At 40.0% G+C, this 288,358-nt stretch overlaps 1 protein-coding gene across 4 annotated transcripts; it reads left to right on the top strand.

Moving 5' to 3' along the window:
* Positions 1 to 53,775: 53,775 nt before the first annotated feature.
* Positions 53,776 to 284,601, top strand: Arhgap32 (Rho GTPase activating protein 32). 4 transcript variants are annotated; one of them, XM_075966423.1, is made up of 23 exons: positions 53,776 to 53,931; positions 141,869 to 141,977; positions 161,068 to 161,159; positions 161,642 to 161,683; positions 162,017 to 162,101; positions 184,127 to 184,213; positions 200,193 to 200,330; positions 204,546 to 204,638; positions 205,880 to 206,002; positions 210,043 to 210,120; positions 225,311 to 225,392; positions 259,506 to 259,655; positions 268,662 to 268,764; positions 269,390 to 269,534; positions 269,951 to 270,033; positions 270,788 to 270,895; positions 271,172 to 271,317; positions 272,210 to 272,405; positions 274,119 to 274,264; positions 276,366 to 276,437; positions 277,538 to 278,416; positions 279,072 to 280,054; positions 281,345 to 284,601. In XM_075966423.1, the coding sequence occupies exons 2-23, from the start codon at positions 141,873 to 141,875 to the stop codon at positions 283,592 to 283,594; spliced, it is 6,186 nt and encodes a 2,061-aa protein (XP_075822538.1). In that variant the 5' UTR covers positions 53,776 to 53,931; positions 141,869 to 141,872; the 3' UTR covers positions 283,595 to 284,601. The 4 variants fall into 4 exon arrangements, with proteins under 4 accessions (XP_075822538.1, XP_075822541.1, XP_075822539.1 ...); XM_075966424.1 differs by lacking the exon at positions 53,776 to 53,931 and adding an exon at positions 54,291 to 54,309; XM_075966426.1 differs by lacking the exon at positions 161,642 to 161,683.
* Positions 284,602 to 288,358: the final 3,757 nt, after the last annotated feature.

The following is a 288,358-nucleotide window of genomic DNA, read 5'->3' as shown; positions in this document are numbered from 1 at the left end:
TGTGCACCAAGCTAGTATTAGACCATATTCAAAGCAAGTAGGGTCACTTTTCTCTGTGTATGACTCCCAAGCTCCTCTCCTTTCTGAACACTAATGACCCCACTCTGCCAAGGCAGGCATGAACAGGTCATGTTTGAAGGTCCAGGACTAAGAAGGGCAGAGCTTTTACTGTAACCAAGCCCTGACATGTTGCTGGTATGTGCTCAGTCACTTGGGGTTTCTCAGCAACGAGAGGTAAGAGAACTGGGGTTTCAGAGGGCCCCTTAGTGATTTTGCTTATACAGCAAAGTGTCTTGATAAGACTCAAAAGAACCGGGACAGCTTGTGCTGTGCAGTCTAGGTTCATGTCACTCAATGGTTAACACTGGTTCCTTGCTGCTGGCTCTGTGTGTGCTGCTCTTATTGGTATTTACTCACAGTGACAACTCAAACACGAGCCTAGAAGGTCAACATTGCTCCTGCTTCCCTTCTCATCCCAGCCCTGTCTCTCGGGGCCAGGATGCTGAGCCAGTACAGATGGGATTCCTTTGGCAGAAGTGACCCCGAGGCTCTGAGAGTGTCCTAAGGGGGAAATTTCATTTTGCTGTTTGCAGCGCAAACAGGATGCCACATCCTTCAAGCACAAGAGAATAATGAACCTCCCGGAAATGCCAAGAAGTCCTTGAGGAGCTGAAACAGCCTTGATTCCGGAGAAGGGGAAAAACTATAATAATGATATTATCCCAAAGAAACTACTTAGAGGACTCAGTTGATTTTTTTTTTAACCTGAAAGTAAAGCTCTGCGAGGGAGACACGATACAAAGGAGGTCCCTTGAAGGAGTGGATGTTGCAATACTGTATTTAGATGGCTCTTTGTAGCATATGCTAACCTGCTAGGGAAGGAAATGGGTAGGAGGTAGCCTTCACACCAGGCAAGCAAAGGGAAATGTGCATTTAATTTTAAACAAGAGTTCTTGGACTCCCGACCACAGACAACAGAGGAGAGGAAAATATCAATATTGTTTGGTGTGTGCTATCTTGAGAGAATTCGTTCTCTCGGCAGTCACCGCAGACAGTTCCCATGTGTTTACCTGAGGGCAGTGGATTCCAAAGGAAGTCCAAGCCAGCACGGATTCTCAGAGGAGCCATCTGTATTACAGATGCGGGGCAGAGATGTCATTTGATCAAACTATTACAGAAATACCTGGTTTATCAGAATTTTCAATGCTGCTATACTGCAGGACATCTAGGTACATTGTAACATTCCAAAAAGGGGGCAGTATGTGGTAGCTTCCAAATTTAGATGAAAAGGTATTTTTCATAGAATGCTTCCCGGACCCAGCATTCTAGCAATGCTGTCTGGGAGCTTTCTTTTAACCCTATGTCTGATTATCGTCTCATCTGTCAATCTTACTTGAGCCGGTATTTCCTCACTCGGCTGACCTCTTACACTAGTCTTAAGCCCCAAACACCTCAACCATATTCCTTATACTACTCAGTTACCTTTACCAAGTTTATCTCTTCTGCTGACTCTGAGATACCACAACATCTGGGTCAGTATACCTCTGCTTTTCCTTGGAATAAAGACAAATTGTTGAGTGCCAGCCAAAGACAGGAACTGTCCTAAACACTTTCTCAGGAGTCCCTCGGCCTCCATGGGGAATTGGTTCCAGAGCCCGGGGCACCAAAATTTTAAGTCTTATATGTAAGTTACCTTAGCATTTGTATATAACCCAACTGTACAGCTTAAATATTCTCTAGATGAAATATGAGGATACCATAAATCGAGTTGTTTTATGGTATTATTTAGCAAATAGTGTCAGGGAAAACATACTCAGTACAGATGCAATGCTTTAGTTACTTATTTAATTATTCGTTCATTTATTTAAGATAGAGTATATAACCCAGGATAACTTTGAACTCTCCATGTAGCCAAGGATGATATTGAACGTCAGATCTACCTGCCTCCACCTGTCAAATGCTAAGATCGTAGTCACGTTTTACCACACTGCTTGATATAACACTGGGAGTTAAATTAAGGGCCTCACGCATGTTAAGCAAGCGTTCCTCCAACTCAGCTCCATACAGGCTGGCCTCCATCTGTAGTAGAGCTGGGATGGCCTTGAACTCCTGATCCTTCTGTTTCCTCTCCCCGAGTTCTGGGACAAGAAGAGTGTGTTACTAGACACCAAAAACATCAATAAAAAATATATTTTAACTACAGTTGCTTGAATCTACGACTGTGGAAGCTGTGGCTACGAAGGATCAGCTGTGTTTATTTGTTCATTCAACTTTCTCCGAAACCTCCTCACCTTTGAATGTTTTAAATGTATGTGGCTACTTTGCCCACACGCATGTGTGTGCACCACTTGTGTACCTGCTGCCCACGAGGTCTAAAAGGGTGTGTGTAGCTCACTAGAACTGGAGCTACAGACTTTTGTGAGCCATCGTGTGAGTTCTGAGAATCAAACCTGTGTCCTCTGAAAGAGCAGCCGCTGCACTTAACCACTGAGCCATCACTCCAGCCTCTCTCTGAAATGTTTATAAGTAGAAAAGCAGACAGGGTTTGGTGTCTTGTCCAAGGACCAGTGGCTTATTAGCAGCATCATCACAGAAGGAGCACAGACCTTGAGTGACAGAACTGGAACCCACTCCAGATTGGCCCCCGGGTTCCCTGTTTTCTGTTCCACTTCCCAGGCCTTGCTCATGGTATATCTGCAATCTGCACTCTCTTCTCACACATCTCATTCTTCTGAAAATGAGCCTTGACCCAAGGAGAACCTCAGGGAGTCCAGACGGAGAGTTTGGTCCTGATGCCAATAGGGGCCATTAGGCATCAGGAAGCAGTGGGGCGGGAGTGAGTTGTGCGATTGAAATCTCTCACCTAGAAAAAAAAATACAGAACAGGTTGGTTAAATTCTGACAGTAGAGAGCATGGAATAGTTATGAAGCCTAACTTATGAATTGATTTAATTCTTACAAAAGACTAAAAGGTTGGGGTACTGGTCTCCCCACTCCCATACTACCAATGGAAAAACTAAGTATCTGACCCAAAGTTACCCAGCTAGAAAGTAGGTCAGGCCAGGTTTTGAGTTGAAATTTGTTTATTGTTGAAATGAAGCCACACATATTTCCAAAGTTCTCCCAAGTGTTTTTATTCTATGTGTAAACTTCCTTGAGAAGCAGTCCCTAACTGTTTGTAAATTCACAGAAAGGGGACAGACTGGATGTTGTGAACCAGTGAAAAGGGCAATGTCCTTCTTGCATGCCTTTGAGCCGAGCTGTTCTGGTGAGTGCGGCTCTGGGCAGAAGTAAAGAGATGCTGGGGACAAGTCACCTTGAGAAGGACCCAGAAGGAGACTCTGCAGGATGGTGATGGGGGAGATGTGAAAGGCAAGGGTGAAAGCAGAGCCAGAGAAACTCCTAGGGGTCAGTCTGGAAACCGGGGTATCTCCCCCAGCTTCCATTGCCTCCTCTGACCTCTCGCCTGGGCTGCTGGTTCCCAGTTTCCGCAGCTGAATTTCTACCCTGCTCCTTGTTTTCTACTTTATCTTTGCCAAAGATCCAAAAACTGGTAGGGGGACAAGTTAAGGAAAAATGACTGGTATAAGGTAAACAAAAACTCAAGCAGGAACAGCAACAGAGCACCCCATTGTTACCTAACAGAAATCTAAATCCCAGAGAGGTACCTGTCATGTGCCTGGCACACACAGCTAAGCACTGGACATGTCGATGGAGGCACAGATTAAGGTATATCAAAACACACCTTGAAAAAGTCCTACTGCACTGAAGTCCTGGAAGAGGAGGGATGGAGCACACTTGCCTCAACTCCAGCACTTGAAATTCTATGAACTCTCCAAATAGGAAAGCTTGGAGCCCATTGTATGCAAAAACAGGATCCAAAGGGTTTGAATAACTGTTCCAATACTAGCTTGTCACTGGCCACAAATTCAGAATCCTGAATTCTCCATCTCTAGACGCTTCTCTGCTAGTGGAAATACGGAGGCAAAGAAGCACAAGGAGCTGGCATTCTTAGGATCTCAGTCAGATTCTCCCTTCCTTCTCCAGAGGAAGGGCTACACAGGAAGTTGTCTCAGAGTTTGCTAACAGTTACTGTAGGGTTCCTTTCTTCAGAGCAGGCAGCTGGGGAGATGGTCCCAGGCAACGTGACACTGTCCTCAGAGACACCATCCCTTGGGCTGGTAATCTACTTAGGAAAAGAGTCTTTAGGCCTCTTTTAACCCGTCGTCTCCCCAGCCCTGCTGGGCATGGAACCCAGGGCTTCCAGCACGCTAGGCAAGCTCTCCACACTGAACAATATCCCCAGCACTATTAAAAAAACAAAACAAAAAAATTTAAAGGTATTATTCACACACAAAGGGCTCTGCAGCACCTTTGACAACAGATGGGTCCCTAGTCGCTATATCAAACATCTTTAGTCATATCAAGTCGAATTTATATCCCTAACCCCATAGAGAAGGGCCCGACTCTCAGAGCAAATGACCATCCTGCCCAAGGTCATAGAGAAAATAATTAGAGCAGTCACTCAGGGTTACTACTTAGTGGGATCCTGGTGGTGTGGAGTGCCGGTGCGGAAAGCAATCATAAATACAGTGACATTTCAGAATCCAAAACTAGGACATTAGTCTGACAACCCCTGGTGCATTCCCAGAGGCAGAGAGGGGTGACCGGAACTGGCATTGCCCCAGATAAAAGGGATTAGTGGTCCCGACTGCAAGAAATCACCCAGTCCAATCTGCTCATTCACAGTTGAGGCCCCTGAAGCCAGGAGACACTCAGTGACTTGACAGAGGAGGAGGAGGTGGTGGGCAGAAATGTTTTCTGTTTTCTCAAGTCTCAAGGTTGAGTCAACAGGCGTGGGTGGGCAGAGGACAAAAAGGAACCATTGTTCCAGGCGCGCTCCCTCAGATGGACTGGACTGACCCACAGTCCTTGCTGTAATACAGAATAGGTGTGGCTCTCCCCTATACACCAGAGACCACACTGGAAGCCAGCTGAAGCTGAGGGGCTCAAGTTCTTGCAGACCAAGGCAGAAGGCCTTTGGACAATTACACAGAGAGGTTTTTTTTTTTAATTGTTTTTGTTTTTTGTTTTTCAGAGCATATCATTCCATGCAAAGTAGCTGATATTTCCTAAAATTTTCTATTTTTTTCTTCCAGAAACAGAATATTAAACTGACAAGGAGCAAAGCTAATGACCTCTCTGGCAAACCACATCCTGGTCTAAGTCGGGGCAAGCAGTCAAACTGACAGGAGTTTAACAAAGATCTACACAAGCCCCGTGATGAGCTAGGCAGCATAAATATTTATTAGTGGATCCTCAATTTGCTTCTAACCCCTACTGCATGTGCCATTTGACCTCATTTTATATTTAGTAAGAGAAGACACCAGGAAGAGTCAGCTCAAGGGCTCCGGGTGGGTGGTGCCCACTTTCAGCTAGCTGCCTTTGCCTGGAGACTATTAATCTCTAAATCAACACACTTCCACATTAAAAAATTACATCTCATAGCGTCCTTTTTAAACAGGATTTCTATCTAAATTAGGACTCTGGGTAGCAGATGGAATCCTTCCAGTGGTCAGCCTAACCTCTTCTCTTGCAAGTGCACAACCTCGATGCTGATAGAGAAATTGCTTCCTGGGAAACCAATTTCCTCCCTATTGTCCTATGTGCTGCTAGGCGACACCGCAGTGTAGGGTGGGCTCCTGGCCTGCTTACCCCTCTGTGGGGCCCACAAAGCACAGGCAGTGTGGCTGAGCCCGAGGTTTGGAAGATATGTGTGAATGGAAGTTGTGTTCCACTTCCACGGTTTAGACATTTTTTCCCCTGCTGCTTATTTTCCATTTGTGGAGCCGCTGTGCAGCCTGCAAGGGCCTGGAGCTAGTGTTCTCAAAGCCCTGCGCTGCCCACATTACACCCACTATTACCAGGGCTAAACAATTAGTTCATTCATTACTTCGTTCATTCATTTCCTTTACGTTTGTTTCCAAAGCAGCGTAACACGTCAGTCAAGCTCATTCTTTATTCCACTGGTGAAGAGTCTGGGCAGAAGGTGAATGCCCGGCTGCAATGCGCTCCCAACACACTGTTCAAGCGAGGGCTCTTTTCTCTCTTCACTGTCTGCCTCAACCTTCAATCCAGCCTTGAATGAGCGGGAGTGACAGTGAACTTGAGAAGAGCTAATAAAAACCTGATCTCCCCGATAGTATCTTCTTTAATTATTTAGAGAGAGGGACAGGCTGTTTAAAAACACTTCCTGTTCTAGTTCTTGGGTTGAAACTCTCAGAGTTGGTGACAGGTCGTAGAGCGGGGAACAGCAAGGGGTTGTCACTGTGGAGAAGGTGCAACAGAAAAGATGTTTGGGAGCCCTGGTTCTCAACCTTCCTCATGCTGCGACCCTTTAATACAGTTCCTCGTGTTGTGGTGACCCCAACCACAAAATTATTTTTGTTGCTACTTCATAACTGTAATTTTGCTACTGTTATGAATAGTAACATAAATATCTGTGTTTTCCGATTGGTCTTAGGCGACCCCCGTGAAAGGGTCATTCAACTCCAAAGGGGTCGTGACTGAGAGGCTGAGAGCCGCTGCTTTAGATGCAAAGAGGAAGGTGGGGCTGAAGACCTGTCATTTAGAGAAATGCTATACTTAAATTCCTTTGGCCACCAAAATTATCAGCAAATATTCTACATGCTAGAGAGAAGACAGGAGAAGGCTGGAGAGCAGGCAAGTCTGACTCGTGTGGGAATGTGGGAGAGCCTGGGAATACAGAGGGAGGGTGAGAGGGTCAGGTCAAAGGTCACTAGTTGTATAAAATAGGACAGGCCTTAAATTTATCTAATCCTGGGCATCCTCATCTACAAGACATAACACCAGCTGTCTGAGAGAGGGGGTTTGAAGATGAAGTGGGGGAACACAGGGAAATCTAAAAGAACTTGCCAAGGACTTAATACATGGTGAAAAGTACCAAGCAAGAACAAGACCACTGCCGTAATTTTGAACTAAATCTGAAGCAAGCTCTAATTAAATACTGGGCAGGATGATGTACTCTGACCAGGTCCGTTTCTGGGTTGCCAGAAAATGGTCCCAAGTCACATTTTGCAAAGGCTCAAAAAGGCAAACCCACAAGGCCATCATATCAGGGGCAAACATAAACCCTGACAAATTTCTTGTCTATGTGCCTCCCACCTACATGTGATCAAGCTCACCCAGTACAGATGGGTCAAACAAATTTATTTAGGGGAGTAAAAACATAACAATAGCCTCCAGCATTTCAGGAAATATCTGTCCTTGGGTGAGGGGCTTAGAGGTTAGAGGCATTTTTGTTCGTGGATATCTTAGACACAATAATTAAAACTTAAAACAAATTTTGGTATAGCTGGGTTTTTTGTTTTGTTTTTTGTTTGTTCGTTTGTTTACTCTTTGGGGACCTGCTGCCACCCAGATCCCAAATAAATACACGAAGGCATAGTCTTACAAATGTCAGGCCTTATCTTGGCTTGTATCTAGCCAGCTTCTCTTAAACTAACAAGTTTCTCTTCTACATTTTGTCTCTGGGCTTTTCCCTTTCTCTATTCTATTTACTGTTCTTTCCTTCTTTCTCCTTGGCTGGTTGTGTGGCTGGGTGGCTGGCCCCTGGTAGCCTCCTCTCCTTCTCCTTTGCTCCCTCCTCTTTTCTCTTCTCTTATTTCTTCTCTCTGCCTGACAGCTCCTCCTATTTCTCTCTCCTGCCTAGCTATTGGCCAATCAGCTCATAATTAGACCAATCAGGTATTTTAGATGGGCAAAGTAACACAGCTTCACAGAGTTAAACAAATGCAACACAAAAGAATACAAGACATTGCTGCATCATTAAGCAACTATTCCACAGCATAAATGGATGTAACACATCTGCAACTAATATTCCACAACACTTTGACTCTCACAATCTATGTGTGTGCGTGTGTGTGTGTGTGTGTGTGTGTGTGTGTGTGTGTGTGTGTAAACTTACAAGTGAATAGAGCAATCAATTAACAGAAGAAAGGGAACCAAACAAGTGACTGCCTGAATACCTGACAGTGTTTCTGGTAGATTTCTTTCTTTCTTAGGCTTTATACCTCAGAACATGCTCTTGAATCCCTCACACAAATTTAATAACCATGCACTTAATTAGGATTAGACACAATATCCAGGGAATTTCTGGGTATTTTAATGAAAAAAAATCACAAAAGGAAATCCTGGAAGCAGGGCAGTAGGTAGGAGACATGGAAGGTGCAAGCTGCACTATGGTGTCTGCTCACAGACTTACCTGGTCCATGTGGGACTGGCCAATCAACTCCTTTCCTGGAAGAGAAAAAAACACTGAGCAGAGAGAAAAGAAGAGAGGGCTGATGGAGATGAGCCTGCCTCCGTTTGTCAATGATGCTAATAAACTATCAACAGTTAGGTAGTTTATAGACAGCAGAACTCCATTTTCACATGTGGAAGCTGGGAACTCCAAGACCAATGAGCCAGCAGTGTCAAGTGTTTGGTTAAGAGCAGTGTCTGGTTTTAAGATGGAGCCTTGTTTCTTACCCTCCAGAGGGGATAAAAGCCATCTTCATAGGACAAGAGGAACAGAAGGACACAAGGAGCTTGAGCCAGTTCCCTCTAGCCCTTTCCTTACATATTAATCCTGTCTATAAGGTCACAGCGTTTGCAATCTAATTACCTCAAAGAGGCCCCACCTCTTAGTACTGTTGCATTGGGGAACAAGTTTCAACAAGGATTTGGGAAGGGACACAGGCATTGAAACTCTAGCAAGGTACAGCTTGCAACATTAGCAGGGGAGGGAAACAATTGAAACAATAGCCATCTTAGGAGAAGCCAGAATCAACTCTTTCACAGACCTGGTGAATGCATTAAAACTAATTTCAACAACTGAACAAAAAAAGAAAGAAAGAAAAAGGAAAGGAAAGGTCATGACTGCCTCAGTAAGTGGGGGAGAAGGTTTATTACAGATAAAAGGAGAGCAGAGGCAGGGACATCTAGGAGAGTCCAGAGTGGACATGACCAGACTGAGCCCGGCCATGTAGGGACAGGGTTAGGGGAAGAAAGAGAGGGGAACCAGGTGCAACAGCCAAAACGACAAAGGTACAAAAAGGACACAGGTAACCAAAATGTCTGGATTCCCTATATATAGGGAAGAACTGAGGGAAGGGCAGTGCAGTCCCTGGATCACAGAGTTCAGGGTAGAGGGCAGGGTATGCCAATCATACTGTGTAATAGGTAGGGACTGAGGGATGCTGGGAGAACCTGGAGGCTAGATCTGTTCTGATGTTAAATAGGCACCTCAGCTGTTTGTCCTAGGTTTGAAACTTAACAGCAATAATTATGAAGAATCTGTCTGGGCAAAGCACTGAAAAATAGTGGAATGAATAATTTTATTTAATATTCACATGGAGTTTGCTGTGTTCTAGGCACATTCCTAAGGCTCTTATAAATATTAAGTTGGTTAGAATTCAAAACAACTCAGGGTGATGGATATTTTATTAGCCCCGTTTTTTTTTTCTTTTAAACCACAACGAAACTGAGGCATGATGGTAAGACTCTTTATGAAGAGTCTGTGGGCAGGGTTCTGGTAGTGCTTAAATGTAGTCCTTAGAACACTGTAAAACTGAATAAGCATGGGATGAAACCAGACTTTTTGAACGTGGGGGACAATGAAGGCTGATGAGAAGCCAAGGACAATGGCACTAAGTTTCGATCCTAATACATAAACTGGCTTTGTGGGAGCCTAGCCTGTTTGGATGCTCACCTTCCTGGTCCTGGATAGAAGTGGGAGGACCTTGGACTTCCTGCAGGGCAGGGAATCTGGACTGTTCTTCATTCTCTAGAGGGAGGGAGAATGGGATGGGGGGAGGGGGAGAGGGGGAGGGAAGTGGGGGTGGGGGAGATGTGTGCGAGGAGGGGAAGGGAAATGGGAAATTTTTTTTTTGCAACAACTAAAAAAAGTAAAATAAACCAAAAAAATCTGATTCTTGTGATTTTTATTTGTGGTTTATAGAGGAAGACGCTCAGACCAAAGAACTCATATAGCCTAATTACAGTTACATGGCTACGTGGCTGAATTCCACTACACCAAACCATCTCCAGGGTTTCCAGGGTTCTCCCTCAGGGAGCTTTGATGACACATGATAATGTAACTGGTCCATCAGGAATACATACATTCTAAAGAGAGAGTCAGGGTGCCCCTCTTGTGCTATCAGACCATTGAATTATAATTTTGCCAGTAATCTGACCTGGAACATGAAGACATGGAACTTATCTCAGGGAAAAAGTTTATAATTTTCTAGAAGACCTTGCAGGACAGACCTATAGCTGAGACAATGGTGGGCAGGGGACCACACCGTGCCCCACTCTTTAGTTTTGCCTGCCCCTTGTTTTCTAGATAAATACTACGTGGACCCTTGAAGCCAGACTTGTAGGAGCTGCTGGGTCTCTTTGTCCCTCTTCTTCGAATGGCCATAGCGAATAAGTCTCTTTCTTTCTGCCTTTCGCTATTAGTTTGACTCCTTTGGTTGGCTTATTGAGGAGGAGTGGGTCCTGGCTTGTTGGCCGTATGGGCCGTAACCCAGAAGTGCAAGAATTTTCTCCGTCCTGTTCCTCTCCTTTCTCTACTCCGACACTTTCTAAAAGAGTAGTCTTTCTGGCCTGGTTGGAGACGCAGCATTCAATCTGGGCTAGTTCAGTCACTTTGGCTAAGATATTATTACCCCTAGGAAGGTGGGCTCACTTTAAAGCATGCTAAAGAGACAGGCAGAATAGTTATTTCAAAACAAAACAAAACAAAAAGCACATTTTGTTTATTGGATTTTGCATTTTACTTTTTGTATGAGTGTTTTGCCTGCATGTTTGTGCATGAAATGCACGTTTGTGTGTGTATCATGTGTGTACTTGGTACTCACAGAGGTCAGAAGAGGACATTGGATCTCTTGGAACTGAGGTTATAGATGGTTATGAACCATCACGTGGATAGAGAGAACTGAGCCCAGGTCCTCTTGAGAAGCAAGAAGTGCTCTGAACCTTTAAGCCATCTCTCCAGTCTCAGAACAATTAGTTCTTTAGTGAGATGGCATGCTTTCCCTTCCCAGAATCCCTACTCCTAATGCAGTGGCTTATGAGCAGCAGTCATGTAAGGGTCGTAAGCTTTCTGCATGCACTTTCCTTTCCTTCTCTCTCTTTTCTAAGCATGCTTTCCTTGACACATTCTGGGCTGCTGGGCTGCCATGTGTCTGACCTCCATGCTTACTTCAATGGTGTGACTTTTCCTTCTCTCCTCCTCCAGGAAGTGATGACTTTTACACTTTACCTGCCTTGGTTTTTGTTTGCTTGTTTTTTTTTTTATTGTTTTTTTTTGTTTTTTTGAGACAGGGCTTCTCTGTACAGCTCTGGCTGTCCTGGAATTCACTCTGTAGACAGGCTGGCCTTGAACTCATAGAGGTCTGTCTGCTGCCAAGTGCTGTCACCATGCCTGACTAAAATTATTTTATGTTTAATTATGTGTCTGTGTGTTGATCTGTGCATGTGAATGCAGGAATCTGGAGAATAGTGGTGTCAGACCCTCTGGAGCTGGAGTCTCACATGGTTGTGAGAGCCCCATCATGGGTGCTGGGGGGAACCGAACTCGGGTCCTCTGAGAGAACAGTATATGTTCTTAACCGCTGAGTCATCTCTTCAGTTCTTTCTTTTAAACTCTTAATAAAATTGTCCTTGAAATAAATAAACAAACAAACAAATTGTCCTTGAACTTTTATTTGAGTATATTTTTAAGTCATTTTATTTTAAGTCATTTTAAGAACCCCAAAGGGGACTCAATTTCCCCTGTATCAGTAAAGGTGGCACAAAAGAACCAGATTTCTAGGGGAACTGCAGCCACTCACTCCCTGCCTCAGCATTGCTCTGGGGCCCAGAGATTTCAGGGTAGCGATTTCATTCCATTGTTCTGAACTCCGCTCCCATCCTTACTCCCTACCGCACTCCCCACCACTTGTAGTCTGCCCCACAACTGTACATCTTCCCAGCCTCTGAAAAAGAGAGGCAAGAAGGAAGTGACCTACAGAGCGCAGAGTCAGAGAACCGCAAGCAGAAGCCCAGACATTATTCCCTGAGAAGCCTTACCAAGGCTTGGTACAATAGGGTGGCTATCAGCAGGGGTTTTAGAGTTAGGGTCAGGGAGATCCTCAGAGTCCCTGAGACTGAAGAAATGGACTCAGGGATCACCTTTTGTGGCTACTTCCGCCTCCTCCCTGCCCCTCTGTGCAGTTACCAGAAGTGCTGAGTTTGGGGCTTCCGAATCTTTCAAGTCCTCTTGCTCTTTGCCCTCTAGTTCCTTAGTGGATCAGCCTTCCTAGGGCAGGACCTGCATTCCTCACACCACCCTCTCAAAAGGGACCTGATAAACCTGGTCTAGCCAGTTGGTGCTGGGGAAGAACCCTGAAGCCAGCGGCTGCTACTGTGTAGTTAGTTAGCTGTAGAGGTTAGCGGGGAAAGCCAGGAGTCAATGGCTATATGTCACGCCATACCTCCTGTTTGCACTCTCTGCCCCACCCCAGGGGCTGAGTTAGCCCAGACCCTTGGGTTGTTCTGGACAGAGCCAGGAGCACCACTCTCGGCCAGTGTTTGGTAAGGATGACCTCAGATACTGGGAGAACAGATTGCGTGGAGAGGCAGGTGCATAGGAAGCAGGGAGTAACCAGTCTGGGACAATTGCCTGGAATAAATACAATTGTCTGTCACAGGCTTTTCTGTGCCAGCCAAGCCTGCTGAGCCGGCCAAGTTTAAAGGGACAATTGTGGATTTAGAGGCCAGCTGATATCATTACTGCAGTAACTGATTTCAGGAAGGAACCTAAGGTTCATCATAGAGGCAGAAGGCCGGAGGGGGTGGGACAAGAAAGACCCAGGCTGAGGACTGGACCAACGCTGGGTGATGGTTTGTACCGGTGAGTGACTACCTGCCTAACTACCAGTGTTGCCTCCAGTGGATCAGTTTAAAAGCAAACGAAAATGACGAGAGACCTTACAGTGTCTTTCCAGATATCAGGGGCCAAACAATGGTCAACAAATCACACACCTGCTGCTTCCTTCACTCATCTATGGTTGCGTGACCTGACGAGAGAAGACACCGCCACCTAGCTTGTCTCTCTGACCCCACCAAGGCTCACCATCTCTCAAAGGCTGGCTTTCTGTGTGGTAGGAAACTCACATCCACCTATTATTGCCTTCAGGGCTCTGAAGTCCAAACTGTGAAGACAGAAAGATTTAGCTGTATCAGCTGTCTCGGTACCCTCGTTTCACCTAGTGATGTCATCCTCCTCCTACTTCTTGGGGGAAGATTTGCCATCTTGTTCTCTCCGCTTCTTCTAGACACTGTTAAGAAACTCTCACTGAGCCTCTCTCAGAGGTTAAGAGCATTGCCTGCTCTTCCAAAGGTCCTGAGTTCAATTCCCAGTAACCACATGGTGGCTCACAACCATCTGTCTGGCTTTCAGGCATACATGCAGACGGAATATTGTATACATAATAAATAAATAGTAAAAAAAAAAAAGAAACTCTCACTGAATTTGAGCCCCATGAAAGAGGGCACTAACATGTTGCCCCAGAGAGAGCCCATCCAGAGTACAACAGGACAAACAGATAAGTATTTTAGGAAACCGCCCCTACCTTATTCCCTCCTCTGGACTTCAATGAGACATCCTTGAACTTTTTGTCTCCACGTAGCCAAAGGTGACTTCAAACCTCTGGCCCTCCAGCTTCAACTTTACAACCGCAGTGACTGCAAGAGTACACACAGTTACAACAGTGCTGGAGGCCGAACCCATGTCCCCTGCATATTAGGTGTATACCTTACCTACTGTTCTATATCCAAAGCTCCCTCTCTAATAATTGCTCAGGGTCAATCAAGGTGATCGTCCCCCATACCTGGGGGTCACACCCAGGAAACTTGGTAGGTAAGAGTTCTATCAGGTGATCTGGGTCCCAGCATAAGCATCTGTTTTTAGTTCTCACTAACAAGAAGGGAAGTGTTAGATCTGAAGTGATGTAGGCCATTTGAAAATAAAAAGAAAGCAGACAGACATCCCCAGAAACAGAAAGGCTGCAATCTCTCCAAGGAGGTGAGACTGTGTGCACATGATTTGGGGGGGCGGGTCTTTGAGTTTTAGAGAAGGGAAAGGGGGAAACCTTGGGGATGAAAGAGTCCATTTGCTGGCCAGTTGTCCTGCAGTCTCCACATGGTAGGTACCAGAACATTTGATGTGTGGATCTGTTAACAAGAAGCCTCTATGGGAGTCACCAGTCAAGTTAACTTCCTTGTGCGGAGCTTCTCAGTCCACCTTCTGAAGGGTGGGAGGGCAGAAAGGGAGGCAGAAATGGAAGGAGAAGTGGAAATAAAGAGGCCTGGCTAGGCATCGGTTGTGCTTCCTCACCACCGTGTGAACAGAAAAACACAAACAAGAGAAAGAAAGAAAAAGGAAAGAGAAGGGCATGACTACCTCGGTAGGTGGAGGAGAAAGTTTATTACAGATAAAAGGGAGAGCAGAGCTAGAGACACGGACATCTGGGAGAGTCCAGAGAGGACATGACCAGACTGAGCTGGGCCATGTGGGAAGTGGGGAGGGGAAGGGAGAGAGGAGAGAGAGGAACCAGGGCATCAGGGAAGAGACTGAAATACAAATGGTGAGGTAACCAAAATGTCTGTATTCTATAGGGAAAAGCCTCTGGGGGAGGACAGCTCAACCCCTCGACTGGAGAGTTCAGGGTAGAGGGTGGGGTATGCCAGCCTTACCCTGTAACTGGGAAGGACTGAGGGATGCTGGGAGAACCTGGAGGCCAGGTCCACTTTGATATGTTAAATGGGCTTCTCCACTGTTCTGGATTTCAAAGTTAATACCTTGTTATCTTAGCCTTTCTGCCCTTTGTTTTTCTGGGTTTTGTTGGTCTGTTTGTTTTTGTTTTGGCTTTTTTTTGTCTGCTCATTTGTTTTGGTTTTGGTTGGTTTTGGTTTTTGAGACAAGGTTTCTCTGTAGAACAGAGTTGCCCAGGCTGGTTGCAGGAAACTGAACTCAGGTCCTCTGGAAGAGCAGCCGGCCTTCTCAGCTGCTGAGCCATCTCTCCAGGCCCTGCCTTTTCTTTTTTAAACTGAGAACTGAACTTAGGCGGGCTAGTGCTACGTCTCTGATTCTGGTTCTATCTCTCATCTAAACCTAGCTGCATATTAGCCAGAAACTGTCATCCAGTAAGCCAGAGAATAGGAGGGGAAGGAATCCTGCCTCCTGCCTCACGGGAGTCAGTGTGCTTGTCCTGACTTCCCAGGGAAAACAGGCTCCTTTTGCTTGTGTATCCCTGGGATACACAAGTGTAGAACTGGTAGTGTTCCTTGTATGTAGCACACAGTCAAGGCAGCCTGATGTGTTTGTGTTTTCTTTGTGCACAGGGTCCACCTGCCCAGCTTAACACATTGCACACAAGAAATTAATAAGCATCTCAAACTTGAAGGCTTCCTGCTGCTCTCTGGGCTCCTTTAATCTGGTTTTCCCATCCTCTGTTGTGACATTTCTTGGCTGAGCTTCAAAATCTCCACTGCTCTGTCTAATCTGAAAGCCCACGGCAGAAAGAGGAAGTAAGCATCTTCATTTTCTGCTTGCCCCACTTACCAAGTCAGAGACTGCCAGACCAAGAGGTATGTACGCGCTGAGATGCTCCAGAAAAGTGGACTCTGACCTTCTGCAGAAACAGCCTCCGGGGGAAGAAAGTATATGCTAGTTATTATGATGATGAACGTGTTGGAAGAAAAGCCAAAACCGAATACCTTGTCTGCTACCTAAAAAGGTTCTTGGAAAAATTTTGGCTGCCAGCACAACACTCAGCCAATCAGAGTTTTTCTGATGGCACCATCCTCCATGAACGAGTTTTATTGGTAGGAAAGCCCTTAGGTATTGTGAGAGCATGGAGTTTCCACTGTAGCACAAGGGAAATTGTCTGTGGCTTCGTTTAAGGTTCTACTGAATTCCACCGTGCCAGTATTTCCAACCAAGCTGAGCCTGTTTGGGGCACTTGTTAAAAAGAGAAGAATTAAGAAACTTGGTTTTCTTCAGTTTTCCAAAGCAGCTGATTCCAACCAAGTCTTCTAGTTTTGTTGTCTCGTTCGTGGCTGAGCATTTCTTGCCCAGAGGCCTTAGGACCCTTGCATCAGTTCACCACAGAGGTAGGAAGCGAGGCCACTGCGGGTCAGGCAGTAGAAAGGATTCTTTGGGGGGGAAAAGGAAGTAAAGCAGGCTACACGCCTGCATTTCCATCCGATGAATTCCCTTTGCAAGCACGTCCTAAGTCCTCTATGCCCTGAGATGCTGTGCTAAAAATAGCTCCAAGATTACCTCCCTGCTTTGCTGCCTGTAGTCCCCCAGACAGAGGCCCCGCTGTCGGCCAGTCTGTGCTGGAATTAGCACACAGTGTCAGCACTAGGTTGCATCCCGTGTCCTTTGGTTACCTGTGTCCAGGAGGCCAGCCACACCCATCCTTAACCACTGATGTAAAGGATGTCACGGGCTGACTCACTCTCTCTGTGTTATTTCAGACAGCAGGCTGTTCCTGCCCCCAGCACCTTTCCACACAGCAGCTTTTCCTTCTCTGTAACCGGCCCCACCCTCCAGCACATCCAGGAAACCTGAGCTCCCAGCTCTGGACTCCCAAGCTGTGTTAATGATTCTTGGACAGGCTTACGTATTCTTGAGTTTCTGGGTACCATCTGTATGTGTTCTCCTCATCCTCACGCAGGCACACTAGAACATTCAGGTTCATTGAACCTGAAGTCAACCAGTCTAGAAATCAAAGTAGGTTGATATATTTATGGTGTAGAGATTTTGTAAGATTAATGGCCCAAAGGAATTTGAGAAAGATTGGTTAAACCGAAATCCTAGAATGTAAATGTTTAAATGTCTTATATATACATACATAAGTATATATAATCTCCTGCCCCCATTTTTCTCAGTACCTAATTCCTGGGGAGATGGGAACATACCTGGTTTTGTGTTCAGAAATCTTAGCAAATAAGTGAGTTAGGTGTATTTGTTTTTAAGACAAGTTTTTATGGCGTTGCCCAGGTTGGTCCTAACTCCCAGGCTCAGGTAATACTCCTAGTTTATTCCCCAGAGTAGCCGAGGCTACAGTCACTCACTACCAAATGTAGCAAATAGGCAATTTGGGCATGAATTGCAGTCTGTCTCAGTAATGCTATGGTGGACTACTGTGACCGAAGCAACTGGGGAAGGAATGGGTTTATTTGGTTTACACTTCCTTTTATCACTGTCCACCATCAAAGGAAATCAGGACAAGAATTCCAATGGGGCAGGGACCTGGAGGCAGGAGCTGATGCCAAGGGCTAATGGAGCGGCTGTGTTGTTTACCAGCTTGTTCACGGCTTCTACAGCCTGCTTTCTTTGAGAATCCAGGCCCTCCCCCCAAAGGGGCACCACCCACAAGGGGCTGGGCCCTCCCCCATCAATCACTAATGCCCTATAGCAGGATTCTATGGAGGCATTTTTCTCAATTGAGGTTCCCTCCTTTCAGATAACTCTAGCTTGTGTCAAGCTGACATAAAACTAACCAAGACCCAGTGCAATAAGATAAACCATTTACCAATCCATCACCGGCTTCCTAAGGGCAGGAAGCGAGTTGGAGGACCAAGTGTGAATGACTTTTAATGGCATACTCAGGTTCAAGGCACAAGAATTTTCAAGGGACATATTGAGATGCTCTCATTTGCCATGACAAAGGGCCATCCTTCGCCTACTTCAGGGCATGTTCTTACTTTCAGGTGACATTCCATCACTGAGTTCTTGTAGCGGTGTTAATAATTAAGGCACCTATAAGGCTGGAACTGATAAGAACTCAAGGGCCCGAGCAACTTGTTTTACTGAAAACAGCCTCCCAAAGATGGAAATGTCTCTGTAGGTTCCAAGAAACTTCAGATGGAGAAACAGAGAGGAGAGGGAGGACTGTGGTGTAAATTCAGTGGTAAAACATGTGCTTAGTCTACATAAGACCCAAAATTAAGATTAGTGAAAGAAGAAAAAGAGCAGAGGGAAGGGGAAGAGAGGGGGGTAGGGAGGGAGGGAGGGAGGGAGGAAGAAAGGAAGGAAGAAAGGAAGAAGGAGAAGAAGAGAGCAAACTGTTTGCCCTGAAGCTCAAACACAGAATGAGAGAGTTCTTCAGTAGAGGTGATAGGCAAGACCTGCCTCTTAGCCCCCTCCCTTTGGGCCCTTGCTAGCACTATCTCTTAATCCACCGCCAGAGGCTAAGACACTGAAGGACTCAGGTTGTTAAAGTATGCCTTGTATTCACAGTGCTTTTACTACATACGTATGGTTTTCAGCTCTTACGGTAATGTCATTCCGTCTCCTGGCTAGCCTTTGTCATGTCTCAGTCTTCAGACTATGGTATCTTGTGCAGACAGGTATCTCCACTTAAAGAATGGTATGCGACAATGGGGAACTGTCTTCAAGAATAATTTCTACGGCTTGTTGAGAAAATAAACAGGATATCTTTTCAAGCAGCTTTCAAAACAATGTGTAAATATGAATGTATTTGTATGTGGATTTATTGTTTAAACTACTTTCCTGGGGGAGAGGTAAGCAACATCGCCCCTTTGTGTTATAGCCCTGGCTGTCCTAGAACTCACTATGTAGACTAGACTGGCTTCGAACTCAAAAGAGATTTGCCTTCCTCTACTTCCTGATTGCCGGGATTAAAGGTGTGCACCATGTCACTGGGCTGGTAGTCTTGGCAACTCGTAAGATGGCATCATGAGCTGTTATATGAAAGGACACCCTGGCTTCTTAGTGGCATGTTGATAGGACAGCTGGAGTTAAGGTATCCCCTTTATGTGAATAAGAAAACGCCTTTCATATATGTCTAAGTTAGGGTTTCTGTTGCTGTGATAAAACAGCATGACCAAAAGCAACTTAGGGAGGAAACGGTTTATTTTAGCTTAGACTTCCACATCACAGACCATCCCTGATGGAAGACATGGCAGTTCTTCAAACAGGACAGGAACCTGGAGGTAAGAGCTGATGTGGAAGCCGCAGAGGACTGCAATCTACTTGCTTGCTCCCCCTGGCTTGCTCAGCTTGCTTTCTTACAGCGCTTAGGACTCCACAGTCTCAGTGGCGGCACCATTCACAGTGAACTGGGTCCTCCCACATAATCATCAGCCAAGAAAATACACCACAGGACAATCTGGTGGGGGTATTTCCTCAATGGAGGCTCTCTCTTCCAAAATTACTCTAGCTTGTGTCAAGCTGTCATAATTTAGACAGCACAATGTTTTTCTTTGTGGTATTAAGGCTTGCTATATATGCTTAATTTGACATTGCTCTCTCTGATCAATACTACGTAGAAACATTAATCAAGTATGGTATTTGTTCCTATTTCTACCACTGCCTAAAAATTGTTTTCTAAAAACCACAAACTTGGGCTACGGCAATAACTCAGTTCATAAAGAGTGCACTGTGCAAGCATGGAGACTTGAGTTCAGTCTCCCAGAACCCACATGAAAAAGCAATACATGGCATCATGAATTTGCATACCCAGTGTTGCTTAGTAGAGACAGATGGTTAGCCTTCTTGGTTAGTTCCAGGCCACTTAGAGACTTTGTCTCAAAAATCAAGGTAGAAGTTGGGTCGTGGAGGCACCTCCCTGATCTCTGTGAGTTCAAGAGCCGCCTGGTTTATGGAGCGGGTTCCAGGACAACCAGGACTACACAGAGAAACCTTGTCTTGAAAAATAACAAGAACAACAAACCAACAAAAAAATCAAGGTGGATGGCCCTGGGGAAAAAATACCCGAGGTTGTTCTTTGGACTCTGCACACGCAAGCACTTGCGTACACACATGTATACATACACATTCTTGAACACACACACTCCTCAAAATTTATACAAAGCATATAAATTTGCTATAGAAAATCATGAATACCTGTTGCATGCAACTCTGCCTTATTTGCATGTGAACTCAGGGAGGGCCTAGAGTCTATAGTGGGTGGGGATGGCTAGGGGAAGAAACCTGTATCAGTGGTTACAGGAAATGCCTCATCCCTTCTCGGTATGACCTTTAAGAGGGGGATAGGAGCACCAATGCCCCTGCAAAGAACCCCTCTTCTATGCTCTGCGAGGAAGCTCAACAATGTCATTGGTTCCCCAGGGTACACTTGGGCAGTATTGTGCCTTAGTTTGCCTTTGGGACCTTAGGAGAAAGGGGTGATGTTGCTTACCACTCCCCCAGGAAAGTAATTTTAACAATACATCCACATACAAATACATTCATATTTACACATTGTTTTGAAAGCCGCTTGAAAAGATATCCTGTTTATTTTCTCAACAAGCCGTAGAAATTATTCTTGAACACAGTTCCCCATCGTCACATACCATTGCTTTGTAGTTGTCCCTGCTTATCTGCTGGGCAATCTCCAGTCTCCTTCTACCCAAATTCCTCCCATAGCATTTTGGCTCCTTTTGTACACATTTCATCACTTCCTCTCCCACTCATAGGATGACTCTTAACCATGCACATTCACAGAATTCAAATGAGACAGTCCAAAAATAATAGAAGCAGCCATGAAATTCACAATGTGTGATATTTTGGGGTGAGGAAGGAAGAGGCGAAGTGTATGCCACGCAGCCACTGTTGTAATTATTACTGCCATCATTACCCTTATTTGCTGCTACATTTTAGTTTTTATTCTCAGAGTTGTGGACCTGATGAGAGGGAAAAAATGAGATGGCCGGATGGAGAACCTAAAAGCAATTCTAGTTAGGGTAGGTGCATTGCCAAGAAGCAAAGCGACACCGAGCTCAAAGGAACAATGGTTTACGTAAGAAAGAAAATTATTCTACTTTTGCATAAAAGAAGTCTGATGTAGGCCTCTATTCCATCCATGACGTTATAGTTTGAACTCAAAATGTCCCCCCCACAGCCTTGTGTTTTGAATACTTGCTCCCCACCTGGGATCTAGCTGCTGGAAGTAGGTCACTAGGGGGTGGGCCTTTGAGGGATAGGGCCTGACCCATAGTCTAGCCTTGTCTTCCTCTTGGCCTGCCATGGTGTAAGGAGCTTCCATGAGCTCCACCATAATGGTCTGAATCCTCTAGAACTCTGGGACCTTACATTGTCTCTCCTGGTGCAATGACACAGAGTAACTAAGATGTATCAGAGATCCATTCTTTTACTTAACTCCCTGAGACATTTTCCACTTGGGGTCACCTTGCAAGATCTGAAAGGTGACTTCAATATCAACATCCCACCAAGAGGAGAGGCTGTAAATAACAATGTCACCCCTTTTCAATTCATTTTGGGGGTGAGTTGAACACCCCATGTCTACTTATCACCTGACCTTGTATTGAAGCAAGAGAGAAAAATGTCTATTCTGAGTGTCCCTGTGCCCAGACAACAACCTAGGATGCAGTCGCCACAGAAGAAATCAAGGATGCATGTTGATGGGCACCAGATATCTGCCACAAGAACCATCAGGGCTTTTAACTTTTAAAAAAATGTTTTACAATTTTGAGAAGTAAACGCTCCAGTCGTGTTCCTGATGGAAGGAACTCACAGTGAAGATGCCAGTGGTGAGGTATAATTAAACTCTGGCAATGAATAGATGGGCTAAGTAAATATGTGTTCATTGTCAATTCCTGTTGGGTTTCTGAAATCAGCCAACTCCTATGGAATGGACATGTGCTAGAGGAGAGAAGAACTGATAACTCCCAGAGCATCTAAATGAGCACCTGGCTTCCTCAGATGGCTGCTACCTGATACATGGGTAGCTGAGCTTGGCAGACTCCCAGTGTAGCTGGGTACAATTCGTAAGTGGGAAGAGTGGCTGTGTGTAGAGAAGGAGCCAATCTCCTCCATGCTCCTGAGGCTTTGCTCTGGTTGCTCCACCCATCTAGAATCCATGGTCCCTGCTCTTTGGGAAGAAATGCTGCTTCTCTCTCATCCCTTAAGGCGCCATTTAAATCTTTCCTTCTCAGGATGTCCGTTTCTGCTCCTTTAGTTCCACGATCCATTTGTTTACTCATCAAATACTGGTACAGTCGACCGTGTTGCAGACACCGTATGAGACACCGATGCTCGCCATAATGAGCGTTGCAGAGGAAGACATGAGCTAGATAAGGATAAAGCAGACGTGTCTGTGCACTTAAATAGAACTGGTTAGATTGGTTGGCGGAGTGTTCTCTAGTGTGCCGGCTGTCTGACTAAACAAAGGACCGAGAGCGTCCAGAGGGCAAATGGCTGATGTTTCAACTAGCAAGCGTGTATAGAGTTCATACTGTGTGCCAGGCACTGTTCCGTTCCGAATAGATTAGTCTGCTGACTCTTCTAAGTTTTGTGACAATCCTTTGAACACATACTTACCATCGCCCTATGTTACAGAAGATGAGACTGGAGCAGTAAGAAGTCACTTGACCAAGGTCACACAGCTCGTAAGTAGTGATGATAAAGCGGAATCCAGGAAGACTGGCTCTTACTAGTGTGCACATTGCATGACTCTCTAGGCCACTATGTACTCCCAGTATTTAATAGGATTCCCGGAATGTAGTTGGTATTCTATAGGTGCATGTTCAGAGGCAGTGAGCGAGCTGCTATTCAGGGTCAGTTCTTCTCTCTACAAAGATGAAAACAAGTTGGCCTGACAGGTTTCTAAAAGTCTTTACAACTCTGAACTATAGAATCTAAACTTTCCACCTATTCATATAGTGATATCCTCTAAGTCTGGGGGAGATCTTAAAGGACCATCAGGCAGGACCTTAGACTTCAGGCAGACTATCTGCAGTGGATGGATGAGGATTGCTTTGGTTTATCAAGTCCTCAGTGCTGCCTCACCTCTGTGAAGCTGAGAGTAGCTGAGCCAGAGACTGCAAATCATACCCTGTAGCAGGATGGAGAAGCTATCAGAAGGTTGTTCAGGAAAGGACTTTCTTATGGGTTTAAAATGGTTTTGTAGCAAAGAATATTTAGATCGCTCTTCCCTTTCATTTTAAGAGGCCTCAGATCATTGTCTTAACTGTTCCTGCCCTTACAATAGAAAGACCGTATGATATCTTCCAGACCTCCATTCTTTACAAATTTGGCTGCAAACAATACCCCACTCCTGATAGCTTATTCTAAATTACTCCTTCAGATTATACTATGACAGAACATTGTTGCCCAAGACCTGACAGTACAAAGCACCAGACCTTTGATCGGAGGCCAGCACAGTCCCCATGATCTGACTGAATGCCAGCTCAGGTCATTATACTTTGGCTGTTCTTCCCTTCCCTACCACGTAGATTGGTTCTCCTGGCGTTCTTCCCCAGCGCATGCTGCCTGGTAATCCGTGAATTGGCAGGACCGGTTTCTCTGGCAAGTGATGGTCAGAAAAAGGCATGCATTGAGTTTGGCTAGCGCTGACCACAGGGGTAATAAGCTTCCTAAACTGTAATCAGTACATGGATTATTTTCGGTGCAGAGCTGAAGTCAACAGGAAAGTACTATGTACCCCTGCATTTGAGGATTAAATGTACCGTGGAAATTTTTAACTGTTTTTTTTTAACTCTGAAGTCCATGATGGAATAATTTTGATTTTTTTCTTTCATTTTGCCATGACAGCAACTGAACACAAAGATTATGAGAAAATGAACTTTGTGTATATGTGACGGGAAGGTGGGGGGGGGCACTGTACTAGCTACAGAGTCTTGTTAAGCATCCAACACTTGAGTGTATGCTAGTTGGATATTTAGTATGTTATCTATAATGATTTGAATGAGAACTGCTCCCCAGAGACACAGGCATTTGAACACCCAGTCTCCAGTTGGTGGCACTGTATGGTAGGCTTACGAGGCACAGTCTTACTGGAGGAAGTATATTAATGGGGACAGGATTTGAGAGCTTAAAGCCTCCCTCCCTTCCAGTTCACTTTCTCTTTATCATGTTTGTGGTACAGGATGTGAGCTTTCAGTATCCTCCAGCAACCTTGCTGCCGTGCCTCCAGCATGATAGATTCTTCCTCCTCTCTGGAACCAAAAGCCAAGATGAATTCTTCTATAAGTTACCTTGGCCAGTATTTTATTACTGCATCTGAAGAGCACTCCAAATCATGTTAAACTTTCTTGGAATCCCAGTGAGATTTTTATTATGGTAACTGTAGTTGTGTGTTCTCGTTGGGACTGCCATCCCGCAAATAATGTCACGAAGACTTATTAATCATAAAAATAAAGTTCATCCTTAGCTTAGGCTTGTGCTCAACTAGCTCTAATAAATTATGCCATTTACATTAATGTTCTGCCATGTGGCATTACTACTTCATCTCCATACTGCCTATTCTGCTTCCTCTGTGTGTGGCTGGCAAATCCCTGTGTGCCTAGATTCTTTCTCCTCTACCTTCCTCTCCCCGAAAATCCTGCCTGTCACCTCCTGGCTAGCTCCTGGCCATTCAGCTTTTTATTACACCAATCACACCAACACATCTTCACATAGTGTACAAATATTCCATATTTCCTCCTTTTGTCTAAGTAAAAAGGGAAGGTTTTAGCTCAACACAGTAAAACTATACACAACAAAAACAATTAATGGGTAATATCTACATTTCCAATTTGTTTTTGGCAAATACAAATTTGCATTTGGCAAATAAAGAGGAAATACTCCATTATCTATCCTATCTTGGTGAGTTGAAAGTTTTGTATCTATTTCACTTTCTGTCCTAACTAAAGAAAACTGTAGCTATAACTATCTAGTCTTCAACCTCATCTGATCACCAGATGCTGAGGATATAATATTACCCAAGTAAACAGAAAGTGTAGAGCAAGAAACTTCCAAAACTATAGAAATGACAGAAACAGCTGGCTGCCTGGACAGTCACCCAAGGTTCCTCTGCAATGTTGGAGCATCCATTTTTAGCCTATGTATCTATAGGCTGCATACATAGCCTAGATTATCCGAAAGACTTTTCTGTAAAGCAGGAATTTTGAAAAACTCTCCTATCTCACCTTGGAAAAGTTTGGCAGTCACCTTGCTTTGTGTACTGCTTGTCCAATTTGGACAGTATACTGTCAGCAGTCAAGACAAGGGCAGTTTCTTACCCAAATTGCTAGCTTTTCCACATTGAAATCAAACTCCAAAGTTTGATGCCTGTCATTACTTTTTGAAGTAAATTAGCACTGCTAGGGGCAGATGTGTCAACATCTTAAATACCATATTTGTAGGTCTCTGAAGTGTTTGAAGACCATCTGACTATCTAAAATATCTCTCTCTCTCTCTCTCTCTCTCTCTCTCTCTCTCTCTCTCTCTCTCTGACCTTGAAAGCATACCTACATGATTACAAATTTGATTGTTAATAGATGACTACTAACCATTTCTTAATTATCCTAAACAGTTTGTAATAATAGCCTTTAGGAACCAGAATTTTACATTACATTTTAAAATGAGCTGCATAGGTGCAATACCCTAAACAAAAGTACAAACATATAAGCAGTATGTTAAAACAAAAATAACCTAAAATTTATATCAATATACAAAATATAAAACATTTGAGATTAGTAGCTATTTTTAGTTTAAAAATGGATTAAATAATCTCCCCTTTTATCCTATCATTTATATATTCTCCTCTTTCTTTCCAGAAAGAAATCCTTGAATCAAACCTCCTTTGTTTAGTTTTTCTTTTTTTTTTCGACCATGACCAATAACAACTTGCAACGAACCCCCCTCTAAACAATGACAGACATCCATAACCCACCAAATGACCAGAACCACCTACCCTATGTCTTGAGAATGTGGACATTATGTTCTCTAGACTGTTTATTGTTGTGTGGGGCAACAGCACTTATGGAGACCAAGAGAAAATTGGGATAATGGTCAAGTCCTGGGATAACTAGCAATATTTTTTTTTGTTTAGTCTCTGTGCAGGGCTTATCTGAAGTCCTGGCTGGAATAGTCTGAGAGGATGGACCATCTCAGGCAGCAGTTTTGAAGGATGTAGAATTTTGAGGAAACTGCAACAGAGGCATTCTGATAGACTGGATTACCTGGTCTACTTGTCTTCATTGGTGTTTGGTCCTTTTTTTTCTTTCTGAAAACACACAAACTTTTAAAGGTAACATATCTGCATTAACATTAGTATTGAATGTGTGGTGTGCACAAGTCAGCTAAAGAAGAATTTCTGTTCTATGTTTGAGCAGGTAAAAGTCGTCTGTCAACTTTATAATTCTGTTTGGACTGCATAACCAAATTGTATTATTAATATGTATTAATCCATATGGAAGGATGCTATGGAATAGTAAGTCATGAAGACTTTGTATCCAATAAGATTTATCATGTCTCATCCAGTCTCAGAGCTGTTCCTATGTTGAGGGATCAGCATACATGTCACCTGTCTTGTAGGTTTTCCTTGATTTCTTTCCATGTTTGTAGCCAAGATTTTCAGGAGAGCTCCCCTAATCAAAGGCATAACCTCTCGCCAATGCAACATATTTTCTGACTTCCATTTTAAAGTTAAGATACCCTTAAAATATATAGGATGGTTTAATTCAATAGTTCCCCCCACAGCCCTATATCTCTCTGCTGCTGCCAGCTTTTGTTCATTAGCATTTTAAAGAGTCAAAGTTAACAAAGCACCATCTAGGATCCAGACACCCTGTGTATTTTCCATCTTTATATGGTCTATTCTTTTTACATTACTCTATTTTTTCTTTAAAGACATTATTATTTTTAAACTATTTTTCCTATGACTGTCTATGCTTATTTTCTTTTCTTTAGCACCTAAGCATATACAGACTTATTATATCTGTTTAGAGGTTTCTTGGTCTGGACCTGACTTTTTGCATGTCTACAACCTTCTCTGTCTATGTGAACCAAACCATAAATGGCCAGGCTACTGCTGAGTGGCTCTGGCAACTGTATCTTTTTGCTCCTTGGTTCCCTGGGAGCCTAGCCTCATGCCAGTGGTACCGATGGGAACCACATTATCCCAAACCTCTGGAAGTTACTGACTCTGAGATGCACAGACCAGGCTTTTTTTTTTCCTTGCACACTGGCTGCTAGAGTGCTCTGCTATACAACAGGGCCTTTTAAAGGACCTTGTGTCTCTGTATGCCATGAGCAGTAATCCTACCCAATAACCGTGGTTGCCCGAAAGCCAGGTCTTACTCCATGCTTGGACCTTTTTTAATTTTTTTTCTCTTTCAGGCTTTATGTGAATTTATATGCCAGATGTTGAGAGCCAAATGTAGCAGTACATTTTCATGGAGTCAACCAGCCCTCAAATATTGACATAAAGATTTATTATTAATTATAAAAGCTTGATCTTAGCTTAGGCATAGTTGGACTTTCTTTTCTGCCTCCAGTCCCAGATCATAACATGGAAACTTCTTATTCATTATGAAGGCTCAGCCTTAGCTTAGGTTTGTTCCACTAGCTCTTAAAACTTAAATTATGCTGGGCGGTGGTGGCGCACGCCTTTAATCCCAGCACTCGGGAGGTAGAGGCAGGTGGATCTCTGTGAGTTCGAGGCCAGCCTGGTCTACAAGAGCTAGTTCCAGGACAGGAACCAAAAGCTACGGAGAAACCCTGTCTTGAAAATCCGCCCCCCAAAACAACAACAACAAAAAAAACCCTTAATTTATCCCATTGTTTATTTATTTATTTATTGATTGATTATGTATACAATATTCTGTCTACATGTATGCCTGAAAGGCAGAAGAGGGCACCAGACCTCATTACAGATGGTTGTGAGCCACCATGTGGTTGCTGGGAATTGAACTCAGGACCTTTGGAAGAGCAGGCAATGCTCTTAACTGCTGAGCCATCTCTCCAGCCCTTACCCCAATTTTTTTTTATTAATTTATGTTCTACCACATGGATTTTACCTCTCTCCCATTTTGTGTGTCTGACTTATTCTGCATCTCAATGGCATCTTCTCCTTTCCTCGAGTATCTCCTCCTCCTCTCTCTGCCTAGAAGTCCCACTATCTCTCCTGCCTAGCTATTGGCCATTCATCTTTTTCTTACACCAATCACAGCAACCACATCTTCACCCAGTGTACAAATATTCCTCTATATAATAACATGTTCCAGTGCTAGTCATACACTCACAGATATAAGAGAACTAAGGGTGCATCTTTTCCCAGTGACTCTTTTTGGGGGGAGAGGGGAGTAAGGCTAGGGGCAATCTAGGCCCAAAGAATGAATTCATAGTACATTAATCTTTAGATTAGGAAGACTTCACTCATGCCTGATGGGTCAGTTTCTTTCTTTATCAAAAGCCCCACGTCATTCATTTCTTCACAGAATTATTATTACTATTATTATTTTGGTTTTTTGGAACGGGGTTTCTATGTATAACAGCTATGGCTGTCCTAGTTTGAGTCAGGTTGGACTCAAACTCACAAAGATCTGCCTGCCTCTGCCTCTAGAGTGCTGTTTGTTTGTTTTTTTTGAAGCATAGCTTTATGTATTCCAGGTTGGCTCAAACTAAAATGTAGCTGAGGATGAGCTTGAACTTCTGATCCTTTGTTTGTACTGCAGCTGTGCACAATTATGCCTGGCTATACTGTGCTGAGAAGGGCTTCATCCAGGCTATACTGTGCTGAGAAGGGCTTCATCCAGGCTATACTGTGCTGAGAAGGGCTTCATCCAGGCTATACTGTGCTGAGAAGGGCTTCATCCTGGCTATACTGTGCTGAGAAGGGCTTCATCCTGGCTATACTGTGCTGAGAAGGGCTTCATCCAGGCTGGGCTCTACCCACTAAGCTACAGTCTTAGCCCTCTTCACTGAAATCTTATAAATTTATTTTGTGTCTATGTGTTCTTAATTTACATAAATTGTTCCCTATTTCTGTCTGTCTGTCTCTCTCTCTCTTGCTCTTTTTGTTTGTTTGTTTTGTTTTGTTTTTCAAGACAGGGTTTCTCCGTAGCTTTGGAGCCTGTTTTAGAACTAGCTCTTATAGATCTGGCTGACTTCAGACTTGCAGAGATCCACCTGTCTCTCCTCCCGAGTGCTGGGATTAAAGGCCTGTGCCACCACTGCCGGCCTTCTCTGTATGCCTGTCCTTCTCTCTCTCTCTGGACTTAATCTAAGGCCTTATGAATGCCAGACAAAGAAAGCACTTTGCCATTGAGCAATCTATCCTCCTTTCTCTCTCTTTTTTTCTCTCCTACTCTGCTTTTTTGGAGATAGGGTCTTGGCACCACACCTGGCTCTTTTCATATGAAGCTAAAAACTGTGCTTTAATATCATTCAGGTTATCAAATATATCTTAATACTTGAGATATCAGCATATTATTTCATGGCATACTATTTTAACATATTGTTTGTCCATTTCTCTTGTTATGGACAGTAGGGTAGTTCTCTATATATGTATGTGTGTCTGTGAATATATAGACATCTGTGTGTGTGTTATTATTGTATGTATAAATGCCTTCAAAATGCCCTATTTATATATATCTGACTGATGAGTCTGAGTGCACGCTAGGTTCTGACAGACAGCTTGCCAAGTAGTTGTCCTTATTTACATTGTACCAGCAATATACTTCATATTCCATATATTATTTATCTAAGTCATAGTTGATTCTATTTACTGACCTTAAAATGTATTTGTATAGTTGGACAATCAATTAACTTACAAAGCAAAAGGCAGGGAGGAGTTAGATGAGCAGTCCTCTCCAGAGTCACTGTTCCATTTCCCTGACCCGTGTGCCTTGGTCCCTTCAGATTATCCCACACTCCGCTGGAGAAAAGCTTTATCTGCTCCCTGAACTACTTCCTTCCTCCAACTCTCTTTTATGTGTCGTGCTTTTCTAGAAAGAGAGATCAGGCAAATAATGGAAGGTGTGAGGAGGGTCAGCCTCATACTTCCAGGATGTCAGTACATTGTGTTCAGGTGGAGGCTCCACCCAAGCCCCTCTCTTGGAGCTGCCTCAGTCCAGACTCTGATCCCTGAGAAAGCAGGTCAAACAATGACCCCTCCCCAGAGATGCTCAAGACCACTCCCATAGGGTATTTAAACCCTCCCCCAGAGAACAAACGTGGCTTTCTGGTCTTCCTTTCCCATCTTCTCTCTGGGAAGCTGGAAAGCTATCTGGGAGCGTTTGTATCCATTAAACCTGGGCTGTTTCTAATTCGGTCTGATTTGGTCTGATTTGGATTATTGCGTCGGTGGAGAGGCTTATAGGGATGCAGAAACCTTTCACTTTGGATCACAGCCTTATCTGACTCATGGTCTCTCAGCTTCTGGAGGGGAATTAAATCCGTGGACTAGGCAGGCTCACTTATTAGCTCAATGAAGTATTCCACAGGGTTACAGAAGATGTCTCTAGAAGAAATGCATGCTTCTATGTAGAATATTGCAATTGCAAAGTATCTCTCAATCGTGCACATTCCCTCTCTCACTAATTTGTGTGACTTTGTTGACCCAGAGTTTGAGGAGCTAGCCAGTAGGAACCAGATCCCAGGAGGACCTTTGGAGCTCTCTGCTGAGCTTTGCCTGTAGGGGTTGTCATTATTAATCTTTCAGCAACCACCTGATCAGTTGCTGAACAACAGAGAACCCAGTGTACCTCCCTCCATCTCTTTCCCATCTACTAAAATTAATTCAGAGAAATAGCCATTCCCACCGGAAAAGTTTAAATCCCCCAGAAGAAATGCTGCTGCCAATGTAACAAGTTAGATCAGGTCAAATTAGTAAATCCAGGTTTAATCTGAGCATAGGAAAGCAACTCCTGGGGACCCTTGGGAAGGCAGGGGAAATGGCACATGGCACACATGGCAAATATGACTAGCAGGTCTTATATAGCCTGCTGGTGTGGTCATGACCAGCTTCAAAAAGGGCCTGACTTTTGGCAGACTTTCTCAGGGATGGGGTTTGGGATGGCAGAAGTGAGATCAGAGCGTGGGATGGGGCCCCTAGCTGGAGATCCCCAACACCACCCCTGTTACACATAAAATTGAATTTTCACATAAAAATCTTATGTTGTATCAGAAATCAATTTTTTTCTGTGGTTTTTATTGAGATAGGGTTTCTCTGTGTAACAGCTTCGGTTGTCTTGGAGCTTACAAAGATCTGCCTGCCTTTGCCTCCCGAGTGCTGGGGTTAAAGGTGCTTGCCACCGTGTCTGACCTCAAAATTCATTTTTCAAATATTAGCTTATTTTCTGTGAAAGGATGTTCTGCTTGGAGGACTGTCTGTGCCTCATGCTTGCCTGGTGCCTCTGGAGGCCAGAAGAAAGCATTGGATTCCTTGGACCTAGAGTCACAGATGGTTGTGAGCCTTCATGTGGGTGCTGGGAACTGAATTCAGGTCCTCTGGAAAAGCAGCCAGTTTTTAATTGCTCAACCATCTCCCTAGCCCTAAAGTTAAAATTTTAAAGTTAAATCTCATGTAGCCCATGCCAGCCTTAAACTTGCTCTATGGCCAAGGATGACTTTGAATTCCTGAGTTTCTTTCCTCCATTCCCCCCAAAGTGCTGGGATTAAGGTGTGTGCACCACACCGGATCACCTCTTGGTTATAATCGGAACATTGACATACTTTAGGGGGGCAGAGTCAAGCTACAAAACTGCATTTCCCGGTATGTCTGGTTGTTGGCGATTGATAAGAGAGTTATTGCCATTAAAGTGAAAGACAGCGGCTTCTGTGCAAGACTTTTGAGAATGTTCTTTAAGGACAGATAAATAATGCTTTTGTCCTCTATGCTTCTTCCTTCCTAGAATGTGAGCACGATATCCAAGAGTGGAGGTGAAACGGATACTATTTTAGTATCATGAAGATGTAGAGACGGCTTACTCTATGGATGACTGAACAGAAACATAAAACAGAATCTAGTGTGCACATGGAATGACCTTTGCTATTTTGGACTGACTTCTTCTAGAAGCTTTGTAATGCGTGGGTGGGGCTATAAATTAGTTCAAGCACTCTTTCTTTCTTTCTTTCTTTCTTTCTTTCTTTCTTTCTTTCTTTCTTTCTTTCTTTCTTTCTTTCTTTCTTCTGTGTAGTCCTGGCTCTGACAGAACTCAACCTATTGACCAGCCTGGCCTCAAACTCAGAGATCTGCCCTCCTCCGTCTCTGGAACGCCGGGATTAAAGGCCATCATCATCTGGCAGTTCAAGCACTCATTTTGCATGTTGTCTATTGCCCATATGCAAACTTACATTTTGCGTGGAGATTGCTTTACTGCACTTCTTTAGCAATATTGCCTGGTTCAGAAGCAACCTAATGGAAAAAATCAGTTGACTCTACTTTGTGAGAGCCAAACAGTTTCCAAGATCAGAGCTTCCAGGTGGACCTCGGAGCCTTGCCTCAGGCCCCTGGCTGTCCTCCACCTGGTGAATTTAGTTGCTGTAAACAGCCCTTCCCTTGTCTCTTTAGATGATCTTTCACGATAAAGCCGGAAGGTGCCACACACTTTTCTGGTCTCCTGTGCAGCAAAGGATTGAATGGCTGAATCTGAACAGCAATAGAAAGGAGGAAAAATCAAGTGCTGAGTCATCTTTGGTCTGGGAGGCAGAAGATGACGGCAGAACTGAGCCGGGCAGTTCCTAGCCTTGGCATACTTCTGAGTCACATCACCAGTCTGGATTCTAGTAGCCTTTGAACATGTAGTAATGTTTATGACACGTCTTTTAAAGTTAAATAATTTCTAAATATTTACATTTTTTACATGAAGACGTTAGAAAAAAAATCCTTTCTTCTGTGTTTATGAAATTCTGTTACTGGCACACGGGTGTCAGAAGAAGGCTGGTATCCCACTTCAGCATTCCTAAGTCTCTCTCTCTCTCTCTCTCTCTCTCTCTCTCTCTCTCTCTCTCTCTCTCCCTCCCTCCCTCCCTCCCTCTCACTCCTTCCTTCTCCCTCTCTCTCTCCCCTCCCTCCCTCTCACTCCTTCCTTCTCCCTCTCTCTCCCCTCCTTCCCTCCCTCCCTCTCTCTCTCTCTCCTTCCCTCCCTCCCTCCCTCCCTCCCTCCCTCCCTCCCTCCCTCCCTCTTCCCCCCCCCCCCCCTCTCTCCTCTCTCTCTCCCCCTCTTCCAAACTCTTAGTTCCTTACCCAAGGAGAACTCTGGGCAGCCTGCTTGGCCAGTCATTCATCCAAACATGCTCAGACGGGTTGGGTCGGAGGCTGTGAGCAGGAAAGCTCAGACTTTGTACTGAGCTGTCTGTTCTACCTGCCTCCGGCCATCCTCCTTTAGTGTTTCGAATGTCAATACAATATCCAAGTGTGGTGTGCTGCCATTTTTAATATGTGAAATAGTTTTACGATCAGTGAGGAGCCCTAGTGAGAAGAAAATTTGTTTGAAAAAGAAAATTTACATTGGGCTGGGAGTACACCTCGTGGGAGAATACTTGCTTAATATGCGCAAACCTCTAGAATTAAGCCTCAGAAAAAAATGGAGTGAGGGATTAGTTCTATGTTTTAAAAAATCCACAAATTTGACTTAAAATACATAAAGTAAAACATGGATCTAAACTTTCATGGGCCATTAAAGTACTTGACAATAGTTTAGGAGTTTATTTTGAAACATTTAAAGAGAAATCAAAGGAGATATTGACTTGCCGTAAATAAGCATTCTATTTAAATTTATACCCTAGTGTATTCCAGGTGAGATACAGTCAGATCTTTGGCAGGACTTGCATCCACATTCAGCCAACTGCAGGCTGAAAACACTTGGAAAGAAAGAAATTATACTAAATTCCTATAAGCTGTTTTCCTTAAGCAGAACAGAATAACAATTTTTGCATAGCACTGATCTTGTACTAGGTATTATAAGTAATCTAGAAATGACTTAGCACACTTAGGGGGAGGTGTTCAGGTTATATGAACTTGAATGTCCATGGACTAGGGGATGAGCATGTCTAAAGTCAATCTCCAACACCCTCTGAAAGATGACTGTATTTGTTTCTAGTTAATTTTATATTCGTTTGTATGGTAGATCAAGAGGGGACTGCAGGACAAATAAGACTAAATACTGAAGAATATTACAACTCCAACCTTCCAGGTGCGTGCATGTTTTGATTATTTTCTGACCTCATTCTCTCCATTGCAGATAAACTGGTCAATCCAAAGTAGCTTAAGGTCTCTCTGGCTTGCGCAAAACCTTCGCAGGAAGAGGGAAATTTTTCAGTCCTGTTCTGCTGGTCTCAGACTCCAAGGTAAAGCCTAAGACGGACTCAGTATTTTCTCTCTCGCAGACAGTTCGGTAAGATAAAGACACATGATTGGGGTTTGTTTTTGTTGTTGTGTCCTGAAAAAGTTACAAAATGCCCCAGAGGAAATCTCTGTCTTGTTCTGATTAAGAAAAATAAACCTACACATTGGAGTGTTGCAACCACACCTTGTTACCAAGGATGTTAAACTTCCCTAATGAAGTGGCATTCCAAGGGAAAAGACAACTAAAACAGATTATTTTCTTATTTTTATTTTTAAAGCAGAATTTAGCTACTCTAGTAAGGAAATTTAGTTAGGCTATAATTCGTGGTCAGTCAGAAACAAGCCCCACTCTTAATAAGAACTCTTCGTACAACTATTGTTAGAGACCTTTGACCCTGTTTGGACCTTGCTTTGTCTTTTGTCTTTGCGGCTCTAGACTGAACCCAAGGCACCTTGCCTGCTAGATGAGGGCTCCATCCCTAAGCTGCATTCTCAGCCTATCTTTTGATTTTATACTGTTAGCAAGAACTCTAGAGGTAGGATGGAGAAGGTACTGCTAATCCCATCGGTCGAGAATTAAACTACTACCTGATTTTAAAGCCAAATTTGAAGCAAGCATTAATTAAATACTGGCCAGGTGGATGGGCTCTGGCCAGGTCCATTCGGATTTTTAGAAAATGGCTCCGAGTCATGGTTTGCAGAGGCTTAAAAAGGCAAAATCCACAATCCATCACATGTCCCATCAGGTCCAGTCTGTCTCCCTGCCTGCAATTTGTGGATCAGATGTGAGGTGTCGGCTGTTGTTCCAACACCAAGCCTGCCTGTCTGCCTTGTACTCACCATAATGGTTGTGGACGCACACCTTGGAACTGTAAGCAAGCCTCCAGCTAAATGCTTTCTTCTTTGCAGCCGGAGAGCTAGACCGGGCCTGACAGAAGCTTTTGAAACCTCAAAGCCCACCCCCAGTGACACAACCTCCTCCAACAAGGCCACGCCCCCTGATCCTTTAAAAAAAAGTTTTACAGACTACAGACCAAGCACTCAAACATGTAAGCTTATGGGGGCCATTCTCATTCAAACCATCAATCACACTTACCCAAACAGGTTATATATTTCCCAAAATAAAAGTGTCACTTAAGTGAAGCAAAGCCATTAGTAACACCTTGGTGATGGTAAGCAATGTCCTCTTGCTACTGCCTGCTTAGGGTTTAGACCAGTAGTGCAGGGTGACAAAGGACTGGGCTAAGAGGCTAAGCTTGCTAGGTTTTTGTGATGATTAGATTAGAAATATTAGAAATGGTGGGACTGAGAGCAGGGGAAGGGAAAGGTAGAGGAGAGAGAGAGAGGGGGGGGGAGAGAGAGAGAGAGAGAGAGAGAGAGAGGAGAGGGAGAGATTTCTTGGGCAAGCACACACTGCCCAAGTTTAAACAAGGACAGCCTGTAAGAATCTCTGTTCTGAAGTCACGGAGCTCCTAGGGAGGCAAGGCATGCCTCCTCTTGCTGGTTTATAGGCCTTGTTTAGATAGGTAAGGCAAATTGCCTTTTCTCTGTTTCTGTCTTATTTCATTTTGTGTTATCAAAAACCATTTAGCTACCATCAAGTTTTTTTTTCCTAATGAACTTTAGAATTTTTGGGAAGATTATTTAAATCCTAGAAATAACACAAAAGTGGCTAATACTTCTTCTTCATGTCATATGGGAACAAAGGCTGTCTTAGGACGGTGGGGACATATGTTGCTGATTCCTGTTGGATAAGAATGCAGATGCTGTCATTACTTGCTCTATTGGCTACTTTTCCTGTTGCTATGAGAAAATAACTGACAAACACTAACCTAAAGAAGGATCGGTTTCTTTTAGGCCACAGTTGGAGAGCACATTTTGTCTTGGCTGGGAAGGTGTGGCAGTTAAGAGCAGCTGTGGTCGTGGAAGAATGAGGCAACAGGTCACATTGTGTCCGTAGTCAGGGACACCGAGGGGACGCTGGTGCTCAGCCAGCCTTTTCTTCTTCATCTATCTGCAACGCAGCAGCCGCCCTGGATAGTTTGGCCCACATTCCAGGTGGCTCTTCGCACTCAATTAAACACCTCTGGAAAAACCCTCATCGACTGTGGCTGGAATGTGGAATGTCATCGTCCCCTCCTCCCCACAAGGCTCATATCTCTGAACCCTTGGCCATCAACGGGTGGTACTGTTTCCAAAGGTTGTGGACCTTTTAGGAGGTGGAGCCTCAATAAAGGAAGTGGGCCATTGGGGGCGGGCCTTGAGACCTTAACAGCTTGGTCCCACTTCCTGTTCATGCTCTGCTTCCTGAGTGTGGATACAATCTGACCAGCCAACAACCTGCTCCTCCCACCCACCGTCCCTTCCCTGCCCGCTGCCATATTGACTTTGCTGTGGACGCTAGCCCTCCAGAACTCTAAGCCAAAATAAACACTTTCTCCTTTAAGCTGCTTTTGTCAGACTATTTCGTCAAGGCAGTGAGAAATCAGACTTAGTAACCTCAACGTTTCTTTGTATGAGATAGTTTGTAGCAATGATTTCTTTCAAATCTTCTCCACCTCTGTCATGCTGTCACACTGATTTCCTCATTAGTTAATGACAGAAATATTTGACATGAGCTTATTCAGTATCTGCCGGATATATGCTACCATATCACTGAAAATTACCCTTTTAAACACCATTTTCATCACCACCCAAAAATATTAGTGGAATTTTTTTAGAAATTTGTGATATTTATATAGTTGTTCAGAGAATTCTTGTGGAATTACTCGCTAGATTTAGATTCTGTGTTTTTTTTTTCCTCAGAGGTTTAGGATTCCCTTCATCAAAATGCCATACATCTTCTGCCCATCATACTTTGGTAGTTTGTGTTTTAGCTATTGATAGTGGGAAATGTTTTAATTTTTATTTTCCAGATGTTTATTTTTTAGAATATGAGAAAGATTGATATGTATTGATTCTCTTCTTATGTGCATGAGTGTTTTCCCTGTATGTATGTCAGTACGTCACATGTGCCTGAAGAGATAAGAAAAGGGGTTGGACTGGCATACATCGTTAGTCCTAGCACCTGGGCAATAGAGGCAGGCAGATCTCTGAGCAGAGAGCAGCCTGCTCTACAGAGAGAGTTCCAGGACAGCCAAGGCTACACAAAGAGACCCTGTCTTGAAAAACAAAAGCAAAACAAACATGAAAACAAAAATGAAGAGGCGGCTGAAGTTGTGGATGGTTGTGAGACATCATGTGGGTGCTGGGAACTGAGCCCAGGTCCCCTGCAAGAGCAACAAGTGCTTCTAACCACTGAGCCATCTCTCCAGCTCTGATATTTTTGCTTTTTATTTTGTGTTTCTCTTGTAACTGATCAAATTAGTGAATTCTCATACCATTTTTAAATTTTTATTTAATGTGTACGGAAGTTTTTCCGTGCAGGAATATGCATGCTTGTTGGATCCCCTAGAAATGCAGTTACTGATGGTTGTGAGCCACTGTGTGGAGATGGGACTTGAAGCAAAGACCTCAGCAAGAGTGACAAGTGCTCTTAACTGCTGAGCCCTCGTACTTTTAATTTTCCCCTCAGATATATAATGCTATTATAATGAGGTGAATAATAATCTTGCTGCCAATTTGCCAAAATGAATATAATTCTCATCCTCATAAAGCCCTCTCAGAATACCATTGAATGCTAGAGCAAGCACCTTTGCTTTGCATAATATCACCACAGTTAATGCGAAACGAGAGCTGGGAGTGTGCACCTCAAGGGAAGAGCCTTGGCCAGCCTAACACTTTCCAAAGGGGGCCCAGGAAAGCGTATTTTAATAAATTAGATACATAGGAAAAATATCCTTGGACAGCTCAGCCTTCATTTCCACCTGACACCCCGCTCCTGTTGGTCTGTCTGAGGCCTATGTTCATTCTCTTGCCTCTTGCGTTGAAGACAGGAAGTGTACTCCATTTGCTTCTAATGCTCCATTCAGGTACCATTATGCTGATGGTGTCTATATATAGTGACTGTAATGTTCTTTTGAATTTACCCAGCATTGCAAAATAAAAATAAAAACAAAAGTTGCTGTTTGGATAGCTAAAGGACGTTTTTAAAGCTGGAGGCAATCTTGGGAAAAGTGCTTGGAACCGGTTGCCCAATTCCTGCCCTATGGACCGTGCTGCCCTGTCCAGGTGACAGGAGGGGCCAGACTAGTAGCATTCCTGTTTCTGCCAAAATGGCCCTGGTCACTGTGCTGGCTTTGCCAAGGGCAAGCTCCACGATAGGCCCTGTGGACTGAACGCTGAATACAGAATGCTTCTCTGTGCTTCTCGCCTGTGTGGCAGGCTTGTCTGCCCCAGATCACACTTGAATAGATGAAAAGAATCCGGTTTCTTCCCCCTTGCCTTGGCCTGAGGCCTGCAGTGCAGGCCACAAAGGCGCTTACAGACAAACTTAAGTGGAAAGGCAGCAAAGAAAGCAGAGGGAAGACCCAGGAAACTGGAAGAGAACACAGACGCGGACGTTTCCAGCCGACGGAGATTATCGGTTGCGCCGTGACCGGCTCATTCACTTTGGGAGAAACGATCATTGCAAAGCAACTTGGTCCAGCGTCCCGTGATTTCTCTGAAGAAACATCTCACAATCTCTTTCCGGAAATCTGTCATCTCTGAGGGGGCGGGGCACCTTTGGAGAGGAAAAGTCCTCGTAAGCAAGATGGATTTCTCCTCTGAAGCTGGAGTCATGAATTCAAGAGCTTATCAAAAGTAAGAGAAATATGTATTGTGGATGACAGTGTTATTGGGGACGTAGTTGTGGTTTCTATCATTGGACTTTGGTGAGTAATTGTGAGAACTGGCCCTGCTATTTGAAAGCTGTCTTTGGGAATATCGGGAAGGCAAGTTCTTACTGTAGTCTTGCTCAGGCGACAGTCAGTAAGATGGGAATCTCTTGTCTGAGCACTGACTACTTCCGTGGCAGGTTACTTCAGTCTTGGCAACAATGAGGAAGGCTCTGTATGTAACCCTGAGTTGGGGCTGAGCAGCGAGTGGGATCTGTGAGGTTCATGTTGCTGAGGAAGCTTGATTCTGCTAGGCACTGGATGTGTTAATTTTGGCTGTTTCTGAATGACAGGAAACATATGTTTGGGGAGGAAAATAAGTAGACAGACAACCATGATCATCAAAAGCTATCAAGTCTATGAATTTGATGGTGAATCCTCTTCCACATATGGCTTACGTCTAGGCTTCTTAACTATCTGCTTGTTGCCAATCTTTGCTGGTGAGTAGAGTAATATTTCGAAGTGCCTGACTTGGGTACCTGAGCAACTATGTCGATACTAGCGGTGATGGATGTTAACAAGCCGAGTCCTGGTCACCCCAGAATGACTAAATCAAAAGATCAGGAGGAAGGAAGAATGTGCATATCTAATTCTGCCAAATTTAAGAAGGTCTGGCCTCTGAAGGCTTAGAGGCCTGGAGTGCTGAGGGCTGTGTGTGACTCTAGAGAAGTCATCCAATCTTTGCCTCATGTCTCTAGGCTACAAAGCAGATATAATTGTACTTAATTGAATCTATTGTTGAAGATGCTAAGTGACATACTTATAATTAATGTGAATAGCTTAGCATGGAGCAAAGTAAGTGTCTCACAGATGTGAGTGCTTATCTGATCAAATACGTAAAACATTTCTTATGCCCCATGCCTACATGTTCACATTAATACTATGCTGTGTTATGTGTTTATCTCTGTACTTAGGACTCCAGGGTGATTGCATATCAAGCTGGTTTGCGTTTTACCAATCTGTCCTTCTTTAGCCCTTCAGTGGCCAGCCCTCCCCCACACCCTGCCATACAAGCAAGAAGCTAAGTGCCTTGAGTCCTTATCCCAAGTATTAGTCCGGGACGACTCTTCCTGTGGATCTTGTCCCTGCTGCTCCTTGCCTTGTTCTTCTTGTCACTCTGCCTGCTGGCTCTGTTTTCTGGCTTCCATTTCTGCTGCCTAGCTCAATGCAGTGGCTTCCAGACTCCCTGTGCTGGTTCATGGTCCCAGCCTCTCTTTGAACGGCATGTTATCTTTATTTTGGCTTTATTTACCACATTTTGTAAAATACTGCCCTTCTTCCTCCCTTTTCCTGTGGACCTCCCAGGGGTGCAATGAGGTCCTCCATCCTTTGTCAGGAAGAGGTTCCAAATTCCCTGTGAACAGACCCAGATGGAATAATGGAAAACAATTGAATATTTGTTCAAAATCACTCTCCTCTGGGTCCATATTCACTTTATAAACATCTTTATGTTTGCTTTTAAAATCATTTTCACTCATTAGCCTTTGAAGATTGGAAAGTAAGTTTCTGTGACTTTTATTTTATTTTTTTAAAGAAGGCATGCTCAGTAAGGTATGCAAGAGCAATTAAAGTAGTATGATGGGCATGCATGTGGTACAGAGTCACACATGCAGGCAAAACATCCATGCACATTAAAAAAATAAACAAATAAACATCAAACAAACAAATAAATAAAGTAGCATGATAGACATGACAGCTTCCAACTCAAGGAGCTGGCTATTAATTGCTAAGCTTGGAATTCCAACTATGTGTGAGTGGGTAGAGCCTCCGCCTTCTCATGCTTGCTTACTTTGAAAAATTGAGTCCTCTTCCCAAGAGAGCAGTACAGAAAAGAAGCATCCTTGGCACAGTTGCTTCTCCTTAAGGGTTGAGTGAACATATAGGCTATATAAAAGATAGCCTGAAGTAATCATGTAAACGAGCTCATTCTTATGTCTCTGCAATGAAAGGAGTCAGAATATATTATCATCCTTGGTTTGAGATATGCAGTGGGAGGAATGGAAGCAGTCTGTCATTTTCACAAAGCAGCTACCTGGATCTCTGGTGGAAACCAAACCAGCACTTGTTACATGTCTGGTAGCCCTCAGCATTGAAGATCCCTTTCCTGGAGATAGAAAAAACTCATTCATATTCTCTCTCTCTCTCTCTCTCTCTCTCTCTCTCTCCCTTCTTCTTCCCCTCCTTTGTTCTATTCTCTCTCTCTCAGTTACATTGAAACAGAAACTTCACACATCCTGGACTCAGCTTTTCAAAGGTAGCTAGTACACTGTGATAAGACAGCTCAGAGACACATTTGCTTGGGCTGAAGAAGGTTCTGGATTGATAACTTAGAAGAACGGTTGTCTCTTTGTAGGTTACAATGCACCAGCTCTGAATTCTAGGATCCTTTCTTACAATCATATTGCTTAGAAGCTATAAAAAAATGGCATGCATACAAATATATGGTGGGGTTTATGCATATGAATACAGGTGCCCTTGTGGACCAAAAGACCCCCCAGAGCTGGAATTCTGAGCCACCTGATGTGGGTGCTGAGAACCAAACCCAGGTCCTATGGAAGTACAGTTAATGCTCTCAACCATTGAGCAATCTCTCCAACCCAGAGCATTTTTTAAAATTGATGTCTCCATAAGGATAATTCAATGACCCTGCAGTAAATAACAATGAACTAACTAGATTTATGTTTTAGAAATCCAAACAAAAACATGAACAAAATATATGAAACTCAAGAATAAAATTAATGACTATGTGGACCAGGTTGAGAGAATATGCTAAGAACTGAGTCTGTTTCCTACAATAAAGTAGATCTAGGGAGTAATTAGCGTCAGACAGAATTAACTATGTTCCAAGCTGCTTGAAGATTTTATTCAGTTACAAAGCCATAACATTTCTACTGGAGCATGCATGAAATTCAGGGCTTCTTTTACAGGATCAGGCATAGCATCCGTCTTAAAACTCATCCCAGGACTTCTCATGTGCAAGTGGGAAGTATCAAAGAGGCAGAGAGAGGCAAAGAAACAGGCCTTCTAGCTCAGGTATAATGATATTTGCAATCTCAGCACTCAACAGGCTGAAGGGGAGGAGCTTGGGGACAGCCTGGGCTACACACTGAGACTATATCAAAAGAAAAGAAAAGAAAAAACCAGTTTCTTCTAAAGCTGTTTTACCTTTTTTTGGGGGGAGGGGGACTTGGACTGGGTTCTAAGACAAAGTTTCTCTATATAACGGTCCTGGCTGTCCTGGAACTTGCTCTGTAGACCAGACTGGCCTGGAATTCAGAGAGATCTGCCTGCCTCTGCCTCCCAAGTGCTGGAATTAAAGGTGTGCTCCACCACTGCCCGGCACTGTTTCACTTTTTAAACTAAACACTGATCTCTGATCTCTGAGTTCTTGGTATCAGTTGGGGCGAGGGAAGGCTTTTTGTTTGTTTGGCTTGGTGTGTGTGTGTGTGTGTGTGTGTGTGTGTGTGTGTGTGTTGCTGGGGATTGAACTCAGGACCTATGCTAGGCAGGTACTCTACCTCTAAGCTACATCCCTAGTAGGAGAGAAGACATCTAATTCTCAGGAGTCTACAATGTGCACACACTTTCAGCTGCAAAGATGATCCACCAGCCGGGCGGTGGTGGTGCCTGCCTTTAATCCCAGCACTCGGGAGGCAGAGACAGGCTGATCTCTGTGAGTTCAAGGCCAGCCTGGGCTACAGAGCGTATTCCAGGACAGGCACCAAAGCTACACAGAGAAACCCTGTCCCAGAAAAACAAAAAACAAAAACCAAACAAACAAAAAAGATGATCCACCAGTCATTGCCGTGGAGGGCTATGAAAGAGACTATGGTATGGATATATGATTACATAAAAATAATGTAAGCATTTATTGGCATGAAAAAGCTAAATGATACTATGAAGGAAAAAAGATTATATACAATAGTTCCAGTATGGTCTTCTTGATATAATTTTTAAAAATTCATCATATTTCACTGATATTTTACTTACTGATTTGTGTTTACACACATACATGTCATGATATGCATGCAGAGGACAGTTCTACTGTGTCCATTCTTCCTCTATCACGTGGGGGAGGCTATCTGTCTTGAAGGCAACTCCTCTAAGCTACTGTATATTATTGGCTCTTGTAAAGATTTTAATATATCTCTATATACCAAGTTGTATACTAAAATATTAACAGTGATTAATGTCTAAATTGTGGTTCTGGTTTTTTTTCCATGACTTTTCCACTATCATTTCTAATTTTATACCAATAAGATTACATTGTTTTGTGTCTTTTAAAATCTTTACTGTCTTTTCAAATATAGACTACTAGATATAATGTCTCTGGACAAACATTTATTTCCACTTAAACACAACAAATCTTCGTCTTTTTCGGCATCTAAAGTAAGATTCAGGAGCATCGTAGTAAGTCCTCAATCATTCATGTGTCCAGTGCACCAGGTGTTGACCCCAGGCGTCTGGGCTGATTAAAGTTGTGTCTCTTCATTAGGAAGGCCGGGGACATTTCCACGATGCCAGGCTAGCAGGCAGGGTCTCCCATGGCAGTGGGCTACTGCAGTTCACTTGATGGCCCTGAATGCAGGTAGGAAATCCAGCTGTCCTTTGAGGAAGGGCAGTTCTGGCGGCAGCTCTCAGGCCTCTTCACTGGGCTCCTGCTGTTGCTGGCCGCTGGGGCCATCTCTAGCACTTTAAAATTAGTTACTGACACAGATTCTCAAAAGCATGGCCTTACATAGGAGAGCAACTTCTGAGAAACCAACTCAGTGCATTCCGAAGACCAAGGTTTAGAGGTTATGCACCCGCGGATGAGGGTTTATGTAATAGTTTGTCTTTGTTCTCTGAGCCACATGTGACCTTTCTGCTCCTTCCTGCCGACATCATCACCAACAAAAAAAAACAAAAAACAAAAATAACAACAACAAAAAAACAAGCTTTTTGCCTCCTGTCCCTCTTCTTCTGAGCCCTAGTCGAGAAGAACGGCAGCTGTGCGACTTTTACATAACGTAAACACTTTATTTACTTTCGTGGTTAATTTCTGCCTCTGCCCAATGTTTGCACAGCTGTTTGCTGTCTGTAGGCCCATAGATTAGCCCTTGTTGTTTTCATCTCTCTTAAAGTCCAAGCGTTGCCAATCAGAGGCACTCCCTGTTTGCCTTTCTCTGCCCACCCTTTAGCATGGTCCCTACTGTACAGGTGAGAACTTAATTGGGAAAGTTGCGGTTCAGTGGGGTTTCCCGGTCTCCCTGAAGCCAGCTTTCTTCCTTGGTAAAAAGAAAAGACAAAATCCCTGACCTGCCCTGGAAAACAGGGTAGTCATTTCTCTGTTAAAGGACACTATTGAAGTATCACAGTGATACCTAGGAAGCTTCTGACTGGTCTAAGAAACCACGAGGGGGGTGGGGAGGGGTGGGGTGGGCAGAGAGGGATTGGGGTTAGTTTGGAGGCTATTGATTATGGAATGGGTTAACTGGAAAAACTACTCTCTTACTCTGGCTTACTTGCCCATCAAAAGACAGAAAGGAGTGCTGGGCATGGTGACACATGCCTGGAATCCCAGCACTTTGAAAGCTGAGGCAGGAGAATCATGAATTCCAATCTATCCTGAGCTGCGTAATGACATTGTGTTTCCAAAACCCAAACCAAACAAACCAATGAGCAACCTTTCCCTCGCTCCCTCCCCCACCAAGAAAAATCTCAGTGAAGACTAAATGCTTGAAATGACTGTTAGTTGTAATGCTTAATCTCTGTAGGTGAGCCTAGTTTGAATCACTGTACCTGGGTGTGGAAGTATTGTCTTTGATATCTTCAGTGGACTTGGGAAGGGACACGGCCAATTAACGTGAAGCAGTGATGGGAACGGAAGTGCAAGGACCCTTGTTTTCTTACCCTTTGTGGTGGCTGTGAGGAAACAGGGTGAAAGTGGGTGTTCTCGTGGGGGAGGGGAGCCTGGTCTGTTGAGCAGCTTTCTGTTACAATACTTGAGAAAGTTAGTTTATGTAGAGGAAAGGTCTATTTTGGCTTATCGTCTGGGAGGTTCTAGTCCCTCATCAATTGATCCTATTAATTAGGACCTGAGTTGGCACAGGACCACTTTTAATGCCTGGTGGAGTAAACTCATGGCCAAGAAGAAAAGAAAGGGATTGAGCTCTTACTGTCACAGGGCTCCCCTTCAGTGACCTAACGGCCTCTCACTGGGTGCCACCTCTTTTTTTTATTAACATATATTCATTGTATACAACGATGGGTTTCATCAAGACAATTATTACTCAAGTTTATTATGTAACTTTGTTCCTATTCATGTCCCATTTCCCTCCTCTATCCCCTCTCCCACCGACTGGTCTTTCTTTCTCAAATAGCCCCCCTTCAATTTTTATGTTACACCCCATACACCCCTCTCCTACATTCTGTATGTGACAGAAACGTGGTACTTGTCTTTTCTGATTCTGGTGTAATTTCCTTAAAATGAACTTTAGCTCAATCCATTTTTCCGCAAATGAGATAGTTTCATGCTTCTGTATGAATGAATAATGGCTCCATTGGATACATGGATTACATTCTCTTTCCAGAACATTTTTATTATTTATTTATTTATTTATTTATTAGTGTGTGTGTGTGTGTGTGTGTGTGTGTGTGTGTGTATGCTTGCGCATGCCAGAGAGTCATGTGAAGCTCAGAGGACAACTTTTCGGAACATTTTCCTTCTGCTGCTGTGAGTTCTAGGGGCTGAACCCAGGTCATCAGACTTGCCGACAAGTGTCTTTACCTGCTGAAGCATTTTCCCAGCCTTACATGCTCACTATGCAATCATTTGTAGGCTGTTTGTATGCCTGCCCATTGTGAATACTGTGCAGTAAAGATGAACAGTATACATCCAGGTATCTCAGTAGCATGCTGGACTAAACTTACTAGGGTGCATTCCCAGTGTTCCTAGGGGTGGGATAGCTGGATCACTTGGTAGTTCTAGTTTTAGTCTTTTGTTCTTTCATTTTAAGATAGGGTATTATTATGTATTCAAGGATATCCTGGAACATGCTGCATAGCCCAGACTTGCCTCAAACTCGTGATCCTCCTGTCTCTACCTCCCAAGCATAGGGACTATTAATTAGTTCTTTGAGGAACCTCCATGCTGCTTTCACTGTGGCTGGCCTCATTTATTTCCACACCAAAAGGATGTAAACCCTTCCCTCCCAACTCCCAGCAATGGTTGTTTGTTTTCTTGATGATTGCCATTCTGACCGGTGTAAGACCAAATCTCAGTGTAGTTTTGATTGCATTTCCCTGACGGCTAAAAAATTGCTTTCATGTATGTATCGACCATTTGCACTTCATTATTTAATATATTTTGGGGGGATTGTAATTACACCCTCCCTTTTCCTCTTTCCAGTCCCTCCCATTCACTCCCTTCCCCTTGCTTTCTTTCAAATTCATGGCCTCTTTTTGTTTAATAGTTGTTACATATATAGGTGTCTAAGCACATGCGTGTATGTATGTGTATGTAAGTATATTCCTAAGTATATAAATGCAACATTTTTAGTCCATATAATGTTACTTGTATGTATGTTTTTAGGGGTGACCGTTTGGTACTGGATAAGCAATTGGTGTGCTCTTCCCTGGGGAAGACTATTTCTCCTGCTCTCAACATTCCTTAGTTGCCTATAGTTCTTTGTCTGGGTTGAGACCTAGTGAGCTTTTCTCCGTCCACTTCAACTTGTCTATTGGTATTGTATTATTTACATGATCTTTTGAGGACATTGACTGACTGTGCTACCTCCTCAGCCCCAAAGGCACTCTTTATTATCATATAGACTTTATGAATCTCTCTTTGCTTAAACTTCTTTCAAAGTCAACACTGTCTCATACTTGCGTAAACACTCGGTCTTCTACTGAACACCCCAGAGAAGCATTCCAAAGCAACTAAATTACCATTTTCTCACCTGCTCAACACTATCCGTTTGTTGTACTACTTTACAAACTATCCCATTGCCCTAAGCAACAGGGCCATTGCTTTTTATTTTTTTAAATCCATCAAAGACTACAGAGAAATGGTTTTGAAATTAGAGTGTGACCCAAGGAAGGAGTGAGCTGGTGAGTTAGTGTGTTTTCAGCTCTGCTGGAGACTGGCCTTTTATATCACTCAGAGGAGTAATGCTGTTTGTTTTCAGCATGAAATTCATAGAGGAAAAATTGAGTGGGGAACAGGGGACTAATATTTTGATAGGATAGTTTTATTGTTTTGTTTGATATATTATGACCCCTAGCCTCCAGAACATCCAGGGATCATCTGTATTTAAAGTTAAACACAAAACAACTTCCTAAGCCAAGGACAAGTGATTAAAAAATGCCATATAGGATTATCTCAAGCTGTTGGGAAACCTCCTATTTTCTGCATTCAGTTTCAGAAGCCTAGGTGAACCTCTCAGCCAACATGTATTTTGAAAGTGTCAGGAAAACCCAGATGCTTTAAGACTGTCTGAAATGAATTCAGTACTGAAACTGGAAGTCATAAAAGACAAGATTGTGGGAGGGGAATTGCTGGGAGCACCCTGGGAAAGCAGCAGCCTGAGGTTGAGTGACCTCTCTTTGATCTTTCGCTTTCCCAAGTCACTTTCCCATGCATTCCCTCCACACTGGCTACAGTTCTTTAGATCTAATAAAAGGCTTTGGGGTTGGAAGCATCACCACGTGTCTGAGTGGAGTGCTGATTCAGGCGAGCTGAGCTTGGAGGGAGGAGTGGAGCATTCGGTGCATATACAGGAAAAGGGTGTGTGTGTGTGCACATAAGTGTGCATGTGTGTGCTTTCTCATAGTGTCATCTCACCGCTCTTACAACCACCAAAAGGATTTGTAGATTCCCCCGAGTCACCTCAGGTAAGCACGCCCTCTAAAGCAGCAGGCTTGCTGGGGTACACAGCTTCAAAATTGCTCTGTGCCACACTCCCCTCCAAGATATTCTGCTGCCTCTCAAGGATCTCGTACCCAAAAATGTGATAGTTTCCTCTTTGTCCACTAAACTTTGCACAAAGCTCCACTTGATTGTGCTTGCTAAGAAACAGAACCAATCGTTTCTATAGGAATGTCTACATCTCAGTGTCATTGCTTTGATTTCCTGGGCCGCCTCAACATCTAACTACACAATTAATTATGTGTTGTCTTTCTGATTCCCCAGAGTACGGGATCTGACTAGGTGGTATCCTCGTGTACAGGTTGCTTCGGCCTGTCTTTTAAGCTGGTTTTCATTGCTCTAAGGGAATATTTAATACTGGGTAATTTGTAAAGAAAACAGGCTTATATAGCTCATAATTTGGGGCGTTTGAAATCCCGAGCAGTGTGTGTTAGCTTTGGCATGCCCCTGCCCACCCACCATGGCGTTGCATCGTGACAGATGGCACTATGGCTGGAATATATGTGACAGGAAGAGACCACATGGTTAGATAGGATACCAGAGACAAAAGAAGAATCAAGTTTACTCTTTTATAATAACTTGATCTTGAGAGAGCAGGGTCCTAGAAAAATGACCATAATCCCTTCCAAAGGGCAGGGCCTCCAGTGGCCTAACCAACTTCTACTGGCTCTCACCATTTAATTGTTCTAACAGCCAGGCATGGTGGTACATGGCTGTAATCCAAGGCCTGAGGCAAGAGGATGACCTAAGCCCACAAGTTTGAAACAAGTCAGGACATTACAGAAAATGTCTCAACATTGCCACACGGAGAGTAAGGGGTGGAAGATAGAGAGGGGATAAACTTTTAATATATGGACCACATTGCTATTTCTGAAAACTTTTTTTCTGATACTTTATAAAGGCTCAGGGACTTAATGCTGATTTTAAAAAGTGTTTGAAATTAGCCATTCCTATATACACACACACACACCTTTGCTAACTCTTCATATTTTCTTAGACTTTCAGAATGCTTTGCCTTGATTTGCCAATTATTGAATTTTGTAATTTGAAGCTGTCCCCATTTGTACATAGTAACAAGTAACAATAGATAAGTGAGTTATTTTTTCCTGTGTTGCCTGTTAGTGCCATTTATCCATATGGACACAATGGTGCATAAAGAAAGTTGTTACCCTTACAGTCCTTACATTTCAGTGAAAGAGACAAATACTAAGTATCAGTCTCCCACAAAACCAACACAGGGGTAAGCGCTTGGTGAAAAGAAAAAAAGGAGAAGCCAGAGTAAACAGACTCTTTGAGATGGAAGTTCAGGAGGTTAATTTAAAAGCCAGGGAAATGAAGCTGCCCTTGAAGGTCTGAGGAGTAGTGGGATGAGTTTGCATCTGAGTTACACAGAGAGGATCTGTCTTAAGAATTTTTTTGTTTCGGATACATCAAGGTTGAAATATCCAAGCATAGATGTCTGGGATGTATAAGTCTGGAGCTTTGGGAGAGGTCAGAGTCAGGTAGTTGGTGAAGAGTGAAAAAGTACCGACTGGATAGACAGGCAGGGCTTAGGGACTGGAAAGGCTGAAGGAAGAGGATCAGATTTCACCAGTAGTGTGGTTAGAAGCAGGGAGTCCTGGAAGGCTTCAAGCAAGAATGGTGTCCTCTTAGCTATTTGGAAGGCATTCTCATGGGACTGAACCGAGAATAGACCATGGGGAAGAAAGAATGGAAGCTCACTAGGAGAGCGGTCATGAGGGTCTGTCTAGATGGGAGTAGCTAAGAGGGAAGGAATTGGGTTTAGTTTGGAGGGTGGAACAGGAAGAATTTGCTGACAAAACCCATGTGCTGCTTCATAGAAAGAGGTGCTTGGGCAATGGGATGGGAAGGCCTTGGAGAAAGCAACTTTGGGTTTTGTTTTGAATATAAATAATTGTTCTCTTTTAGGACTGGGAATGTAGCTTGGTAATAGTGAATGCTTGTCAAGTAGCATGTGTAAGATGTGTAAGATTGTGGGTTTGATCCTTACCCTACACACACACACACACACACACACACACACACACACACACACACAGAGAGAGAGAGAGAGAGAGAGAGAGAGAGAAAGAGAGAGAGAGAGAGAGAGAGAGAGAGAGAGAGAGAGAGAGAGAGAGAGAATATGAGCTGAGCGTGGTGGTGCATACCTGTAAAGCCAGAACTCAAGAAGTAAAAGGAAGTGAAAGGATTATGCATTCCAGGTTAGCCTGAGCTACATGATGATTTTGCATCTGAGTTACACAGAGAGACTCTGTCTTAAGAACTTTTCTGTTTCAGATACATCAAGGTTGAAATATCCAAGCATAGATGTCTGGGAGTCAGCTGGATGTATAAGTCTGGAGCCCTGGGAGAGGTCAGAGTCAATGCATGGAGTTCTATTTAAAGCCTGAAGCTGGAGATTGCCCAGGATGGGAGTGCGGAAAGAGAATAGGAAGAGCCCAAGGTCAGAGCTCTGAAGTCAACGTTTAGAATACTAGAGGACATCAGAGATGACAAAGGACTTGAATGATTCAAAAGCAAACATGCAGACAGGTGCAGCTGGTGTCAAGGTTTAGAAAAGAAAGAAAGAAAAGCCCTTTGTGGGAGAATAAGCAAAATCTCTACATTGCTGAGTAAGTAAAAATTATAAATTATTGTGGCAGAGGGTAATAAACTAAAAGTGATAGGGCAAGAAGATAAGTTTATCATTTCAAATATACCAAGATTTGTCAAGCCCCAATGAAGAGGACTCCACATGTTCCTTAAAATGTTGCCGAACAGCTAGGAGAATTATTACATTAAAGAGCAAATATTGTTTGTTTTTCCAAGACAGGGGTTCTCAAGACAAAGTAATCTTGGCTGTCCTGGAACTCGGTCTGTAGAAGAGACTGGCTTTGAACTCAGAGATCTGCTTGCCTCTATCTCCTGAATCTGAGATTAAAGGCATGAGCTACCACTGCCAAGCTGATAGCAAATCTTTTTTAAAAAGTTCCTTTGTTGCTATCCCCATTTTTAGAATGGGGATGTAATATGGAGCTGGTCTCCTGGCCAGAAAAATAAATAAGCCAGGCAATGTCAATTGTCAGCTGGGGAAAATTCTCTATTAAACTCGGCCCACTCTTAGCAACTTGCTTGTCTCAAGTTAGCTGTTGAGCATTCGGTTTCGGGATTCACACAAGTTCCTTTCTCTCCCTTGCTCAATTCCCAGGCTCGTTTCTAAAACTCAAGGTTAGGTAAGTGTTGCAGTCACCTGTGAGGCTGCTCTTTTGGCTGGCTCTACTCCTCTGCACTGTGACTCGGCTTCACAGCCTAGAGGGGACTGCAATGCAACAGATCTGAGATGCGGGGAGTGAGCCCAGATGCCACCTCCTGGAAGATGACAGTGCCAAGGCTGAGAAAGGAGGCCAGCCTGACGCATCCAACAGTTCCAGAGAGGGGGAGCATGCATTCCTTTTTCTTCCCCTCACCTTGTAAATACTGAAGCAAGTCACAAACAGATAACAAATCTTATCATTTAGCTCCATTTTTATAGTTGGATGGATTTTTTCTTTTTTTTTTAATTTTTAGGGAATGTTGCAATTTTTGTGATTTATATATTGAGTCACTGAGCGTGTTATGAAGACAGAGGTAATTGATTATAAACATCTAAAACACCAAGGTCAGATGGCTACAGAACTGCCCAGTGATCAAAGCCTCAGGCTTGTATGCAGGTTTAGCAATGATAAGCACTGTCAGGAGGACTTTTGGGTGATTCTATCCAGAGGGAGGGAGTGTGGCTCACAAAAGATAAAGGAGGATCAGAATTCTTGAACTTGCCTATTCAGCGCTGGTGTTTGGAAAACACCTGGCATTGATTCTTTCTCTGAACTAGATAAAACACAAAGAAAGTCATAGTTACCAAAACATTTAAGAGAATTTAAAACAAAATGAATTTTGTATCATCGAACGTATATGTAAACCCTAACTCCTTTATATATCGCCCAATCCCAACACTGGATCACAAACCATCCAACATTCAGTATTTAAGGGTTTTATGTAAAACTTTAGCAAGCAGAGGTTTTCTGAATAAACTGGAGACTCTGGGGGATCTCAGCTGAGAGTAGTCAAGATGCCATGGCCTTTGTGGTGACCGAGTTCTTCCACTCTGATGTCCTTGGGTTTTCCAGCGTATTTGTATATCATGCTCACCAAATCCCCAGACCAACGTAAGTTACCAGATTCATGCTTGTGCCTCTCTCTGGCAGACATTGCTCTCTGTGACCAAAAGGGGCAGTTGTGATTTGGTAAAAGATAGAATTTACAATTATAGAATGTTTCCAGAGTTCCTCATTTACCTTAGGACCGAGGTGCTTGTGCTTCTTCCAGTAGGTGGCTGAGATAACACTTACCAAACATGGCTTCTTGATGTTTCCCACCCCAGTTCGTGCCTCTAAAATTCTCATTCCATTGCTTTCCTGAGTCTATGCTAGAAAACATGTAGGATCTTTATCCTAAAGAAATGTTGTTGATTTTACTGACACTTCCAGGAAAATGGAATTACTGTTCGCATTCACTCTCTAATCTCTCTCCAGGATGTGGTGAAATCCTGGTTCGTGTGTGCCCTTGAATTTCAGCTAATTGCGGTCAAGGCCATGTTTTACATTCAATGACTCCCACTAAAATGACTGAACGCTGAGTGGACCCAATCACTGCAGTGACATTAGACGATGCAGTATTTGGCATTAATAGGCTTGAACGTAAAAGCAAGTTACGTAGGTTAACTGCTCCCTTTGCCCTCAACATTAAGACATGGAAGGAGTCAGAAGGACTAGAGGGTATATAAAAAAAAAGCGGGGGAGGATGGCGGTGGAGGAAAATCAGTAGACTATCCTGCTATCTTCCCGGCATTCTGTCATACTGATGGTTGTTGCAGGTGGAAGCTCTGCACAGTCTTTGGAGGCGGAACAAAAGAACGGGGGTGGGGGGTGGGGTGGGTGGCGGGGGGGGGGGGGGAATCAAGGGCAATGGCATCCAGTCAGAGGGTTCCTAGGGAGTCCCTCTATTGCCTCCAGATCTGCCGTCTTACCAGGCGTCTTCAAGTTCCCTACTCTTTCACCCTTTCTTGTCCTTCCTCTCACCACTTTCAATTTGCTGGTCCAGAACTCTGGATGAAGGAGCCAACTGAGGGAACTTTTAAGCACCCTACACAGCCCAATTCCAAAATATAAGAGAAGCGAGTTCAGTCTAGCCCCAAATCAGCCAGAGAGCAAGGGTCGAGATCTCCCGATTGGCTGCAACGACCCCTCCCGTCCCGGGTGCACTGACAAGATTCTGGGGTCAGCAAGGGGAGGAGAGAAGCCTCTGCCGTGGTCTCTTTTCCTGCCGAGGCTCTGGAATCTTAGCACCCTCGCAGGACGCAGGGACCGTGCGGACAGCCGAAGTGCAAGGTCCAGGGGAGCAACTCGGCTCCCCGCTCCCACCCCGCTGCAGCCCCCAGCCGCGCCCCCCGCAGTGCACACGCTCGCCGGGACAACAGCAGGCGCGGCCTCGGCGGCCGTGCGCGCGCTCCTTGCGCCCTCCTCGCGCGCGCGTGCTCGCGCCCGCGGCGGCGCGCCTCTTCTCCCGCTGCGCGCGTCGCGGGTGCAGAGGAGGCGGAGCGCTGGAGGCGGAGGCCGAGCGGGCGCGGACCAGCGGGGCGGGGGCGGCCCGAGGCGTGCGGGCGAGGGGCTCTGCAGCGCGCCGCGGCGGCCCTGTGATCGAGGCGGCCTCGGGAGGGGAGCGCGCCGCGCGCCTGAGGTGCCGACCCGAGGCCGCGGCCCGCAGCCGGCGCCCCCGCGCCTGACGGGGCGGCGTGGCGGGATGAGGCGCTGGCGCGGGGGGCGCCCGGCCGAGCCCCCGCGGCGGCCCTGGGCGGCCCGGCGCTAAGCGCGGCGGCGGCGGCAGAGGCGGCGGCGGACGAAGACGGCGGGCCCAGCCCGCGGAGGGCAGACACGGAGCGGAGAGCGGCGCGCAGCGACGCCGCGGCGGCGCGGCGGGGCCGCGGGGTTCGGTAAGGCGCGGGCGGGCAGGCGGGCGGGCGGGCTGGCCGGGGGCGCCGCTGACGTGGGCCGCGCGGCCGGCAGGGCTGCGGGGCCTCCCAGCTTGGCCGGCACCGGTGCTTCTGGACGTGCACGTTGCGATCCGATGCCCTTGGGGGCATCTTGGGTCTCTCCCGCCCCCCAGGGCGACTAAACAGCGTGCCCGCCACCTCCCGTTCTCATCCCTCGGCAAACCGGGCATTCCGACGGCCTCCGGGCCTGCTGTGGCGCTTCCCGCCCGAGGCCGAGGCCGACGACCGCGCACCTCCCCGGGGACCCGGCTGCTGCCAGAGGAGCCCCGGCGCGCGTGGGGACCGCGGAGTCAGCGGTCTTGGCTCCCTGAGACTCCGGTAGAGTTTCCCTTCTCATCCTAATTGGTTGAAGTTGCTGCTACAGTTGGACAGTAGTGGTGACTTAGTGCCTCCCTTTTTCCCTTGACTTCTCCCCCCCCGCCGCCACCCCCGCCACCTCCGTGAACTGCCTTTCCCATTTTGTTGACTAGAGTAAATATTTATGTTAAAGGTTTCGTGCACAGCACACAGGACACTGTAGGGAGAAAGCCACCCTGTTTCTTACCTTTAGTCTGGGACCATTTAGAATCTCACCTGCGGCCGAGACTTAGAGAAGGTGGCTGGGAGGAGGAGGCCATCTAAGGATGCTTGGGATGGTCTCACAGTTATCCTTTAGGAAATAGAATTCGGATAATTATAATCTTGATCTTATGTAGAATTACAGTGAAGCTGTAAACTGCTCGAGGCATTGCATGATGCTACATGGATAGCTGGGCCGTGTTTCATTGTTGTAAAGCATCCCTTTTTATTTTCCATTCTTTCAGAGTTTTATTTGCACAGATTGAGACCTTTTAAGTGAATCTGAATGGGCAGAACTTTTCTGATACATTGGTTGCTTTTGTAAACATTGCCTTTATTTGTGTGCTTTTATTGGAAGAAGAAAAGGCAAATGGTGCCTGTAGTAACTGGCTCTTCGAGTCCGCAAACAGCTAGTTTGATTCAGTGACTGGATTTGTTGGGATATTTTTGAGTAACGATGTTTGTGGTTCATGAATGCATTGTTTTCATTATTGAGTGAATTGAAGTCAGAATCCACATTTGTTCCTTGGCCTTGCGTGGGAAAGCAATAGGCGCAGCAATTGCCACAGCACATCCTCAGAGTTTTTCAAGAGTTCTACTGTGTATTCTTTTTCAGGGGGTTGTTTGTGAAGATGAGGTATGATGACGGTGTGATTTCCATTTGCAGGAATGTCTGGAGTCTGATTCCTCCTAGAGTTGGACATGGCGGTGATGCTTTTCAGAATAAGTAATCTGTAACGGTGTGAGGTTGGAACTGTACTTAAGCAGTTAATCTCTTCTTACCGAGGTCTGTGGAGCAGTCCCTGGAATAAAGCAGCACTTTGGACAGAGGCTTGTCCAGCTGTAGCTGTGGTGGCTGCCCAGATTGCTTATGATCCTGCCTGTGGAGATGGGGGCAGGGCGACACAGTGGGGGACAAAAGATGGATGTGGGACAGAGAGGAAGTGTTAGTTGAAGAACCTTGGTCAGTTATATAACAGTTTTGTTTCCGAGGGAGAGGCTGAGAACCAGCAAGGCAGGCTCAGCTGTCATTAGAGCCTTTGATGTTGGTTTGAATTCCAGTAGTAGTTATGGTTCTTTTATTTCCTTTTCCCAACCCCACATTATTTTTCAATCACCAGAAGCTTAGCCAAGTCGGACCGAGACTTTAATGACAATCCATTTATTTCTGCTTCTTTCTTTTCATTGTCTCTTTCGATGTTATACCGGAGATGTTTTTACTGTTGCTTTTTCCTCTCTGGATGACTTTTTTCTTCATTTCTTAAGACAAGGTCTCAGGGATGCGAGGTTGTTCTCAAACTTGATATGTAGCTGTGGAAGAGACATATCACTAGATCCCATTTATATGGTGTTTCATGACTGCTAGGCCAGCTCTGTGCCAACGTAGCTGCATCTCCAACCCCCATTGGATGTTTTTTTCCATCAAAATATCCTCTTTCCAAACTGACTGGGCATATTATGTGCGTAGTATATATAGACTCACTGTTGCCTATAGATGAATTTAATAAATGTCAGGAACTAGCAGATGTTTTCTTCATTAAGACTGTAGCAAAAGGAAGATGAGACGAACTAAACATAGTATCTTTAAAGGCTAAGACTAGCATCTTTGGGAATTTTAAGGGTTTAACCAGTGAACATGTAATCTGATATCCATGCAAGTGGACTTGAAGATAGGCCATGGCTGTTCTGCTACTCAGTAACTATTCTAGTTACTTTTCTGTTGCTGTGATGAAACACTGGTCATCAAGAGAGGAAAAGGTTAGCCTAGCTTACACTTTACAGTCCATAGCTGAGGGATGCCAGGGCAGGAACATGGAAGGAGGGACTAAAGCAGAGATTGTGGGAGAATGCTGCTTAATGCCACTTACTGGCTTGTTTGCTATGGCTTATTCATCTTCTGTTTTCCGTTTTCTTTTTTCCCCACATCTTCTTTCTCTACAACCCAGAACTACATGTCCTGTGGTGGCACTGCTTGTAGTGAGAGATACCCTCTCTCATCAGTCATTAATTAGAAAAATGGCTCCACAGACATGCCTACAGGCAGGCACTTTGATGGAGGCAGTTCTTCAATTGAAGTTCGCTCTTCTAGATAGTTGATTCTAGATAGTGCCTAGTTGACAAAATAAAACTGACCAGCACAGTAGCTTAGTTGCATTATACTCTCTTTGGGCTCAACTGGCATTTCAGAACCTGTTTTTATTTATTTATGAAATAGGTGTGGGAAAGCTTGTGTTATCCACTTTTTATAGTTGTGAAGGGTTGGGTGGTAGAAAGCATGTGGAAATGCTTTGTAAAACCTGCTGTGAGTGAGGCAGCGCTGTGATTACACACGAACGGTGTTAAATACAGTCCTGTCTCACCTGGCAAATTGGCTTGGCAAACTGTTTCATTAATTTGATATTTTCTTGTGGTGCTAGGGGTTGATCCCAGGGACCCATGCATACTAGGCAAATAAATGTTCTGTCTTTGAGTTCGATCCCCAGCCCTTAGTAAATATTTTAAAAGTGATTTACAGCGTGTAGATAACGAACAAGGACGTTTTAGATTTCTTCCAGTTCTAAGCTTTTGTGGTACTTATTTCTGAGGCGATTCCTATGCAATAACTATAGTTTTGGATTTTTTGAGAATTTTTAGTTATTCTGAGAAAGGTTAAGTTTATTGAGACTCTGGGCTTCTTTAGGGTATTCAGAATACTAAGAATTTAATAAGTAAGCATTTGTAAGTTATAAAATTATTATATAGGGCTAGATATGTAATGGTGGAGTGCTTGCTTGGTACGGTGAAGGCCCAGGCTTTGATCTGTAGCACTCTAAGAAACAAATTTTGTTTGTCTGTATTTATGTGTGTGTGCACGCTCACGTGGGTGTCCATGTGTGTATGGCGGGCAGAGGTCAGCCTCAGGTATCATTCCACAAGGAGTCATCCATCTTGTTTCTTGAGACAGGATCTCTAATTGTCCTGGAGCTAGTCTAGACTAGACTGACACGTCAGTTCCAGGGACCTTCCCAGCACCGAGATTGCACATGCAGGCCATCATGCTAACCTTTTTCTTTCTTTTCTTCAAATGTATGTTCTGGGGATCTGCACTTAGGTCCTCATGCTTGCATAGTTGGTACTTTATTGATTGAGCCATTCCTCCAGCCTCTTTGCACTATTTAGGTTGGGATTGGCCCAATGCAGACTACAAGCCTAAATGACTCATGAGCTAAGAGCAATTTTAAAGTTTTTAAAAGGTTGAAAAATTAAAAAACAATACCAGGAGCTGGGGCTATCACTCAGTGGTTTAATTATAGAGCCCTGCTTTAGCTTGTGGAAGACCCTGGGATTGATCCTTGGTGCCACAAGAAAAGTTTTATTAGATATGGTCACATTCATTTGTTTTACGTGCTACTGATGGCCAGCCTGACATTGAATAGCAGAGCTGAGCATTTCTGGAGGCAGTGCATCCAGCAAACCCTGAAATCTTTAACACTGAGTCCTTTGCAGAAAAAGGACTTGACATTTTTTTTTTGCTGTAATTAGCACAGGTGTTGTTTCCTGCCACAACCTCCTGAAGTTGAAGTTCCGACTTCTGGATAACCACTAAATTTTAGTTTGGAGCCAGATAGACTTGTATCTAAATTGATATTAAAAACCTTTGGTCTTGCATAAGCCTGTATCTTGGTGATATGGGTGTCTCTATTATAACTAGGAAATTGCATAGTTACTGTCTACCTTAGGAAGCTGTCATGGAGATTAAATGAATGGTGCTTGTCACATCGACACAACATTGAGTAAACAGTAAGCACTAACTAAGTGAACACGATGGCTGTAAATTCTAGTCTAAAATACTGTAATAATTTTGAGCTCAGATTATAGTTTTTTTCTCCTTGAGTGTTAGGCTACTTGGAATTTTATGGTGTTTTCTCTTTTACTGAAACTATTAGTTTAGTTAACAACTAACAATAAGTAATTTGAACTATGTCTTATGTATTGTAATATGTATTTATTAAATATATATACTAGATAATTAAGAGAAAGGGGAAGATGCATCTGTTTTTTCAAGGTCCTGCTTCTTGATAATTTCCTAGCAATACCCTCAGGTGAATTTAAATACCACTTCTATTTTGGTATTGGCTTTTTTTTCTTTTAGAAAGATGTGTGAGAAAGACCTGTTTTAATTAGGCCAGGGAAGATAACTGTCCCTGTGTGTATGCTGTACTCCAATTCTTAGGATTTGCAGCAACATCTTTGTAACATTCTCTTTGGAATTAAAATAATAAAAATTAATTTTTTATGCTGTTTAGAGACCTTGATATTAAACTCTTTCTCAAGTATTTGGCTTAAATATTTTACAGTTCAGAAATAGAAGTTACATCTCAAATGCTGTTTTGTTTAGTGTTAATCCCAATGGAAGAGTGAGCAAGCAGAAAAAGGCCTTTGTTCTGACAGTTAAACAAAATAGAATTGGGGTCACTGTGGTTCTTGCAGTCCTGAAAATTGGGTGGTTTCCTGGCCTTGTATGATCCTTAAATGGAGTGATATGAACCAGGGGAGGTAGAGGAGGTGATTAAGTTCCCACACTGCTCTTGGTAGAACAGTGGTTTACAGGTGGAGGGGGTCTTCCATAGTGGGTCAGCACTGTGCACCTGCAAAACTAATGGGGAACAATTGTAGCACTTGAAAAATTGAGAAGTCTAAGGTAAAATGACATTCTCTCTACAGATAAAAACCCAATAAAACCAGAGATTTCTTAATCTGGCAGATGAAGGTTGAGCAGAAATATCCCCTGAGGTACTAAAGAGTGGGATCTGATAAAGTAATTACAGTTTAACAGTATACCTGGACAAGGACTCTTCCTTGATAGTTAAAGGAATCCTCTGTGGGATAGAGAAAATTAAGTGAGGAATAGGGTATCTGGTTTACTGTCTCACGTGAAAGACATGAACTAGGATATTCAAAGTGAATGTAATATTGTATTTTCAGAAATTACTCAATGATTTGGCTCATGGCCATCCTCTAACTAGTTTTTCTCCTTTCTTAAAGATTTATTTTTTATTTTTATTTATTTGTATGTGTATACCACATTTGTGGGTGCCAAAGAGGTCAGAAGAGGGAATTTTATCCCCTGTAGCTGAAGATAGAGGAGGTTATGACCCACCTGATGAGGGTGCTGGGATCTGTTTATGGGTTTTCTGGAAGAGCAGTGTGAACTCTTAACGGCTAGGGCATCTCTCCAGCCTGCTAGCTTTGCTTAAATGCTGTATCCCATTAATCTTGGCTCTTGTAGAGATGGTATACTTTGAAAACAAAGGTGTATTGCCACCATCAGAACATGGTAAACTAGATTCAGGTTGTCTGTAAGCATCTGCTGGGTGATAACTGCAGTAGATATGCCCTTCAATTGTCTGAAGCAGTAGGATCTTTATTTTTTGTAGCCCAGCCTTTATCCTGGGTAGGTCACCTGACTGTGCTCCTGTTTCTCTTTTCATTGCAAAAGTAGATGGTCAAAGGATTCTGCCAATAAACATTTTCAGTGCTTTAAATAATATGTCATTTAAGCTCAGTAATTACCCAGAGTATTAAATACTGACTGCCCCTCCTAATGAAGCAACTTTTACAGGTTCAAAGGAGTTTTGAATCCAAAGCTGGAGAACCGAGGCATTTATTTTGACCCTGTTGTGAGCAGCTTGTGACCTTAGTATATGGTTTGTCTCTCAGATTCATTTTCTTCAGATTCAAATTGAGAGGTCAGATTGGAGGTTGCTGAGGTCCTTTTTTTGATCCCAAATTCTTCACCCCCCCCCCTTGTAGGGGATGCTGAGGATTGGTCTATGCTCCCAGTTCCTGTGTGTCAACAGTTTTTGATTCTGTGATTTTATTTTTTAATTAAGTGAGGACCTTTATTTTATCTTGCACTTTGCCCATTTTCTGTTGACCGTTCCAAGGAGAACCTGACAGGTTATATCTTGCTGTCCCTGTAGTCTTTCACATTCAGTAGTTGTCTTCACCCCAGAATGAGGGAAACCAACTCTCGCTTATCAGTAGCTATCAAATATACCTACAGATTTTGTATGATGCTTCTACAGTGGAAAGCAGAGAAGGAAGAAGGTGTCTTGGTCTCTGCTCTAGGAAGCTTTGTTAGGAGAAGCATTCAAAAACACAAGGAAGAAGACAATGGAATGAGGCTGTTTTGTGGCCTGCCTTCTTGAACATGTGCATGATGAACTGTATTGACACCCTCCAATTCTGAAATTTGGTCACATTCTTCTTGGCCTAGAAATAACAGCTCTGAATGAATCTATTAATATCTAAATGAGAATTACTTAGTCCAGGCCATATTAGATGGAAGTTGCTTTTTTAAGTTTTTTTTTTTAATTGATTTAGTTAATTGTCTTCAAGTTTCTATTACTGTGAAGAGACACATGAGCGTGGTAACTTTTATAAAGGAAAGGATTTAATTGGGGCTGGCTTACAGTTCAGAGTTTAGTCCATTATTTAGTCATGTTGGGAAGCATGGTGGCATGCAGGCCAACATGGTGCTAGATAAGGAGCTGAGATCCACATGTGACAGGGAGAGAATGAAACACACTAGGCCTGGCTTGAGCTCAAAGCCTACCCAAAGTGACACACGTCCTCCAACAAGGACACACTTCCTAATAGTGCTAGTCCCTCTGAGTGTATGGGGACATTTTCATTCAAACTACCACATTTATTTACTCTTGTGTGGCATTTGTGACCACCTGTGTGCATCCAGGGCCTAGAGGAGGACTTTGGGTATTTACCTCTGTTGTTCTCTGCCTTATTCCTTGTGATAGGGTCTCTCACTATCCTTGAAACTTGTCATTTTGGCTCATCTTTCTAACCAGCAAACTTGAAGAATCTGTCTCTCTTTGTTAAAGGTGGGGTTTCAGGCACCTGTACATGGATGGGTGCTAGGCATTTGAACTCAGGTCCTTATCCTTACACCATAAGTATTCTTACCTAAGGAGTTTTCTTCCCAGCCCTAGAAATTACCTATTTTACATATTTTAATTTACTAGAAGTACATGGAAGGGGCAGCCTTCCTTCTGAAAAGGCAGCCTTGTGAGAAATGACAGAGCAAAAGGATTCTGTTCCTGACACAGTTTAAACTACAGATTTTACCTTCTTGGCTTTCATTTGCTCTTCTTTCTTTCCTGGCCTATCTCTTTTAGGCACGCATGAGTGTGTTACTGGCAAGTTTGGTAACTAATTGTTTTCTAGATGCCATTCCTATAGCTTCCCTTAGGTTTTATCTTGACACGTATCTGTCCAGCTAGTAACTACATTTTCTAGCCTCTTTTTGACCGCTAGGCATGGATATGTGTCTTAGTTCTGGCTAAATGGATGTGAACAGAAGTGGTATGTGTGATATCTAGGTCATAGCCTTAACAGAGGAAGCTAATTGTCTTCCACTTCCTCCTATTCCTTTTTGTGGATGAGAATGTAGCATGTTAACACAGAGCTGTTAGTATGGACATACTATTCAGCCTTGTAGCCAAGAGCTTTGCCTTTGAGGGTAGTGGATAGATACTATAGGTCCCTGATAATTTTTGCAATAGAGCCATGGCTTAGCTTGGGACTGCTTGTTTTTCTTAGGTGGATAGTTTGAGAGGAATAATATTTTTCCTTCCAGTCATTGTTATGTTAATTGAATAAGTCACTTGCTTTAAACCACCTTTGCTTTTACCTTAGCCTTTCTTCTGCTGCCCAATTGCTTTGTTCTTTTTGAAGCAGAAATTTTGAAGAGTTGTTTACATTTGTTGTTTCTCCTTTCTTCCTGGATTTTCTTTAGCTTGATTTATTCATACTCTTGTCCCACGATTCCACTGATATTGTGCTTTTTTTTAAAAAATACATTTTAATCTGGCTGTGTAGATCAGTTGGTAGAGTGCTTGCCCAGTATACATAAAGCCCTGGGTTAGATCCCCAGTGTCAAACAACCTGTACATAAGTGGCACATACCTCTGATTCCAGCGTTCAGAAGGGGTAGGAAGGAGGATCTGGAGTTGAGAGTTCATCCTTGGCTTCATAGCTAGTTTGAAGACAGGCTGGTACATAAGAGATTTTGAATCTCTTTCTCTCTCTGCTTACCTACCTACCTATATCTACCTGTACACACAAAGACACACAAAGACACACACACATGCACACACGTGCACACATACACACACGAAGGCATGGCAGGTTTGGTAGCACACATCTACAAATCTAGCAGTTGGCAAGCAGAGGCAGGAGGATCAGAAGTTCAAAGTTAGCCTCAGCTACATAGTCTGCTCATAGCTAGCCCAGATTACATAAGAACATATTCTCCCCCCCCCCCCTTTTTGCCAGATACTGTGTCACACATCTATAGTCATAACATCCAGAAGACAGAAAAATGATTGTCACAAGTTTGAGCCCTGCTTGGTCTAATGATTTCCAGGACAACCAGAGCTACAAAAGGAGATTTTATTTCAACAAAATATTAAAAAAGGATTTTTAATCAGTCATTTGTTTTTCAGTCCTGGGAATGAAAGCCAGACCACATACATAAAAGGCAAGAACTCTTACCACAATGCTACATCTCCAGGCCTTGAAATCGGTATTTTGCAATCAGGTGTACCTTACCTGCATCTTATTGATATTTCACTCTGGCTACTGCGCAACAGCCACATTTTGTTTCTTCTGTGTCCTTTTCTGTCATCTTATTCCAGCTTGAAAATTTGAAATGCCTCTGGTTCTCAGGTGACTCACCCATTTTCATGGTTTAGAGGTCACTTGAGTTACATTTCTGGTCTCTTCCCCCTTAGGGTTTCTATGGTTTTGAAGAAACACCTTAACTATGCAACTCTTATAAAGGAAAACATTCAACTGGGTCTGGTTTATAGGTTCAGAGGTTTAGTCCATTATTGTCATGGGAGCACAAGCAGACCTTGTACCAAAGAAGTAGCTGAGAGTTCTATATCTGAATCCACAGGCAGCTGGAAGAGAGAATGATACTGGGCCTGGCTTGAGCATTTGAAACCTCAAAGCTTGCCACTAGTGACACATTTCCTCTAACAACGCCACACCTCCTATTAATGCCACTCCCTATGAGCTTATGTGGACCATTTTCATTCAAACCACCATACCACTTGAGTTCATGTCTCTTTCTCAATTTCTGATGGATGCCTCTGAGGACAGCATGGACAAAACAAGACTGTAAGTTCCTTTGCTTTATTTCTCCCTTCATGTCTTCCCTGTCTCAGTAGGTTGCACCATCATCCATGCACTGTGAAGACCAAAACTCCTGGAGTCACCTTTGACCTTTTCTCTTTATCTCACATAAAGACTTACCAAGCTCAGCCGTCACAGTATAGTCTGGTCCTGACTCCATCTTGATTTTCTTTCACTGTTTACAATGTAGGTCAAACTACTTTCTCTCCTGGAAACCTGCCAACAGTTTCTCTGCTTCTGCTCTGGACTCTGTCCTCCTTACATTCCTCATCACAGGGGCCAGAGTAATGGTAAATGTTAGTCAGATCTTAACACTCTGGCTTTGAATGGTTCCAGTACACTGAGTACGGAAGGCAAACCCTTACATTTTAACATAGAAGCAAAACCTTTAGCTTGATCTGTGTCAGTGGTTATATACCCAGGAAGGTTTTGCCCATAGGGAACATTATTTAGTGTTTAGGGACAGATTGGGAATTGCCACTGGCACCTAGCAAAATTGAGGTCTGAATCTGCTAAGCATCCTCCAGTATACAGAATAGTTTCAATAATAACATACTCTGGTCCAGCATTTTTATGCACATCCTCTGATCCCCAGCTTCTTCTTCGATTTTCTCCTGGTCATGATGCTGAATTCACAATGATTTTCCTCCTTTAAAAAAAAACTTTATTATAGTTTGTCAATCTGTCAATAAGTCCACTTAATGAAGCTGGGGATAGACTCTAAGTATTATACTTGCTAGGCAAACACTCTACCACTGAGCCATGTAGACAGATTTTTGGGTTCTTAGCAAATCTGAGTAAGTGATAAAAATGTCCCATACAAATTTCCCGACTCCCCTGTCTCCCAGCTCCACTTTTAGCAGCTCTGGTGTGGTTGCATTTATTAAACTCATACCAACACATCATCCAAAAGTCCAGGGTTTATTGGTACACAAATGGTAATGAATGATGTATTCACCATTTTACCATACAGAATAGTACCATTGCTGTAAAAGTCCTCTTATGTCTGCATGCTCAACTGCATATTTATCTCTCCCTAATAGCTGCATGTCTTTTTTACTGTTTTCACAGTTTTGACTTTTCCAAAATGTTTTATAGTTAGAATCATGTACTGTGTAGCCTCACCATCCTTTCTTTCATCAGGAGAGTATTTGTGTGTATGCTCACATCGTGTATGTGTTGTATGCGCATGTGTATGTGCATGGGTTGTTGTTTTATTCTCCACCTTATTCCTTTGAGACAGGGTCTCACTGAATCTGGAACTAAGCTGGCAGCTAAGAAACTTCAAGAATACTCCTGTCTGTGCCTCCCACAGCACTGAGGTTATAGGCCTATGTGTGGCCATGCCAAATTTTATTTTCTTTTTTTATTTATTAATTTATTAATTATTTATTAAAGATTTCTGCCTCCTCCCCGCCACCGCCTCCCATTTCCCTCCCCCTCCCCTGGTCAAGTCCCCCTCCCTCGTCAGCCCAAAGAGCAATCAGGGTTCATGCCCAACATTTACTTATTTATTGAAAAATGTGGGTCCTGACATACAAACTCAGATCCTTACACTTGTGTAGTAAATACTCTTCACTATTACATCATCTTTCCAGCTCTAACGTAGCCTTTTTTAAAATTTTTTAATTTATTTTATGTGCAGTGATTGGTGTTTTGCCTGCATGTTAAGTCTGTGTGAAGGTGTTGGATCCTGGGAATCACAGGAAGTTGTGAGTTGCCATGTGGGTGCTGGGAATTGAACTGTGGTCCTCTGAAAGAACAGCCAGTGCTCTTAACCACAGAGCCATCTCTCCAGCCTAATGTAGCCTTTTCATACTGGCTTCTTTTATTTAGTAATGTATTTAAGATTCTTACATGTATTTTTGTGGCTTGATAGTTCATTTCTTTTTAGCAATGAATAATACTCCATTGTTTGCATGTTACACAATTCATTTATGCATTCCTTTGCTAAAGGATAATTCGGTTGCTTCCAAGATTTGTGATTTTGAATAAAGCTGCTATAAACACCCATGTGCAGGTTTTATGTAGATCTATTTTCAGCTCTGTTTTGAGCAGTGCCAAAGAGCATAGTTGATAGGATCATCTGGTACGAGTATCTTTAGTCCTGCAAAACCTCCCTTCATAAGTGGCCATACTATCTTACATTTCCTCCAGCAGTGAATGGGGATCCCTATTGTATATTTGTGTCAGCATTTGGTGGTGTTACCATGATTTATTTTTGCTATTACAATACATGGATGATACTCATTTTTCCTACCCCAGGAAACACATATACTTTCTTAGGTATGTTTGCTTGCTATTCTCTTTGATTAAAATGTGCTGTTTTCAAGAGCTAGGATCATGGGGCCCTAGGTTCAATCCTTAGGACAAAAAAAAAAAGCCACCCCACCCATATTAGTTAATGTCTGCTTTCTTCTCCACCAGAGAGGCCATTGTAGTTACCTGTCTATAGCAACCACCTCTATCTTGTGTCTTTTTTTTTTATCTCATCTCATTTTATTTTTATTTGATTATAGATTTAGTTTGTAATCATGTTCTTCATAACCTCAAAGAACGAGGGTTTGTTTTCTGATGAGAGAGGGTAGAATTTAAAACAGGTCTTCACTTTGTAGTTCAGGCCAGCCTGAATTTCCTTACGTAGCCCAGGCTAATTTTGTGATCCTCTAGTGTCCTCTAAAGTGCAGGGAGATTATAGGTTTGAACTGTCATGCCTGGTTTACGGCTTCCTCAGATCAATTTGTGTGTGTGTGTGTGTGTGTGTGTGTGTGTGTGTGTGTGTGTGTGTGTGAAAGAGAGAGAGAGAGAGAGAGAGAGAGAGAGAGAGAGAGAGAGAGAGAGAGAATATGTGCAAATTGAAGGCAGAGGTCTATGATTGGTGTCTTTTCTGCCATTCTCTACCATATTTTTTGAGACAGGGTTTCTCAGTGAACTTGGAACTTAAATAGGCACACACTGTCATTTTTTTTAAGTGTGTGTTAAGGTTCTGAACTTAGGTCCTTAAGTCTACATATCAGATACTTTATATCCACCGAGCAATTTTTCCAGCCTACCAGATCAGATTTATTTTTATTTACAAAAAAGAATTTATTTTTACTTAAGTGTGTGTTTTGTCAGCATGCATATATATGCACCAATTGCATGCCTGGTGCACACAGAGGTCAGAAGAGGGTAGGAGATCCCCTGGAACTGTAGTTAAGAATGCTTGTGAGCCATCATACAGAAGCTGGGAATTGAATCTGGGTTCTCTGCAAGAGCAAAAAGTGGGTGAACCCTCTCCCCAGTTTCATCTCACCCAATCTTTTAAGAAAGTTAAAAACATTTTTGGAAAAAAAAAACCCAACCAAGCAAACCTTCTTTCTCTTATGTTAGAACACAGCTCCCTGCATTTCCACTATTACAGGTCTGTTTAGTTTTCATGGGCTAGCTCTTTAGCTGATGGAAGATGGCTCTTCTGTCTTCTTAGTAGCCTTTTTCCTTTCCAGGCTAAGTGTATATTTTTCTTCAGTTATTCCTCATGTAACAGTGTTTTTAGATCTGCTTCTAGGTCTATACCTAACATTTTGGGGGAAGTCATCTTGCTAAATGATTAAAATCTGAAGTTATAAATCAAACCAACAGAGAAAGGAGTCCCATTGTCTGCCTTACAGTGATTTGGATCAGTCTTAGAGATTAAGATTGCGAAGTTCTGCTTGAGAACATGGTGAAGTACAGAAACTAGTCTCTTCCCTGACACCTCCTCTCCACTAGCCTCCTGTGCCAGTTATATGTACGCTGTGTGAGCACTACAGCCCGAACTCACGCAGCAGCACTTTATCAGCCCTTGGTCTAGGGCTGTATATAATGGTGCCCTTGAGAGAATTAGCTCAAGGAAGAGGCCTGGGCACACACTGGCATCAGGAGTGGCGTTCTGGGGTCTTAGTTAAGGAGAAGGCATATAGGTTGCTTACGAACACATTCTGTAGGTCCTAAGAACTTCGGGCCCCATGGGAGTGTAGCCAGAGGAAGGGCTGGTACATTTTTGTTGTTTTTTTCAGACAGGGTTTCCCTTGGTAGCCCTGGGTCTCCTGGAACTCCCTTTGTAGACCCCTGGCCTTGAACTTAGATCTGTCTGCATCATCTGGCTCCTGAGTGCTGGGATTAAAGGCACGTGCCATCACTCACAGCTTGGTATAAGGCTTTTTAAAGCCTGAGGCCCAGGACAGTAGTCCCAGTTGATTAGGTTCAAGGTGGTGTCGATCTGTCCTAGTTAGACTGTGGACTTTATCTTGTTTGCTGAAGTCATTTACTAGGGAGTGCCCCCAGTTGGACTTGGTGCTTTACTGAAAGTGTTGTAACTGGTGGGCCAAGTCTTGTACTGAGTGTGCACAGACGGGTCAGAAATAATGATTCCCTGGTCTTCAGAGAGGACTGGCAGGACAGATGAGCAGGAACTAGGTTGATCATATTTGGGCTCCAGTGGCATGACCCATTTACCCCAGGGTTCTTGCACCAGTACTGTCATTTCTGTTATGTACTGTAGGATGTAAAAGGCTGGGAAACCTCTCTTGCCTTCAGGCTGATATGTGACCGTACAAGTCTCATAATACCAGGGATTTTATGTACAGCCTTAAAAGCATTCTAAAGGAATCTTTTTTGTGTGTGTGACACTTGACAGTGTTAGCGCTGTCAAAGTGTTTTTTTTTTCTTCTTCTCCTTTTTAATGAGGAAATAAATCAGGTTAAGTGACTTGTCTAGCAACACATTCTCACTCAAGTAGGCCAGCTGAAACTAGAACTCGATTCCTTCCACTCTTTTTTTGGTATATTCTCTCTACTAACCCAAATCGTGTTCCTTACATCCCCCCATCACCTTCAGATTTAGGGCATTCTGCCAGTTCTTTTCCTCCTGCTTCTCTTCCTCTCTTTTTCTCTTTTTTAGAACATTGCTATCCTAATTTTCATTATATAGTCACTTTGTTTTTTGGCCCGAATATAAAGTTTATTTAATATATAATAAATGATATTTTATGAAATTTGACAGTTAATGTAACATCTTGAATCTTGACACTATATTAATTGTTCTCTTTCTTAGGTTGGTTTTGTATTTGGTTATTATAGTAATATTTGCCTGAAATGGTCATTTTTGAAAACTTTATTAATTCTTTGTGGATTTAATATTATACATCCTAATCCCATACATCTCCCAGTCCCTTTGTATCTGCCCTCTGCCCTTGCAGCTTCTGCCACAAAATACAATAATAGAAAATTTAAAAGAAAAGAAAAAAAATATTGTCATGGAAGCTGTAGTGTGACACAGTGAGTCACACAGGATACTCTTTAGTCCATAAATTTTTACTTGAAAGTGTTCGTTGCAATAAGTCATTGGTCTGGTTCTAGGTCTTTGACTCTCGCTATACTATTGATACTGGGTCCTCGCTGGGAGTCCTTTTGGATATTCCGTTGTTATCCTATGTCATGGAGATTCTGCAGCTTTGGATCTGCAGGACTGGATTCTTCCTATGTCATGGAGATTCTGAAGCTTTGGATCTGCAGGACTGGATTCTTTACATGGTCCACCAGATCATAGATGGGGTAGATGTTGGTGTGGGCCAACTCATAGCCCTGGCTCTGGGTCTGGGTGGTAGCTGGGTTGGTCAGCCTGCCCGCTGTCCTGCATTCTCAATGCCAGAATGAGCTCTCCAGCAGTGCCCTGGCGAGTTGACCCTGTGCAGTAGGCAAGAAGGGGCATGGCTAGTTTGCCTGCTCTCACATCGTCATGGGCAGCTCACCCACAACTCATGCTGCTAGGACCAGCTCTACTATGCTGTTCAGGTGAGGTGCAGGGCCCACTCCAGAGTGCTGCAGCTGATGCGGGGGGGGGGGGGGGGGCAGGGCCGGCTTTTCTGCTTTCATGCCCCTGCCTCCAGGGCAGCTCTCTCCCCTGCTATAGGTGGTGATGGGGGGCATCCTTTCTTTGCCCATGCCACCACATGGCAGTCAAAGGGGTCAGGACCAGATCTCCTACTCTCATGCTCTCAGGGTTGGCTCACCCACATGCCCTGTCAACAGGGTCAGCTCTATTATGCTGCCCAGGTGAAGTTCAGGGCCTGCTTTCTCAAGTGTTGCAGCTGGTGAGGGACAGGGCTAGCTTTCCCACTCTTATGGCCCCAGGGCCAGCTGGCCTGCTGCAGGTGGAGAGGGGCAAAGAGGGGGGGCACATGTCTCCATGAAATGGTCATTCTAAAGTATTTATAAAAGATTAAAATACATTAAGGTAAAAACATGCAATATATTTTCAAAAAACTAGTTTTAAAGTGCTAACCCCAAAATATAAATTTATTTTTCCTTTTCACTCAGTGCATACTTTTATTGATCCTTACTGATGTCCTTTTATTCAAACTTTACAACAGTCTTGGTGGTGGTGTCATTCAAAGAAACATGGTTAACTAATTTTGGCATGCTCTGCTAGGGAGAGAGTAGATTCAGAACATAGGGCTGGGGTCAGCTAACTTGAAGTGTGGGTTTTTCTCAGCACTACTTTGCAAACCATGTGATTTTATAAATACTGAATTTGGCTTGGGAAAGGAATGTCTTCCAGATTTGTTTTTACATTTGGAGAAATTAATTCTCTAGCATACTCAACAAGCAGAGAAACCTCCCCTGCTTACCTGTCAAAGAACTATCTGGAATGAAATGTCAGTTGTGCCAAGGTTCAGAAACTGCTGAGAATTTTGAGTAGTCAGCACATCTCTGCCCACCTTCCTTTTCATGGTTTGGACAGGGTGATAGGCAGTAGAATGTTAGCTTCAGCTTTGTGGGGTAAAACCAAGAGTCTTTCATGTGTGTTAGGCAAGTTCTCTGCCAGTGAACTATATCTTTGGCAAAAAATCGGAGACAATATTAAAGGTTTTATGCTTATAAAAGCAGTGAATGCTAGGCCTTTTATGTTTTAATGCTTACTTTTTTATAATTTTAATAGGAAAAGTTGACTTGAAGCGTGTATCTGAACTGGTTTTTGTAGATTGCCTTGGTAATCTTCTATGAGAAAGGATTTACCTGGATCATAGGCAATTTAGCAGAGGCTACACCACTCACCCACCCCCTCCAGTTAGGGATGGAGCCCATGAACCCCTCCCTCACCCATGTTAGAATGTAGATTGGCTAGGTCTTATGTCTTGTGACTGCAAAGTACCCACAGTGGATTCCTGAGTACAGTAGCTGTGTGTGTGCACAGGACATTTCATACCACTCCTTCCCATCCTTTGCCCTCTTCAGCAGTATTCCCAGAGCCTTGTAGAGCAGGGGAGAGGATGGGGATCTAGATGGGTTTAGGAACTGAGCACTCAGTTGTTTCTTAGCACTTTGACTAGTTAAGAGTCTCTGCAGTAGCTGCTGCCTATGAGAAGAGAGGCTTCTCCGACTGAGATTGAGAACAGCACTGATGTGTGGTATGAAACTAAATATTCAGAAGACAGTTGACAACATGTCAACAGTAGTAGGTTCCCTTTAGGTCTTACATCCTACCCAGCTTTTGACCAGATTTGCAGTAACAGATTTCCCTCTTATGGAGCCAGCCTCAGATCCAATTAGAAATTGATTGGCTATCCCTATAACAACCATGCCATTACTTTACTAGTGGGTATATCATGCCTGTTAGATTGGTGTTGTGACACACAGGGTCCACAGCTGGGTACACCCATTGATGATTTCCCCCTCCTCTGGAGTCTTGCATAACAGCTTCTAGCACATGAGAGCTAGCTAGCAAGAATCGTACAGATCATTTCCAGCTGGATTTCTCTGTATCCTGGAACTCGAGCGTGTAGTGACTTCACAATAGGTCTTTACCATCTGGTTTAGTAAATAACCCAGAGCAGAGGCAACAGCCTATGTTATTTTTAGGTTTCTAGGAGCTTCCCTGATCAACAGCTCATAAAGAGATACCTTGTAGCTGGAAGTGGTTCAACATTGATTTTTTAAAAAAATATTTTATATGTATGAGTGTTTTGCCTGTATATTTGTCTGTATATCTCGAGCATGCCTGGTCCCTGCAGAGACTAGGTGAGGGCATTAGATCCCTTGGACTTGGAGTTACAGTTGAGTGCTGCTGTGGGTGCTGGGAAGGTAATCCAGGTCCTCGGAAGAGCAGCTGTTGAGCCATCTCCACAGCCCCCTAGGTCAGTTTTTTTTTTTTTTTTGAGTAGGGTTTCTGTACATAATCCTGACTGTCCTGCTGTACTGGAACTCACTCTGTAGACAAGGCTGTTCTCAGACTCAGAGATGTGCCTGCTTATGTCTCCTGAGTGCCAGGTTAAAGGCGTGGGCCACCACTGCCTAGCAATATATTTAATAGGAGTTTGCTGTTTTCGACTGTTTCTGAGTTGAAGGCATGGCCAGAGCTTCCTATTTATTTTCAGTGCTTTCTCCAGGCTTGATATTATGTCTCCTTGATCTGGATAACCACATCTACCTCCATAAATTTCAGTTTCATTATGTCGGTCTAAGTAGTCAAGAGTCCCTGAATTATCCAGGTGTGTACGCCCCTTAGTAAGCTCTAGTTTCCAAGAGAATTTTTTAAAAGATATCCACCATGATTCAAGACTCCGTTTTATTGAATGAGAAGTTAATAGCTGCTTTAGTCGACCAGTAGTTCTTATTATTGGTGATTTAATTATTATTGAGAGACTAGGAACCCTTCCTTGCCCCTCTTAGAAGTTACTTGGTTTATTCCTCACAAGTACCCTGTGGAGTAGTCCCCTGCTGTGTGTTTTGTGTAAGATGTACACAGTATAGAATTTCCTATCCAGTATGTTGAGGTGCACTGTGTGGTAGTGTTAAGTGTCTTCACAGTATAGCACAACTGAGCTCTGGGGGTGGGGGTTCTTCTTATTTTCCTTAAGTTTTCTTACAACACAAGAGTGTCTCTTGACTGTCAGAAAGACTTCCATACAGCAGACATAATAATTGCCTGCTAAATAATTTTGAATATTTAAGATTTTTTTATTAATATTCTGGAAGTCATTTAGTGAGACATTTAAATTGAAAATTGCCTTGATTAAGAAGACCAGTTTACTTCAGCTGTTTGCTCTGAGTAGGAAGCAATTTTCCATTTATTTATTTGCTCAACAGTATTTCCTGAAAACTGATAAGTTTTTCCTACTTGTTGAGCCTGGGAGAGTTGGAGGTGAAAGAAAACTCTTTTTTATTGGCTTTATTCTTTTAGTGTTTCTGTGTAAACAAGTGAGGAGCAGGCTTCTGTGGAGAAGCCATCTCTTGTAACTGGAGCTTAGCTTTTGTAGGACAGCCTCTTCAGAAACAGGAAGGGAAGTCTGAACTGGAGCAGAATTTCAGAAAATCCTTCACTCTACTTTTAACTACTTCAGTGACACAAAAATATTTGGCTATTCCTACTGCTTTGGGACTGTGGACTATAGGAGAAGCAGAAAACACCCTCTTCAGTGACTTTATAAAAGTGACATGGTTTGTAGATTCTCTTTGGTCACCGACAGTCCTGCTTCCCCTCTCAGGGTTTCTCTGTAGTCTTGGAAGTCTCTCCGTAGACCAGGCTGACCTTAACCTTAGATACCTGCCTCCCTCTGTCTCCCAAGTGTTGGGATTAAAGGAGTGTGCCAACATGCCTGGTTCTTCGTTACTGAATTTTATGCCATAAAATCTTGGATAACTTTCCTGTTTTACTTTAGTTTTTAAAAAAATTCCTAAAAGTTTTTTAAGCATAATTCAGTTTCAGCAATGTTTCTGTGACCTTTGCTGTTGTGATCTTTGTGTCCCTCTTTCGGAGCTTTCAACTGTTTCTTCACTTTATGCTCATTAAGATAAAAAAATATAAACGACTGGGCTCATTTTCTCAGTGGACTGCAGTGTTTCCCACATTGCTGGTGTCTTAGTAAGTTTTGGATAGTATTTTCATCCTTGTAGAGTGTTTGCCTTGGTTAGGTAGGAGGTGTGGAAAGGTTTCTGTGGCCGAGTGGTCCTAAGTTTGTGCTTGCAAAGCTTTTTCTTCCTTCAATGCCATGGTTCAGTTCTTTGGTGTTTCTTCAGAAGTTTGCAGGGTGGCTGTACAAAAACAAAAATGCTTCAAAGATGCTCAGGTAACCTTTGCATTATCACTGCCTAATTTTTGGAAGTAATTTTTAGATAATTATCCAGCTATAATAAAGTAGATTTTGGAGCTCCTAGTAGCATGTTAAAGTAATAATAATTTACTTAAAAATATGCAGTTTAGTCATTTTAAGCAGTTCTTATTAAAGTATATAAAGAAAGCCAACATTACTTTTATGTTTAAAATTTTTTTTAAATATATCTATTTATTAAGTATACAATATTCTGTCTGTGTGTATGCCTGAAGGCCAGAAGAGGGCACCAGACCTCATTACAGATGGTTGTGAGCCACCATGTGGTTGCTGGGAATTGAACTCAGGACCTTTGAAAGAGCAGGTAATGCTCTTAACTGCTGAGCCATCTCTCCAGCCCCCTACTTTTATGTTTTAAGTATATTATTCTAAATAGTGTACATATTGGTTATAAAGGCTGATTGTTTTAGACTTTTATTTGTTGCAAATAAAGTTAATAACTTTAAGATTTATTCTTTCATCTATCCGTTTTTCCTTTCTTCCTTTCTTCCTCTCTTCCTTTTTTTTTGAATTTTTTTTTTTTTGAGTTAGAGTCTCACTATGTAGCCCTGACTATCCTAGAACTAACTCACTCTGCATACCAGGTTGGCTTTGAACTCAGAGATCCACCTGCTTTTGCCTCTGCCTCACCAGTGCTGGGATTAAAGCAATGGCCTACTTTAATTTTAAGATTTAAACTTTAAATGTAACAAAAGATTTATATGTCATAGTATAAAGGTCCATAATACATTTCTATATTTTATGTGTAATTGAATAAAGTAACACGGATAAGAAAAACCTCAGAGAAATGAAGCTAACAAAGATCTCAAAAACAGTGCTATATGAAGTATGATAATTATCAGAAGAAATCATAAAGCCATTTGGGCCAATGATTGTGTTTGACTGGAATTATTATTACTTTATACCCAGGTAAATAAATGACTTCCTTTCACAAAAGAGGCTTGATAACTCAGAGTTGAAGTAGCCTGACTTACGCAGGTTTCAGATGTAACTCAGGCTGCAGTTGCTATAGCCCATTTCACTGAAGGAATGAGGACAACAGTTTGTTTGTAACAACCATGGAACTGAGTACAAAGAAGCCAGTGACCTCTGGACTTCTGTGGCTGTGCATATGAAGGAGGAATTGTTTGAAGATGAGAAAAGCTGCCAGTAGACTTGGGATATTCTTTCTCCTTGTTTTCTGCAGAATTGTTTAGTGGTCCTACTCCAGAAAAACAAAACATCAAGAAAGTCTCATTGGAAGAAATTACTACTGTTCTCAGAAGAATCTTGGGTCTGAAAAGCAAAATATAATTAGATATTCCTATCCCAAAGTGGTAGTTATTAAAAACATTGCTTCTCCCTGTAAAATGGCAGCATTAATTGTTGCTGTTTCATATACTAAGAAGGATGGTGCATGCCTGTGGCTTTTTCCTCAGCAGTTCTTGTTATGCCCCTGCTTACAGCTGTCTTCCAGCTCCAGTGGTTGAGAAGTCCTGAATCTGGGTCACGCTAATTCCTTGGCTTGCTTTTTATATCGTTTAGACGTTGGGCATTATTCTGGGAGTAAAACCTACGAATGTTTCAGATGAGTGAGCTGGTTACAGCAGTTGCATACTTACTTTGTTCTCCCGTTTTTCTTCCAAGGTGGTTAACAAAAATCTGGCAGATGTCTTTAGCAGATACTATATCAAATATGTCTGCAAGTAACGGAGCAGGTCAGCCTTGGGTACACTGCTCTTGGTTATATACTAGTATATACTATATATACTAATGATCAAGTTTGAGCCTTTATTTAAAATCTGTTGTCCTTGGAAACAATTTACAGAAGATTTTGGATAACACCTTGTTTTGACTCATGCCGTCTTGTAGATGTCTTTTAGTAAACAGAGATGTTTGTATTTGAAATTAATACCCTGATTAATCATTAGACACTACATGTTCTTTGATATGGTTCCTCTCCCATTAATGATGCATCTGTGTCTGTGTTTTTTTTAATATATACTTTTAGGTAGTTTTCTTCCCTTTTTTTCAAAGATTTATTTATCTATTTTATGTATGAGTGCTCTATCTGCATGTATGTCTTTATGCCAAAAGAGAGCATGAGATCCCACTAGAGATGGTTGTGAGCCACTATGTGGTTGCTGGGAATTGAACTCAGGACTGCTGGAAGAGCAGCCAGTGCTCTTAACCTCGGGGCCATCTCTCCAATCTCTAAGTAGATTTCTTTTTTGTTGTTATTGTTGTTGCAGTGTGAATATATATATATATATATATATATATATATATATATATATATATATACACATTGGGTTATGGAAGGGAAGGGGAGAAGGGGGAAGAGGAGAGAGAAAGAGAGAAAGAGAGAGAAACAGAGGGGGAAGGGGAGAAGTGGGGAAAAGGGAGAGACAGAAGTTGCTTTGAGAGAGAGAGAGAGAGAGAGAGAGAGAGAGAGAGAGAGAGAGAGAGAGAGAAGCCATAGTTTTCTTTATAACCAGTTGTGAGTACCAGACCTTAATGATCTGGTTAGGATATGGTTCAGAAATCTGGAGTCATATTGCATAACTGGAATCATCATTAGCTGCTTTGCCTTAGGTAAGGAATGATAAGATGCAAGGTGGGAAAAATTAGTGGGCTAGTTATGGTAAGAGAATGATTAATGTTTCAGTAATATCTACCAATCAAAAGCTTAACATAAAATTTAAACTAGTTGATGGAGAATTTTATTCACTGCATTTATGAAAAATCATTTGGCGGTTTAACCTCAAGTATTGATTTATTAGCTATTCTTTTATTTTTTTAGCTATTCTTATGTGATAAAACAATTTATTATTAAAAATATAAAAACTCTATGCCTGTTTTAAAGACCCAAGATAAGACGATTTTCAGGAGTCATTTATCTGAGACCCCTTCCTTTAGGAGTCAGAGATGTGAGTGACGGGAACTGTGAAGGAAAGAGTGGGGATGAGGAGACTAATGGGGATAAACAAGTGTGTAAGGTACATACTGCTGCAGACAGCAGCTGTTCACACTCGGCCTAAAGGTGATGGATGAGAGACTGGACTTAGGCTAGGATCTTCGAACATCATGTGCGCGTGTGTGTGTTTGTTTTATTTTTTAAAAGATTTATTTATTTACTTATTATACAGTATCTGCCTGCATGTACATCTGCATGTCAGAAGAGGGCACTATATCTCATCATAGATAGTTATGAGCTACCATGTGGTTGCTGGGAATTGAACTCAGGACCTCTGGAAGAGCAGTCAGTGCTCTTAACCTCTGAGCCATCTCTCCAGCCCTGTTTGTTTGTTTTATTAGGTGAAAGGTACCATACTTAAATGGCTATAGATTAAGAAAACAAAATAAAACAAAAACTAAACTCAAAAGATTTGGGTTAATTTGTATATCTTTACCTTAGTATTATGTTTGGTTTCTTTAAATTAAAATTAGTCCCATGATATTCATAGGTCTGGGTTTTAATGTGATAGCTGTTTAAAAAACAAGTAAACTACAGTACAGAATAGAGGATACATTTGAGAGAATGCCATAAAATAGCCAAATAATATTGTATGAGTTGAATATCCTGTTCTCTCCTACCAGGAGCTGGGGATGAATCTGTGGCTTGGCAAATTCTGTACCACTGAGCTACATCCCAGCTTTTGAATTCTCCCTGGACCTGAATGTGATTCAGTGGTTGAAGGATTGCCCAGCATGTGCAAAACCCTGGATTTGAAAGAAAAATGAACATGAAGTATGTTCAGTTACAATTGTATGCAAAAATACTGATTTTGAGTTGTCCATTTAATTAAAATGGATGGATTATGTAAGAGGAAGCTAAAGAAGAGTACCGAAAAGTGTGGGAAATACTGATTGTAGTAATTTGTATATGTTATGCTTGAAGGAAAGGTCTGTGTTCTGATATCTACATATCCACAAACAGTGCCACATCATAGGAGGTCCTCTGAACTGCAGTTGAGCATCCATTGATTCAATTAACTGTCAGTATCAGCTCTTTGAAAGAAAAGCATTGCATCTGTGCTGAACAAGTATGAACTTTTTCTTGTCAGTATTCCCTAAACAATACATTTTAACAGCTATTCACGTAGTTTATTTTATTTTATTTATTTGTTTTTTTTTGAGACACGGTCTCTTTATGTAGCCCAGGCTGTCTTGAAACTCACTCTGTAGATTAGGCTAGCCTTGAACTCACAGAGATCCACTTGCCTCTGCTTCTCGAGTGCTGGGATTGAAAGTATGTGCTTAACAGCGAATTGTATATTATTATTTATGTTGTTTTGGGACATCTACAATAGAAGGTTTAAGTTTATAGAGTTGAGCAAAATACTAACCATTTTACATAAGGATTTGTGCATACATATATTTTAGAATTCATGGGAGTCAAATCAATCCCTTGTGTATATTGAGGGACAGCTATATTTACTTCTGTAAAATGGACAATGGTAAATTAATGTGAGTAACCTAAATCTTGGGTCAGAAAAGCTCAGACTGAAAACTTGGTGTTTATTTCGAAATATATTGTTACAAATTAACATTCTCTTTGATACTTCTGTTTTTTTTTTCTTTTTAGATTTATTTTATTTGTATGAATGTTTTGCCTGTATCTATGGTTGTGCATGACTGGTGCCTGAAGACATCAGAAGAGGCTATCAGGTCTTTTAGACTTGGAATTATAGATGGTTGTGAGCTACCATGTAGGTGGTGGAGCCAAACTTGGCTCCTCTGCAAGAGGAACAAGTGCTCTTAATTGCTGAACCATCTCTTCAGGTTCCCTCATCTTTCAAAATGATTTATTTTGTGTGACTGTTTTGCCTGAATGTATGTCTCTGTACCATGTATGCCTGATGCCCTTGTAGGTCAGAAGAGAGCATTGGAATTCCTGGAACTGGAGTTATAGATGACCATGAAACACCATGTGGGCTCTGGGAATTGCACCCAGGTCCTCTAGAAGAGCAGCCAATGTTCTTAACTGCTGAGTCATTTCTCCAACCCTTAGTTACATTGTTTTTGATCCGCCATTGTCTTACAGCATGAAGAAATACTGTAGAAAACATATTCAACTCTTTGGTAAATATTTGGTTAAAAGGCCTGAAATCTGACACTCTGGACACTGGTCCCTCTGCCTAGCCCTTTAGTTATAGGGCTGGTGGTGCTGTTACAGTTTCCTCTTTTTGGAAGTAGTACAAAAAAGAAAAAAAAGCCTTGGGAAAAAAAAAGTTGCCAGAATTATACCACAGAAAACTTGTAAGGGTGTGAGTCAGGACTTGTCAGTTGTTAAAGAAATATGCTCAGTTGGCAAACACATTAGGCACACATCGCTGCAGTGGCAGTCATTTCTATGTGCCTTTCTTACCCCACACCTCCTCGCTTTGTCGCTCTATGTATTTGTTAGCTTTTTTTCCCCAGATGGAGTAGCCATGTGACAATCCTTGGTCAGTGAGATGGAGGTGGAAATTGTGAATGAAGTCATAAAGTCACAGTTTTTTTTTTTCCTGGCAAAAGCCTACCCCTCCCTGCTTTTTTCTTTTGGAGACAGGGTTTCCATTTAGTCCAAGCTGGCCTGTAAAACTTACAGTCATCTTGCTTCTGCCTCCCCTACATACTGGGATTACAGATATGTAGTGCCACACTTGATGGGAATGATACCCCCCAAGCCCATTTCTTGTTCCTTCTGCTTAGATATACACATGATGACAAACTATAGCAATATTTTGGAAACATCTGGAAAAGGCCAAGCAATTTAGCCTTTATATAGGCTAAAAATGAATGTGTGTGTATGGTTATGTTTTTCATGTTGAAGGAGCTGAACTTGGGGTTGAATGTATGTACATATGACAGCTCTATGCCATTGAGGCCCATCCCTTTCTTGTATAGTATTTGTGAACTGCAAGGCCAAGTGTCAACAAGTGCCTCCCTCCAAACTTGCGTTTCATGGGAAGAATAAACCTTTAAAATTATAAAAATAGTTTTTTAAATTAGTGTGTGGTTGTGGGTATGGTACATTTATGCACATGCGCACACATATAGCTGCATGTGTACACTCGAGGCATGCGCTTGTGTAGAAGTCAGAGGACAGTTTGGTGGCATCAGTTCTCATTTTACCTCACGTGGATTCAGGAGGTAAAAACTCGCCAGGCTTGGGAGGTAAGCTCCTTTATATTCCTTAAGAAATACATTGTTCTGATCCATTCTCAGTCTGATGTATGCTTAGAGTTCATCAAAGTTAAAGGTAAGTAGGAGGCTCTAGGGTGTTCTCTCTCCTAGCTGTTTGTCTCAAAACTCTGAAAGTTGGAAAGTTACAGGCAGCCTGCTATGTGACTGAGCCTACCATCAGAAAAAGGGGCAGTGTCAAGTCCCATATTACTCATTGGATAGGGTTTATGTTCTAGACCAATAAAACAACAAACTTAAGAAGGGGGTCTATGTAGCCAGACGGTGGTGGCGCATGCCTTTAATCCCAGCACTTAGGAGGCAGAGGCAGGCAGATCTCTGTGAATTTGAGGCCGGCCTGGTCTACAAGAGCTAGTTCCAGGACAGCTAGGACTAGGACTATAACACAGAGAAACCTTGTCCCGAAAAACCAAACCAACCAACCAACCAACCAACCAACCAACCAAACAAACAAACAAACAAACAAAGAAGGGGTCTATGTTAGATTGTGAATCCCTACTGGCCCATGGAAAAAAGAGAGCAGGAATTTCTTGTGGTCAGGGACTTAAAACCACTGTCTTGTACGAATCAGCACGTCCACCATTTTTGCCTTTTCTCTATCCTAGTGTCCATTTATGCAGAATGGTGTATTAAAAGTGTTCCATTTTCATTAGTGTTGAACTGATTATTACAGAGAAAGGATCAATCTTATTTCCCACACCTCTGAGCCATCTTGCCTGTCTGGCCCAGGGGAAGAGTACCCTTTACCTTGTTGTAGCCATTGTAATTTGGACTTCCTCTAACATGTGTCTACCTTTGTCTCTAACAGATGAATTAGTTTCTGTGCCCTGGTGACGGTATGTCAGGAAATTTGGAGACTTCTGATTTTAATTTGCAAGGGTTTTTATTTTGAAATTTTTGGAATTGCTTCTTTTAGACTTGATTGACTAAGCTGGATATCCAGCCAGATGGATGCTGGCTACTTGCTGGAGAGTTGAGAAATGCAAGGGACATTCAAAAATAGTCTGTGGTATTTTCCACTATCATTTCATCTTTAAGTCTTCTGGCTTTATCTACTTATATAACCTATAGAAACTATAGCACTCTCTTTAACTGGAGAGGATTTCGGTAACTATAGCATAATTAGGATCAGTCTGGGCTGGTCCAAGATAGGAGCTTATAGTCTAGATCCTCCTGTATGCCCATGTTCACTGTTCATTTTCCTATGTGGTAATAGATTCTAAGTCTACCCATATGCGTAGCTCCATGACTGCCACCTGAGCATGTATGTGCAGTTAGCTTCTGATGAGGATCACAACAAAGACCCCTGTTGCTTGGTGAATTTCAGGTTTGAACTTTAAACATTGGGGATTAGTTCTTGCCTGTGTCAGAATTGTAGACTGGAGTTGGACAGAACATACTTATTTTGTGTGTGTGTCTGGTTCCTTTTGTTCAGCATCCATATTATTATGTATAATTATACACTATCCTCAGTGCTGTATAGCATTCCATTATGTAAATATACCCTAACTGTTGGTAGGCATTTTGGTTGTTTCCTGCTTTAATTATTGTGAATAGTGTTGTTAAGAATGTTCTAGTACATGTGTTTTGGTAATCGTATGGTTGGTTAATATGTGTAAGCATTGTCTTGTGTATGTACTTGAGAAAAGAATAGCAAGATGAGAGGGTATCAGCAACACACAGGGTTCTTGACTCTTGTTCTCACTGGCACTTGTTTTTAACCTAGTCATTCTGGTTTTTGAAGTACCTGTTCACATTTTTTTTTTTTTTTACTTACCCTTCTGTTGGGTTGTCTTTTCTAATTTTTGTTTTTTTTAAATATAGCAGGTTATAATTCTTGTCAGATATTTATATTATGAATTATCTTTTCTTACTCTTCGGGTTACTCTTTCACTATTTTAGATGCTTTTCAGTTATCATTTTTGATCAGATAAGGTTTGATTTCAGTCTGATTTCATTTATTTCAGGCTGGCCTTGAATTTGCTGTGTAACACAGGATGACCTTGAACTGATTTCCGGCCTCCACTTCCCCAGTGCTGGAATTACAGGCAATACATTACCACACCCAGTTTATGTAGCACCAGAGCTAGAACACAGAACTTCTTGCATAGGAGACAACCTCTCAACTAACTGAGCTACACCCTCAGCCTATGTTAAGAATCCTTTGAAGAGTAGGTCCAATGTATGTGTAGTTTGGATGGCCATGTTTTCCTTCCTGGTTAATGCTTCTTTGCATTCCACCTGCATCCTTCTGTACTTGCTTTTACTGTAGGATGTGAAATGCCTAGCCTTCCCCAAATGGATGTTTAGTTGAGTCTTCATCATTTATTAGAAAGATGATATTTTTTGTTGTAAATCAGGTAACCACTTATATAGGGGATACTTGTCAACTCTGTTTTAGTGTGTTCCATTGGCCAGATTTTTTCCATTTGAAAAAAACCACACTGTTCCAGTTATTATAGCTTTATGACAGGTTTCCTAACTTGTTTTTTCGATTGTTTTTATTGAGCTATATATTTTTCTCCACTCCCCTCCCTCCTCTGGGTTTCCGTACTATCAAATTCTCTAGTTTTGTTCTTCTTTAAAATGGTCTCAGCTAATTTTGGGAATTGCCATCTGGCTAGGTGGAGGTATATTTATTTTGTATGCCTTTTTTTTTTAAACTCTTTTTTTTATTGAGAAAAGGAAAAAAAAGTTTCCCCCTCCTCCCAGCCTCCCATTTCTCTCCCCCTCCTCCCACCCTTCTCCCCCTCCCCCCACTCTTCTCCCCCTCCCTCTCCAGTCCAACGAGCAGTCAGGGTTCCTTGCCCTGTGGAAAGTCCAAGGTCCTCCCCACTCCGTCCATGTCTAGGAAGGTGAACATCCAAACTGGCTAGGCTCCCACAAAGCCAGAACATGAAGTAGGATCAAAACCCCGTGCCATTGTCCTTGGCTTCTCATCATCCCTCATTTTGTATGCCTTTAAATCACACCCTATCCATCCATCCATCCATCCATCCATCCATCCATCCATCCATCCATCCATCTATCTATATCCCTCAGCCTGCTGTCTGGCATGCTGCCATTAATCTCCTTAACCATATAGAGAACCCAGTCAGCATCTCTAACCTTTTAATGGATTTGCAATTTGTTTAAGTGAAGTGGAAATATTTTTGTGATTCATAGATTATACACACTCTTAAAATCAGGGCTCACTTTTAGCATCAATAGCTGTAGTGTGCAGTAATCATTCTTAGTTCAAATGTGTATATTTAATTGCACTGACACTTGATTTTCTCATTTGTAAGTAATCAGCTGTTTCGTATACCATTATGACCATCTCTGTAGATGTGGTGTTTGGGAATTAGTTTGTTTCAGAAACATGAGACGAGAATAGTGACTGCGTCCATCTGGAAGTGTGAGTCATCTTAACATGACATTTAAAGGCAATAGTCCTTGTTAGTAACAGTCTGATTTTTGTCAATCTGAAGATGTTCTTTTTAATAACCTGCTTTCTTTTCCTTTCCATTTAATGTTAATTCATGTGGAAGAAATTGCAAGGTTTTAAAGTAAAATGGTTATAATTTATTTACAAAATTAATCATTTTTAGCTTTTGTTATTTTAAAATAAATTATTTTTATAAAGTTTTTAAATTAAAAAAGCTTTGAATAAACATCACATATAATAACTAACCAAACCCAAAATATATACACTTTTGTGTATATATTTAAATACATTTAAATATATTTACATATATATGTAAACTTTTTTGCAGTTAGGATAGCCATTCTGAAGCTGTAGAGTTTCATATTGGATTTTACATTTTCACTATTGAATACATTTTATTCACCACCAAAAATAAAAAAAATCAATGATAGAATTAGAGCTAGAAAAGCCAATTTGTATTATGTCTTAGTTAGGGTTACTATTGCTCTGATGAAATACATGACCAAAAGCAGCTTGGGGAGGAAATTTGGCTTACATCCTGAGTCACAATTCACTAATGGAAACCAAGTCATAAACTCAAATTGGTGGGAACCTGGAGGCCGGCACTGATGCAGAGATCTTGAAGGAGTGCTGATTACTGCCTTGCTTTTCATGGCTTGTTCAGGCTGCTTTTTTTTATAGAACCCAGGATCACCAGTCCAGGGATAACAGCACCCACAGTGAGCTGGGCCTTCTTCATAAATAGCTAATTAAGAAAATACCCTATAGGCTTGCATAGAGCTGATCTTATAGATGCATTTTTCAATTGAGCTTTTCTTCGCTCAAATGACTGTAGCCTATGTTGACATGAAACTAGTCAGCACATGTCATATCCTCTTTCATAACTCATGTCTATTATGTGCATTCAGCCCTTTCCCATCCTCTAGTATTTCTTGTTTTCTTTGGTGAATGGAGACTATAGGTAGGTGGAAGATATGTAGATCCCTGGGTAAGGGAATGTATGCTGTACAGCTCAGAAATTGAAATATGTGGCTGCCATAAGAACTCTGGGAAACTTTTTTCTTACTTTAGAAATAGGTGAACAAATAATTAGAGATCTATGTGCATTGGAGCTATATGAAGGATTTTTGTTCCTCCCATTTGGTTACCGAGTGCTGAGTTATAAGAGCAAAGTGCGTGCTTGATTCAGAAGTTGAAACTGAAGGTGAGTTATGTATTTAAACACTTTGTAAATTACTTATAATAATGCACCTCATTTATAATGTAATTTTCGTAGAATTAATCTTGTACAGATAAAATATCGCTTAATGTGTTCTATTTCACTTAGATGAAAGCTCAGAGTTGCTGTGCTGCTTGGCAGTCTATTTACACAACTGTAGAGTGGGTGGGGTTTCTTTTGTGTTCACAGATCAGGTATATGTTTTTGCCTGGAGAGTTGAATGACAGCCTTTGCTGCTTAGGCATTTACTGAGTACATGCTGATTTTCAAACTCTGTGTAAATGCTGGAATAGAAAAGCAAGTGAAACAGATATGATTCAGATAGAACTTTCCAGTCAGAGTTGAGCAGAGGAGGTTCTTTGCATGTCTTACTTGGATTTGGTGACTTTGCTTGCTGGTAACAATATAATTTGGTATTTATGTTTGTGTAAGGTAGATACAACTTGGGACTCACAGTTCATGCTTACGACATTGAGCTGTATCTGTACCGTTTTTTGTAGACTTATATACCTGTAATAAGGTTTAATTTATAAGTTACATTTAGTGAAACATTAATAATGGTAATATTAAACAGAACAGTTATAACAATACGCTATGATAAAAGTTACAAGAAAATGGATCTCTTCTCTTACTGCAACTTGCTGTACTGTGCTTCCCTTTTTGTGGTGATATCAGAGAACGCTATGTGCTCAGCAGCCACTTAGTGTGGTATGTTACCAGATCAGCTATCACAGGTTACTATACAAGTAATTCTTACCTAGTAGCCTGTCATTACATCACAGCTTGTGCATCATTCATATTGCTTCATCTTCTTATCCTATCTCCTTAAATCATGTAAACAAATCCTTCCTCCTTCTGTCAGGTATTTGGTCATAGCATATAGAAGTAAGTAATATAATTCTGTTTATGTTGTTATAGATTTTTATTGTAGGAGGAAGATGGATACTTACCTGGCAGTCCAACCCTCCAGAGCACACCTGGGCTTATTTTATTTATATAGTTCTGTGTTTACATCTTTTAAACCACTATTAGTTTGTCAGTGTCTCTTCACTTCTATTGTCACTGCTTCAGCTATTTTTAATTAAAATAAAAAATTAGCTGGGTGGTAGTGGTACACACCCTTAATCCAATCTAGTACTCAGGAGGTAGAGGCAGGCAGATTTCTGAGTTTCAAGCCAGCCTGGTCTACAGAGTTAAGTTCCAGGACAGCCAGAACTACACAGAGAAACCCTGTCTTCAAAAAGAAGAAAACCTACAAAAACAAACAACTCCCCAAACAACAACAAAAATACACAAAACAAACAAAACATCCCACCCAAACTGCATATGGGTGTTTTACATGCATATGGGTGTACTTGGTGCATCTGTGTCAAAAAAGGGTGTTGGATTTCTTGGAACTGGAGTTAGAGACATGTGAACCACATGTGGGTGCTGAAATTGAACCTGGGTTGCTGAAGATCAGCGAGTTATATTGTTTTGTAAAGATTTATTTATTATGTGTACAGCATTCCTTCCATGTGGCCTGAATGCCAGAAGGGGACGCTGGGTCTCATTATAAATGGCTGTGAGCCACCATGTGGTTGCTGGGAAATGAACTCAGGACCTCTGGAAGAGCAATCAGTGCTCTCAACCACTGAGCCATTTCTCCAGCACCCTCCCACCCCACAACGAGTTATCTTAACCATTGAACCTTTCTCCAGCTCCACTGCTTTAGTTCTGGTAGGTGTACTGTCTCCTCCAGTGATTACAGCAGCCTCTTGGTGTTCTTTGGTCAGACCTTAACCTTACTGTGTTCTAATTCCTCCCGTTTGTTTGGAATGGCTCAGGAGATCCTTTGTGCTTTAGTTTTCTCAGTAGATGGGACTTCAGGTGTACTTCACGTGCCAGCTCCTGTTTTGAAGCCAGATCATTTTGCTCAGATGCATGTGTAGGAATTCTGGAGCTCTCTAAGCGATATACTCCTTGGTTTTGTTTACAGCTTGGCTAAAAAGTGGCTGGGAAGTGGTGGCTGGGGAGAGGGATTAGAATTTTGGAAGGCTTTCATGTTTTTAACCACGACTGGAGTTCTTTTAGGCTTAATGATTATTTACCTCAGTATACGCTCAAAAACAGTCATACTGCTTTGTGATAATATATAGTTTTGTTTCAGTGTATTGAAACAGTGATTGTATGCAAATAACAGTTGAACCTGTTCTTATACAGTTGGATTTGAAATATCATTTCTGCCCTTTGTAGCTAATAGTTTTATAAGCTATTGACTTGGTCCTCTGATACTCCTGCAATATTTGGCTTACTTTACAGTGTTTATTTAGTTAACAGAAAGAGTTGATTTCTTTCCTTCTTTTCTTCTCTCCTTTCTGGCTCTTCCTGCTTATCTTTGTCTTTCTTCCTTTCACTGTATTGCCCAAGCTTGCTCTGAACTACTGGGCTAGGTGCCCCTGCCAACTCTGAGGACTGAAACTACAGACTGGTGGTGTTGTACTGGGGAGAAATTCCTAATTTATAATGATCATCAGTAGTTTTCTCAATGTGGTTGGTTCCCCATGTCAAAGAAAGAAGTTGACAGATTATTGAGTAAAAACAGCATGTTTACTAGTATGGGGGTTATTGCGATATAGGTATAGTTAGAAAAGACACCATTACTCTTCTTAATATAGTACCCCAAAACCTTACAGAAACAACTTAAGGGAGGAGATTTATTTTGGGTCACAGTTTCACAGGGTTCAGTCCATTATGGTGGGAAGGCTAGGCAGAGTAGTTTATATAGCGGAAGACTATATGAAGCGGAGAGAATATAGGAATTGTTAGAGCAAGATAGAGTCACAAGGATGTCTCCACTGACCAGCTTTCTTTCACTAGGCCCTAATCTTCACTATCTCTCATAATATTACATTATGAATCCATTGATACCTTGACCCATTACTAGAGCCTTTAGAACTAGTCTCTTCCCCAAAGCCCATCAACTGGCAATCAAGCATTCATTAGAGGAACTCATGAAAGACATTTTGGGTTTGAACCATGGATGCAAAAATTATCAATAAAACACTGGCAAACTGAATCCAGGAACACATCAGAAAATTCATCCATCATGATCAAGTAGGCTTCATCCCAGAGATGCAGGACTGGTTCAACATACGAAAATCTATCAATGTAATCCATCATATAAATAAACTGAAAGAAAAAAAACCATATGATCATTTCATTAGGTGCGGAAAAAGCATTTAACAAAATTCAACACCCCTTCACGATAAAGGTCTTGGAAAGATTAGGGAAACAAGGATCATATCTAAATATAATAAAGCAATATACAGCAAGTTGACAGCTAACATCAGATTAAATGGAGAGAAACCCAAAGCGATTCCACTAAAATCAAAAACAAGACAAGGCTGTCTGCTCTCTTCATATCTCTTCAACATACTTCTTGAAGTTTTAGCAATAACAATAAGACAACATAAGGAGATCAAGGGGATTAAATTGGAAAGGAAGAAGTCAAACTTTTGTTATTTGCAGATGATATGATATTGTATATAAGTGACCAAAAACTCTACCAGAGAACTCCTACAGCTGAGAAATACCTTCAGTCAAGTGCAGGATACAAGATCAGCTCAAAAAAAATCAGTAGCCCTCCTATACACAAAGGATAAAGAAACTGAGAGGGAAATCAGAGAAACATCACCTTTCACAATAGCCACAAATCACATAAAATATCTTGGGGTAACACTAACAAAGGATGTGAAAGACATATTTGACAAGAACTTTAAGTCTTTGAAGAAAGAAATTGAAGAAGATACCAAAAAGTGGAAAGATCTCCCATGCTCTTGGATAATCAACATAGTAAAAATGGCAATCTTACCAAAAGCAATCTATAGATTCAATGCACTCCCCATCAAAATCCCAGCACAATTCTTCACAGACCTTGAAAGAACAATAATCAACTTCATATGGAAAAACAAAAACCCTGGATAGCCAAAATAATCTTGTATAATAAAGGAACTTCCGGAGGCATTACCATCCCTGACTTCAATCTCTATTACAGAGCTACAGTAATGAAAACAGGCATAAAAAAAGAGATGTTGACCAATGGAATTGAATTAAAGACCCAGATATTAATCCATGCACCTACAGACACCTCTGATTTTTGACAAGCAAAAATTATACAATAGAAAAAGAAAGCATCTTTAACAAATGGTGCTGGCATAACTGAATGTCAACCTGTAGAAGAATGAAAATTGATCCATATCTGTTGCCATGCACAAAACTCAAGTCCAAATGGATTAAAGACCTCAATATTAATCTGAGCACACTGAACCTGATAGAAGAGAAAGTGGGAAGTAGTCTACAACACATGGGCACAGGAGACCACTTCCTAAATATAACCCTCGTAGCACAGACAATAAGAGCAACAATTAATAAAGGGGACCTCCTGAAACTGAGAAGCTTTTGTAGAGCAAAGGACAGAGTCAGTAAGACAAAAAGGCAGCCTACTGAATGTGAAAAAACTACACCAACCCCACATCAGACAAAGGACTGATATTCAAAATATATAAAGGACTCAAGAAATTAGACATCAAAAATTCTAAATAACCCAATTAAAAAGTGGTGTACTGAACTAAACAGAGAATTCTCAACAGAAAAATTTCAAATGATACTTAAGGACATGTTCAACTTCCTTAGCTATTAGAGAGATGCAAATCAAAACAACTTTGAGTTTCACCTTACACCTGTCAGAATGGCTAAAATCAAAAACACCAATGAGAGCTTATGCTGGAGAGGATGTGGAGCAAGGGGAACACTCATCCATTGCTGGTGGGAATGCAAACTTGTGCAACCACTTTGGATATCAATGTGGCGATTTCTGAGAAAACTGGGAATCAACCTACCTCAGGATCCAGCAATACCACTCTTGGGAATATACCTAAAAGATGCTCAGTCACACTACAAAAGCATTTGTTCAACTATGTTCATAGCAACATTACTTGTAATAGCCAGAACTTGGAAACAACATAGATGCCCCTCAACTTAAGAATGGATAAAGAAATTGTGGCATACTATTCAGCTGCAAAAAATATTGACATCTTGAATTTTGCGTACAAATGGATGGAATTGGAAAACACTATCCTGAGTGAGGTAACCCAGACCCCCCAAAAACGAATACGATATGTACTCACTCATAAGAGGATACTAGGCATAAAAAAGGGCATTGAGCCTATAGTTCATGATCCTAGAAAAACTAAGTAATAAGGTGAACCCAAAGAAAAACATATATAGACCCTCCTAAAAATTGGAAACAGACAAAAATTTGGGAGCATGATGACGGGGTAGAAGGAAGGGGAGGAAAGGGGGTTCAGGAGAACTTGAGGAAATGGGATAGTCGAGATGGAGGAAGGACAGATATGAGAGCAAGGAAAGGGATATCTTGATTGAGGGAGCCACTATGGAGTTAGCAAGAAACCTGGCTCTAGAAAAATGCCCAAGAACCCACAGGGATGACCCCAGCTAAGACCCTAAGCAATAGAGGAAAGGGTGAACTGGCCTTACCCTGTAGTTAGACTGATGCTTATCTTAAATATCACCATAGAACCTTTGTCCAACAACAGATGGGAACAGAGGCAATGATCCACATCAGAGCACTGGACTGAGCTCCCAAAATCCAGTTGAAGAATGGAAGGAGTGAGAGTATAAGCAAGGAATTCAAGACCATGAGGGGATCATCCACTGAGACAGTTGCTTGAGCTAATGGTAGCTCACCAACTCCAACTCTGAAGGGGGTTGACAGTTAGGGCAGACTGCGGGGCCACTGAGAGTGACACTGGGATGTGTCTCTACTGCATGTACTCGCTTCTTGGAACCCTGTTCTCTTTGATGTAAACCTTGCTCAACCTAGATGTAGTAGGGAGGGCCTTAAACTTTCCACAGGGAGGGGCACATGGCCCTCTCTTAGGATTGGAGGGGGGTGGGGTGGGAGGGTCTGTGGAGGGAATAGTTTGGGAGTGGGAGGAGGAGAGGGAGTGGAAATTTGGATTGGTATTTTTTTTAAGTAATAAAAAAACAAAAAAAAAAATCAAACTGAAAACAACAACAAAAATCCTTGCTGTAAAACCCAGGCTGGTTTGAGCTAGTGACTCTTCTGAACTACCTTTTTGAGACTAGGTCTTAGTGGACTTTTTTGGTATTCTTCTGTTAACACACACACACACACACACACACACACACACACACGCTTACGACTATAGATCAGAGGAAAGTTGCCACACTGAAAATTAACCAATTAGTGTGGCAGTAAAGATGTTTCAAGGTGATAAAGCATACTGTAGATATAAATTGAACATTAGTTTAGAATTGATGCTTCATTTTGTTTGATGGTGATAACATATATTTGAGACCCTGTCATCGAGGCTCAATTTGGTAATGACACTTTGCTGTTGTTTTAGCGTTCACTGTTTTCTGCTTTATTTCTTTGATAATACTTTGATATAAATATAATCCAACTATCATTGATGCCATTTTGTATGATCATTAGACAGATTTTGGTTAAAGTTATCATTCAAAAGTAGTTTCACTTAAATATTAATTATAAGCAAATTAGATGTTATTCTCTGTGTTTTTATAAAACCATTTTTGTGTTATTTGTGTAGGCTGTCTGTGATGGCTAATCTTGATTTTCAACTTGATACCTGTGAAGAGGCAACCTCAGATAAAGAATTGACTCCATGGATTGTTTGGCTGTGGCCATATGTATGGAGAATTTGTTTGATTGCTAATTGATGTGAAGGGCACAACACATTGCTTGTGCTGTGATCCTGGGCCTTGGGCGCCAGCCACATCAGAAGTGAAGCTGACTTGTGAGCCTGGGAGGCAGTCAGCCAGCATTTTTTCTCTTGAGTTGCTTGCCCTGTCTCTCTCTCTCTTTTTTTAATATTTATTTATTTATTAGGTATACATTATTCTGTTTGCTTGTATGCCTGCAGGCCAGAAGAGGGCACCAGACCTCATTCCAGATGGTTGTGAGCCACCATGTGGTTGCTGGGAATTGAACTCAGGACCTTTGGAAGAGCAGGCAATGCTCTTAACCACTGAGCCGTCTCTCCAGCCCCATTGCCCTGTCTCTTTTAATGATGCATTATGACTTGAAAGTGAAATAAACCCTTTCCCCTTCATGTTGTTTTGGTCATGGCTTTTATCCCAGCAACAGAAAGCAAACAAGGGCAGCTGCTGCCTCCTTTTGTTTGTTTGTTCTTGTGTGGCAGTGCACCGAGACTAGAGAAAGACATGAGTACCCTGTTCTAATACTGTCCACCTTGTTCTTGTGTGGCAGTGCACCGAGACCAGAGAGAGACATCAGTACCTGTTCTGTTACTGTCCACCTTATTTCCTTGAGAGAGGATGTCTTACTGAACCTGGAGCTATGCTTATGGCCAGTGAGCTCCAGTGATCCTCTTGTTTCTACCTTTCACAGTGCTGGGGACAGGTGTACATGACCACATGTGGCTGCAGTTGTTCCCCCCAAAGCAAATAAACATACATACATACTTTCCTTCATAATAATACATATATACATACATACACATACATACATACATAGTGGATGCTTGAGATTTAAACTTAGGTCCTCATGCTTACACCAGCATTTTGCCTGCTGAGCCTTCTTCTGTAACCCTTTCTGTACCTTTTATATTCAGATGATGTAATTGGTGGAAAACGAGTCACTTGGCAGAGTTATAGAGTTGTACTCCACAGTCCAGGTTGTTGGAGCACATTTCACCGAGGTACAGGTTCCTGAGAAAAGTAGTCTACACCTTGGCCAACTTTGTTATCTTATCACTATCATCATTGGAGTTACTTAGTGGTATTTTCTCAGGATAGGGTCACTTTACTTGTTGTCTTCTGTGTTAGAATTACTTTAACCAATACATAAGAAATCACAACTCACTAATTTAAATTATTAGATATTCTCTGATCTAAGCAAAGTCCAAAGTTGAGTTTTAGCATTCATTGCAATATTTTAGCTTCTAGTACTTTGTATACATTTATATGTATGTATATTTTTAGAGCAAAAATAAGCTGGATATGGTGGTGCAAGCCATTAATCCCAGCATTTGGGAGGTTGAGCAGTGGCAGGCAGGAGATCTCTGTGAGTTCCAGGCCAACCTATTTTATGTAGTGAGTTTCATGGCAGCTGGAGCTATAGTTAGACTCTGTTTCAAAAACAAAACAAAATCACCAAACAAAGATAAAAATAATGCAGTAGTAGAATTTATACCTGTAGTTGACTGTTTTTTACTCTTTGGTTCTTTGCTCTTTTGGCTCCCAAATAAATCACACACAGAGACTTATTTTTTCTTATGAATCCTGATCTTAGCTTAGCTTATTTCTAGCCAGTTGTTCTTAAATTATCCCATCTATCTTTTGCCTCTGGGATTTTATCTTTATCCTATATACCTTTCTTTACTTCTTACTCTGTGGCTTGCTTTGTGCTTGCTCTGTGGCTTACTCAGAGGCTCGCCTGCCTCTGCCTCCCGAGTGCTGGTATTAAAGGCATACGTCACCCGGTGAAACTATACTTTTAAAGTTTTAATTAAATTTTGAGTAGATGCATTTATAAATCATTTATAATTAAAGGTAAAGAATAGAACTAGTAACATTTGGGAAGGGATGCAGAGTTTAGCCATCCATGACTACATAAACGTGGGCTACATAATCCCTTTTGTCTTAAAAAGAGGGAAGGCTAGGAGATGGCTCAGCCAGTAAAGATACTTGGAGTGCAAGCCTCTCCTGGAACCTGTGGAAGGGTGGAAGGAGAGAACCAACTTAAGTTGTTATCTGATCCCTCTACATGTGTGCTGTGGCATATCCATCCCAATCATATATACCCACAATAAAAAGAAAAAGTAGAACATTATGGAAGCGGGAATATAGCAGAGTAGGTAAAGAATAGGCCTGGGAGATCTGGGTGCAATGGGGGTGTCCCTGTAGTCTCAGCTACTTTGGAGGTTTAGGGAGATCAGAAGCTTGAGGCCAGTGTGGGCAATTTAGCAAGACCCTGAAAACCTTAACAGAAGGGTTGGGTGTGTAGTACTTACCTAGCATGTTCAGTACCCAGCACTGTGTTTAAAAAGGTAAAGAATAAAACTATTTCCAGCAACTTGAGATTCCATTTTATAAAGAAAGATCCTGAGGTATATGCAGTGGTTATATTTAAAAGGCAGAAGAATGGGAGGTTGTAGTTTTCCTTGTACATTTCATGTAATTTTTGACAATGAATAAACATTAATTTTGTAATCTGAAATGTTAGTAAGATACTGTGCTGGGAATGCACACCAGGTTCTTACCCATGCAAGTATGTGCTCTACTACTGAATGCTGCACTCCATCCTTGAGATTTAAGAAAGTCTTGAATAAGGTAAGGACACTGTTTGGAGTTAAAGTTGGCTTCATTCAGACCCTGGTTGAGACTGTCACTAGCTGCATGACTCTAGAGAGACTGCTTTGCTTTTCTTCCAGGATTTTCTTTTTCTTTTTCCTTCTTAAATATTTATTTATTTATTTGTTATGTATACAGATAGAATATTGCAGGCCAGAAGAGGGCACCCGACCTCATTACAGATGGTTGTGAACTACCATGTGGTTGCTGGGAATTGAACTCTGGACCTTTGGAAGAGCAGGCAATGCTCTTAACCACTGAGCCATCTCTCCAGCCCCTCCTCCAGGATTTTCTTTGAGGATTAAGTAAGATGTGATAGAGGTAACTAGTTAACTTTCTTCTTTCTCGATTCTGTATTTAATCCTGTAATAGTTAATATAACTGCTTTTAAAATGGATAAAAAATACCACAGAGCTTTTAAGATTTATTTATTCCTTTTATGTGTAAGGATGTTTGCCTACATGAATGTCTGAGCATCACATGCAAACCTACTGCCTGTGGAGGCTAGAGGAGGGTGTGGGATCTCCTGGAACTGGAGTTACAGATGATTGTGAGGAGCCAGGTGGGTTCTTGGAACCAACCTCATCCTCTGTAAGTGTAGTGAGAGCTCATACCCATCTCTCCAGCCTCCAAACACCAGGAATATTTTAACAGAAACCCAAAGGTAGTAAAAACCTGGACAGCTGAGACATAGACTAGTTTTAGAAGTGCATCTGGTATAGATAGGAATGAAGATGTTCATTAGAGCAAATCAAAGTGGTTTGTGGAAGGAGGAGGAATCAGAATGCGTTCTTAGTAACAATGTGCCTCTTCTAAACTCCGTTCTCCCCTAGTTCAGTGTGGTCAATTTTTTGTGTGTTCTGCTTTTGGTAAAGTGCTGTCTTTACTCATCAAACCTGCCAATACTAAGACAAAAGTGTTCACGGTTTGAAGCTAGTAATCCTGCAGTAATCACTCAACATCCAAACTGAGATGTCTTTTTTTAAATTCCAGAGGTGGCATTTCTGTGGCATAATGAGAGAAAATAGCAGAATAAAGTACTCCAGCAATGAGTGATTCCATCATCTTACTGTGACTGAAGTGCAATAGTGATAGAGAAGTTTGCCTTCTCGCTGTTTTGCAGAGTTTTTGCCACAGGTTTAATGAAGAACGCTAATTGATATCAAATAGCCTGTTAAGTGCAAAGCAGTGATCTAGCTCTGGCTGTCTTGGATTTCAAAGTGCTTGTGTTGTTGCCTCTAGGTGTTTCATAAAACGGTTTTAAAATAAAAGAATCAGTTTTTGTGGATATCAGATGTTTCTGAATCTCCATTTGCTTCTGATTCAGTCACGGTTCTTGAATGAGTATACTGACTCCCGTTTATTGCTATAATTTTTTGTAGTCATTTTCTTGAGTTGTAGCCCTTCAAGAATGCATATATTGAAAATGGTTTGGATAGGTTTTCATGTGCTTGAGAATGTGGCTACGTTGGGAAGCTGCTTACTTGTGACCAAGTCAGCAGCAGTTCATAATTGTAATTGTGATTCTGCAGCATCAATTTTGCTTTTTAATATCAGTTATGGGTAGAAATGGTGATTTTAATGCCAGTTCAGTGCCTTCAAAAACTGTAAACTGTAAGATTCCTTGAGATTGACCCTTCTGAGTTAATCTCTATTCTAATATATAGGTTTTTATTCATGTAGTAATATTTTTAACCTCTTAAAGCCTTAAAAATATCTGAGCTGGTCTGTGGTGGTGCATGCCTTTAATCACAGCACTTGGGAGGCAGAGGTAGGCAGCTCTCTGTGAGTTTGAGGCCAATCTGGTCTACAAGAGCTTACAGAAGGTTGGGTTAGAAATTGTTTAAGCAGGCCACACACATCAAAAGTTGAATCTCAATATCAGTTGTTTCTAGTGATCTCTAGGAATAACCCCATTGCTAAGTGAGAACACGATCTGGTGAGCTGTGAATACCAGGTTCTTGACTAAATGGGAGGCTTAGTGACAGAAGTTTAATGAATATCTGAGTGTAGATTGTGTTTTTATTCATAAATATTACAAAAATAACTTCTAATAAATTTATTAGGCCCATTGTTTCTTAACATTATAATAATACCCAGACACAGGCCATGAGGTAATGAGTTCAGCAGTTTAGGGTCAGGAATGAAGCCTGTCCTTCTTGGCTTGGTTTTAACTATGAGCAGGAAAACCATTTCTTGTGCATATTGTTGGTGGTTTCTTTAAGACCCCTGTTAGAAAACACAAAAATAAATATGAAGAACTGTCAAAGTGTCTGTACTATTTGATTGTTACAATTTTTAGCATAGAATAAAATAGTCTAAGGAACTAACAGTATCTACAGAGATGCTAATTATAGAATTATTTACAAATGGATTATTGTTAAACCTTGAATAAGTGTTTCTCTGTTCTAGTTTTCTTTATTTATAAAATGGAAGCTGTATAGGTTGATCATGATCATCCCTACCCTAAAATTTTCAAAAACGTGAAATTTTTTGAGTGCTACAAAATGTTCCAAGTGGAAAATTCCATACCTGATCTCATTTGATAGGCTGTAGTCAAAATGCAGGTACATTGAGAGGATTCTATAAAATTACCTTTATGATATGTGTAAAGGTGTTTATGAAACATGAATAATTTTAAAAGTTAAGACTTGTGTTCTGTTCCTAAGAAACATTTCATTATGCATTTGAAAATATAAATAAGAACGTGAAATCTGAGATACTCCTGGCAATTTCAAGTAAATCTTCAATCTGTTGTACCTTTTTAATACAGCTGCTATGAGGAACAAATGGAATATTATATGTATTGTGCCCAGTATAGTGCCTGGAGTATGTAAGGTGTTTAGATTTGGCTGTTATTACAGGCATGTTTTATTATTTTTGGTGCCTATAACCCTTTCTAGATATTTAATTCTGATATTGACTAGACACTGTATTAGAGCAGTAAGAGATAAGTAAAGATTTACAAATGTTGCTGTCCCCTCTAGCCACTTAATGACAACCATTGTCAACCCCTCCATTTTTTTTTAAGATTTAGTTTTAAATATTCAATTATATGAATGTGATGATTGTGTATGCCTGTCCTGTATGTGTCTGTGCACATGTGTGAGTGTTCATGGAGGCCAGAGGACTTGGATCCCCTGGAATTGGAGTTACAGAAAGTTGTGAGCCACTTGGCATGGGTGCTGGAAACTGAACTCCATCCTCTGCAAAAGTAATATATACTGAGCTATCCTTCTAGCTCCTCCACCATGGTCTTTGGCATCACAGTTGATGGTGAGCTCTTGGACTGTGTTTCCAAAACTGTTTGCAGACAAAATTCAAAAGATAGCAGAACACCAGTTCTCAGCTCCAGAGAGAAAAGACTTTGTTATGAGGGTTCCTCCATTCTCAGAGTTACTACAGAGTCCATGCACTGACTTCACATGCTATAGTGGCAATGCTGTTAAGTTTGTCCACAGTGAAAGACTTGGTGGTTGAAAACACACCTTATTTAATAGAGTATTTAGTGGTTGTATTGTGGCCATTATCTTTAGAAAAGGTGGTATTACTTGACTGGGCATCCTGCACGTTTCTACTCTAGCTGTGATGAGAACTGTGGGGACGTGGGCGGTTAATAGAGTCTGTAGGTGAGAAAATGGAATTAAGTGTTTTTAAAATGAAGGGACGCTGTCTTAATTTGTATTTCTATTTCTGTGATTTAAAAAAGAACATAAAAACAACTTGGAGCAGAAGGGGTTTATTTTACTTACACTTTCCTATCACAGTTTATCCTTAAAGGAAGTCATGGCAGGAATCTGGAGAAAAGAGCTGGTGCAGAGACCAAGGGATGCTGCTGCTGGATTGCTCCTCATGTCTTGCTCAGTTTGTTTTCTTACACAACCTAGCACCACTTGCCCAAGGGTAGCAAACGCTCCCCCCCCATAATGTTCTGGGCCCTCCTACATCAGTCACTAATCAAGAAAATAGCAAGTTTGCCTACAGGTCAGGTTTTCACTTGAGGTTCCCTCATTTCAGATGACTCTAGCTTGTGTCAGGTTGACAAAAACTAGCCAGCACAGGCAGCATAATGCTTTGTAGTGAACTACAGGAATTGTGCACATCATCATTGGGATGTGTTCAAACTTAAATGCAATGTTGAAACTTTCTGATAGTTTGCTTTTATGGCAGTATACTGATAAAGGCTGCTGTGGCAGAAAGACCATTAATACCAAGGATTATATGGAGAGACCATTATTTGTGAAGTGGAAGAGGTGATGAGAATTGACCAACAGGAAGCTGGAGAAGCAGTGGTGGAACATGTATCTAGCTTGCATGAGTGCATGAGATACTGATTGGGGTCTCAGCTCCACAAACAAACAGAAACACAAACAACTCAAAAAAAAAAAAAAACAACCAAAATCCCCCAAGAAGTAATAGTTGCTTTGCAAACCTTCTTTGCAGCATATGTACTTGCCTGTGTGGACTATTTGTGTGAAAATGACTTACTGTTTTGTTTATAGCTAGGGATATTAAGATGGATATTCAGTGTTGTCTGTAAGGCGTTGAGACTGAGCCTTTATAAGTAGAGTCATTTTTATATGTATGTATATTACACCTGGAGGAACACCAGCTGATAATAGGTGGCAAGTTGTTAATGTCCACTGAGTCATTTCTTTTTTGTTCTTTGCTTCATTTTTTAACCTGTTTTTAATTTTGTGCATATTGGTGTTTTGTCTATACATATGTCTATGCATTAATTGTATTTAGTGAGCACAAAGGCCGGAAAGTGTCAGATCCCCTGGAACTGGAGTTACAGACAATTATGAGCTGACATGTACATGTTGGAAATCACATCTGGGTGGGTCCTCTGCTAGAGCAGTCAGTTCTCTTTAACCACTGAATCGTTTCTCCAGCCCCACAAAGGCATTCCTAACGCCAAATGTGAGTTAAGTGAATCTAAATTTCCTTGAAATTCCTTATTCATCTTCAGAATCTCCATAAATTTTATACTGCATATGCCATATCATATTTAATATTATGGAGGTATAGCAGGTATTAGAATTGATCTTCCATGGCTGGAGAGATGGCTCAGCAGTTAAGAGCACTGACTACTCTTCCAGAGGACCCAGGTTCAACTCGCAGCACCCATATGGCAGCTGACACCTGTCTGTAACTCCAGTTCCAGGGAAACCCAACACCCTCACACAGACATACACACAGGCAAAACACCAATAAGCATAAAATAAGAATAATAAATTATTATTATTATTATTATTTTTTGGTTTTTTCGAGACAGGGTTTCTCTGTGGTTTTGGAGCCTGTCCTGGAACTAGCTCTTGTAGACCAGGCTGGTCTCGAACTCACAGAGATCCGCCTGTCTCTGCCTCCTGAGTGCTGGGATTAAAGGCATACGCCACCACCGCCCTGTAGGGATAAGTCCCGCCCCTTAGGGGGCGTGTTCGCCTTGGGCTAATGTTTGCCTATAAATTTGATGAGCGTGCTCCCAGCCATTGCTTCTGCTTTTCCTGGTCTCTGCGGGAAGGGTGGTTCTGTAAGTCTATTTCGACATTAAAGCTATATATATATTTTTACAATCTGTCTGCATTCGTTTATGCCATTACATTTTGGTATCCAACGTGGGCTATTTTGCCCCCGACTCAAGCGGGTAGCCCGGCTAGCTCAGTCGGTAGAGCGTGAGACTCTTAATCTCAGGGTCGTGAGTTCGAGCCCCACGTTGGGCGCCAAAATGTAACGGCGTAAACGAATGCAGACAGATTGTAAAAATATATATATAGCTTTAATGTCGAAATAGACTTACAGAACCATCGTTCCCGCAGAGACCAGGAAAAGCAGAAGCAATGGCTGGGAGCACGCTCACCAAATTTATAGGCAAACATTAGCCCGAGGCGAACACGCCCCCTAAGGGGTGGGACTTATCCCTACACCGCCTGGCCAAGAATAATAAATTATTTAAAAATTTGATCTTCCAGGAAGACATGCCATTTTGTCTTCCTTTATATACTTACCAAGTTCCTCTATTTGACTAGTAGTATCAAGATAGCCTGTAGGCAGTTTTCTGTCTCACCAGCAGCTCCCAAATAAACACACTGAGGCTTCTATTAATTACAGATGATCAGCCAATAATAGTTCAGGCTTATTACTAACTATATCTTACAACTTAAATTAACCCATTCTTATTAATCTACATATTGCCATGTGTCTAATAACTTACCCATCCTCCAGAAAGGGTAAGGCCTCCTGTGGGGAGTCAATAAAGTCTGGCATATTAAGTTGAAGCAGGACCAAGCCCCTTACCCCTGTATCATGGCTGAGCAAGGTATCCCTCCATAGGGGATGATTTCCAAAAAGCACTGGGGATAAATTCTGGTCCCACTGAAGATGACCAGTTTTTAATGTAATCATTTATGTTGAAATATCAAACTTTGAAATGGAACCATAAGCAATATTTCACTTAAAAATTATTTGTCTCTCTCTGTGTGAATGTGGGTGGTGATGGTGGTGCTGGTGGTGGTGTGTGTGTATGAATTTGAGTGTGTGCCTTGGTACAGGTGTGGTGGTTAGAGCCCAGCTTTCAGGAGTTCGTTCTTACCTTCCACCTTGTTGAGACATGATCTCTTATTTCTGCTGCTGCATTGCCTACTCTGTGTTAGCTAGATTGCAGGCTTCTAGCTGATTCTTGTCTCTGCCTCGTTGTAGGAGTTCTGTGTCTTAAAATTTTGATACATAATTAACTCTCAGAGTGTAAAAGTGCTGTCATTTTTGTCTAGGGTTGCTTGATAGTCTGTTGAATGTTGATGTCCCAGTCTGTACTCCCCCCCCCCCCGCCTTCCAGATCTCTTACCAGTGCTTGAGTAGGTTGTTGCATTATAGCCTTTACTTTAGTGTTTGAAAAATGCATTGTCTCTTTTGTTCACAATGATCTGTAGAGCTAAGGAAAAGAATGAAGAGAAGTATTGGGAGCTGAATGAAGAAAGGTATTCTCTGACATTTCCTAATTGTTAGAGATAAGAAGGCTGACAAGTGGCTGGGGTGGAGATGCTTTCCTTACTGTGGCCATTCAAGGCCTTCACTAGGGAGGGCCATTCAAATGGACCTGGCTGGAAAGGTTGCTGGGTTGAAAAACTGAACAATGAGTACAGAGGACTTGCAGGAGTGAGCAGGGGTTGCAGCATGAGTGGGAGAGCCTTCCAGACTGCAGGACTGTGGTCCAGGCAAAAGTGAGAAAGGTTGATGGAGTCCCATGCTACCACGGAGAGTTTAATAGGTGAATTCAGAAAATAACTCTTTGTTTCTGAGATGGGAGGGGAGTTTAAGCAGATGATGTTGCTGGTCAGATGGAATGTGTTGTGTAGTAATAAGGGGAGCGGCGGCAGGGTTGCGTCCCCAAATCCCCAGCCGCCTGGCTCGGCTAGCTTATGCCCCAAATAATTACACGGACACTGTATTCTTTTAAACACTGCTCTGGCCCATTTCTAATCATCTGTGTAGCGCCCCTAGGTGCGCTTACCGGGAAGATTCTAGCCTAAGTCCATCCTGGGTTGGAGCTTCATAGCGTGCGTCTTCCCTGGAGCAGGTAGCATGGCGTCTCTCTTGCGTCTGCTCCAGAGAGGAGAGCTGCGGAGTCTGACCTCACTTCCTCTTCCTCCCGGCATTCTGTTCTGTTTACTCCACCCACCTAAGGGTGGGCCTATCCAATGGGCCTAGCAGTTTCTTTATTGCTTAGAGCCAATGAAATCAACAGATTGATATATGACACTCCCACATCACTTCCCCTTTTTCTGTTTAAACAAAAAAAGGAAGGCTTTAACTTTAACATAGCAAAATTACATATAACAAAACGGTTATCAAGTAAAGTTACATCAGAAACATTTATACATATAACAAAATTGACCTTAAATATTTCTCTATCAATAAAGCAAAATGTATACTAATGCAAATTATTCATCTCTATATCATATCCCCCTTTAAATGTAAAAGAACATTTATAAACCATATTTGGGAACATGGGCGCAGTTTTTTCTCTCCAAACTGCTTCCTGCTGAATGGGGGCGTTGTTAATTAGGTCTTTCATGGTATAACCTGTGTGCTAGTTTCATCTCAGTTGGCAGTTGAGCAAAGCAATTTTCTGAAGATGTTCACAGCAACCCTTCAGGAGGACGTGGTCCATCATACCAAATCGGAATAGAAGAAATCCATAGAGTCTCATCCTCTGTGAAAACAAAAGAAGAATCTCTTTTCCAAAGTATCATATCCTTAGATCCAAATTCTGAAATCATACCCTCATGATATCCGTTCTGGTTCCACTGGGCAGCCCATATAATGAAATGTCTCTCTGTACTTAGCTCCTTCACAGTCAAAAATTTTAAAGAAAACACAATAATACAAAGAATCCAGACTCTCTGTGAATTTTTCATCTTTACGCGGCTTATTTTTACTCTATCACTTTACTTTATTCTGTCTCTTTAAAGACTTTACCTTTTTTTTTTTTAAACCATTAACTTTATTCTCTATATTCTTTTTCTTCTCTCTCCCAAGCCTACGTACATTCATCCAACAGTGTGACTCATTTAGTGGTCTGAATCTGTCCTATTGTGAATCTGCAATTTTTTACTATCCAGGAGCACTTTTGATTTGTGCCTTTAAATCATTAGGCGCTTAAGAATCTAAGCTGAGACATTCCTAAGTTAACTTTTTGCTTTTTGAGCGTATATCTGTGGACCAGGCTGTCTTTGAACTCTCAGAGATCCGCCTGTCTCTGCCTCCCAGGCATTGGGATTAAAGGTGTTTGCTACTACACCTTGAACTCACAGAGATCTGTTTGTCTCTGCCTTCTAGGCACTGGGATTAAAGGCGTGTGCTACCACACCTTGAAGTCACAGAGGTCTATCTCCCTCTGCCTCCCAAGTGTTGGGATTAAAGGTGTGTACTAAGACACACAACAACTCTCTTCCTTTTTTTGTTTTTTGCTTTAAGAACTTTAACTTTCAGCTTGCATATATTTTTAACACACAGTAAACCATTTAGAAATTTTCTTTGTCTTTGAATCTCTCTTTACTGTATATCTCTCTTTTTCTGACCACATGAGTCTTTAATTTACCAAGCAATATCAGTAGGACTAAAGGCGTGGCTTTGCCAGCTAGATCCAGTCCATTCCTTAGCTTTTCAGCCTCTTGGCTGAGGTACTGGCTGTAGCCATGTTTATAGCATTTCAAGGTCCCTGCCAGCCAGCAAGCTACAACAGACAACACTCAAGTCCTCTCTCTGTAGCCGGCCCTCCTGCCTCAAACAGTCAGAGTTTGCCCTGGCAGGATGGCCCAGAAAGCTGGCATTTTTAAACGCGCAGCTTTTTTCCTGCTACGGCTGAAAACCGAAAAGCATGTGTTCAGCTTTTCGTCAACACCGTTTAAGTGTTTCGTGGCAGGATCTCTTAATGAGCTGCAGGGTTTTGCAGCTGAAGCTGAGTCAGGAAGCCTCTTGGGGCTACCAGGTAGGAGCGGCACTCAGCACTTTAATTCTGAGACTGAGCGTGCAGCACAGAAATTCTTTTCATCCAAGTAACATCCAAATCTGACACGCAGAGCACTGCGCAGTCTGAAAACACGACCCTATGGCGGCAGGAATCCGCCATGCTCTTCCGCCTGCCTAAACCTGATTCTGCCTTCTGCCCAGGAGCAGGCGGGGAGCTCTGAGTCATTGTCAAGGTCTCAGAGCACTCTCCTTCCGATCCCAAGCGGGAACACAAACATAAAGCCAGAGTTTGCACTGGCGGCACAGCCCCAGGAAGCCACGCTTTAAAATAACACAGCTTTTTTTCTGCTGCTCTTGCTGAATCAGGAAATCTCTCTACAGCACGCCACCAACAAACAGCAAAAATCTGTGTTAAACTCTCTCCCTTATTTTTAAGCCTTTTTAGGTTTTTTAAGTGGGTTTAGTTAGCCACACGTCTGGGCGTCATTTGTAGTAATAGGGGGCGGCGGCAGGGTTGCGTCCCCAAATCCCCAGCCGCCTGGCTCGGCTAGCTTATGCCCCAAATAATTACACGGACACTGTATTCTTTTAAACACTGCTCTGGCCCATTTCTAATCATCTGTGTAGCGCCCCTAGGTGCGCTTACCGGGAAGATTCTAGCCTAAGTCCATCCTGGGTTGGAGCTTCATAGCGTGCGTCTTCCCTGGAGCAGGTAGCATGGCGTCTCTCTTGCGTCTGCTCCGGAGAGGAGAGCTGCGGAGTCTGACCTCACTTCCTCTTCCTCCCGGCATTCTGTTCTGTTTACTCCACCCACCTAAGGGTGGGCCTATCCAATGGGCCTAGCAGTTTCTTTATTGCTTAGAGCCAATGAAATCAACAGATTGATATATGACACTCCCACATCAGTGTTGGAAGTTTGGGCTGCAGGAATAGCTGTGGAGAGACAGATTTAGGAAGTATTGTAGGTAGAGCTTCAGGATGTACTGATGAGGTAGTTTGGGGATTTGAGGGAGAGGTGATTGTTTCATTTACATAGCTCCATAAATGTAAAAAACAGACTTTTATGAGCAGTTTGCACAGTAGTTTCAGAAGTATTGGCTGATGATAACTTGCCTGTGTGAGCCAGTGATCTGCAGTGCTGTGCCAAATGTGAGAGCCAGCCCCGGGTCACTTTCTGTACACTTTCCACTACTGAACTTTAATTTTTGCCCCAAATCCCCCCTTTTTTTTACTTAATTTTTTTATGTGTATGGATATTTTGCCTGAGTGTATGTCTTTGGGTCTTGTGCATGTAGTGTCAGTGGAGGGCAGAAGGGTTACAGCTGGCTGTGAGCCTCCCTGTGGGTTCTCGGTTCTTAGTAAGAGCAGTCATTTCTCCAGTTCCTGCTTTGTCTTCTTGTCTTTCCCTGGCTTCCAGCTAGGAACATCTGCTCTTGTCTTACAAGCTATATTTTGTTCTTTGCTTTGCGCTCATGAGGGTGCACAGGTGCTGCTGTATCAGAAGGGCCAGGCCAGACAGCCTAAACTATACCTAATATTGACCCTGGAGCCCACGTTAGAAGGAGAGAACTACATCCCCCCAGTTATCCTTTGACTGCCACTCACAAGCCATGGCATATTCACACATGTATCCCCCCCCCCAGGCTGTGGTAAGTTTGCACATATGCACACAATAAATAAATGTAATAAAAAATTTTAGTACGGGGACTGGAGAGATGGCTCAGAGGTTAAGAGCCCTGGCTGTTCTTCTAGAGTTCCTGAGTTCAATTTCCAGCACCCACATGGTGGATCACAACCATCTGTAATGAGATCTGGTGCCCTCCTCTAGCATGCAAGCATACATTCAGGCAGAACACTGAATACATAATAAATAAATCTTTAAAAAACTTTTATGTAATGGCTTCATTTTACCAGATTAGTTTTTATACATCACGTCATGTTATACTGACTCACCAAAGTCTAATTTCCTTTGATCAAACTCTGCTTCAGTACCACAATCAGTCCCCCTGTTTCCTTGTTTTATGATACCCAGGGACAGCGTGTGTTTCTCTGATATTTCTTATAAAGGACACTTGTCCTTGGGTTTAGAGTCTACTGAATCCAAGATAATTCCATTTTAAGATTCCTATATTTATAACAGATCATTTTTTTTCAAATATGAAGGATTCACTGGGACTGGGAATTCAGACTTGGAAATGATTTAGAGGCTGGCATTCAGCTCTATACTGATCAAAACCTGTGAAGTCCTCATTAAAAACCTGGAAAAACAAGGGAATGATAGAATGGGAGTTCAAAGACAGTGACAGTTATATGCTTGTGTTTGGTTCTAAAACCCAGTTATTCTGGCATGAACTCCTGGTATAGTTTTTATTCTGAGTAGTTCTCCCCAGCCCAACCTGGGGTTTCAGAAAACACTCTTAATACTTTTATTTAAAAAAATTGACCTCAAGCATATAGATCATGTTTTGTATTCTGCATGTCAGTATGTGAAGCTATAATTTGTCTTATTCAATCTATATCTATCTATCTATCTATCTATCTATCTATCTATCTATCTATCTATCTATCTATCTATCTATCTATCTATCTATCTATCTACATTTAAATTAACCCATTCCTCTTTTACATTTTGCCTCTGGGCTTTTTACCGTCCAGCTCCCAAATAAATACACAGAGACTCATTCTTCCTTAGTTTGTTTCTAGCTAGCTTTTCTAATTTAAATTAACCCATTCCTCCTCTTTTACATTTTGCCTCTGGGCTTTTTACCTTTCTCTACTCTATGTATCTTTTTTCCTTTCTTATTCCGTGGCTGCTTGTGTGGCTGGTATCCTCCTCTCCTTTCAAGCCTAGATTTTCCCTCCTATTTATTCTCTCTGCCTGAAAGTCCAGCCTATCTCTCTGCTGCCTACTTATTGGCCATTCAGCTCTTTATTAGACCAATCAGATATTTTAGACAGGCAAAGTAACACAGCTTTACAGAGTTAAATAAATGCAACATAAAAAGGCAACACATCTTTGCATCATTAAACAAATATTCCACAGCATAAACAAATGTAACACACCTTAAACTAATATTCCACATGTATTTTCATGGTATTAATGTTCTGTACTCACTTGTCATTCCACTTAAAGACATTTAGGTGGTTGCAGTTTTGCTGTAAACTGCTGCTTTGAAGCTTCTTGCATATGTTTCCTTGTGCGTATATGCTTGCCTTCTCTGAGGTATCCTAATATTGAATTGTTCAGTTGAAGTGTATATACAATTGATGTTAGTAAATTTTAGACAGTTATCCTTAATAATTTTTTTTTAAAGATTTATTTATTATGTACACAGTGTTCAGCCTCCATGTATGCCTGCAAGCCAGAAGAGGGCACCAGATCTCAGTACAGAAGGTTATGAGCCACCATGTGGTTGCTGGGAATTGAACTCAGGACCTCCAGAAGAGCAGTCCGTGCTCTTAACCTCTGAGCCATCTCTCCAGCCCCCTATCCTTAATAATTTAATTGTATCAATTTGTAGTCAAACTAATACAAATAGAAAACTTGTCATGTATACTTACTTCCAGGAATTGGTTAGGCCAGGAATTTTCTCATTATAAAAAATTTCAAACATAGATAAAAGTGAAGATAATACAATGAACTCTAATAATGTACCTGTTCCATAGTTTCACTATATAACCAATTTTATTTTAACCAAAGCAAGACCACAGTGCTGAGCATGGTAGCAAGCACATGTAATTCCAGGTGCCACATGTTTGGTGTCTGATAATTTTTTTTCTGAGAGTAACTTTCTTTTCTTTTGGTTTGGAGTGTGAGGAATTGAACCTGCAGAGTTGTTTCAGGCCATGGAAAGGCTCCACCAGCTCTCCACAGTGTGACTTTCAATGAAAGCTCAGCTCTCATCATTTGTAACTAGTGCTTTCCTTGAACTGGCAAATTAATTTATTTTTAAGAAACTACTAAATATTGTTTGAGTGGCTGTAGTTTTTTTAAAAATAAAAGTGGTATTCCATGAAAATGAAATCCTTTAGATCAAGGTTATTATAATCTTATTTTTAACATGTTTTATTGTCAGCACACACTATGAAATGCTCCCTTATTACATGCTGTTGGGAAGTAATACTGTGAAAAGATCTATTTAAAGACAAAATGTGTACAATGAACTGTTGATTTGCTGTCATGACATGTAACAAAAATGTCTTGCAAGGTATTTTGTAACAAAAATAAACAAAAATGGAAGTAAATCAAGTAAATTTAGTCATACAGTTTTATATACGGTATGGTTTTCCTTGTTATTAGAAGCCACAGTGAGGGAGATTAAGAGAGAGTTATTTCCTGTCTCTCATTCTTTTAGTAACATCTGAACCATTTCAAGTTATACAGGTATTAATTTAGGGAAAATGAACTTATTTTCATATTTTTATAAATTAACCCGAATTGGATATGCAATATCATGTAAAATTTTCTTAACTCTTTTGAAGTATTTTTTTTTATTAAAGTACTACTAATGTTCCAATTCTTTCAGAGCAGCTAGCTGTATAGTTTATTTAGCATCTTAAAAACATTTTTTTGTCGAAAACACTCAACAAACAAACCCAAAACCAGACCATGGAAGTAACATAGAGGCCTACAGGGAAGAAGGATTTCAGTGGGAGTGGGAAGGAATGAGAGGGCAATGGGGATGAAAATAAGAAAAGTAAGTATGTACATGTATGTAATTAACCAAGAATGAAAGGTATTTTTGTTGTTTAGTATGTGGCTAGATTCCTGAAGGATATCTGTTATTCACATTGATTGTCCTAGCAAAGCCAAAAAATTGACAATTTTAGAGCATTCAGATATACTGTTATTTTCTGGTGTCTGAGTATGCTGTCTGCAACCTCCCTGCCATTCTACCTTTGTGTACTTGTTCTCTACAAACTCCAACCTTAACATGATAGCAAAACTATTTTGTGTTGTTAGTGGGGTAATTTACAACATTGCAAATGTGAACATTGTATTCATTCCTTCATTGGTATTTTGAAGTAGTTGACTCAACTATACATTTATGGAGACTTTCAAGGTTTAATGATTAAATTACTGTAAACATGATTTAGGAGAATATTTTAAAAGTAATATTTATATATACTTGTTTTTAGTCATTTACATATGAGTAATGCTTTAATTATACATAGTTTGCATTTTATTTGTAGCAATGGTTTCCTTGGGTTCCCAGGACTGTGTGAGTGAGTACACACTTTTAATAAGTATGTAAAGTTAGTAAGGTAGTGAAAACTGAAGCTATGGGGAATGCGCATAAGATTTAAGCCAAAACCATGGCATGAATAAATACCAAAATTTTGCAAAAAACTAATTTATTAGTATGACTCTATCTTTAAAATATACTTTGGAGGGGCCAGGGGGTGGTGGTGGCAGTGGCGCACACCCTTAATCCCAGCACTCAGGAGACAGAGGAGGCAGATCTCTGTGAATTCAAGGCCAGCCTGGTCTACATAATGAGTTCCAGGACAGTCAAGGCTATACAGAGAAACCCTTTCTTTAACAAAACTAATGTCAACACACACACACACACACACACACACACACACACACACACACACACACACACACGATTGCACGCACACATGCACACACTAATGTATATCTATATGTTTTAGAGGGATCAGGGAAATGGCTTAGGAAAGGGCTTATAGACCAAGCCTTGAGACTTGAATTCAGACCTTCAATACTCCTGTAAAAATCTGGTAACATGGCCTGTAGCTGTAATCTCTAGGAAGGCAGATACAGGAGGAGCCCTGAGGACTTACTGGCCAGCCAGTGTAGCCTAATCATTGAGCTATAGGTTCAGTGAGAGAACCTGTCTCTCACTGATCTGATATGATAGAGAACCACTGAGGAGGATTAGTCTGGTCTACCTCCGCTTTCATGCACTGCTCTCACATACAGGAAAAAAAAATAGTTTAGATTTTCATGAATCCTGAAACTAGTCTAGACAATGCAGTTTTGTATAAAGAATATGGTATTAATTGTAAACTTCTCTGTTTCCTGGTTCTTTGTTCTAAGAACTTTTTACTTTATGTGAACTGGGCATGGCCAAATGTTCCTGTTTGGGTAGAAGTGGCAATTAAGTAAATCACATGTATTGTTTAATAGTTTATAACCAGTATTAAAAACTTGTCAGTAGTGTTAATCTTTTTGTTGTGTGGCTTTTCTTCTTTTTTTAAAGATAAGGTCGCATTATGAATGCTAGGTTGGTTTAGAATTTGGCAAACCTCCTTCTTCCTTCATCAGTGCTGGGATTACATTTATGTGCCACTACACCTGGCACTGCTAGAAGCACACACACAGAGGGGAGGGGGAGAGTTAGAGTGTGCATGTGTGTATGTGAGTGTTTGAGGCAGCATCCTATTTTATATTCAGGTGACATGACTTGGAAGTCATGTGTCTGACGTTATCTTTTTTGATGTAGTCAGCCCAGCTGTCTTTTTTTTTTGTGTGTGTGTGCTGGAGTGTCTTTTTTTGTCTTGTAACTTGTTTGTATCTGTATATAGTCATGTGGGACTTAATGATGGGAATGGGTTCAGAGAAATCTTTTGTTAGACACTAGGCCACTATGTAATGTCCTGTAGGGCCCCTGTGATAAATATGGTTTGTTCCTGACAGAATGACCTTACACAGTACTTCTATTTAAAATATCTTTTGTAAATGACACACATGTTACTAATAGAATGCTTATTGGAAAATGTAATTCATATACATTAAATGTATATTAAAAGTTATTGATAAGATACGATGTATACTTGCTATTTGTTTTCTTTGTTTCATATCTTTTTAATATCTTTGTTCCTCCATAAAGTTTTCTTTCCTACAACTAGTCTTAGCCTAATAGCCCAGGAGCATCTTTTCTGCTAGATATTTTTTAGTATATACCATTTAAATTTTCCTTTTCTCATTAAAAAATTTACTACTTAAATTTTATAAATCCATATAATGAGTTTAGTCCATATCTTTCCCTTAACTCCATTTCTTCCAGTTCCTCCCATCCCCACCCACATGTGGTGATCCTGCCTTCAGGAAACCTCAGAATGAGACTGAGCTTGAAGTTGTCTCCTTCCATTTTATAATCCTCTCTAGTTCTGGGATTCAGGGCGTGGACCAGTACTGCCTGGTTTCTGTGACAAGCTAGTGTGGCTTCTGGAATTAAAGGTGTGTGTCATTGTGGCTACTAGGATTAAAGGTGTGTGTGTCACCTCTGCCTGGTGTGTAAGGCGAGTGTGGCTGTTTTGCTTTTCTGCTCTTCAGGCAAGATTTATTTATTAAAATACAAATGAAATGCCACTACAAAATGTCATGAAATTTCGGGTGTATTTGTACTTTAAGTTGGAAGCAGTTTCCTATGTCTTTTAGTGCAGCAGGGCACATCACTTGGAATTAGTTACCATGTAGGGCATATTGATGCCCTCTACCTGCCTTTGGAGAACCCTGATTTAGTTGATGAGTCTCAGAGTTTAGTCTATTTGAAAACCGCCCTGGGTAATTCTCCTGTGTCCTTAAGCCTTGAGACAGCCGCTTAGATATGTGAGATCGTTACCTTCGCAAAATCTCCACAGACCCAGACTTAAGACTTGTAACCTAGCCATCAGTCATCTGGAAGTTGTTCAGCATGCAGATTTCTGAGCCTGGACTTTCTAGATCTAGAGTTGAGTCAAGAGCCCTGCTATTTCTGTGGTCCCATGATAACAGGTAAATCTGGCAGTAATCCTGACTGTAGTCTGGAATCTGGGAAGCTCTTGTTGAGAAAAATCTGACTAAGACAAGGTAAAATTTAAATCAGTCTTCCCTAGTTTCCTAGTTATCAGCTGGTGGTTTTTTGTTTTTTGTCTTTTTAATATAACTTATTGATTATTTTAAAAGCAGAGCTGCTGGAGAAACAGATACCATTTTGCCATCTATTGAAAGCAAAGTAGTTGGGTAGGAAAGATTGGGGGTGGGTATGATTATAGTTCTTTTAAAATTCAGTTTTTATTTGGTATCTGTAGTATGCTTATTTGGGGCTAGAGAGTACCTTTATATCTTCTTAATTGGTACTTTTACCTTATACCTACTTCTGTCTTCTTGTGCTTGCCTTTGAAAATGATACCCTCTGTCTTGGCTTTGTGACCTTAACATACTTTATGTCCTTTAATGGTTCATGAAGTTAATTTCTCTGACATTAAGAAGTATTGGGAGTAATATTTGGATTTCCCTGTTCAGAAAGCCATGCCATCTTCAGTATTAATGCTGAAAGTGAGGGTTTTCTTTTGTAAAAGTGACCTATTGTTTTTTGTTGTGATGTTTTAAGATTAATTTACTCTGCCTTCTCTTTTGCTCACAAAGCTTATTCATACGTTTTTATGTCCACATCGGCCATGGTTTCCTAAACTCCCGATCGCATGCCACACACAGTCCTTTCCATCCTTTGGCCCTGAACTCCATCCCAGAGGATCTGTTTCCTTTGTTTATTCTGCGTTCTCCTGGACATAGCACACGGCGAGTGAACATTCCAGCAGGACTTAAGTTGCGTTATCTCAGTTAATAATACTGGTTTTCAAAGTTAACAGAATTCCAGAGCCTGTTCCAATCAAATATAGGAAGAACATAATCATTGTTACATGATCTGGTCTGGTAGATCTAGTTTTCTTAGGCAGTTTATGCAAATACCTATATGTGGACTCTTCCTTTTCCTGATATCTGATTCTTTGTCATTGTTTTTCTGGAAGCTTGAGGGTGAATAGATTTGACTGAACACAGGATTGCCAGTATTTAGTTTTTCCTTGGCAAAGAGTTATCTGGATAGCCTAAAAGGCTAAATTATGCTGAATGAGAGTCAACATGGTTTGTGTTAGTGATTGCTACAAACATTAATAATTTTGGGATTTTAGGTTTTTATTTGTACACAGATTCTGCTTATCTTTACTTTTTCCTTTAGGAGTCTGAATATTAATTATTATGTGGTCAAAAATAGAGCTGTGGTTTGATTTGTTAAAGCTTGAGGCTAGGAGTCTTAATGCTTATTTTCATAAATAATATGCCAGTGCTATTAAGGTTACTAAAAATCAGAAAAGTTTGAAAGTTGCTGGAGAAATGATTATTTCTAGGACAGAAGAGTGTTATCAGCAAGCCCAAGAGCTGGTCTGAGAATATGGTGTGGCTGGGGCACGACTAGTGCTCTGCTTTCTGTGCTTCGTGTGGAGCGGAGATGGCAGAGCAGCTCCTAGCTGAGACATAGGCACAAGCGTTTTTGCTTGTTATTGTGTGGAGAGTCATTCTGGAAGTAGTACAGACACGTGCCTTATCCTTCCCTCAGTCAGAACGAGAACCCTCGGAAAGGATATACTCGGCACATCCTGTGGGAGCATCATGGAAAAGGATGAGAACATAAGTTTTCTGTGTCCATTCCGGTGCACACATAGCTGAAGCTTGTTTCTATTTCTGGTGAGATAAAGTATAGTTTTCAAAACGAAGCTTTTCCTTTTCTTAAAAGTAATGCTCCAACTAGAAGAAGAAAAGAAAAAATTAAAATTCAGCCATAAAGTTAATGAGAGAGAAATCTGAATTAGAGTGTAATTGTATGTTCACCCCACCCCCAAGCCATGTGTATGTGTGAGTGAGGAAATGTGTCCCTTTCCCCAGTGTCACCCAACAGTTAGTTGACGTGTGGTTAAGAGTTCTGAACAGCCTTGCTCAGTTAAAAGCTTCTTGAGGAGTTGGCTATGGCCTGTAGTCTGCATGAAGGTTTCTTACTTTGCTCAGTTACGATTGCTTCTCACTGCAGATGGTTTTAACCAGCAGTTCCTCCTAACCATCATACATGCATGTGCAAAGGTCAGCTTTCTGGAGACTCTAGCTTGCGTTCTCACCGTCACCTCCCAGGCTGACTGTAGGACCCTGACCTTGTCATACATTGTCTTGCTTCTTAGGCGTCCGATAAGAAATCTGGGTAGGAATTTCAATAACCCTTGTAAATGTTCTGTATGACTGTAAAACTAGTACCATGTGGGTAATTCCAGAGTCTGCTGTTAGCATCAGTGGCTGCCAGACTACCCTGGGGCCATAGTAGTGGCAGCCTTTGAGTGCCCAAGTGGATGAGCACCATGAAAGCAATACTGGGGAGACAACTCTATTAGTGGCCATGTGTCATCAGGGTGTCCTGAAGGCACCCCACCCCCAAGAGAAGGTTTTTAAAAATCCAGTTACTTGTTCGTGCCCTCGACTCCAAATGGGGTCTGGCCAATTCCTCGTTTTCCTGAAGCCACCTTTTCTGTTGTCCCAGAGTGTTGCTGCTGCCATCACTGCTGCAGTACCTCATTGGAATGGATGGAAAGATAACATTTTTTATTAATTAAAATTTTTCATTTATTTTACATACCGATTAGTTTCTCTACCTACTCTTCTCCCATTCTGCCCTCTCTGCTTCCCCTCTACCCTCACATCCGTTCCTCCTTCTCCATTCAGAAAGGGGCAGGATCCCATGGACTTGAAATGACAGTTTTTAAAAAGTTTATTTATAAAAATATATGGGTCTTAGGCCTCCATGAACATTTGTGCACTACAAGCATGCAATGCCTGTGGAGGCCACAAGAGGGCACTGGATACCCTGGACCTGCAGTTAAAGATGGTCAGCTGCCATGTGGATGTTTGACATGAACCCTGGTCCTCTGGAATAGTACGAGTCTTTTTAATTGCTCAGCCATCTCTCCAGCCTATACCTAGTTATAAATGATATTTATCTCTTAAGAAATAATGGCTGCTTCAGTCCAGCTTCACAGACTTCTCTGATCAAACTGTAGGTGTTTCTGCTGTGCCGTTTTTTTCTCCCTAATTATTCCTGTATGTAAATCTGTTCCAAAAATGCCAACAATATCTATGACATGACCTGAATATTTTGCTACCTTGAAATTTCCTCCAATAAATTAATTAGCCCATCACCTTTAAAGTTATTCAGAGTCTTAGAATATGTTAAAAACAACTATCTACTTTTCAAATACTACACATAATATTCATATTTGCATATAGTTTGTTGTACAGTTCCTGGGGAAATGTAATACACATTCTACTTACCTCAGACACAGAGTCTGTTTCCCAAAGTCCAGCTCCACTTTATAGAGCTGGTTTATAGAATTAGACTATAAACCATTCATGTTATAAGTCTAACAAAGAATTTGCCTACATTTTTAACATATTCTAAGACTCTGAATGACTTTAAAGGTTCTTTGTCTTATAAGTCATGTCAGGGTTTTTTTTTTTTAAAAAAAATCTCATATATATATGTATAAATACATACATACATACATACATACATATATTCTCTTTTTACCATACAGGTCTTTTGTGTGTATTATGGTTTCCAGTTTAATGTTTCCATGAGATTCCTGGGTACAAATGAATGGGTCTCTTTGTCTGTATCTGTTTATTGTTCCTTTTTTTTGGGCGGGGGGCTCTTTTCCTTCTGTTTGTTTTGTTCTATTTCATTGTATTAGTTTTTATTTTAATATTGTCTCTTAGACTCCCATTTGTTTTCCAATGAGAGAAAGAAAGGGGATGGATCCGGGTGGGAGGGAGATGGGGAGGAACCGGGAGGTGTAGAGGGTGGGAAATCCATTATCGGGTATGTTATATGAGAAAAAAACCTATTTTCAATAAAAGAAAAAATATTCCCTTACAAAAGGAAATAGTGTACCTAATCTCAACTGAATTAAATAAACCATACATTACTAAAATATAAATGTTAGACTAAAATTCTGAAAGTGCTTTAAGGAATTAAATAAAATTTTATATTGTAGGAAACACTTTTAACATGCAATCTTTCATAATGTTACACAAATGATTGGTCCAATTTATGTGATAGAAAAGTGGTACATGGAAGAGCTTGTGCTTGGCTCCGAAGTGAGATGGAGAATGGTGCAGTGGGTGAGTGAACAGTCTCTGCGGTCAGACTCCCATTCTCCCCGGATGTCCTTGCACAGACGAGCTTTCCTCTGCCCATTTCTCCTGTATATTTGAAGGCAGTCTAGAGTATTTAGAGCAATACTTTTGGAAGTATTGCAGGATATTTTGGTCTGGGAAAATAACTTGAAATTTTCTCAGTGAAAGGGACTTTTTAAGTGTTTTTTTCCCAGGTGACTTAGGAGGTGAATGAATAGCCCTTGTGAATTTATGTGACCCTGGCCACACATCTATTTCTTGAGATGTAATATAGGAATAGTGTCATTTCCCTTCTCAGGTCGCTAGACCTTTGGGGAATAAGATTTAAAATGAAATATATGATTATTGACCACAGAATTGTAAGATTGAAAACAGAAGTGCGTGAACATGAGTTTAACTTTTTTAGCTGACTTCAGACTTGATGATCTTTATGCAAATATCTGGATCTATACAGTTCCAGTGTGTGCTAATTATTGTGAACGGTCCTTGGGTTTTTCTGATCGATCTTTTGTTTTGTAAAGTAGGAAAAAGTTACTCACCTGGTTCTTTAGTATCACAAACATCTGCATGAGCTAGTACGTTAGCCAGATGCCTGCCTTCCTTTCTTTTCTTTCTTGTTTTCAAATTTGACTGAAATCTGACTTGAACTTCTGGATTCAAGTGAGCCTCCAGCCTCACTGTCTTCAGTACCCGGCACTTCAGGTGTGCCATTGTGCCCAGCTTTGTTGTTTCTTGTTCAGAGAGGGGAGCCTAGCAGAGATGTCAGTAACAGTTGGTGGTTACTCCCTATACTGATTCATAGTCCAAGTTCCATGATGCTGAATATCCTGTCACCTATGTTTCATCTCAAGAATTCTTTGTAGACTGTTGATATCCTTACTTATATTCTAAGACATTCTGGTTAATAATTTAAGTTTGTTTCACATGTGATTTTGCAAAATTATAAGTGATATCGTTTTCTGAAATTACTGTTTGATCAAATATAATAGTCTTCTTATACCAAATTGATTTTGTGCTCCTAAGTTTTATGATTTTAAAAGTTGTTCTTAGAGCTGGGTGGTGGTGGTTCATATCTTTAATCCCAGCACTTGGGAGGCAGAGCTGGCGGATTTCTGTGAGTTCGAGTTCAGCCTGGTCTACAAGAGCGAGTTCCAGGACAGGCTCCAGAGCTACAGACAAACGAAACCCTGTCTCAAGAAACTAAAAACAACAAAAAATATTCTTCTTAGAGAAGAAAAAAATACTAATTTTCCTTTGCTACTACCTACATTATTTTTGTGTGTGTATGTGTGGTTCAACATGTGGGTGTGTTTCTGTGAATATGTGCATGTCACATGTCGTAAAGGCCAGAGGTTGATGTGAATATCTTCCCCAATCACTTTCACCTTACTTTTTGAGACAGGTTTCTCCTTAAATCTGGGACCATAGGTTTGGCTAGATCAGCTGGCTAATGACATTCAAGAACCCTTGTATCTTTGCTTCCTCAGTACTGGGATTATAGATGCACACTGCGGTACCTGGCTTTTTACATGGTTTCTAGGGTCTGAACTCAGATACACTTGCACACTCGTCAGGCATCTACTGGTTTAGCCATCTCCTCATCTTTCTGCCACTTTTTAAAGAATAACCCCCGCCCCCTTCCCCCGCCGCCAGCATAGTCTTTTTTCATATCCCAGGTTGGTATCAGACTCCAATCCTCTCTGCTGTAGCAGAGCACTGAAATTACAGATGTGGGCCACCATTCTTAGTAGTTTTCATAGCTTCATTTTGTGTTTTGTAGGATAATAAAGCCAGTGTTTCAGTTTTGGAAAACCTGATTTTATGTATTTATTTATTTATTTTTAAACTTACTTTTATGTAAGTAATGGGTATTTTGCTTGAATATATCACTTCCGTGAACCACATCGTGGTTGGTGCCTTAAGAGGCCCGAAGAGGGATGTCAGATCCCCTAGGACTGGTCGTATGCTGCCATGGGTGCTGGGAATTGAACTACGGTCCTCTAATCTAGGAATCATCTCTTTAGCTCCCAAACCTGTGGTTTTTGACCAGTGGATATTTTTTGTTTGTAGCTTTCTAAACTACTTCTGACTTAAGAACTTAATTTTATTTTTTGTCTGGGGGTTCTCGAGACACAGGGTTCCTCTGTAGCTTTGAAGCCTGTCCAGAAACTAGCTCTTGTAGACCAGGCTGGCTTGAACTCACAGAGATAGATCTCCCTGCCCTGCCTCTCGAGTGCTGGGATTAAAGGCATGCACCACCACTCGGCAGAACTTACTTTTTATGCACACATGTGTAGCAAAGGTCCCTCCTAGATAGACAAATATTGCTATTTGTCTAGATATTGTTCTCTGAGCATACATAGTTTTTTCATCTCCATTTGCTTGCCTGTCTGCATGCATGCATGCATATGTGTACGTGTGCGCTTGTGTGAGCCTGTGCGTGTACCTGTGCTCTCACTTAGCCACTCAGCAGCTCTCTTTCCTAATCTCTACCTTGTTGCTACTGATTTCAACAAAGTTAAGTTAGAATTAAAATAATTTTCACCTGAAGGTTTGAATCCTCCATAGACTTGATATTCTCAATACAAACAAACTTGTTAGTGAAAAGCCATCTGAGTGTATTTGAATCATAGTTACTGAGAGTATGCCTATTTTTGTGTTTAGGCCATGGATTTTTCTGTTAATACAGTCGGATTTTCAGAAAACACAGTAATAGTGCTGTGATTGTGCTTTCTTAATGTGTATCATTTCTTGAGATGTGTTATTGCACCTGTTTTACTGCTCTATTCTTTATTAAGTGGGATAATTTTGAAACTTTGGTTCCCTAAATTCCATGTTTTGAATGCAAATTTCCCACCCTTCCCTTGACTTCATTTCTTCTTGTCATCTCTCATTATGTTTGAAGTGTGAATCATTTGGATAGGAAGCTCCTATATGAATTTAAGCTAATATTTTATAAATCATACTAATACTTAGAGTTTAAATTTGGAAGCAACAGAATAGATAGGCATCATGGCAGGCTGTGTAAATGAGAAAACTAGTACTCTGGGGCGTTGTCCTTTCTCTTGAGAACTCTGGTTTGTTTGTGATTGCTTGCAGATCTCTCTTGTGGTGCTGACTTTTATATCACCGTATCAGGTTTCTTGCTGGAGAGTGGGTCAGGGGATAATGTAATACTTCTTGGTAAGACTGGACCGGATGGACTTGGAAGATCATGGGTATTTCTGTCTTACTGTCTTAAATTCCTGATACCATGAGTCCATATTTTCTCAGATAATTCAGGCTGTGTGTTATCATTGGTCTCTGGATTCTCATAGTCTAATCTCTAAATTTAGCACCCTAAATTTCTTGCTTCCAACTCTTGTCATATAACAAGTCAGTTCATCCTAGGATGTTAAATGTTTTTCTAGTCTAAGAATGATTCCAAGTTTCTATCCTCTACTGTAAGGATATTTTATAGTTTGCATTAATTCTCTGTTATTCTTAAACAGTAGGAGCTAAGGAGACAATGATACCCAACATGTTTTTTTTTTCATATGTGTTCACGTATTGTCATTCGCTGGCTGTGGGAGGACAGACATGTTGTTAGGAGCAGTAAAAAGAAAAGAGCCCATTTATGTTATAAACCACATGGCATTTGAAACATTTTAATGTCAGGCCTTGAAGAGCTGCCCGTTTATACTTGGTAAAGCATTGTGAGAACCGATTATCTATGGGCCTTTGGTCACACTGTGTGTTTGCATGTGAAGATAGATAGATAGACAGACAGACAGACAGATAGAAAAATAGATAGGTAAAGAGATAGATAGAGACTTGTGCATACATGTATGTCTTGTTCGTTTGAGCATATTTTAGAAAACAAATAGCCAGAAAACATTAGATTATTCTTGTAGCTTTTAAGAATTTATGATTTTATGCCACACACGGGGCCCAGGTATTCAATTCTCATCCTTTTCTGACTCCCTAAAAAGGGTGAATGAAAGTAAATAGAGAAATGGAGAAGATGGGGAACCTTCAGTGAAAAGAGACTTAAGAGACATGCTGACTGTCATAATGTGGGTGGATTGTTTCTGATTTGAACAGGTGAATTGATAAAAAGATGGGAAAAAGTTTAATGACAGTTGGAAGCTATTTACTGACTGGCATTTCAGGTAAGGGATTATTACGTCTCTAAAAACATAATATTATTTAAAAAGGTTTTAGAGTTCAAGCATTAGCTCCTGAGTTCAATTTTTAGCACCCACTTAAAAAAAAAGCCTAGCGAGTTCACATGAGTTTATGACCCCAGCTCTAGTGAGGCAGCAGCAGCTATGGCTCTAGGTCTCACTGGCATCCAGCCACTGAGAACCCGTCTCAGTTCACACCTGAAGAATGACATCCAAGATTAATCTGCCCTCCATATATATGTGCACATACATACATACAGGTTTTTTTTTTTGCTTTTAAAGACATGTTGAATTATATAAGGATTAAACGATACCTAGAATTTGCTTACATACTACCCATTGAGACCAGTGAAGTAGGAAAATCTGGGAGTGGAGCTTTTCCAAATTAATTATTTTAAAATTTTACTGTGTATTATTGTGTGTGTGTGAGAGAGACAGAGACAGATACACACACACAGACAGACAGACACACACACACACACACGCACACACACACACACACACACACACACACACACACACACACACACAGAGAGAGGGAGAGAGAGAAACTGAGACCAAGACTTAATAGCCAGTTTCTCTCCTACTTTGTGAGTTCTGGAGATTGAACTCCATGTTAGGCTTGGCAGCAAGTATCGTTTCACACTGAACGATCTTGCTAGCTCTTAGGTATTTATTATTATTATTACTACTACTACTATTGCTGTTGTGTTTATATGTGTCTGTGCATGGTGCAGTGTGAATGCCACGGTAAGCATATGGAAGTTAGAGAAAGCTTGTGAAGTTGATTCTCTTCCTCTTCCTTTATGTGGATCTGAAGATTGAACTCAGGTTTGCACAGCAAGTACCTTAATCCACTGAGCCATTTTGCTGGTCCATAGTTAGTTTCTAAGGCTGGGCAATAGATAGCTGTTGGTTTGTCATCCTTTTATTTACACTTTTTGATACCCTGCAATTTCCATAATAAAAGGTTAAAATATTTAAATTGAATGGCATCTGAGTACATACTAAGGCTCAAGGAGTGTAGTAATTGCTATGAAGGATATCATCAGACTAGGATAAATATGCAAGAATAAAGGGTTAAGTTCATTTAGGGAGAATTTTTGATTCTTATTCAAAAGGAATTAACATTAGATTGACTCTGGCAGTAGTGAAGTACTCATGTTCAGGAGCATTGTTTTATTTTGTAATGACTTGAAAGCACAAGAGTAGTCGTGTGGTAGTTACGCTGAGGAAGAGCTGAGAAGTGTTGCCTTCAGGTGAAAATGTAAAAGATCATGACCCAAGGAGAGGGGAAACAGTAAACTGATATCACTAAATTCAATCTAAGTATTTTACTTATTGTGAACAACTCAAAATGTCAAAAAAGTATAAAAGAATGAAAAAGTGATACCCATCTCAGCTTTAATGATTTTATGAATATATAAGTTTTGTGTGACTTGGTGCTGCCTGCAGTTTCAGTACTCACAGGTCTCTAGGGTTATACCTCTGGGAATAAGGGGGAGCACTGTACTTCCTCTATAGTCCTCACTGGGAATGTGGTGATGGCAGAGATGAGCTTCCTGTATAATTGTTTAATTGCTGTCATTAAAGTATTATCTATTTTTGCATCTGGTACAAAATAACTGACAGATGCCACTTAAGGGAGGAAAAATTTTATTCTAGCTCATGTTGTTAGCACATCACAGTGGGGGTGGGGTGCCAGAGTAGCAGCATACATCATGGTGGCATGGAGGCTGTGCATTTCATGGCAGACCAGAAACCAAAGGAAGAAGCCTGAGGCCAGGCACAATATTTACAAGTGTCTGACTTCTTCTGACAACCAGGCTCCGTGTCCTAAATGTTATACACCCTCCCCAAGTGCCAGCAGCAAGGGGACATTGCAGATCCCATCCACAACATTTCACAATTACGAAAGAGATGCAAATAATAAGAAAACAACCTAGTAACTTAGTTGGGACTCCTTTCCTTTTATTTGTTAGATCACTTACTCTCGTAAAATAATAGTAGACATTTCAGTTTTCGAAATCAGATATTTGCAGGTTGAATATTTAGAGATTTACAGATTGAAATGTTTTCTAAGTTTTAATACAATCACAAGTGTGAAAAGATATTTTTGGTTTCAGTTGTGATAATGGCTGTCATTTATTGATGTTCTTGCCTATACTACGTCATGTAATGTTTTTATTACACACATTGCTTTGTACTCATACATTAACTTTACATAGTTATTGTTTTCTGTGCTGAGATTACCAAACTGCAACTTAATTTAACTCAAAAAAATCACACCATTTGTAAATTTTATGGTTAAATATTGGGTTCAGGTGTATGTCGATTAACTCTCTGATTTTGTTCATAGGGTTTTGAAAATGAACTTTTTGTTTCGTTTGTTTTTTGAGACAGGGTTTCTTTGTGTAGCCTCGGCTATTCACCTCAGTGACTCCACCTGTCTCTGCCTCATGAGTGCTTCCTTAAAGGCGTGTCCACCACTGTCTGGCTGTGACATAGTTTTTAAAACATATATTTTGCAGTGGGGTGATTCAGCGTTAAGGTGGCCGTTTTATAGGAAAGGAATTAATTTAACGAGCATATGCAGTTGAAGTTAGACTGTTGTATTTAATGGCACAAAGTATGTTCCATGGTTGTTTATATTTTCTAGTCAGGCGGACCTTTTTGGCTTTGTTTAAAGTATCCAGAGAAGGTGTTTTTAGTTCTTTAATTTTAATATTGTTGTGAAATGGATTTGCTCGGATATTCTTAACCTGGTTTGTCCTGTACATATACAATTTGGGATTGAAGCACATATCAGTATCTAAGGACCAGGAACCATGACTAATCTACAATAACAAAGGGAACTGTGGTTCTTTCAGAGTTAATTATTTTAGAACAAGGAACACCCACGAAGATTCAGAGGTGGGTATGGTGATTCATATCTTTAATCTCAGCTATTCGGGAGATAGAGGCAGGAGAATCTCCTTGAGTTTAAGGTCAGCGTTGTCTTCATATGGAGTTTCAGCCCAGCCAGGGTCACACAGTCAGAACCTGCCTCAATAACTTCTTCCTGTATTGAAGAAAATTAAAGATTAAGTAATGATACATTTAGAATGCTTGCTTTGTGAAAAAAATGCTTGCTTAGTCAATATAAAAAGACAAGTGATGTTTGTACATTTTGCATTACACTTTGTACATTATAAGAAAACCTTCAGTAGTTGGAAATAGAATTCTTGTGTAAATTTTCCCTTTTACAATTATTTGATAGACTAGTATTACTTAACCCAAATACTATCCCCATTTAGAATTAGACGTTTTTTAATGTGTGAGCTTAATATCTTTATATTTGGAGTGATTTGTAAACTATTCTGGAACTCGGCACCCAGTAAAGGAGGCATGTATTTACTGTACCATGCATTATACTGAACAGTTTTTATAAACAACAGTTCTGTTTTGTGGTGATAACAAATGAGGGTTGAAATGAGAGAGTTGAGAGTTTTACTATTCTATTGCTTTCTTGCTGTCTTGAGATTCCCTTTGTGCTCAACCTTGTTATGTACCAGTTTCTACTGTGTCTAGCCATGAACTGTGTATATGAGGGGTGAGGTGGGGCATGGAATGTGGTCAAAAAATCACCCTTCACAATCTCCCTGAAAGATAAATGCTTAAATAAAGCTATGGGACTAGGGAGGGTCAGGCTAATAGGCGGAAGTGGACAGAGGTGGGAACTGCACATTATTTTCATTAGATGACCATATGGTGGATAGGTATTGCTGACCCTGCATTCACAGCTCTCTTTTTAGATATGCTCTCACTAAACTGGGTGGCCATGAATTTATTCTGTAGCCCAGGCAGTCCTTGAACTTCAGATTCTCCTGCCTCAGCCTCCTGAGTAGGTCAGAGTGTATAATATTTGAAAAGCTTCTTTCTCCCCTGCCTTTCTTCCCCCTGTACTTTCTCCCTTCCTCTTCCTCCTTTTCCCACCCTCCTGCTCTCTTGCCCTCTCTTTTTTTCTTCCTCCCTCCCTCCCTGAATTTCTTTGTATAGCCCAGTCTGGCCTAGAAATTGAGCTTTTCTGCTTTAGACTCACAAATACATGAAAAGCATTTTCAGTGCAGATTTGTGACATGCATATCCCTGGGTGATGAATATGAGTATCTTTATTTGCAGTACAGCAATCGTGTTGGTTTTTACCACATTTTTGGGGGAAATATTTTTACTATTTTTGACATTTTTATATATGTTTTAATTATTTTGGTCGTTTGCACACTGCCCATTATCTTCTCCCCCCCCCACTCTAACTAAATCCCTTCTTCCCAACACCCCCCCTCCTGTCTTCATCTTTCTTATAGTGTATGCTTTTCCTCCCTGCCCCCCATACAGTTTAGTTAGAGGTTCTTGAATGAGGCATGGGCAACTTACAAGTAACTAAATCACTGAAAAAATTGTCTTTCCTTCCCCTAATGACCATTAACTTCCAGTAACTACTCAAGGAGGTATAAGATCTCATGAGCCCTCCCCTCCATTACTGAATGTTGATGGGCCTATCTTAGACTCATAGCCACTGTGAGTTCATGAGTGTAACAGCCATGTTGTGTTCTGAAGACTGTCTCATAACGCTCCTCCACATCTTTGGGCTTTACATCCTTTTCACTCCATTTCGTTGATGTTCCTGAGCCTTGGAGGGATGAAATAGATGCTCTGTTTAAGACTGGGCATTAAACAGTCATTTATTCTTAGAAGTTTGACTGGTTATGATTCTCTATTTCTACTGACTTCTCCTGTGAGTAGAAGCTTCTCTGACAAAGGCTGAGAGAAATACTGACCTATGGCTATAAACATAAATATCCAGAAGGCAGTTCAATACCATGTCCACTTAGCAATACAGCAGCAGAGGTTTCTGTAGCCTCCACAGCCATGAGCTTTTGACCCATGTACAGTGCTAGACATGGTTTACCTCCCATGGAGTGACCTTAGATTCAGGCAGGAAGCGATGGGTTGCTCATCTAACAGACATGTCACTATGGCAGCAATAGTGGCATTATTGTAATAGTGCTATTGCCAGGCTGGGTGGTATTGTGGTAGCTACATGGTTTCTGCCTCTTAAACTGGCCGTCAGCATTATGCAGAGGGCTTAGGGCTGGTCCGAAGGTAGTGAGTTATCTCAATTGATTGTTCACAGTCAGTTACAGATTGAACTCCTGTTCTACACTTTCCCCCTTCTCACTACTGCACTTGACTAGTCTTAAAAGAAAAAAAAAACCCAAAAAACAGAGGGCTTAGCTCTGCTTCAGGCTTAGTATTTGCCACTGTAGGACTTTACCACTGCTCTTTGAAAAATAAGTCACATTTCTAAGTCTATTGTGGTAGTACATGCCTGTAATCATCACAATAGGGGGCCAAGGCAGGAGGATTGCCATGAATTTGAGGTCAATTTGGGTTACATTGTAAGTTCTAGGCCAGCCTGGGCTACATAGCAAGACCCTTTTTCAAATAGCATTCTTACCATTCTCCTTAAGAAGTTCTTCTAACGGGATTTTTTTTTCACATTTCTTTATTGTGAATGTATGCATGCACATATGCCAAGACTTGTATGGAGGTCACAGGACAAGTTTTAAAAGTTGGTTCTCTCTTCCTACCATGTAGGTTTGTGACAAGTGCCTATACCCTCTGAGTCATTTAGGAGGTGCCCTAGTGGGATTTTTAAATCATTTGTGGGATTTCTACTGACATCATTGGTGGGAATGATTCGAAACTCACTACTAACAACTCCTGTGAATTAGTGCACAACTTGCTGCCTACCAAACCTAATTGAAAGTGAAGCTTGCTTGCTCGGGGTTTAAACAAGTCAACAGAAAGTGCTGATAATACAGCAGAGTGGTGGATCGTGTATGCATGATGACTTAGATTCAGTACTACAAAACAACAAACAAAACCAAATGAGGAGAACATGGCATCAGGAGTTTGGAGTTATTGTTTGCTAGTTTTAATTATCCACTCTGTTTCTCTCCCCATTCCCTTCTGGTAGTCATTTATTTGTTCTGCTAGATCTATATTGACTTCTGAAAGGGGAACAGAAGATGGAAACATGAGTTGAAAAACACAAATTGAAAAAAAATCTGATGCCAGGTCAAAAGTGTTAAATGTCTTAGGAAGTCTACCTGGTTCCTGTGGGATAAAGACTGCCCCTGAAGCAGGCTTTCTGGAGTTGGGATTCTTAAATTGTAGAAGGACCCAAATAGGCTGTTTCCAGAGTGCTTTATATAAGCCAACTTTCCATCTGTCTTATGCATAAAACCTGTCCACAGTTTATCATGTTTAAAGGACGTGCAGAAGTGTGGAAGGTCAGCTGTGATACTGAACAAGCAAAAGAAGGTGTAAAAGAAAAAGTGACTAGGGGGATTGGAGAATGTTTAGAAATAGGAGAGAATCAAGATTTTGTATACTATAGCTGTATAAAAACACAATTACCTCTTGAGGGACATCAAAGATCAATTTTTTGCAAGGGCAATATAATATATAAAATAAAGTATAGCACAATATAGTGAAAACTCAAGTTTTCTTTCCTGTTTTCCTTCAGTGGAAGATCTGCGCATCTGTATGGGCATCTTTCTCTGAAGCAGAATGGTGGCACCTGTATGTGCTGTTCTACACTTTGCCTCTTTTTTTTCTTTGCCTTCACAGTGTTTCTGTTAATTGTTCTCATCATAAGCATTAGGCTGCTTTGTCTTCTCACCTATGTAGCATTGTGCACTGTGGCTTTTCTGTGTGTTGTAATAGGAGCGGTGGGGCTGCGTCCCCAGCACCCCGGCCGCCTGCTAGCTTATGCCCGAAATAACAACACACAAACTGTATTCATTTAAACACTGCTTGGCCCATTTCTATCTAGCCTCTTCTAGGCTAATTCTCACATATTAATTTAGCCCATTTCTAATCATCTGTGTGTAGCACCCCAAGGTGTGCTTACCGGGAAGATTCTAGCCTACGTCCATCCTGGGTCGGAGCTTCATCGATCTCATCTGCCCCTGAGAGGAGAGCTGTCGAGTCTGAGCTCACTTCCTCTTCCTCCCAGCATTCTGTTCTGTTTACTCCTCCCACCTATGTTTTAACCTATGAGGCCAAGCAGTTTCTTTATTACTTAACCAATGACCTTCCTCCATCATCCGTGAGTTAATTATGTGATTCAATGTTAATCCAGACCTAAGTGCTGTGTGGGGTGTTCTCTTTTGCTATCATAAAGTGTACTACCATGGGCGTTCCTGTTTGTAATATTACTGGGCTAAGTAGATGCCTATTTTGTATTTTGGTGGGTTTTACCAGCTCTTCCTGCATAGAGGATGCTCCTGTTTAAGCTCTCACCTACATGCATATTGATTTTCTCTTATCACCTTTCAGTTCAAGATCTTTACATTTTTTGAAATTAAAATATAATTACATCATTTCTTTCTTCTTTCATTCCCTCCAGTCCTTCCTATGTACCCTTTGCTCTTCAAAATTTATGACCTTTTTTCTTTAACTGTTGTCATGTATATGTGTATGTTCCTAAATATATAAAACCACCTGCTCAGTCTGTATAATATTACTTGTGTATTGATGACTTCAGCGCTAATCACTTGGCATTAGATAACCAATTTGGGAATGCTTCCTAGGGAAGACTAGTTCTCTCACTCCCAACATTGCTCAGTTGCCTGTATTTCTTTGTCAAGGGTTGAGTCCCAACCATATATCTCCCTTCCATGTTAGGCTGTCTCAGTGTCATCCTTGTTTAGGATGTTTTATAGGTTGTTTAGCTGTCCTATAGGCAGCTATGTTGATGAAGCTTCATGGGTCTAGCTTCTCGGACATTTTTAAAAGACACAATCTCACATCTCACAGCATACTTCCTGTTCCTCTTCTTCTTACTGTCTTTAGTCCTAGTCTCTCCCCCTCACCCCCGCTCCAAACAACTCTCATTATGATCTCTGAGCCTTAGGTGCAGGAATTGTGTTGTTGTAAATGTACCCATTAGGCCTGAGCACTGAGCACTATATGGCCCCTTGCCCTATGCTTTGATTGGTTGTGGTTTTCTGTATTGGTCTCTGTTATAGACTTTTTTCCCCCCTTTTGATGAGGGTGAGGCCTATATTTACCTGTGAGGATAAGGATAAATATTTAGAAGGTAGTTGAGAATTATGTTGTTTTAGTAAAGTGATGGTTGTATGCTCCAAGATCCAGGACTTCACTAGCCTCAGGTAGTTATCTAGGTTTCCAGTATCAAGCAGGATTCCCCTCAGAGTTGTCTGTTACTGCTAAGACATGTATGTGTGCTGCTGTTGCACCCTAAGGGATAATATGTATTACTGGTCTTTGTCGTGGTTCATAGACATCACAGCTCAGTAGGATTAATGGTTGTACCTCTCCTTTGGAAGTTTGCATGGTATCTTGGTTTTAAAGATAGTCCTTAGGGAGATTTTCAGGTCCAGCTCTAATCCTCCAGGTTTTGTGTCCAAAATACAGCAATAGAGACTTACCTTCCACTTCCAGAAAGCATCAAGGACAGTATCATTAGCCTATAGAGTTTTGGGAGTCTCTTGGATTCCCTTGACCAACTTGGAAAAGGGGGGCAGGGTTCTCATGCCTGGTGGTGGGAATTTGTTAGTTAATGCCCTGCTCAGGCAACAGAGTTTCATTGTGGAGCCATGGGTGACCTGGAACTCATCCTGATGCCTGCCTCTGCCTTGGGATGAATGGTGTGCACCACCAAACCTGCTTATTAAAAACATTTAAAATCCTTGCTTATGTGCAAAAATTTTAAAGAAGATCTCTCTTTGTGGGCCCTCTTCCCTTGTTCCCGTGTTACATTAAGTACTTTTTCATGTGTGATAAAATCTTGTGAGTTTTGTTGGTTATTTTGTTTTTTATCAATTTTCCTCTGGGCTCTTGGGTCTTAGAGATTTGTGTCAACTGATTGGATATTTAAAAAAAACTAACCAGCTGTGATGTGCTTCTTCTCTTTCCATTTTCTTTTTTACATTTTGACTGTGTTCATGTTTGGTATTATTGTTATAGAAGTTATGAACACCCCCTCCCCCGTGTGTGTAGATATAGTCATTTGTGTGTACATGTGTGGAGGCCAGAATTTGATTTGATGTCCAACTCTATCATTCCCTGCCTTATTTTCTTAGATGTAATCTTCTCACTGAACCTGGAGTTTAAAGTTTGGGCTAGACTGAAAGGGTTTACCTTTTCTGCTCCCATTGGTCCCATTGTTACAGACACATGCAGCCATACTCGGCTTTAAAATTTTTTTAAAAATTAAAAAATATATTTGTTTTATGTGTATGCCTGCATGCATGTTGGTATGCCATGTGTGTAACTTGGTGCCCGAAGAGGGCAGACGAGATGGTTGTGATCATCCATTTGAGTGCTGGGAATTGAACCTGGGTCCTCTGTAAGAACAATCAGTACTCTAAACTGCTGAGTCATCTCTTCAGCCCCCATAGTTGACTTTATATGTGGATTATAGGGAACTTAATCTTATGTCTTTATATTTATGTAGATGACATTTTATCCACTGAGCCATTACCAGCTGGATATAAACATTTTTTATATAAGAAGATTGATTTGTGTTTTATGATTTTTATGGCTTTCTAAAAATTTAGTGAGAACTCTGTAAAATTATACTCAGGACACTTCTACTGTAAGATGGTTGGTTGAAAGGAATTTCTTATGATGTTCAGTAATTTAAGTTTTAGATTTAAATATCTGTTTTTGGGGGCACTTATGTTAATGTACAGAACAAAGAAGAAATTTAATTCACACCCTCAAAGTCTTTGTTAGCTGATAAGAAATTTGTTAGAGTGATACCCATGGTCATATTCTCATTTTTGAAGTGATTATAGAGATCTGAATTTGCTAAGATTTGTCTTAGGTAGAAACTTGAATATTTTGCAAGATGTTTTTATGTAAAGTGTTAGGGAATTTTTCCAAATCCCTGTCAGAAACAATTCATTTTTTATACCTGTTTTCAGGCTTGCCAATAAATTTTAGTTTCTAGCAGGAGACTAAACCTTCATCAGTTGTCAAAGCTGCAGCATTAAGTCAATGAGTATTCTATAAGTTCCAGGGAGGAAAAGGTACTATATAAGCCAAATCACCCAGAAATTAATTTTCCGAGCTTTCAAATGAGAAAACTCTTGGATGTTGGTTTTGTCCTTTTCTTTTTCTGAAGTCTGTTTGGACCTAGCATAAAAATCAGGGCTCCATGTTTGTTGTTACTCGGTAGGAGACAAGTACCCACCACTATAGGATACATCTGTGGTTGCTAACAGCATGGCTTTTTTTCAAAGAAGCGATTCTATTGTTTGCAATGTTACTGATCCAATACTTGGACTTACTTCCTAGTAAACCATTTTACTGCCAGCATGGACCTTTCCAGTGTAAATGTGTGAACATGTCTTAATGTTTTTATTTCATATAATAATTGTCAGTGTCTTTCAACTTTTTACACTTTTTTTCCTAGATGAGCCCTGAACAGGCCTATTTTTCTCTTATCACTCTGGTCACTTGAGCAAAGGAAGGAAAGATACGTAACATTAGAAGGCAGAAAGCTGGGAAGGTCCCTAGACATTGCATATTTTCTCTATTAATTGTGATCCTCCCTAACTGTGAGGTGTGTAACTGTGTCTTGCATGGAGCCTAGCACAGGACACAGATGTTTGTAGTTAGCCTTTTGAGTTTTCTGTTTATCATATTAAAGCCTGAGTTGCAAACAGAAACCTGCTTTTTGAAAATACCTATTACCTGGAAACGACATAAGAAAAATAGTTATTAAAAGTGGATAATTAGTGAAAGATCACCCTGATTTGGACTCTGGTTTTTATTATGTAGGTCATAGAGCCTAAGGCAGTGGGAGGGTCTAAGGTATGACAGGTGTATAGTCATATGCAGTGAGTGTGCTGCCTGGGATTTCCTGTCTGTTCTCCCAGCTGCAATGAAACCAGCATCATCACTTACCAGCTAGAGCTGCCACATTCTTGAGTGAGCAGCAGTAGTGCTAACCAACCTGAACACTGGTGCTCCATACCCCATGCCTTGAGGATCTCAGTACGAGATGGAGACAGAAAGTGAGAGTGGCTCTTTGGGGGACGACAGTGTGTTTTGGCTGGATTCTGAAGTTATAACGCAGCTGACTGATGATGAAGACGAAGAAAGGAAAGAAAATTTCAGGTAATTTAGTTCTTCTCTTCTCAATCTTTTGCCTGTTCTGTCCTCCTCTTCGGTCTATTCTGTTTCTCTCTGGATAGATTTGGAATGGAAGAGGGCAACTTTTCAATTGGCTATAGCATTCTTCATTCCACAACTTGCCCTGAGCTTGTAAAATATATTTTCAACTACTTGTTCCAACACCAGGAAGAGAAGGTGTTAGACAGGTTTTATAGTAGCATTTCAGGAATTTCAAGTAGAGACTCATAATGAACTGCTACCCCTTTCTGTGTCTGATTTGTATCTTAATAGATTTGATCTTCAGATCAAATTCATTTGCATCTAATGGATATTTCACTTTTTTTTTCTTGGTAATGTGTTCTGAAGTGTGTTGTGTGTGTGTGGACAGTTGCCTGCATTTATGAATATATATGAAACATCTTAACTAAATTCACATCAGTTATGTTGTAGCTTTGATTCTCATTTTTACCCACTCACCCACACCCATGTCTTTCTGGGCTTTGGAATTTCTGGTAGAAACTTAATACTTGAGGTTTTGTAGGATGCCTCCTGGTTGAGAGTTCTGTGGCCTCTGTTTAGAGGTTTTGCTGCTGGAGGAAACTGACAGTACTTAATTTCATTGCATTGTTACAGAATTTAGGAAGTCTGTTTCATACATGGTTAAGGATTTAACACATTTATAGTCATTAAAAAAAATCTCTTGATGAAATTTGAAGTTTGAGCTACATACACCCACTACCGTAATGAACATGGGCAATTAGATATCTTTGTAATTTTACCTAATAGTCCTTAGGCAGGTGACTATCTATCAGTTCATCAACTCTTTATGTATAATACTCAAAACAAGTATCCTCTCTCTCTCTCTCTCTCTCTCTCTCTCTCTCTCTCTCTCTCTCTCTCTCTCTCTCAAACACAAACTTTGTGTGCATGTGTGTTTCCCTCTGAAGTTAAAGGATTTTATTTTTTAAATATAGAATTTATTTTTAGATCTTAGTTAAGGAAAGGAGCCATTGAATGTTAGGAGCTCTTGATAGATCACATTAAATTTGTTACTCATGGTTGAAACAAATGAGAAGTATATTCTAAAAATGTTGAGACTATGAAAATGAGCTTTTATTTCATATCATTCTTTTTCATTTCATTTTTTTGCACTATAATATTATTTAGCCTTGCAGATTTGCATAAGCCTCATCTCTCTCAATGGTGCTGATGTTACACATATCTACTGGTTTTTATTGTGGTCTGTGTATCTCCTACCAGTATACTTTTTTAAAATGTATTTTTATTTAATTTTTCTTTTTTTAGTAAAACCGACTTCATTAAAATTGTGATACTTTGTGGATTTGCCAAAGGAAGGTACAACTTGGGCCTGGCTCTGTTGATACTTTATAGTATGTGAAGTACTATAATTCTAGATTTATTTGTTAAGCAGTGGGAATTCTCCTATGATTTTCTTTTGACATTTAAAAGTAAGTCTGTAAGGCTGAACCCTTGTCTTAGGGAGTACTGACAACATAGTGATTCTGAGAAACTGAGCTACTTGTAGGTATTGTTTTAGGAAACCATGAAACCATAGGGAGTTTGTTGTTGTTTACAACTGCATATCCTGTCTGAATATCACCATCACTCTTCCAAACCAGATATGCCTTTGGGATTTTATTTACAAATCCCAGAAAGAGATGTGGGTTAGGCTCCATTTCACAGTGTTTCTCGCCCTATTCATCAGTAAAGCATGAGGAAACAAGGCAGTGCAGGCTTTCACAACATCCACAGCATGTTCCTGCTGAAACGCCAAGCAGAAAAATGCATGTGGGTGTGGAAGGTGAAGGGTTGGATGAGATGCGCTACAGCTCTGACTCCAGAGAAACAAGTAATACAGTCTACTAGAGGAGAGGTGTTTTTAAAGTTAGTTTTATAGTTATGAAAGTTTCGACTTCTTTAAAACCTGTGCTAATTCACCTACTTCCAAACCGTTGTCTTGGTTGCACTCTTTTTATGTCTGTCTGTCTCTCTGTCTCTTTCTGTCTCCTAAATGAGATGAGGTCAAAAGATTGTATATTCTTCTCCTCTCATGAATAGCATCTAAGTTCTGTTTTAAATATACTCCTAAAAAATGATACCATGTCACTAGAGGAGTCCTGGGTGAGAGAACTAATGTTGAGTTATCAGGTATCTGGAATGTGGGTTCTTGGTGACTCTAGCCACTGTCTGCTTTAGGGAAGGTGCTGTACTCAGAGAGAAGAGCAAATGCTTGTCTGTTAGCTTCTACAATAGCCTTTATCTTTGGACTTGGGAGCAGGAAACAGAACTTTTTCTGGTAGCACTGTAGGAGTTGTTCACTCTCCATTGTGAGGTTCAGGGCTATGGATGCTGATCTCTGCTCCTCTGACTTCTCATTTGTATTATGGAGTTAATGTTGTGTGCTTTATCTGCCTTGTCCCCCTGAACAGTGGTTCTTACACTATTTAGAAAGTCTTTGAGCCCTTAGGATAGAATAGCCTTTAATGATCATTAAAAGGAGCTTTCTGTAAGTGAGAAGGGAACTATAACCCAGAAAAGGAAGATTGTAAATGTAGAATCTTGTCAGGAAAGAGAAATTTTATTTAGAGTAGTTACATAAAATATATTAGGCTGTATATCTGTTAACTGTATAGCAAGTTTATAAAATAGTCATTTTTTTAAAAAAAAATGTTTTCCAGGTGGGGTTTTATGTCTTAGATCTGCTTAGCCAACATTATCATGTTGCAAAGACATCTAAAGATTTGAGTCCAAGTGTAATGAATGAGTTTCATTGTAGAAAAGGTTTGCGATTTATCTGGTCTATTCTGCTACTCTCTACTTAAGCAATAACTTCTCAGAGGCACCACAGTTTTGAAATTCCTTTGAGGTATTTCTCTGTATCAGTGATGTGTAGATATGCAGTCAACACTAGGGTGGAGCCATGAACCCACTATTTTGAGTCCCTCAAGCACCTCTACTTGTGTCTGCCTTCTAGACCATTGTTTTTAAGTGAGAAGAGAAACTTCTTACTCCACTTAGCAGAACAGGGTGGTGTACACACCTTACTGAGTGGACCAGGGAGGGTGTATTGGTCTTAAACATTATGGAACTTGTATCTCATGTGCTTGACTGGCTTATCCCATCTGCCTTGCTTGGAATGATTCTGCAATGATGCTGAAATGTTCAGTAGGACTGGGTAGTGGGACTTCATTTCTTCTATGGGTTTACTTTTATTTTAGAGTGATTTATTTATTACTAGAAGACTTCACAATTCCCAGTTTTATTCATTCTTGTCTTCTGAAGTTTTTGATTTTGAGATTACCAACCAGTTTTTATGAACTGGGAAAGATGGAGAGAAAATACTAAAACCTAACCATTCAAATAATTACAGCTCTACACTCATGTCCATTGTATAAAATAGATCTTTTTATAGGCATCTCATTTTAATATCTCATACAAAATGCCACAATGTGTATATTTTGCCAGAAAGAATTACGTTGCTTTGAAGTTCAGTTTGGTCCTCAAAATATTTGTTTAATATTAAATACAGTTTTTAGTTAACATATTCTTATCAATGTAAGCATCCCTAGCCTCAGAAAATGTATGCAATGTTGGAGCTCATCCATTATTCTGTTGTTATGATTTGTGAAATAAATTTGTCCTAACCTCAAGGCATGCTAGTGCAAGACTTTCCTGGTATTTCAGTAATTCAGCCCTTTGGGTTGGTGCCCAAGGTGAACCTTTCATAAGAAAGGTATATGCTTGTCTGCATGAGGTTTTTGATGTCCAAAAAAGGCCTTAGAGTATAAAAACAGTGTAAATAGTTTAAAAATTCTTGATTTATTAAGTTGTTTATGTTAAAAATATAGGTTAGCATATGGGTCAGTGTTAGAATGCTTGTCTAGTATGCCTGGGTTTATTCCCAGCACACACACACACACACACACACACACACACACACACACACACACACACACACACGGGGATGGGGGGAGGGAGGGAGGACACTTAAGATTCCCCCTAACCATTACATTCTTTGTCAACTCAAAGTTTCTCAGTTAATTACACTATCATACTTATTAAATTAAAGCTCTGACATACTGAAACTTTTACTCATAAATGTACCATAGTTAACCTTAAAAAATAGAACACTCTTTTTATCACAGCACTTAAGGGTACCTCTGTGAGTTTGAGGGCAAGTTTACATAGCAAGGTCCAGTCTAGCCATGGCTACATAGACTGTGCTTCAAAAGGAAATGAACTTAACAAGAACAGATGACCCTTCCTGGACACTTTGGAAGTTCTGCTGCTCGTTTGCTTTCTTTGACAATCATTCATTTTCTTTTCTATGTTCTCATTCAGTTATAATTATTTTAAATAAAGTAATTTCTTCTACCTAAGTTCTGTTTTTTTTTTTCTGTCTTGGCTCTCTCTTCTTCTCTTTTCCCTACTTGGTAAGGAAAGCTTTGTAGGATACTTTTGCCTTCTGTGTGTTCAGTCTCATCCCTGCCTTAGGTGAGACTTTGGTTTACCAATCAGGATGATCCCATTTGCTTTTAGTCTTCCTGAAATTGATCAGTCTGGCCTGATGATGTCAGCCAGGATTTATTTTGTCCAGAATTCTTTTCCCTTTATTGAACTTACAGTAGTTTTGCAGACTGGGGAGAGACATTTGTTTCTTCACATATATGACTTGGGTAAATGAATATTATGGAATAACTCCATAGTAGTTGAAATTTGTAGTGCTGAGTTGTAAAGAAAAGTCATAGGATGAGAAGCCTAGAGATGGTATAGAGGGCTCCCCAAGCCAGTGGGGCACATAGTACCATTCAGTAGTGGGGGATACTGGACTGGGAACTTTTGTTGCTAAAACTGTAATGACTATTAAAACATCAGACATTTTTAGTTGGAAGTGAATAGGCTGACAACAACTAGCTTTAGAAAATCTGGATGTCATTTTCAACAATGTAACTAGCCCCATTAGTGCTAGAAATTTTGTTTTAAAAATTTCTTATGAATTTTGAATATTTTTAATTTATTTAAGCATGTATTAATCTATAAAAACTATCCAGAAAAGATATCCTGCATATTTTAAAACATTGGTTTATTTTTAGTTTATGTCTGTAGGTGTTTTGCCTGGAAGTATGTCTGAACCAATGTATGCAGTGCCTGTGGAGGTCAGATCCCCTGGAGCTGGAGCTACAGATTGTTTTTATCTACCAAGTGGGTGCTGGGAACTGAACTGGGATTGTCTGGAAGGAACAGCGTATACTCTAACTGCTGAACTAACTCTCCAGCCCCAGGCTCCTATATGTAGAGGCTTTGCAGTCACAGCTCTTAGTGTCTTCCGAAGGTGGGATAGTGCTATGTCATACTCTACAGTGTCAGGTTGTAGTTTGTCTCAGTCGTAGGTGTACAGAATACACAGAAGCCTCAGGGCTTCAGACTTACTACTGAATTACTTCAGCCACAGCTGAGATGAGCCGAGGTGATCAGATTTGCTGTGTAGGCTATCTCCCAGAGCCATATTAATAACAATACTGGCTGGCCAACGACTCGGCATATTTCTAGCTAGCTCTTAAATCTTAAATTAACCCATTTCTATTATTCTGTGTATCAACGTGAGTCTGTGGCCTACTGTTAAGGGGTTCAGACATCTTTTTCCTACAGCTGCGTGACATCTCTCTGACTTCACCTACTCTCTCTCTTAATCTCTACTTGAAATTCCCACCTTGTTTAACTGTTAAATCATTGGCCAAAACAGCTTTATTCATCAACCAATAAAAGCAACACATATACAGAAAGACCTCCTGCATCAGGAACTGGTACAAACAGTGTGTGTTAAAGATGTGAAGAGTTTTCTCAGGAGAAGCAGCAGGGCAGTTTAACTGATACCTTTCTTTTTGAGGGAATTTCTCATTTTGTTCTACTGTATACAGACAGGTTCAAGACTAAAATTATTTTACAGAAGCTTGTAAAAAAATAGCTATAGGTACTTTAGATTTCATAGTTGAAAATTCTTAAGCAGTGGAATGTTCTGTAAAAGGTGAGGCTGCCCTCAAACATGTGAAGAACAAACAGTTGTTAATTATTTAAAAGCAGAGAACAGGAGTTCCTGTAATATGTAGATACCAAGTTTTTATGAAGCCAATTAATTATTATGAGACACAGTATATGTGAGCACATTTATGTCTAGTAAATTAATCTTTACTGTCTGATAGTGAGCCTTTATTTTACACTTTTATTCCAATATAATGTTCATATAGTGAAGTCTTCAGTTTGTCCCTCTTTCCACACATTCAGTTACACACAGCCTCATCAAGATAACTTTTCTAGTGTTCCACAATTTTCTTGTTTTTCCTTTATTCTTACTTGGGTCATTGTAGATGAATTTTGTTGTTTTGTGAGCTTCATCTGAATAGAATTATGTATCCTGTGATGGGTGGTGGCTTTTGTTGCTGAACATTTGTGAAATTTATTCATTTGGTGCAAGTAGCAGTGCTAATTCTTACTTTGTAGTAGCCTATTTTATGAAATATAGTAAAATATGTGTGTTGGTTACATTTTGAGCACAAATAATTGTAAACATACGATATTATATAGTAATATACTTGTTTTTTACATATTGACTATTTATTCAGGAATCTTGCTAAATTTCTTATAATTTTAAATTATAGAGACTTTCATATTACCTATGTATATGCCAAATAATTACAGTCTTTATTTTTCTAATTTTATGTTGTTTATTTTTCTTTTTGTAACTTGAAAAAAAAAGGGCAGCAATAGCTGAGTAGGGCCTCAGATAGTGTTACCAGAGACATCTTTTGTTTTTCCTAATTCACCTTTAAGAATTATGTTAGCTGTGTTCTTTAAAATAGTCCCCCTTTAAAATTTATGACAGGTGCCAAATGTTAGCTGTTAGAATCATATATGATTCCCACCTTTCAGAGTCTGGTTGATCTTAGATCTTAGATCTTAACCCAGTTTAATTTTGAACTCCCCTCTCTCTCTTCTTTCTCTCCCCCCTCCACTAGCTTGCTCTGGAGCTCTGTTTATGGTGTCACATTTCATTTTCTTTCCTAGTGATGCCTTTGTCAGCTTTTGTTTAGTGATATCAGCTGTAAGACTTGGTTGGCTTATTGAATGGGTTGAGAGGTGTTTATTTTGTAATATGGAGGAGTATATGTATTTAAGAGTGTTATTATTTATTCCTTCAGTGCTTGAAAGAATGCACAAATGAATACACATGAGCCCAGAGTTTTCTTACAGATTTAACTACCTATACAATTATAAGACTGTATTTTTTTTTTTAGTACTGGTAGATTATATGCTTCAGGAACTTAAAATTTTCATTTAAATTAGACTCTAACTGCATTGAAATAAAATTGTTTACAATGTCCTCAGAATCATTATATTACCCATTTGTATTCCAGTTATGGTTGACTCCTTTTTCATTATTCAGTGTGCTCCCCCCCTTCCATCTGTCTTTTTTTTTAGATATTGAAGAATAATCAACCTTTTTCTCATTTTTGGTTTTGTATATATGATTTATTCTTATCCCACCTTTCTGAGTCTGATACATTCAGTCTAGCTTCAAGCTTACTTTGTAGCTGAGGGTGACCTTGTACTTCCGATCCTTCCAAAAGTATCTGGCAAAGCCACTGAAGGAAGGAAGAGCTCATTTTGCTCTTGGTTCATGGGCACATAGTCAGTGGAGGCAGAGAGCCTGCGGTGACTGTCACATTGCATCTACAGTCAGGAACAGAGTGGTGAGGCCTGTTGCTCAGTCCCTTTCTCCTTTTCAGCAAGTGTGCGAGAGACCCCAGGCCATGGGATTCTGCTCATTTTTAAGATGTTTTTTCACCACTCAGTTAACCCAGTTTAGAAACTTCCTCATACACATGCCCAGAGATTTTTTTTTTTGGTTTTTCGAGACAGGGTTTTGGAACTAGCTCTGTAGACCAGGCTGGTCTCGAACTCACAGAGATCCGCCTGCCTCCCGAGTACTGGGATTAAAGGCGTGCGCCACCATTGCCCGGCTCCCAGAGATTTTTTTTCTGTTTTTGTACTTATATAATATGTGTGTGTGCACACACACAAATACATATCTCATAAAGCATTGCTGCTACTACTGACTTTTTGAGTATGTCACTTTGTTGTCCTGGATGGCCTCAAAGTCACCTTGTAGCACAGTGTGGCCCTGAGTTCCAAATTCTGGGGTTGTAATTATGCATTCTTCCACCCATTAGTCTGTCAATCTTTTCTATTTTCTAGTTTCTATAGTTCTCAACTTTGTTCACTTAGTTTCCTTTCCTTTTGGTAAATTCAGTTTTGTTTTGAAAATGGCTTATCTTACCTGCTTTTTTTTTTCCAAATGGATATTTTGAAAGGTAGAAGATTCTAGGTTACAGTGTTTTTTTTTTCCTTATTACAGTGATTCATGCTTTTGCTTTACTTTTTTTTGTATTATTTTTGCTTCTTTGAAGTCAGTTTGTCCTTTGTACTGACTTTGAGTTTCTTGTAGAATTTTATATTTAGTAGTTTAGCTGTGTTATACAGAATTTGCTTTAAAAAATTCTGCTTGAGGACTGGAGAGATGACCCAGAACTTAAAAGCACTGGCTGCTCTTCCAGAGGACTCTGGTTCAAGTCCCAGCATCCATATGACAACTCACAACAGTCTATAGCACCAATCCCCAGGGATCTGATGCTTTTTGTGGCTTCCACAGGTACTACATGCACATAATGTGCACTCATGCATACAGGCAAAATATCCCCACACATAAACTAAAAATAAGTAAAAATTTAAAATTAAATTTTGGCTTGAGTTGAGAGCTTGATGGCTTTTATTAGTTAAAAAATTTTCCAGACATTGTTTTTAAAATGCTGATTTTGTTCCTTTCTCTATCTCATCATTTACTTTTTATCATCAATTTAGAAATATGTAAGAGCTTATATTATTACATTTTTTTGAGACAAGGTTTCTCTATGTAGCCTTAGCTGCCCTTGGCTATCCTAGAACTCAAAGAGATCCTCCTGTCTCTGCCTCTGAATTTAAAGACACACCACCACTTGACTTATTTGCCATTTTTTGTGTTATGTTATATTTTCTTCTCCTTTTTTTTTTGTTCTTCAAGTTTGATGATTGTTTTCTAGTTAACTATTCAGTCTGGTTTGTTTTTAAACATATCTAGTGAATTCCTTTTTAAAAATTTTTTAAACTACCTTTTTTTTGTTTTTGTATTCATCTGTTTTCTTATTGCTCTAACAACACATGCCCTCCATGGTAGTGTGTAGAGGTCAGAGAACAATGTTCAGAAGTTGATTCTCTCTTTCCATCCGATTCTGGGGATCAAACTCAGGTATCAGTCATGACAGCAAGCACCTTTACCTACTGAACCACCTCTGTGGCCCATATCTAATGAATCTGTAATTGCATATATATTTCTTAGTCTTAGAGTGAACATGAGTGTCTCAATACTCCAATCCCCTGTTGAAATCTTCACTTTTATCTGTTTTTCTTTCATTTTCACTGAATATATGAGTCATAAATATTTTAAGCAGCTTAATAAAAAATTAAGCAAATGCTTCTTACCAGCTAGTCTATCTCTCTTTCCCTTGCTTGGCCCTAGGCAAGTAGTTGCCTGTGATCTGTTTCATCATGAAAAAGCCCATACTTTTCATTTCTCTAGAATTTACTCTGGTTGCCTGCCCTGAGTCTTTTTATCTGATGCATTCTAGGAAAGTTTCAATTTTGTAGACTATCTGCCTTAGCAAGCTCTTATAATTTTAACTATTTTGTTGATTTATTGTATGTGTGTATATAATATGTACATGGGCACACATGCTATAGCACATGCATGGAGGTTATGTCTTTCCACCATGTGGGTCTGTGAGTTAGAACTAAATCATCTTGATGGCCCTTTATCTGTCATTTCCTGCTGGGCCAGGAGTGATGCTGCTTAAAGATTCCTTTATCTGGAGCAGACTCTACAAATGGACCATACTGCCTCTATTTTTTCAGTAATTTAAAAATCTGAATTAGATGAGAGTTTGCCTTAACTTTTTACTTACTTTTTTTTAAGTTTACCTCTTAATTTATTATTGGATATCATGTAATGTAGATGGGGAATTTTCAATAGATCTTGTTTTTATTTGTTTTACTTTTTTATTTTCTAAATTGAGTATTTTCCCTAGCACTTCTGACCCTGTGTGGCTTGGTTACAACCTTAGTGTTACTTCTTGTTCTCTCGGGCTCAGTTCTGAGACATGGCTTTCTTGGAGTCTCAGTCAAGAGCTTAGAGCACATAGTGTTGCCATCTTGTCCCTTGTTTCTTCAGCATTGCTGGGCTGCTGACGAGTTACTCAGTTCTCAGCTGATTTTCTTTCTTTTTTTCTTAACCTTCATTTTGAATGGCTTTGTTGACATCTTTGAGCACATAACCATTAATATATTGATTTGAGGGGAATTTCCACAGGGACTTTTGTGTTAGTGGTGTTGTATGTGTGTACATGAACAGTGTATTACATACAGTCTTGGCTGCTCAAGTCCTTGTGCTTGTCCAGTAAGCCCTTAACGAGCCTCATCATTCATCATGCATCTTTCCAGACCCCTTGTGAAGGTTTACTAATGCTTAGCACAGTCTGTAGACACAGTTTCAGAGTAAATGATTTCTGTAACAGATCATTTTCAAGGTTCACATTATGTTGAATAGATGTAATCAGGCCTTGTGTAGTAATTATTATATTTATTTTCTGGAATAGGAAGCAGGTGTTTGGTATATCGGGGTAGATCTCTGGAAGCCAGAGTAGAAATTAAGGATCACCATCTACCACTCACGTTTTTTGAGTTAAATTTAAAATCTGAAGGTATTTTTTACTGCCTTTTGGATCGTGTTCATTTCGACAGTTTTTGTTGAAATGGAAATTCTTATAAAAGTCTCTCATGTTTCTTTCTCTAGGAAAATGAAGCCCTCAATACAGTCTGAAGAAGATGATTTTGTTCCAGAGCTACATAGAAATGTTCACCCTCGAGAGAGGCCTGATTGGGAAGAAACACTTAGTGCAATGGTAAGTCAATGTTTTATATATCTCTCTGTGTGTGTGTGTGTGTGTAGTATATGTAAGGAAAAATGATTGCTACATTACTCACAGGAAACACTTCAGTACTTTTTGTTGGTTTGTATGCTTAGTGAGTAGATATTTTCAGGTACTGTTTTTGAACCTGTAGGTAGAGAGGTAGACTACAATGTGAAATAACAATCGCTGTCTACAGGTGGCCTTTGCGAGAAGGTGAAGTATGAGCAAACACTGAAGAATGTAAAGGAGCAATAGTATGTGTATCTGGGAACATATTAGACAATGAAAGAACAAGTTAAATAAAGGCTATGTCATAGAATTAAAAAGAAAGCTGAAAGAAACACAAATAGCGTAGCTCAAATTAAATGAGTTGGTGGAAGAATATGAGCAAGTCAGAAGAAGTGTACTGGGGGTGGAGAGCAGATCATGTGCTTCCATGTGATCTAATGACAAGGGCTTTGGCTTTTGCTGAGTGAGGTTAGAAACCACAGAAGAACTTATGGCTGAGGAGTGAGAGGATCTGGCTTGACTTTTAAAGGAAGTCCAGATTGAAAATAAGTATTAAGAAGCAAAAAAAGGAAGTCAAGAGACCAGTGATACGGTGCTCCAGTAAACCACAAGACCAGTGAGGGAGTGCTCCAGTTAGCCAGGAGACCAGGGAGGAGGTACCTCAGTTAGCTAGGAAACTGATGAGGGAGTGCTCCAGTTAGCCAGGAGACCAGGGAGGAGGTACCTCAGTTAGCTAGGAAACTGATGAGGGAGTGCTCCAGTTAGCCAGGAGACCAGGAAGGGGGGTGTTCTAGTAAGCCAGGAGACCGGGGTGGGGGGAAGGAGGTTATTCCATTTAACCAGGAGGCCAGTGAGAGAGTGTTCCAGTAAACCAGGAGACCAGTGAGAGAGTGCTCCAGTAAACCAGGAGACCAGTGAGAGAGTGCTCCAGTAAACCAGGAGACCAGTGAGAGAGTGCTCCAGTAAACCAGGAGGCCAGTGAGAGAGTGTTCCAGTAAACGAGGAGACCAGTGAGAGAGTGTTCCAGTAAACCAGGAGACCAGTGAGAGAGTGCTCCAGTAAACCAGGAGACCAGTGAGAGAGTGTTCCAGTAAACCAGGAGACCAGTGAGGGGTACAATAATAATACAAGAGACCTGTGTGTGTGTGTGTGAGTGTGGGAGGCGTGCTACAGTAAGCCAGAAGTGGTAATCATCTGACTCAAGATAGTAATGGCTGCAGTGAGGTTAGAGTTTAGTTCTAGGTTTATAGATTTAAAGGAATGATGTTTACTGATGACTGTGACTAATGATGTCATGGATAACTTCATGTTTTTGAACTGATTACCCTAAAAAATTGAGTTTGCTGAGTTGCTGGGAAACCAAATTTAGTTGAGAAAATAAGGTACAAAAATCATCAGTGTAATTTTCCAGGAAACATGTTTCAGCCACTCATTTTACGTATTTAAAAAAATCTGTAACTCGGGTCTATCAGCAAAAATAATGAAAAATTTTATGATCTAAAATAACTATTTTCAATTGTAGTTCAAAGTTAATATTCCATGTCATAAAAATGTAGTGTAAACACTTATCTATCAATGCTGGTCTATGAGAATTCAAAAATTTCAGTTTGTAAAAGGTAACTTCATTCATATAGGTTTTCAGTTATTGATAACAGGTTACAAGCACAATCATCTTTTGAAGTGGCGATTGGAAACCCAGGACTCTGTGCATGCCAGGCAGGTGCATCAAACTGTATCCTGAGCTCCAAGTATATTATCTTAATTGATCAAATTTTGCTATTTGTATTTATATAGTTACTAGATTTTCTTATTTATATTTGCCTTTTAATATCATTATATTACATGTTAACTACTTCTCATTGAAACATTGTTGGAAGCACCTCATTACACAGTTAAATGACATTTATTATATGGAACTCACTTTGCACATGCATTATGGTCTGAACAATACTGCCCTGAGCCTGCAGGTTGAGTTTGAAAATTATTTTCATTACAAATTTTCATGGGAAAAAAAATCTCCTTAAGATTCGATAGCTTAGGAAGTATATACAGTAGCTTATGACTACATGTTGCTCTAGGAATACTAACCATTCAAATGACTTTATAAACTATTTTGCTTTGTAATTGTAGGTTAAGTTGCTTTCAAAATACCAATTTTGTAACAAACTAAGTTACCAAAGCATTTTAGTGTTCAATAGTAGAAACTAAAATATGTTCAACCAACCCTTTTTCTGCACATATTTTTGCCTAAATCAGTTATGATATAGTTATGGTAAATTCTACTTTGGATTGTACTGAATTAATGCTTATTTAAGTTATTTGTGAACATTTTGTCCTGTAGATGTGCAATGCACATTCCTCATAGGGCCAAGACTTCATCTCCTCTAAACTCAGAATCTGAATCTGAAACTTACTGGTTACACATAGCCATTCATCGAGGGAAGGAACATTATTGCTTAGTTTTTTTAGATTAACTACTGATATTAACTCAACTTTTCAAACAGCTGTTTTCCCAAAATGGGATTAAGTCAGTTCATATTTTCTGGGCTTGAATTTTTTGGGTTTGAATTTCTTGGGCTGATATAGTCAATCATAATTGAGTTGCCTCTGTTGGTAATCAGCTTTTCTTGTTCAGCCAACAGATGAGCTGTTAGAAAAGTTACTGAAGTTACAATTTTGTAATTTTATGAAGAAGTTCTAGGTGGTGATATGTTTGTTCTACATGGTGTTCTGTTTCTGATTTTTCAGACTTGCCCTCTTGTAAGTTGAAAATAGCTTAATAATATTGATTTGTTTTTAGTTCACCATATAATATTTTGCTATCTAACTTAAAAGTTAATATTTGTCATTATTCTGTTCCTTTACTGTGTGACACTCAAAATTCACTTAGTTTTGAAATTTTATTCATTATTATTATTACTGTGTGTGTTGTATGGGTGTGTTATGTGTATAGTACACATGCCAAAGATGTGTGCGGAAGTCAGAACGTAACTGTGGAAGTTGATTCTTTGCTTCTACCTTTGTATGGGTTATAGGGATCAAACTAAGGTTGTCAAGTAGGTTTTCATTGTTGAGCAGGAAAGGCCTTTATCTGCTGAGCCATTTAGCCAGTCCCCATTATGAAATTTTTATGTGACTTTTCTTCTTCTGTAGCATAGCTCTTTCTTATGAACTTTTTTGTTTGTTTGTTTTTTTGTTTTTCGAGACAGGGTTTCTCTGTGGCTTTGGAGCCGGTCCTGGAACTAGCTCTGTAGACCAGGCTGGTCTCGAACTCACAGAGATCCGCCTGCCTCTGCCTCCCGAGTGCTGGGATTAAAGGCGTGCACCACCATCGCCTGGCTTTTGAGTATGAACTTTGTAGAGGACAATGCCATATTGTAATGTCAGAAGGCTGGATAAGCCTGTTAGATGAAGGCTTTCCGAAGCCTCCTGGAGCTAAAATGATTCTTTTAATTCTCAGTGTGATCTATACTATACTTTAGTATTCCTATACTGTACTCCAGATCTCAGTACAACTGTAATCAGTTGTGGACATATCTTTCCTTCTATCTTTTTGAGGAAGGGTAGGGTTCACATTCATTTTAAAAGAGGATATAAGCATGACTTTCACAAAACTACTGGTTGAACACATCAAGATATATTTAACTCAAAGAAGGAATCCTTTAAGGGTTATATTAGAGGAATAGAACTGTTAGAACAAATATCTAATAAAAAGGGATTTTTAGAAGGGCTTACACAATTCTGTCTAGGTATTACAGTATGTTGTCTTCATATTGGAGAGCCTGAGAACTGATGGCTTCTCAGTTCATAAGGCTGAGTGCTTTAGTTGCCAGTCCCAGTTTGTCCTGGAAGGTTTGGGAAATTCTTAGAGAGTCACTGGTCTTCTGTTCAAGTTGGAAATTCAGATGTTAGTGAAGAATGGCAATAGCAGTAGCAGTGAAGGGATAAATGAACTCCTTAGATGAACAGGACAGTGAGACATGAAGGCAAGTATGCAAAAAGCAAAGCTTGTCTCTTGGACCCCCTTACATCTGGGCCACCTTGAAAGGTCTTCGCACATTTAGAGTGGGGTTCCACGTCAATAATTCAGTCAAAGAAACACCTCACAGGTAACCCAGAGGTTTAGCTTTCAGTTGTTCTCAGGTCTCATCAAGTTGACATGTTGGCTGTCAGATGTTAAACTGCTCCAGAAACCCAAAATATCTTCACTTGTGACACCAAAGCACATGCAAATTGTTCCATTCCCGTGGACAAGATTTGTATCTCTTTTGACCTCAATTGTTCCATTCCAGTAGACATAATTTGTATCTCTTTTGAGACTATTTGAAGAATTCTCAGTTTTCTGTACATTGAATCCATCTTTACCAAGTTTAAAATAGTAAAAAAGAAAAAATTCAGTACCATTACTATTTTCAAGTAATTTCTGGAGGGATGAGCATTCCACTGAAAGAATATTTAGGGGCTGGAGAGATGGCTCAAGGGTTAAGAGCATAGCCTGCTCTTCCAAAGGTCCTAAGTTCAATTCCCAGCAACTACATGGTGGCTCACAACTATCTGTAATGAGGTTTGGTGCCCTCTTCTGGTCTGCAGGCATACATGTAGATAGAATATTGTATACATAATAAATAAATATTATTTTATAAAAGAATATTTAGTGATTTGTTTGCCCATTATTGTCTTCCTTATAGTTTTATAACTTCCAATAAATCTGCATTTAATTTGTGAGTAGAAAGAAAGACAGCATAAGTTTTTTGTAGTGCTCCATTCATTCTGTGTTTGTGTACATGTAGTATGCACACAAAATTATTGTATTCAGTCTTTACAGTGCCAACAAATTTATCTGAGTACACGTGGAAATCACTTTTAATTTTGTTTTTTTTGTTTTGTTTTGAGACTGGGCTTCTCTGTCTAGCCCAGCCCAAATGCTGGGATTAAAGGTGTGCATCAATAACACCCATCTTAAAATTATTTTTTATATCATATGTATCAACTCCTGTAATAATCTTATTTTGTACTCTTAATTTTCTCATGCGTAGGTTCCTTGAGGGAACACTATAATCTTTCTGTTAAAAACATCACATTCAATAAATATCAAATTCCTGAATTATAAAAATATACAGGGAATGTGGTGGATATAGTTTAGTTGGTAAAGCACTTGCCTAGCATGTGTCAAGCCCGAGCTTGATCACTAGGACCAGATAAAACCAGGTGTAGAGATTCACACTTTTAATCTTAGAATTCCCAAGATAGAGACAAAAGGATCAGAGGTTTAAGGTCATTTGAGCTATGTAGCAAGTTCCAGCCTGAGTTACACAAGACCACATTTCAAAAAACAAAATGGGGGTTGGAGAGTTGGCTAGTGGCTAAGAGCACTTGTTCTTCTATAGGATCTGAGTTTGGTTCCCAGCACCCACATAGTGGTTCAAACCCATCTGTAACTCCAGTTCCAGGGGATCTTACACTCTCTTTGGACCTCAGAAGGTACCAGGCATGCACATCATGCATAGACGCACATAAGGCAAAACCATGTTCTCAAAAAGAAAGAACCCTAAAAATGTAAAACAAAAAGAAAAAACAAAATACAGGAATGAAATTTGAGCGAGTATTTTACTAACTTTTCTCTGGAAATACATGTTAGTTTTACATACTGACTAAAAATGAATTTTGCACCATTTTCTCTCAGAACTACTCAAGTGAAATACCATTTTGAGAAAAATTTAGTAAAAGAAACTTTCTAAATTTTTTTCTAAGACAGTTCCACTTAATTAGTTTTGAGTTAATGTAAAAATTAGTGGGCTTAACTGTTGATTTGTATGGTACAATGAGAAAGTTAGCTTTTCATCAACATTTAAAGAGATTAAGAAATTTATGAACTGTTAAATTTAAGAGATTTTATTTAGAGACATTTTAAAAATCAAAGCAGTAGTAAACCCCTGAATTAGTGCTCTTCTTCTGATATGGTTTACTACTCTTCAAAGATTGCTAACAAAAATCATTATTTTAAAAAATTCAAGCCAGAGGCTGGGGTGATGGCTCGCTTGGTAAAGTACTTGCCATACAGTCGTGGGAATCCGAATTTGGATCCATGCACCCACATACAAAGCTGGGTGCCATCATGTTTGCTTGTAATCCCAGTTGCTGAAGCCTGTACAGCTGGGGACCATAAAGACAGATACCAGGGACGAAAATCTGGATTCAGTGAGCTGTGTGTTCAGGTGGAGATGCACCAGTAGCCTGGATACACAGTGTTGTATGGCAACCAGTGAGGGGCTGGTCACCTGATATTGGTAGGGACTCTGCAGGGGAGCAGTGTCATCCTGGAGAGGAAGAAACTGTAGTGGGAGCTTTTTACACTTACTCTCTCAGTTGATGGTTAGCCTTTCCTGCACATTCATACCCTGACCAGAGTGAGGCCTTTCCATGCCTTTGAGTCTGAGGCATTGGCCTCATTGACCAGGCCATACCCATGTCAACAGTGCACCCTCCCCCAGAACTTCATCTGCTTTCCACTTCCAGCACATGGGAGTCAGAAAAGGGAGGATCCCTGTGGTTTGATGGGTGGGTGAGCTCTGGGTGCAATGAGATTTTTGTCTCAAAGAAGATAAGGTGGAGAGCAACTGAGGAAGACCCAGGATGCTATCCTCTGGCCTCTACACATGGTACAATTGTACCTGCACACATATGCTAATACACATACATACATGTAACCCTTCTCACAAAATGAAAACTGTAATCCAGACACTGCCTATAGTCTCAGCAGCAAGGAGACTGAGTTGGGAAGTTTGCTTGAGTCTAGGATTTTGGGATCAGCTTAGTCAACATCATAAGATCCTGCCCCCACTTCTTAAAACAGGACAAATCAGTGAACTAAACAAGAAAGAAAATTAATAAAGAAATATAGAACTTTTCTACATTACTAAAAATGAATTATTTGTAATTCATTGAAAAGCTTTAGTAATTGCATATTATGGATTTTTAAACACCAACGTAAAACAACTGGTGTGTGTATATACACACATGCTTGTGTGTGTGTGTGTGTTTTTTCTTTTTTTGCCAGTTTTGGACTAAAACCATCCTGACCATCATACTTGTATTCCTCTATTCATTTTGGTGCCATCACATTAGGATTTTGTTATTCATTTTATGTTTGAGAATTAGAAATACCTTAACCAACCATATGTGACATGTATGTATGTAAGCATTGGTGTTTTAAAAACATAACGATTCAGTGCACTTGGGAATTGAATGTTGCTGTGACTTAGTGGTGCAGCAGTGAGCTGAAGAGCATGCTGTTTTAATGGCTGTGGTAGGAACATTTTTCACCTCAGTTTACTTTTCAGTCTTTAAATTCATATGTGGTCAGCACTTTACTAAAGCAGATAATTTTATGATGTGGGATTATTTTTATTTAAACAGAAAAGTATGCTGTGAATACTATTGGTTAATAAAGAAACTACGTTGGCCTGTTGATATGGCAGATCTTAGGTAGGCGGGGAAAACTAAATGGCATTCTGGGAGAAAGGAGGCAGAGTCAGAGGGAAGCCATGTAGCCCCGTTGAAGCCGGACCGAACTTTAGCCAGGAAGCCATAGCCACGTGGCGATACACAGATTACTAGTATTAATAGATTAAGTTAACATGTAAGAGTTAGCCAATAAGAAACTAGAGCTAATGGGCCAAGCAGTGATTTAATTAATACAGTTTCTGTGTGATTATTTCAGGTCTAAGCTGCTGAGCAGCCAGGAACTAACTAGTGGCCTCACTACTACAATTTCATGTTGGAGCAAATAAAATTATTGATAACAACATAAGTGGCTGGTCTATAAATACCTCTGTTAACAGCTATGTCCCTGAAAACAACATAAAATTTTATTTTTCAGAGAATCACAATTTTAAAATTAGGAAAACAGTCAGTGTTTAGTATTGCAAATCTTGCATGTGTGAGTGGCTTCCCCTCCATCACTTAAGGATACACAGTAGACATGCCCACACGCTGACTCCACTACTCATAAAGGCTGTACCTTTCAGCTGCTTCCCTCCCACTGTAAATTGGCATCCATAGCCCCATGCTTCTCTTTATGCTTGTTACCTTCTAGTTCCTCACTGGCATTGCAGTGCACCTGACCTTCTTATCCCCATCTCTCACCCCTGAGAGCACTCATTCCTCCACCTAAAATCTTTTAAACATCATGAATAACAGATTTTTCATGAATCTCATGTTTGAGACTCCTTGGAAGAGCCTTCCCTTTTCCTGTTCTGTGGTTTATGTTAACAAATTGACTTTATCATCCATGTCCCAAACCTTGTATTATTATGAATCAGATAATTTAAAGTCCTTTCCTACTTGATTTATTTTGACGCTTACACAGTTCTCAAGTGTGCTGAGCATTAGCTCATACCTTGGACTAAAACCATCTACACTTGTTCCTCCACCATTTTGGTGCCATCACACTAAGATTTTGATATTTATGTTTAGTATTAGAAATAGCAAACATGAGTTATAGATGACAAGTGTGTATGCTGTTTGTGTGTGCTCTTTTGCCTAAAGAGTGCTTTTTCTCAGATCATTGCTAGGCTTGCATCCTCATTTCTAGTGTTTATATGTTACCATCTTAGCTAAAACAGTAACCCTGCACTCCTGTGTGTGTGTGTGTGTGTGTGTGTGTGTGTGTGTGTGTGTGTTCTTTTTTTTGAGTCAGGGTTTCTCTGTGTATCTCTGACTGTCCTGGAACCAGCTCTGTAGACCAGGCTGGGCCCAAATTTACTTAGATCTGCCTGCCTCTGCCTCCTCCATGCTGTGATTAAAGGTGTGTATCACCTCTGCCAGGTTCCCCCCCCTTCTCTCTCTCTTTTTGAGACAGGATTTCTCTGTATAGCTTTGGTGCCTTTCCTGGAACTAGCTTTTGTAGACCAGGCTGGCTTCAGACTCACAGAGATTCGCCTGCCTCTGCCTCCTGAATGATAGGATTAAAGGCGTGTGCCACCACTGCCCACCTTCCCCTCTGCAGTGATACTTTGTTTGTGATTTAATGAAGTTTGTCTGACAATCAGAGTCAGAGTGTAGAGCTAGCCACTAGTTAGCCATAGAGAGGCCAAATAGTGGTGGCACACACATTTAATCCCAGCACTGGGTAGAGGCAGACGGACACCTGGGAATTCAAGGCCACCCTGGGCTACGTGAGATTGAATCTGTCTAAAAGAGAAACAGAGTGCACCATAAAGGTGGTTCCAGCATTTGGGATCACATGCCTTTAGTCCCAGCACTAGGGAGGTGGATATGGCTGGGCTGAGAGAGGAACATGAGGAGGAGACGGGAGCTCTTATGTAGTTTGAGGTTTTGCAGAGATGGCATCCAGTCTGAGGACTTGTAGAGACAGGATACCCTATTCGATCTGAGCATTGGTAGAGGTAAGAACTCTCTAGTGGCTGTCTCCTCTGCTTCTATGATCTTTCAGCATTTACCCCTATATCTGAATTTGTGTTTTTATTTTTAAGATCAATTAGAATTAGTGCTACATTAGTCTGCTCTAATTTTCTCTATATTACTTATTAATACTGAAAATTTATGTGATTATTTTTTCCCCATTGCAATGTGTGTGAGCTGTGTGAGTAGAGCCTTTAATTATGGCTAGTTACTGCTTTATTCTCTGTGCCAGTCATAGTAAGTTTTCAGTAAATATTCGTTTTGTAAATGGAGTTGCCATTCTTTATACAAATGAAATGACCTTTTCCTTAAAACCCCGAACTTTCTTCAATCTTTCTTTTTGAACATTTGCACAGGTTAATTTTGTCAGCCTGACACAAACTGGAGTCTGTGAGAAATCACTCTGGAAGAGGAAACCTCTGTTGATGAGTTGTCTTGATCAGATGGCCTGTGGGTGTATCTGTGGGGCATTTTCTCGCTCGTTAATACGTGACAACCCAGTGTACTGTGGTGATGCTATCCCTAGGCAGGTGTGCCTAGGCTCTGTCAGAAAGGACAGGCAATGGAAGCAAGCCAGTAAGCCACATTCCTCCAAGTTCCTGCATGAGCTTCTGCCTTGGCTTCCTTAGGTAATAGATTGTAACCTGTAAGAAGAGAGAGAGAGAGATTGTAACCTTTCTAAGTTGGTTTTTTACCACAGCAACAGACAACAAACTAGAACAAACATTAATATGATTTTTTTCTGCCCCCCCATTTCTTTTTAAACAAAAGTGAGACTTACTGGTACTTTTTGGGGGGCTCTCACAAGCAGCTCTTTATACTTGGGCTATTTTCCACTGTATCGCTTAAAGTTTCTAGCAGAGCAAGCTTAGATAGTTAATGAAGAGGCAATTTTGGAGCGTGTGTGTGTGTGTGTTAGTGGATCTAATGCATAATATATAGTTTATTATAGAACTGATCACCATTACTTTTTAGTAGCATTGAAGGAAAAAAATTTACCTTAACAAAGGATCTTGACCTGGGAAGATGGCTTAGTGGGTAAATTGCTTGCTGCTCAAGCATGCAGACCTGAGGTCAGATACCCAGGGCTCATTCACTTTAATACCTGATGTGCTGCCTGTAACTCCTGCACTATCGTGGGGTAAAGACAAACAGAACAGGTGGAACTTGTCGTTTCCTGCCCAGTCCATCTAGCAGAAACATTGTTCTCCAGGTCCAGTGAGAGACCCTGTCTCAAAACACAAAGTGGACAGCAATTCTAGATGTCACTTCAGCTTCACCTTTGGTCTCTACACACGTGCACACGCAGATGAGAGCATTATAATCCCCCACATGCTTATATGCACACGTCCCCACACAGATAAAATACCTGTAAAGATAATAGTGTACTCTTCTTAGATTTTCCTAGTACATTTTATAAAATGCATGATAAAATTGTGTTTTTTGGGATCACGTATAATCTGAAGAAGCAGAATTATTTTAAACAAGTAGGGCAGTGGAGTGATGTAAAAAGAGATGGAGAAGATGAAGCTCAGTTATAGAGAAGCATAAATTTGCTAATATGTAAATGTGCTAATTTAGGTTGATTAACCAGCTGTTGCTGAGCAGAGGAGTTGTGATAATTATCCTAATGGTGCTTGCTAATAATTTTCCCAAATTGTTTTAAACGTTGCCTTTGAATAATTTCTCTTGCTGTTAATTGGTTCTCTGAGATGTTTCTGGTAGATGTGAACCTTAAGGCAACTCTTCTACTGGAGAGCAGCTTGTTTCTCCATCACGCTCAGGTGTCATGGTTACTGTTTTGCTCTGTTCTCATCCTTTTGTTTTTAGTTAGAAGTTGATAGTTGAATTGAAGCAATGTGTTTTACTTAGGACTGTTTGTATGGCTTATACATTCATTGTTCAGGGTCTTAAACCTGCCTGCAGCCTTCTTGGATTCCTGTTTCTGGTTTTCAGTACTTGTCTATTTATGATGCTAGATAAGTTAGTTGACTGGTGTGTTGCTGGGCCTGGTCTGTGGTGTCCAGATATTAGAGAATAAATATATCAGTTATCATTATTTATCTCACAGAGCCTTAGATTTTCCCATCCTCCCCCTGCATGCCTGCCTCCCTCCCCCCCTCTCTCCCACCCTCCCTTTCTCTTTCTCCCTTTTGTCTGAGACAGGGTCTTTCTGATAGCCTCACCATCCTGGAACTCATTCTGTAGACCAGGCTATCCTCAAACTGATCTGCCTGCCTCTGCCTCCTGGGTACTGGGATTTAAAGGCATGCGTCACCTCCTGGCTAGATTTTCATGTTAATGAACTTGTTAGTTCTTGTTAGTGAATATGCTGGTCGTTATCAAATGTGATGCAGCTCAATAATGCTGAACAGACTTTTAGGAGAGAACTATAGGCAACATTCAGAGACTTGGTGTATCTTTTACATAATTGTGACTTTTTTTTCTTGGGACTTTCACATGAACTCGTGATATTCAGACTTAAAAAACCTGTTGCTTTCCTTCAGACTGCTTGGTGATAATTTTCCTGGAGAACATAAAATCAAGAAGTCTCTTAAATAAGTGAAGAAAATTATTGTTTTGTTGTTTTTGTTTTTTTAAATATGTATATTTTGTGTTCATGTTCTTCTGAAAATATTCCAAAAGGTACTAAATCTTTTTGTAACCTATTTATCCTTTAAGGGTGCATCATTTCAATGATGGTGTTACTTATTATAATATATTCTAGGTTTAATATATTTATTTTCTAAGGTATTAGAATGATTATGAGATTTTTACCTTATTATCTCGTGTTCCTTTGTCAGAAATGGAACATTATTTTCAAAGGCACCTGTAAACACATGTTATTTCACAGATATCTTACTGCTCCTGTTTTTTCTTTATAGCATAAATTTTATTAAAATCTCATTCATCTAATTGTATAGATACATGTAGTACTTTGTGGGGTGTGTGTGTGTGTGTGTGTGTGATTTTCTTTTTCTTTTTGGGACAGTGAATTAGTTACTTGGTTGCCGTGATAGAATACCAGAACAGAAACATCTCACAGAAGAAAGGGTTGGTTTTCTCTGTGGTTCTGGAGAGTGAGTCCATAATGACAAGGAAGGCATGGCAGTAGCGGAATTGAAAGCTGGCCGATCACATTCCATCACATCAGAAAGGGATAGTGTGAAATGGAGGTGGGACCAGCCTGCCCCAAGTGACCTGTTTCCCTGCTCTGCCCCCTAAAGGTTCTATAACCTCCCTAAACAGCCCTACCAAATTGGGGCCACCTGTTTAAATGCCCGAGTGTATGAGGTTATTGCTCATTCAAACCACTGCAGACTGGTTCTTGCTATATAGGTCAGTCTGCTCTCTATCTCTTGATCCTTCTGTCTCAGCTTTCTGCATCCTGGGAACACAGTAGGCATGAAATAAAGCTGATGCAACAAACTGAATCTTAAGAGAGTAGAAGTGGAAAATGGTAACATGTGACCAGGTTTTCTAACTTATTTTCAGGTAGTTTTATCACAAACTTAGAGATTGAAAATAATAGGCATTCATTATTTCTCATTCTGTAAGTTAGGCAGGTGGAGTGTTTTCTGCTTTGGGCCTTATAATACAGAAAACAACATCCACTGGACTGAATTCTCATCTGGAGATGCCGTGGAACAATCAGCTTCCTGCCTCATTCAAGTGGTGGGCAGAAGGTAGTTCCTTGTGGTTCTACGCGGTTAGAGAAGAACCTGTCTCTGCTCTTTAAGTGACCTGACTGACTCTATGTGACCGTTTCAGCCTTCAAGCTAGCAGTAGTCGTTTTTTTATTTTCTTTTCTGTTACTAGCCTGAGAAAATCTACTTTGGGATTGCTGTCCCAGATAAATCTGGTGTTTTAAGACTGACTGACTGACCGGAACCTTTAATTTCATCTGCAGAGTCACTTCACTGAAGTATCCAGATAGACGAAGTAATGGAGAAGTAGGAAAAAAAGAGCTTGTTTTAGAATTTTACATAGAGCAGTGTTATATGTTTTCTTTGGCTTTTACACATCATAATGTATTTGCCATATATGTTAATATTAGTTGATAAAAACAGAGATAGTGCAAAAAATTTTAATCCATCAATATTCATGAAACTAATTGCTTGGGATAATTTATGTATTCTGTATGTTGCTGTTGTTAACATAAAAACAGTGCATTGGGGCCAGACAGCTGGCTCATCAGTTCTCTTCCAGAGGATCAGGTTTGACTCCCGGCACTATATGGTGGCTCACAACTGTGTGTAATTTGAGATTTTGGGTATTTTAGGCCTCTGGCCTCCCAGGGTGCTATATTCACCTGCACATAGCCCCACATGGACACAGACATACATATACATGATTAAAGATAATGAAAGTAAATCTCTAATAATAAAAAACTTGAAAAGTATTAAACATATTTAATGATTATGTAATGTGCCATAAAGTAGAATGTAGTTCTGTAGTTAATAGAGTCCTAAATATATTTCATATTTTTTGCTTTAGTGAATAACTTTATGATGACTTTTTCTTTTTATTCTCTAGAGAGAGAATTGCTGACTAAAGGATATGGAGATCCCCAGATTACTTGCCAATTTAATTAGCATTGTGCCTAGCACTGCTAACTGCTGTTTTTTCTTGGCCTTGGTTTCTTTGTGGCACAGAACAGCTGGGTCAGATTTCTTTCAGTTTTGTGAGACGTTGAGCACTTTCCACCTACTGCATTTTTCTCCTTTGCCTTTGTTCAAAAGGTTGAAGGGTGGAGGGGGTTGGGTATGATCCAAAAATCATTGTGTTCATGTACATAATTCTCAAAGAATAAAAATTTTGAAGTCTGTAATCCTTGTTAATGTTCTGATACACATCAACATGGAGTTTACTGCATTTTGAAGATTCACACCCAGAGATAATAGTACATGGCGTTACTGCTAAATGACATTGCAGTTAACCAGGCAACATTGCCAGCCTCTTTATTAGGATATATTGTCACCACACTCAGTTACGTGAGTGAGTCTTTTGTCATCTGCACCAGTAGGGTGGATGTTAGAGTAATTTTAGGAGGGTTAGGGAGCTGTAAAAATAGGACAAAACATGTCTTCCTGTTTTTTCATGTTTTCCAAATCAAAATATGTTTTAGTAGGATGGGTCAATTGTTCCTTATGGTTTGATTGGCTCAAACTGTAGAGCAGCAAATGTTCGTCTTGTAGATGTGTATTTCTGAAGACTACTGGTTTTTTACTGGAAGGAATCCCTTTGTCTTATTTTAAGTTTCTTGTAGATTTTTGGCCTCAGTTCTTGTTACGTGAGTTCTTGTTAAACAAATCATATTCCAACCCCATCCTTAGACAATAGAACTTTTACCATGAATTTAGGGCTTTAAATTTGATTCTTAGTAAATTTGGCATTCATTTCAGTTTGTCTTTGCAACTCATTGAAATTGTTTACCTTTAGCATTTAGTGTCACTTTTCCTTTCAGTGGTCTTCTATCTATACATTTGATAAACATGTCATATGTTTTTATATTTGTTTACTAAAGGTGTTGAGAAAGAAATGAAGGCCCCATGACAACGACTTCCTTCCTGTTACAAATTTTTGTGCAGTAATTGATACTTACTTTACCTTCAATATTTAATCAGCTCTCAGTTCATCTGTGTTCATATAGAACTCATTTCAGAACCTTATCTGCAGGTACTTCACAGAAGACCAATTCAAGGTCAGCCTTGCCATGACTGAGATTCTCTATGCCTTCTGCTTTGGTCCGTCATGCCATCAGAGCTATATGTGAACATACACATAGCATTATCACATTCACAGCAGAAATGACTACAGACTTCTACTCAGTTCTATACAGTTTTATATTACTGTTTCCTATACTGAAGGCCTTAGTATTTTAGTGACATTAGTAGTTGCTTATTTGGTCTACTCTTCCATTTTTATTTCATTTCAAAATTTAATTTTATTAATTGTTACTGTGTGTATGCTTGTGTGTGAGGTATATGTAATAACAGGCACGTGCTCCTTGGCATGTGTTTGGAGGTCTGAGGACAACCTTCTGGAGCTGTTTTTCTCTTTCCACCATGGGTCTTAGGGAGTGAGCTCAGGTGGCCAGGCTTCTGCACTCAGGACTTTGACCTGCTGAACCACCTCACTGGCCCATCTTCTACCTCTGTTAGTTTCAAAACAGGAATGTCAGTTTTTTTCGAAGGCAATCTGTTTCACTTGTAAGAAATAATCCTTGTAGGGATATATTGCTTTACTTTATTGCCACTTGAAGTAATCCCTCTCTGGGCTTAGCCACTAACATATAATTAGGATCATTTCTTTTATTTCACCCTCTATTTTTAGAGGGTGCTGCTTTTTCCCATTTTAATTTATTTTTACTGATACTTAGGTTGCTTCTGTGGCCTCAAAAATCTCAAAATAGGGACAATCTGTCTTTTTCCCTTTTTCTGTCTCCCCATTGGTAAACATTCAAATTAGCTTTTGCTTACTCTTCTATTTTTTAAATAAAACAACATGCATATTCATACTTACTGTTTTTAAGGTAGCCTGGTGCAGACTACTTCACAGCAATAGGCTGGAATCTTCCTGATTGCTTTATAGTCATGATTATTTCATTGTATGGACAGTTTGTACTTTTGCCAATATAAGATGAAAATGGCAGAAAGGAAACCATTCCTGTCTTGGTAAGATGTGAGAGGGCAGAGTATCTTCTTTGGTCTACAACTTTCAGCCACAATCATTGCCATAAAACATGTTGAGTTTTATCTGATAAATTGTATTTATCAAGTTTATACTGTAATGTTTTCCCTATTCATTTTAATTATAATCAAGAATGAAAGACAAGGCATAGATTTAAAAATATTATATGACCCTTGTCCCTCTAGAGCACATTAGTTACGATGTAATTTTATTAATTTGTTTTACTATTTTGTGAATGGCCTACAATTTTCTATTATAATGTTGTCTGCCCTTTCACCATTTGCTTTTTCTTTACCTTGTAATGAAAGCCTAATTTACATATGGAGAAGTAACATGTTTTATTTTGTAGACAGAGTTTCTTTGTGTAGTCTTGGCTGTCCTAGAACTAGCTCTTTAGGTCAGGATGGCCTAGAACTCACAGAAATCCACCTGCCTCTGCCTCGTGAGTGCTGGGATTAAAGGTATGCACCTGCATATCCCTGCCCCTCATAATCTTATGTATATGTATTGATGAAATTACTTGTTTTCTTCATGTATGAACAAGATCAAGATTTGAATATAGAAAGTTATATAAAATTCAGAAACCTCTTGTGTACCTTTCAGTCAACTTTTTCTACCAGTTGTCTGTTCCTCTTGTACATGAAATCCTACAATGAGGATGTGTTTTTTTGTATCCGCATTCTTTTGTGTATATGATAGAATCCCACACGATTCTTTCTGTTTCTGTGACAGTTATTTGCATCTAGCCGTGCTTTACATTCTTACTGGCTGTTAGACCTTATCTTTAGATTTCCTGGTTGAAGCCTTGTCTTATCCTTCTGTTATATTTTTTAATCTGACCTTTAAAATTCTTCCTAAATCATGAATACTAGCTTTTAGGTCTAAAGTGCCCCCCCCCCCACCTTTCAAATGGCAGTACTGGTGATATTGTCCTAAACAGAAGGATTTTGGCATGGTAAGCAGAAGGATTGTTAATGGGTAAGCAGAGGCTTTCCTGGGTTTCAGCACCAGATGTAAGGAGGGTGTAGTGAAACCTCCTAACTAGACCATTGCCTTGGAAGGAAGAAAGGTTTATTGGATGTTAAACTGCCAAGGCTCTCTCTTAGGGGGCAGAAAAGCAGGAAGATTTTGTATGATAGTTATCATGGTGGGGTCTTTGAACTGATACAGGCTGTTCATATTTGACCAGGAAGTAGATGCAGCTAGTGCAAGGTAGTTGACCGTTGGGGCAGATTAAGGGAGATTCCTGGTAAACAGAAACCTGCTTTTATGTATATATTTTAAAAATGGCCTCCAGTAGCACACTTCCTTCAACAAGGCCACACCTTCTAATCCTTCTAATCCTATCAAAGAGTTCCACTCCCTTGTGACTAAGCATAAAAATATATGAGTCTGTGGGGGCCATTCTTATTCAAACCACCGCTGGCCGTCTATCATATTCCTAATAATATAGCAAAGAAATCTACTTCCCAATTGCCATTTGGACCCACTCAACCATTTTCATAAATCTCTTGTATTATTGGACCTTGTATTGATTTTTCCTTATTTAGAAAGTTATTTTATGATCCCAGATATTGTCTTATCAGTTGTCAGCATTCATCAGTTATTCCAAATACAAAACAAAGGCATTTAGAAAAGTAAAATGGGGGAGATCTCATACTAGACAAGTAGGCAGACTTTTTCTGAAAGGGCCATCTGGTGTATATTAGTGTCTAGCCAGCTCCCCAACTCTGACCATACATGGCCACAGTCCCGTAAAGGTTACTGCAAAGGCAAGTGAACTCTGCAAGTTGAGTTCTGCAACATTTGACCTACAGACTGGTGCCCAATGAAATCATTCCTCACCCAGCTTTTGTGTGAAGTTGTTCAAATGATTGCATCATTCTTCTAGAAGGTTTAGGGCTTTTGTTTGTTTTGTTCTGTTAGCTTAGAGACATTGGCTTTGTGGTCTGCATTGTCATTTCACTGAATATATTCATTGATTCCATAGCTTTCATATGCGTTCTGTAATAGACTAGAGAAGAAAATGACAAAGTAAAATTCTTCACAATGACCAGAAACATCAAAGGGTGGATTCAAGAGGTGACAGCGCTATAGACAGCAATGGTGGGAAAGTCATCAGACAGTGTATTTTTCACTAATGCTGGAACCTGAGATAAAAGTACAACATCATAATGACGGGTGAACCGTGTATTTCCTCACTCACATGCACTCTGTCACACACAAAATAAAAAAATACAGAAGAATATAGTATACATTCTTTCTTGTTTTGAAAACCTTGAAAAGAATAGGGGAACATCTAAGAAGATGGACTGTAGCAGGTCTTACTAATATTAACATTGCTAAGGAGAAAAAAATTGAAAAAAACAGTTCTACTTATGGTAATATACCAAGAATCAATTCTTATAGGTTAATGCAGTTACCTCATATAGTTGAAACATTTTTAACATTATCCAAACTATATTGACTAGTTTTTTTATAAGAAAAAAATTAATTTAGTTAAGGTTGTGATTCTTGAGCTAGGAAACTGAAACTTTTGAAGTGAGAAATGCTTGTTGTTCCATTATTCATAATACCCTTTTTAACACTTGTTGGTAATCGTAATGTGACCAAGATTGTTTCGTTCCAATAACTCCTAGGAGAGATTTTAGTTTGTACTGAGAATTCTAATAACTGATTATAGAATTTTATGACAAGAACTAGAAAATTTTTGCTTTTACAGCAAGTTTTCCCTTATATGGTAAACTCAGGTATTTAATTTTAATATTTTTGTTAGTTTATTCTGAATAGCTAAAAGTCAAGTAATTTCACAATTTAAAGGAATATTATATCAAAACATGTTCCTATTAATACAGGTTCAGAAGAAACAGTAAAAATTTATCTGTAACGTGTTTTTATAAAAGAGGTCTCAATACTAACAGAATCACCATAGCTTTCCTTTTCTTTATTTTCTAAGGCAAGAGGAGCAGATGTCCCAGAGATCCCCGGAGAGCTTTCCCTTAAGGCCTGTGGCAGTACAGCAAGCATGAAGGTTAAGCATGTGAAGAAGTAAGTACAGCCAGGAGTGGACTCCAACAAATCGCTACAAATGAATGTCAGTTCTATCTTTCTATGCATATAACAATTTATACTGTTAAGCCTTACGTTGTAACTCAGGATTGAACTGAGTAGGTCTTTATACAACTTATTTCCTAAAAATACACTTTATTTTTCTTCTGTATACATTGTTGCCTATTAAATTTCATTTGTCTAACAGGAACATCTAGACCTGCCTCTGTACTTCTAATGCGTAATCTCATTTTTTAAGGAAAATGAGCTTTATTGGTTCAATTACAGAATCCTAGGCTTGCCCTTAAGAAGCCTGAAAGAGCTAACCTAGAGTTGAAAGTTACATGAAACACCTGAGTCTTTCCTACATAGTTTTAACCGGAAATCCAGCTTCTGCTTTGATAAAGGAGGGCTAAACAGGGAAATAAGCTTCAAGTGTAAGCCTGGGCAAGATAAGGATAAAATGTTCGTTCTGTACCCAGGTCCAGCACTCCAGGACTGATGGGCTGTGACAACATCCACAGGTAAAGTCTGGTGTGCTTTGTGTTGTGAATTCTGCTTTGCAGAAGCAGACAGTTTACAGTTAGTTTGTCAAAGGTCTGGCTTTTCTATGAGCGTCAAATTGGGGCAAGGTTAAGAGACAATGTCTCAATTTTGGTTGCTATCCACACATTCAATGCAGTATGCATCTGGTTCCACTTGTTTCTAAAAAGGTTTGTGTGAATGTTTATGGCTCACATGCATGTGCTTATTATTAAGCAGTTTTGCTTGCATGAGCTCTGAAATCCATGGTATATATATACTAATTTTGAGTAGTCAAGTATCTTGTTTCATATTTATTTTCATGTATTTTTTAGGTTACCCTTCACCAAGGGACACTTCCCAAAGATGGCTGAATGTGCACATTTTCATTATGAGAACGTGGAATTTGGCAGTATACAGGTATATTTTAAGTATTTCCTACATTCTGAATTGAGATAAGTGATAGTTGATATTTTAATATTTGCAATATTTTGATATTTACTGATTGATGTAAAATCTTTTATTCTTTTCTGTTGATAAGTACTTGATGCCAAATTAGTACATATTTTTAATTACCATACTATACTGACATGGATCAGTTAAGGTCCCCTCCCCCCATTATGAGTCGTGTTCATATGTCCATGGTTTTGTAAAGTAGCTTTGTCTTCTGAATTATATAGCCTTGCTAACACTACCTTGTTTGAGTCCATCACTGAGTTTTGCGATCTGGAAGGTTACACTGCTCCCACTTGATTCTTTTTCAAGTGTATTGGCCTCTACATTCTTTCTTGGTATCAAATGAAATAATTTGCTCTTGTGATAAGTCACTGGCAACTTAATGTGAAAAATGAACAGAAGGAGAGAGAGCACGAGCAAGGAACTCAGGACCGCGAGGGGTGCACCCACACACTGAGACAATGGGGATGTTCTATCAGGAACTCACCAAGGCCTGCTGGCCTGGGTCTGAAAAAGCATGGGATAAAACCGGACTTGCTGAACATAGCGGACAATGAGGACTACTGAGAACTCAAGAACAATGGCACGGGGTTTTGATCCTACTGCACGTACTGGCTTTGTGGGAGCCTAGGCTGTTTGGATGCTCACCTTACTAGACCTGGATGGAGGTGGGTGGTCCTTGGACTTCCCACAGGGCAGGGAACCCGGTCTGCTCTTCAGGCTGATGAGAGAAGGGGGAGAGATTGGGGGAGGGGGAGGGATATGGGAGGCGGGGGCGGGGAAGAGACAGAAATCTTTAATAAATAAATAAATAAATAAATAAAAAGAAAAATGAAAATTTAAAGAGGGCAGGTTGTGATTATTTTAAAAAGCTGTGCTTTCCCAGAACAACAAAAGCTGTTTTTCATTTTGTTTGTTTTTTTTTCCATGATAGTCAAAATAGAAAAAGAGATCTTGATTTCCACACACTACATAGAGAAGTTCCCCACCTGCCAATCTAGTTCTGCCTTATCTCGAAGGAAGTCTTCCTAACATGATTGATATGTGTCAAAGTGTACTTTACTTTTCTTAATTGTATCTTAAAACCTATTTAGATGGATTTGATCTATAGGATTTATGAAAGCTCAGGATATTCTGTTCTAGATAATTGGCAGTTTAAAATGCAACAGAGATTTCTAACACTTGACTTTTTGACTGTTGACTATAAGACACCAAACAAAGGGTGTTTTGTTTGCTTAAATACTAGTATCTTTGAGATTTCAGCTATAATAATTTCTTAGTTACTTTTCTGATACTGTGAAGAGACCATGATCAATACAACTTTAAAAAAGATCATTTAATTTGGAACTCATAGTTCCAAAGGGTAGTGAAAGACCCCCTAAAAAGGTGTCTCACATCTTGGGATTCCCCCTACCCAAGAACCGAGACCAGTCCACTGGATACAAAAGCAAGAGGCAGTTTGATGTTCACACAGGTGCCTACGGGTGCTGCAAAACAGCTCAGCTGGATGAGCTAGCTGAATGAGCACCTTGGGCTGAGAATACATCATGCATTTATAGGGGGTTCAGGGGCTACATAAGAAACAGCGTAGCAACAAGCGTTTCATTGGTTCCTACATTTGGATGGGCTAGGGTCGAGTTTAGGACAGGGCTGTTTATCCATCTGCAGGTTCATAAAAAACCATAAAACCTATGAAAGGACTCACTGAGTCCTGGAGTATGTACATTTAAAATAGTGGCATTTTTTGTTAATTTGTTGTTTTTTCTGTCTTAAGTGTATCCTCCATAACCTGGGATGGGGATGGGTGGGGGGGTGAGATCCCAAGCCCTCTAGTGGATGCCTACAATAACACATATTCTGTATATACTGTTTTTTTCTTACGAAAAACATTAATTTAAAAATGAGGTGTAGTAAGAAGTCAATAATAGTAAAATGTAAGAATAATTATAGCAACATATTTAATACAATTGCTAGTATCTTCTTTTGTATTTTAGAGCCATTAGTACATAAAATAAAGGTTATTTAAATATGAGCCCTGCAATACCATGACAATTAATCTTATAACCGAGATGATTACCGAACACCAAGTGGCTATATCCTACATAGTGTGAGTAATGCTACATGATGGATGTCTCATGTCCAGTAATGGTAAGACAGCATGGAGTTTATCACTCCAGTCAAAATTACATGCAGTTGAAAGCTTGAGTTGTTTATGTCTATTGTTTGCCATTTAGTATCCTTGGACTTTTGAAGGCATAGGTACCTGAAACTGTAGAAAGCTAAACCACAGACAATAGTGGAATAATGGGATGTGGACACAGCAGGAGGTATGCACACGCGCACTGTGTGTGTGTTTGTGTGTGACTTTATGCCAGTTTGTTCTGAAGGCAGTGAGAGTATGTTTTCCTCAACATTTATGACAGTAGCAGGCATTGTTACTTTTTTTGTATTTTGTTCATAGAACAGGTAAATTAAGGCAGTGCATTAATGAATGATGTCTTGTCTCTCTTTGTGCACCATATCTTAGAATACTTTGATTATTCTTTTTTCTTCTTTTTGTTATTCTTGTTGGTTTTTTGTCTTAACTGTAGTCCAGCACAAGACTAGACAAACCAACAAACTATAGTTTGGAAATAGATACCTACATTTTTCTTGTCTATTAAAGATTATCAATTTTGGATTCATGGAGGAAGATGGATTGATGGATTGTCCAGTATGTGTTGGTTAACAGATCATCCATTTGGAAAACATTAAGCTTGGTTCTTTCGTCTGAGTCATGTTCTGTTGTCCCAGTTTAGAGAGGTGGACATTTGAGTGATGAAAGGATACCTTCCAGGGCTTGCACTGGTAACAGCCAGCATCTGAAGTCAGGCTGTCTTTGTATGTTACCCTAAGAGCACTTCCTTGCTTATTACTTACTTTGTAAATGATTCTCAGTTCCGTATACATGCATGAATACATACATACACACAAGAGTTGGCAGCACATAAGCATTATGTTGCAGAAACGAGGTAAACTCCTGTGTTGTCTCTAGTCTGGTAGATTAAGCATCTTGGAAGACTTCTGCTCAGCTAATTGTGCTACCATGCAGAGAAGTGATGCTGGTGTGATGGAATGCGTGAGCTTTGTGCTGCATTTTCATTGCACTCTGCGTTCCTGACCACAGGTCAGATTGTCACTTAATCTTGGTTTTGCTTTCTTTATCTTCATATGGGGTTTCCTTAATGCACTAGAAATACTGGACGGTGGCAAATGTTTTCTTTCGGCTAAGAAACTGGATTATGTGCTCTGATGTAAACAGTTGAGATAGTGACAAGGTGAATGAAAAAGAGACATAACAGCCTAGGGCAGAGAAGGTTATCCCATGTTGTGTTAAGTCTATCTCCATCCACTGTGAATAGCTGTTTTTAAAAAGTAGTAGAAATACAGAGTTTCTCTTTTTAGAAATAGATTGTTCAGATAGCTTTACATTCCTGGAACATTTTCTGTTATGTTACGTGTATTTAAATACAAATTTCTTTGATCATTTTACTAATATTTCTAAATTGATCTCTCTACCTAAGCATGGGGGGATGTTTTTACTTATCGCTTTTAATAAATACCCTGGAATAATTTGCATTAATTAGAGCTATCTGTTGTTTAAAGTTTTCCTGTTAAAACCTTTGTGTTTGCTCCCAGTAAGAGGTCTAACTTTTAATTATCATTTAAAGTTAATATTTAAGATTGGTCTAATTTGTTTTTGTCTTTTTAAAAGATTAGTTTTTATATTAAGAAAAACATATCATGCCTTTTAAATTTATAGAGTATAAACTGTGTAAAATATTCTAAAATTTAAGTCTGACCATAAAGCCAGGTTTTAGTTTTCTTGATCAACCTGTCTTCTGTCATTATTCAAATGATTGATTTTTAAATTTATTTTTTCTGTTTAATTTTTTTTCTTAATTGGAAAGTTTATTTTTTATTTTATTTTTTTGTTTTTCTGGTCAAGAGTTGAGGAAAACATATTTACTAGTAATTACCTATCAAAAACTGTTTGTCTTAAACCACTCTTTATTCTTTATTTTCCATTAGTATTATGCAGCTAATGTCATATATCTTTTCTTGAGAGAAAAACATTGTTATAGGAATTGTTAATAGTTCATTTTTTTTAATTTTTTTTATTGATAAAAGAAGAATAAAGAAAAAAAAACAAATTTCCACCTCCTCCCAGCCTCCCATTTCCCTCCCTCTCCTCCCACTCTTCTCCCCCTCCTCCCACTCTTCTCCCCCTCCTCCCACCCCTCTCCCCTTCCCCCCACTCCTCTCCCCCTCCCTCTCCAGTCCAAAGAGCAGTCAGGGTTCCCTGCCCTGTGGTAAGTCCTAGGTCCTCCCCCCTCCGTCCATATCTAGGAAGGTGAACATCCAAACTGGCTAGGCTCCCACCAAGCCAGCAGATTGCGTAGGATCAAAACTGCGTGCCATTGTCCTTGGCGTCTCATCAGCCCTCATTGTTCGTCATGTTCAGAGAGTCCAGTTTTATCCCATGCTTTTTTGGTAACAGTCCAGCTGGCCTTGGTGAGCTCCCAGTAGATCAGCTCCACTGTCTCAGTGGGTGGGTGCACCCCTCTTGGTCCTGACTTCTTTGCTCATGTTCTCCCTCCTTCTGCTCCTCATTGGGACCTTGGGAGCTCAGTCCATTGCTCCAGTGTGGGTCTCTGTCTCTATCTCCATCCATCGCCAGATGAAAGTTCTATGATGATATGCAAGATATTCGTCAGTATTGCTCTAGGATAGGGTCATTTCAGGTTCCCTATCCTCAGCTGCCCAAGGAGCTAACTGGGGACCTCAGCTTGGGCACCTGGGAGCCCCTCTAGGGTCAATTCTCCTGCCCACCCTAAAGTGGGTCCCTTAACTAAGAATTGTGGTTCCGTGCTCCCCTATCCAACCTTCCATTATCCCGATCCTCCTGTTTCCCCAAGTCCCCCCTCCTTCCCTTCTTCCTTTTCTCTCCCCATCTCCCCTTACCCCCATCCCACCCCACCCCCAAGATCCCACTTTTCTCCCCGGTAATTTTGTCTACTTCCCTTATCCAAGAGGATAACTATATGTTTTTCCTTGTGTTCACCTTCTTACTTAGCTTCTTTAGGTTCGCCAATTGTAGACTCCGTGACCCCTATTTATGGCTAGAAACCAATTATGAGTGAGTACATCCCATGTTCTTCTTTTTGGGTCTGGGATACCTCACTCAGGATAGTGTTTTCTATTTCCATCCATTTGCATGCAAAATTCGAGAAGTCATTGTTTTTTACCGCAGCGTAGTACTCTAGTGTGTATATATTCCATACTTTCTTCATCCATTCTTCCATTGAAGGGCATCTAGGTTGGTTCCAGGTTCTGGCTATTACAAATAATACTGCTATGAACATAGTTGAACAAATGCTTTTGACATGTGATAGAGTATCTCTTGGGTAAATTCCCAAGAGTGGTATTGCTGGATCCAGGGGTAGGTTGATCCCGAATTTCCTGAGAAACCGAAACACTGACTTCCACAGTGGTTGCACAAGATTGCATTCCCACCAGCAATGGATGAGGGTACCCCTTCCTCCACAGCCTCTCCAGCAAAGGCTATCCTTGGTGTTTTTGACTTTAGCCATTCTGACAGGTGTAAGATAATATCTCAAAGTTGTTTTGATTTGCATTTCCCTGATTGCTAAGGAAATTGAGCACGACCTTAAGTATCTTTTGGCCATTTGAACTTCTTCTGTTGAGAATTCTCTGTTCAGTTCAGTGCCCCATTTTTTAATTGGGTTAATTAGCATTTTAAAGTCTAGTTTCTTGATTTCTCTATATATTTTGGAGATCAGACCTTTGTCTGTTGCGGGGTTGGTGAAGATCTTCTCCCAGTCAGTAGGTTGCCTTTGTGTCTTAGTGACAGTGTCCTTTGCTTTACAGAAGCTTCTCAGTTTTAGTAGGTCCCATTTATTCAATGTTGCCCTTAATGCCTGTGCTTCTGGGGTTATACCTAAGAAGCGATCACCTGTGCCCATCTGTTGTAGGGTATTTCCCACTTTCTCTTCTATCAGGTTCAGTGTTTTCGGGCTGATATTGAGGTCTTTAATCCATTTGGACTTGAGTTTTGTGCACGGTGATAGATATGGGTCTATTTTCATTCTTCTACAGGTTGACATCCAGTTGTGCCAGCACCATTTGTTGAAGATGCTTTCTTTCTTCCATTGTATACTTTTAGCTCCTTTATCGAAAATGAGGTGTTCATAGGTTTGTGGGATAAAATCCGGGTCTTCTATACGATTCCATTGGTCGACTTCTCTGTTTTTATGCCAGTACCACCCTGTTTTCATTACTGTAGCTCTGTAACAGAGTTTGAAGTCAGGGATGGTAATGCCTCCAGAAGATCCTTTATTGTATAGGATTGTTTTGGCTATCCTGGGTTTTTTGTTTTTCCATATAAAGTTGATTATTGTCCTCTCCAGATCTGTGAAGAATTTTGATGGGATCTTGATGGGGATTGCATTGAATCTATAAATTGCCTTTGGTAGAATTGCCATTTTTACTATGTTGATCCTCCCAATCCAAGAGCAAGGGATGTCCATCCATTTTTTGGTATCCTCTTCAATTTCTTTCTTCAATGCCTTAAAGTTCTTGTCAAATAGATCTTTCACTTCCTTGATCAGAGTTACCCCAAGATACTTTATGCTGTTTGTGGCTATCGTGAATGGAGAAGCTTCTCTGATTTCCCTCTCTGCTTCCATATCCTTTGTGTATAAGAGGGCGACTGATTTTTTTGGAGTTGATCTTGTATCCTGCCACATTACTAAAGCTGTTTATCAGCTGTAAAAGTTCTTTGGTGGAGTTTTGGGGGTCGCTTATGTACACTATCATATCATCTGCGAATAACGAAAGTTTAACTTCTTCCTTTCCAATTCGAATCCCCTTGATCCCATTATGTTGTCTTATTGCTATTGCTAGAACTTCCAGCACTATATTGAAGAGGTATGGCGAAAGTGGACAGCCTTGTCGTGTTCCTGAGTTAAGCGGGATGGCTTTGAGTTTCTCTCCGTTTAATTTGATGTTAGCTGTCGGCTTGCTGTATATAGCTTTTTTTATATTTAGGTATGACCCTTGTATCCCTAATCTCTCCAAGACTTTTAACATAAATGGATGTTGAATTTTGTCGAATGCTTTTTCAGCATCTAATGAAATGATCATATGGTTTTTTTCTTTCAGTTTATTTATATGCTGGATTACATTGATAGATTTTCGTATGTTGAACCAGCCCTGCATCTCAGGAATGAAGCCTACTTGATCATAATGGATAATTTTTCGGATGTGTTCTTGGATTCGGTTTGCCAGTATTTTGTTGAGGATTTTTGCATCGATATTCATGAGTGAGATCGGCCTGTAATTCTCTTTCCTGGTTGAGTCTTTGTGTGGTTTTGGTATCAGAGTAACTGTAGCTTCATAAAAGGAATTTGGTAATGACCCTTCTGTTTCTATATTGTGAAATACATTAAGGAGTATAGGTATTAGGTCTTCTTGGAAGTTCTGGTAGAATTCCGCATTGAAACCATCTGGTCCTGGGCTTTTTTTGGTAGGGAGGTTTTTGATAACCTCTTCTAGTTCTTCGCTACTAACAGGTCTATTTAGATTGTTCACCTGGTCCTGATTTAACTTTGGTAAATGATATTTATCTAAGAAAGTATCCATTTCCTTTACATTTTCCAGTTTTGTGGCATATAGGCTTTTGTAGTATGATCTAATGATTCTCTGAATTTCCTCTGTGTCTGTGGTTATGTCCCCCTTTTCATTTCTGATCTTATTAATTTGCAAATTCTCTCTCTGCCGTTTGATTAGTTTGGATAGGGGTTTGTCAATCTTGTTGATTTTCTCCAGGAACCAGCTTTTTGTTTCATTGATTCTTTGGATTGTTCTCTGTGTTTCTATTTTATTGATTTCAGCCCTCAGTTTGATTATTTCCAGTCTCCTACTCCTCCTAGGTGAGTCTGCTTCTTTTTTTTCTAGAGCTTTCAGGTGAGCTGTTAAGTCTCCAATTTGAGCTTTCTCTGTTTTCTTTAAGTGGTCACTTAGTGCTATGAACTTTCCTCTTAGGACTGATTTCATAGTGTCCCATAAGTTTGAGTATGTTTTTTCTTCATTTTCATTGAATTCCAGGAAGACTTTAATTTCTTTCTTTATTTCTTCCTTAATCCAGGTATGGTTCAGTAGTTGGCTGTTCAGTTTCCATGACTTTGTAGGCTTTCCGGGGGTAGCATTGTTGTTGAATTCTAACTTTAATCCATGGTGATCTGATAAGACATAGGTGGTTAGTAATATTTTTTTGTAACTGTGGATGTTTGCTTTGTTACCGACTATGTGGTCGATTTTCGAGAAGGTTCCATGAGCTGCAGAGAAGAAGGTGTATTCTTTCCTATTTGGGTGGAATGTTCTTTTTTTTTTAAATTTATTTATTTATTAAAGATTTCTGTCTCTTCCCCGCCACTGCCTCCCATTTCCCTCCCCCTCCCCCAATTAAGTCTCACCCCAGCCCGAAAAGCAATCAGGGTTCCCTGGCTCATCCCAACGCTGGTTCTCCTGGGGCCGAGAGATCAGGCCTCCGTGCTGGTTGGGCAGCTCGCAAACAAAGCGCCTACCCTGCTTGGTGCAGGCAGGCCTCAGAAACAAAGGAACTGTAGCCCGCCCGGGCGCCCCGAGGACTGGGACCCAGTGCCCAATGCCACGCGCTGAAAGAGGGCGGTGGGGCCGAAGTGGGGAGGGCTCTGGACGGAAGCTGGGTGGGCCAGGAAGAAAGAGGCAGTACCCAGGGAATAGAGGTCCTGCAGAGAGCCCAAGAAGTACAGGAGGCCAAGGAACCCCCGAGCTCCCCGTCCCCGGCTGGCGCCGCGGGCCAGAAACTCACCCCAACGCTGGTTCTCCTGGGACCGAGAGATCAGGCCTTTAATAGTTCGTTTTACTTCCAGCCAGTGAGTGCTGGGTGCATTGTTGGGTATTTAACCCAGGGTCTTACTTATGCTGAATTTGGGTTCCACCTGTTAATCAATGTCCTCATATAGAGGTTTTTAATAAATGCAGTCAATTTTTTGTAATTTCCTTTGAAAAGTACTTTGGTGCTACAAACTATAGTTGTTGATGCACCAGTGTATTGTATTTTGTTTAAGGAAATAAAAATATGAAAACGAAAGATACTGTTTATGTTAGGCAATTGGTGGTCCTCCACTCCTGGGAGGTCACCATACTGAAATCAGTGCTGACACTGGTTTGGCATAGTATCCTACAGGCATGTACCGTGCTGCTCCCAGCAACTTTTATTGCATTTTTTTCAAATTGTATTGTCTCATGAACAAAAAAAATGATTTATCCAGATATCACAAGATATTTGTTTTGCTGAGAGGGAAAAAAGTCTCCTGTAACGTTCATAGAAACAATAGGTACTTTTATCAATTTCAAGGCCCTCTCTTCCTCTGTGCTCTGTGTCATACTGCCATCTAGTGGTAGCCTGGCAAGTGGACATGTTCGATTATAGGAAATCATTTGTTTAGTTTTAATCTTTTACCCAACATTTATATATACTGGTAAGTAATTTCAGTGCAAGGTGGCAGATCAGGTTTAGTCAGAAATAAGAAAAGTGTAAGTTTAACGCATGAGTTCTAAGGTTTTTTTATGGGGGAGCATTGTGGAAGTAACATGGGAGTGCAGCTGTGACTCCCCTATATTACAGTCTTGCTTTGATACTGTGAAATGGAGAAATAGGCAGTGAAGTGTGGCTTAAAAACAGTGAGGAGTAATAATACACATTTTTTGAAGCCTGGAATTTTATTTGATTATTTGAAACAAGGTTTTACTTTGGAGCCCAGGCTGGTCTAAAACCTACCATGTAGCCTATGCTGGCCTTGTCTGTTGACTCTGCCTCCAAAATGCTTATTAGATTTTAGACTAACACACCTGGTTCTGGAATCCCCTCATCCCAAGTGCAGAGGATTAAATGCAGGGGAACTTTCTAACACTGAGCTGTATCCCCAGCCTTACACTTTCATTTTAAATAAGGTAATTTGAATTATTTTTAACTGTTTGCACATGGTCTCATTAATTCTTGACAACCATTTTAGTAAAGGAGTTTGAAATACGCATTGCTGAAGAACTTACTGTGTTGTACAGACATTCTGAATGTTCCTTTTCAAATAGAAAAGAATAATCAGGCTGAACTAATAGTTTAGTTAAAAAAAATGAACCATAGTTTTAAAATGTCCTAGTTGAAAGTTAAAAAGTATATGAACTATGTTGTTGCCGCCATTTGTTAAAGAAAAATAAAAATATTTATCTAGTTATGTCACAGAGTACTGAGAGAAGATGAGAGTTAAATAATAGACTAGATTCCCTAGTAGTCTTTGAAGTATTTAAGACAGAAATTCTTCATTTATTTGTTTTGTGTGTGCATGCATGTGTGCTTGTGTGTTCCTGTGTATATACCTTGACTCGTGGGGGCAGCAGAGGACAACTTGTGGGAGTTGGTTCTTCTCTGTGGATTCCAGAGATTGAATCCAGGTCATCAGATTTTGTAGCAAGTGCCTTCACCTGCTTAGCCATCTCAGTGGCCAGCAATTCTGTTTCATGGTGTATTTTCTGAGAGAGTCTTACTATGTAGTTCAGGCTGGCCTAGATCTGTGTAGTTCTGATTGACCCTAACTTACGGTTTTCCTTTAGAGACACGTGTCGCCATACCTATCTAGAAGAGGCAGAAGTGCTAAGGCAAAAGCTTGGTGCAGCCAAATAGTCATCTGAACACTGAGGATGTCATACTTATTTTGATGACTGAAGATGACGATGTTAGGTTTGACTTCACAATATACTTTTTCCAGAGGGTCTTCCCATCCTTAATTTAGTTTTCCTCAATCCAAAAGATATGGAAAATGCAGCTTCAATGTTGGGCATATTCTGTAGCAATATTCCATCTAGGAGAAAATTATTGAGGGGTAATTGGAAGTTCAGACGGAGTTATCAAATGCTGCTGTAATCCAAGACTTGGGTTTCTAACTTTATGTGAGCTTATCTTGTTGCTGTAAAAGTCCTTAGCTTATTAGAAATTTATATTTTGGAGTTATAATTGTCCTTGAAACTTGCTTTTCAAATTAACCAGAAAAATACTTGAAAACGGGTGTATTGACCCTGAAACCATGAAAGGTGTAAGATGTTAGTCTGTACCAGTGGTTCTCAACCTGTGGCTCCCAACCCAGACCTTTCACAGGAGTTGCCTTAGACTACCATAAAACCCAGATATTTACACTGTAATGTATAATATAGAGAAATTACAGTTATGAAATATTAACCAATGCAATTATATTGTTGGGGTCCCCATTATATTAAGAGTCTCAGCCATTAGGAGAGTTGAGAACCACTACTCTGTAAGCTACAGTTAAAGACCCAACAGTAACAGCAAATCTGCTGTTTCTAATCATAGCATGACTCCTGTTGCTGTGTTGGGTGGAGTGATATGATAGACCCTGTGTTTGGGGTTTGTAGCCCAGGAGAGATACAGTTACGAAACTAGGAGTTTAGTTTAGGATATGTGTACTTTTACCCAGCATTTCTCTTTGCCACTGTGGAGAAAGACCTTGCACTGGACTTTGCACCTTCTCTGAGGAAAATTCACAAACATCCTGGAATGTAAACATGACGTAGGATGAGAGGCAAGGCTCTGTCTCATGACAGTTTCACTTCTCAGTCTAACCCCTAAACCCAGTCACCTGTGATCTTTGCTCAGAAGGCCCCGATGATGCAAAAATGTGTAATTTTTTGCTTTCTACAAATGTGTGCTCTGATGTAAGTCACAATCAAATGGGACATGATCCTGCTGTGGTCCTTGATGGACTTTTTGTTTATTTTTACATTTGTAGACCATGAACACCACACTGAGCTGAGTGTGATTGTAGTGTTTAGACATGAGTAAATAAATCAGTTCCTTCATCTGCACTCATCTGAGGAGACAGTGCTCTGCTGACTCAGTAGGTATACTAAAATGTGTTGTAGATCTCTAGTCTTTCTTTAATAAACTTGAAGGCCAATTGTGTTACTGATATTTAACCCATAAACCAAAATTAGTGCTTATCTGCTTGATAATGAAATATGATCCCATAGGCCTTTTTTTTAAACCAGTGCTATAAACTAGGTAGTTGAATTCCTAGTTGCAGAGATTAGGGGATGAAGTATTATGTGGGTGGATCATTTAATTTTTACAGCAGAGCTTGTTCTCACGTCTCTATCTCCTGTAGGCTTCTGACATGAAAGGAAGCTTGTTTACAGTTTATAGCTACAACACTGAATTTGCCACCATTATCCAACTGTAAACGATGAATGAAAAAAGAACTCTCTGTGCTCTTTGCCATCTGTTGATTAAGCATTGGAGAATGACTGTGCTGTGGGTGGAGTGTCGGGTTTTACTCGCCTTTCACCCTCCCTGTGAGAAAGGACTTTTCTGAATACTTGGAGCTTGATGAGTAGAGTTGTATTTTTAAAAATTCTAACAACACTAATAATGATTGGTTTCCTTGGTGATAAAAAAGTAAAGCTAATACAGGAAGCATCATTCCAAAGATAGATTTGGAATGAATTTAAAAATATGAGCTTTGAAAGTTGTGCTATTTCTAATAAAGGACTGATATACTGTTAATTTGAAGAGCATGAAAATTGCTTAAGTTACTGAGTTTTGTCAATTTCTGTGGGTAAATTTAGCGCATTCTTTTCGTAGTTTGGTTTAGACAGTGCATAAAAGACATGCATTGTTCAGACCTGGGTGTAGAACTTAGTTCTTTTCCAGATAGCTTTCTTGGAAACCTTGCATCACCACTTAGAGAGTACTTCTGACAGAAAGTCTCTGGGAGAGCGAACAGTGTAGCAGTAAGCAGTTAAGAAGAAAAAGTATAAATGTATAGGTATTCAAATGTCTGAGAGGTGATTTCCCGAAGCACTCAAAGTAAAATAGAATATACCTTTATTGGAAACTGGACGGAATTTGGATATTGAAAGACAGAAGTACAGATCATCCAGAGAGAAAAAAATGCAATAGATAAAGTGCCTGCTAGGGAAGGGGAAACACACATTTTGAAGATGCTTTTGCTAAACACCATTAACTCCTTACTTGGACTTAGAAAGCTGAAGACATAGAAATATATCATTGTCTTAAACCTGCATTCTCTTTGGATTCTAATCCCATGTCTCTGGGCATAAGGCTAAGTACTTAGACTGCAGTTAGGAATTGTACTGCACAAGTAAAGGGTAAGTTGCAGGTCCTCCTCCAGGATCCATGACCTCACTGGCACCTGGAGGTTGGTTTCCAGTACCAGGCGTGATTTCTCTCCTGTTGAGCAGGGTTTCAATCCAATTAGAAGATGTATTGATTTCTGCCAACGTGTGAGTACAGTATTGTAACTAGGGATATCTTGCCAAGCTGGTCATTTTTTGGTTCATAGTCCTCCCAGCTGGGTAGGGCTAGTCACTGCCTTCTTCCCTCACCACCTTGCACAGCCTATTTGTTAGTTTCTGTTTTTACTGTTTGGTCCTACATACTGGCAGTTTTTCATAAATACAATTTCTTTTCACCGTTTTCTTCCTAGTTCTTTTCGGGATGAATGATTTTATTTATTAGTCTTTATTTCCTACTTTTTTTTTAAACTTTAAAACAACCTAAACAGAGAACTCTCAACAGAGGAATCTAAAATGGCTGAAAGACACTTAAGGAAATGTCCAGCATCCTTAGTCATCAGAGAAATGCAAATCAAAACAACTCTGAGATTCCATCTTACACCTGTAAGAATGGCCAAGATCAAAAACACTGATGACAACTTATGCTTGACAGGTTGTGGGGAAAAGAGAACACTTCTGCATTGCTGGTGGGAATGCAAGCTGGTACAACCCCTTTGGATGTCAGTTTGGTGATTTCTCAGAAAATTAGGAAACAGCCTTCCTCAAGACCCAGTAATACCACTTTTGGGTATATATCCAAGGGATGCTCAATTGTACCACAAGGACATGATCTCAGCTATGTTCATAGCAGCTTTGTCATAGCCAGAACCTGGAAACAACCTAAATGCCCTTCGACCAAAGAATAGATAAGGAAAATATGGTACATTTACACAGTGGAGTACTACACAGCAGAAATAAGGACATCTTGAATTTTGCAAGCAAATAGATGAAGCTAGAAAACATCATTTTGAGTGAGGTAACCCAGACTCAGAAAGACAATTATCACATGTACTCACTCACAAGTGTTTTTTTTTTAAACATAAAGCAAAGAAAACCAGCCCACAAATCACAATCCCAGAGAGTCTAGACAACAATGAGGATTCTAAGAGAGACATACATAAATCTAATCTACATGGAAAGTAGAAAAAGACAAGATCTCCTGAGTAAATTGGAAGCGTGGGGACCTTGGGAGAGGGTTGAAGGGGAAGGAAGAGGAAGGGAGGGGAGCAGAGAAAAATGTACAGCTCAACAAAAATGAATAAATAAATTATATTCCTTTTCTTCTGGCTTAGAAAATACATTTTTAAAAATTTAACTTGAGCACCTAACTAAAGTAAAAAGATGTATTAGTATCTGGCCTTCTTCTATCGTGCAGCTCCATATTTAGTAGGTTTTTTTTTTTAAATCAAATTCCTGTTTCTTATCTTCCATACTCTGGGCTGTCCAGGACAGCCATTCCATTCTTTTGTCTCCCACAGGTCGTCATTCTTATTTCCATACAGGTAGAATTTGTTAGCAAGTGTAAAGTAGTGTCGATGGCTTCCTCAGCATTTCTGCTTTCTGACATGCTTTATTCTCCCAGGCTTGCTTTTCTTTTTCTCAAGAATGCATTGTTAAAACTCTTTCAGCCAGGCTTTATTGATGGGAATTTTTTTTTATTGTTCAAAAAAAAACCCGCTTCATTTTGACTCATGTTTTTGCACGGTATTTAGGTATGAATAAAATCTTGGTAAATTTATTTTAGAGCTTGAAGATATTCTTAATCTGCTCCATCTGTTCCTGTTCATAAGTTAGATGTTCTGTATTTTCTTAGATGTTTGCTGTTTCTAGTTTTCTTACCTCCCTCCTGCAGTTCTTAATTTTTATATGGAAATATTTCACTTTAGAACAAAGAATTTATTTTAGCTTTCCTCGTTGAACTGGTCTCTTGGAAACAGATCCCCCAGGTTTTGTAATTTGTAAGTATATTTGTATTACTTACATTTTTGAAGGTTATTTTCCTGGACTATATTAACGATTTTTTATTTATCACTTTTTAAAATAATTTTTTAACTTTTTGAGTTTATGTGTAATCATATCATTTCCCCCTTCCCTTTCCTCTTTCCAAATGCTCCCACATCACCCCCCCAACCCCGTGCACGCCTTCAGATTCATGAATACACATTCTGTTCAGCAGAGCTTGAAGCTCCTCTATAATAGATCACATCTTGGGACACACACAAAAATCTTCCTTCACTTTTTAAAAGACCTTTTTCTTTGGCTTTTTCCCTCGCTTGTTTCAGGTGAAAATTTAGCTGCCATTTATTTTATACATTTAATAATACATATTTCTTCTTTAAAGATTGAAAGGCTCTTTTTTTCTTTGCCTTGATAATTATAGGCATGCATATGATATGCCTAGAATGGGTTTATTTATCATATTTGGAACTTACTAAATCCATTTGATTTAGTATTTGAGGTTTATATCTTTAATGAATTTTGGAAGTTTTTTTTTTTTTTTTTTAAATCAAACATCTCTGCCACATTTTTCGACCCTCTCAGTATCTACTTTATATCTCCGGTTATCTCTCTGAAATCTAAACTGTACCACTAAGTATCTTCATTTTTGTTTATAAACTCCATATTGTCTTGCTTTTAAATTCACAGTGACTAGTTTGCTATCAATATCTGGCAATAATTTTTCATTTCCTTAGAGATCCTTAAAGTTTCAATTTTTTTGGAATTCCCATATGTTCTGTTATTATCTTTAAAAACTGGTTTATTTTATGATTGCCCTTCAGGTTCACTTTATTATACTGGTGTGTCAGAGATTTCATACTTCCTCAGGCTGGATAATATCTTTTGTATAAGTATAAGCTATGTTCTGCTTATCCGTTCACCTCCAGATTTATGCTTATATGGCCTCTAGCTGTTTGTTTGTTTTGTTGTTGTTGTTGTTGAAAGCTTGCCTTTATTTGGGGAAATATATACACAGAACGGAATTGCTGAGTTCTGTACTAATTGTTTTTCTTCAAGGATCACCTTACTGCTTTCACAGGAGCCAACCCTTTTTTATATTCCTACTATTGCACAAGAGTTCCAATTTTCCTGTATTCATATTATCATTTGTTTTGTTTTGGATAATTGCCATCTTAGTAGATATGGAATGCTATCTCATTTGTAATTTAGATTTTCAGATGTTACAATTGTAGTATAAATTTTTCTGATGATTAGTTGTGTTGATTATCATTTCATTTGCTTACTGGCCATTTGTGTATTTACTTAGGGAGCTGTCTCTAGGTGTTTTTGTTCATTGTAAATGAGTTTATTTTTGCTTTTGCCAATGATGAGTTGTAGCCCTGTTTCTACATACTGTTGACATTGATAAATATTATGGATTACATACACTTAGTTTGTATTGTTTTTTTTTAAAAAGGGTGTTTGTGTATGTGTGTGTGTTTCTAGATATGTGCATCTGAGTCAGGTACCTACAGAGACAAGAGGCACTGGATCCTCTGGAGCTATAGTTAGAGGAGCTTGTGAGCTACCTGACATGAGTGCTGGGGAACTGAACTCAGGTCTACTAGAAGAGAAGCAAATGTTCTTAATGACTGAATTATCTCTTCATTTCCAAAATTATGTTGTAGGAAAGGAAGAAAAAAAGCCACATTTTTGTTTTGTTTTGAGGCAAGGCCTCACCGTTGTATCCCTTGTTGGCCTGGAACTTTCTATGTATACCAGTCTGGACTCAAATTCAGACTGCTGGGATTAAAGGCACTGCCATGGTTGGCTTGATGAAAATTTTTATATTTTTTTTGCCTTAAAATGTGTGTTACTTATTTGCTTCTTATGTCATTGTGTTGACTTTGTATATTGCTCTGAGGAGTTAGTGTTAAGAACTTTATAATATTAAATTGTCTAATATATAAGCATAAAATACCTTTCCATTTATATCATTCTTTTTTTCTGAGTTTTTTAAAAGTATTTATTTAATTGTTATATATACAATATTCTGTCTGTGTGTATGTCTGCAGGCCAGAAGAGGGCACCAGACCTCATTACAGATGGTTGTGAGCCACCATGTGGTTGCTGGGAATTGAACTCAGGACCTTTGGAAGAGCAGGCATTGCTCTTAACCACTGAGCCATCTCTCCAGCCCCATTTATATCATTCTTATTTCATTGGTGTTTTATATTTATATCAGTGTCAATAGTGCCTAAAGCTGTTCCTATAGCAGCTCCATTTTTGTTGTTCCTGTCACAGAACTAAAAGTATAATTTTTTTGCCACACATATTGACTAATAATTCTTTTAAATGCATTAGTCTCTTAAGTAACACAGGAAACAAAATATGGAATTTTTAGCCAAAGTTAAAAGATTACTCACTTTTAATGTAACATTTTTAGTTATTACTTTTGCCTTGTTTACTTTTCTGGTCCTAGTGTGGAATTCTGAGCCTTTGGTTGTTTTTGTTTGTTTGTTTGTTTTTGTTTTTTTTGTTTTTGTTTTTTTACTAAATTGTATTTTCAACCCAATAACTTGGTTTTTTAAGCTTTTGTTTACACCAATTTTTTTAAAGGATGAGTTTCTTAAATCATGTACACAAGTGAAACCATAACCCATTATTAAAGATATACTGGCCTATGTAATTGTGCATGCTTTTACCTTTATTGATATTCTTACTCTCCCATGTTTTGTGTTAGTGTTTGCTATTCTTTTGTTTTACTCTGTATGACAGCCTTGAATATTACCTTTAGGACAAAATCTAAAAACAGCATACACCTCAACTTTTCTGTGTCAACAAACATAACAATTTGGGGTGTTCTTTTTAAATTATTTGTGGTCATCATCCATCTGTACCATTATACTTTATTTCTGTTTGTTTCCCTCTCCTAGTCCTCTTCCTCCTCCCTCCTTCCCTACAGCTGATTCTCTTCTTTCTGCAATTGTTGCTATATTTACTGCTACCCGTATGCCATTACACTTTCTGTTTCTCATCTCCATTAATATCTCTTTCCTCCCTTACGTGATTCTTGGTTTCATGGCAAACATACACACAAGCAAGCATACATACATACATACATACATACATACACACAAATACATGTATACTTGTACATGGATAAGTTTAAATTGGGTTGTGTGTATGAAATAAAACAAGAGATAAAACAGAATATTCACTTTTCTGAGATTGGTTTATTTCACCTAAAGATTTCAAGTTTCAAAAAAAAGATTTCAAGTTTCCATTTTCTGCAAATGTCATGATTTTAGCTTTTGTTTATTTATTTTTTAGTGGCTGTATAAATTCCACTGCATATATGTGCCATACTTTCCTCATTTATCAATAGGCATCTAGACTGGTTTCATTTACTGGCTATTGTAAATAGTAAAGCTATAAATATGGATGTGCACATTTTTGTTGTGTTTTGATTTAGAGTTCTTTAGGCATTTACACAAGGTTGGTATAATTAGATCATGTGGCAGTTAGCTCTATTTTAAGTTTCTTGAGGAACCTCCATACTGATTTCCACAGTGTTCTGTTCTAAATTGACTTTTCTACAGGGTGAGAAGAACCACATGAGAAAAAAGGAAAATCTTAAAAAAGATGACATAATGAATCAGCTTCTTCCTGGTCCTTCAGAACTAGATACAGTTATATATATGTGTGTGGATAAAGAGTGTCTCGGGATGTGTTATGTCTGATTCCTCCCAGAACTGTCCTTGAGTGGCCATTTGGGTGTTCTGACTTCTGGTACCCAAAGGTTCTGATGAGGATGGTTGATGACCTCTTGAGAACTCCTTGTCTGTAGCCCAATGGGGTCTTTCTGGATGCTTTTAAGATGTTTGTCTTAGGACATTTGTCTGGTATTGCATGTGGACATCTTTAAGTTTGTATAGGTTCATTGTGTATCTTGATATTCATGTCATTCATCAAATTGGGGAAGTTTTTATATTTGTTTCCTGAAATTCCATTGCCCTCTTTTTCTCTTTTCCTGTTTTTTGTTTTGTTTTGTTATTTTTTGGACTCCATACACAGCAATGCGTACATTTGATGGTTTCCTGTGCTCCACTAGGGTCTGTTGCTTTTCTTCAGTACTTTAGTCTTATTCTTCTTTATCCCTCTAATTCGATCATTTTCAGTGTTCTGTTTTCTGGTTCACTGACTCTTCTTCTGTCTGCTCTGATCTGCCTTTGGCTCTTTCGAATAAATTTTCCTTTTCAGTTATACTTTTTTAGCTATGCAGTTTGATTTTGTTTTCTTTTTAGTTTAACACATATTATCAATGTTTTATTTCATTTATAGAGTGTTTTTTTTTTTTATTTGACTCTCCACATCTGCTCTTTCTCTGAGTGTCATGAATGCAGTTGTTTGTCTGTGTGTCTGCCATGAGGTCTTTTTCAGGGCAGTTTTGCTGATAACTTACTTCCCTTGCTCCTTCCTTTCTTCTTTTTCATATATTAGTGTGTTCTCAAAAGGAACACCGCTGATAGAAGGAATATACATACAGATTAAAGGGTCATTTATTGGATTGGCTTACAGGATTGGTCTGGGTTGTCCAGTAGTGGCAGTCTCACACTGGAGAAGCCAAGAACCTGGTTCATCCCATGTGGGTGGATGCCTCAGCTGTCTCAGTCTGGAGCTAAGGGCTTGGAGGATTCCTGGAGAGTTGCTGGTCTTCGGTCTACATTGGAATTCCAAAGAAGTCAGTTCTGTTATTGGAGAAGGAATGCTGTAGCTTTAGGGTAGGTGAATTTGTCAACAACAGTGGGGGTAAGCAGGCAAAAAAAGCAGAGTTACCTTTCTCCTGTCCCTGTATCTGGGTTGCCACTGGAAGGTGCTGCCCACATTTCATGAGTACCTTTCTGCTTCTGACAGTCTGGTCAAGAAAATCCCACACGGGGAAACAGAAACTTGACTTTAGTTGATTCCAGATGCAGTTAAAGTAATAACCAAATTTCGCCACCACAGATAGAAGTCTTGTTCTTGGCAGCAGTTTTAATTAATTCCTTTAACTATTTGCAGATATAATCTAGACTAGAGGTTACTTTTTGGAGAAATGTGAGGACTGGATAGGTGCAGTCTCTGGTCTTTACCACCCTAGTTCTCTGTGTGTAGCCTCTGCTCTCTGTGTCTGCCTTCACAGCTCTTTTCTCCTCCCCTCTGCCACCACAGCTTTCCTGACTTTTGTAACTCAGTAAGCTCTCTACGTCCCAGGCCCTGAGAACTAGCTGCATTTTACTCTCTAACAGACTAGGCCGTCTTTTCAGCTTTTTCTGGGCCATTTCAGTCTTAGCTGTTGAGTGTCATGGTGGTCTTAGAGGGATGTTTCTGAGCCCCTTTTGTCTTTTCAATACTGTACTTCAAGGCTGTAGGGTCCTTGCTTAAAGAGGCTCCCTGCTCTGCATAGGCCAGTTCCCAGCTGCTGCTTTTCCTTAGTCTTTAATGTGTCTTGGTTCAGACTTGGGAAGCAGCTGATGGCTGGACATCAGTCAATTCTGCTGCTGTAATTACAGTTTGTCACTTTAGTCTACAGTCTCCCAGGGTTTGGCTGACTTCTCCTTGTCCTGTTGGAGGAAGAGTCTTGATTCTCTGGAACTTACCAGGCATCCAGGCTTTTGTTGTCTCCTGCCTTAGCAAAAGTCTTGTCTCTTTCAGGAATTTATTTAGGCTTCTTTTCATTTTTAAGTCTTTAAAATTTTAAAACTGCATTTGTGCCATGAAACTAGGTTATTCATTGTTAACCATGCGAATTTCTTAATATCTGAAAATTTTTAATAAAAAACTTCCTGTGACATTGTTCACATGGAGAATGTAGTTTTTTAAGCAGAGCATAGTTTACAGCATTAACTACAATGACATGTGACATTTGTGAAGGATTTCTTGAGTGCCATGTGACTTGAGAATAAGTGTTAGGTCCTTTCACTAAGTAGGTAGAGTACTATTACATGATCACTTACTGTTAGTTTTGAACACAGAGTCCTACTTTAGGGGATAGTCATAATTTCACTTCCAAATTGGAGTCAGGTGTACCACATGAATCTGTAAAGCAAATAGAGTACAGGAAAAATAGCAAAGCTAGCAGCACAATGGATGGCGATCCTTAGCCTAGATGGCATAGAGCGAGTAGTCAGATCTGTAGCAGACTGTTTTGGATATACACTTCATCTAAAGACAATTTGGTCTCAGCTGTTGCTCCTGCTCACAAATCAGCCCCATGTTGCCGATTTTCTGTTTTCTTTTAATAGAAGCCATAATCTATTTTTCATATGAGACCCTAAACTTTATATATGCTGTCAGCTTAATTCAAGTAAAAATAAAATAAAAGCCAATGTTCCGACCCAAATGGCAAGTTTGAAATTATACATAGCTATAGGTTAAACCATTTTATGGGCAGCCAGTTCGTTTACCGTACAATAGTCTGGGCTATTTTTAAAACTTGTGATGGCATCTCTAAGTTTACAGTTTAATGCTTTTGTGCATAATAAACAAATAGAGGGAATGATGACCTGATTATGTTATGGTAACTTGCTTATGCTTCTGTGCAATTGTGCTAGTTAGATAAAAAAAAGAATGAAGCAAATTCATGAAAATGTACTTTTTGAAATTCTGAATTTTTCTTTTACCTACACTTTAAGCTATAGACTTCTAGAAGACACATCTTACATAAACTTGATGTGAGGGTCCAGGTATTACTATATGCCTAGTTTATCCTTATTTGTGAATCATGACTTCCTTGTTCCTTTTCTTCTGTGACACAGCTTTCACTCTCAGAAGAGCAGAATGAAATCATGAAAAATGGCTGTGAATCTAAAGAGCTGGTCTACCTCGTGCAGATTGCCTGCCAGGTAATTCTGAGGATGCATCCTCTACCTAGAGTGATTATTAATACAGTGTATTTCTCACATTGCTTAAAGACTTACATTCTGCAAAAAGATGCTTCTATTGAAATGTAATTGAGCTGTGAGTAACTATTACAAGAAAACACATTAGTATCTTTTTAAAAACAAGTGTCATACACTACACCATCAAGGTTTCAGTTGTGTTCCTTCTTAGCAATGTGGAGGTTTCTGGCACTTTGAAGTACTGAGTAATAGTGAGCACTGTGCTTCGTAGCTTTTCACATCAGCACTTCTAAATGCTAGGGCTGAAGCTGTCAGTTCAGCAGGATCAGTTTTCATCTAAGATCTTAAGTAAAAGTATTTCTTACAAAAGAAACACAAAATTTATTGAGAAATTAAACCAGTTTTTAATCAGATGTCATGAGAGAAGAGACCATTTTTCTCTTCCTCAAGTTACTATATAGCAGTGGTTTTCATCCTGGGGGGATCTCATATCACATACCCTACATATCAGATATTTACAGTTCATAACAGTAGCAAAATTACAGTTATGAAGTAGCAATGAAATAATTTTATGGTTGGGGATCACCAAGTATGAGGAACTTTTTAAAGGGTCACACCATTAGGAAGGTTGGGAACTACTGCGCTTAGTTGTAATAAGATGTGTGCATGCTTTTTAGCTGCTGCTTCTTGACTGCTCATATTGGAACATGAGGGTATTCATCATGGCGTGCTCATAATGAGATTTAAAATATGCCATTTGAAATCAGAAATTTCTTTATCTAGTAAACATGGAGCATAAGCATATTTCAGATTCACTTGTACTACATTCAAAGAGCCTTCTGCCTATTAATGAATTGGTTATTGGAAAACAAATGTTGGGAGGAAGATTTTATTTGACATGTAATTTTTAGTTCTGGGGAGAAAATAAGATACAGAATTTCTGTATTTTTAAAAACACAGTGACTGTGGGTTTTTTTTTTTTGGCTCTTTTCAGTTTATTGCATGAAGGAGTTACACTAGTTCAAGTTAAAAGCGGACCAAATGGTTAAATTTTACAAGCTGTAAGGTTTTTAAACTTGTGACAAGGGACAGGAGGGAAATTCTCCTTATTGCAAGGAAATCCTCACTTAAGCTTCAGAGTCACAAGCACTTAAAACCCTTGAACCTTCAGCTGATCGTCCTTAGCCAGTCCAATCTCTATTAGGAAGTGGCATATGTTTTTGCGCTGGTCACCCTGTAGCTGAATTACTTGTCCATATTCTGGGTGCTCAATTACAGTACCATTGCACAAATTTCTTCTTAAACGCCTTCACTAGTTTTTTTTTATCGTAATGATCAGCTATCCCTTGGACAGGGTCTTCCTGCCGTTTCTCTATTGAATTCTTATATGGATATAATCCTCAGTGCCAGCAGGAAGCAGGTCATTACCCTTACTTGCATCAGTAAAGGGGTCGAAAGAGTGGAGGTGGGGGGGCGTCGGGGAAGCAAGGGGGCTCGAGGGGGAGGCAGCTGAGTCCTCGGCAGCGGCTCAGTGACTAGGGTTGTGATTGTATTCTTGTTAAAATTTATTAAATCTAGAAAATTCTGTTGCTTATATAAGGAATATGTAAATTCTTAGTTCTGGATTTGAATAATTTTTTTAATTAAGTACTTTTATTTTTAGGTGTTGAAACATAGTATTGGAAATAGAATTCAGCTTGTATGTAATTTAGATGTGCTTTGTTGAATGTCACCACAGTTTCTTAGAGAAATGACGAAGTTCTAAATTCCATGTAACGATTCATAAAATATTTTTGGTTAGAGAAGTACTTTCTTATTTCAAGGTATTGATAACAGGCAAGACATGAACATTTGCATATACAGACCCTATTTAATCTTGGTGATTTGTGTAAGTCAACAAGGACTTGTGTTTTTGCTGGTGAGACAGAGTGAATGACTAGCATCGGGTGATTGATGAGACCTGGTAAAAGAGAAGGAAAGAAAACACAAAATCAGAAAAATCTCAGGTCCTTGCTAGTTTGAGGTTTGACCATATTAAGAGAAATGCTAGGTTGGTTTCTTAAATGCAAATATTAGATGCTTTTCTAATAAATCAGTGCTACTAATATATGAAGAGAATCATGTGTTCTTTATTTATAAAATATGATTGGTATATCTGGAATCAAATTTTCTGTTCCCCTGCAGCCTAATACATCTAAGCATCTCTTCTTCTGATCAACCACTCTTTAAATGCATAATTGTTACATGATTGCACTTCCATGTATTGCTGACCTAAATGTTAAATAGTTTCCTCATTGTAAATGTCCTGTCAAACTGCTTAAAACATTTAGGAACAGTTGCTAATAGTATTTATTATGCCAGAGTGATAATTTACTACTTGATAATGATGCCATTCGTCTCTTCTCTGCCTCACTATATATAATTACTGAAGCATCAATGCTTAGTTTAATAGTCTCACCACAGATGCCAGCCATAAGCTATATTAAATGAGAATTTAAAAAATAATTGATAGCCTCACTACTGAACCCTTTAATTTTGCAAACAAGGAAACTGAGGCTCACAGTAATAAAGTAGCTGTCCTAAGTTATGTGTAGTCTTAGCAGCAGGAGCTGTGAAAGAGTTCAGCTTTCTGACTGCCATCTTCCCCTCTACTTCCTTGCAATATTCATTCCAGAGTAGACTGAAAAATTAGTTAGTCTCTAGCAAGGTAAGATCACCATTTCACACTGCAATGGTTAGTTTTAATTGTCTACCTGACACAGCCTAGAGTCACCTGGTGAGAGAGTCTCAGTGAGGGATTGTCTAGAGCAGGTTGCCTTGTGGGTGTGTCTGTTGGGAATTGTTTTGATTAGGTTAATTGATGTAGGAAAGATCCAGGCCTTTGTAGACAGCACTGTTCCCTTCCTTTGGATCCTAGGCTGTGTGAAAGTGGGAAAGTTAAGTTAAATAATAGGCATCATGCATTCATTCTCTCACTACTCTTCACTGTGGCTGTGCCTGCTACCTTGATGTCCTTGATATGATGGACTGTAACCTGGGATTTTGAGCTACAATAAGACCTTTCTGCCCTAAATTGCTTTTTGTTAAGAGTATTTTACCACAGTGACAGGAATGAAACAAAGACTCACACTGATGTAATTTGTTTCAAGAGCTGTTCATGCATTTTATACCTCTGCTAACTTCTACATTTTAACGATATGTACTTAAAGTTCTTCCTAAAGTAATTTTATATGTGTGTGAGTTATTTTGCCTGCATGTGTATATGTGAATCACAGGCATGTCTGGTGCCTTGGAGGTCAGAAGAGGACATTGGATCTCTGGAACTGGTTGCTTGCTGTCATATGGAAACTGGAATCTGAACCCAGATCCTTTGTAAGAGTAGCCAGTGCTAATCACAGAGCCATCTCTCCAGCCCCCAAGTTCTTTTTATTTTTCTAAAATTTTTGACCTGTCATCTTACATGCTATCTTGTTTTATTAGCTTCAAAGGTAAAATACGTTGACAAGTCTTTTCCTTTTCTGTAAGTCGTAACACTAATTTCTTGGGTATTATCTTCTTTTAAATATATTTTTGTCTGCTCTTTGCAGTTTTTATTTCTTTTAAAATTACGAGTCTGAGCCGGGCGGTGGTGGCGCATGCCTTTAATCCCAGCACTCGGGAGGCAGAGGCAGGCGGATCTCTGTGAGTTCGAGGCCAGCCTGGTCTAGAAGAGCTAGTTCCAGGACAGGAACCAAAAAAAGCTATGGAGAAACCCTGTCTTGAAAAATCAAAAAAAAAAAATGACTAGTAAACTGTGTCTTCTGTACAGAATGAATCAAAGTTCATTTGACATTTCTTGATGAACTATGTGCCTGTAGCCATTAGACATATATTATGTAGTTTCATTCTCAGCACCATGAGATAGATGGTTAGGTTTCTGTCTTGTACGTAATGCAACCAAGACTTGACTGTTAGTACCCTTCCACAATGTAATAAAATCAAAGAGGTACCAAGATTTGAACCCAAGTATACGCTGGTTGGCTGGTTTGTTTGGCAACGTCTTTATCGTTTTCTGGTGTGATTTGTACTGTAAACATATCCCAAATGTTAATAAATTTCAGAAATTCACTTAAATGACTGTTAGTCTAGTTTCTTGCCACGACATTAGGGGGCAGGTGTTGTGTAACAGGTTATTTTTTTCTTATGAGATTGAAACATTTTTCCTACAGAGAATCTCTTTAAACAGGAAGATTAATAACTCAAAATAGCTTCAAGAAGTCCCTGAAACTGACCAGATTCACTGGGCCTGTCCCTGACTGAGTGTGAACAATAAAAGCTAGAGCCTGTCTCAGATTATTCAGAGCTAAGCTAGAGGACGACACAAAAACCTCTCAGAAGAGCAAAGCTGTAGAGACTCTGAGACCAGATTGGCTGTCTGGAGGAGGTATAGACACACCAATGCGTCTGGAAATGGACCACCTCCAACCTATTAATCTGCCTGTAGACTGTGAAGTGTGCTCCAGATTTCCAGCTTTGTGAATTGTTACCCATGCTGGGGTGGGCCTTGGTAATGCAGGTGGTAATACAGGGTCAGAATTATTCTGAGTCATTTCTTCTCCTGTAAGTAAGCCCACACCCAGTTCAGTAACCTGGGCTTTGGTGGTATCTGTACTTTAGTCTGTCATAGTAGCTTGGGCTAGGGTGAGTAGATATGTGCTGTGTCTCCCCAGGAAAAGTTTTGTTGCACAAAAACAGGCATATTTTCTCATCTACATGTGTGTGTGCACACACATGCTCACACACGTACACACACACACACACACACACGTATGTATGTACATACATTAAATTCTAGAACTCTCAAGAGATCCCAGGCCAACTGTGTGTAAGAGTGTTGCTTTCATGATACAAAAATATTTACATGGTCTACCGTAGACCCAAAGCAAGTACAACAGACAACAGATACCAGTCAAACATATCTAATTGTCCGATAAGGTGTTGTTAATGCCTGAGTTGCGAGATACCCATTGAGACCACCACAAACTGACTTTCTGATGCAGTCACAGAAGGTTTCTTTATTCTTACAAGCTAGCAAGCAGGGACTTCATTCTACACACCAATGCAGTGGATGAGGGAGGAAGGCTCATAGCTCACAGTGTAGTTGGCTCTAAGTGAAGAGGCAATTTTTGTAACTTTCCACAGAAACACCTGATAATTGTAAAAACTTGTTTGTTTAACTTCTGATTGGCTGTTCTCAGGTCTCTAGGCAGCCAGGCAGTTTTGTGGGCATTCGTGGCTTTTCTTAGAATTTCCAGGTATAAAGGATGGGGTGTGCCTGTTAAGTTAGAAGGCAAGGGGGCCAGCCCATGGCAATGGGGCGGTTTCTTGGTCAGGTAAAGCTACCAGCCTTTTCTATGGCCTAAGGGTCTGCTTAAGCATGCCTTTAGCTATTCCCTTAACAGAATTTCTATTCCACAATCAGCTAGAAGGGCTTGGTCACATCTGGCAGCTGTAGTGCCAGGGCTTCTGGAAACCTCTGCTTGAGGGTGTCAAATGTCTTCTGTCTGTCCTCTGTTCAAGTAAAATCTTGTTCTCCCTTAGTGACCTGGTATAGGGGCTTGGCTAGTTCAGCAAACCCTGAAATCCAGAGGTGGCAGAACCTGGCAGTACCCAGGAATTCCCTTACCTGCTTAATGAAGCAGGGGTGGGAATCTTCAGTACTGTTTCCCTGTGGGTGTCTGAGAGCCATCTCTGGCTTCCTTTGAGCTCATCCCCCAGGTACATTACCTGTTGTTTGCAGATCTGGGCCTTTTTTGCAGAGGCTTCCAAGGGCCTGCAATAGATTCTCCGACCTTTTCAGACACATTTCCTGGTTGGTAGCAGCAATCAACAGGTTATCGACATACTGTAACAGGCTTATGTCTGGGTTTTGGGCTCAATACTCTCCCGAGTCCTCCTGTAGGGCCTGTTTTTCAGTCCTTGTGGCAGCCTGGTCCCAGTTAATTGGCCACTAATTCTGATCTCTGGTTCTTGCCATTCAAAGGCTGACTATTTAGGGCTGACTACTGGGGGACTAGCGGCAGACTGAAGAATGCATCCTTTAAGTCCAGGACCATGTACCTCCGCCAGTCAGAGGTCAGCTTTCTGAGCAAGATGTCAGGGTTTGGCACTGTGGGATGGATATCTGCTTCCCTCTTGTTTACCTCTTTCAGGTTCTGCCCTGGCCGGTAATCATTGGAATGAGGCTTTTTTTACCGGCAGCATGGGAGTGTTCCAGGTCCACTGAATGGCTCTCAAGACTCCAAGTTCCAGCAGTCGCCTTACATGTGGAGTGATTCTCCTCCTTGCTTTGAGGGGCATGGAATATTGGTGGACTTTTACAGGATCTGCCCCTGGCTTGATCTCCACATAGACCAGGGGCCGGTGGGATGCCAATCCCATGGCTCCTGTCTCTGCCCATGCTAAGGGAAACTTTTGAAGCCAGTTCTGCATGGAGAGATCAGGCTTCACAGGTTTCTGTTGGAGCATATGTTCCTCAGTCAAGGCAAAGTCTTGGACCAGCCCCTCATTATGGTGGAGTAGCTTAGCCCTGTCACTAGAGAAATGTATTTGTGCTTTCATCTTTGTGAGCAAGTCTCGGCCCAGAAGGGGATATGGGCATTCCAGTATCACCAGGAAAGAATAGGTTACCCATCCCGTTCCTAAGTCCACCATTCTTTGGGTAGTCCATGAATAGGGTTTGGTTCTGGTGGCTCCCTGTACCCAGATCTTTTTATTAGATATAGGCCCCTCTGGTTTTAAGAACACTGAGTTTTCTGCTCTAGTGTCTATCAGAAAGTCAATTTTCTTCCCCTCCACCTTTAGGGTTATCCTGGGTTCTGGGAGGGGGGTCCAAACCCCAACTCCCCTAATCACCGTCCACATCTAACTGCAGGACTTTGGTCTTTTGCTGCTTCTTTGGACATTCTTTTTCCTAGTGTCCTTCCTCCTTGCTGTATACACATTGATTCCTCCCTAGTCTCAGGTTTTTCTGATCCTTGTTTCTGCCTTCTCTATTGCCAGAAGCTGCTTGTCATATTCCCTGACGTGGGCCATCTCTCTCTCTTGATGGGGCCAAAATCTTGGCCAGTTTCCAGTGGTGGCATTCCTGCTGAGCCTCTAACATGTGAGCAAGGCTCTTTTCTTGTCTTTTTTTTTTTTGTATTCTTTTTCCTCTGCACATTTCCTAGTACTAAAAACTCTCTTTGCCACCATCATTAAATCTCTGATATTTTTTCCCATGGTCTATCTAGTTTTTGGAACTTTTTCTTTATATCTGGAGCTGCTTGGTTTATAAAAGCCAAGATCAAGGATATTTCTGTCTCTTGTGTCTCTGGGTCTTAGGGAGTATAGTGCCTGAAGGCCTCCTGCAAGTGTTCCAGGAAGGCTGCGGGACTCTCCTCAGGTCCCTGTCTCACATCATAAACCTTACTCATATCGGTCAGCTGCCTGGAATCTGCCTTGAGATCCACCAATAGAGCCTGGTGATACAGACTTTGAGTCTCTTCTTACCTTCTACTGAGTTATGATCCCCATTCTGGCCAGACAGTGGGGAACTCTGCATCTATAAAGACTGAATCTGCAGTATTCTCCCCAGTGGGTCTGGGGACAACTTTGCAGGCTTCTATGATGATCCTTTTCTTTCTTCAGTGGTAAAAAGGACCTGCAATAGTTGCTGATTATTGTCCCAAGTAGGTTGGTGAGTAAAGAGGACAGTTTCTAAGTAATTAGTGAGGTCACAGGGATTCTCAAAGAAGGGGGCATTTTGCAAACACCAGTTGTACAGAGCACTAGTGGTAATGATACTGTTGGTTTCCATCCTCATTCGGCAGCCCAGTTGACCTCAGTGGTTGAACCACATGGCCCTGAGGTTGGAGAGTACTTCTCTGCTTGCTGCAGGTAGCCTCTGCTGGGCTTCTACCTGCTGCCTGATTCTCTAGAGGAGCTCCCACAGCATTGTTATTATCAAGCTCGGGGGGGCCCCCAGGGGAGGTGTATAGGGTTGAGGAAAGATATCCTCCTCATTCGATCTCCCCTTTTAGGATTTGGGCAGAGGCAAGGCCTCTGGGTTTTTTCCCCAGCAGCCAGAACCTTAACCTGTTGAGGCAGAAAAATGTTTTAACCCATGGTGGAGGGTTTTCTATCAGTCACTGCCAGGTGACTATATAGAGAATCTGATCTGGGTGGCCAGTCCTCGATTGGTAAATGATGTTCTCTACTGCACCTATAAGGCCGGCATTAAAGGATCCCTCTGTTGGCCATCCAACATTGAAAGAGGGCCACTCTAAGCTACAAAAGATATTAAATTTTTCTTTTCTGATTTCTATGTTGTTGTTATATGTAGTTGCCTTGACATCACCCCAGTGTGCAGGGCAAAGCTCTAAGGGAGAAGAGTTAGCAGTCCCATGTTAGCAGTCAGCGTCAGGTCAATTGTCTAAATAAAACAGAGATACAAAGAACAACACACACACAAGGGCCCAATGAGAGGAAAATACCTTGAAAACAAAGTCAGAGGTCTATGGTCTCTATGAGCCCTGGATTCCCTTCTTCTGGAGTTCAGGGGCTCTAAAACACCAAAGACCATGTACTTTGGGGGGGCACTCTGTCCCCTGGCAGAGTTGCCTGTTCCCCCACTCCTGTCAGGACTTGGGGTGTCTCCCAGATCCTTGCAACCAGAACCTTCAAGCACATCCACCTAGGTTACCTGGGCTGTTTCAGAAAAACTGGATTTTTGGAGGATTCCATGTCTCAAAATCAGTCAGAGATGTAAAAGGCAAACTGAAAGTAAATGACGAGAAAGACAGGTAATTGACAGATACAAATGGGAACTCACTGGTCTGTCTGAAACCTTTGGTGTCAGGGGTCCAGGGATTGCACAGGATCCAGGAATCCCAGACGAGCCCCCAAATATTATGCCTGAGTTGTGAGACCCCCAACAAGACCACCATAGAGCCAACTTACAGATGCACTCACACAAAATTTCTTTATTTTTACAAGCTTTCAAGCAGGGACTTTATCCTACACACCAACCCAGTGGATGAGGGAGGAAGGCCCATAGCTCACAGTGCAAGGGATCTTTAAAAGGAAAACTGCAAGCAGGGAGTTACATGCCTTGGCATTACCAGATTGGGTGGGGATTGTGCTTATATTTCAGTTGGCTCTAAGTCAAGAGGTGATTTTTGTAACTTTCCACAGAAACACCTGGTAGTTGTAAAAACTTGTTTGTTTAACTTCTGATTGGCTGTTCTCAGGTTTCTAGGCAGCCAGGCAGTTTTTGGGGCATTTGTGGCTTTTCTCGGAATTTCCAGGTACACGGGATGGGGTGCCTGTTAGGTTAGATTTTCACAAAATGGGTCCTGAGTTTAAAATGACTTTAATCTTGTCTCTTCAATGTAAGTCTGCCGAGAAATAACCATAGGAAAAGTACTTCCAGATATTTTGATCCTAGAGGTCATTGATCCTCCCAGTCCTCATTTCCTCTTATTAACATCATCTAAAGTTCTCTTAATTAATTTGTGCCTCTGATATTTCCATTCTGCTCTCTTCATTCTGTCCTATCCTTTGTGAGCAAGCACATCAGCTACTCCAGAAGAAAAGTATTGTTTTCTTTGTGTCTTATTTATTGCTGTAGGTGGAATATCTTCTGAAAATAATGTTCCTTTTTTTTCTGTGTATATTTCTTCCGTTTTTAAAGAAAAAAAAGTTTATTTAAAAATTTGTGGAATGAGTAAGAATCCTGGGAAATTTAGAAATATACAGAAAATATGAAGAAAACTTTCTGTCTTCTGTGTTGAAAATTGAGTAAGTTTTAAAATTCAGTAAGCACAGATATCAATTATAGACAGTTCCATTCATGGGGTGAAGCATTTATGAGCATTATATCAATGGTATTTAGTGTTAAAAGTATTTTTTCACTGTTACATTCTTTTTTAAAAATATGTATTTATTATGTATACAATATTTTGTCTACATGTATGCCTGCAGGCCAGAAGAGGGCACCAGACCTCATTACAGATGGTTGTAAGCCACCATGTGGTTGCTGGGAATTGAACTCAGGACATTTGGAAAATCAGGCAATGCTCTTAACCACTGAGCCATCTCTCCATCCCTACTGTTACATTCTTTAGCAAATCAGAACTAGTTTTTAAAAAAAATAAATATATTTATTTATTTAATTTATATCCTGACTGCGCTTCCCCCTCCACCGCAGTCTCCCTTCCCACTCTGTTCCCACTCCCCAGTCCACTCCCCCTTGGTTTCTGTTCAGGAAAGGGCAGGTCTCCCATGAGTGTCAGCAAAACATGTCATATCAAGTTGCAGGAAGACTAAGTACCTCCACAAGTGTTAAGACTGGGCAAGGCAACTCACTAAGAGAAGTAGGGTCCCAAAAGCCAGTAAAAAAGAGTCAGAGACAGCCCCTACTCCCACTATTAGGAGGTCTACACAACTCTTAAATATATGCAGAGTGCCTAGGTCCCTTGCAGGCACCCTGGTTGTAGATTCAGTCTCTTTGAGCCCATATGAGCCCAGCTTAGTTGATTCTGTGAGTCTTCTTGTGGTGTCCTAGACTCCTCTGGCTCCTACAGTCCTTTCTTCGCCTTTCTACAGGATTCCCTGAACTCTGCCTATTGTGTGGCTGTGACGCTCTGCATCTGTTTCTATCAGTTGCTGGATGAAGCCTCTCTGATGACAACTGGGCTAGGCACCAATCTGGTTACAGGAGATGGCCAGTTCAGGTTACATACCCTTTATTGCCAGGAGTCTTAGTTGGGATCATCCTTGTAAATTCCTGGAAGATTCCTTGTGCCAGGTTTTTATCTGACCCTGAAATATGCCCCTGACCCTTTCCAGTAATCTCAGTACTATCCCCCTCGACCCACAACCTGACTGCCCATGTTCCCATTCCCACCCACCCGTCCTTGGTTTACTCGCAAAATCTCTTCTATTTCCCTTTCCAGGGAGATCCAGAAGTTCCCCCATGAATCCTCCATGTTACCTAGTCTCTCGGGGTCTATGGATTATAGCATAGTTAGCCTTTATTTTACAGCTAATAATCACTTATGAGTGAGTACATATCATGTTTATCTTTCCCAGTCTGAGTTACTTCACTCATCTAGTTCCATCCATTTCCCTTCAAATTTCCTGGGGTCCTTGTTTTTAACAACTTGTTAAAACCTTGTTTTTAACACTGCTCCATTGTGTAATGTACCACATTTTCTTTACCCTTTCCTCAGTTGAGGAACTTCGAGGTTGTTTCCAAGTTCTGACTATTAAAAATAAAACTACTTTGAATATAGTTGAGCAAATGTCCTGTGGTATGGTTGACCACCCTTTGGGTATCTGCCTGAGAGTGGTATCGCTGGGTTTTATGGTAGATTGATTCCTACTTTTCGGAGAAGCCACCACACTGATTTCCAAAGTGGCCGTATCTCTCACCCTGTGTAAAACTCAAGTCCAAGTGGATCAAAGACCTCAACATAAATCCAGTTACACTGGACCTGATAGAAGAGAAAGTGGAAAATTATCTTGAATTCCTTGGAACGGGAGAAAACTTCATGAAAAGAAAACCAGTAGCACAGGCACCAAAAATTGAAAATAAATGAAACCTCATGAAATTGAAAAGTTTCTGTAAGACTGAGGACACCGTCAAGGACAAAACAGCAGCCTACAGAATTGGGAAAATGCTTCACCAACTGACAGAGGACTAATTTCCAAAATATATAAAGAATTCAAGAAAATAGATATCAACAAACCAAATAATCCAATTTGAAAAATGAGGTACAGATCTAAACAGAATTCTCAACAGAAGAATCTCAAATGGCCATCAGGGAAATGCAAATCAAAAAGATCTCGAGATTCCATCTTACACCTGTCAGAGTGGCTAAGATCAAAAACACAAGTGACTGTTAATGCTACAGAGAATTCAGAGCAAGGGAAACTCTCCTCCATTGCTGGTGGGAGTGCAAACTTGTCCAGACACTTTGGAAGTTAGTGTGATGGTTTCTCAGTTTCCGTTTAAAGTTACAAATTTAAACATATTTATTCTAACGTGTCAGCTGAAAATTCCTTTTTGACTTCTTTCAAAATATAGTTTTCTTGGTAGAAGAGTATTATTATTTAATAAGTACTATTTTATCCTATTGTTTTAGAGTAGATGATACTAACAACTCTTTTCTAATTTTTTTTAATGTGTATGTGTGTGTGCCGACATGATTTATGTGTAAACATGCACACACATTCACACAAAGGTCAGAGTATATGGTATCTCCTGAAACCTGAGTTACAGGCAGTTCACAACTGTGATGTAGATGATGGGAACCAAATCCCAGTCATGTGGAGGAACAGTAAGCACTCTAACTGCTGAGCCATCTCTCCAGCCCCAAAGACAACAATACTTATTAAAAGATCCTAACTGTTCTTTCACTATAACTACAATTCATCTAGATTCATTAGTTTATCTTTTCAGAAGATAAAATAGAAACATTGCAATAATCTCAGGATTCCTTTTTGTCATGGTAGTGGAGCAGACAGCTGGTTTCAAGGGAAGGCTTCCTGTCTCAAAAATATCTCCTGCACTCTGGTGTTCCCATGCTTGACATTCCACGGCAGAAAAGCGTTCCTTGTATTACCTATCTCCTCTCATTAGCAAACGCTGTTACTACCACAGTGGATAGACTATTAACATTTGGAGAACATCTGTGTGTGAGCAAAGCTGTAGGCAGTTTAAACTTTGTGCAGTTATGGAAGATGGCGATGTTCTTACCCACTTCACAGAGGAGTAAACTGTTGCTCACAGGTACTGAGCAGTTGTGTCACATTCTGTATTGAGCATCGTCCAGCCTAAGATTTGGGTTGTGTTTCTTTCTTTTTTTTTTTTTTTACTGAACTTTATAATATAAATTATAAAGCAACTGTCATTTTTCAGATTAACTTTTCTCAAACAAAATAATTACAAAAACATGGGCAATGATTGTTTTCAGGAAGGATAGCAAATACTTCCTTTTTTTCCAGACTTGCTAGACTTACTAATTTTTGATATTATTGAATGATAATAATTATGTGTTAGTGATAATTAAAATAAAAATTGGTAGAAAATTAAAATTATAAGTACAATGAAGGATTTTGCATTGTTCCTTTATAACATTTTTAAAATAAAGTATTCTAGCTATCATTTTATTTATACTTCTCAGAATGTTTTATTTATACTTCTCAGATTAAGAATATTGAAAAACAAAGTCTTAGTTTGACTTTCTTGTTTCATGACTGCTCATCACATAGCTCCTTTAGTTGAAAAATTTTGTCCAGTAAATTTGAACACATTAGGAGATTTTCATATTGCTCTGATTTCATAAATGAAACTGTGCAGGAGAGCCATCTTTTGTTTACACAGGAAATTTTTAAGAGACAGTCAAACATATGTCCACAGTCGTGCACTTAAGAGCTGATGAATCTATAGAGAGTTATCATTGTCACTTGAAGCCCACAGTCTACACTGGCCCATACTCTTTGGGCCCAACATAGCATGGACTTGGCTGAAAATTTAATGACATCCATCATTCTAGTATTGTAAAAAAAAAATACTAATACCATCCCAAAATCATATGTAATTACCTTCCTTCCACAAACCCTTCACAAACATTACTTTTGCATTGTTTCCATAGTTTACCATCCCTGGAATGAGAATGTCAGAATTGGTTCTTTTTTACATGTTTTCACTTGCTAATAAGCCTTTAAAATTTTTCCATGTTAAAGGAGATATGTGTCTTTATATTTGACACATTAACAATTTGCATTTATTCTCAAAAATGCAAATGTAAGTATTTTGGTAACTAAAAACTGGTGTATATCTTATGGAAATATTTTTTCACACAGTATATGGCTTAGTGTTTAAAATTATGTTATGATTTGGGCCTGGAGAGGGTTAACAGCATGGGTTGCCTTTCAGAGCACCCGGGTTGAGTTTCCAGTACTCACTACCTACTGACTCATCTGTAACTTCAATTACAGATGAATTTGATGCTCCCTTCTGTTTCCATAGTACCTACCAGACACTCAGGTGGTGCACTTGACATTTATGCAGGCAAAATACCCATACACAAAAACAATTTTTTTAATGTAAAGAAGTTATGATTCATTGAATCCCATAAAGATAATTGGAAGGAATTTGCATATATTGATTAAATATTGTCATTTCATGTGTGTCTGGGGAGCTTCCTCTATATCTTTTGTGGCTGAGTGTTCATTTCTGCTTAGCTCTAAATACTGTTCCTTCAGGTGCCTGCACCACTTTTTGTGCGTTCACAGCTGAAGGCCCTTTTGGATGCTTGCAGGTTTGGATATCTATAAGTAAAGTTACTGTGAACATCCCCTTGATGGAATTTATATGACACTAATTTTCAGTTTATATGTGTGTGAACTCAAGGTCTGAAGCTGGGTTGCATGGTAAGAGTATATGTAGTTTTTTGTGAAAATGCCGAATTTCTTCCAAATTGACTGATCCATTTTGTATTCTTCACAGTGGTGAATGAGCATCCCTGCTGCTCTGTGCTTTGCCTGTGTTCAGTATTGCTAGAACTTTGGATTGGGACCATCCCTATAAAGGCCTTTTTTGAATTTTCAGTCCTATAATAATATAGGATATTAGGCAATTTCTCACATGCTTATTTATTATTTCTTATATTAATCTTTTTGGTGAGGTATTTGTTAATTCCTTTTAAAATTAGTCTATTCCTTTTCTGTTTTTAGGAATTCTGTGTGTTTTTCGGGTAACAAGCTTTTGTGTAGTTTTGCAAGTAAGCTAATGTTTGTCTCACAGGCTGGTTTAAGAAGTGTCCTCTCTTTTGTTTTCTGAAATAGACTCTAGAAATGTGGTATAATTTCTGCCTTAGGCATTTGGTAAAATTTATCGGTGAACTCATTAGTGTTAGTTGCTGTTTTTGAAATATATTAAAATAGCTTAAATATATTCACTTAACTCAAATTGTGTATTTCTTGGTGTGTGGGTTTGACCAGCTCCTTTTGTTGTCTGTCTAACCCGAGTCGACCAATGCCTCTTTGTAGATTTAAATTTCATTTCACTCACAATTAATGATACTGACATTTTTTTTCATGTATCCATAAAACTTGTTTTGAGAATTTTTTATTTAAGTCTACTGCCCATTTGAAATCTTATTATTATTATCCTGAAATTAAGTTGAATTCTTTGTATCTTCTGTATTTAATGCCTCGTCAGAAGTGTTTAGTAGTTTTGATTTTAGGTTTTTTTTCTAGGCTAGTGTTGATGATAACATAGCAGGATTTCTAGTTTTCTAGTCTTTTTTCTTTAATATCCAACATAATGGTGACATACTTTCTGATTGGATGCTTCGAATTACTAGTCATTAATGAGAACCACTATGCTAGTGAGAAATATGAGAAAGGAGAGGGAAGAAGGTACTGCAGGGAAGATGTGGTCAGTTTACCCTTCCACATGGGGATGGGCACTAACCAGCCCACATATACACATGGACACTGACCCTCCCAAATGCTGCATTCTGTTTTTCTTTCTCTTATTCTTCAAGGAGCTCCTGCTTCCTTTACCATACTAACTAAACAATAAATTAATTTTTTATTTTTCTTTGATTTTAGGAAATAACTTATTGCTTAGTTAAACAGTTGTTTTTTCTGTAGATGGAGTCACATGCTGTCTTACCCCAGCAGTTATTTTCAGTGAGTGGAAGTAGACTTTGGAGAGTGGAGGGAGAGGACAATGGAGGGTTCATCTTACTTGAATAAGTATTGACCTTTCCATAATATGATTCACTGGAGTGTTTGAAGCAAAACTTCTGTCATCATTAAGTTAATAGAAGCTTCTTATTTGGAAACACAAAATTTCATGGATAAGATACCATTAGAGAATAAAGGCCTGATCTGAAGCATTTTGAAGAAAAAATGAACTTATTGGAATTTTGTTCTTTACTCATAGGGCAAAAGTTGGATTGTTAAAAGAAGTTATGAAGATTTCCGGGTACTTGATAAACATCTTCATCTCTGCATTTATGACCGCCGATTCTCCCAACTCTCAGAGCTTCCCCGGTCTGACATCCTGAAGGACAGTCCTGAGGTAATCATTTAGAAACCCACAGAAATAATAACACATAGGAGTCACTGTGGAATACAAAAGTGCCTAGGATTCCTAGGATTGCTTTTTTCAGAAGAGCGACTTACTAGGATATTCAGAAATAAGCAAGCATCAGTGGATATTTTATGAGGGTGGGAAAACCTTGTAATGATGGTAATGTTAATAGTAGTCAATATGTTTAGCAGATCATTCTTCTAAGGAACATGAAAATATGAAAGCCAAAGATATGAAAAGAGTTAAATTGCTAATGAAATCCATAATGAAGCAATGCTTTTGGGTCTGTTTTGATGGCAGGCTGTGTCTATACATTCATTTTCACTTTTGCAAAATTCCTAAAAACGTAAAAATTTAACCGTATGTATAAAGAAGAAATTCTTTACATGCCAATAATAAAAAAGTATAATTGGAATAAAAATTGTGAGTAATATTTGAAAATAAATGATATACATTTTGTGGGAAAACAAAATACAGCCCCAGCCCTTGTATAGAATGATTGTAGAACAGGATGAGTAGGAGTCTTACAAACACCGAGTAAATAGTAGCTGAGGACATTGCAGAAGGCATTTGGAAGTAAGATTATCACTTCTGGGGGAGAATATGTCCATGAAATGAGAGCATATTTTTGTAAAGTAGAAGAATCAAGTCTTGAAAATGAAATATCATGTACATCAATAATAGCATATCTAGATAACTGGACAACATACATAAAGAGACAGCTACAGAGAATTAGTGAGCTGTATACCACATTATAAGCATATAGCTACTGAAAAGGCCAGGGTTTAAAACATTGTGCGAATACATTTGGACTTGTGGAGAATAGGTACAGAGTAGTGCTTACTCCTTAGAGTTATAGAGGAGAGCAGATGTAAGGGAATAAATAAATATTAATCTGGAAAACTTTGTAGAGCTAAAGAAAACAATGTTTTCAGTTTCAGGGAGGCTCCTTAAAATTCTCCAGATAACTGTCTTAGTTACTGTTAGGTTGCTGTCACAGAACACTCTAGCAGAAGTAACTTAAGGGAGAAGGGATTTACTTTGGCTTCCCCTTTCAAAGAGATAGCTTGTCATGTCGCAGAAGCCATGGCAGCTGGCAGGGACATCATGGTGGCAGGAGTATGAGGCTGACTGGTCACATTCCATGCAGAGGGAGACAGGAAGTAGATATGGGTTATAACTCTTTAAGGCTTTATAGACAGAGGTTGCTTGTTTGTTTCCTGGCTACCCAGACCCGAAATAATCACACAAAACTGTATTATTACAGCACTGCTTGACCTGTTAGCTCACGCTTTTTGTTGGCTAGTTTTTATATCTTTTTTTTGTTGTTGTTGTTGTTTGTTTTGTTTTTCGAGACAGGGTTTCTCTGTAGCTTTTGGTTCCTGTCCTGGAACTAGCTCTTATAGTTCCAGGACAGAGATCCACCTGCCTCTGCCTCCCGAGTGCTGAGATTAAAGGCATGCGCCACCACCGCCCAGCCTAGTTTTTATATCTTAATTTAACCCATTTCTATTCATCTTTGTATTGCCATGTCCGGCATCCAGCACAGTTTCCTGTGGTGGCTACATGGCTTCTCCCTGACTTTGCCTACTCTCTCACTATATCTCTCCCAGACTGACTATAGGCCGAAGAAGATCCTTTTATTAATCAATGATTGTAAAATATATCCGTAGTATACAGAGGGAAATCCCACATCAAGGCTGTTCCAGTGACCTGTTTCATCCAACGACTTTACCTACTGAAGGTTCTACTACCTTCTAGACAGCACCACCATCTGGGAAGGCAGTTCTGAAACACATTAGAATATGGGAGACAATTTACATTCAAGCAGCAACATTCTGCCCTTTGCCCGTTTCATGGCCATCTCTCAGTGTAGGATGCATTTGGTCCAACTTCAGAAGTCCACATGGTCTTTGACAATACCAACACTTCTAACACCCAGTTTTATTTTTTTCTGAGACTCAAGGCATTCTCTTAAGTGTGACACCCTGCAAAATCAAAAATCAAATTGATATAATTCTAACATATAATGTCATTGAGTAAACATATCCATTCCAATGGGGACGAACAAGGCAGAGCAAAGAAAGATTTGACCAAAGTGAGACTAAAATCCATCAGGGAAAATACCAAATAGCTCAATATCTAACATTTGGTACTGATAATGGGGTCACCTTAGTTACAAAGGAATTTGGCAGCCACACCTGTTTAGCTGTGCTGCCTACAGCAGGCATATCCTTTCTCTAGGACTGACACTTCTTCATGTGTGCAGCTTTCTTCAGTGGGCATCCCGTGGTCCTGGCCTCTCAGCAGGTTTCACTTTCATAGCTTCACACAGTAGCCCTCTTCTTCCTTGCAGGGAATCTGACCCTGCCACTTGTTTAGCTTCATGGCTCTCAGGAGCTGTGGCCAGACTGTGAATCCTCAGTCTTGCATCTTCCATGCTTGCAAAACTAGCACCACATAGACGACCCTTGACAAGTTCTGCTGCCTCCTAAGGTGGAATTTGGCCCTCCTGGTTGTAGTTTTGTTTTTGACAGCGTTATCTAAATTTTTAAAATTTGAGAATTTCATGCATGGATACAGTGGAATAAATACATCCCTTTATTTCCCCATCTACCTTCCCTGTACCCTCTAAAACATGCCCCTCCATGCCTTCTTTTGATAACCTACTAAGTCTAGTTAGTGGTGTACATGGGGTGTGGCCATCCATTGAAGCTTTGGAAACTTACCAGTGACCATACTCTCCAAGCAGAATAATTCCCTCCCCTTCCCCTCAATTTGTCAACTGCCAGTAGCTCCTCAGTAAGAGTGGGACCTGAACATTGTCGTCCCCATCTTTGCTGGGATTTTAGATAGTTTGATCTTGCATAGGTCTGTGTAAGTAAGCACAGTGCAATAGCCATTTCGTATCTGGAAGATAATGTTTCCATAGCACTACTCCAATCCTGTAGTACTTAAACTCTGTTTCCTCTTCCAAGCTGTTCTGTGAGACTTCAAGGCGTCCTAGGGTAGGGCTACTAGATAAAGATGTTTCCCTTAGTGGTGAGCAATCTATTCTTTCTTCTTATCACTTTGACCTTTGACCACTGTCTACTTTGACTGCTGCCCATGGCAGGGGGTTGGGTGCGGATTCTCTAGCCCGTGTTAAGAGCACTGCCCCCATCTATAGGTATTCCTACAAATATTTAGAAGGCAGTTTGACAGACATCACAACTATTTGGCAAAATAACAGTAACATGCAGTATCTTAGGGTCTGTGATTTTCTAGACCTTGTGTAGGCTTTTGACACAGGATTATTTTTTTTTTGATTCTTTTTTCTTTTTTTTTTCTTCTTTTTCGAGACAGGGTTTCTCTGTGGCTTTGGAGCCTGTCCTGGAACTAGCTCTGTAGACCAGGCTAGTCTCGAACTCACAGAGATCCACCTGCCTCTGCCTCCCGAGTGCTGGGATTAAAGGCGTGCGCCACCACCACCCAGCCCTTGACACAGGATTATTGTACCATACATGAAATTCCCTTCTGTAGAGAAGACAGATCCAATCAGAAAGTGTTTAGCTATCCTGTAATGGATAGATGTACAGATGTAGGTTCTGTGTCATCCTTCTGCCTCAGATTATCATGTTCCAGAGCACTGAGCTGTACCATGGTGTAGGATCACATGATATGGCTGCCTGTATACAGCTATATGCATGGGAGATTACAGCCATGGAAAGCATAGAGGAATATAGGGAAAGATAGGCAGAAAAGCCACAGACGTGTACCTTCTAATAAATACCCTGTGTATTTTCAATACAAAAATAGAAAAAAAAAAGGTCATAAAATCAGAACCTCTACAGCATGGCCCTTGATGATAAGGTATTAAAAACTAAATACCCCACAATAGAAAGTGGCTGAATTATTCTTTAAAAAATACCATTGTTTCAGTGATAGTCTTCTGTAACTTCAGTGAAGAATTCTCTATAGCTATTATTTTTTTTCAGGTGTTTGAGATAGGGGGTCTCTCTGCAGCCCCAGCTGGCCTCACAGAGATCACCTGCCCCAGGTTCCTGGGTGCTGGGATTAAAGGTGTGTGCCACCATGCCCACCCAATGTTATTATTAAATGCCCAAAGATATGTAGGGTTTTTTTTTCCTCCTGAAAATAACCTTTTTATAAAAAGTAGAGAGTTGCTCTTTCCTATGAGTTACAGTGACTCTTTCTTTTCAGTCAGTTACTCAGATGCTTATGGCTTACCTGTCACGCCTCTCAACTATTGCTGGCAACAAGATCAACTGTGGGCCTGCCCTTACCTGGATGGAGGTATCTGTCTAATCATCTTGGTGAAAGCTTATTCTAAAATGATTTACTTAAGGACATAATTGAAATCTAATAGTTGATGAGTTTCACAAATAAAGAAATAAAGTATGTTCTTATCTTCTAGGAGAATTGATACCTGATATTTTTTATTTTAATTTTAATGTATCTGCATGTCTGCATGTGTGCTATGTGTGCCTGCTACCCCAAATAGCCAGATGGGGGCTTCAGATGCCTGCAAACTGAAGTTTCAAATGATATGAACCATCATATGTGTGCTGGGAGATAATTTAAGAGCAGTCAGTGCTCTTAAATGCTGAGCCATCTCCCCAATATAGTAGCTGATATTCTGATATTAAATCTTTCTCTTTAATTAGAAAATCATTTTAATATATTTTATAAACCTATTTATAAAATATTTAATACAGATTTTAGATAAAATTAATAACTTATAAATTTGTTTGTAAAAGAACTATCTTGTTATACAGTATTACGTTAATGGATGTTTTGTAAGCTATTTGTTTTTCATTTCTTTAAGAATTGAAAATATTTTAGTTATTTATGGACAATTAATCTTTTAGAGGTCCCAACTTAAGAGTGTCTTAAGATATTAACTGTTAATTTGTACATGTAGAATTATATATTCTTTCCTCCCAGTAAAAATTGAGCTACTATAAGAAAAGAGGGATATGGAACCCTAAGCCAAGCCTGCTTGCACTAAAACTATGACTTTACCTTTGTTGGTTGAATGATGTTAGAAAAATAATTTAATTTTTCTTAAATTAAATGGCTTTCTCCAGTTTTTCATCTTCCCCTTTAAGTTAAGGTAATGACAGTATATTTTGAGAATTAAATAAAATTCCATACATTATATGCACAGCACACTTACTGCTATTTGTATATTAGCTACCTAGTAAGTGATAGGATTTTAAAGATTTTTTTTTGTTTTATTTGTGGGGTGGAGCATACATGTGGCACAGAACATGTGTGGAAATCAGAAGCCAACTTGGAGAAGTTGATTCTCCCTTCCCAACATGTGGGTTCAAAGGGCTCAAACCTAACCTGCTCAGACTTGTTGGCACGTGTGTTGACCTGCTGAGCTGTCTTGCTGGCCCTCATAAATGAGAGATTGAAAAAGAAGAAAAAATTACTTTTGGGGCTTATTGTCTCTCTAAATTGAATCTCTGTTTATGGGTGGACAAGTCCCATGACTTTAGACATTTCATGGTACTTGATTTTCCTTGTAGATTGACAATAAGGGGAACCATCTCCTAGTTCACGAGGAGTCGTCCATCAACACTCCTGCTGTCGGTGCTGCCCATGTCATCAAGCGATATACTGCTCGGGCCCCTGATGAACTGACCTTAGAGGTAAATGATTAGAAAGTGTTAATTGTCCTCTGGTGCTTGCTACCTTTATTGCCTGTCTCTAGCTGTTTTAAGAATTCACTTAATTAAAAAAAAATGAAAACATGAGATTTTTCTATAGTCCTTTGTCTTTTGGCCTGGAAAGCTTTCTAATTTTATTTAAATGACTATTTTCATCCTTCAGCTTTTACTGTCAGTGTCTCCCATATCTACCAGGAAGTTATCCTTGGTCTTACTCCATGGGGGCTGCATACTCCAAAGCAGAGTTGGATGCCGTTCAGAATGACTCTTATCACTCTGACATGTAGTCGTGGTTGCCTTGTTCATCTCAGCAAACATAATTATCTAGTACTTATTGGGGTGCTGAGTTATCAAAGGAGAGGCTAAGAGTAAAATGAGTATTTCTTGCTGTCATGTGCAAAAGGAAGGGGTTTAAGTTTTTGTCTGCAAAATATGTGTTGGCTGATAAGAGGCAAAATAAATGCTGTTTTTCATTTATCAGTGAGCCATATAACATCCTTTTATTGCTGCTCCATTCACAGTAACAAGGTTATGTCGTCAGCCTAGTTGTTCATCAGCAGATGAATGGAGAAAGAAAATGTATATGTGCACAATTAAGTTTTACTCAGCTATGAAAGGAGAACAATATTATGTCATTTTCAGGTTAACCAAGGGAACTGGAAACCATAATTTTAAATAAAATAAGCCAGACTTAGAATGACAAATATCACGTTGTCTTTCATATGTGGAATCCAGAATTAAATATGTCTGCCTGTTATCTATCAAACATGAAAGTGTAGGGGGTTTATTTGTGAGAAGGAAACCAGGGAGGATATTGTGAGAGAGGACAATTGAGAATGATGGGACCAGAGGGCATGGTGGGAATGGGTGAGAAAGGGCAATAGAAGATGATGGGACCAGAGGGCATGGTGGGAATAGGTGAGAAAGGGCAATAGAAGATGATGGGACCAGAGGGCATGGTGGGAATAGGTGAGAAAGGGCAGTAGAGGATGATGGGACCAGAGGGCATGGTGGGAATAGGTGAGAAAGGGCAATAGAAGATGATGGGACCAGAGGGCATGGTGGGAATAGGTGAGAAAGGGCAATAGAAGATGATGGGACCAGAGGGCATGGTGGGAATGGGTGAGAAAGGGCAATAGAAGATGATGGGACCAGAGGGCATGGTGGGAATGGGTGAGAAAGGGCAATAGAAGATGATGGGACCAGAGGGCATGGTGGGATTGAGTGAGAAAGGGCAATAGAAGATGATGGTACCAGAGGGCATGGTGGGAATGGGTGAGAAAGGGCAGTAGAGGATGATGGGACCAGAGGGCATGGTGGGATTGAGTGAGAAAGAGCAGTAGAGGATGGTGGGACAAGAGGGCATGGTGGGAATAGGTGAGAAAGGGCAATAGAAGATGATGGGACCAGAGGGCATGGTGGGAATAGGTGAGAAAGGGCAATAGAAGATGATGGGACCAGAGGGCATGGTGGGAATAGGTGAGAAAGGGCAATAGAAGATGATGGGACCAGAGGGCATGGTGGGAATAGGTGAGAAAGGGCAGTAGAGGATGATGGGACCAGAGGGCATGGTGGGATTGGGCGAGAAAGAGCAGTAGAGGATGATGGGACCAGAGGGCATGGTGGGATTGGGCGAGAAAGAGCAGTAGAGGATGATGGGACCAGAGGGCATGGTGTACTTGTATAAAAAAAAATTAAGCCCATTATTTGCACATTAGACATGTGCTAATAAAAACTGAAAAAGGAAGTAGAATATCTAAATCCAGTTGTCTATCATAAGAATGAAATGTTTGATCATGCTGAGGTCTGAAACATGATGATTGATTATTTGTGACCCAGGAAATCAGAGTAAACATAAAAGGCAGATTCCTTAGCACAAACTGTAGTAGTAACTAACAGTCTTGCAGATGTAGCCCTGTCATCGTAGCTATTAGCATTTTTCTTTTTAAATTTTTATTCTTACTTTGGAATTAATCTATACTGAAAAATTATATTTTGTCATAAAATAATTCTCTGTTAATAAATTTTAATGCTGAGAATTGTGGCACATGCCTTTGGTCCTGGCACTCATGAGGCAGACAGGCAGGTCTCTGAGTTTGAGGCCAGCTTGTCTATATAATGAATTCTAGGACACCCAGGGCTATTTGTGAGACTGTCTTTTGATAAATAAATAAATAGAAATTAATTTGAATGTTTAATTATAAAATATATATCATACAAATTAATTTCTAAACTTTAAAAACATAGGGAAGTTAACAAGTTTCACCATTTCAATACTTAATATATATTTTCATTTAAAGTTTAATATTTTTTAAAGATTTTAATTTATTTTAAAGATTCTCTGAGAATTTCACATATGTATGTAGAGAATTATGATCATATGCATCCTGATTTCTTCCCTTCACCTCCTCAGTTCTAACACTTTGCCCCTTCTAGTCTCACATTATCTTCTTTCTCAGTAACGTATTAACTCCAATTAGTGCTGCCCATATGTGCGTTTTTTTAAATTCATATTTTTATTAAAAATTTCTGCCTCCTCCCCACCTCCCTTTTCTTTCCCCCTCCCCCCACTCCCCATCCTTCCTCCTCTCCCCCTCCTCTCCAGTCCAAAGAGCAGTCAGGGTTCCCTGCCCTGTGGGAAGTCCAAGGTCCTCCCCCCTCCATCCAGGTCTAGGAAGGTGAGCATCCAAACAGACTAGGCTCCCACAAAGCCAGTACATGCAGTAGGATCAAAACCCAGTGCCATTGTCCTTGGCTTCTCATCAGCCCTCATTGTCCGCCATGTTCAGGGAGTCTGGTTTTATCCCATGCTTTTTCAGTCCCAGTCCAGCTGGCCTTGGTGAGCTCCCATTAGATTAGCCCCACCATCTCAGAGGGTGGGTGCATATGTGCATTTTTGATGAAAGAATATAACTTCTACTAAATATATGTTTGAAAAGTTTTGTGTTTATGATTTGTTCATTGGTATAAGCTTATACATTGCCATTTACAATGAAGAAATTTGATTCTTTAGTGGAGTATTAGTACCTTCTACTAATAGTGGAGTTAGCAGGCTTTACAGTTACTAAGAACTCATCTCAAGCTTCTTCTGTGTGATTAAATAAGATATGTCAGGTACTCAGGGTTGTGTTAGTATGAACATGGTAATCAGTATTAATAGATACTATTACTCAAAATACGTGTATCTAGTGCTGTCCTTTAGATATAATTTTGATCACTGATAATAACAGCAGGAACAAATTTCTAAAGCTCCTTATGTCTCAAAAAAACTGAAAGCCAATTGAATCAGAAATTAATTGATATACTTAACCCTGGCCTTGCTGCGTAGGACTAGAGTATTTGTGGTTTTCCTCCATGGTCATCTGGCTGGCTGTTTTCACCAGCATACAAAAGACATCAGACAAAGTTTATATTGAATGTTTGTTGTTTGCACCATAGTATAACAAAACCATCATAAGTTGACAACTCTTTTCTAACAGAAGTGATAGTGATAGTGATGAAGTAATGCCTCACTTTAAAAATGTATTATACTTACTGGGGCTGGAAAGGTGACATGCCAGGTAAAAACACTCATTACTATTGCAAGGACCCAGGTTTGGTTCATAGAACCCACATGATGATTCACAACCATCCATAATTCTAGTTCCGAAAGCTCTGATGCTTTCTTTTGATCTCTGCAGGTACCACACACACACAGGGTTTGCAAATACGCATACAAGCAAAACGCTATGCAGAAAATAAATAAATCTTTAAAAATGTATTATGCCGAAGTCTAGTTATTGAAAGCACTGCACTTCTGTTAGCTAAATCAGTTTTGTGCTATTTAACTTTCAGTAGAATACCCTTTAATAAAGGGTAAGACTGTTAAAATTAATTTTTAAAAGTCAGCATGTTTTCCCAGAATTTATTAAAGCATAAAATAGTACTTTGCTCTTTTATGTAATTCGTATGTTAATTAAAGATATGGCAATTGGTTTGAAATTTATCAAAAAATGTTTTACTTAAAATTTTGATTCCTGCAGGTGGGAGATATCGTTTCTGTTATTGACATGCCTCCCAAAGTATTAAGTACATGGTGGAGAGGCAAGCATGGATTTCAGGTAAGCAACACAAACACTAAATGTAGGGAAACTCAAAGAACATTTTCTGTGTGTTCCATTAGTGTAGCTGTTTACAAGATGTGCCAGGAGATGGCATTAGAAATGTTCAAAGATGTGTGTGATAATGGTGTTAGCCCTGATTCCTGAGTCTGGTTGTACTGTGCTGACTTTCTTCCCCTCCCCTCCTCTCCCCTCTTCTCCCCTGCCCTTCCATTCCATTCCTGAACTGGCTAGAGCCAGAGTGCAGGCAGTCTCAGGCTGAGGACCACTTTCCAGGTGATCAGAGCTATTAATATGCCTTGCTTCTAATTGGTTTCAAATAACAATTCGCATATGTTTTCTGTTAGAATTTTCTGAGTTTCATCAGGTTTTTCTTCCTATAAAAAGGAGTCAGTGTGTTGATGACAGAACAGTAGAACTGGAAGATTTACCTTTTCCACATACATTATAATTTGATATTTGACAGTGGCCATCTTTTAGCAGTCTATAACTTTAACCACTTGGCCACTTTATCACAATGGCATCTTTTAAATGACCTTGCACATATATATATATATATATATATATATATATATATATATATATATATATATATATATATATAATCTTATCTTTTAAAACTACACAGAGTACCCTCTGAAAATGTCTTAAAATTATATTCTTAATCAGTACCCAAGTTTTTGGAGGGAGGGATAAGATTCTTGCTGGTAGTTGTGGCTTCCCTATAAAATTGTTGCAAACACATAGAAATAATAATATAAAGTTAGATATTTAACTCTTATGTAGTTATTTTGATCTTTACCTATTTTAAGAATTCTGATTTTTAGCTTTTTATTAAATGTGCATATTTAGAAAATATTAATGTAGTTAAAACCGTGCAGTGTGGTAGTTAATTATAAGCTCTGGTGCCAGTCTGCTTGGCTTTGGTCCAGTGCTGTCCTGACCATATTTTTCTGATGCTGTGTCTTCTCAAATGGAGATCACAGGACTTTACTTGACCTCACAGTTTGTCCTAGATCAGTTGGGTGAAGACAGAAATGTTAAATGCTTGTATCTGGCCTAATGTATATACTATTTTGTTCAATAAATACTCATACTAATCTTAAAACTTAAATGTTTTTATTTGAAATTTTTAGTTTTATTTTATTTTTTTTGAATTTTCGAACCAGGGCTTCTCCGTAGCTTTTGGCTTCAAGAAAGCAACTACGTATAGATCACATTGGAATCTCCTCTAAGAACAGCAGTTGATGAGATACCTATATACCAAGAGCAGATCTTCAAATGTCACTGTCAAAAGTTTTTAAACATGAGCCCAGTATTTTTAGTACAGGGTCCACTCAGCTCACTATTCCTTGCACCTACACCAGTCATTTGAAAGAGTGCATATGGCCAATTGCATGGAGAAGTGTGAGTGGGAAAACGTGTTGGACATCTTTGGGGAAGGTGTTACATAACATTTCTAAGGCAGTGTTTTGCTTTGTTTTTTTAATTTAAAAAGACTTCCAGGTAATTACTTCTTCCCACTGTTAGAGAAGGTAGGGTTTTTTTTTTAATAGATATTTTTGAATTCTGAGTTGTGGGGACCTCAGCAGAGCTAGCAAATACTCCGAGTTACTAGTGGGCTTTATTTTGTATAGTTAAATGTATTATAGCAAAACCTGCCTGAATGTTGTAATCTTTAAAAAGCCTTTAACAGTTGAAGGGTATTATGGAATGATTCTTTATAAGAGAATCTTTATGTTATCCTTTTTAGAAAGACAATAATCAGAGTGCCAGTGTTAAAGTTTTAAATTTATCTAATGTAAATTATGTTGAAGGTCATTGTATTTCATACATTATGGTATAAATAGGTGATAAAATTTCAGGAATTGAACAGTGGGATGTGTTTATTTTCATAAGGTCTAGAAGTTAGAAGTCCATGAATAAAGAGTTGTCAGAGTTGGTTTCCTCTGAGGGTCCTTTGTATATCTCATATTCACATTTGCTAGAGAATAGGGTCTTCTCTAAGTTCCCAGGCCAAAGTTAGCAAGAGCTTGGAGTATTGGCCGTGCTTGATAAGAGATTGAGGTCCTTGTGAAGAATTCCCTGGAAAGACTGCTGGGTAGGAATCCTGCCTTACTCCTGAGGTCAGGCGTGTCTGAGAAGGTCCCATGTCAGGCTCACACGGTAGCATCAGGTCCTACTTGTTGTGTGAGAAGTCCTTGTGGCATTAGGCACTATGCTTCAAGGCACAGAGGGCAAACAGGCTTAGTCCCCTCTTCAGTGTTTCTCAGCTAGAGTCTCTGGAGGTCTTGTAGGGATCCCTGGAGCAGTGAAGTCTTCAGTTTATGTGGGATGTCCTTCTGTATATGTGTTGCTTTTATTGGTTAATGAATAAAGCTGTTTCGGCCAATGGCTTAGCAGAGTAAAGCCAGGCAGGAAATCTGAACAGAGATGTATAGAGATAGTAGGTGGAGTCAGAGAGATGCCGTGTAGTTGCTGAAGGAGAAGGAAACGCCGGAACCACATACATGAAAAGAAATGGGTTAATTAAAGATGTAAGAGCTAGCTAGGAATACACCTAATCTATTGGCCAAACAGTGTTGTAAATTAATACAGTTTCTATGTGATTATTCAGATCTAGGTGTCTGGGAAACAAAGTGCAGTCTCTGTCTACATTCAGTGGTGCTCAGGTGACTTGTAGAAGTCTTTGTCAGAGAGATTGGGCAGAATGGCCATACATGAACACTATATCACACACCATAGTGGAGGAGCCACATGCCATGACAGCCTGCTTGATCGAGCTGCACCGGAAGTGAAGGGCTTGACTTGACTTAGGGTGGCTGTGACTCAGGTCTTTATAAGAGTCTCGGTGACTTGGGAGAGGGGAAGAGAGGAATGAGGACATGGGCTGCTGCTTCCCATTCTGAAGAGTCTGCTGGGTTGCTATCCTGAGTACTGCTGTGGGCCTCCTTGAAACATCCACGCTTACAGCTCTACTTGGCTGATGAGCTTTCTGTTTTTGTTACAGGCCCACTTGTGACAGGACTGATCACACAGAGATCTTTCCTGGTGGCTACTGTGAACTACCTGTATAACTGCTGTGTGATGTAATCATTTTTTCTATCATTTATAAAAACAACTAGACCTGATTTTTAATAAAGTTTTGGACTTCAGGCTAAAGTGAACAAGTAGTTCACAGAGTTGCACACAATTATTTACCTCATAATTTTTCCATTACATACATCGTGGTTTACAGTCCTTTTACACGCTTGACTGTGTGACTGACACAGACCTTTGCCATCCCTGAGATGTTGGCAGAGTTCATCTACAGCACACAATAAGTGTTCTTTCTAGAAAGTGGTCTGAGGTGATGTACAGGCTGGACACAGATCAGAAAAGTGCAGTCTCCACTCCTATTCCACAACTACTGAAGACCAGTTTTTGACTTGGTTTAAAATTAATGAACCAATATTGATAGAGTATTGTGTACAGTCTGTGGGTTTTGACAGAACATATATTGAATATGCCATAGTTTATGTTTCCATTCACCCATGAAGGACACCTTACTGCTCTTGTGTTCTGGCAAGTATGGGTAACTCTGCTATTATATTCACTTGTAGGTTTTGTGTAGATTTTAAGCTTTTAAGTCCTTTGGATAAATGCCATGGTGTGTAGTTATGGAATCACATAGTAAGAATATATTCAGCATTTAAAGAAAAGACCAAAGTGTCTTCCAGAGTGGCTATACCACTTCCCATTCCTGTCAGCTCTATGGGGTCTTGCTGCTGAGCTTTCTTGTTCCTGTGTGACAGCAGTCAGGTTTTGAGGGCTTATCCATCACACGAGGTGTTTAATGATATTGTGTGACTGTCGTAACCCTTCAGGTCATAATGCTCTTGTGCTACCAGTTGTTCTTTTCTGCTCATCTTAGCCTCTGGTGCTTCAGCTTTAGTGTGTAAAGAACCACAAGGGAAATATCATAAAACACTGAACTCAAGGACTAAAGCCCCCAAATTCTGCTTCAGTAGTTGTGGGATAGGATGCCAGATCACTTCTGGTGTGTTTTGTCTCTGCTGGAAGTTGGTTAAGACCAGCAATTTGCTACATTATGTTTAACACATTGTTCTAGCCCAGACTATAATTTAGCTGTGAGAACAGAAGAGTAAGTTCATCCATGTGTTTAAATTATACCAGGACTCTCTTTTCTTTAAACTTCTTGGAGTAGAAAGTGTGAGATTATATTAATGACAATGATTTAAAATTCTGAAATGTGTAGTCTTGTCTCCTAAGACATACATTGAATATTTTAACTTTGTTTTTTAAGGTTTCAGCATATTACATATTTCAGGTGGGAAAGAAGCCGTCACTGTTTTAAAATAGCTGGCATCACTCTCAGATTCATGCTCCTAAGCATAGGCCATTCTTGGTGTGTGGAGTAAGGTCCTTAGGTCAAAGTCATTATACAAGCATAGTGGTAGCAGCTTTGATCATTATTAGTTTAAGTGCAATGTTCTCATAGGGTTTCTGCTTTTGTCTTGGGATGGGCTCCACTTACATCATAATTGCCCAAGAAACTGGGTTTGGGGCCGGGCAGTGGTGCACACCTTTAATCCCAGCACTCAGGAGGCAGAGGCTGGCGGATCTCCGGAGTTCAAGGCCAGCCTAGTCTACAAGAGCTAGTTCCAGGACAGACACCAAAAGCTACAGAGAAACCCTGTCTTGAAAATCAACAACAACAACAACAACAACAACAACAACAAAACTGGGTTTTGGTATCAGGATCTGAGGACATGGAGTAGGAGGTTAAGTTTTATAGCAAATTCCACAGATGATTTTCATATGGAGTCCACTGATCCAACCTTCTGTTGTTAACCCTTTGCAGAGTTAGAGGGAGTCAATAAAATTCAAAAGTTGTTCTATCTTCCTAACTCACGGGGATTTTTCCTTACATACATTGGCAAAGTGGTTAATATAGAAGATAAATCCCATTTGGAGGTGACAACGATTTGTATGCTTCTCCACAGGATGGTCAAGGATCACATGTTTTGTTTTTCTAATTATTCCAGAACAGTGTGTGAGTGTTTCTGTGCACAAAAATTAAAAAAATTCTTCAATACCAATACTTTCTTTACCTAAGAGTTTAATGTTTTTCTCTCTGATTGTCATAACAAATGTAGGTACTTGGAAAGCTTGCCCTTCTAAAAAAAAGATGCACCTTTTTATAACCCAAAAAAGAGCAAAACATTTCTTTTATAGATAAATATTGAGAAATCATATTAATACACAAAGAATGTCATCTAGAAGCTCACATATTTTCAAGAGCAGAGGGATTACATGATATAATAGAAGTCATTTTGTAAGTGCATATGTAAGCTATTCTAAGCGCATTTTCATTAACCGTTAACTCTCACAACTTTAGGTGAGAGTCCTTTTATCATATTTACATACAGAAAAAAACTAAAACAGCCTGATCAGTGTAGAACCCACATAATAACAGGCATTCTGGGTAAAGAACAGATCACAGTAGCAATTTGTGAACAGTAGTGACCTCTATCTACTTGTCTGCTTGTAAGAATCCTAGATTTCTGTAGTAGATGACAGTGGGCCATATGGTTCAAAAGTGTCATTTAAGGGATAGAAGTCTGGAGGCAGAACTGAGGAGATGGCTCATTGATCAGAGTGCTTCATGTCCAAGCAAGAGTACCAGAGTTCGTATTCCCATAACACTGCTGGGTAGGTGTGCTAGCTAAATTTTAATTCTAGTCTTGGAACATAGACATGGGTTTTTTAGGACAAGATGGTTAGCAAGACATACTGTGGACCCTGGTTTTGCTTGAGAGACCTTGTCTCAAGAAGAATAAGGTGGAAAAGCTATTAAGATCCCCAATATTGGGGTCTGAAGAGATAGCTCAGTGGTTAAGAGCACTGACTGCTCTTCAAGAGAACCCAGGTTCAATTCCTGGTACTAATATGGCAGCTCACAACTGTCTATAATTCCAGTTCCAGGGGACACGACACCCATGGCAAAACACCAGTGCACATAAAAAAATCCCTATTGTCAACCCTGTCTCCAAATGCATATGTACACATGTGTTTGTGTACATGTTCATCCTTACATATGTGTGCATCCACAAACATGCAAATTAGCACACACATGCAGACACAGCACACACAACAAACCCCACACACCAAAAAATCTAGACACAGAAATATAGATAAATTGTTTTATTTCATAAAAATGGTAAATACAAAATACAGTCATTACTAGAATGCTACAAATACAGAACTGAGTTCTGACTTTGCACCAGCCCTCCTTTAGATCACAGAAATGTGTAAATTTTACATATTTTTATTCATTGCCGATGTTTTAAGTTTTTCAGGTTGATGCGTTGTTATCATTGATACCCAGAAATGAATTCTCTACTGCATAGCTTTTTATTACTTTATATCATCACAATATATCCTACCAAGTGTTGTCTGACATGTCTAATTTCACTGAAGCCACTGATAAGACAGTTACGAGCAGTAATTACTAAGCTCTTCAAACCGTATATTCTCCCGTTTGAACTGTCTTCTAAGACCCTTTCCTATGACTCTGAAATAAAAGCTACAAATAACACGTCTACCTACCTGTGTATACAATTTCCAAAACATCTGAAACTTTCACACACAAAAGACATAAAAAGCAAAATAATTTCTGTCTTTTAAAATACACAACATTTAGATATAGCTACTTAGGATAAGCACATAAGAGCTTTCCTACTTTAAAGGAAGTCCACAGACTGAACAGCATCTATTAAGCATGACAAGGCCCATTTATAATAGCTTCAAAAATATGCAGCTGTAAAGCTGAAAAGAGATGTAAAAGATATGTATACTGTATACTACAGGAGCTTACTGGTTGAAATGAAAACAACCCAAGTAAGCGTGATTGTGTGTTGGTAGGCTCTGTTCTTAAATTATTCTTTCTTCCCAAATTGATTCTAGGTAAAAATCCCCACAAACTTCTTCTGTAGAAACTGATGAGAAGATAAAACAGTTCACATGGAAATGCAGAAGATTTAGGATAGAAAAACCAGGCCTGATTTGTAACCAAAAGAGAACTAGCTTAAAGTGAAGGTCTGCTATAGAGCTTCTGGATCAAGAAGTATTAATGCAAATAAAGACTGCTTAGTGGAACAGAATAGATTCTAGAATAGACCCATACCTATATGGATAAGTGATTCCAGTAACCATCAGATGCCAGTTCAGTGAAGGAATGACTTATTTTTGCCACCAAGATGAACTTTAGTTAATATGTTGCGTCAAGTGTGAAAATTGACTCAAAATAGATCACATATCCAAAAGTAAAGAATAAACTATAAAACTCCTCAAATGAAGATAAGAGAAAATGTCTGTGGCTTTGGATTTGGCAAAGGTTTCTTAAGTGTAACATCAGATGAACAATTCATAAAATAATTTTAATTTTGTAAAATTTTAAAAAGCACCATAAAAGAATAGAAATATAAGCATAGACTGGGAGCAAGTCTTTGCAGTAATTACATCTGATAAAGAACTTGAATATAGGACATGTGAATGAAATCCAAAACTCACTAGGAAATGGAACTTGTTTTCAAAGATGGGCAAGGATTAGAACATACACATAACCAAAAGGATTTGAATGATAAGCATAGATTTTCAACACCAGTAGTCTTTCAGAAAGTGTAGGTTATAACAATGAGGCACAGCCCCATAACTTACGTGGCAAAGCTGAAGAATTAGAAGTTTTGTGCAGTGCTGGTTAGAATGTAGGGTTCTGCATTAGTTTATAGGATTTTTAGGTGAGTTATACACCTATTACATATCTTCTCTGTTGGGGGAGGCTGTTCGTTCATTCCCAGCAGCTCAGACCCGAAATAATCACTCCGAAACTATATTATTTGCCATACTGTTTGGCCAAGAGCTTAAGTGTATTGCTAGCTAGCATATCCCAAACTAACCCATCTCCATTAGTCTGTGCATCACCATGAGGTTAGTGTCTTCTGGTAAAGTTTCAACGGCCCTAGCAGAGATGTTTGTCCCTGGTGGTGGCTACATGGCTTCTCTCTGACTCTGACTACTTTCTCTCTATATATATATCTCTTTCAGCCTGGCTTTACTCTGTTAAGCCATTGGCCAAAAGCAGCTTTTTTATTAACCAATGGCAAAACATATTCACAGCATTCATCACCTCCCACATATTTTATCTAATCCTTTCCTAATGAATTACCCAAGAAGAAAGAAGGAATATGTTTTTGTAAAATTTGAACGTAGGTGTTTATAGTAGCTTTATATATAATAGTCTAATACTGTAAATGATTATATTATCTGCAAGCTTCAGATTAATGAATATGATAGCATCCATACAGTAAAGTTCTTCTTAGTAATAAAAAGGAATTAAGCATTTATACATGCAGCTACGTGAATGATCTTCGAAGTAATTATGCTATGTGGAAAAAGACAGATAAGGCAACTTTATTCCACAGGATTCATTCAAATGAAGTCATAGAAAATTTGGAGTAATGTACAATGGTTTATAGGTATAAAAGTTGCCTGGCAGCAGGGGGAGAGGGTGAGATTTAAGGAAAGAAGAATTACAAGGGAGCCTTAGGGTTGGTGAGTGTATTTATATGCTTCCTTGACTTTGGTGTCAGAACTTACTAAAATATAATTTTAAACATGTGTAGTTCATTGTGTACCAGTTGAACTCAAGAATAGTAAAAGAAAAAATTATGCCCAACTCACTTGCCAATTCACATCCCTTTACTCTTCTTCATTTTATATAGCATAGTTTTTTTTATTACTCTATTCTTACAGATTCCCAGTGAAACTCTACTTCTTATCTATCTTATCTCTTCTGCTTTGAAAGACACATTGCTACTAGATTTCTTCCTAAAACAGACCTTCTGTTCCTCTGGTGTTCAGAATTTTCTAGCTTTATTTTCTGCAGAATGAACTTCAAATTTCTTGCTTGCTATGATAAAATGACTACTCATGACTCTGACTGCATATTCTCATTCATTCTCTGTTTCTGTCTTATATACCGGTGTTCTCTCTTTTAAAGATTTTTGTTTTTTGTTATGTGTATGAATGTTTTGCCTGCATATATGTAAGTGCATTATTTGTGTGTTTGTGGTACTGGTTGAAGCCAAAAGAGGAGCATTGGATCTCCTGGAACTGAAGTTACAGGCATTTGTGAGCTGCCATGTGGGTGCTGGGAGCTGAACCTAAGTCTTCTGCTAGCAAATGTTCTTAATTGCTGACCAGTGCTCTACTTTATAAACTTACTCATTGACCATATTTAACCATTAACCCATTCACTCTGACTTAAGCATGTTACTCTTTGCTGCTCTCGTGTCTTTTTTAAATGATAAAGGAAACTAAATAGAGTTTTAGGGCAATTGTAATTTGTTTTATTTGACATTTCCTTGAATTAACTCAACAAAGAAACAGAATCTCCTTAGGTGTTTGCCATACAAGAGACATGTCTGCCCCACCCTCTGAGTTGTGATTGATGTCATTCCATTGTTCTTCATTTCCCGTCACCCACTTTTTGTATTTACTGTCTCTCTCCAATCTAGATTCTATGCTCAGCATTACATTGAAGGTGAGAACAATATTTTCCTCCCAACCCTCACAAATGTGTAGTTGGGACCAGACTCTTACAACAAAAGGCAAATTACCAAGAGAGAACCAACTTTATTTACATGTAGTGCATGCGGCATGGGAGAGCTTCAGGGAACAGGAACTGAACCATTGGACCTTCAACAGAGGAGCAGCTGATTGTGGAGAAATGACACAAGGGAAAGCAGCCCCAGTTTTTCAGAGGTGGAGAGCTGGCGAGGCAATGTGGGAGAGAGCCCCTGGTATCATTGCAGGGTTGCACCAAGGATCAATGAGATTGTACATCATCCTCTAGGGTGAAGGGAGAACTCAGACCTTTTATGAATGTAATAGATTACTGTCCTACCTTAGGCCAGGCCTTCTTACTCCCCCCTCCCCCAGTTAACCTCTCCCTCTAGAGAACCAGTGAACCAGAGGAACAACCTTGGGTATATAGGTAAAAAAAAAAAAAACCCCAAAAAACAAAAACAACCAGAAATACAAATCAAACACTTAATAAATCATAAAGTAATCTATTTTAGAACAATTCTTTGGGATACATATGGTTTTATTATTAACAATATGCTTGTTTAGCATATTACAAATTAAATTAAACCTTGAATATGTATTTTATAATGTGGGATATAGAACTCATCAGTATTTTTCATGTTTGATAGCTATTTTGATTTTGTTATCATCAATGCTAAGATTAACATGGCATAAAAACCTACTGTAACTTATTAGAAGTATGTTTAGGGCCATTTCAGAAGTGATTGGAAGTTCTCTCCTAATTTCTGGGCAAAATTTATTTTATGATTTTTATATTAAGCAAGACGCAAACAGGTTTTTTTTGTTTGTTTTTGAGACAGAGTCTCTCTTCATAGCCCCGGCTGTCCTGGAACTCACTATATAGGCCAGGATGTCCTCTAACTCACTGAGATCTGTCTCCCTGCCTCTGTGTTTTGGGATTAAAAGTGTGTGACATCACTCTACCAATCAACAGCTTTTACAATTAAGCATTCTAATCAAATGTGTTACAAAGATGCACTAATTTAACAGTTACTGGTGCAACCAGAAACAAGATAAGGGAATGAGAATTTGCACTCCAGCTTTTAGATCCTTTTTTGTAAAAGCTTTTGCCTTTTTAATTTTGTTTTGTTTGTCTCTTACTCTTCATTTGTGAAAGGTTCTATTTTCCACTTCTAGTAACTCACTGGAAACAGTATTTGCTCTAGTTTTAAAATCTAGACTAATCGACTCTATAGCCAGTCATGTGCATGTATGAAATGGAGTTGGGAAGGGCCTGGAGGTCAGACTGGGCTCGGTCTAAAGCAGAGTAGATTCTCTGAGAATGGTTGTGGAAAGGGGAAAGTAATTTGCATTTCTATGTTTTTGGACTTGTTTGACCATCTCAGTTATATGGTTTTCTTCAAAGATAGATAGCATGTGCAGATATAGAAAAGTTTTAGTTCACTTTTGAGTGTTGCTGAATTTGACGTGGTACAAGATTAATATGGAAGGAAACTAAGAGCATTGGTTTAAATGGTCAACAGGGTGTCCATACTGGATAGAAAAAAAAAAGTTGAAAGAGACATGTTACCCAAGGGGGGAATGTAGGCATGAAAGGCTTAGAATGCCTCAAATTTCAGCATTGGTTGCAGAATATAAACACCAGAGATTTAGGGGGAAGGAAGTTTTAGTTAGCAAATGATATACTGGAGTTGTAGCTTTCTGAGGCCAAATGACTCCCATAGAAGAATCTGGTATGACTTAGTGGCCACAGATCTTTGCTAAGCTTATAAGCTTTGCTCTTATGATAACACCCAATAAATTAAACTTTAAAAGTTTGTGAAAGTCAGTGATATGCATGTTACTGACATGTTTAAATTTCTTTTTAGCTTTTGGTTGGCTGCTTCAGGGAGACAATATTTAAGAGAAGGCCTCCATGTTGAGCAAGGATTCTTTTCTCTTCCTACTTGTACCAAAGCTCCAGGCTGTTTCTATCTCACTGCTTTTCTACCTAACATTTTCTTTAATTTGCATCAAAATATTTTTAGTCTCCTCATTGTTGAAGCTAAACCAGACTCTCATAATTAACTTACATGTTCTCAAGAGAGTCCAAAGCTGAGCTAGGACTTGCCAACCAGTCAGAAGAGATTCCAAGAACTACCAGTGCTTCACAGGCACATGACCCAGTAGATAGCTACAGGTTAGGGTGAGCTGGAGTCACTTGTAAAACTCTCTGAGTTTAGTGTGGCTGCTAAATGCAACCTTTACTAAAAATTGAATGTAAGTTTACAATAAATGAACTGTATTAAAATACAATGTATTGTTACTATTCTATTATATTTTACTATTTCTGCTCCTGAGGTTCCGTTTTTCTCATGAGTTTGTATAATACAAATATATTACCAAGTGCTATTCTGCATCATTTTTCAATCTTGTGCCCCATTGGCACTTTAAAACTAACTATGGTAGGGGTGCTTATGCCACAAACACTAGAAAATGCCATAAATCAACATCATTTTCTTCATTGGGGCCTGTTAATGAACACCAGCACATTTCTAGCTTCAATACCCTCTCCAATGTCTCACTTCATTGCAGAGACTTAAGGGGAAGCTACTGAAGTAATGTTCCTCATCCCTTTCTGTGATCCTCACTCTGTCCCAAAGTCAGTCTTCTCCCCCTTTTGATGTCTTCCTCTGCTGCCTCTTTGCCAACCTCTCCCAAAGCTGGATCTCATTTGAGCCAGGATGATTGATAGGCCTGATTCTCTTCTTCCCAACACTGATGCAGAAAGAGTAAGATAAGAAACAAGATGTCACATCAAGTAGGTCCTATTGCCAGAGCTCTAGACACTTTCAGCCCTTAACACTTGGTATGATTTAGAGGTGTTCATATGTGCTGGAGTAGTTAAGTATCAGTGTTCCTTAGCTATTTTAGGGTTAGTTATGTCAGTTAATAGTACTTTCAACAGAATACAGTTTCATTTATTTGCAATGGATCATTTAAAATAGGAACATAGAATCTGTTTGCCTTCTACAAATACATAATTGTCTGTCTTAAATAAAAGAGCCCTTCACCATTAAGAACGCTTTTGACTTTAAGGAAAAGAAGGCAAGAAGAAAGGTAGATAGTATCTACAGTTGAGTCAACAGCTTAATAATGGTAGGCAAAGGCCTCTGAGAGTCTCTAGGTCTTTCTTTGTGGTCAGGCGATGCTGAGATGCCAATAAGCACAAGGAGAGAGAGGAGAGTAGCATGACATTGCATTCACATATGTTTTAGTTTTACCTGAATGTCAAATCTAGAAACTAAATATTTTGTTTGCCTAATATTACAGTGTATAAGAAAGAGCACTGAGAACAGTGATCAGAATTTGGCATTCAGTTGATCTATTGTAGATCTGCACCAGATGTGAACAGAATTTTCCCATATACTTAAATAGCACATTGAGATAAACTTAGAAGATAAAAATAGTATACATGGTGACATAGTCCCCTGAAGAAATGCATCAAGCTTTGAGCAGTCTTTGTAGGGAAGTGATGTGAAACTCACTCTTTGCTGAGTTTCAGATAACACCTGAGCTAAAGAACTAAACTAGGGATACACACACACACACACACACACACACACACACACACACACACACACAGAGGATTTCTCTGTGTAATAGCTCTGGCTGTCCTGGAACTCACTTTGTAGACCATGTGGGCCTCAAACTTGAGATTTGCCTGCTTCTGCCTCCTGAGTGCTGGGATTAAAGGTATGTGCCACCCTGCCTGGCAAAGCTAGGTATTTTTACTTAAACTCTTGAAGTATGAGTGGTGAGATTCCTCATTTCACAAGTTGGAAAACTAAGCTGTTTACTCAGGGCCCAGAACCTACGAAAATGGATGAGCTTCTTTTCCAGTCTAATCTTTATGGCAAATTTTAGGTGTTTATAAATTGAACTGAATTAAGCTATTATGGGAGGAGTAACATTTGAGAGTAACTTAGCTTATATACACAGAGAAGAGATGGCATAACATCCTATTCATCTGGTGGAGGAGCTAGAGTCCTGAAGTCTTCAGTAGCCAGCATACTGGGATAATAACATAGCATTTGACAAGTGATTACTACATGCATTCAAGTTAAACTAATCTGTTTAATCCCCATACACACCCTTATGAGATAAGTATTATTATTATTGTGTTTGGAGAGGGTAACTGAATTACAGAGAGGCCAAGTTGCTTATCTAACCTAACAAGTAGCAAATTCAGGATTGGCCCAGGCCTCTTGCTTTTGAAGCTGCCCCTGTTAGCCGGTATGCCATGTATCCTCTTGAAGAATACAAGTTGTTTCTTATCCAGTCCTACCAATCTTGGAAGAATTTTACTTGTTGGAGAAACAGGAAGTTGAATAGAAAATATGTTAAACAAATTTTACTACTAAAACATATTTGATGCATCATTTTGCAAGACATGGCTTTAATAATCCCTAATTCAAAATTTTTAGACAAAATTCATACTCGATTAACAACCTCTTTTCAACTTACTGTGTGATTATTCTTTATAATTTTAAGACATATCATAGAGTATCGATTCAGAAATTAAAATAATAATATAGCAAACGAGTCTGTGAAAAATAACCCCACACAGATGGAAACTATGCAGCTCAGAACATCATGAGTCATACTCTTGGAAGACAGTCCCATTCTTCCCCAATCTTGTCAACAAAGGGGGATGCAGCATGATGTAGTTTTCATGTTTCATTTTTAACATCTGCTGCATGGCGTCCCATTTATATCCCTATCTGAGGAAACATCTATAAATATTGGTAAAGATTTTCTTTATACGTTTTCTCTTGGGTGTTTATCTTTGTAGTCATTCTCTTGGTCACACCATATCTCTGAGTGCCTGGAACTCAGTACTTTCCACATACACCTTGTTGGGATTTCAACTAAGGCTCTGCAAGCAGCTCTAATGTAATGGCAGTGTGGTGTGCTCTGCAAAACCAGTTTGTTGCTCTTGGTGGAAGGTCTTTCTTCTTCCTTCCTGCTTACCCTTATCTGCACTGCTGATTCCTTAGCAGCAGTGGGTATTGTAGTTTTAATGAGACATTATTTCAGGAACTTATTTATCTTTACTATTTTTAAATGAAACCTGCAAGAGAGTGAAAAAGATACTCCTAAAACAATTTGAATTATGGCTTGATGTTGGTCTTTTTAAAATCAACTTAAATGTTGATTGTAGAGGTATCAATACAACTAGATTAAGATTTCAGCTAGATACTATTTTGCCTATATGATGTTTGGCTTGTAGTCTGATTAGATATTTTGGTTGGTATGAAAAAATTTTTTAGGAAATTTAAAACCCTAACAAAGCAGATTTAGATATTTGGACAGAAAACAGCACATAGCTTTGCATACTCATAGCAACAGATTGTTTTATTATTTGTTTGTGTAATTGTCATCTGGTATTCAGAGACTTGGAATATTAGAATCATTTGGGAGGAGCTGTAGAGTACATTACTGGAACTGAATCGGCAGTGTTCACACACTGATCTGTTGGCTGGTTTGGAATCCTCTCTTTATTGCTTTTCTTTAGGTGGGACTCTTCCCTGGTCATTGTGTCGAGTTAATTAACCAGAAAGTTCCCCAGTCAGTGACCAACTCAGTGCCAAAACCAGGTGAGTGCACCTTCTCCATCCTGTGATTGTGGCCAGCTGGTTGCAGATAACATATGGTGTATTTCAAGAAAGTATTTTGCTTGCTTTGCTGTTCTTAGCATTTATTGATAGATACGTTTTATATGGTTTTGATTTTTAAATACCTTCTTTTTGTAGAGCATGTCAAAGAATTATGTGCATTCCATTATTTTGGCAACTTTAATGAATTGTGGGTTGTGTAGCTTTATAATTTTTTGCTCTTATAATTATATAGTAGGAGGCTAAATACTGATGGATAAGGTGAGTACACGTTAGAGAAGTAACATTGGAAGCCACCTCTAGTGACTTTTGTTTATAATCCTAATATGTGGGAGGAGAGGCAGGAGAATCAAGAGTTCACGACCAGACTCAACAATGTTGTGAATTTGAGTTCAGCCTAAGCTTACACCCCTCCCTCCCTCCCTCCCTCCCTCCCTCCCTCCCTCCCTCCCTCCCTCCCTCCCTCCCTTTCTCCCTCCCTCCTTCCCTCTCTCTCTCTCTTTCTCTTTCTCTTTGTATGTAGGAAAGAGAGAGACAGAGACAGACAGACTGACTGACCTACCTAATCTGGGTAGTATGATTAGTTGAAAATTCAAAGTTGCAAAGAGCATATATTTTATCTGTAAGTATGGGCATAAAAACTGTTTGGAACAGCATTTCTAATTATTTATATAGCTTATTTAAATATATATATAAATATGTACATAAGTATGCAAATATGTACCACAAGTTATAAAGAAATAAAGCAATATTACAAGGGATTTAAGGAAGAAAGAGAATGGGGATTTTTAAATTTATTCGAGCAGTTTTGCCTGGGCAGGGTTCTACTGAATTGCTAGTTCAAGGATGCTTGATTTGATAATGAGTTTTATTTTTATAAAAAATAGTCATACTGTGTAGGGCAGCGTGGCCTCAAACCTGCACTCTCCCTGCCTCTGCCTACTGAGTATTAGAGGGGTAAACTACATACCTTGACCTCAATTTTTAAAAAGAAAAATAAGAGCAATGAATTTTGAAGGGAATAAGGGGAATAAGTAGTGAAATTTACTTTTCCTGGTTATCTTATGTTTCTTCTGCTCTTTTCCTCCATCCTAATGAAAGAAGAAGACATTTCTGGGCCCCCAGATTTATTTGAACTGTTTTTCCTGAAGTAGCCGTAAGTTTAGAACTCATATTTGAAAAGCAGGAAAAGAAAAGCTTATTCTTTTCTATTATGTCCTCTCCCACGTCTGTGCTCAGTGCACATCAGGCAGTGCCTGTGTTGAGCACTCTAGAAAAGCTAAAGGGGACAGCCTTTCACAGCGTTTCTCTTCACAGCTTAGGGGGCCATTATTTCTCTCATAGTGATGTATTTTAGGGAGACTAAATTTATTTCTCAGTAAAGAAAATTGTTCCAAATAATGTTGTCTGTAATTTTGCTTAAGCCAGCATTTTTTTTGTCATTTTTAAGCAATTTTTCCTGCTTTGGGTGTTTGATTGATAAATTTTTATTGGTAACTTTTATGATTTAAAATTTTTTTTACAATATGTCATTAGTCATGTAAAAGACATTTTTAAATGTAATTTTTGTATCATGAAGTTCACTTTTTAAAAATACATAATTCAGGGCTGGCAAAATGGCTCAGCAGGTAAAGATTCTTGTTACTCAAGCCCAGCTACCTGAATTTATCCACAGAGCTCACATAAAATGGAAGGAGTAAAACTGACTTCACAGTTTTCCTGTGACCTCCATACTCACGCATGACACACTGCCTAGACAGACAGTACACACATATACACAGACTTATAAAGTACAACATGTAATTCAACGTCTTCAGTGTCCTCACAGTTGTAAAGCCAATATGAAATGTTTTTATTATTCCCCCCAAGGAAATATTGTGTCAATTAGCAGGCATTGGAAATGCTTCTGCCTTACCTCTCTGACTCAGTTTACTCTTTGTCTCTATGTATTTTTTCTATTCGGGACATATCATATTTTTGTTATGCATGTTTTCAAGGCTTCCTCTGCAATAATGTAGCTATAACTTAATGATATCTGCCTGTTCATGTGGAGTTGTTTGTATTTCTGACAGCTCTGAACAATTACATGCAACTTTTTGTCATGTTTTCATCTTTCTGGTACATAGGGTTTTTTAAATTAATGTAAAAACGTATAAAAATGTGACTCTCAAATGACACATACATACTACTATATGTTGCTCATATTTGCCCACAACTACCTTTACCTATTCCTATTCTCCTTTATCACTGGTCCTCCCCTCCCCCACCCCAAATAAATGTCTACTTTCCTGATATCTAGATTCTACACAAGAAGAAAAAAGACAATATTTTGTCCATCGATCTCGCATGACAAAATGCTTGTGTAAATTCAGTTTTCTTTTTCCTTATTACCCTCTTTCATTCCTCCCTATCTTTAGGCACTTTGCTCCCCCACACATAGTTAGTTCCCTACTCCATGTCAGTGTACGTATTTAAATCTGGATTTGGCTTGTAAGAGGAGATATGATAGTTGTCTTTCTGAGCCTAGTTTATTTTGTTTTACACAAGGACTCCAGTTTCATCTGTTTTCCTGTAAACATGTGTGACAGCTAATCTCAGCTGTCAACTTGACACACCTAGGAGCAGTCTCCTTCATGACTACTGTATATATTACCACATTTAAAAAAATTGTTCATGTGCAGATGGACATCTAGTCTAGTCCCATATTTTGGCTATTGTGACTATTGCAACAGTAAACATGAATGTGCAAGTGTTTGCGGTGGTTTTGCTGATGTATCTGCCTTTGGGTATGTGCCAAGAGTGGTGTGTTATTTACTTTCTCATTTCTATGACAAAATGCCTGGCAAGAAGGAGGGCCTTGTATTGACACATGATTTGAAGGAACATAGTAGGGAAAGCTTGGCAATGGGAATGTGAGACAGTTGGTCACATTATGTCCTTGGTGTCTTAGTTAGGGTTACTATTGCTTTGATGAAACACCATGACCAAAGCCACTTGGGGAAGAAAGGGTTGATTTGGCCTACACTCCTGTATTATTGTTCATCACTGAAGAAGTCAGGACAGGAACTCAAGCAGCTCTGGAACCTGGAGATAGGAACTGATGCAGAGGCCATTGAGGGGTTCTGTTTACTAACTTGCTCCTTGTGCCTTGCTCAGCATGATTTCTTGTAGCCCTCAGTACCACCACTCCAGGAATGATACCACCACAGTGGGTTGAGCCCTCCCTCATCAGTCATTAATTAAGAAAATGACCTAATTGTTTACATTTTGTTTACAATCCATCTTCTGGAGGCATTTATTTAATTGACGTTTCCTCCTTTTAGGTAACTTTAGCTTGTGTCAAGTTGACATAAAACTAGCCAGCACAGCAGGAAGTAGAGAGATGGATGCTGCTGCCTCCTTCCTCTTTTCCCCTTTTTATTTAGTATTTGAATCTAGTCTATGAGACAGTACCATCCACATTCAGAGTAAGTTTTCCCCTGTTAAGTCTCTCTAGAAACATCCTTATAAATATGCTCAAAGGCATATTTATATAATCAAATTACCTAGATGATTCATACATATATTTATTGGTCATTTATATTTTTCTTTTAAGATCTGTCTGTGCAATTAACTTGCTCTATTTATTGATTGGATGATTTGTGGGGGAATCTTTATAGAGTCTAAATATACTTTTTAATAAATATACGTTTTGTAATATATAGTTGATTAAGATTTTAACTCATTCTGTAAACTGTCTCTTCACTCTGCTAATTGCTTTCTTTGCCATGCAGAGGCATTTTGGTTTCATGCACCTACAGTTTGTCAGTTTTTGAAGTTATTTTCTGAACTATTAGATGAAATTGGAAGTTTCTGTCCTGCCTGGTCCCACGGCTATTTATTCTCAAAGAAACGCACAGAGGCTTATATTAATTATAAACTATTTGGCATGTTAGCTCAGACTTATTATTAACTAGCTCTTACAACTTAAATTAACCCATAATTCTTGTCTATGTTTAGCCATGTAGCTTGATATCTTTTCTCAGTGAGGTATTTTCTTGTTGTTTCCTCTCTGTCTGATTGATGACTGTATTTCTGCCTTTCCTCTTCCCAAAATTCTCTTAGTCTGGTGACCCTGCCTATTCTTCCTGCGTGGCTAGGAGCAATCAGAATTTTATTAAACCAATACGAGCAACAAATCTTTACAGTGCACGAGAGTATTATCCCACAGTATTTAGAGGCTTTTTCAGAAAGTCCTTTCATGTGCCTATATCTTGAAGTAGTTTTTTATGCTTGCCTCTAGCAATTTCAGCATTTCAAATCTTATGTTAAGTTTCAAAACATGTATTAATTTTGATAAATTTTGAACTGATTTTTGGGCAGTGTGAGAGGTAGGGATCTAATTTCATTCTTCTTCATGTGAATATCTACATTCCCCAAAATGATTTCTTGAAACCTGTAGATCCTTCTGGCACCTTTGGAAAAAAATAAGTGACTTGGCTTGTTTTTAGACATTTCATTCTACTCTAGTCTCATGAAAGGGGTACATAGAGACAAACAGAGACAGAGGGAAAGAGAGACATACAGTAGCATGCCGTGTAGTTTGGGCGCTGTAGTTTAATTTCAGATCAGGTCTTGTGATACTACTAATGTTGCTTTTCCTGATTAGGGCCACTTTCATTCTTCAATGACCTTATGCTTCCATATAAATTTTAGGATTCTTTTATTTTTTTTTCAGTTCTGTGAAGAACGTTGTTGGAATATTAGTGGGGATTGTATTGACAGTGTGGATAGCTTTTGGTAATATAACCATTTTCACCATGTTAATTATTCCACAATTATTCAACAATCATGGGAAGTTTTTTCATCGTCTAGTGTTGGTTTTTTTTTCCCCCCAATTTCTTTCTTTTGTTTCTTAATAGTTTTCATCATGGAGGTCTGGTGTGAGAGGGCCTTCTGTCTGTGTGTTGGTTTTATTCGTTGATGAATAAAGAACTGCTTTGAGCCTATGGGAGGGAAGAACAGAACTAGACAGGGAAAGTTAGGCTGTATGTTGGGAGAAAAGGGGGCAGAGTCAGGGAGAAGTCATGGAGCTGCTGCCAGAGTCAGACATGCTGAAACTGCCATGCTGAAACTGCCATGCCAAAACTTTGTCGATAAGCCACTGCCACTTGGCGATACACAGATTAATAGAAATGGGCTAAATCAAGATGTAAGCATTAGCCAATAAAAAGCTAGAGTTAACGGGCCAAGCAGTGATTTAATTAATACAGTTTCTGTGTGATTATTTTGGGTCTAAGCTAGCCTCGCAGCCAGGAATCAAGAAGCAATCTCCTTCCAACAGAGGTCATTCACCTCCTTGCTTAGGTTTATTCTTAGGAAGTCATTTTATTTTATTTTATTTTTTGATTTCTTCGAGACAGGGTTTCTCTGTAGCTTTTGGTTCCTGTCCTGGAACTAGCTCTTGTAGACCAGGCTGGCCTCGAACTCACAGAGATCCGCCTGCCTCGGCCTCCCGAGTGCTGGGATTAAAGGCGTGCGCCACCACCGCCCGGCAGTCATTTTATTTTTTAAGCTGTTGTAAATTCTTTTACTCCACTTCTCCCCATTTCTCACCATGTTCATTGTTGGTATGTAGAAAGGCTTTAATTTTTGTGTGTTGAATATGTATCTTTCTACCTAGTTAAAAGTGTTTATTAGATCTAAGAGTCTTGTGTGGGATTCTTTAGGGTCTCCTAAGTTGTCTGCAAATAAAGAAAAATCGACCTTTTTGCCTTTTTATGTATTTTATATCCCTTTGATACATTTCTCATGTTCTTCTGTTCTAGTTAAGATTTTAGGCACTATACTAAATTAATAGTGGATTGGATACCTGTTGAAAGGAGCTGTGGGCCACTTCCTGCCACCCAGCTCCCAGCCGCCTGGCTAGCTTATGCCCCAAAATAACAACACGGAAACTGTATTCTTTTAAACACTGCCTGGCCCATTATATCTAGCCTCTTCTTGGCTAACTCTCACATCTTGACTAACCCATTTCTAGTAATCTGTGTAGCACCACACTACAAAGTGGTGGCTTACCGGAAAGGATTCTAGTGTACGTCCATCTTGGGCTGGAGCTTCATCACGTCTGCCCTGGAGAAGAGTGGCATGGCGTCTGGCTCACTTCCCTTCTTCCCAGCATTCTGTTCTGTCTACTCCACCTACCTAATTTTCTGACCTATCAGGCCAAGCAGTTTTCTTTATTGATTAACCAATGAAACAGCAGATTGACAAATGACCTTCCCACATCAGATACTCTTATCTTGGACCTGTTTTTAGAGCCCATACTGTCAGTTCTCTTCTTACTGTAACATTAGCTATAGGTTTGTTATATGTGAATGCATGAAATGAATGAAATTTATGCCCTGGCAATGCTGAAGCATGCATGGACATGGACAGCCTATATATGGCAATTCTGTTGAACCTGTTCATAATGATGGTCTAAGTTGATGAGGACAACTGACTAGGTTTCTTTCTCAAGAGGGCACCAGATCTCATTACAGATGATTGTGAATCACTATGTAGTTATTGAGAATTGAACTCAGGACCTTTGGAAGAGCAGACAGTGCTCTTTGCCACTGACCATCTCTTTTGTTAACTTGTTATATGTAGACTTTAATATATTTGAGCATTTTCCTTCTATTCTTTACTTTTCCCATGAATTTTAATTATTTCTTGAACTTTATCAAAGGCATTTTTGCATGGAATGGTATTATCCAGATTTCGGTCCTTAGGTCTATTTATATGATTCTTTTTTTGTTTGTTAAACCATTTGTGCTAGGTATTTTTTTTTTGTCAACATGACACAAGCTAGAGTCATCTGGGAAGAAGGAAGCTTAATTGAGAAAAATGCCTCTATCACATTGTCCTATGGGCAGTTGATTAATATTGATGTGGAAGGACCCAGCCCACTGTGGGCAGGTGGTTATATAAACAAAAAAGCTTAGTGAGTCATGAAGAGTATGGTGGTTTGAAAGAAAAAGCCCCCCACCGAAGTGACACTATTAGGAGATGAGACCTTGTTGGAGTAGGTGTGGCATTGTTGGAGGAAGTGTGGTCTGTAGAGGTGGGATTTGAGGTCTCATACATGCTCAAGCGATGTCCAGTGAGGCAGTTCACTTCTTGTTACCTACTAGATGTAGAACTCTCAGCTCCTCTCCAGCACCATGTCTGCTTGCACACCTCTATGTCCCGCCATTATGATAATGGACCAAACTATAAGCCACCCCATTAAATATTTTCTTTTGTAAGAGTTACTGTGGTTATGGTGTCTCTTCATAGCAGTAGAAACCCTAGGTCATAGAGCCAGCCAGGAGGCAGAATTCCTCCATTACCTAGCATTCCTCCATTACCTCTTCTTCAGCTTCTGCCTTGAGTCCCAGTGATGGATCATGACCTGGGAGTTATAAGTTAAAATAAACCTGTTCTTCCCCAGGTTTCTTATGGTCATGGTGTTTATCACAGAAATAGAAAGCAAATTAGATACCACCCTTGCATCATGAAGCAGAACTAACATAGCCATGTTATTTGATCTTGATGTGCTCTGTATTTGTTTAACTGTTTTAATGAATTTTTGTGTGCATATTTTTTGTATGTATATTCATTGTGGAAACTAGTCTGTGGTTTTTCTCTGTTGTGTCTTTATCGGATATTACTATCACAGCAACACTCAGATTCACAAAAGGGCTTGTATTTGTATTTGTAGAACAATTTGAAAAGGATGAGTGCTAACTCTTTTTTGGAAGTCTGGTAGAGTCAGTGGTGAATCTTTTTAGTCCAGAGATTTGGGGTAGGTGGAACTGCTTACTGCTAGTTCAGTGTCATTGCTTGTTATGGATACTTTTATGTTGTTGGGTCTCTTAATTTTGCTAGGACATATGTATTGTGAAGAATTTTTTTCATTTATATTTTCCAGTTATTTCAGAATATGTTTTCAAATTATTTTCTAATAATCTGAATTTCATTAGAATTTATTGTACCTCTTTTTATTTATTTATTTGTTTATTGGTTTTTATTCAAGACAAGATTTCTCTGTAGCTTTGGTCTATCCTGGAACTAGCTGTTGTAGACCAGGCTGGCCTCAAACACACAGAGATCCACCTGCCTCTGCCTATTGAGTGCTAGGATTAAAGGTGTGCAGCACCACCACCTGGCTCTTTTTTATGTCTTATGGGGGTGAGTCTTCTGTCTTTTTCTTTTGGTTAGATTGAATAAGTGCTTATCAGTCTTTTTTTTTTTTTCAAAGAGACAGCTCTTTGGTTCAGGTTTATTTACTTTGTTTTCTTAGTCTCCATTTCATTAATTTTTCTCTGGTGTTTATTAGTTCTTTCCTTCTTCCAGTTTTAGATTTGTCTTGGTCTTGATTTTCCTATGATTTTAAAGAACATCATTACGTGATTTATTTGAGCTCTATCTATGAGTTTTAATCTAACCATCCATAGATATATAAACTTTGATTTTTCAAACTGTCTTTGCTGCATCTCAGGAATTCATTTTCATTTAGCAATATATTTTATTTCCTCCTTGATTTCTTCAGTGTCTATCTAGTCATTCAATAGTATGTTTTCAGTATCCCAAGTATTTATGTAAATTGAAAATGTATATACACACATATATATTATATGTTGTTAATTTTAGTTATATTCCACTATAATATGATATCATACAGAAAAATCCCAACTCGTTTATATTTGCTAAGACTGGTCTCATGGCATAAAATGTAGGCTGTTTCAGAAACTGTTACCTGAACCTCTGAGAAGAATATATATTTGATAGTTTTTGAATGCAATAGTCTCTGTTGTGTCCATTTGATGTGTAGAGCAGTCTAGCTCTTTATGTGTTGATTTTCAGTCTGGTAAGAGTAGGTACTGAAGTCTCCCATTATATTAGATCACACCTGTCCTACTATATCTATCAGTATATGTTTATGATGCTGGGAGTGCCAACATTTGGTGCACATATATTAACAGCTATTTTCTTTGTGCTTCCCTTTGTTATTATCTAGTGGCCTTTTAATGTCTTCTGCTACTTTGGGTGTAGTAGCATGAGTGGCAGGGCTGCGTCCCCAGCACCCCAGCCACCTGCTAGCTTATGCCTGAAATAATGACACGGACACTGTATTCTTTTAAACACTGCTTGGCCCATTTCTATCTAGCCTCTTCTCGGCTAACTCTCACACCTGGACTAGCCCATTTCCAATCATGTGTGTAGCACCCTAAGGTGCGCTTACCGGGAAGATTCTAGCCTACGTCCATCCTGGGTCGGAGCTGAATTGCGTGCATCTGCCCGGGAGAAGGGAGCATGGCGTCTCGGACCTCTCTTCCTCTTCCTCCCAGCATTCTGTTCTGTTTACGCCACACACCTATGTTCTAACCTATGAGGGCCAAGCAGTTTCTTTATTGCTTAACCAATGAAATCAACAGATTGATATATGACACTCCCACATCACTTCCCCTTTTTCTGTTTAAACAAAAAAAAGGAAGGCTTTAACTTTAACATAGCAAAATTACATATAACAAAAGAGTTATCAAGTAAAAATTACAATAATCTTTATCATAACTAAGGAAAACTATAACTAACGATTCTTAACTCCATCAAAGACTCCAGAGAGATACAATATTACCTAAGCAAACAAGAAAAAAGCAATTTTCAAAACTCTAGAAATGACAGAGACATCTCGCTGCCTGGACAGTCATCCAAAGTTTCTCTGTACCGTTGGGGCATCAATCTTCAGCCTTCAGGCCCATAGTATCCAGCAGACATTTCCATGAAGCAGGAAAATTCAAAGGCAGTCACTATCTGCTTGTTCTGAAGAATGTCTTGCAGACTCTTTCATGAATCAGAAACCCCGAAAGATCATCTCACCTTTAGGCAAGTTCAGTAGTCCTCTCTCTGTGGGATTTCTGTGTCCAGTCAATAGTCCAGGCAAGAGCAGTTTCTTGCCCAAATGGCTATCAAACTCCATAAGGATCCTCTTCGATGCCCATCTTCTTCTTGAAGTAGATTGGTGCTGCCAGGAGCAGAGTGTCTCATTGTCATGAAAAATCCTAAGTTATTAAAACATTTAAGATGCCATATTCTATAATCTTTGAAAGATTTGAAGAATGCCTATCTAACTGAAATGTATCTCTATATATCTAGAAAATCTAACTAACATGACTACAAGCTTGACTATTACTGATGATTATCCATTAACCTATATTTCTTAATTATACATTACATTTTTTAAAAATATTTATTTATTATGTATACAATATTCTGTCTGTGTGTATGTCTGCAGGCCAGAAGAGGGCACCAGACCTCAGATGGTTGTGAGCCACCATGTGGTTGCCGGGAATTGAACTCAGGACCTTTGGAAGAGCAGGCAATGCTCTTAACCACTGAGCCATCTCTCCAGCCCTACATTACATTTTTTAATGAACTACACAATCACAATATCTTAATCAATAGCAGAAATATGCATATACATATAACAAAATTGACCTTAAATCTCTATCAATAAAGCAAAATCTATACTAATACAAATTATTCATATCTATATCATATCCCCCTTTAAATGTTAAAGAACGTTTATAAACCATATTTGGGAACATAGGTGCAGTTTTTTCTCTCCAAACTGCTTCTTGCTGAATGGGGGCGTCGTTAATTAGGTCTTTCATGGTATAACCTGTGTGCTAGTTTTATCTCAGTTGGCAGTTGAGCAAAGCAATTTTCTGAAGATGTTCACAGCAACCCTTCCTCAGCATTCAAATAATTCAAAGAGAGCATAATAGCATACAGTATCAAAATTCTCTGTGTGTTTTCCATCTTTGTGCGCTTTATTTTAACCTCTATTTTGTTTATTTTTACTTTTATTTTTTTTTCTGTATCTTTGACCTGGAATAACTCTATAGACCAGGCTGTCCTTGAACTCTCAGAGATCCGCCTGTCTCTGCCTCCGAGGCATTGGGATTAAAGGTGTATACTACTGCACCTTGAACTCACAGAGATCTGTTTGTCTCTGCCTTCTAGGCACTGGGATTAAAGGCCTGTGCTACCACACCTTGAAGTCACAGAGGTCAATCTCCCTCTGCCTCCCAAGTGTTGGGATTAAAGGTGTGTACTACCACACCCAGCTACTCTCTTCCTTTTTTTTTTTTTGTTTTTTACTTTAAGAACTTCAACTTTTAGTCTGCATATATTTTTAACACACTGTAAACCATTTAGAAATTTTCTTTGTCTTTGAATCTCTCTTTACTGTATATCTCTCTTTTTCTGACCACATGAGTCTTTAATTTACCAAGCAATATCAGTAGGACTAAAGTCGTGGCTTTGACGGCTGGATCCAGCCCATTCCTTAGCTTTCCAGCCTCATGGCTGAAGTACTGGCTGTAGCCATGTTTACTGCCACAACTCTATGGCATTTCAAGGTCCCTGCCAGCAAGTAAGTTGCAGCATTGTGTCCACAGACAACACACAAGTCCTCTCTCTGTAGTCTGCCCTCCTGCCTCAAACAGTCAGAGTTTGCCCTGGCAGGATGGCCCAGAAAGCCAGCATTTTTAAATGGCGCAGCTTTTTTCCTGCTACGGCTGAAAACCGAAAAGCATGCATTCAGCTTTTCGTCAACACCATTTAAGTGTTTCGTGGCAGGACCTCTTAAGAGCTGCAGGGTTTTGCAACTAAAGCTGAGTCAGGAAAGCCTCTCTTAGATGAGAGTGCTTGCTTGCTTCTAGCAAGCAGAGCAGACCCGAGAAATTGCTGTTACCAAGAAAACATGCTTTACTCTTTCCCAAGATTTCTCAGGCTTTCAGTGGATACAGTTGTCCACACGTCTGGGCGCCATTTTGTAGTAATAGGAGCGGTGGGGCTGCGTCCCCAGCACGCCAGCCGCCTGCTAGCTTATGCCTGAAATAATTACACGGACACTGTATTCTTTTAAACACTGCTTGGCCCATTTCTATCTAGCCTCTTCTCGGCTAACTCTCACACCTGGACTAGCCCATTTCCAATCATGTGTGTAGCACCCCAAGGTGCGCTTACCGGGAAGATTCTAGCCTATGTCCATCCTGGGTCAGAGCTGAATTGTGTGTGTCTGCCTGGGAGAGGGGAGCATGGCATCTCAGACCTCACTTCCTCTTCCTCCCAGCATTCCGTTCTGTTTACTCCACCCACCTATGTTCTAACCTATGAGGGCCAAGCAGTTTCTTTATTGCTTAACCATTGAAATCAACAGATTGATATATGACACTCCCACATCATTTGGGGTTTTAATATACTTCACATATCAGGTTACCTGTATTGTCTTGATCTCAGTTGTGATTAGTTTGGTACACATATGTGCATCCTTTCACTTGCAGTCTGTGGTACTTTTGCCATTAGATTTCTTGGAGACATTTCATAGTTGGATGTTGTCAGTCATTCTGTCTTGCCTGGTTCCCATAGTTGTTAAGTCCCAAAGAAATCACACAGAGGTCTACATTAGTCATAAACTAATTGGCCCAGTAGATCAGGCTTCTTATTAACTCTTATAACTTATATTAGCCCATTATTCTTGTCTATGCTAGCCACATGGCTCGGTACCTTTTTCAGTGAGGCAGTCACATCTTGCTTCTTCTTCACAACTGCAGAGAAAAGGGCTTCCTTCTTCCCAGAATTCCCCTGTTCTCCTTGACCCACCTCTACTTCCTTTCTGGTTGTCCTGCCTAGACTTCCTGCCTGGTTACTGGCCAATCAGCATTTGTTTAAAATATAATTGACAGAATATAGACCATTGTCCCACACCACTGTTGGGTGTTTTTAAAATTTCATAGCTAGCCATTGTCTTTCAAATAAAGAATTAAGACTATGTATGGTTAGAGTTATTGCTGAATCCTTGAATTTTTGGATACTTTTTCTGTTTGGTTGGATTGTTATTTCTTTTTAATTATTTACTACAGTGTTGGATTGTTGGTCATAAATTGATTTAGTTTATGCTTCTCTTGAAATTTCCCTTTTCCCAGTCAATTTAAAAACATTACTTTGCTAGATATGGCAATGTTTAGTGACTATTAACTCAGGAGGATCAATTCCTAGTATGCTCAGAGAGGAGGAAAGGGCTATTGTAACAAAAGCAGTAGGACACCAAACAACATAAAGAAGTACACTGAAAGTCAATTGGCAGGTGTGGCAGCAAGATAATTTAGGAACTGAAGGTTCTTGCCACCAAGACTGAGGATGGGAGGAAAGAACTGACTCCTGTGGGTTGTTCTCTGATCTCCGTGCTACAGGCTGCACTTACGACTGTACATGTCTATGCGCGCATGCACACACACACACGTAAATATATACATACAGACAGACAGACAGACAGACAGACAGACTGGTGAGATGGCTCAGTTGGTACAGTGTTGGCTTTGTAAGTACAAGAACCTCAAGTGAAAGATTATGCATGCTAATCCTGAATTAGGAGGCACGGGCAGACAGGACAATCCCTGGTGCTCCTCAGCCTGTCAGTTTAGTTGATTCCATGGGATTCAGGTTCAGTGGCAGACCTTGTTTCAAAAAAATAATGTGGAGAGTGATTGAGGAACGTACTCTATATTGACCTCTGGTTGCCACATGCACTCTAAAACAGCAAATGCCCGCAGTAATGTAGAGTGTACTGTGAAGATAAATTCGGTAAATGTAAAAAGAGGTATAAAAATAAAAAACTTTTGAAAAATAATAAAAAGACAAAATATTGCTAAACAAAATTTGCTAAACAGAAGAGGAAATCCATGAGACCAAAAATGAAGGATACAAGATGAATTAACACTGTTTAAAAGATGCATTGTTGGAGCAATTGCTTGGTCTTCAGGGAAGAAGTTGATATTGGAAGGATTTACTTTTCCTACAGTGTGTGCTAGTGCTGTACCTGTACAAGTATCAAATGTCACTTTATAGTAGCTTCCCTTACTGTAGCAGGGTCCACATGGAGCTTTGCAACTGACAAGTCAGAAACTCTCACTTCTTCAGCCCACGTTCCTCAGTTTGCACATGCAAGGTTGGGTACATAGTAAGGAGCTATCTCCAGAGTTTGTTGTGAGTGGAAAAAGCAAACAATTGTATTATATTTTCCAACATGTTAAGCATCAAGTACCTGTTTGAAGCAGTGTTGCTGTAATGTCACTTAGTCTACTGGGCTTGTGGGTAGGCCTGCAAGCCGTCACCAGGACTGCCTAGCTTTTCTTTGGGTATAGTTTCTAATTAACCTCCATAACACAGAGGGCCACATGGTTAGAGCCACATGCTGCTTGCTTCTTTTTGGTGAATCATCTTTCTTTTTTTCTGCACCTTTAACCTGTCCTAGCTCTTCCTGTATGTTTTTCTAATCTTTTCTCTCTTTGGAATATTTAAAAAAAAGTCCTTTTAATTCATGTGTGCATATGTGTCTGTGTATGTGCGTCACATGCACATAAAAGCGGATAACCCCAGAATGTGTCAGATCCCCTGGTTTTGGAGTTACAAACCATTGTGAGCCACCTGGGAGGGTTCTGAGGACCAAACGTGAATCCTTTGCAAGAGAAGTATGTGCTCTCAATTTCTGAGTCATCTTTCATACCCCTAGAATCTACTCTGCTGTTTTGATTGATGCTTCTCATTCTCCACTTCACCCAGAGGCTTGCAGTTGCCGTCTTATTCAGAAGCCTCAGTTCTAATAGCATTTTAATGGTTTCTGTGGGATTCCCTATATTAAAAATCATATGCACAAATACTAGTTCTATTCTGGTTTGTATTCAACTTTTATTTATTAATTTTTCTTGATGGTTTTCTTTGGTGAGATCTACCAGCACAAAACTGAATAGAAGTCAAAAGCATGTACACCATTTTTATGCATAATCTGGGGGAATGCATTTAGTCTCTGACCATTGAGGGAGATGTTGTCTGTGTGCAGTTTCATAGTTGTACATTACCAGATTAAGGAACTTCCCCTCTAGTTCTGGTTTGTTGAATGCTGTAAAAATATGTTAAATTTTTTTGAAAGTTAATTTGATGTGGGATGTCCTTCTGTATATGTGTTGATTTTATTGGTTAATTAATAAAGCTGTTTTGACCAATGGCTTACCAGAGTAAAGCCAGGCATGAAATAGAGAAAGAGTAGGCAGAGTTAGGGAGACATCATGTAGCTGTCAAAGGAGAAGGACATACCAGAACGTTACCCAGTAAGCCACAGCCTCATGGCGATATACAGATTGATAAAAATGGGTTAATTTATGATATAAGAGTTAGCCAGGAATATTCCTAAGCTAATGGCCAAGCAGTGTTGTAATATATATATAGTTTCTATGTGATTTTTCGGGTCTAGACAGCTGAAAACAAAATGCAGCCTCTGCCTACGTTAATTTGTTAAGGTCTTTGTGTTCTTTGTGGTCTTTGTGGTCGAGCACAAGAAAAATAGTGTAATTTCTTCAGCATGGTTTTATATGTCTTCCTGTGTTGTAACTTAAAAATGTATTATTAGTCATTACATCCCGGCGCTGGCAGCTTCCTTCACAGGTGTCCTATAACCTGAGTTTTTAAAACCTAGTGAACTTTGGCATTACAATTTTTTGTATTAATTGCATAATTTTTCATGGTTTTCAAGGAAAAGTAATGCTTTTTATAATAATAATTTTCAAAGCCTTTACCGTTGTAAAGTTAATCACTTATAGAAAGGTTTGTATTTGCAGAATTCCAAGTCATTGTTAATTTTAAATCATTAGTAGAAAAACAAGTATACCTTCACAGCTAATGGTTTATCTTTTGAAAACAACTCAGAGTTGGCTTAAGGAAATGTGCATTCCTAATGCAGATTGAAAGAGATGATGCAAATTCAATCAGCCTTGGGCTTGTTTCACACTTTAAAACTGTCTTTGCCTACAGTATAAACAACTTGAATGTTCTATTTATTTTTAACATTGCCATCTGTCACTGTGAGATGCCACATTGGAAAGATACAGCTATAGTTTGAGTCTGAAAACTTAAAGCTCCCTATGCTATTATACAACAAGGGCAAAAGGAAATTTTTTCCCTTTAAAGCTATTTTTTTATGATCTTAATGTGTTCAATAATTTGTGAAGATAAAAATGAAACTGAGTTTTTGTGGCCCAACCAAGACAGCAAATATCCTTGGTGCTTAAGGGGAAAAAAGTAAGTTTGAAAGAAAAAAAGGAAAAAAATAGTAGTGAATAATAGGATATAGTTTGATGGAAGAAGCTGCAGTCCTGCTATGAGCGGAGAAAATACATCTTTGGGTTTGTGTTGCTTAGTATTCATGGAGAAATATTGATATCTTTTTCCACTTTGGAAATAGCCTCAGTTGTTGTCTCCTCTCCTTTCCGATCCACATTGCTTCCGTTCCATGATACTGTCCCCACCGATCTTAGATTCTATTGTCCTGCCTATGTTCTCTGATTTCTTACATGGATGCCTTCTATTGACATGTCTTCAACTTCGGTGATTCTGCCTTCTGCTCTGCATAGTTTCTCTTGCGCTTATGTAATAAATTCTTAAATTTTCATGTCATAGTTTCATTATTAGGGTCAACACCTGATCTTTTAAAAATAAATACCTTCATGAAATTCTGTCATTATCTAACCTTATCTGTGAGAGAGGGAGGGGAAAGAAAAAGAAGTAAGAAAAAGAGGAGACAGGAGAACCATTGAGAAAAGCTGCTGAAAAAAGCAAAAGTTTTCTCTGTGTGTGTGTTCCTTCAGACTATTTTTTAATGACTCCAACTTCCCAATGTTAAAAAAAATCACCAGACCAAAAAATTCCAAGCAACCTTATCTTCTTTTTCATATGTACGTATATGAATGCTTGTATGTATGTATGTGTGTATATGTATATATATATATATATCATAAACTTAAAAGCATAGCACACAAACAGTACAACCATCCAGCACACGAAATAGTTAGTATATAAGAATGTGAAATTAACCAGGCAGTTGTGGCACACACCTTTAATCCCAGCACTCAGAAGGATCTCTGAGTTTGAGGCCAGCCTGTTCTACAGAGTGAGTTCCAGAACAGCCACAGCTACACACCAAAACAAACAAATAGAATGTGAAATTAAAGTGTACTTTTGAGCTATGAGCTTCTAAACAGAAAAGACTAGGGACTTAGATAAACCTCTCTGACCATTATTAAAATAGCTGGACAGAAATTTTTAGAAAGCCAGCTTAAATATTGTGGTCATTTAGTAGAGTAATAGTATTGGATTCTCTCCTTGAGCCTATGACCCATGGAACCATATGTTCCTAATAAATTATCACAATGCCCATAGATCTTAGCATCTGTCAGCCTTCATCAGAGAAGCTTCTCCTTGGCATAGGTGGCAATTAACACAAAGACCCAATTGATCATGTGCAGAGAACAAAAGACTGTAGAGTGTTCAGTCCCAGATTGGACATTACATTTCTCATGCTAGGGCTCAGGGAATCTGTGCAGAAGAGGGGGCAGAATGATTGTAAGAGCCAGAGATGGGGGTGACTTCAAGGAACGTACAACAAGACAGATGCACATGTGAAATGACATCATACATAAGACCAGTGCATGCTTTAGCCAGACAAAATCCCATGTTAGAGGGCAGGAAGGCAGAATGCAGTTCCTCCACTAGCTGAGAAGACATTGGCATTTGATGGCTGTTAAGAAAGGGAGAGAGAGAATTGTTTTGTTGTTGTTGTTTTAAATCAGGTAAAGCAGAGCACACCCCAGTCTCAAAGCCAGCTGGACCACACAGACTGGACCAGCTGGGCAAAGAAGTAATTCTTTTTTAAAAGAAATCTTAAAGTATGATGTGATGGTATGGGCAGGTTGAGAGGAGGGTGATAAGGGGAGGAGTAGGGGAGTATGAATCTGTTCAGAATGCATTCTATGTGGGGATCTGATTTTCTGAACTCTCTCTGCAGGCATCAGGAATACAAGTAGTACACAAACATATGAAGGGAAAACCCATATATTTATAATAAATAAATCTTTAAAAATATGTGAAATTCTCAAAAAATTAATATTTTTTAAATCTAAGAAAAGGAAATATAAAAATATCAATTTGAACTAATAGAGAGTTAACAAAACAATAAACAATCAGAATTAAGCTAAAGTAGAAGGAGCTATGTCTGTCTGGAATCTGTTCATTTTTCTCTGTGTTGGAGCTTAAGCCAGGTCTCAGGTATGCTAGGCAAGTCCCTACTCTTAGTTCTCCTCCAAGTTCCTGTTCATTGATTCATGTTGTATAATCTCCCGGTCAGAAACAAAATCTATGTAATTGATATAGATAAGTTTTTGGTTTAAAACTTTTCCAAAGACAGCACAAAATATTTTTATTGCATGTATTTAATGTGTGTGTATGTGTGTATTTATACACATGTGTGTGTCCATGTCACGATATATGTGTGGAGGTCAGAGGACAGCTTATATGAGTTATTTCTCTCTTTCTGTCCATCGTGAGTCCCGGGGATGGAACTCAGATCTTCAGGCCCAGCAGCAAGTGCAGTTACCTGCTGAATCATCTCTTGGGCCCTAATTATAGTATTTATAGCACAATGGTGGGAGAAGGAGCCTCTTTAGATGGTCACATAAATAGGCTGCATGATGTATTTTTGTTCTCTGCTTGGTAATAACCAGTTTTGTTTCCCCTGGTAGCAGATACAGAAATAACTTTGGGGAATAATTTTATAGTTCAAACATGTAACTGATGAGATATTTTGATTTATTTAAGAAGTAATTTAATATGACACCTTATCATAATAGTTTTGAAATTAAGAACAAAACCTAAAATTTTTGGTAGTTTTTGGTTCGTTTGTTGTTTGGAGTAGTGCCATGGTGGAGTCCAGGGTCTTGGCTGCATGCTGGTCAAGGCTGTGTCTAGAGCAGCATTCCCAGCCTGCAATGTTGGATTTATTTGTTTTTAATTAGTAGTTCTTTGAGAGTTTCATAAACATATTTTTGTTAGACCTACCCATCTCCCTCCTACTGTGTTCTTTTAAGGCAAAACTTCCTTGTAGTGTTCTTCTAAAAAAGTGGTCTTCTAATATCTTGCTTTCTTTCTTGTTTTATTTGTGAAGTTGCTAATTCCAGTTCTTTCCTATTTCCTTTTTCTCTCTCACTCCTTCCTTCCTCCCTTCTCTCCTTTCTTCCTTTCCTTTCTTCCTTTTTTCATTCCTTGACTTTCTTGCTTCTTTATTGTCATGTTCCTTCAGTGTCACTTTAATTGAAATGATCACACTTTTCCTCTCCTATTTGGAATGTTGTCTTAAATATTCTTCCTGCTGAACGTAAACATGCATGAGGCTGGCACTATAAGAATTGCGTTTGGCCTGGAGAGATGACTCAGTGGTCAAAAGCAGTGATTGTCCTTCCAGAAGATTCGGGTTCAGTTCCTAGCATCCACGTGCTGTCTCACAGTTCTATGTAACTCCTGTTTCAGGGGGCTCTGATACCTTCTCCTGGCCTTTGTGAGTACCAGGCATGCAGATAGTACATAGGCACACATATAGGTAAAACACTCATAACAAGAATAAAATTAAAATTATAATAAATTTTAAGAAGGAGGGTCAGGTGATAAAACCAGTATCTTTTATGGAAGCGTCAGGGGAGTGTTAGAATGCCCGAGTCAGTTTCCTCTCTGAATATACTATAAAGATTATGTCAAAATAATATTTTCTCTTTTTTGTTTTGTTTTTGAGACAGGGTTTCTCTTTGTAACAGCCCTAGCTGTCCTGGAACTAACTCTTGTAGACCAGGCTGGCTTCGAACTCACAAAGATCTGCCTCTCTCTGCCTCCCAAGTGCTGGGATTAAAGGCACGTGCCACCACCGCTCGGCTATCAAGATAATATTTTCAGCAAAAGAACCCTAAAAAATTTATGATGGCTTTCCTCTTTCCTTCCCTTTCCTTCCATTTTATGCAAGTTTTGCATCCTTTGTGCCTAATACATACTTTAAAACAGTTTCTGACTTCTGCTTATGAACAAAAGCTGTTTCCATTAGAGACATCAAAATGTTTTCTAACTTCTCACATCCCCTTCAAATTGTGTTAGGATGGGCCCCTAGCCACAGTTGTCTATTCTAATTAGTCTTTGCCATTTTAAGATATCATTTCAAGTATTAGTTTCATTCATTAATCATATTTATTTATTATCTTGTGTGGTGCTAGAAGTCTAACCCTAGTCCTCATTCATGATAGGCCTAGTGCCTTGCCAGTGAGAAATAATAATGCTCCAATCCCCTGGTCAGTATTTAATTAGTGTATAATACATGCTGTAGCTGAAATAGAATACAACAGATGGAACTGCAATTTTGGGGGAATTGAGAGGGAGTGATGGGGGGGTGGATAAAGCAGTGAACTATATGATATAGCAGGTAAGTGCTGTGGAGAAAAATACAGCTGAGAGAGGGGTTCAGAAGCTGAGCACCTAGGATATCGTTCATACAGGGTTGAGATTTCAGGGACGGGACTGTTGGAGCATCACTTGTGAGCAAAGATTATAGCCTGCAAATGTGCCGTTAGGAAGGCCAGAGAGCTAGAGAGAGAATGGAGGGTTTAGATCAAAATGGGAAAGGTTGATTTCACATCCTCTGGGCCTAGGTGCTGCTGTGGGGCTTTTGATGGTATTTGGGAAGGTAAAGAAGATTATAAGCAGAACAATTGCTTGATTTAATATATTTTGTCAAAAGAATCATTTTAGTGGCTGCCTTAGAGGTAAAAGAAAAGAGTCACACAGTGGCTGCTAAGGTGACCAGGCAAGTGGTGATGGTATGTGGGACAAGAGAGTGTTAATTTTCTATATATATTTGGCTATAACTTCAAAGAATTTGCAGACACTGTGGAGACTTTGAAATAAAAGTTAAGAATATAGCCAGTTGCCTCCCCAGTGGATTCTCTTGTGCCTCCTACACACACCAAGGCACATCCTATTCATATCTCACAGATGATAGCTCTAAACGCTTTTTAATGTGAAGGAAAAGATGACAGGTGGCTTCCCCTTTGCCATAGGTGTGCAATAGTTGACACAATATAGTGCATTTTTCATTTAGAGGAACTTTCAAATTTTTTATTTTAAAATAATGTCTTAGAAGTTGCAGAAATAGCACAGAGAGGTCCCTTGTACTTTTCACTCCTCCGAGTTGTTACGTCTTACATAACGAGTTATGTAGTGTATAATCAAAAGCAGGAAAATGAGATTATCCCAATAGTTAGCCATAGTGTAGACTTTACCCCCAGATCTGCCAGTTTTTGTGTACACTTTCTTGTCTGCTTCTACTTGCCATAGAGAAAAGCCTTTGGTTTTAACATGAGAGTTTGGTGTCGTTAACTGTGCAGTTCTCTCACAGCTACATACGCTTTTGTGGAGTTTGTTTATTGTACCTGTTAATGTTGTAGGTAATACAAGGGCCTTGTGGATTATACTAAGTACTAGCAAAGTGACTTTTCTACATTATATGTTTTTCTTCTTTTCCCACCTTTATTCTTTGTGTTTGTGTGGAGGGCATATATGTATCTAGACATTTGTGTGGATGTGTGTACACCCTTGCATGTATGTGGAGTTCAGAGGTTGATGCTGAATGTCTTTCTCAAGCACTCTCCAACTTTTTTTTTTTTTTGAGACTTTCTCACTGAACTTGGAGCTAACCAGTCCGGCAAGACTGTTTGGCCAGTTAGCACCAGGTATCTTGCCTGCCTCTTCCTCCCTGGTGTTGAGATTATAGATACCTTCTACTGCACCAGGCCTTCCGTATGGGTGCTGGGGATCTGAATCAATTATGCATGCCTGTGTGGAGCCACTTTACAACCTAGCCCCAGCACTGGCTTCGTTCTTATTTTCTTTTTCTGACCATTGCTCTCCGTTGCTTGTGTTTATATTGAGCAAAGAAAGGTTTGGGAGGGAGAGGTGTTTTTAATTTGAAATTCAGAAAGAATGGATTTGCTTTCTCTGTCATGAATAAATTCTAGGAGCCTTACATCCTGCTCAACAAAACCCTCAAGTCCACAGCTTTTCTATCAGTGGGAAATTAACTTGCTTTGTTCCTGCATCCTTTTGTATTTTAAAATCAAATTAATTCATTACTTTCTCTACTGTGGCTTGCCATTTAGCAACAATTTTATATTCAAAGCTATGTTCAAAAAAGGAGGAAAGAGTTAGTGTAATGAACAGTCTCGCACTTGTGTAACTCCTGTGAGCATTGTCTCTGCCGCCTCATAGCTGTGCACTTTTGGCGTGTTTCTCAGCCTCTCTGTGCATCTGTAAGATCAGGTAACAGTATCAGCTGCATAGAGTTAGGATGAAGATTTTAGTAAAACTTAGAATTGTGTCTGATATGTAATAATGATTTTGTTGAAGAAAACAATATCTGATGGTAGAATTTACATTGGAATTAGTAAAACCTCAGTTGGAACAGGAAGTATATCAGTGTTTTCCGGTTAGTGGTGATAATGTAGGGTAAGTGAAGATTCTCTTCAGTGTGTATATATAATGTTTTAATAGTCATAGCCGAGGCTGGTTGAATGCTCATTTGGCAGAGGTTGCTGAGGGCTGAGGATTGCTTCATTTGCTGGTCAGTGTTTCCAGTAGAGGACAGGAAGCTCCTTAAAGACAGTGGTGAAGTGAGCCTCTCCCCTGTGCAGTGAAAGGTCCTTTGGAAGCTCTGAATTTTCCATTTTGAGCAAACTTCTTTTTTCCGTGATCCATGCATAATCGTCATTCTTAGAACTTTCCATGAAGAGTCAGTGTCAATGGATGCATTTTAGAAACATGTCAGTTATATCACATGCACAACTTAGCATCAGCGGAGACCCTGAAGGTTGGTCCCCTTAGCCTGCTGCAGTGGGTTTTATGACTCAGCCTTTTACTAGCAATACTTCCTACTTGATTACTTACTTTTCTTGTCTTGGCTTTGCTCTAACATGCCTCGTTTTGTCAGTTACACTGCCCCCACCCACTTAGCAAATACAAATAACTGAATAGTAAGGAACTGGCAAAGCATGAAGGGCACAGTTAAATGGCAGTTTTCTAGGACTGCTTTCTGAACAGGAAGCACTCACCTGTGGGAGGCTGATGGGTGGAGCCATGCTGGTGAAGCCTGTTCTGCAAGTGTGAGCTTAAATTGGGGCGTTCCCGTGGTGTGGCAAAGCTGCTCTGACTGAGAGAGGAGGATTAAGCTTCTAAGGCCGAGCTCTTACAGAGGCTGGCTCAAACAGGCCTGAAATCTGGGCCAAGTGCTTCTGAAAGGGGGACCTGGAAACAGCTGGCACCTCCAAGTGTGGTGAAGACCTGGCCAGGAATGCTGACATGCTGGATAAGATCTGAGCTGGTGTGTGATTGTGCTGTATTCTTAAGCTGTTGGGGAATGCACAGCTCCCATTGCCTGCCGACTCTACTGCTAAATACAGCCACAGAGTAATTTTAAATACTGATCTTAAAACTTTCACCACAGCAAGAGGTAAGGAGATTTCAATCCGTCTTTCAATATTTCATTCAAACTACTTTTGGACTAATTCCTTGGTTCTATTTTTAGATCATATTTGAGCACATGTTACCTTGGTTCTCAAGTGCGTTCTGATTCAGTATTTATCTGGAAATGAAATAATAACATTAATATTTGTCTTGTTTGTAGAGATATATTCACTTCTTAAAGTAGAATTTGTCAATTGTGCTTCACAGGTGTTATTTTCCCAGAGAGTTTTAGTAAACATTTATTTTCTGCTATTTTTGGTCAGCTTAGTTGGTGATGCCTTCTAGACCTGAGTTAATGTAATAGAAGTTTTCATTATTAAATGAGTGTGTGTGTGTGTGTGTGTGTGTGTGTGTGTGTGAGAGAGAGAGAGAGAGAGAGAGAGAGAGAGAGAGAGAGAGAGAGAGAGAGAGAGAGAGAGAATATTTCTTGTGGGCTAATAGTGTTTCAGTGCTTGATTAATGGAAAATGAGCAGTGCCCTGGCAAGGCTGCTTTGGTTAGCATAAGGAAGGAAATCCCCTTCTGCCCCTTCCTGCCAGCACTCTGCTCCTTCCAGCACTGCCTTCCCTAAGGACAGCTGTCTCCACTCTCAAAGGACTATGTATTCCCAAAGACTGCATGGCTAGGTCATGTTCATTGCTGCTTTGACAATGAAGCATTTTTATTATATTATTTCATGAGCACTACATGGAAATAAGTATTTTCTCTAAATCACAAATCAGCTCAGTTATTCTTTTTTTCTTTTCAAGGTTGACCTACCATTGCTTAAATTGTAATCAGTATTGTAATTTTCAAAATATTAGGTGGAGAAGTTTCAGAATTTGGAGTTCTTTTTTATAGCCAACTTTGCATCTGTCATTCAGTCAAATGATCTGAAAGCACAACTTTTGCTCCTTCCAAGCGCTAAGAAATATTGTTGTGTATTTAGTAGAAGAGCGCAGAAATGTAAAATTAGGTAGAAAATTACAGGAGGGAAAAGTGGAAACCATCCAGCCTTTGTCTGTGCCCTCTGATCAGCTTGGGTCTTTCATGGAGTTGTGTGGCCAGTTGGAACAAACAAGGTCTGAAAAGCAGTCAGATTCTTGGTCAGTCATGTACCAAGGGAAGATTACTGAAGTTTTCAGAACAAAGGGAAAGATAAATTGTAATGGGGAAAATGACACAGAGCACTTGGCATTTGTCATTTCTTGTGAGCCAAATGGTGGCTGTTAGTATTGTCCTTCTTTTGCGTCACGAAGGAAGTGAGATTTCAATAGGTAATTTGCTAAAGACTTCAGAATTTTGAAATGAGGAGAGGCTGAATCCTAATCCTTGGGTCTGACTTCAAAGCCCAGCTTTTTGCCTTTAAAGAGACTTAATGTAAGTTCTAAACTCTCAAAATATCTATATTTTTAGAACCTATCCCTTTCACTTTTTGCTCTAAAGTCTCCACAGCTCTCCCAGCCCACCTATGATAATACTAATGCTCATACCAACCTTCATAGTTTAATAGAATACACTGACAGTAAAATTTGAAGATGCTTATGTTTGAATCTAATCAAAGAAGAAATAGTAGTATCCAGGAAAGAGATTTTTCATGCCATTGAATTTAAGGTTCCAAAATTTTGTTCCCTAAAAGTTCATACAGTATTTTGGTAAACTCAACTGAATTCCTAAAATACATGATTGCTATACTTTAATTTTTATGAGACTGTTTATATTAATATATTTCTTCCTGCAATCATACTTGCCAAGTAGTAGTAAGTCATCCTGTAAAAATTGTAAACCAAACAATATTAAACCTCTTAGTGTGTTTAAAAAAAACCTTTAACCTGTGTATTATATCTCATTCTGGTGTTAAAATACATTCAACATCAAGAAATTTATATCCACCTCATGTTTCCTCCTACTTGCTTCTGGTAAAATGCAAATCTTCCTTTTGTTCCACTTTTAGAAATGAAATTAGTCATAGTCTTTTATATAACTGTGTTGGTAAAGTCACCAAGTTATTTTTAAAAAAAGAACTTATCTTGGTTTTGCAAAGAGCTGAGGAAGAAAACTACTCATATGTTTTAGTTTGTTATTAAAATTTAAAAATAAAAACAAGTGCCTGTGAGTTGAGAAAACATATAGCTTACTTAAAGCCACTTTTAACTTAAAGTCACATAATCTAGATTTTGTGTCTCTATGATATTTCTAGTAAGGAACACAGTTTCCTGGAAAAATCAAACAGGCAGGGTAGATAATAAGAGCGGTATCTAACGTCATGACATTTTCCCAAGGAACATGGCTTTTAAAAATTTCATGTTGTAACTTTGTGTGTTTTGTATCCTCTGTGAAGGACAGCCGCCTCATCCTTCTTTGTTGTCAAATATCCCTATATGTTAGGAATGCCATGTTAGTGCTTTGTGGTATAGGGAAACTGGTTGCCTTTTTCTGCTTAGCTCTTTCTATGTGAGCTGTTCTTCTTTCTTCTATCACTGGAAGATATTCTGTCTGTCTGGTGCACCACCACTGCCTGGCGAAAGATTCTCTTTTTAAATTCTCTGCAGACCTGTTTTCCAGAACTTTTAATGTCATTGATTTGCTTTCAGGTTAGTTTTGCCTTTGAAATGGCTCCTGATCTCCCTCATCAGCAAACGAGAGCCTATTATATAACTGTCAATAGAGTTCTGTCACTTGCATCCCCCCCTTCTGTCTCTGTCTCTTTCTCTCCAACAGAGAGTTATTACTGCCAGTGTGCCATTTTAAATCCAGCCTGCAGGACTTGGCAGGCATTCTTAGGATACCTGGTTTCCTCCCTTTCAGGTTGGAATGTCATCATCACTGTGAGCCGCGCAGGCTCTAGATGTTTTCTCTCTGGCAGCCTCCTGCAGCTGTCACCTGCATCAGTTACAGAATTATGTTTTCTCTTACTTTCAAAATTATTAATGATATCTCGGGCAAGAGTGATTCTGTACTTTTTTTTGTTCCACAATAACATCAAGAGCATTTAAAAAGCTGAAGCTCAGCATACCTAAAGAATTTTTGAATCAGAGTGTGAAATCCAAAGCTGGACAACTGTTGTATTCCTGATTTCAAAAATAGGAGCTAATTAAAGAAGACGTTAAGAGTTGGCTTTTGAGCACCACTCTGCAGAAGCTCAGAATTCTGTAGGTAAAATTTACTGTATTTTTTTTCTTTTGCTACAGTAACTTTCTTCTTGAAACCTAGGGCCAAAGTTAATCTTTATAATGTATATGCAATTGGCTAACAAAAATGATAACATAAATGTCATTTAGTGGTTGTCTAAGTACTTGGAAGCAAAGTAAGTCAAAATAATTAATAGAATATAATATAGCATAATCAGTTTTATTCCTAAGTCCTAGAAAGGAATGTATGTTATATAAATTAGTTATATAAAGATCCTCTCTCTAATTTTAAACATCCATGAAACAAAATAAATAATTAAAAAGAACTAAACTCTGTATACTAGACATTAAACAATAACCTTAATAATGACTTTTTAATATTAAGTTCTTATGCTACCCTTTCCTCAGAAGACTTAGGAAACCCTCCTTCTTTAAAACAGAGCTTTCTAATTAAGTTTTAGATAATGCTCTTGATAAATTATTTAAACCATATTTTACATAGACTTGAGGTTTTCTATGCTGCTTGACTGTTTTCCCAAAGAATTTTATGTTTGGGGGTATTTTTATTGAAATCTAGATTTGTACTGCCTACTGAAACATTTTATTATACCACTAAACTAAGATCTTACACTGATTTCACTGTTTGTAATCTAACACAACTCGTTATCAAAAATGTATCTTTGTACTCTTGGCCCCGTAGTTTTTCACTAGCCTAGTCAACAAAGGGCTTACCTTATCAGACCAGGGATTGAACATACTTAATCTGAAGTGCTTAGAACTCAAAACGTTTTATATCAAAATGATGTCACAGATGAAAAATTGTACACCGTATCTCATGTGACAAATTGTAGTCAAAATGTGGATACAAAGTACCATTACATACAATTGCCCATAGACTATATGTAAGTCATACATAAAATATAAATGAATTTTATTTAGGCTTGGTCCCCTCTGATCTTTTTCCATAGATACATGGAGAGATATATATTCAGATAGATGATAGATAGATAGATAGATAGATAGATAGATAGATAGATAGATAGATAGATAGATAGATAGATTTGTCTGACTCTGAAAATATCTGAAATCTAAAGCCTTTCTGTTACCAAGCATTTTAAGTAAGTGGTACTTACCCTGCATTTCTTTTATTATTGAGAAGCTATAAAAGCTTTAAATTTCTAGAGCATTGGCTCTTATGTGTTTTAAAATATTTAGATATTACTGAGGAGGCTTGAAATATGTGTGCTAGGTTATCTTGATAATTTATTGCTGGATATGTAGAAAAGAAGGCATAGATGGAAGTGTTCCCATAACCCTTGACATAGCAGATAATGGGAGGTAATCATTTTATTTAATATTTCTGTTTGGATTAAGAGTGTAATAGTGATTAGATATTCATTTAGAATGCAATATTAATACAAACTGAAATTAAATTCATTAATATCTCTAAGGTCCTGACAGCAGCAGCCTCATGTTTAGAAGTTGTTGCCTAGGCTGTTACACTAGGATCTCTCTTTCTTTACTAGAAAAACCAGTCTTCATGTTTATTTTCACTTCTGATATTTATTCCAGTTCTGCAGAAGAACTTTTCATGGCTTGCAACTTCAGTTGTTAAATTCTGACCCCTCCTCATCAAATCTCTTTACCTAAAACAGATATGAAAAGTCATACAAGACTTTCAAAGGGGGGTTGAATTTAATTCACCACTTTCAAAATTTAAAATAAAATAAAAAACAAGACAACTAAAAGATAACCTTAGTAAATACAGAACATCACATGATAAAGGTCATCACCAGTTTATTTTATACTTTTATTCAGTTAGGAACAGGGAAGCTCTTCACATTTGTTTTCTACCCAAAAGACCCGAAGTTATTTTTAATGGTGAAATACAAGAAACAATCAGATTAAATCTGGGAACAACATAGACATTTAAAAACATTATTTATTTTGTTTTTTGAGATTATAATATATCATTTTCCCCTTCCCTTTCCTCCTTCCAAGCCCTCCCATGTACCCTCCTTGCACTCTTTCAAATTCGTGGTCTGTTTTTATCTGTCTGTCTGTCTGTCTGTCTGTCTGTCTGTCTGTCTATCTATCATCTATCCATCCATCCATCCATCATCCATCCATCTATCCATTTATCCATCTATCTAGCTATATGTGTATAATTTCCCCTATTGTATACTCTTCAGTGATCCTTGTCTTGGGTGCAGGAGTTTGTATTGGAGATGTATCTGTAGGGACTGATTCCCACAGCTCTGTATTTTGTTTGTGGTTTTCTATAATGGTTGTGATCTATTACAAAGAGAAGTTTCCCCAATAAGTGGTTAAGACTAGGCTTATCTGGGAGTATAAGGATAAACATTTAGAATGTAGGTATGGATTATGCTGGTTTAGTAAAGTAGCAGTTGTAGATTCTTCTCTAATTCCAGGACTTCACTATCCCTGGTTAGATGGCTAGATTCCTAGTAACAGGCATGTCTTAAGTCCAATTAGAGACTTTTGTTTACTGCCAGGGTATGCATGCCATTACTGTACCCTTAGGGTTATTGTGCCATGCTGGTGGTTATTGTGGTTCATAGGCATCATAGCTGGGTAGAGATGTTGGTTGCCTCCTTCCTTTGGAAGCTTGCATGATACCTTCTGGTCCCATGAAATTTAGTCTTCTTGACGAAGCATTCCTGTCAATTCCAGCTCAGAGGTCTCTAGGTCCTGTGAATGAAGCACATAATATCTTTGGCAACAGGACTTAAGTTCTACCTCTGGAGAGCAACCAAGAGCAACAACTGCAGTTCATATTTTGGAAGTCTATTGAACAACCCTGACCAACAATTCAAAAGAGGGCTTCCCTTGTCAGGTGTTTATATTTTTATTAGATGTTTTTGGCTTTCAGAGGGAGCATTGTCAGCCCAAATGAGAGAATTTTATTTAAACTAAGTATGTATGTTTATATACAAGCATACAGGTATTATCTTTTTAGGTATATCATAGTATCTACTAAAATTTTTTATGTAGATACTAAATAGTATCCTCTTTATAACTTTTTCATACATCCTTACTGTTATTTTACCCTTCTTACTCTTTCTTGTATTTAAGATAAACATTTCTTAAAAGATCCAATTAAACAAGACAGAAACAAAGGACTGGAACGGGAGAATTAAATTTAGATTATTTATATGTCAGTCTAGAAAGGTCTGTAGTCACATTATTATAATAACCTATAGAGCTGGACCTATAGAGTTAACTTGATGGGTAAAGCTACTACTGTTCTTGCAGAGGGCTTGAGTTTGACACCCTCTACCCTCTCCCCCAACCCTAATTTCTAATCCAGTGTGATTGACCTTTATCACCATGAATAGGTAAGGTATTATTTTAGGCTTTAGGCTGGGATGTAAATATTCAAGAAGTAAATTTACCACTGTCTTACTCCTGTATATCAGTAATGGTTCTGGAATTTAACAGGAGCAAAATGGGTAGTGGATGCAAAAAGGATGTGCACACAGGCAGTTTTCCTGCACCCTCAAGTACAAATGGGACCTGGAATTCCTAGTGACATCCTCTGCTCTTAATTTTTATTGCAGCTTTAATCAGTTAGACTTTGTGTCACTGTTTTAGAAATGAACAAATATACACACTCTTTATCCCAACAGGAAAGAAAGCCATGTTAGCAAACCAAGAAGCAGGGTTAGAACAGCCTAATGCTCTGGAAAGACCAGTTGAACGTGGGATAATCTCTGAATAATGGGTTTATTGTATTGAGAGTTTGTTTAAAGGATCATAATTGTAAATTTATCCCATCATTATCAGTTAGTTATGACTTCCATGTGTAATTAATTCCCACTGATGATTCTAGGTATGATGTTTCCAAGTAATAAGGAAAAAAAAGAATATTTGTCCCTTTCTGCTGTTAAGTTTATTTGAACACATGCAAATATGCATAACCAAAATAAATCTTCTGCCCCTTTCTGATTGGAGAAGAAGGAGGAATGAGTAGATGGGGAGGGGGGTTGATGGAAATGGGAGGAACAGGAGGAGAGGAAGATGAAGAAACTGTGGTCGGTATATAAAGATATTTTGTTTATATATATATAGTAAGGGAAAAATATTAATAAAAATAAAATAAAAAATAATCTTAGAGTGTTATAGGAAGGCTGCTTGTTCAGTCCAGCCACCCAGAACCACATAGAAACTGTATTAATTGAATCACTGCTTGGCTTATTAGCTCTAACTTATTATTAGCTAACTCTTACATCTTAATTTAACCCATTTCTAGTAATCTGTGTATCACCATGTGGCTATGGCTTACTGGCAAGATTCCGACCTATGTCTTTCTCTGGTCGGGCTCCATGGCTTCTCCCTACTCTGTCTTTCTTCTCCCAGCATTCAGTTTTCTTTTCCTCACCTAGCTCTATTTTTTTGCCCTATCACAGGCCAAGACAGTTTCTTTATTCATTAACCAGTAAGAGCACACATAGACAGAAGGACCTCCCACACCATTAGGGACTGGAGAGATGGCTCAGAGCTTAAAAGCCCTCTGGCTTCTCCTCTAGAGGACCCCTGTTCAATTCCCAGCACCCACATGACAGCTAACAGCTGTCCAGATGGATCCAGTTCCAGAGCATTCATTGCCACAGGCATGCTTACATGTATATCTGTACACCCTGGCAAAATACCCATACACATAAAATAAATAAATCTTTTTTAAAAAAGACATCTACTTTTAAAATATAAATCTTAAAAAGACTCTTTATATATATATATATATATATATATATATATATATATATATATATATATACACATATATATATGTTGTGAATTTGTTAGTGTTTGTGAGAGATATACGAATTCCTAATTGTTTTTATATGATAAAAATTTTCTATATCTTACTTTTCAGACTCAGCTTATCTTAGAGATTATACTGAATCAGTAGATAGGCTCTAAAAAAAAATAAAAATGGCTGGATGTGACAATGCAAGCCTTTAATCCCAGCCCTTGGGAGACAGAGGCAGATGAATCTCTGAATTCAAGACCAGCCTGGTTTACACAGCAAGTTTCAGGCCAACCAAAGCTATGTAGGGAGTCCTTGTCTCAAAAAACTAACCAAAGGAGCAAAGAAATGCACATCAGTAATTCTGTTTGAGTGTAAAATGATTTATTCAGCCAACTCCTTATTGGTGCATGTTTGGCTTTCTCATATACATATTGGGTGGCTTTTTAAGTAATCACTTGTTTTAAATTGTTTAAGCTAGTCATTGTGTTCCCATGGTATAAAGCCCATACTCTGTTGTGACCTGTCATTTGTAACCACATTGAATACTTGCTGCCCCACTAGCTCTCGTGCCTTCTGGCTCTGACACATACTCCTTGGAGCAGTTCTCCCTGACCATCCTGTCTCCTGGGTTGTTTTGCTCCCAAGTTTTCTTATTAACCACTAAAACATCTGGCTTTCTCTTGCTCTCTTCATTTAAGTAGTATACAGTTGACTTACCATCTTGTGCCTTGTTGTCCTCATCTAAAATTGGAGATAAAGGCTGACCGTATGGCTCAGTGTAAAAGCACTTATCTCACAAGCCTGTTAACCAAATATGTCCAAAAGCCAGATGTTGTGGTACATGACTGAACTCTGGAATCCCAGTATTCCTACAGACAGAGACTGGAGAATCACCTGCAGTCTCATTGATGATCTAGCCTGGAATATACAATATGGCAACAAGAATAAGAAAGACCCTGCCTCAGCAAGTAGTGGACTCCCAAAAGTTGTCTTTTGTCTTCCACATGCTTTGTACACACATGTACACACAATAGTAAATATGAATTAATCAAATTACTAGCAGCTAGGGGGAAATATACAGTAACCTATTATTATAGTTTGTGTCACAGACTCAGAAATTAACCAATATACTGTAAATATCTCACCACATACTGGTGAAATTAAGAGCATGACACTTATTTTGCAGCAAGGAACTTTAGACAGGAAAGTTTTTGAATTTTTGCAGGTTTAACACATTAAAGGTAGCACCAAAATTATATTCATTCTAAGTAAAAAAAATGTTTTGAGTGAAGGCTTACTGTGTAGCACTGGCTGGTCTGGAACTGTTTAGACAAGGCTAGCCTCAAAGTCATTGATCCACCTGCCTCTGCCCCCTGAGTGCTGGAATTAAAGGTGTGTGCATCACGACTGACTTCTGAGTAAATTTTAAATATTTGATGACTAAAACAGATTGTTCCATTGAACTTGTAGAGGGACTGTTTACTCCAGTTTATCCAGAACTTTTCCTGAGCATAACAAAGAAAGTGTCTTAAGAAAGTTTAGCTAGGAGACTTGCAGTCTGTGAGAAAGATGCTTCCATCTGCAGATAGTGTTTCCCATGAGGTAAAGTCTGACCTGGTCTAGAGTGCTCCATCTGGGTCCTGAGTTGCTGTAAGTGCACAGAGTTCCCTCAGTCGTCTTCATCTGCTCTGGATATTTGGATTTGCTGAAGAATCTGGAGAAAGATGAATCAGACTCCAGTAATTGTGTGTACAGAGTACGGAATTAAGACCTTGGGAAAGTGCCTTTAGTCCAGCTCCTGATCTCTGAGCTTATGGTGTTGGTTTGCTGTGTGCTGTCTTTTAGAGGAACTCACCCTGAAGGGTGCAATTCTTAGCAAACATCACTATTCTAGGGATTTGTTTTCAGTGCTCTTTCACTGTTGTCTTCTCATATATTAATCAATGGACATGTTTTCTCCAAATACTAATTTTTTATTTATTGTCTATATCGCCAAACAAGTTAAGTTGATGTATTTAGGTAATGTGGTATTTTATTGCCATTAGGTTGATTACCGTGTTTTATGCCATCACAGGATGTGCCTCTTGGTGGAAGAAGAGGGAAGACAGTTTCTTTCTCCTATTGTATCCCATGAATTACAAATGCTGTGGAAATGTCTTACCATTAAGAAAAATATTTTATCCAGGCCTGAAATTCAGGCCTATCTCAACTAGTTGGGAAATTAAGGCAAGAAAATCTTAAGTTCAATGCCTGGTTACAAAACAGTTAAAAGCTGTCCACACAACTTACCATTTGAGCATAGAAAGTGTAAAGGCTGAGGATAGCTAGTGGCAGGGCGTTTGATGAGCATGCACAGGGCCTGGGCTTACTCTCCAATACTTAAAAAGAAAAGAACATTTCAAGACAACTGGATGGGAACTACCTTTGTTCTCGGCCAGGCCTTTCTTACTATGAAGATATCCAAAACAAGACACTGGATCCGAACTCAGTTCCTTCTTCATGCTCTGAGATGGTGACTGGTTTGCCAGGCGAGCTTGATTTAAAGGTCACAGACTACAGTGCGTGTAATTGCTTACAGTCCCATCAAATAGGATCACAGTCTAGGGAGAACAAAGTGCATCAACAGCCAGACAACTGCCTGCAGTTATAAAGTATGTTTATAGCAGGTTATCTTGAAGGTAGACTATCAAGGTTAGTTTCTTCTTGTGCTAACTGAATTGTAATCCTTGCCACAACTAAGATATTCTTGTTTTTGTTTTTTTAGTGTCCAAAAAGCACGGCAAGCTCATTACTTTCCTACGAACATTCATGAAGTCTCGCCCAACAAAACAGAAGCTAAAGCAGCGGGGAATCTTGAAGGAGAGAGTGTTTGGTTGTGACCTGGGGGAGCACCTACTGAATTCTGGGTTTGAAGGTAATATTCAGCTTTATGATCTTATGTTGTTCCTGACATGTTTGTATTGGTTTCTGTCACCAGTCACAAGGCAGATGTGGTGACCAGTGTGCCGTGGTTCAAGTTCAGCAGCTGGTGCTGCGGCTCACCTCCATTCTGGGTGGAGCTAAGAGTCTTAGGAAGTGCTTTGCCAGAAGTGTTCTGATCGGATAGAGTTGGCAGCATACAAAGGGCATTGTTACCTTGAGGACTTTGTCACATCTGTCCAGGTTACTTCTTCAGCCAGCTTCCCTGTTCATGTCCTCAAACATTTGTTTCCAATGACGGGTGTTGTTTTTGATACTGTAAAATCCTAAAACCAGTCTCCTAGATTTTATACCTAAAATGTACATTCCTTTCTTCTTAAATTCTGAATGAATAATTTAGTGGTTGATGAATTGTTGGAGGGAGGGAAAGGAGTTTGAAGTTTTGAGGGCTGAAGTTCTAATTAGAACAGAATGTGTTTTTTAATATCCAGATTATATTTCATTTAATAAGTGTGTAAAATTTGAGACTTTGTCTATATTGTTTGCAGTCTATATCTGCAGTTATACCATGAATATATATTTTATATACACACATACTATTTAAAGTCTAAAAGAATTAAGTGTATACTTTGAATTATAAAACAACTAGAAAAATCAGGAAGAAAAATATTCATATTTTTATATATAACTGTGAGAGAAGATGAGAAATATATATAAAATAAAAAGATCTACCTATGTATTACATATAATTGTTTTTCCTTACATTCACTCTGCTTTATTTAGACTTTATAACTAAATGACAACTGTAAACTATAGTTATGTGCCGCATAGTGCTGTATTGGGCAGTGATAGATTGTATATATGGCAGTAGTTCTGTAAGACTGCAGTGTAGCTGAAAAATTTCTGTCACCTGTGAGACAGGTAGGCTCCCAAAAACTTAGTGCAGGTTGGAGATCTCAGGGCTTGAGTTTAGTTTCCAGAATAATTGCCTCCCAACAAAAAGTCTTGGCCAGCACAGCACTGAGTGTTTATGTCAAGATTGGCACTGGTCATTGTAGAAAAGTATAAACTGTAAAATTATAATGACATACCTAATTTTTTTATGTTTTTCAAGACAAAGTCTTTTTATGTAACCCAGACTGCAGTCATATGTAGTCCAGAATGGCCATGAAGATCCCACTGACTTTGCTCCTGAGTGCTGGGATTATAGGTGTGACATAGCAGACTTGTGTACATAGTTCCTGATAATGATAATGAATGATAATATTACTATTTTATGTAATAACTGTACTATTTAAAATAAGCACATTTTCCTTATAGAAAATGTTTCATTGTGGTAGTTTTACACATTATGAATTACACTTGTTATTTTAGAGTGCATTGCTTCTATTTAAAAGTTACTCTTGAACTATATGGTATGCTGTGATGGCAGCAGCCTCACACATTTTACATTTACTATGTCTCTTGACTGGATTATTTTCTCATGTATTTGATTTAATCTCATTTTGTGTTTTTCATTGTGGTCTCTAAGTTTATAAAAGCAACCATTAATGTTGTCAGGAAGAGGCCACATTGCTTACCCTGGACACGGTGTTAAACATGATTAGGAAGTATGCAGGTAGAAGGCAGTCAGTGATGGTTGCTCCATCCTGTCAGACACGCTTGCTCTGTCATAGCTCTGATCATAAAGAAAGACATGCTGGTGACTGTTAAGAGTTCTTTTTTTTTTTTTTATTTTTGAGACAGGGTTTTTCCATAGCTTTTGGTTCCTGTCCTGGAACTAGCTCTTGTAGACCAGGCTGGCCTCTAACTCACAGAGATCCGCCTGCCTGCCTCTGCCTCCCGAGTGCTGGGATTAAAGGTGTGTGCCACCACCGCCCGGCAAGAGTTCTTTTTCATTAGAGACCCAAAACTGATCAAAGTACTGAAAACAAGTAACTATTGGATGTTCAGTTTTAAATGGGAAATATGCATAACTCCTCCAAGGCTCAGGGAGCATCACTGACTAGGAGGCAGAAAGAATGCTGGAGACAGAGGATCCAAAGGAGTGCCCTGACACAGTCCCCTCTGGGCATGTCATGGCTAACATTCTGTCTAATGGGAGGGATCTCTTAAGGCCCCATCCCTCCAGGTGGTTGCTGGAGAGGGAGTGTCATAATCTTCAGTGGTATATACACTGGTGAGTTACCATTGCTCAAATAAAGCACTACCATCCATTCTCACGTAGTGGATACAAGCACACACACTCACCCACATGCAGGAAAGTAGTAAGAGAGTGGCTGAGAAGAAGGGATTTAGTAAAAGACAGTGGAGAGAATATGAAGAAAGTAAAGTGGGGGGTATAAATTATGAAAGAATAAATAAATATTTTAAAGAACACTTTGCATTATCAGGGGCAAGGAGACTAGCAGAAATTGACAGTCTGGGGCTAGGGAGATGACCAAGTTAATTGCTGACTTGTCTTAGGCTTATAAAGTTCTGATCAAACTGAAATACTCTCACTACCAGAACCTTGCTTGGGCATCACCAAAGCATGCTATAAGTGGCATCTAGAAGATGAGTAAGAAGAGTCCTTCTGCTTCAGAAGATTTGCCAAGGGTGGGAAGGTTGTGAAAATCAGCATGGCTGAGGTGGAGCTGGCAAACGCCTTAACCCTAGGTGTGGGTGAGGGCGATACTCAGTCACGGGATGTTCTTGAGGAATGGATGACTGTGGAGTACCTGGAACTGGATCAAAAGTGCACAGTTGAAGAAGCAGCAAGAGTAAAGGAAGCTGTGGGAGAAAAAGAGCCACCCAAATTCATGATGGGGCTTTTGCAGCAGCTTTCCTAGGCCTCAGCAAGCTCAGTTTACACCAGTGCCAAAGGCTGTCTGTAAGGACTGGGGTGCTCTTATTGGCAGATCTGTGGTAGAAGAGAAGTAGGTCAAGCTGCCCACTGTGGATACCTGGAGATGGACAGCTCACTAGGAACAACTGTGGCAGGGCTTCAGAGTGACCCCAGAAAGCACTGTTGGCTTCCAGTAGGACAAGATGGGGAAGTGGAGACTATGGTACTGAAGATTCTGACCCTGAGTTAGACTGGGTTAGATGATTATGTCTTTATTTCTAAGAAGAAAGCTGAAAAAGTAAAATAATTTAAAAAGTTTGTAGGTTAAGTAAGAAAACTATAGTGAATTGTGGGTTTAGCAGTGATTACAAAAGAGTCAAAATGTAAAAAAGCTTATAAAATAAACAGTTATAGTAGCTAAGATTAATTTATTAAAGAAAAATATTTTTATGAGGTTAGTGCACCTCGTGCAACAGCTTTCTAGTCAGAGGTTGCATAGCATGCCTGGGCCTAGGCACTGACTCAGCCAACAGGTTTTCAAGTCCTGAAATCCCCATTTAGTAAGTGCACTCAAAAGGTGTGTGGCATTTTTTATTTTATACTAAACTTTTCTCTACAATTGTTATGTTTAGATATGTTCACAGATACAAATATTTACCCATTGGGCCATGATTAACCACAGTATTCAGAACAGTACTGTGCTGCCCGGTTTGTGCCCTTGGAGCAGTGGACAGGATTATACAACCTGGATGTAAAGTAACCACATGGTTAGGTGTGTGAATACACACTCTGATGTTGGCATAGTGAAACCCAAGGATGTTTGCCTGAGCATATGTCCCGGTCCTTAAACAAAGCATGACTTCAGGGTCTTTACATGAAACATGGATATTTGTCACACATTTTTTTCTGAGAAGCTTATATCAGAATAATATTTTGCTGAGCGATTCATTCTCAGAGTTGTATTCCTAGTGAGTGATCAGATTTACAGAGATAATCCTGTTACACTTTCTACTTTTCAGCACCTCCACGTTGGAGCAAATCACAAACCCGACCTGTTTCTCTTACATTGTGTTGTAAGAAATCATGTAGGAGCCTGTCAAACCAGTTTTCTGTTTATTCTTTATTTTCTTGTCCCTGGTGCCCAGGTTCTCTCGGGATGATTTTACAGAGCTTAAACTCTCATAGTTTGGCAAATGTGAGCTCACTAAAGATTACAGATACTTATAAGAATGGCTCTTTAAAAATCTGCCAACAGAATTTTCTGTGCACATATTCTACTGATTTTAACATTTACTTGAACATCCTTAACCTTAGAGTCGGGTTATTTTCTTGTTTTTATGTCTCTTACCATTGTACATGCTTGCTGGGTGGGATCATTAGTAAGAGTCAGTCTTCACCAGGGTGTTTCATGCCTGACCTTCCAGCATCAGCTCAGACTTGGAAGTTTTGGCCAGCCCTTCCTCCCTTCCTCCCTTCCTCCCTTCCTCCCTTCCTCCCTTCCTCCCTCCCTCCCTCCCTCCCTCCCTCCCTCCCTCCCTCCCTCCCCCCTTCCTCTCTCAATTAGTGGATCCCTTTCTTTATCCCTCTGTCCCTTCGTAATTAGTGGAAAACAGCTGCCAACAGAACATTTGGTGTTGACAGTTAGAAGGTTTTACACAATGTTTATAAATTCTATGATTATAAAGTCTGGAAGGTGCAACATAGCTTTCAAGTATCTAAGATTTTTTTTTCCATGAAGGCTTCTTTTATTTATTGTACATTTTTAAAATGGGATTTCCTTAAAACTTTGAAAGGAAATGACTAATAAGAATGGTGAGAACTTTGTAGGAAATAGGTAAAATTATTTTGATCTGAAACAAAAGTATTAGTACTGGAGATGTAGCCCATTTATGAGCTTTCCCAGTAGGCAGAGTCCCAGGTTTTGTCTCTCATACTTTGTAAAGCAGCATGGTAGAGTGCATCTGTAGTCCCAGTCCTTGGGAGACAAAGTCAAGGAGATCAGAAGTTCAAAGTCATCCTTGGTTACAAGATGAATTCTAGGCCAGCCTTGGCTTCATGAGACCCTGTGACAAACAAGAAAAGAAAAAAAAAACATGAAAAGTACTTTAAAATCTAAAGGGAGGAAACTCTACACATTACTGTTTTTGAAGTTATTTGTCTCTTTGAGCAAAGACCCTTACTTTTAAACCACTGTACATAGATGAGGGTTTTATGACATAGTGCTGAGGTGGGGGAGACAGATGAAATCACTCCTGAGTCCAGTCCTTTTGTGTCGGTATATTCTCCTCACTGGGAATCATGCTTGTTCTGAGTGCACAGTAGTGCTGTGGCAATGCCACAGAGCCGTCTCCCTGAAAGTCAGCTGTGCATTGCATCCTTGTCCACAGTGCCTGCATGGCGTCCACAGGTAAAATCGATCTAATAAATATCGATTGGGCAGTGTGAGAGAGAGAGACCAGTCATAAAACCAAATGTCATGTAAAAACAAGGGTCAGTTTTTGTTGTCTTATCCTACTACTTTTAGCAGTAATTCTAAACTTCCTGAATTCTAACTTAAATGTTTCCTTATTCTCTTATTGTAAGATCATAGCCAAAACTGAAAGTGTTAAACCAAACCAGAATTGTATTTAGAATATTTATGAATAGTTCGTGAAGTGATCTTATTTTGGAGGGACCAGTTTGAAGGTTTCTATAGTTATAGTCCAGCTTGGTCATTGTTTTATATGAAGTTGGCTGGTTTGGTAGAGGTTGATTGGGAGGGGGTAGCTAATAAAGTTTTCCTGCTTCTTTGGGAGATTATGAACATATTTACTATCACATGATATAAGTGTCTAGTAAAAGTTACCTGTGCTTTTTGGCAGCTTATTTTTGTGAAAATAAAATAATGTATAAATAAAGAAGAAATAATTAATACATATGAAAAATAAAATCCTCTCCTGAAAGGATTTCTTCCAAGGCCAATCCTTATGTACATGGGTGACCTAGCATGCTTAGTAAGAAGCTTGTTTGCACACACACACACATTCGCTCGCATGCACATGTGCTGGTACATACACATGACTGCTAAATACAGAGGTAAGTGTTGGATCTATTTCCCATTTGTCGCCACCTTAGTTTTTTTAACAGTCTCTTCACTGACCAGCCAGCTGTTAAGTCCCAGGGTCCCCATCTCCTTCCTAGCATTAGGATCACAATGTGGACCATTGCACCCAAATTTTATGCAGTTGTTGGGGACGAAGCTCAAATCCTTATGCTTGTATAGTAAACACTTTAACCAGTGAGCCACATCCTCAGCCCTATGAAAAGCTTCTTTAACAAAGAACAAGGAGCTGGGGTTGAGGGGAGGTTTGTGGCTCACTGAGTAAAAGCACAGATGTGAGGAGCCAGGACCCACATGGAAACTAGATGAGTAACATGAGCATCTGGAACCCAAACGTAGGAGATGGGAGGTGGTGACAGGAGTGTCCCTAGAGTTTGTAGTTTGGCATGTGCAGTAGCAAAACAATAAGAATGTACAAACACACACTCAAACGTGCATATGTACACATGCACATTAACACTTCCATTTCCCTTTATAAAGTGTTCACATTCATTATTCCAGTAATCTGTAAATATATTTGCTTTGGAATAGGCTACAAATTTGTAACCCTAAATTTTACTCCACTTCTATTGGAAATGGGACCTAAGCTTAAAAGATGACTTTATATTTAGCACACCAGATTGATTATTTCTTTTTTGGAGGGAGGGGTGGTTTTTTTGAGACAGGGTTTTTCTGTGTAACAGCTCTGGCTGTCCTGGAACTCACTCTGTATACCAGGCTTGTAGTTGGAGGCCACTTGTTTGTTTCCCAGCCACCCAGCAGCTCAGACTCAAAATAACCACACAGAAACTGTATTAATTAATTAAATCACTGCTTAGCCTATTAGCTCTGACTTTTTATTGGCTAGCTTTACATCTTGATTTAACCCATTTCCATTATTTTATATTTTAACACAAGGTTCATGGCTTACCTGCAAGATTCCAACATGTCTGTCTCCGGCAGTGGCTCCATGGCTTCTTCCCCACTCCACCTCCATTCTCCCAGCATTCAGTTTTGTTTCCCCTGCCTAGCTCTACCCTGCCCTATCAACAGGCCAAGGCAGTTTCTTTATTCACCAGTGGTATTCACAGCATACAGAGGGAAATCCCACATCAGGTGACCTCGAACTCACAGAGGTCCTCCTGCCTCAGCCTCTCGAGTGCTGAGATAAAAGGTGTACATTACCGCCACTACTACCTGGCTCAGATTGATTATTTCTAAGAAACACTCAAAAACTTCAAAAGTTCTCTATAGTTTTCTTCTCTGCTACATAAGCATCTCTTTTTTGTTACTAAAGTTCCTGAATGTCTTAAAGACAAAAGTACACAACTGAAAATGAATATAACTCTGTATGAAACCAAAGCGTTCCTTGCCCCCCTCCCCTTAAGTAACTAGCTCTCAGAGCACAAGTGAGTTAATCGCTTGCTGATTTTGTAGTCATATCAGGAAGGTACTCCTGAGTGCTAATGCCCAAAGATGGAGGAAGCTTGTTTTGGTTTTTCACCTTGAAGAGTTTACAGTTGTGAGCTGTACAATCAGGAGACATTTGGAAATGATCTGTCCAGTAACCACATAAGCAGAGTGCTGCGGCTTCCTTGACTTTGGGTCTTTGGGGAAGCTTAAGAGTGACCACTGAATCTGCTAGAACAACAGAATAGAGTTCTCTATGTGGTGAAACTGGTTAAAGAGAGGAGTTCTGTTTTTCTAGAATTATAAAACACAGAAACAAAGTAGTGAGTATAAATTATAAAGGGCCTTATGAACCTGGCAGTATATTGCAGTAATTTAAAATGTTGACTCTGCTTAAACTATTATTGTTGTAATTTAATTTCCATCAGTTCCTCCAGGCCTCTGTGAGAACCATCTGGTCCTCACAGAGAACCCCTGTGAGAAGCTCTACATTTGAAGATGTAGTTCATTGACTATAAAATGAGGGTAATAATAGTACTCTGGCCATACAATTTCTTTGATAATTAAACAAGTATGCATTGTAGGGTTGGTGAGATGGCTTATCAGGTAAAACCTGATGACCTGAGTTTGATTCCTGGGATCCACATGATTATGGAAAGAGAGAACCAGTTCCCTCATTGCCCTCTAACTTCCCTTCTAGATATGTCTCATGGTGTGTTTGTGCATGCGCATGTTGGAGAGGGAGGGAGGGAAGGAGGGAGGGAGGGAGGATGTTTTGAAGTGTCTACAATGTAAGGACTAGTCCTTGATATACAAAGCGATCAATGTTATTTGCCACTGCTTTTTGATTTTTAATCACATGGGCTTTCAAATTTTAAATGTGAAATATGATAGCTGATAGAATTTGAAAGATGGGTTGCATGACTTTAGCCAGAGGCAAGAAAAGCAAGGTGCCATTACAGTTTACAAAAAAATGACATAGTAATATACACTAAATGAAATTCAGTAGCTCAGATTGTCTTACTAATACACCCAACCAGCTTCTGGGTATTTTATCCTTAGTGTAGTATTTATTTCTTTATAGACTGAGTAATGTCCTCCCAATTATTGCTTGTCAGGGATTTTAACTAACACTATCAAATGACCAGTTAAGAAGTTTGTGTGCTGATTAATTTGCATTAAAAAATAAAGAGTGCCAGTCCCCGGCTATGGTAAAAATTTAAATGGTTACAGAAATTTATCCCATAGTTTTGAACTTTTGTTCTAGCCCATATGCCTGAAGTAGCTCTCCTGTGCATTGACTAAGAGGTAAAAGAAACGTGTTTAGGAGTGAAGTAGTGCAGCACTTGTAAGTAATTACCTTGGTGGAACATGTGCTTACCTTTGTAAAATCATTTGCTGTGGATGGCATCGAGTGAACTGCTGTTTGTTGTAGTCTGTAGTTGTGTTGGGGGTTAAACATTTGATCTAAATGAGTCTGTGGCCAGAGACTGCACCATGTATAAACAGAGCCAGGCTTGGTGTTATAAGATGTAATACTCAGATTCTCTTCTTTTTTTAATAACAGACTAATTAATTTGCTCTTCGATTTATAAATTTTATTTTGCTTATAAAAACCAAGATGTTTTGGGTGTCATGTTGGTTACACTGAATAGCAACAATAATCTGCCTTAAACTCTCTTTAGTGCCCCAGGTTCTTCAGAGCTGCACAGCATTCATCGAGAGGTATGGCATTGTGGATGGCATATATCGTCTCTCTGGCGTTGCCTCCAATATCCAGAGACTTCGGTAAAACTCTATGACATTTTCCTTTTTGTTTTTTTTTTTAATTCAGTAAATTAAAATTATTTCAGAAACAGTAATTTTTATAACCATAGCTACCAGTAACATGGTTGAGATAAACTAGCAAAGAATGTCCCAGAACCATGTATTCTAGCCTCCTCAATACTTCAATAGTATTTTATCTCTCTAAAATGTTTGAAGAAGGCTGGTGAGATGACTTAGCAGGTAGATACTTGCCACCAAGTTCTGTGACCTGAGTTCCAAGCTGGAACCCACATAATAGAAAGAGAGAACACACTCCCAAATTGTGTTCTAACCTGCATGCATGTGCCTTAGCATGTGTGTCAAAACCCAAATGTAATACATGAAATCTAATGATTTGAAGAAAGTAGCAAGTTACTGAAGTAAAGGTAAACCTTTTGAGCTAGAGGTTATTTCTGTTTAATTATTTAAGTTATGTCCTTATTTTCCACATGGATATCTGACAAAAGATAATTTCTTACTATTATTGAAGTCCAAATACTGGTTTGTTACATATAATTGAACATTTTGTGCACTTGCGTTCTGTTCTATGGCAGATATTTTCCTTTCTTCATTTAAGTAATCCTGTCTTGTTTCCTGTCTGGGTTAGTCATGAGTTTGATTCTGAGCATGTCCCCGACCTGACGAAAGAGCCTTATGTTCAAGACATCCATTCTGTGGGCTCCCTCTGTAAGCTGTACTTCCGAGAGCTCCCAAACCCTCTGCTCACCTACCAACTGTATGAGAAGTTCTCTGTGAGTATGGACTGGGGTACATCATCTCACATTCTTTGACTAGTTCTGTTGTATGGTCATTTAAAATGTATTTTGGCTTAATCTCCAGTGAGAATTCATTTTATGCTTAAAAAAAAACACAAAACAAAAAACCTCCTTGAACAAATAATAGTAATCAAGAGAACTAGGTGTTTAAAGTTTTCAAATTGTTAATCATTTATTTCTTGCTTTGAACCACTAACTTAGCATGTGTGACATTGAATACCATCACGCTTTTTAACAGTGGCATCTGAGCACCAAGCATGTGGAAGCAGTGTTCCCTCTTGATGCAGTGTCTTGATACATGTTGTAGATGAGTATCAGAGTGAGATTGCAAGTCAAGAACTCTCATTTGGACTAGCAAAGCCAACTGGTTTGTTGGGTTATGTCTGTTACAGGATGCCGTTTCAGCAGCAACAGATGAAGAGCGGTTGATAAAAATTCATGATGTCATCCAGCAGCTCCCCCCACCACACTACAGGTAAGTCATGACCTGGCAGATGGATATTAGCAGACAGAGAAGTGCATTCTGGGCACAACTAGATCTTTGTTGGTTCATATATAAATTGCTATTTCTAATAATAGAAACTTTAGTTCTGTCTCTTGGCCACTGTTTTATTGGTTTTAATCTTTGTGTTGTTATCCAGAGATGCTGCTGTAGATGGCTGATAGGTAGTATACACAGATATGTGTGTAGGGGTATGTGTGTGTGTGTGTGTGTGTGTGTGTGTGTGTGTGTGTGTGTGTGTATGTGTGTGTGTCTAGTTTAACTGAATAAGTTGATCACTTTTTATTTCCAAAAGTATCCTGACGAGTAATTTAATCTCCGTATGCATAGAATGGTTTAAATAAATAAGATGAACAAGGACATTACAGCTGGGTGGGCTTTTCACTATGAAAGTACTTCAGCTATCCAGGCACTATTCCTGGTGCTCCTAGAATTGCTCAGGTCACCTTTAAGTTTGTAATGCCTTGTTTTTATGCTTTTAGATGGTTAGACCCTTTCCTTTTAGTTATTTGCAGAAAGTAGCATAACTTCAAAATATTACTTGGTGTGGAAACTTAGTTTTTTGGAAATTTCATTTTGAATGATGTTTAAACACATGTTTAAAGCACAAATATGTGTATTGTGCATGCACTGTTTTCTGTTCTGCTGTCAGAAACTTACAAGCCAGTGATCTCCACACTGCCATATAGTGTCTCTTTCAACTAGCATGTTCTGTTTTATTTTTCAGAACCCTGGAGTTCCTGATGAGACACCTCTCTCTTCTAGCGGATTATTGCTCCATCACGAATATGCATGCAAAAAATCTTGCCATTGTCTGGGCACCAAACCTGCTGAGGTAACTTACATTTGATTATGATCTTTAGAGGATGAGTTTTCTTGAATTGTAAAAAAGCCTTGCATCATGGTTCGTCAAAAACAAAAAAAAAAGGTTAAAAAGTAAAGCAAACTATTATTTTAGTTAACACCTCCCTAAAGCAGCCTGTAGGCGTTGCCTAAGGGACTGTAAAAGTATGATTTCTTCCACCAATGTCTCTGGAACTTCTGTGCTGAGGAACTGTGCATCGGGAGACCTCCCTTCGCAGCTCTGATGGGACTGTTATTGACCCCACAGATCAAAGCAGATAGAGTCGGCCTGCTTCAGTGGGACAGCAGCTTTCATGGAAGTGAGAATTCAGTCTGTGGTTGTTGAGTTCATCCTCAATCATGTAGATGTGCTCTTCAGTGGCAAAATCAGCGCTGTCATGCAGGAAGGGGCAGGTATGGCTCAGATTGCTTTTCCTTATTACCAGGAACAAGTTTCTAAAGCAATGGAGAACTTTGCAATTATCATTTCTTCTAATACTGTGTGACAGTGGTAGACGACAGCTAATTTATGTTTGTGCAAGCTCAACAAATTGACAATTTGTTTCATATCATTATTGAGTTCCCACTGGAAAGGTAAAATACACTGTCCTATTTTAAAATATGGTTTCATAGCTGTAGAAAATAATTTGCTCTAAATTTTTTATTATTATAATAAAATCTCTGGCAGCTTTAGAATATTACTCCATGTGTGTATATAGTGATACCATATATGGGACTGCTATAAGTTCATTACTCATCAACAATATCTTGCATCAGGGTTGGGGAGATGGTTTAGCAGTTAAGAGCATTGACTTCTCTTCCAGAGTACCCAAGTTCTGTTTTCCCAACCCACAAAGTGGCTCACAGCCATCTGCAACTCCAGTTCAAGTGGATCCAACACCCCTTTGAGGCTTTCATGGGTACTACATGTCAAGTAGTATACAGTCATGTACCTGCAAAACACCCATATACAAAAAAATAATTAAAAGTATTTTAGACATTAAAAAAAACCTCACCCACATTACTAGTATATATAAAAATAGGAGATTTAGCATAAAAAGAAAAATTCTTCTAAAACTAAAAATGTTGAGTGATTACCTTTACCTGAAAGGAAAATAGATTATGATAGAATTTCACTGTGCTCTGCAATGTCACCCTCTGTTTCTTATTAAATATAAAACATTGTGATATTTGTCATTGAAAGACCTTGAATAAAAGTTGAAACACTGTCGCTAGGTAGAGATTGATGGTGGGCAAACTGACTTACGCATACAACACTGACATTCTTCTTCCTTTTTCTCTGAAGCGTCTCTGTCAAGGCCCAAGTCCCTGCTGGTATCTTCTCCATCTACCAAGCTGCTGACATTGGAGGAAGCCCAGGCAAGAACACAGGCTCAGGTCAATTCTCCCATTGTGACTGAAAATAAGTACATCGAAGTAGGTGAAGGGCCTGCTGCACTTCAAGGGAAGTTTCATACCATTATTGAGTTCCCACTGGAAAGGTAAAATACACTGTCCTATTTTAAAATATGGTTTCATAGCTGTAGAAAATAATTTGCTCTAAATTTTTTATTATTATTATAATAAAATCTGTGGCAGCTTTAGAAAATATTTAATTGAATATGAGTGATGTCAAACCCTTTAAAAGAAAGTTAGTTGTACAAGGGAAATTGCTAATAAAGGGATACACATTCATTATATGGCGCTGGCTTTTCTCTCTGAGAAATGTTTTTTAGGAATTTAAAAATAAGTTGTACTAAAACAACTTAGTCAGAAAGTAGTGAATGTGCAATGGCTTCTTGGACACTGGTTCCTTATCCAGCTCCAACAGACTCCTGACTAGTGTCAGAGTCCCTGGTAACTGAGACTTAGAGACCCTTCCACCCACCTGAGACCCCACCTGGTCAGGAATGGGGGTGGAGCTGCCTGTGCAGTTCTGATGAGTGCAGAAGTTGTCATACAACCCAGAGAAGCTGGGAACTCGACCCAACACAAAGTTACAAACTTGTATGAGACTTTGTTTGTTCTGCAGTGTTTAGTTGAGTCTCTCCAAACTGATACCTGTAGTAATACGAGCGGCGGGGCTGCGTCCCCAACACCCCAGCCGCCTGCTTGGCTAGCTTATGCCCTGAAATAATTATACAGACACTGTATTCTTTTAATCACTGCTTGGCCCTTAGCTCTAGCCCTTACTGGCTAATTCTGATATCCCAATCAACCCATCTCTAATAATCTGTGAGCACCGGTCTTACCGGGAAAGATTTAGCATGTCTGACCTGGCAGCGTTCCTTTATTAGCCAATGACCTTCCTCCATCAGATACCCTCCCTGCCTGCTTCCCTGAGGAACACCAATAACGGGTGTGACTCCCTTGCTAGGTCTGTAGGATGATGAATCTATGTGCAGGGTATGTTTGATGTGACGGCTACCCTTCTGGCTTGTACTCATGAATGTAAGGCTCTTGTTTCCTTAGATGAGGCAACACTAACAAAACCTCAGAATTTGTTATTTTTCATTGTTATGTATTCCTTCACCTTCCTTTTCTTTCAGTGAATAAAAAGCAAGCAGTTGGTATGTAATGTTACTTTGTCTTCAGCACCTTGCTTTTATTGTTTTAGTTCTGATTTACTCAAGGATATCTCTACTGTGTAGTGATTCACAAAGTAGATATTAGGATGAAGACTTGTTTAGGTTTTATGAAATCCTCACTTCCTCACACAATTTCACAGTAGTAAAAAAATTAGCTGAACTTCTTAGGTCTTTATTTAATCGGCCTCTTGTTTGGTTATCTGATTTTAAAGGACATCTAACTGTACATGGGTAGTTGGCACACTGCCTGGCATTCAGCATATGCCAGATTCTTAAACATCCTGTCTTCTGTCCTTGTTCTTTCTGCTTACTTCAGTTTTTCTATACTGTTTTATTTGTGGAGGCTTTAATAACATTGTCTTATTTTCAGGTTTTTTTTTTCATATTGTAAGGTACAAGTGACCTTTGTAAAGCTGTTGCTCACATTACTACCCATATGTTTAGCTTCCCTGTCATACAGCACTGCCCTGTACAGTGCACCACGCAGCAGGGAGAAGGCTTGTCTACGGTTCCTATTATACCTCTCCAAACAGTTTTGTTCTTCCTACCATTTGTTCATTATGTGTTCTGTATGAAAAATAAAGCCTCAGTTATGTTAATACTGATAAACTATTTTCTGTTTTGTAGAAAGAGGCCTCAGAATAAGATGAAAAAATCTCCTGTGGGCAGCTGGCGTTCTTTTTTCAATTTGGGGAAGTCATCTTCTGTCTCTAAACGCAAGTTGCAGCGTAATGAGAGTGAGCCCTCGGAGATGAAAGCCATGGCTTTGAAAGGTGAGCACTCTGCCGCCCTTTCTGCTACAGCGGACTGCCTGCTGTCCTCATGGCTGCCTTCTCTGGGTGCCCCTTCCCATGCCATCACAACACACCTCACTGTAGAGCGTGCATAGTTGTGGGCACAGGTGGATTGTCTTCAGGTCTGATTATCACCAGCTCATAAGAGAATATAAATTACGTACAGAAGAACTCAGTTTCTTAAGGAAACTGTAGATTTTTACACACAAACACTAAGAATTAGCAGTGCATTTGTGACATTGCTTTTTTATTGTAACATGGCTTATATATTGCTGATAATAAGCAAATCCTGCTGTGTTGTGTACTTGTTTTGATATTTAGTTTTACAGATTTAAAATTTGAAAATCTTTTTCAGCATACTTTTCACATTCATAACTATAACAACCAATGACAGTCTCTTTTCTAGGTAACTCGCTGATGAGAGTATTGTATTCCATCAGATATATCTGTAACTGTTGAGTAAAATATTCTTTAAGATAGTTTTTAAAAATTTGTGCTCTAATAAGAATATCTTCTTAATCTAGAAAAATAATATATTTTTCTCCTTAGGTACTATTAGAAATAATGTTCAGTTCACTTATATCATTTAGTTTGCAATCATGTATTACCCATATAGTAGATATTTTGATAGCAAGCTGCGAAGGAAGAAAATTTAGGTAGTTCCCTGCCTTAAGAGTCTAATTAGAAAGGAATCTGTGTGAAGAATGACTTTCAGCATGCAAGCACAGCTGACGTAGAATTCTGTTTGACGTCTTTGGTGGGCATTGTCAGTTCTTAAGATGGTGGGCTGGTAGTCAAGAATGCTAACTGTAAACTAATCAGTATTACATTATGTGTACAGATGTCTTGCCTGCATTTGTGTGCGCACTCCATGTGCATGGTGCTCATAGAAGCGAGAAGAGGGCACTGGATCCTTTGGAACTGGAGTTAGAGGTGGCTGTGAGCTGTATGTTGTGTGGGTGCTAGGAATCAAAGCCAGTCTGCTAAAGAGCATCAGTGCTCTTAACCACCGAACTAGCTCTCCAGCCCCAAGAAAGAGAGCTTTTAGCTTGGGTGTTACAGGAGGTGCAATTCACCTCATCTTTAAGGGAACTAAGAATCCTGTTTCAGGAAATGAGAGCAGAGTAGGAAGAGGGGCAGGTTGGGAAAAAAAAAAGATTTTTAAAGGACTACACGAGATTTTGTTGTCAAGAGAGGAGAGCAGGAAGGTCGCAAAGAGCTTAAGAGACAGGACTTAAAGCACCTGCAGTTTGAAGTGCTTGCTACCAGCAGGCCAGCAACACACAGTAGGGTGGCAGATAAGATTAATGCATACAATTAAAATAACTGAGTTTCCTGCAGCTGCCACCATAAATAATTACAAATTGAGACTGAAGCACAAAAGTGTGTGGAAACTCAGAGTCTGGCAGGTGTCAGCTCGACTGTGGTCACTCAAGTTCTTCAGGGAAGATTCCCTCCTGCCTCGTCTGTCCCCTCATGGCCCCTGACATTTCTTGTCTTTAGGTGGCGTCACTCCATTCTCCGCCTGCATCTTTACAGGGTCTTCTTCTCAGTGTCTCATTGTCTTGTATTTTTACAAGGGCACTGTCATTGAGGATGGGACCACTATAAGATGTCATCAGAGGGGCTGGGAGAATGGCTAAGTGGTCAAAAACTCTTCTACAGGAGAATTCCTAGTTCAGTTCTTAGCACCTGTAACAAGCTCTGGGGATCCATCATCTTCTCTGGCCTCCTAAAGCACTGGCATATGTGTGCATACACTCGTATGGACCATGCACATGAATGAATTAAAAAAAAAACTTGTAAATACATCACCCTGTGAAGCTGGTCATCAGGAAACATACAGGAAAGAAGTATTTTAGTTTGCCTCTGTATGCAAGTTCGTAGGCGTTGGAAGGGTTTGTTTTCACCTGGGAAACAGAATAGTGCAGCACTTTACATAATAGGGTGGTAAACTGAATATGACTGTTAAAATGACTAATCACACTTGGAAATACAAAGTTAGGAAAAACACCAAGTCCTTTAAATGCATAATCTTTAATAATCACAGGTTTTACACTGTTTGGTTTTGATTATTTAGGTGGCAGGGCAGAAGGAACCCTTCGCTCAGCTAAAAGTGAGGAGTCCCTTACTTCTCTCCATGCTGTTGATGGTAAGCCTAAGTGTTCTGTGATGGATTGCATAAAAGAACTTGCATACAGCAGTGTTGTGAATATGTGCTTAGTAAGAAGACTATGAAATATCACTTCCAGTAGTATTGGTATTTATTAAATATGGTTCATTAAAACTCATGAATATTTTAATATGGTGAGTTATTTTGGCATGAATGCTACTTATATCAAATGGCTGAAATGTTTGAAAGCAAACATTTATATTTGTCAGTGCTTAAAAGCAAGTGTCACTAATTCCTTTAGATTTGGTATGGGAACAACTTTGAGCTTCACTTGTTAATTGATGGTGGGTGGTCTCCATTACTCAAGGGTCATTAACATTTGGACATGACTACTTAAAGCCCAAGTCTGCCTCCAAAGGGGGCCAACATCTCCTGGCAGATGCTGGAGGGAGATGTGGTTACAGCCTAAGTTGAAACTCACAGGCAAACTTTATGAAAGCAAGTGTTGTCTTGTGCTGTGCTGTGCTGTGCTGCTTGGGTTTGTTTGAGAAGTGAAAAGCCTGTTCTCATTAGGAAAAAAAGTAGAAGTGTTTTAAGTGCGTGAATGGAGAACTTTACAAAATGCATGTGAATACTTTTTATTAGGAAGAAACATGTTCGCTTTAAAAAGAAATTTGGATAGCATAAGGATATTTTCCCATAATAAGCAGCCCCTTTTTTCTTACTGTTTTATGCCCAAAGTGTTATTTTAAGTGATGACTTCTACTTATATATATGTATATATATATATATATATGAAGTTATATATGAAGCCAATAATAAAATAAGACACAAAGAAAGTGAGAAACCTGCCTAGTGTCATGGCAAGAGTCAGTGGTGGATCAGTAATACATACAATCCAAGAATCCCTTTCCTTTTTCCTATCCAGGCTATGGAACAGTGCCTTCTTTGTTAATTTGGAAGTTCTCTTACCATAATGACTGATGTCTGTACACCCAGAGACAGTTTGTGGGAAGAAAATTAAAAGTTGCATTTTTCTTGCGCTATACAATATTACTATTGTACTAAGTAGGTGACTAGTCATGGTATCGTGTGTCTTGTGACATTCATGCTTTGATATTGTTGTCCATTTTTACCAGGTGATTCCAAGTTGTTCCGACCTAGAAGACCCAGGTCTAGCAGTGATGCACTCTCTGCCTCTTTCAATGGAGAAATGCTGGGGAACCGCTGCAATTCCTATGATAATCTGCCCCATGACAATGAGAGTGAAGAGGAAGTGGGGCTGCTCCACATTCCAGCTCTTGTGTCTCCTCACTCAGCTGAGGATGTTGACTTGAGTCCACCAGACATTGGAGTAGCCAGTCTGGACTTTGATCCGATGTCATTTCAATGCAGCCCTCCAAAAGCCGAGTCAGAGTGTCTGGAGAGTGGTGCTTCCTTTCTGGATTCGCTAGGGTTTGCCAGGGATAAACCGAGTACCAGTAAGAACGATGTAGAAGCAGGTGGTAGCCGGTCGCAGACTCCAGGCAGCACTACAAGTTCTGAACCTGTGTCTCCAGTCCAGGAGAAGCTGAGTCCATTCTTTACCCTGGACTTGAGTCCAACTGAGGACAAGTCTTCTAAACCATCTTCATTTACAGAAAAGGTTGTTTATGCTTTCTCTCCGAAGATCGGACGCAAGCTAAGCAAATCTCCTTCCATGAACATATCTGAGCCCATTTCAGTGACTCTTCCACCTCGGGTGTCAGAAGTCATTGGTACTGTCTCCAATACCATAGCTCAGAATGCATCACCTCCATCTTGGGACAAAAGTGTGGAAGAAAGAGATGTCATAAATAGATCCCCCACCCAGATAGGAAAGACGAAAACAAGTGAGAGAGAGGCACAGGAAGGGTGTGAGCCTGAAGCACAGCCCCTGGAGCAGGGGGCAGCTGAAGAAGTAGAATTGCCAGGGGCAGAGGAGCGGCCTGTCTCGAGCAGTCAGAGCAAGGCTGTACCTTCTGGACAGAGTCAGACAGGTACCGTTTGTTCTCCTCTATTCCTTCCCTAATTTAAGAGTGGTCTTCCGTCCTGTGTGCCATCTGTGCCTTTTAAGAGAAAACCTTTTCCACAGCTAGGCTATAATCAAAGAGAATGTTTTTCTGAATGGTGCTGAGGGTTCAAAGCCCTAAACTAAAACGAGTCAAACAGAACTCCCCAAAGGGCCCATGGTCCTGCTTCAGACCTTCACAAAAGACCCCTACCTCTTTGGACAGTCAGAATTCATGGATAATTTTTTTGTACAACTTTGTAGCTCTTGATTCTATTTTCTCTTCTAATACATATCCTATTATGTATTATGCCTTACAAGTTAACGAGCCAGCCTACTTCACAGTCTGTAAGCACTGGAACCTTGTACTCTAAGTGACCTTTTCTAAGTCAGGTGGGGGACCTGCTTCTCCCTCCATCCAAGTTGTAGCAGTTCAAGAGGAGTTTGCAAATTTTAAACCCTGTGTTTTCCTTTTGAACCTTGTGTGTTCTCAACATTTGCATGTGGGATAGAAGATCATGGATTGCCATTTTGAAATATGGAAGGCACCTGTTTTTAGTGATCACATGGGGAGTGTTTGGCTTTCCGTGTAGGGTAAATAAGCTACCTTTTCATTCTAATTTTTTTTCCCAATTTCCCACTAGGAGCAGTTACCCATGACCCCCCTCAAGATCCCGTTCCTGTCAGTTCAGTCTCTCTTATCCCACCACCACCGCCTCCGAAAAATGTCGCCCGAATGTTGGCACTAGCGTTAGCTGAGTCTGCACAGCAAGCCTCAACTCAGACACTGAAGAGACCAGGGACTTCCCAGGCTGGGTGTACTAGTTATGGAGACATGGCAGTGGTTACATCTGAAGAGAAACTGCCTGGTTCCTACTCTAGCGTTACTCTAGATAAAGCCTATTTCCAAACGGACCGACCAGCAGAGCAGTTCCACCTGCAGATCAATGGACTCGGAAATTGTAACCAGCCTCTCCCAGAGACAGCAGCTATGGGAGATCCCACTCATTCTAACACAACTGACTCTGGGGAGCAACTCCACCAAGTAGACCTAATAGGGAATCCGCTACATCGAAACCATTTATCTGGAGACCCAGAAAAGACTAGAAGCACTTCAGCTCCCTTAGCAGACTCAGAGAAGTCTGATGATCATGGAAGTTTCTCTGAAGACCAGGCTGGGAAGACCAGCATGTCCGCTGTCTCCTTTGTGGAGCAGGACCAGTCTCCACCTCATGTCTCCGGTGGAGATCAGCCCCCCTCTTATCTTGGTACCAGTGTGGATAAACCCCATCATTCCTCAGAACTTACAGACAAATCTCCCATGCCTTCTACTTTGCCTAGGGACAAAGCTCACCCTCTTTCTGGGTCCCCTGAAGAGAACACCAGCACAGCCACTATGGCTTATATGATGACAACTCCAGGAAGAGTTGAAACAAGCAGCAGAGATACCAGCAGGGTCATGGCTGAGCAGCCAGCTGCTGCTGATTTTGTGGCTGCAACCCTTCAGCGTGTGCACAGAATTAACCGTCCCCTCCCCCCACCTCCTTCCCAGAGGCCAGCAGAGCAACCGCCAGCCTTGGGGCAGGTACAAGAAGCACCAAGTGTAGGATTGAATAGTTCCCACAAGGTAAGATGGAGAGGAAGTCAGTGAAGTGATGTATTTTATTTCCAAAGGTATGTCATTTTTCAGTGGGATGTGTTATCTTTGAGTGAGATATGTTTGAGTGAGTCAGTTAAGTGGCAGGTTTTATAAAATAGCCACTATTTGGACAACTCTGCCCTTGCCTGGCTACTGGCTTTGCAGTAAAGACAGAGCAGAGAGCCCATGGTGCATTAAAGACAGCTTAACCCTCCTTGTTGCTTTCCCTTCTTGAAGCATGGAGGTCCTTCACAGTGAGATCCTGACAGAGTGAACAAAGTGAACCCCAGATATCAGGGCTGAGGTGGTAGTTCTCTTTCCCAACTCTATCATTGATTCGCTGTGGCCGAGCGAGTCCTGTAACCACCCTGTGGCCACCCTTCACATGTGCACACTGAAATTATTTCATTCTCCACATGTTTGTAGGATTCTTCTTACAGAAGAATATATTTAATATCTTACAGAAGTATAAGGAATAATAATATCTTACAATTTTTGTGTGGTTTGTTTATTACGATTTCAACCATAACCAGTAACCAGCTATGTTCCACAGTTAAATACCTGCTCTCATGAGAGAATGTTAAATACAGAATGCAAAGGTGTTATTTTCTAATTTTTTCCTTTTGAAAAAGAAACAGCAAAAATATATTGCTACAGGTTTTTGTGGTCACCTTAAACCAAAAGGAGTTAGACTTCTAGACCTTACTGGAGGATGTTATTGTAGCCCCTGCTTCTCAGGACATTTAGTGTGTGGACCCACAGACAGGGTGAACGGAAAGAAAAGGCAGTGAGCTCTGATTTGCTGCCATCCCAGACAAGCCCTTTTTTGGCTCTTTCCTGTATCTAGAGGTTTACAGCTGCTCTCTGGGTGGAACTGAGTCACTCTGAACCCCTTCCAGCTGATGAAATCAACTATACCCATCTTAAAAATCTTTCTGGTCTTGAGGCTGAGCTTAGACCAATAGGCAGGATGCTTAGTTTTAAGTCTGGCTCTGTTTGTCTAATCCTGTGTTTGGGTTGGCACATTAGAGTCCACTGTAGGCAGCCTTTCCTCATATGTAAAGCCTACCATGAATTAAAAAACACTGCCCATTTCTCCACAGGTAGTAGTGAACCATGTAGCCATGCAGATACTCTTTTCTAGTCATGGGGTCAGGTCCAGTGTGACTGTAGGGCTTGGGAAAGTCCGCACTGCTACCCAAATAGCCTGGGTTTGCACACTGGTGGGGGGTGGGGGTCTTTAAGCAACAGACTTTTAATGTCACTCTCTTTCCACAGGTCCAGGGAGTAGCTCCAGCTCCAGAGAGGCCACCTGAGCCTCAAGTCACCAGTGATCCTGCATCCATCTTTGTCAATGATGGCAGTGCAGCTGCCCAGTGTCCCATGGCTGCTTCTGCTCTCCAACCAGGACTGCCTGAGAAGGTACGGGAAGGCACCAGGGCCCCCCTGCTCCACCTGCGTGCTGAGTCTTTTCCTGGCCATTCCTGTGGCTTTGCTGCCCCAATTCCCCCAACAAGGACAGTGGAAAGCAAGATGGCTGCTGCCATGCACTCCAACACTTCAGATGCCAACAGCAGCTCAAATTATCACTCCTTTGTCCCTTCATCAGCCTCCATGGATGGTGTATTGCCTTTGCCACTCCCCATCTCACAGCCTAAGCATGCTTCTCAGAAGATAGCCTATTCCTCCTTTGCTAGACCTGATGTCACCACTGAGCCCTTTGGTCCAGAAAACTGTTCACATTTCAATATGACTCCAAACTGCCAGTTCCGTCCCCAGAGCGTACCTCCACACCACAATAAGTTAGAGCCACACCAGGTATATGGTGCCCGATCAGAGCCACCAGCTTCCATGGGTCCTCGTTATAACACCTATGTGGCGCCAGGAAGAAACATGTCTGGACACCACTCCAAACCATGCAGCCGAGTTGAGTATGTCTCTTCTCTGGGCTCTTCAGTTAGGAATACTTGTTGCCCTGAAGACATTTTACCTTACCCCACTATCCGGAGGGTCCAGTCTCTCCATGCACCCCCACCTTCCATGATCCGCTCTGTTCCCATTTCACGAACAGAAGTTCCCCCAGATGATGAACCAGCCTACTGCGCAAGGCCCGTCTACCAGTATAAGCCATATCAGTCCTCCCAGGCCCGCTCAGATTACCATGTAACTCAGCTTCAGCCTTACTTTGAGAATGGACGGGTCCACTATCGTTATAGTCCATATTCCAGCTCCTCAAGCTCCTACTACAGCCCCGACGGAGCCTTGTGTGATGTTGATGCCTATGGCACAGTCCAACTGAGGCACCTTCACCGCCTACCCAACCGTGATTTTGCTTTATACAATCCAAGGCTACAAGGAAAGAATTTATACAATTATGCTGGTTTGCCTCCACGTCCACGGGCTAACATGACTGGCTATTTCTCTGGTAATGACCATAATGTGGTCAACATGCCCCCCACTGCTGATGTAAAGCACACCTACACCTCGTGGGATTTTGAGGACATGGAAAAATACCGCATGCAGTCCATCAGGAGAGAGAGCCGAGCACGACAAAAGGTGAAAGGGCCGGTCATGTCACAGTACGACAACATGGCACCAGCTGTGCAAGATGACTTGGGAGGAATCTATGTCATCCATCTGCGTAGTAAATCAGATCCTGGGAAAACTGGACTTCTTTCTGTGGCTGAGGGGAAAGAAGGGCGGCACCCAGCCAAGGCTGTCAGTCCTGAGGGGGACGACCGTTTCTACAGGAAGCATCCAGAGCCGGAGTTCGACAGAGCCCACCATCATGGGGGGTATGGCAGCACCCAGGTAGACAAGCCATCCCTCCCACAGAAGCAAAGCAGCCTTAGGAACAGAAAGCTTCACGATATGGGTTGTAACCTTCCAGAGCACAGGGCGCATCAGGAAGCAAGCCATAGGCAATTATGTGAATCAAAAAATGGACCACCTTATCCCCAGGGAGCTGGCCAGTTAGATTATGGGCCCAAAGGGATGCCAGACACTTCTGAGCCAGGCAGCTACCATAACTCTGGAGGGAAATATGTCACATCAGGGCAGGAGTCTTTAAGAATGAACCACAAGGAAGTGAGGCTCTCCAAAGATCTCGACCGGCCTCGAGCCAGGCAGCCACCTGCCCCTGAGAAACACTCCAGAGACTGCTACAAGGAGGAGGAACACTTCTCTCAGTCTATGGTCCCACCCCCCAAACCAGAGAGGAGTCACAGCCTAAAACTCCACCATACCCAGAACCTGGAGAGGGACCCCAGCGTGCTATACCAGTATCCAACACACAGCAAGCGCCAGAGCAGTATGACTGTTGTGTCCCAATATGATAACCTGGAGGATTACCACTCCCTACCCCAGCACCAGCGAGGAGGCTTTGGAGGGGGAGGCATGGGGGCCTATGTGCCCTCTGGCTTTGTCCATCCTCAGAGCAGGACATATGCCACAGCATTGGGTCAGGGGGCCTTCCTGCCCGCAGAGTTATCCTTGCCACATCCTGACACACAGATCCATGCAGAATGAGCCCTGGGAGCAATAGAGTTGAAGCAGCCTCTGCTGGACAGTGGACTGTTCTATTTTTTTCAATAACCAAAAAAATTTAAGGAAAAAATAATGCTACAAAACCCCTGACCATATGAAAGACACATAATAAAAGTAAACAAACCACACCTTCCCCCCACTCCCACCTCATCCATCTATAGGCTGTGTTGTTTGTCTGTGAAGAGATCTGGATGATTGTAAAGTGCTGTGCTGAAAGCCTAGGGGAGAGGTTCTCACCACAGACCCTAGTGCTGTACAGGGCTGATTTGTAAGACTCTAAGGACTGCCTTTAACTATTGAATTTAACGTTGACCTTTCTTAGCACTTGCTACCTAGCTCAGAGCAGTTTGCCTATATTCCCTGGTGGGCTCTGCATTTCCTGTTGTGTTCCCACTGTGGTAGGGGCCATATAGCCTGCCCAGGTGGACTCTCCACTCTGTTCTGCTTTCATTGTCCCTGTCCATGAAGGAGCCCAGTGTGCTAAATTCGAAAGAAAACTCCCTGATCCTCCCGCTCTGTCGTTTAGACTGCTGGCAGCATGATCGAGTAAAAGAATTAGGATTTTCAACATTTAGTGGCACATCATTGTGAAATAGCGGTCCAAGCTGAACCACATTCTTCAGTAGTCTAGCCTTTTTCTTCTTGTCAGTCTGTTCGCTCCTCTCACTACACAAACATGAGGGGCTACTTTTTTAAGTTAAAATTTAAGGAACTTTTCTTCTACAGAAAATGAAGTTCTTATTGTCAGTGAACTCTGTTATTGTCAGAAAACATCACTAGTGCTTTCAGTGAGCTGTCCCCCTGCACATCCCACAAGATCCAGGAAGTGGTAGTGCCAATAAAATAGTCACCCTGTTGGCTCTAAATCCAAACATTCTCACTAAGCAAAAAACAGCATGGTTTAACTGGATACAGTTTCTTAGGGATATAAATGTACATGTTACTCAATTTCTAACTTACAGTGCGGTTCCCTGAGAATTTGCAGAACCCCTACAAACTACCTGTTAGAAAACTACATTGTGCATTGACCCTGAGTATGCAGTTCCATCTCGCCCACTGGCATTCTGGAATCTTGTGGTTTTTCTCACTTCTGTTGTGTGGTCACAGTCTTACTGCATTCGTCATCTACACCAGCATTTCAGAATAGTTCTTTCTAACTCTCTAGACATGTTAAACATGTGAATACCTGGAACTTTCTTTTGAAAGTTGCATTCCTTATTGGGCTTGGGACAGGGTACCTCTTCAGCCCAGCTTCCCTCTTGTTTTCTAGGCCCATCCCACCCCAGCCAGCCAAGTCTGGTAAGGCAGACCTGTGTTAAAAGTGAGTTAGATTGGCATTTCATTCCATAAGTCACAATAATACTTGAGTTTTGTACATTTGTATCTTTTAATACTCTGTAGGAGACACAGGAGATTTCATTCCATATGGTTGCTGCTCTGGCTTTTTAGGATGGGATTACCTTTTACTTAGAGCAAAGGAAGAAATCTTTTAAGAGACTAAAATCATGCTGCTGTTACTGCTGTGAAATTGTGAAAGATTTATGGCAGTCTTTGTAATTAAGTCATATATTGCGTTTTAAGGGTTTATATTTAGAACTAAAGTTTTAAGAACATGTTTGTATTTGGAGATAGTCTGTAAGGTGTTCTTTGTTTCCCAGATTGACCAGAGGGATCCAGTGAAGTCTAAAGTAGACACCTGGAAACACCTACACACAAAGGTCTGTGGGAACTTTGGCATCTGCATTAAAGATGCAGACCCAGCTGATACATAGAATGTCCAGAAACTTGATGGCTGCCTCTACCTGGCACACGGATGTGTTGGCAGACAGTATTTTCTTTTTCAACCCATGTCATCTTTTTTGTCAAGGAGGCAACTTACTGCCTCTTGAAGACCACACCAGCCCTGAATGTTATCCTTAGCGTCACAGATGGAGGGAGAGAGGACAGTGAGACAAGTGGCTTCAGTGTCTGCAGGCCTGGCCTGAAAAAAAGTGCTGAAGTCCAGACCAATTTTGATATTGGTAGATTTGTTTGTCACACATATTGTTTACTCCTGAAGCTAAAAGTCTCTTTTATAAATACTAGGGTTAATTCCTTAGAACAGTTTCTTTATTAATAACATCCTATGGGTTTGGAAATGTCAGAAAAATATTTTAAATATAGAATAATAATTCAGATTATTGGTATAAGTGTGAAAATAAAACTTTAGAGAAAATCTAAAGTTACTTACTGTATGTAGCAACAGCCTTAACTTTGGATTCCGCTATTTGAACAACTTTGCCCACATGTTTCTCTAGCAATGTGGGGGCAGAAATTGGATGGCAAATCACTGTGAGCCAGGTTACCTCAGTGTCGTCCACCTCGTGTGTGACCTCACAAACACGGGAACTGAATGTTCTTTTCAAGTGTTGGCGTGGAGCACTATGGTCAAGGAAGTGGAACTGCCTTACACATTAAACAGAATCTCATCCCACTGCTACCTTTGCAGCCATGTCTCCAGATTTTATCTTTTTGGCAAAATTCCACAGTTGGGTTAGATTGAAGTAGATGTTCCTAGATAGCAGGCTAGGAGCTCAGCTAAAAGCTCCAGGGGCATCGTGTTCTTACTAATAAATCTAATCTGAGCCTTATTTCTTACTGAATTCAGTTTCTTTTTAAACATGCATTCATATATTTTAAATGCTCGGTTTGGAGAAGTCCCTAGGACAGTCCCAAGGGCAGGGCCTGCACATTTCTTCTAATGGTAAAACATTTTTTAAAATGTAGGGTCAGGTTAAAGAAATACCTGAGACTAATTCTGTGCGGAGGAGGGACCACGGAGGTGAGCAGATAGAAGAGCTGTTGTCAGTTTGGAAGCAGTAGTGAGTGCGCGGAGAAGGGTCCTGAAAAGTCCATTTCTCTGTTCCAGCCCTGTTGGTCGCCCGTTCAGTATGTTGGCAAAGTATCACCTGAGCAGAGAGTGCAAGAAAGTCATAAAGAAAGCTAAAGTATGTCAGAAAGTTACTTCCAAATGGTTAGAGGCATGTGATTATCAGTACTGTGTATTATGGAAATGTCAAGAATGATGTATTTTAATGTGTGCAAGATAATGTTGGTGTGCACAGAGGGTCTTTTCCTTATCTGATTAGTACTGTTAATGTTCAAAGAATTAAAAATGATTGTTTTACAGTTTAGATTCTGAGATAGCAAAACCTGATTTTCAACCATGACCTGCATGAGAGAAGCATCCTAGGAAGTCTTAGATCATACTTTTGAGTTCTTTAATTTATATAGTGTTTTTTATGTTTTAATATTTTTGTGAACTGGTGTAAATTGTTAATGCATTTAAGCTTGTGTATTTTTGTAAATAGTTTTGTGATTTACTTCTTGCTCCCTGTGTAAATATTTACAGTCTCATTTCTTCCAAACTTATTTGAAACTGAGTTGTGGGTTTGGGGTTTTGTTTGTTCCCTTGTTTGGCGTGGGTGGGGGGTGGTCGGGAGAAGGGGTTTTTGTACTTAAGATGGAGATATCTTGTGGTTTAAAGCAAATGTCCCACTGAAAGCAATTCCAATATCAACAGAATTATTTCAGGTTAAAACAGACTTTTTGTGTATGTGTTTCCTTTCTGACTTAGTATGAATTGTGGTGGAGTAGATGGGGTGGTTTATTGGGGTGCTCGTACTAGATGTTTGTATGTTACAACCTATTAGGTTAGATGGTGTGTCAGGTGAGTTGCAGTGTGTTTTCTGGCCAAGTCCTCTCAGCTCAAACTCTTCAGAGAACAGGCCTTCTGTCTGTTTTGGAGAGTCTAAGCATCTGCTGTCTGCTGCTACCTGACACTTAGTATGCAGTCCCTAGAAGTTGAACTGGCTTCTCAGAGTCCTCCACAAAGGGAGTTTGAATGAAAAACACATGCCTTCCCATTCTCACAAGGCATGTTGGACATCCTGTATTCGGAGTGAGATAACCAGAAAATAACCATCCCCTAGACTCAGCTACCTGTGGTAAGCTGGCTTTTGCACATCCAGTGGAAGCAGTGTTTCAGTGAAAGAACTTGCTGTAGGTATGAGTAGCACAGCCCCCTGGCAGGCCAATGTTGCAATGTCAGCAAGACTTGGGGAGATTAGACCTTAGTAGTCAACTATCAGGTACTGGTCCTCCTACTGCCGGCCATAAATTACAAATCATTCTTGAGAGTGTATTAGGGCCAGGCACCCTTTTTCCAGCATTAGGGAGTTTCTTTCATGGTCTGGGTGGCCCTGGTAATCCACTCATCTTGTATATATCAGAACCACAGACTACATCTCCAGCAAACTCTCTAGACCTGAGTATTGTTTCCATGGAAACAGATCAGATGGGGTGACAGAAAAGCCACTTAGGACAGTCACATTGAGTGCTTCTAGTCTCTGTCATTCTGGCTGTTTCATTACCAGATTTTCTTAATATTGATGAAATTACAGGACTGACCTCACCAAATGTATATTTATCAGGACTTGATGGCAAATAGCATTGTCAGTGTTTAAAATTTTACTCATTTGTGTTACTCTAGGAAGAGCACATTTTACCGTAATGCTAATTCCTCACTGCAGTGCGACCTAGGATGTGTGCAAACACCAAGATTAAGACCATTGGCCATGCTTTCCACATTGGGAGAATGTACTTCTTAAAAAGAATGAGACTTAATTTTCTTTTTTCAAGTTTTGTATCAGTTTAATTTCATAATGCACTTGGAATACACAAAGTTTCCCGGTCCCTCCCACAGGA

Source organism: Microtus pennsylvanicus, chromosome 3 (assembly GCF_037038515.1).
Source record: "Microtus pennsylvanicus isolate mMicPen1 chromosome 3, mMicPen1.hap1, whole genome shotgun sequence".
NCBI lineage: Eukaryota > Metazoa > Chordata > Mammalia > Rodentia > Cricetidae > Microtus > Microtus pennsylvanicus.
The sequence above is the reverse complement of the archived record's forward strand: the minus strand, read 5'-3'. Positions and strand labels throughout refer to the sequence as shown.

Excerpts from the sequence above, each read along its gene's own strand:
- Arhgap32 (XM_075966423.1), top strand. The coding sequence starts at position 141,873 with ATGAAGCCCTCAATACAGTCTGAAGAAGATGATTTTGTTCCAGAGCTA. Across the intron at positions 210,121-225,310 it reads GAGGCAAGCATGGATTTCAG|GTGGGACTCTTCCCTGGTCA; the intron begins GTAAGCAACACA and ends GCTTTTCTTTAG. Across the intron at positions 270,034-270,787 it reads CTCCCCCCACCACACTACAG|AACCCTGGAGTTCCTGATGA; the intron begins GTAAGTCATGAC and ends TTTATTTTTCAG.